Genomic DNA, 228684 nt, shown 5'->3' with positions numbered 1-228684 from the left:
TCGCACTTGCTGTAGAGTCAGCCGTGTTCTACCTGGTACATTTTAAAGAATATAAAAGCACTAAATATACTCAAGTCACAGCACAAATATTTACTTTTATTCATTTTGAAAATCATGGACAGGCATTTATGACAAGAATTAACCTCATGTACTGTCATCAGGTTCATTGCGTGCATGAATTAAGTTGATATATTTTAATATGTATAAACAAAAACATGCCAGTTTCATTAGGCCATGATGCACAGTTCTAACAAAGCAAAAGCTCCACACTTGAGGTTTTATTTGGGAGTCAGTCCTGATTTGGTAAGAAAGCTCAGCTTTAAATATACACACGATCACATTTGTCTTGTATCCTTTCTTTGAAATAGCCTGATCTTATTCTCCAGGTTTAACATAATGAGCTCTTAATGTTATTTCATCTGAATGAAACCGGTTCAGTGCAGGCACCTTGACAGGAATCTAATTTTAACTAATTATGTTTGCAAAGTCCAAACAGTTGGTTAAAACCTATTTTAGCTCATTAAATTTGCTAAATCTAAGTATTAAGAATTAGCATTGAATGGTGAATACATTTGCTATTTTTCTGAATGGGACAACATCTATTATCTCTTAAGGCTCGTTACATGTTTATAGTATTCATATTGTTACATACAGATCCAAGTTTTTATACAGTGAAAAGCTGAGAGTTGTGATGAACTCTGATATAGTGATGTTAAAACATGCAGAGCTATTAATCAAAGAGACTTTAAAAATATTTTAATATCTGGTCCTGTCCTGTGTCCACATGTGACCTTACATCAGATGTGTTTCTTTCAGTCAACATTAGCGTTTCATTTATTCTTTTTCATTTGTACTTTTATGCTCCACCCCTCTAACTCTGACTAGATTTAAATGTATTTTTTAAAAGCATCCAAATCTTATTTACAGCTGTTCAGTACTGACAGAAAACCGCTCCAGAGGTAATCCTTAACTTTGAATGAGAAACCAAGGGTGTTTTTCAGTGTAGCATCAGAATACTAATACCAGGCTTTAAACTTGAAAGAAACTGTTCTTTTATATTAATGTGCAAATTTTTGGCTTTCACTTTTTGCATGTCTTTGGAGCTTCGCCCGTGGTATGTTTTTGTTCAATTCGTGTGTTTTTCTCTCAAAAGCAAGATGCTGAACATCTTTCTGTTACATTCTGACCTTTCTTACAATCAAAGCAACACTCAGGGTTATTGAAATATATACATACAAAGACTAATGGATAATAATGTAGAAAACGTGGCTGTTATGGTCATTTTGTACTCTACAGTCTTTCTCTTTAACTCTAGAGTATTTTCATTACTATACCTTAGTGCAGTCTATTTTATCTCCTTTCCTTTTAAGCCAGCTATCTTCTGATTGGCTGTCTCAGTGACATCACAAAGACCCAAAAGTAGAGAAAAATGATCCGAAACAGACTGTTTAGAGAAGTCTGAAACCTGGTCTGGGACTCACAGGAATTCCTTGTACTTGCTGACCTTATTCAAGATGAGGATCCTCCATTGCACTATTGTTTGCACATTGCTTTGTTAGGCACACCTGTTCACTTGCTCGTTAATGCAAATATCTAATCTACACATGGCAGCAGCTCAAAGGCGTGAGGACATTGCCAAGACGACCTGCTGAAGTTCAAACTCAGCATCAGAATGGGGAACAAAGGTGATTTAAGTGACTAAACGTGGCATAACTGTTGGCGCCAGACGGGCTGGTCTTCTCTGGGATTTATGGAATGTACCTGCGACAGTTACAGAATTTCCTGATCTAGTTATTGTGGAAGATGATCCCTCCTTATTGTAGCAGAGACCGACACTCTCCTTTCATATTTGCCCTTACTATTGGTTTTAACTCCATGTAGAAAACAGTGCAGAAGGCTGTTTTTAAATCTAATTGGCTGGGTGAAGTTTTGAGCACGTGTTTAAAAATTAATCAAGTACAGATAAATTCAGCTTCATTTACCATCACCTTAAATGCTGTAATCATAATTTCCAAATTAGCCACGGCCCTGTTTAAACATTTCTGTCATTGGCAGTGTATGCCTTGTGATTTTGACATACTGCATCCATGCAAGGAGTTTTAGACGTCAGCATGCTGCTGCATTTGCATAGTTTTATAGAAAGTCCCTTCCTACCAGCCCTTATTTACTGCTACAGTGACAGAAGTTGTCCTCTGGCTTCAACACGCAGGATTGTGTGTTGGAAAACGAGCTTGTTTAGTCATATTCTGTGAAGGGAGATGTCATGTAGCATCAAAGATGAGATATTTTCCCTTGCAGATTTTCAAGAAATAAATGCCAGCTAGATCATGCCCAGAGACAGTATACAAGCTTCAAAAGGACAGGCCTGTGTATGTGTCATATGCCGACAATGCTGGGGTAATTGGCTGCAAAACAATGGTTGGTGTCGAGGCAACCTGTATAGATATATCCTGCTCTGTATTACAGTCTATTAGCCAAAACTGTTTGTGACACTAAAGTTGTAATTATCATTTATGAATTCTTTTTATGCTCTTAACCAATTATAAATGAAAAATAAACGAGCGGCTTAAGCTGTTTTTGTTTGAATAGCCTATTTGATTGCTCGGTTTTCCTTTGTAATTATTCTGCATTGCATATGCCAAATAGCTTGTTTCAAAGGAAGTTAAGTTGTTTTCAAACTGTTGCTGTGAACAATAAACTATGTTACCATATTGTGACAAGCTCCATTACTCTGTCTTCCTAAACAATGGGGCTACGGTGCCTGCCACATACCAGCCAAGAGTGAAAAAGAGAGGAGATCTAATGAATTATGCAGAGAGAGCTTTCTCTCAGCCTGACAGTCTGAAACCAGCCTGGAGAAAATTGTAAGAGAAGTACAAGTCAGTTCAGCCATCACAAATCCCCCTCCCCTTCCCCCCAGGGACTGTCAAGGCCAAGGCCTGTCAGTCAAGCACCGTCTTCCTAAACTGTAATCTGGGGACAGCACCGAGAAGCCTGCAGGTCCGATAAAGCGCCGAAAAGATGCCCCAGAAACCAATCCACGATTCTCTCGGCTCTCGTCAGCGAGAAGGTTGGGCTGGAAAAAGACACAGCAAATGTTCTTAAATTGCTAACATCAAGCTTCAGACTGTGTCCACGCGCAAACCACACAGCCCAAAGCTGGCAATTTCATCTACCCACTTGCCATGTGCAGGAGAAAGCTGGGTGGCAATCACTACTCCTGACCCCCGCGAGCGTGTGCGAAGAAGGGTGAATTCACAATCATCTGACCGTCCAACCCTCTGCCTTGTTAGTGCGGCGAGTAAGAGAATTTTCTTTTTGATTTTAATGAAGCGTGGCTTCCCTCCCTGGTAGGCAGCTGAATGCGGGGCTGCAAGAGCACAGTCTGGTAATGAGAGGCCAGAAGGTTTAGGTGTCTTCACACTGCAGCACATAGAAGAGACTTAATACAGACGTGTTTTCAGCAGCTCAGGAGGAAGCGGAGAGCTGGATGAATATTCATGGAGCGGTGATGAATTGTGTTGCCTACAGCATCGTGCCACTTTGAAAGCCCTCATGCTGCTTCTTTTATCACAGAAGGTCCTTGGCACTAAACCTCATGGGCCACAGCACAGCGCTTCAGCATCCAACTACCAATTATCATCTGAGATCATTAACTTGTTATGTTGACACAAACACTGCAATTTCAGATGCCCCTCTATATTCAAATGACCCTATTCATGAGGAGTGGCTGACTGAGTTGATTGGATTTTTTTCTTGCATGCATCGCAATCAGTCAACAAGTGATGTTTGGACACAAAATTAATGAACAGCGTACAATGCTTTGAACTGTGGGCATGCTGTGTTCCAAGATGGATAAACAAGCCTCATAATATCTTAGAGTATGCATCAGTACCAATTGATGCTATAATGGCACGATGTTGAATGCTTGCTGCTAGAAGTGCACAAAGCATATTCTCCATGTAATGACGGCAAAGGCACAAGGCAGAAAGATAAAGGGATAGAAGGACAGAGGCGAGAAGGGTGGCAGGGTGGAGGGCGTGGGGATTGAGCAGTGTCATGTTCAGCAGCCCCCAGACGGGTGATTCATACCAGCTTCATCACTGGCAACAGACAGGACATCCAGGCCTTTATTACTACCATCCATCACCATCACTTCATCAATCTAAGCTCCTGTGAGCCAGCTCTCCAACTAGTCCCCAAACACCCATCCCAACATGCTGCTGGACAGAGATTTACACCCACCCACTAACATCCTCTGCCTCTGACTTTAACACAGACACACAAAAATGCTTCTATGTCAACTTCAGTCTCTCTCTCACACACACACACACACACACACACACACACACACACACACACACACAAAGACAGAACGACAGAGAGTTTGGAAAGGCCATTCTGCATGGTGTGAAGCTGTTTCCCTTAGGGCCTCTGACTGACAGGCTATCTTGCACTGTGAAAGCCACTTACACTTCAGCCACATCATGCCACCTGCTGCTGCTGCTGCTGACCAGAGTGTCAGAGAGGCATATCATAATGGATGTACTACACAGTGGGAGAATCGTTAAATCATTCCCACTGCTCCCACCATTAAGGAAAATGTACAAACCTTCTCATATATGCAGTATAAAACACAGACTAAATACTTTTAAAGTCAAAAGTCAAAATCCACAATGCCTATATCTCAGTTCCATCCACCCTGAAGACTTAAAGGAGGTATTAACTGTCTCTGGCAACTTGTTGACAGCAAAACAGGTGGCCAGAAAATTGATTAACATGTGGTGAGAAGTAATTAAACTGTATTCATATGGCTACACTTGCATCACTCTAATCATGCTTGTATCTATTCAATGAGTGAAAGTTCACCATTGATTATCATTGCAGTTTTATTCTGGTCTCCAACAACCCGTCTTCTTTTAGCTGGTAAATGCTCCGTTATGTTCACCAACTTTGTCTCTCTTTCATTTGACTCATACTGTGGGATTTTCGAATTGCTGAATACGGCTTCTAGCTGAGTCTTAATGAAAGCGGTGAATGTTGTGAGACTGAATCAGAACATTAACACTGCAGCCTACAAAAGCAAACAAAAATAAATTACATTTAAAAATATGCAGAAAGACAAATAAAACGTGAAGAGAACTGCTGAGCAGGCTCTAATTCCTTGAGATTCATCACAGCCAGGAATTTGTCTCCTATTTCACAATCATCTAAAAAAGAAAAAAAAAGGTAAAAATATGGATTATAGACACAAACAAACAAACAAAAAAAGCAAAATCTGGGAAATCTTGCTAGATGTTATATAGTAAGCATATAAGCCCCCCAAAAGTATTTTTTGGACTTCAAGTTGCCTCGTTGAAGAGGGAACTAGCTTAGATTGTTGAGAGCAATCTGAGCTATGCAGCTCTTCTTATTTTTTGTAAACTGTTGATTGTAGGTATTTTATAATTTCTTAAGACAGTTGAGTTCCTTTTTACCAAGGTTTCTGACCAAATGTTATTGTTATTGATTGGTGCACAATTAAGTCAATTAAATAGATTTATATGTACTTTTTAAGATAAATGCATTTAACACACACACAATTTTTTTTAAAAGCACATATTATTTTGCTATGATTCACTTGAATGTGGTTCAAAACAAACTGGAGCCCCAAAACTTTCCAAAGAGTTTAACCAACTCTTCTGTGACAGTCAGGCTCAACATAAATTTAACGTAATAAGCTTTAGTTGAATCAAATTGTCCACGTGCCCATGGAAATGCGCCAGTCTGCAACATGCGGCGCGAGAGATGTGTCACTGGTTCTTCGCAAATTGGCAAATTGGCAAAATGATAATGCCCAAGATTAGGCTTGAAAAAGAAAGATTTCCTCTCTCTTTATGTTGTTAAAATGTCCCATGATTAGGAATTTGTTTTGTTTGCAGTTTGCACTTTTGCTGGAAAACATTCTCATGAGAATAAATCACTGCTGAATTAGTGTTGCAGAGAGGAATGCTCAGTCCATGAGACTGTTTTCAGTTTGTGAAGGGGATTTAAAGGACACAAAGAAAACCAATCACTTTTGTACACTGTGACATATTGATTTATGGCCGCTATTATACACTCCAGTGCCTATTCCGTATATATCTATATACATAGATGGTTGAAATAGTATATGATGTGGCACAGATGGCATCATTAGAGAGTATAATAGCCAGCCTGTGCGAGATACATAAATTTCTTGTTCCCTACTTCTAAGGCTATTGATCTGTACCTCTGTACCTTGGTGCCTTTAATTTATGTGGGAGAAAAAAATGTTTTTTTTTTCCTTGGCTTTTTGAGATGGAGTTTTTCCCCCCTTCATTTAATATACGATCCATTACTTGAGCAAAAAACTGGTTTTGGGGGGTAACAAAGTTTTTCAGAGCTGTTTACTTGCTTGACCACATGGTGGTAAGTGATGGCAGGGGAGAGAGGGGAGGAAAGGAAGGGGCCTAACAGAGGGAGAGATGGGAAGACACTTAATGTAAGTGTCCATCAGCGTAGGGATGTTTGGGCAATGGTGGTTTCCGTGGTGACAAAGTGAACAGCAAATAGACTAAGAAAGAGACATTTTGTGCTTTTTAGGGGCATGATCTGGTTTTACAAATATCTCCTTGAGTGCTTTATTGAGATGCATTCGGTGTTTTGTTCACACTCTGGTAGCATGTGTGTGTGTCTATGTGTGTGTGTGTGTGCGCGTGTGTGCGCGTGTGTGAGAGATCCTTGTGTGCACGCGTGTGGGTTTGTATGCATCAGGATGCAGAATATTACATTCACACCCTCACACGCAGATATAAATAGGCAAGCCAGAATACAGGGGGAAGTGAATAATAATTTGTTTCACTGGCAGCTATTCAAACTTACAGTCTGTCAAAGTAGCGTTATGCAGAGCAAGCAGAATGCTAGCAAATATTTGGAGAGCACTGCAATAAATTCAATCTGCAACTTATCTTTTGCTTATGCAGGGAGAGATTTAATTTAAGGCAAATTAGAGATCATGACACAAATGATATTGTTTCATCCCTTATCTGCCTTTTCTTTGTGATCACTAGCTGTCCAGTGATCACGTTCGTGTGACAAATGAGTAAAAGTTTTTGACCTGCTTTGCTTATCAGCTACAATGTGTGTGTGCGCGCGCGCGTGCGTGCGTGCGTGTGTGTGTGGCAGTGTTATCTCTTTCTCATTCAAGTCATGTCACAGGCCAGACACTCTCTCATTGTCAGGAGAGGCTTTCATCCGCTGACTTCAGATGTGCCTGTCATCCAGTCCAATTATACAGAGAGAAATAGGTATTGTTACACTCTGGGGATTGATTCAAGACAAAATAGAAAAGTGAAGAGAAGACTACACAGTCATCTGCGGCCATGCGCCACTTGCTGAGAGTCACACACACACACGCAATCTTTTGCTTGCGCACACAGATTAAAAATCACATGGACGAACAGCTTCAATATCTCAGTGATAACAAATCCTTACAAGGTAACGCGGCCCCACTTCTGCCTACTGTGGAAAGTGGCTGGCAGGTAGGTTACAGTAATTTGAAATGGTGAAGGATCAAGTGGTGCACCTTCGCCTCAGCCTCACTGTCAGGGTGATAGACCTTCTTTTTATGGAGATAACTGCGGGTTGATGGAGCAGCTGAGCAATACTGGGCTTATGACGACTTCAACCTGCTGCTGGGATTCAGAGCCACTCAGGCATCAGTCAACACTGCTGTCATCGCACCACCTTCTGCATTTTCTTTTCCGCTCTTTTGGTTTTTCCCTTCTCTCTCATACAAAACCAGAATGGATGTCAAGAACCACCACTTACCTCCAGCCACTCATGGGGAACAGCTTCAGTTTATGTAATACCACCCTGCCATTGCACTTATATGATGCTCTACTGCTATGTTAGTAATCATTGAGCATTCAGAAACTTTAGAGAGCAGCTACAGTGGTTAAAATTGTGGAGATACTGTGTCAATGCCGGTTCTCGAAAAGTTTGCTGCCACACTTTCAAACCTCGTGCTGCAATCTCAGAATGGGAAATGGCTAAGAAGCTGATGAGTAGTTGAGCCTTGCTTATATGATCCATTTACCTCTTCCATCATTGCATTAAGTTTGTCACATGTATCCTTGTTTATACACAAGAGTTATGACAGCTCAAGATGGCAGACGTCTCAGTTTAGACAATCCCCTTATGTGTAGTCAACCCTGCGTCTCAGCCGAGCCTCCAGTGTCCTCGCTCCTGAATCAGATTCACTGATGTGGAACGCAGTTGGCTGAGATGCTGGAGGGCATGGGGAGAAGGGATTTGCTCCTTGGCTAAGTCTTTTTTTGTGCAGATTTCTGGAGCAACAAGAGGAGATTTAAATTTATATATCTATATATCCACACATACACATCCACACATCTGTTTTCCTGCCATCAATCTCCCACACCAACCCAGGTTGTTTTGAAAGTGATAAATTTAGCCATTTAATATCCATAATTAATAATTTATTATACGCAACGCGCCACAGATTTACACTAGGTAGTATTTTATCCAGGTAATAGTTGTATCCTTCAAGGTCATTCTGAATGTTTGTCATTATTCTTTCTAAGCTAATTTCAATGAAGCTTTTCAGTAACCTGCCTTTGATATAACTAAATGGCACTATGAGTAGAAAATAAAAGACACACTTTTTCAGTCTCTCTCCTATTTCAGCAAGAAAATAGGAGAGAGACTGGTTTAATTTTAGTAGTTTTTTTGGTGTATTTTTAAAAGAACTGGCAGCCCTCCACATGGAGCATTTAGCACAGTAAGTAATGCCTTAAAATTCCCCATAGAAAGATTCTGAGGAATCAGCATGTGCTATTGTTGGTCTCACACGTAAAGTAACAACAGTTATAATTTGGTTGAGCCGTTGCAAAGCAACTAGTCAAAAGTTGGCCGATAAAACATCAACAAAGGAAACTCTCCCTGATGTACAAAACTGGCTGTGTGGACTTTTTTGTTGTTGTGAATAAATGTAAGTGAACCAAGTTATCTTGCTGTCATCCCCCTCCTCTCTCCCTCCCTACGCCTGTCTTTCTCCTCTCTGTGTGTCTCTGAAATACACACACATACTCTCTCGCACAAAGGAGGGAAAGTGTCACTATGGAAACAAGGAGGCGAGATTCTAAAAGCTACCTCTTGAGACGAGAGTTAAGACAACAAAAAGGAGTCCACTGTGTGAGTGGCAGAAAAGCAACAATATACACAGCAGCTATACCTCTCCTTCCTGTGAATGTCCTCATCAAGTTGCTTTGCCAGCCCTTTTATCTTTATCCCTCTGGTTTTTTGGGTTTTTTTACCTTTACGAGACTGTGCAGGTTCGTATACTCACACGTTCATGTATTTTCAGTATACTCTTCTACATGTCTGAGCACAGCGCTGTGCCTGCAGTAAAATGCATGTGGCTCTGAGGACAATATGTGTGTGTGGCTTGGGGTGTAATATGCACCACACATTTCTTTAATAGGGCTAATCCATTTTAATCCCACCTGCCACAGTTACCTTACAATGATGAATGTAAGCCTAAATGAGTTGAGACGCAGAGAAATGCCCGCGGGAGACAGAGGAGGAGGCTGGGAGGTAGATTTAAGTCTCTATGTGTGTGTGTGTGTTTGTTGCTGTGTACACATGCACCCTTATCTGTGTGTGTCTGCGTGTGTGAGTCCGTGCATGTGCATTTATTAAGGTTTCTGCAGTGGCTGAAAGAGGTTTTTCCTCCTTGCTCCGTTGAAGGCTATTTTCTGTGGGTCTGCAGGGTCACTGCTGTCCTTAGTGATGTCTCCTTCAGGAGTAATCAGCACCATGGACAGCAACACCGATCTCCACCATCACAGGCACCACAGCAGGCATCCATCTCAATAGACTCAAAAAGGCTTCCTGTGCTTAGCTCCTTTCCATTTTCATTTTCTGCTGATGTGAAAGAATTGGATAGGTGAAAGTGGGCTGCCAATTAAGCTTCAGCCTTGATGTACACCTTCAGCCCTCAGTCTATAACGGGAATGGAAAGCAGATGCAGGGGGTGATAGAAGAAGAGGTGAAGCTAACTGTGAAAGACCTGCAGGCAATCACATCTATTAATAAAATCTCTAATGTAAAACTCCTTGTGGATGGGTTCCTTCTGTGACGGCAGATTCACACACCTACGAGGAGCAATATGCAGCACAAGTCCAAGGTGCTGTTACTGGTATGGTCTTACTTGAGCACATGTTACTGTACAGTTTTGTGTTACTCACCTGTGGTGGCTTTGAAAAATAGCAGCAATTTTAGGAAGTAAAAAATAGATGAGAAAAGATAAAAAAGAGAAGCATGGGGAGGGAGAGATAGGAGGAGTATACTACTGTACAGAGCGAGCGGCTGAGTTAGGGTGTGTGTGTGTGAGAGAGAGAGAAAGAGAGGGATAGGGAGAGCCATGAAACACACATACACACACACACACACACACACACACACACACACACACAGAGGGTGCAGATAGCGGGAGGGGAAAACCTCCTCTCTGAAAGGGATGATGTCAGTCTCTGCAGCTGAGCCCCGGTCCCCGACTCGAAAGGGTGAAGACTCTGTTCTCCAGTACAAGACTACCAGCCATAACAACATCCACAAAGAGGGAGGAAAGGGGTGAGAACTGAGAAGAAAAGCAGGGAGAGTCTGGTGGATGATCCTCATTCAGGTACGTATGCCACATTAGCATCCATCTATGAGTTCATTCATTAGTGTCTTTTGTTGCGTGCTGCCTGCCATTATGCTTTAGATTGCTGCCAGCAACTCACTTGTTCAAAGTAATTATCATGTTTTCACAACGTGTCACAGCGAACGAGTGCGTGCACTCAGTGTACACATCTCCATCCCGGTCTAATTCCGTGTGAATTTGTGTGGGTGTGTATATTTTAGCGGGGGTGTGAAAGGAGAGTGCTCGTGTAAGGGGTGCACTCACACACACACGCACCCGCGCGCATTAGTGGAAAGTTTTTAATGAAGAGGAAACTGCTGTATCCAGTCTCCGGAGGAGAAAAGCGGCTTCAATTATTCAAATCCAAATCAGATGCAGGATCCCCAGAGCAGAGGGCATGACAGAGATTTGAGATTAGAGTGTAGGGATTTTGTGCAAGGATAACTTATCTACACGGGGCGGGGGGGAAATGCTCTTTTGTCTGTTGCGTCATTGTTATAGAGCTCTTCCTCTGTCTGCATCAGGGATTTGCCAGGTTAAAGCAATGCCTTCTGGGATGCTGGTGGTCATACAGGTGACATAGCAGTGGTGAGTCATCCTGTAACATCTGTCACTGACACCTCTGTCTCCCACTTTAGATTACAGCTTCTCTGATCCACAAGGCGAATGTCATTGCTACCCATCACACAAATTAAGCCAGTTTATAGAGTATGTTGTTTATTATACAAGGGAATTTGATTTTTTCTGTGGCAGATATTAGTTATAAATGTCACAGGCAGCCAGACAACAATGCAGGGTCACATTCAATAGGCAACGACACAAGATGACACTGACAAAGCACAAAATGTGTCTTTGTGTTGGAGAATTCAGCACCAGAGCCTCTGCTTTAGATTTAGAGGTTGTGTGTGTTATTTCTGTTTTCTGTCTAATTAACTCACCGGCCTTTGGAAAAAAAAGAAAAAAAGAACAGGTCACAGACACATATCACCAGCAACCATCCATTTACACTCTCAGGCTGTTGGCATGTCACTCAATTAGTCACAGCGTGGATTACACTCCACGAGGCGCTTGGGGAGAGAATCACAGTGGAAATCCAATTTTGTGCCACATCAAATGTCAGAATAGATCCTTCAGATTCTCTGTGATATCCACAGAAACAGCAGGGGCAAAGCTGGGAGAGCACGCTGTGGAGGTAGAGGAGGGGGGAAGGGATGAAGGTTTTAGCACGGGAGAAAGGGAACGAGGGTGAAGAATGTCTTGGAGGTACGTGAGGAAACCCTACTGGCCGTCAGGTCCAGCCTTGTATGCAACAATGGGTCGCTTTTAATGTAAGCCAATTTTGAAATGTATATATCACGACGCAGGTATTTATTTCTTGTTGTTTAACTCTGACCCAGCACCAATTATCTGCTGGATTTTTCTCAAGTCTGTCAACAGCTTAAAGAATGAATCAGTATAAAAGAGGTATAAATAGAAATGAGAAAATTATACAAAATTCAACTAAACTCATTATGATGTCTGTCTGCATTAAACTTTCTTTAACATGAGCTGTGTGTTTGTTTGCTGAGGCCAGCTGCTCTGGAGACACCTGCTGTTGGCTGCAGCTTTCCAGTGGCTGCAGACACACATCGACAGGCTTTTGTTTGCATAGCCCCTACAGTGCAACCCCATTTATTTCTGTAAACCTGGAACATCAAACAGGTACTTTTAGCTATTGTGTGCAGCCTGTTTCCTCTCTGGCTCTGACTGCAATGACAAATGTTTGAGTTGATAAAGCCTCTGTTGGCAGTAAGCGGCCAAGACTTCATGGTGAGAGGCCATTAATTAGGAAATCTGAAGTGTGCCTGGCATCACTTTAATGTTTCATTTTCCTATATTACCTTTTACCCACTGAGATATATTTTTATCTGCTCATTTGCTCCATAATTCATGTTGATGTTGTTGCTGCCCTAGTTCATTTGACTTCTATTTCAGGTTCCAGTGTTGTGGGAGATTCCTTGCATAGATTTCTCGCTCCTGTTTAAAAAAAGAAATTGGATAGAGATTGTTTTGATGTCTGTCAGGAAAAATCTGACTGATCATTTGACTTCAAAGATTTCTCTTCCCTTTTTGTTTACATCAAGGCAAAGTGCCTGCATTGAGTTATTTGTACACCTTCTTCCTGCTGAACAAAAATGATTTCAGATACAATCCCCATGGAAATTCATCACGATCTCCCTCCTGTGTGTGCCGGGAGGGATGCTCAGTCATTCCCTCCCTTTCATGCAGCGAATTCCCGCCTATCCATTTATCTCTCCATGATGGCTGAAAGTGAAAATTCCCAACACGGGCGACCCGAGTGGCCCCTCAGCCTGTGTGTCATTACTGCTGACCAGTAGCCCATCTCTATCTGCCCCTGATCTCATGACCTCCCCGCGAGGCTGCCAACACTAACCTAAGGGAGGAGGGAGCAAAGGGTGAGGCGAGAGAGTGGGATAGAATGAGAGGGAGATAGAAAGGAAGGAAAAAACAAGGAAGAAGAGTGGGTGGAAAGGTGTGCAGGCAGCTGGGATAGATGGAAAAAAATGTGGAAGCTGCAAAGAGATGGGGTGAAATGTAAAAAACAGAGGAATGTATGAAAAATCAGGTGAATGACTAAGATAAAGGGTGAAAGGAGAAAATGGGGAGAGGCAGAGGCAAAAATGAGGAAGGGGAGAGGGGGGGTGAGACACTGAATTGGAAATTGATGATGAAGAGAGCAGAAAAGCGAGAGAAAAGGAAGAGCAGGAAAATGAGGGTGGCGGCAGAGAAAAAAATGGAGGAAAGAAAGTCGGAGATCAGATGAGGCAGGGGTGGGAGACTCAGATATGGAGTGAGAGGAGATGCTATTTCAAGACCGTACTTACTGATAATGTCACTCTACTTCAAAGTGCAAAGCGTTCCTGTCATGCTCCTGCATGACTGTGCCTCTGGAGAATTTCCTTATAGATCAGATGATAAAAGGATGCATGGCAGTAGGGTGTGTGGGGCTCATACTATGTGTGACACTTTGTGGGCTAAACTGTGACACAATCTGCTGAGGTCTCTAATTCTGTCTTAATCAACAACAACAAGACTGTGTGTGTGTGTGGGGGGGGGACCAAGCTCAGCATGACATTCAGGTAAAATCCAGATGCAGTCAAGGACAAAACATCAACCACTAATTAGCGTATAAATTACCAGTGGAGCTCAGAAGGATAATAAATCTGAAATGTAAACACTTAACCCTCTCGAGGCAGGCGTTGCCGATTTGCAACAGTTAAAAACTAACAACCTGATTACCCCACATACATATTTTATGAGTTTTTTTTTACTCAGAAGTACCACTGCAGGACTTGGTTGTGCATTAGTACTTCTGCATTAGCAACAAAAATTTTAAATTTGAGCCTGAGATTGTTAAATGGCAAACTTTGTACGTACAAAGCAACATGTAACTGTAATTTTGCTTCTATTATAATTGCTCTGTTTGACATGTTAATCACCACACAGGCATTTCACTGACACAATTTGATGGCTTAGACGTCACTGAAGTCATCAGTGATGCAGCCTTCAGGCACCACACTCATGCCTGAGTCCCTGAGTTGCAAGGATTCCTGCAGTGCAATAAATTTACTCCCAGTCCAGATCATGCATTAATTAGATCTGTAACTAGATTTCACTTCATAACAGTTACACTGAGAACTGTGTTGTTTTTGAATACTGTTAAAATCTTCATGAACCACGCACCCTATATTTACTGTGACAATCAAGGTCTTTCAATATTTAAGCATTTTAAATGATTAATCTTTGAGGCTAAACCAAAGCACATTGTGATCCTCAGCAGCTCTTTTCTTTTTTAATTAATCTTGATACGTCTGCCAATGAGTCAGTGGCATTCTTTTACTACACACACACACACACACACACACACACACACACACACACGCATCAACAGATGGTCATCCATCCTCCCACGAAGGTTTTTCATTTATTTTTTGCTGTGGATCTACTAATGGGTGGGAATTTAATTATTGTTTAGAATAAGAAAAAAGCAGCTCTACAAAAACCACAAAATATTTTATGCTTCAGTGAGCTGCTTTAGTAATCCAACCGAGTCATTGCTATACATCATTAAATATTAAACAGCAAGTTATTCTGTGGGTTATCTGGAAGTATTTAACAAATGCTGAGCGAAAGATTGACGATTGGGTTTTAAATACATAGATAGACAGCTGAGGATAAACATCAGGGGAGACAGTCTTCACTTTTTGACACTGAAAAGGCAAACTAGAGTCTTATTAATTATTGACTGAAGGATTAAAAATGACTTTCCACTGATGCAGTGACATTTATGATGGGTTTCATTACTTCATAACCAAAACCTGCTAATACCTAGGTCCAAAAATAATTTAAATGCCAAATCCTTCATTTTACATCACTGCTAACGTTAGACCATTTCTGATTATGCAATGTGTATCTAAAATGTTTAGGAGTATTGGAAAAGCCTCACAAGCATTAGACTCTAGGGTCTATACGCAGGATGATATAACTGGGATGCTTCTGAACACTGCTTGATTTTTGTAAGAGTTTTCATTTCAGCACTCAGCCTTCATGACATCTCCTCGACTGCTTCAAGGAAACAATCTTGATTTTCTATCTTTAAAGTGCTTATTTTGGGTACGGTAACAAAGGTCAGGATATAGCACATGTGCCGGCACACGTTCATGCAGTCTGAATCGCTGCTTCTCCTTGAGAGAGGCTGACAGGGACCGAGGCCTATAATTCCCTCCCAGTTATGCCTGCTTTATTTTCAGTTGTCATCAGTGAGTCCAAAAATATGGTGTTTGCGTCTGCTGCCAAACCAGCATTCACACAAATATAATTGGAGAAGTTATTTCAACAACACGGTGGCTCTGTTTCCTCCACACTCCCTCTGAATCAACACATGGGCCGATGGCTGCTTACAGTGTTTACAGAAAACACCAGTGTGTTCGTACCACAAGTGAGATCTTTGATTTTGAAGAAAAAGGAGCCACATATGTGGAAATCTGCTTATATCCTCAACACAGAAGCGCCTTGAGGCGACTTTTGTTGTGATTTGGCGCTATATAAATAAAATTGAATTGAATCGAATTGAACACAGACTAATAGTTTAAACCGTCCTTTACAGTGTGCTGATGATTGCTGTTAAATGTCATCTTGTAATGCAGACATCCACTTCAGTCAGCCAACTGTTATTATTGAATACTGTTTTTTAATCTTTTATTTATTTTTTTCCTCAAGAACCAAATCCTGAGCTTCAACCAAAGAAAGACTTGATTTTTCTGACTATCCTCTTTTCTTCTTGCTTTTTCTCCTCAGGTAATACGGGGAAAAATGCGAGGACCCCCCTCCTTGTATTCTCTGTGTGTATGCCACTGTGTAATATGGCTTTTTATTCCTATGTGATGATGAAAAGTGTTCATGTAGGAACAGAAGCCATTTTACACGTGGTGGTAGAGCAGCATGACGGAAGCATGAAACAAGCGGGAGCTCCTCGCTGCCTGCTTGCCAGTGCTCACGGAGACCAACAACATATGGTTGGATAAATGCAACTGTCTTCTTGCTGAATATTTCCCTGTAGTAAAGATACATTTATGCTCGTCTCGCTGATGAAAAGTGAGCTCAGCGAAGTGCTGATTTGAAGACAAAAATATGGCGTCAGAGTTTGTTGTGTGTGCACCTGTTTTTGCCTCCAGGCACACGCACCTTCCACTGCTTCCAGTGTTTGAAGCAAGCGGTGACAGCTGCAGTCCGCAGGGATGGAAGTAGGAACATTTGCAAAACATGTCATGAACAAAAGAAGAAAAGAGCAAGGAGAGACCTGTACAGATCTTTAATAACCAACTATAAAACAGGCACTTGGTGAGCCACTTTACAACTTGCAAGAGACACTGCATTTCCCTTTCTTCTCATTCGTATTCATTTTGCACATTTTTAAAATAAAACTTTTACACCACACATTCATCTACCTACAATATAATACAATGTAAGATACATACAGTATAAACAAGATAAAGCACCTTTGTTGTCCTAGTAAATACTATTAAGAATTAAACACTTGGAGTTAAAGATTGAGTTTGTAATTTGTGTGTGGTATTTTCAGTGCATGGGAAGAACTCCAAATACAGGTCTTGGGACTTTGATGTCCTTGTATGCACCTGAGTTTATACAATGGAAGCTTTTCCTAATTTTGTTTTCTGTCAGCCTACATGTGATTTACTTGGATGGTTTACACAGTATTAATAAAATACAGAGAGCCAGTAAAAACAGTCTGATGTACGTTTGTAACTGCATCTGCTACAGATCTCATGTTCCCTTCTGAGGACATTGGCATTCACATTACAATAAAAAAACACAATGTAGCACCACGTAATGTTTATACAAAGGCTAATACGATGAATGTCAATGCAGTACAGTAATGTAAAAAAAAAATACAAAATGACTATGTAGGAAGTATTTATGAAAGGTGCACAGACAATAGTCCATGTCAGTTCTGATGTCATTTGGTCCTTTAGTAGAAAACATTAAAAAAATTATTTTATGAATGCAACATGAACATGCATTTCTAAAAACAAAATATTTTACTGTATTTTCAAGTATTCTTTTTTCTCTCCTTTAGGTAAATGAAATATATTCTCTTAAAAAAACGTTCAATGATTTCTCCAACTAGCATATTTAATTTCTGACCCAATATTCATATCTGCCATTCATCCTCACATTTATGTAATAAAAACACATGTACAAAGAAGAAATAAAGTGACTATGTAAGTATTTAAAGATTTAAAGCATTTCACAGAAAATAGCTGTGCAATCTCATTCACCATAATGAATTGTCTTAAACATTTATACCTGTGAACATTTACAGTCTATTATTCACAGATCCCCCCCCTCCCCAACCCTTAGTTAATAGATTCTGATGTGTCCTTCCTTAAAGGAATCTTAAAGCTAGTGAGTTTTTGGCCAAACAGCTGGCTGAGGAGGTGGTTCTGTGACTCTGCTGTCCGGTAGGAATGGGTCTCCATCGACCTTACCCCTATCTTTGGTCGAGATTTCAAAGAATTGTTCATGGGAACTGAAGAAACTTTCGATATCTGAGAATGCAAAGCTCTCCCCAGAGTTCCCTTTTTGGTTTTATAGTCCCCGTTCTGAGGGCTCACAAACTCAGCCTTCTTTTGCGTACAGCTATCAAGCAGACTTCGTTTCGACTGCAAGCCCAAACTTACAGTCTTGCACTTGGAAATGATTTTGTTGCTAACGACATCATCCCGTACTGAGGACAGCACAGGGTACTCATTCAGTCCATCTGACTTTCTCTGCAGAGACGGATTTGCACACTTGCTGGGGCAAAATTTCTTCTTGGGTCTAGAATCAACGCCAAAATTTTCTTGTGTGACTGGAGAGGAAACCCTTTGCAGGCTATGAGGGGATTTCGTGTCCTTTCTCTTCTTCTGTCGCCTCAGCGGTTCCTTATCCTCATTTGAAGCTGAGGCATTGGGGGAAACCTTGGAGTGAAGGCCTGGTGTTGACTCTGTGGTCTTTGGACTACTTTTGGTGTTGTCAATTGACTTCTCAAGGGCAGCCTTCTCTTTATTCTGACTGTCATATTCCTGCTCAGCACCATGAGATAAGATCTGTTGTTTGCTGCTATTACTAGAAGAGTTGGACATCTGATGCCACTGCTCCTCATCCCCCTGCTGGTCCATCACATCGACAGCTGATTCATCCTTTGCAGACTCAGGTGTCTTTAAACTGATTTGATTTTCTATTAAGCTGACTACAGAGTTGTCACTAGGAGGAGGTGAATCTGTTTTTTCTTCCGTTTCTGTAGCGTCACCTTGAACAGAACCTTCCTCAGCTTTAACAGTCTCCTCCCCCGCACCACTACTCTCTTTAGATGCTGACCAACAGGTTGTTTCTGCTCTAATGTGGATCGACTCATTCTCCTCTTTCACGTCGCATGCTTCAGGAATTGATATTTCATTACCCTCTTTATCAAGATGAGGCGAGGGAGTCGGGTCAATTTCCTCCTTCTTGGGTGTAGCAGACTCAGGAGAATCCATATGAATGCATTTTTCCAACTTTACAAGCAGTTCAGAGTAGTCCTCAGCAATGTCCTCAGTCTTCACACTTGTATTGTTTGTGTCACTGTGGTATTCATTTTTGATGGTCTGTGTGGAGTCGTCTGCCATGGACACAGGGGGTTTGGAAGACTGTGTGTCAGAGTTTTGATTTAAGTGCAGTGAGCTTACGCTAGCAATGCCACTGTCTGAGCTGTTTTCTTGCAGACTGTCAGGGAGAATTCTCCTCTTTTTACTTGTAGGCGAAACACATTCATCTTCTTTGGATGCAGACACTCTGACGGGTCTCAAGACGCCTCGGAATTTGAAAATTTTGTTTCCCCCTGACAGGTGCTTTTCCATGTGACGATCAAACTGCTCTTTCTTGGAGAAGGTGTAGTTACAGGTGCTGCAGATGAAGGATTTTTTAATCACGTGCATGACATCAGCGCAGAGCTCACAGGTGTAGAGGGTGGTGTGCTTCGAATCCAGCTCATCCACCTCCTCGTGAGCTCTCTTCAGATGATCTTTAAGCTCCTGGGCCTCCTGATAAGAGACGGGGCATTTGTGGCACAGGAAAATCCTTTCCAAATTGTGAACCACTAAATGTCTCTGGAGTTTGAATGGTTTGGGGAATTGTTTTCCGCAGTGGTGGCAGTCTCTTGAGGGGTCTTTGCAGTTGGGATGCATCTCCACGCTTTTAGGTGTCTCTGTTTTGTGGAGGACTTCAAGTGGGGTTAAGGCGTTCTTCCCACCAGCTCCGCTGGCGCTTTTACATTTGTGAAGCTTTGCCTCAGCACCCTCTACCATTGTGCTGTCTGCAGAAACAGCTTTTTCCTGTTCTTTATTAACTTTGCTGGCCTCTCTGCTCACCTTGCTGGGGCGATGTTGCATTATTGAGGAGATGAAGTTCTTCACTGCTGTCTCTTGCATGAAGCTGCCCGAAATGCCTAGCATGGATCCTTGAGTCTGACCCCTCCTGGCAAACTGTGTGGCATGCTCCCGTAAGTGTTCATTGTACATCCACACATCTGATATCTCCTTCAAACACATTCCACAGGTCCAAATACCTGTCTTGTTTTTTGCATGCTTCTCCCTCAGATGGTCTCTTAGTTGTTCCCTGGAGCTGAATTTACGCTGGACACACATGTAGCAGGTTGGAGGTGGAGAGGGGTTGTGGGAGAGTTTGTGAAAGTTCAGCTCACCCAGGGTAAGGAACCAAGTGAAACACACTTTGCACTTGTATTGTTTATCTTTGACTTTCATTCCGCCATCTTGCCGTTTCCTGCCTCGCCGCTCTGCCACTTTGTTGGACTTTTCATCATCTCTATTCTCCACATCAACAGTTGCGATTGCTGGAGGAGCTACTGAGATATCTTTATTAGAATCAAAGAACTGGATTTCTGGAAGCTGAAACGTGGTGTTCATGTTTTGGATGTCAATGCTGTGGAAGGTTTGAACGCCCTCTGGCTCCACAGTGTACGGGGTGGATGCTACTTCTGGTTTACAAGATTTGAGGTCAGAGGTCACAGATGAGCTGGTATCAAAGCTGGTGAAGGCAGCGGGACCGCTCCATTCAATTGAAGATTCATCAATTGTGCTTTCGAGAGGTTTCAAGAGGCTGCTGCGGAGCTCTTTAATGTTGTCATGAACAGCATCCCCCTGATCCCTCTGTTTAACATCTGCCAGCGGTGTGACATCTGCCTTTATTGTGCTGTTGTGGCACATATTCAACATGATGGCATCATCAAGAGAAATTGTCTCATATTCACAGTGCTTTGCGTGATTGTCATTAAAAGTCTGTTCAGCCTGGTTTTCCGCGAATTGATCTTTACTTTGCACGAATGTTTCAGGAGGAAGGAAGTCAGCAGTCACATTTGAACGGGGCGATAGCTTCTGCCTTTTGTTTCTTTTGCTGTACACCCTTTGGCACTTCTTCCTTTTTGCCTCATCATCTCTGGGGAAGAGCTGTGAGAATGTGGTGTCATCGTCAAGTAGGGCCTTCAGATCAGGACTTATACTTGGAGGGCTGAGAGCTGTGGAGTTCAAACAGGAGAGAGGATGTACTTTGTCTGCAGGGCTACTGTTTTTCTCACATTTTATTTCGCCTGCCACGTTTCTAAGAATCTCCTGGGCAAGGCTATCTTCTGAACCTTTCAGTTCACACATGTCTTCCACAGGGAGCAGAGTCCTTCTGGTTTCATCACATTCTCTGATAACCTCCTTTTCTACAGTTATAGTACTTTCCACATTATTATCCGTACACACTTCCAAATTTGCCATCTCTGTGATACTCGTACATTTTGTTTCTTCTGCATCAGCAATTTGATTGATCTCCACAGTTTCATTAAGTACATTTGTCTCTTTTGTTGGAGATCGGGCTGTGTTGTCAAAAGCAGGCTCTGAAGCAGCACAGTGAGGGAATTCCTCAGTTCTTTCACTGGTTTTCTCCTGTTCCTCAGAAGATTGGCTGCGCTCTGCACTGCTTTTGAATTCGGGAGTTATAGCTTGAAGTATATCTGTTTTTAATATATTCAGAAGCTCATCAGAGAGATGGTTAGGCTTTCTGTTTACCTCACTGTTCTTGTTCTTTCTAGCTTTGTTGTTCTTCTTTGCTTTTACTGACAGCATTGGGCTTTGATAGCCTATTTCATCTACTGCCACTGCACTTGTCTCACTTGCCATTTCCTCCAGGATGGATTCGGTGTCTGCCGCTTTAGATATGAGAGCACTACTTATCTCAGGCAGGCCATCTATTTTTGTTGGGTAACAGGTCTGTGAATCATCTTTATGTTTTTTCTCTGTAGTTTGTGATGCTTCATAAATAAGCGCACTCCCCTGATGGCTTGATGCTGCACTCTGCGGGCCAGTGTGTTTTTCAGCTTTGACCAAATGCTTCATTGCTTTATGCCTCTTTAACCCTGGCACAGTCCTGAAACACATGAAGCAAATTTCGCAGAGCACTTTGCCCTGCTGAGCGCTGCTCTGTGTCTTTTTTTGCGTCACATCTTTGTGTATTTGCGTTGTTGAACACTGGCCAGTGTCTATTGTTGGTCGCTTCTCTGAAGGGTCTGATGGAATCAGCATTTGTTCACTTTCACAGATGATGAGTGGCTTAGGAGTGGGCGGACCATCTGAAAAGGTTTTTTTGAGAAGTTTACTGTCCTCAACAGAAGCTTTGTGAGAATCTAAAGTTTCTGTTTCAGCCTTGCTCAGAAGGTCTGCATGCACATGCAAATTCTCAACAGGTTTGAGCACCTCATGGCAAACCTCCAGGTTTGTCTTTACATTACCAGCTGTAGAGTCTGTTCTCTTGCTTTGAGCTGGGAGCCCCAGTGAAAAACATGTGAATTTCATACTCTGCTGTAGCACCAGTGGTTCATCGGATGAATATAGCTTAGCTGCAGGGTTGGAATTCAGTGATGCTCCTGTGTCTGCTTCAGTTTTGCTAAAAATCAGTGCAGGGTTTATACTCAGATCACATGATTCAGAGTCATCACTGGGTCTCAGCACGGTATCTGCATTCTCTTTAGGCTGACTGGCTGGTGAGACTGGTATGTAATCGTACTGGTTTAGTTGTGGAGGTTCATCTGAGATGCTGTTATAGTTGAGTGGGCTGAGCTTGAAGTCGTACATTAAATCTCTTTTTCCAAGGCTCTCTGATACCACTGGTGGTTCTGCCATAACGGTTGCTGGAAGTGGAGAGGAGATGGTGGTGTCAGATCTGGGGATTTTACACTCTATCATTCCCAAGTGCAGGTCAGGCGGACTTATTAAAGAGTACTCCATCTCCACGGTTGTGTTTAGCTCCTCACTGTTTGAATTTTTGTTTTTGCCTTTGCTTCTTGGGGATTTTGTATTTTGAATGGAGTCTTGATCAATAAATTTATTGTCGCATGTATTGTTTGACTTACACGAATCCTCTTCTGTGTTACATTTCCGCATAGGCATTTGATTAGAGCTTGATAATAGAGGACTGACTGATGGAGCAGTCGTTAAATAGACGCAGTGACTTTCTTCCACTTCATCTCTGCACGGTGAGTTATGCTGACTTGCCATGAAATCAATGGGAAGCTGCTCTTTGATGTCCTGAACATTTAAAATCTCTTCTCGTTTCTGAGCAGACTCAAAGATGAGACCTGTCTCAGTTTTTAATGAGTCATTAAATGGAGTCATTTTGCAGGAATCACCGTTAATGATGCCATCAGACTGTGAAATGATCAACAGATTGCTTTGTCCCTCTATGGATTGGGTGTCATGGAAGGGCGAGCAGCATCTAGAGCTTTCTGTTTTGGTTTCCACCAGTAACGGACTGCAGGGCTTGTCTGTGGTGACAATCTCTACGGACATATCAGTTTCACTGTACGTCTGTGTCGACAGGCCTATTAAATGATCTTGGCTTGATGTTTCAACAGTTATTTTAACAGTTTTACTTTCTGACCGCTCCACTTTTAATTCGTCAGCATGCAATGAGCTGTTGTCGTCACGATTACCATGGCTACCAGCTGATTGTCGCTCCGCTGCTGCCTTCGTCACATCTGCCATTTTCTCACTAATATCTGAACTGGGCTCAGCCTGAGCTGGTGATAACAGATGAACACCAGAGTGACCCGTAATTCCCTTCACCGCCTCCGCTTCCTCACCCGTGGGTGAATACTCTCGGCTGACACTACTGTTTTTAAACAGCTGATCGACATTGTCCTCTGCATTACAGTTCCCGCAAGATTCCTCATCCACACGTGGCTCATGTGTCACCACACTTGAGCAGTGAGCAGTCTCGGTTAAAGTGCTACTCTTGGAGATATCCTGCTCTGATGCGACTTTACTCTGTGCCTTGTAATCCTTGTTTTCTGTGGCCTCACTTGGCTGCGATGAATTTGGCTGGCTGCCATTGACTCTGGGGTCAGCCTTGCTGGAGAGAGATGACTCTGACTCATCCAGAATGAATTCAATTTCATCCTTCCTCTCACTGATATTTGGAGGTGATAATATATTCTCCTTTTTCATAATTGCTTCCTTTTCCTCATGATCTTCTCTTTCAACTGCATCTGTTGCCTGACATTCAGTTTCTACATGTTGTTGACTTTGGGGAGAGTTGACATTTGGCGTTTTGTCTACTGATATAAGGGGTTCTTTCTTGAATATAGAGTGTGAAATCACCTCCAGACTTTTCATGAGATTTTCTGTATATCTCTTCTGCTCCAAAATCTCTTCCTTTGTTTCCGCAGGAGTGTCTTCTTCAGCACTTCTTTCCTCCGTTTTTTGACCAAGGTGGAGCTGTGGGTGTTCAATACGTGAGGATGCAGAGATTAAATTTGGTGCATGGCCCTCTTTGTCTGAAAATATTTCAAGAGCCCCTGATTCATTGTGAATTGCAGTGTGGGGACTGTGATGTTCACCCATTAGCTCAAATTGAAACGTGCCGTGCCATGAGAGTCCCTGTTCAGTGAAAGGCTCTGAAGGCATCGAAACAGGTACATCTATCGTCGGTACAGAGCATTTAGCATCCAAAGTGGGGCACTCACTCTCTGACTCATCACCCAGACGTAAAGGTGAAAATTTGCTCATTTGCAGCTGTTTGGGGACGTGCTGATCCAGTATCGGTGGCCTTTCCAACTTTGTTGTCTGCAGCTGGTTCTCGAGCTCGTTCACTATTCTCTTTATCTCCAGCTCATCCTCTGATGCACAGCTGTTGAGATTTGCACTGTAGTCAGTTATTTTTTCTGGCAGAGACAAAGGAACGTGATTATAATCTGGCTTCTTTTCATTTGATTTCTCCGAGTTGCTTTTGTACTGGGATATCTCATCTGGTAGAACGGGGCTAACAATGAGATTCCAGTCTCTTTGCTCCAGAAAAGGAGAGAAAGATGACACAAAGTCGTCCTTTTTCTCCGATGTGTTTTCTATTGAATGGAAACCCTCTTTTTGTATCGGCATCTCCGAGTAAAGGCCACCGTCAAAGCCTGTGAGGTCCCCAAACATTGATGAGGTGTCAAATGAAAGCGGAGATTTAATGAGTCCTTGCTCCTGGTCCAGGGGGTAAGGCATGAGGTGGAGTGTGTCTTTTTGTATCAGCGGGCTTTGGCTTTCAGTTGGAGACAGGCACACTTCATCCATCAAAGAGCTGCAAAGAGACCCAGGTTTGTGCGTGACTAGGTCACTGGCTAAAGTGATAGCCTCTTTCACTGCACAGACACTGTCGCTCTGTTTTTCAAACGTGGGAGTGTCTGATAACTCTGGCTGTGCAGCCAGGGAGCCCTCTCTTCTTTTGCCCTTTGTTTTTCTGTCAATATTGAAATCAGTTTCTTTGGTAGAGGGGGACTGTGAATTAAATGTCTTGTTATCTGTGCCGCCACATTGTGTTGGTTCGTCTTTAGGGCAAAGATTGTCTGCTCTCTGTAGGGAATTTCTGTCTGAAGTAACCGTTGTACTGGGTTCTTTTTTGTGAGACACGGGTTTCTCTCTTGATTTTGCATGAGACGTTTTGCTTTTTTCCAAGTGCTTTACTATGTCTTTTGCTTTTTGTGAGGATGCCGCTAGATCAGCAGCTTCAGGATTTGAGTGACATTTCTTTGGATCCTCTGTATTGTCTTTGATATCAGAATGAATGGCTTTGTTGTTGTTATACTTCTTGACAGATTTTGTGAAAGTCAGTGCAAGTGTGCTGGACTCTTTAAATAACTTCTGAGGGGAAGACCTTTCATGGGTTTTCTGCTCTGGAGACTCTTTGTTTTTGTCTGTCTTCTTCTCACAGTCTGAGTCAGTGCGATCAGTGCTTTTGGGGCTGTTGATACTATCACTTGAAACACTCACAGATGTGCTGAGTTCACTGCTTGTGGACGATCTGCTACCCCGCCTCCTGAGCCTCTGGTGAGAGCTGTGCTTGTCGGGCGAGAGAGAAACCTCTTCGCTTTTTTTCATCTCAAAACAGTCCTTCGACTCATGCCTCCATGCTGCCTGGTCCCTCTCGCTCTTCGCTCGCCACTTGCACTCTTTAGTGTATGTATATTTACAGCGACTACTCTGATTCAGTCGGCCTTGGCTTGCTATCTTTACGGGCTCACATTCATCATCTGAGTCTGAGACATAGTCGTATTCTCCAAAGGCGGTGTTCTGCACCGTAGGAGTTAGTCTCTCCATCACCAAGGAAAACTGAAGGTTTTTAGTACCTTTGACGTGGAGTTTATGGAGCTTATTTTTCTGTTGAACTATTTTGTGAATAAGTTCTTTGCTCCAGGTGCCCCCTCCAGTGTTTTTCCTCTTGCTCTCTTTCACTGCAGTTCTTGAAGTCGGAGAGGTGGAGGCCTGTGAGGGTGCCGACCCTCGAAGTGCGGAGTTGTCCTGAAAGCTCTTAACGCCGCAGCGTTCCGAAAACTTGCTGGATAAGAGTAACCTCTGTGTCCCCGTGTTTTCGCCCTCGCTCTTGCACAGAGTTTTTGCCTCTTTCACTTTGCTGCCTTGTTCCCACGTCTTCTCCCTGGAGGCAATTCTTGAATTTTTATGAGAGACTTCTTTTTTTATGTTAATTTTCTCATCTTGTTCCAGATTCAGAGAGATTTTCTCAGGGCTCTCTACATCAGAGTCATAAAAATACTTTTCCTGTGTGAAAGACACATCATCAACTGCTTGTTTATTTTTGCTCTCAAAGACCAGGGATTCTTTCATTTTCAGAGATTGTTTGTTTGACGATGTTTTGACAGTGGTGAGGTCATCATCAGCAAATGCATCAATAAAGCTGCTGTCTATTTCAGCATTGTCTGACTGATATCCCAGTCCGTTCAAAGCTTCTGTGATTAGACTGTCTAACTTGGCATCCATTTCCAGCTCGGGGAGGTTGACTGAACTGGAGAACAGTTTCATTGAATCGTCTTTATTGTCTCCTTTCATTTCACTGTCACATATCAGGTCGCCATTTTTATTGAGGCCCAACAAAGACAAGTGAAGATCAGACGGACACCTTGAGAGTGAAACGTTTGACACGGACGACACTGCTTTTGCTGGATCTGAATGGTATTTTCTACTGTCCTCAATCTTTGCCGTTTCTTTGAGGTCATTTTGTGCAAACGTGTGATGAGCACAGTATTGCTTATGGCCTAAAAATGAGGCCAGGTTGTTGAAATTTTGATCACACTGTTTGCATGTCAGGAGCACATCCAACTGGTCAAGATTTGCTGTGGCTAATGAGCTGGCTAACAGCTGATGTGCAGAGTATGGCGGGGGAGGCTGCTGGTGCTCCACGCCAAAACTATCCACATAAGCTTTGCTTCCATCCATAGTTGTCTTTACATGACTACTGCTTTGCAGGTAGCTCATCATGTCGTCTTTGGGTCTGTCTGGTACAAAAGGAAGGTTCCGCGGAGCGTCGGAATGAAACTGGTGGGAGTGAGTGCTCAGGTGATCTGAGGGTAACTGGGTTTTGCCTTGTGGTTGGTGATAGAATGGGTGAGAGGGTGGTGGCTTAGATATCTGCGTGTCCTCTGAGCTGATGTTAACAGGGCTCGTGGATGCTGGGGAGTGGGAGGAGCAGGTACTGCTAGATGCAGGATTATGAACTGGGGATGGTAAAGGGGATTCATAAGGCGATACCATCATCAGTCCCATAGGCGGCACCTGTAATGGTGGAAAGCTGTAGTTTCTTGACGGTGCTGCTGGAAGAGAATGATTGAGTCCAAAGAATACTACCTTATTTTTCGACTCACATACTTGTGAGTGGCTTGTTTCTACTTTAAAAGTTGGGACTGTGTTACTGTTTTTTTTAACAATCTCCTGTCTTTGGTTTGAAAAGACATCACCAGTTCTGCTGTTCTGAAATGAGCCAGGAGTTTTCAACGAGCTGGGTTTATGTGATTTTATGTCATCCTGCCAGTCAGAGGGGGAAACTATGTAAGCCAATTTTTGATTGCTTATTTGTCTAGATAACTCAATTCTACTTTGGTTTGGCATGGCAGGGGTGGGTCGTATCTGCTGCCAGGGCATTCTGTTATTTTTAGATGAATTTGGCCTTTGGTCAATCGCTGGCTGGTTCTGAAACTGAAACTTGTCATTTATATCAGTGTACTGAATTGTGTTTGGATCCTCTTGTGAATATGCCTTATTAGGCCCCTCCCATGAATGTGGTATCCTACTTAGAACATTACTGTTGATGTTTTTATCAAAAGCCATTGTGCTCGAGCGAATGTTATTGACTGGAATGCTGTTATATGTTTTGGTGGGAAAGTGCATTGGTGAGCCTGGGACTTGTGAAATATTTCTTGCATGCATACTTCCTTGAATGAGTGTTCTTTGGTTGGCAGCTGTGTCTTTGGGGTGACAGTTTCTCTTACTCCCCGAGGTGATGGCTGCATCCCTACTGTCTGCCTGACCAATTGCATCTGTGCTCTCGGCCAGCCCAGTCTTTCCTTGCTCCGACTGCTGTGAGCTGGAGCCAGAGCTGTCGCTGCTGGCTGAGTCCTCACTCAGGTTTCTTGGACACTGGATGGATGATGCCACCCCTTGCATAAACTGTGACTGCGGATTGTGAGGATAAGTGCTTCGACCCTCTGGTTGCTGTTCATTATTGAACTGAGTGTTGTTCTGAGCAATATTTTGCCCTTCTGCAGGTGCGAAAGAAAACGAGTTATGGGTCACATGAACAGAACCTAAAGAGGCGTTTGTGAAGTCTTGGGATTGTGGGTCCTGTTCACAGGGAAAAGAGTCAGAGGTTGATTCTTCCATTAAATTATATCCATACTGAAATGGGCCAGGCACAAATGTGTTTGCCTTATTTGCTTCTGATAGGGCAGTGGATTTCTGCGATGAAACCCCAAAGTTAGCACCATTGAAAGTCCTTTCAGGAGATGCCCATGCATTAGAGCCACTCAGATGAAAGTCAGTCAGAATCAGTTGGCCGCCAGGCTGTGCACTGTTGCTCTCCATGGATGCTGGCTGCTGCTGCTGTGACAGGGGTGGGTGTGGGTGAGATGATGTTCCACTTGAGGAGCCCAGTGTCTGTGAGGTAAAGCTTTGGGAGGTGAGGTTAGAGGAAGCCTCTTGGAAACAGCGGCTGTAGCTAAGCTCTTCTTGTTGTAGTTCGGCCTCTCTCTCTGGTATACTGGGAACGTGGAATCTGTAGCTGCCCGAAACTGGGCCACGACTGGTTTCCAACTTCTTGGGTGGCAAAACCTTCTGCTGCGGATATGCAATACCAACAGTGCGTGGATTTGTAATGCCTGGTCTGTACAGCTGCTGTGGGTTGCCTCGCTCTGTCTTTACTGACCGCTTCCCTTTCTCTCGGCTGCGGCTCTTTCCACTTGGAGACTGGGGACTGCCTTTGCCACTCGACCAAGTCCTGTCAGTGGCGAACTTTGATCTGTTCTGCAGTGATCTGAAGTCAATCTTCCCTGCTTGCTGTGGTCGTATGACAGCCTCACGCTGCTGAGGACAGTCCCTTTTCTTCTCTATTTTTTCAGCTTTGGGCCCTCTGCTACTGGCTCTGGCCTCAGTGCCTGTGCTTGAAAAGTGCTCTGAAGATTCCTTTGAGGTTTTTTCACTCGTCTGCTCCAGCGTGGTGCCCTCATCCTGCAGTTTGGACTCAGTGTCCAGCTCTTTGACTGCATGCATTCGCTGAGTCTCTCCTGCCATGGTGCACAATGTGTGCTGTGAAGGCCTGGTCCTCAGAAGCGCTATCTGGGAGACAGGGACATCGTCTTGTGTGTAGTAATAATCACTAAATGTCCAGTGGCAGGAACTGCAGGGACCGGGCTTCTCGCTGCAAGCTCATCTCTTCACCCTCATTGTCAATTGCAGATCTGGCACCAAAGCAAATCAGACCTGGAAGGAATAAAGAGCAAAGAGGATCAGATGGCAACCTTAAACTATCTGATGAAAACAATTAAAAACTCTTAGAAATTAAATGTTTTTTGTTAGATAAAAGCAAACAATACTAATTAAACATGCAAGCGAAACATTGAACAGCATTCAGAAAAACTTGTGTATCCAAAAAATACTTTTTGGCCTAGGTGTTAGTATTGAAAATAGAAATGCCAGGAACTTCCAAATGAAACAAATAAAGTTAAAAAACAAAACAAAACCCTACAGTTTCACACAAAGCTACTTCATGTCATATACTTGTTCCCTGTTTCTGCCAGCAGAGAGCAGTATTGCAGCATCAAACAACAGTACTGTCAATATACACTGTGTGATCAATAGGGAATTCCAAAATTCTGTCTTTTCATACTAGTCCTTGAGATATTACTTAGTCTAAGTTCCTTTTTTCAACAACAGACACATTTCAAACAACCACATAGAGTTTTTTTGAGTGCTTGATTCTCGCTTGACAGCAGTAAATAGTTGTTGTGTCATATTCAACAGTCATACAAAGAAAGCAGTTTCGTCTTGGAATGATGAAGTTGAACGTAGTTCTGAGGATGAGAAAAATTCAGTACATGCATCCAAAGTGCATTGCCAGTAAATGAATCACAGACTCCTTGAGAGAAGGGACACAATGCCACAGTGTTCTTTTGCTACAGAAGGCTTCAGGTTTAGATCATGGAGGAATATCGAGGATTAGTCAGCCAGCCCTTAGACAGTGAGAAGTGAGGGCACACTGACGTTTGTTGCCTTTCCCCAGGCATCCCAGACAGTGCTCTCGGGTCCTGGTTTACTTTGGCCCGGCAATGCTCCTGGTTGATTGAGGTCAGACCAAATGAAACTTGCAGTTAGCACCAAAATGTAATTTCTAGGCCCGGTAACCAAACTTCCAACACATCTTCTGTCTGCCTCCACTGACTATACCGGTACTGGAGGTAGCCTGTGTTTGCCGAGACTACCTTTCTGGTTAAAGCATCTGTTTTGGCTACCATCCACTGTGCTGAAGTGTCCTTGAGCAAAGCACTTGTGGTTTACTGAGGAAAGTTTTAGCTTGTGAGGAATGAGTGAAAACTGCATACTAAAATGAAAAACTAAGTACCACTGAATCGAGCCTCTCTTTTAGCCAGTGACTATAATGGAGCCAGAAAACTGTATATAACACTGTGAGATGTGAAAGACAAACAGACAGTAAGTATGTGCACCCTCATCAGTCTCTCAGGAGATTATTTTTTTGGAACTCTCTGGGTCATTTTGTCATCAGCACCTGATTTTGTTTCCATCTTGAATCCATCCTGTGGAATCAATATTTTTACTAAAACATCCTTTAGCAGGTTGGTATGGTAATTATGATTTATGTACTCTTTTATTTATAGCCGTATTCAGTTAGAGGTATAATTCAGGCAGATTTAAAAAAACAACCCTACTTTAGTTTTTTTTGCAAAACATCCAAATTCCTTTCGTAGAGATCGTATCTGATCACCTGAGCACCGAGCCTATGATAAGACTGTTTGACAGCACAACATTAGTGCTGACTATCTGGAAGACGATGACAGATGGCTCACAAATGAATTCTTTGTGCACCCTGGCAAAAGAACCAAACCACATTTAATCACGATGAAACATAAATACAATCCTGTTTCTGTAGGAGTATGTCTTGTGGCCTTATTAATGGTAATAAGTTAGCAAGTGCATGGTATGTTGACTGTATTGTAGTGTAAGTGAGGTCACAGCCAGATAGGTCCCTAAAGGTGGACAATTTTTTTTCACTGTATAAATTCAAGCCCTCTCAAAGCCACAGAGACGAGGAGATGAGCTGATATGAGATAAGATGTGTTGGCCTACAGCTTTGAGCCTTGAAGGCCATTATGTTTCCATCCACAAAGCAGCAGTCAATGCTTTCAGATACCACATGACACACAGTGAGATATGACCCTCAATTTTTTCTGACAAGATCACCCTGTGCTGCATGTTTCCTTGTCTCATCCTGTGGTAAACCTCCCAGAGGTATTTAACAGTTTGGAAGGGAGACCTGAAGCTGAGACCTGGCTAGGTTTTGACCTGGTTGTGAAAAATCACATCCCCTTTACAGCTCCACAGAATCTGAAAGCCAAAGTGTCTGCAGGTATCTCTGCCACCGGTTGGGGAAACTGGGGTGAACGGTCTTGCCGCGTCTCCATCAGGCAGCGCTTGATCCAGCACTGCTGAGTCAACAGTCACGATCATACATCATAGCCCCAATTGTATTTGCCTAGACTGGCTGTTGCGGTTTGTGGCTGTGAATGAACGCCTCCAACAACAAAAAGAGCAGTATGAGGATTACAGGAACCTTACAGAAGTAGCACCAAAGCCTGAGCTGTCAGTTTACAAAGAGTAAAGGGTCAATTATAGTCTAAAAATGCCTTGGACACTTCCCCTACAGCCCTGGGCTGCACAGTATTTCTTTCCCTTCTCATAAACAAGAATTATTTCATACAGAGACTGCTTGCATATTAATCTGGCAAATTGGTGGTGTTTTTGCACTGCTTACTCAGTTTTTTCATGAAATAGCATGAATTGCTGTTGGACTGTGTATAAAGACAATGTGGTGGTGACAGAATTGCAAGCTGGGCACAAGTTCATATCAAATCCTGTGTGACTGGTCTAAAATTTATTCCATAAAAGTGCATTTTAGTGCAGTTTTATAAGTCAATTAAGGCTGTGTGTATGTGTCCATGTGAGTGTGTGTTCTTCAGGCCTCCTGTCAAATCACCAAGTCTTTCAGGCAGTGGCGCCCCATATGGCTTCACCACAACACCACCCTGACTCTCAGCTTGAGACTGCTGAGTGCCTAAGAACTGGTGTGCTTGTGGTATAAGTCCACGCGTGTTTGTGTGTGTGCGTGCACATAACTGTAACAAAAGTGGCTACACTGTTTTCTCCCATTACTTTCACAAGGGTCTGTACTGGTTTCTCACAGGAACGAAGGAAGGGATGGTTAAACGGTGCTTGAATGAAAGCTCAATTTCCTGGAAGCCCCTTTCCTGTCATTTTAGAACAGGATGTATGTGGTGTTGGTTTAAGTGAATATTTGCTAGTAGCGCTGTCAAAATCTTTGTCGACTCATCACATCAGTCTCACATAGCTGCTTTTGCCATTTAGAGGCCAAAACCTCTAAGCGCCATATCTCTCAAAATCAGTTAACATAAAAGACTACAGGCTCAGCATCTCTTTTTTTATGAGCCACTCAACACCTCTGTTGATGTGCGTTCTGTAATAGGAGAGTACCCAAAGGTGGCTCACAGAAATGGTAAAAGCAGACCAGAGCTACTAAAATGGGTGATCTTAACAATGCAGCAATTCAACATTTGTTTAAGACACCACAAAAAAAAGGTGGCTCGGGAAGACAATGACTCTCCAGAGAAACAAAAAACCCTTAATGCCAAGAGAAAAGCAACAGCAGGGTGAGTAATCCACTCCTACAAAGAATGGCTTGCTTTATAATAATGGAAATCAATAACTGCCATCAGCTGCTTGTTCGCCTTTTCCAGATGCTTGTGCACTGAAACATCAACATGCAGTGGTCTAGAAGATCACTGAGGGAGAGAAGACAGATGAAGACGAGAGATGATGAGAGGTAAGAGGTGATGGAATGGAGAGGCATTTATGGAGTAACGGGGAATTCCATTAAGTAGAAGGAAAAGTGTGCAAAAGGGATGGGTTGTTCAGTGTGTTGCGTAGCCCAGTAGGCTGTGTAATGAGAGGGACGCTGGTGGGGTGTCTCACTGCTCTCCTCACACCTTTCCCAGCATGACCAGCCCAGTGAAGAGAATGCATGGTGAGAGTGGCTGGCCCCAGGCCCTTGTTGGGGCTCTCCGCCAAAACCTCTGTCAGCGTGCCTGCCTCCTCCCCTGTAATTCTGGAGACATCCATTATGCAAGCAATTTGCCTTTAAGATCTCTGCACTTATGTCTATTTAACGGCAGGCTAGGAGGAGAGATATGACAGTGATGCGCTTTCTCAATTCTGCCACCGCAGTTATTAAAACAGAAGCAATGGATGTGGGTGTGCGAACAGCAGTGGCCTGTCAGTAGTTCATAACCTTAGTTTCTCAGTGTACGATTTACAGAGGATAATTAATGAGTCATCTGTCTTCTGCCATACTGGTGACATTTTGCGAGAAGTCAGTTCAGAGTGTCTGAAAGAAGAGCACATCTGAGCACTTCAAATGAAGCAGCGAGCAAAGCACTAAAAGGAGGTTTGTTAAATTTGTGCCTCCCTGCTCGCCACCACCCTAACCCCACCCTTCACCCACTGTGGTTAACTGCTCAGTGGGTAAGATAGAAGGTGTGTATGTGTATGTGAATCTGTTAGTGTGCATGAGTGTGCGCGTCTCAGAGGTTTTGGTGTGTAATTCCAGAGGCTGTCCTTACCCCCTCCCAAGTTTTTCCTCTTTCACAGACGAGTTTTTTCTTTTATTTATTTTTTTTGCTAACCACTGAATTCTGGAGTCAGTCTGTTTCCATATTGCTAACCACAGCATTCCATCAACATGATGGAATCTTTGTTTTAGAGCATTTCAAGGTTATTATTTTTTCTTCTTGACACAGTTTCCAGTATTTCTGCTTGTCTGTGGAATATTACTTGTGTGGCTGTGACAGAAAAAGGTGTGTGTGACAGACATGTAAAACATGAGTGAGTAGAAGAGGATATTAATGAAAAGGGCGATGGAGGTAAAATTTCCTGGCTCCTTCTTGTTTTTAATGGAGAAAGTCTTCCTTCTTTACCGTATCAATATTTGCTTGTCCTTTCTTCTGCCTGGGCAAAAGTATTTGGTTGCCTCTAAAAAAATCATCAGTTGACATTCTCATTTAGCCTCATTTGTAATTGTTTCAATTAGGTCCAGGGCTGTACTCGGGGGAAATTTAACCAGATGACAGTTAATACTATAAGACACACCAAGAGCTCCAGTAAAATAACTAACTATTAATTGCTGCACATATCTAGGTATTTATAAGGTAAAAGACACTTCATGCTTTCTTCACCAAGCCACATACCACAAAAGACAACCTAAACTCATTAAACACTGGCTGAAAGGTATCTGAGGAAAGTCCCGTTATAAAGTGGTCATGGTAGAACAATTACTGAATCTGGATACAGTAGATGCAAAAGGTGAAAGGTGAAACATAGAAGCTTTGGCTTTAGCTCTTTCAGTCACACGTTACAAAGAAATCATAACAATCCTGACAAATTCAGATGTGCCAGATAAAAAAAGACCATCTGTTAATCTTTACTTTGACGTTAAAGTATGTGAAGTTTTTTTTTTTAAATAATTGAAACCGGTTTTATTTAATAATTAGATACATGTCTTTTTCATCCTCTACATGAAAATAAACTTTGATCTTTACAAACCTTGAGGTAAATTATTGTACACACATACTCAAGGACTGAAACGGCATGTAGGTTTATACGGTACAGACATATTTATGTAAACTTTGTCTGCAGTTTCTCTTTCATTAAATAATTTCTGCAGCCATTAGTTATCAGATTCCCATAAATCCATGATACCGTGTTACAATAAAAGTGTCCATCTATTTATGACATACATGTTTTGCTCCATTAATATTTGCATATCCTGTGCCTTAAAGAAGCCAGAGGCAGTGAGACTCTGGCGCCAGTAGCACATAGGTGAAAGTCCAGAGATGAGACTGGGCCTGCGAAAGATGCGCAACAACCTCTTTGGCCTCTGGGGAATCAGCCCTTTGTTAGTGACCCATCACCCTACCTCCCATGAGCAAATGAACAACCTCACCTAACACAAGCGTGCAGAAACAAGCCGCGCGGTAGCCACAAAATTTTGACACAAGCTTCCTTGTCGTCATACGCCATGCCTAAATGGCAAAATACTTATTCAGCCATGCACATGCTGCTATTTCTACACGGTAACAAAAGCTCTAAAATGATTTTTACAACTGGCATAAAGTCTGTGCCTCACACTAATGTTTTAAGCAGTGAAGAAATTCTATATCCCCCTGCAAAAAGAGTAAAAGCAAACCTAACATCACTGGGTATTTAAAGCATGTTGTGTGTTGAACTAAGTATGGAAGAACAGGCAATATTAAATAATTTTGAGATTCTAGTTAGATTTGTTTCTCTTTTAGACAGCCAGATAAGCCCGCATACTACAGCCTTTTGTGGACAGATGCTTTCATTAGAAGAAGTTGGGAGTGGCAGAAATCCATTAAAGACAATGAGGCAAAAGTCTTTTAGACTCCTGTTTACCTGCAGGATATACTCATGACCTTTCACCTTCAGGTTCAACTTTTGCTTAGTAAGGTTTAGACAGGAGTTAGTGTGCACGTATCTCCAGACAAGGGGACAGTCGAGTCCCGGCATGTGACTGTGAAACTTTGGGAAAGGGGGCCATTTAAATGCAGTACATGTCAGTGCCACATAAAACAAGCACATTTTCATGAAATACAGTTTTTCTGTGAGACTTCACAGCTGGCAGATATACAAAAACTCTTTTTGTGAACATTTGGTCTCACTTCATGATAGCAGTTAGGAAAATGGTTCAGGTTTTACGTGAGTGCATGAAAGTGCATTCACACATTCAGAGGAGTAAAATTGTATATGTGTGCTGTATTTATCCAGACAAGTCTGTTTATGTACAACGTGAGTATAAGTTGTATGACTGACATGCACAATGTTTGGGTTTTTATAGAGTAGTAGATGTAATATTACTTTACGGCACCAGCGGCTGAATCAAAGTCAGATTTAATTCTGACTTGATCTTGTCACAGAGATTTAAATCAAAAGGAGAGCGGGTTTGTAATGGAAAGTAATTCACTCCTTTTAGATTTGGCAGCATCTGATGTGCCATATGCTGAGAGAAAGAGCTCAGTATTCTACCGTTAGGTTGGGACAGAGACAAGAACAGAGAAAAAACAAAAAAAAACATGACCAGTAAACTTCTGTTTTCTTGCTTCAAACATCATTCCCAGATGAACCATTGTGCCTCTTTATTCCTTCATTCTATCTTGTGCTGTCTGTCTTAACACTTTCTTTCTGTCTCCATCCCACACCCACATGAAAGAAAATCTCTTCAGTTTAGCATTAGGCTACAGGAACTGAGGGACAGGTGGGGGTTGGTCATGAGAGGAAACAAAAACATTTGTGGAAGATTTAGGACGAAGGTTACTGGAGTGGCTGCATGACTGACAGTCACAGCTTAATGCTAAAATGTCTGTGAAGAAGCTTCTCGGATGATAAGTGAAACATCTTCAAGCAACTTAAAGAAGTCCAGACGCTTTTCTTTCCAAGCTCCTTAGACTTAGCTTAGGTTGTTTGGAGTTGAGTGTATTAGGGTGACAATAAGTATTTTGTGTCTCCAGCAGAATTCTAGCATTTATGTGAGGAGATGAGTGGAAAGGGTAGCAAAGAAAAAACACAGCTTAATATTTTTCCCTCCCTTTTTTATTCTTCCGTCCAATTTGCACCAATGCCAAAATCAGTAGGCCCCTGGCAAATGGCAAAGAGGGAATTCCAGGTCTAGTGTGCGTGAGTCAGTACCAGCATTTTCCAAATTCACTCTGCCTGTGTCTCTTTAAATAGCCTAAGGAAATGTCCAAATGACCTAATTATGACTTTCCTAAGTAGCCTGTGTTAATGCATGACATGGTATTCAAAAATATCCAATGACAAAACAGCAGGATCTTGATGGTGATAAAGTTTGCTTCCCTTCTGTTTGGTTTTATTAGACGTATGTTAGGACCATAAGCTGGATTGTGTTTGTGTCTATGTTTCTTTGTGTTGTGTCTCAGATGTCAAGGATTTCCTTGGTCACGGCAGTTCTTCAAAGGCTTACTGAAGTTAAACGATCTGCCAGAGACATGACTGGACCAATTCATCACCCCTTACTCTATGTCACAATAGTGCAAACTGGAAACTCTGTTTCAGTAATGCATTTTACATCACTAAAATGCAGTCAAACTACTACTGAACTGTGGCAGCCTCTCACACACACACACACACACACACACACACACACACACACACACACACACACACACACACACACACACACACACACAAAAAAAAGTTCTCTTGCCCGAACAAACATCATTAAAAATTTGTTTCTATTTTGGAGACTCAACACTTTGGTCCACTTCAGCAGTTCAGCTGCACCTAAAGTAGCACTTGGAAACAATAACAACGAATCCTATTTAAACAATAGCCTCGTTCATAGCAACAGAAGCTCAGTTTCAGCTGTCATTTAGTGAAATTTTAGCAGGATTCTAACTTTATCCTTTTACTGCTTGTGCCTCAGCACTGCTTGTTTAGTGCTGAGAGACAAGGTGGTATACATCCTGCTCAAAACCACTTTATAGTAATGGTTTGGAAAAGCCAAGACAATTAAGGCAAAATGAAGGAGAACGTGACACACTTGTTGGAGTGCCCCACATTCCATTCTAATTAGCTTGTCAATGTGCCACCTTTGTGAGTGAGACCTTTTTTATATGTTGCTGATAAAACTATCTATAAACAAATGGATTGGGGTGGGGGGGGGGAGGGATCTGGGGGGCATGTGCAGGATCTGAAATAAGAAGTAGCATAGTTCTCAAATTCACAATTGGAGCAGTTGTTCTTTCTTGGAAATCAGAAAAGTCACAAAAAGGCTGGAGAAGAGATATGTGGAGGACGAAGGGATCTCAAGTAGAGAGGACTGTAAACTGCACTCAGAATCTAATTCAGAGCCGTTAAAATAATAAAGTCCCTTATCTGCAACAAACAGTTCGACCACAATATGCTGTGGAAATGTTAAGCTGCAGTGCACCTGTAGCTTACTCTTTCTTTCCTGACTTTAGTATCAGCACTGGCTACTTTACCCTTCCTTGCCTGTCAAAAGAAGATTTCATGGATAACAGTTTGGACTGTTGTCCAGCCGTGTCAGATTTTGGCAGAGACTTCAGCAGTGCTAAACCACAGCTGGTAAACAGCTTTTCCTATCTGATCAATGACTTAAATAGCGGAAGTCTGCACTGTTTCGGCATCATTCCCAATTTTGTTCCTTGTCTCTCTGTCCTCTTTCCTAGCGTTTCCTCTTATCTTTTGCACTTTCTCTGTCCAGTGGTTCTGTGTGGCATGTGTCTTGCTGCGGGTGCAGCAGGAGGACTACCTGATGCGTCGCTGTGTAGAATAGGACCAAGGGGTCTGCTGTTGAAAAGGAGCTCTGTGCTGCATCTGCAGATCGACTTACACGACCACTTCCTGCTTCCGACCAACTCCTCACAGGGAATCCTGTGTGCCAAGGCCGAAAAAAGCTCAAACAGAGGGGTTCAGTCCACCCAGGGGCTGAGCACAGGACCCTATTCATCCTCTCCCCAAGACTCCTCCCCTCTCTCCCCAACCAACCTTAGGATAGCTTTATTTTAAAATTCACAAATATTGCCCTCTCAGAGGCATTGAGATAAACCAACTGCTCATTCCCTTTTTTCACTGGGGCTTGACAGACAAGCTGTGCCAGTGCTGCCCCGAGACTGGTGAGGTGAAACACGCTGGTGTTAAGCCTTTGTATGGTGTCTGTCTCTCTGACATGTATCCACTTACGTCAGAAGGTAAAGTAAGCAGCACGGGTTCATTGACAAAATGATGTATTTGAACATAGAAAAAAGGTTATATAATGGTTTAATGGTTAATGAGCCTTATAATTGAGTCACTGCAAGGGAATCCCGGCAGTCACAGTTAAAGGTGGAGGGTAAAATAAACAAATACATAAATAAATAAATCTCTGTCTGAGGCTAGGGGGAGCAAATCAGTTTGGTTACTGGAGTCGTGCTGCTATTCCAGGAATGCGTACTTTGTCCCATCTAGACCTGGCAGCAGTGGAGAGAACAGGAACTTGGGAATAGTAGTCTTCACCTGAGTTGGAATATTTACACAACCCTATGAGGGCCAATAAGGTAAGGCTATTTAAGATTCTTGGGGAAATGGCAAAGTGGGCAAGTAACTCTTAGGACAAACAAACCCAGCATTAATGTTTTTGGTTTCCCCCCTGCATATTGCTGAGACACAGTCTGTTTTCTCTAATGTCCTTGTCGTTTTTACCTTGGGTCGTTGGACACTGCCGTGTGTTTATACTTTACACACATTAAAACAGCACCCGATACGTCCATTCCTACCAGGGGGACAGAAAAACATTTAACTTGCCGGCTTCCTGGGCTTCCCCCTCGGATGTCAGCCTCAGATGAGGGTGAGAAGAATGACGTTCTGTACAGCCACTGCAAGAAGCCATTCATACATCCACAACTCCACCACAGAGAGTGTGCAGCACTGACCCATGCTGGCTGGAACAGAACCAGCACTGATCCAGTCCCTGCTGTCTCTACACCACACAACATCAGTATTGATCTTTCTGTGCTGGATGCCACAATGATCCTAAGGCTATATGCCCACTGATTCAGCAGGATCACTGCAGGGTCTCTGCAGAGATCCTGCACAACATCACCACTGACTCGAAGATTGTGCTCAATTGCTCAACATCTTCACAGATGAGATAGTACGCTTAGAGCCTATTAAAAACATTGGTATTTCTGGCTGAGCTCTCACTGAAGCATAGGAGTGTATGATGAAGAAATAAACCAGTTTTTACACGATTAATCTCCTGCTGATCAACAAACTTAATCAACTGAAACCACACTAAATGTTTTTGTATACTCCTCAATGCGTTTCCAGTGCTGAAAAGGAGGCCAAAGCACCTGGCAGCACTCACTTTGTTCCCATCAAATGTGCTCGGGCTCACTGGAGACCAGTGCAGGAGGCTGAGATAGAGAAAGCAGCTTCTGTGCATCAACCATACCCCACCTGTCTGACATACCTGTGTGGAACGCTGGCGGCCGAGCAAGCCAAAGAGCAAACCAGAGAATATTCTGTGTACCTAAGAATATTTTTCTCAGCCCATGTCTTAGCAATTAATAGAGGGCTTACATAAAATCGTTGTTATATGTTCTCAGGTTTTAATATAGGTGAGTACAGTGAGTGTGACTTATTCCAAATCTGACAGATTATGGGGCCTCAAATGGCTAAAAGTGAAAGTGAGACTTACAATACCCTTGGGTAGCATGGAGAATATACTTACTCTTGTACACAATGCCACTATCAAAATTTCTAAAAGGGGATTATTCATGATGAAAACATTTTATTTCCAGACACACAGCTTAAGGGAAGGTTCACTCTAAACAGAAGTACACAAATGTCATCCTCTGGCCAGTAGTGCTATTTTATCTGGGCTTTGGACATAATGAATAATATTGAATTAATTCATCTACAAGAATTGCTGTGGGTAATTTTTCTTCTACCAGAAGCAAAATAGTATATGCAAGCTGCAGTAGTCGTGCCCGCTATCTCATGAATTATACTTTGCCTCTCCTTCCTATTTTTACAGCTGCTGCACAACTAGATCTGCTTGAATGCTTAACTCTTTGGTCACAAAGAACTATAAGAAACCCAGAGTATTCAAGACTAAGGTTCTCACAGTCACCCAAACACCAACAATCCCCTCTTGACCTTCAGCCATATGTGAGCATTCACATCCTGAGTTATGTGTGAACATAATGCTCCGTGCATTTCAAAAAAACATTTTTATCAGTGAACGAGTAATGATTTACAGCCTATGTTTTTCTACTTTGATTTAGCCAATTTACTTCAAAACGCAAGAGTTGAAACCACAATCCCATATCAGACTGTCACCAAATCAACACTTGGAAAACATTAAGTAAACACTGAACAATCGTGGACAAACGCCTGCGCCGGTGCTAAGAATGGTCTCCAAAATCTGAAATGAGCTCACTTAAGGAAGTAACATACCTTAAAGTGAGAGATGACGTTTGTTTTAACTCAGAACTGGTGTTTATTTCTTTTGCTGTTTATATGGTTGACTGCATACTACAACAGCATTTCACATTTCTGACATCTTATAAACTTACAATAAATAACTCAAGTGAAATGACTACTGTGAGCATTACAGCACAGTTTGCCAACTTCTTTTTGTCTTCGCTTCCAGAATGATGAACATCAGATGAATACCTTTCTGGTTGCACAAGCTGAGGTAAGGATAGCACGCTCTAATTTATGTGTCAAACTCCGTATCCATGAAAAGTGCTAGTGCTGCACCCAGGAGCTGCTCTGATGAATATAACATTTGGCCAGGCTGCTGGGATCGGAAGCCCTGTCACAGTCCATTAAAAGGCTGAGACAGGGACAAGCTACAACCTGTAACCCTGCGCTGGTGACCTCTCAGCTTAGCATTATGGTCTCATTGCAGCCCCACTAGAAAAACTGTCGGTCTGGGCTGTGGTCTGTCTTTTGCCCTTTTGACCTCACTTCAATTTGTCATGCCAACATCGCGTGCCCAACCATTTGTTTTGGCACAGTCTTCATCTCTTGGGTAGCAGGAAAGCCATTAATCTAGGGCTACTGGGTCTTTAGGGGCCATGTGAGGACCTTTCGCCACTACAACACACCCAGATTTTGGTCAAAGATTTAGTCAAAAATAGGAGCAATAATTTATCAAGTGTAAATATTAAAATATCTACAAATGCTAAATAAATAAGAGTTGTTCAAATGTAAACTGTGATTACAGAAGATGACTTTGATCCTGCTTTCTTATTATCCACTTACTGAGGATAGAGAGTTACATTAGAATTATCTGCTTAACTGTGATTCACAACCATCTCAAACATAACATAAATACAAGGAAGCCCCTTTCATGTCCTTTTTTTATCTACTGCAAAATGCGTACCTTAACTTCTTTTTTGTTTTTACAGAAAGACACTTTCAGAGTTCATGTACTGAAAACTATGTGGAGGAGTACCATTTGCAACACTTCCAGGAAAGAATAACAAATGAAGATAGTCTCATGTGATTGGTGATTTTTCATCTCTTATCCACCTTGCTATCGCGCATGCAGACCGAGGACAGGAAAATTAAAATGAAATATAGGCTCGTAAAGTTTTGAGAGGATTTGAAATGTTAAAAGCTTCTACTGACCTCAAAAAACAAATACGCAAATCACTGCTGTTATGTTTTGAAGGATAGGGAAAACTAGCAGAAGACAGAAAATGCGTCTGAGGATATGCTCTTATCTAACATTAGAATACCTTTCTTTCTATGGCAAGGTAGTCTGCTTCAAACCAGCAGAGAGAGCAAATAGCAGGTCAGGCAGTCCACACATCGTCAGGTCTTAGGCTCTTGGCTGCAATCTTGGAGGAATTTATGAATGGTGTTTAGCTGGTTTGGTCAGGGGCTCAGATATTTCTGCCAGACTGCTGCAGCTCCAGCAGACTAGAATAACCTCAGTGTTGCAATCTCTCCACAGACGCCCAGCTGATGTTCCATTGTTAAAAAAGGAAAAAGTAATGGTAGCAGGGAGGTTAGTTCCCCCTGAATTAAATGGGAAAATGACATCACAGTGGTAAAAAAGGCACCACTGATAAGGTATGTAGCTTTAGTATTTTTGTGTGATCTTGTCTGAAAGTAAAGCGTCCATATGTTGTTTATCAGCTACGATGTGTAATTGTAGCATATCAGTTGTGTACTTGGCAGGCAACAGTCTGCTCTTTATGTCATCTGAGAGTATCTGAATAATATTTCTGCTAACCACAGTGTGAGTGTGATTATAAAATGAAAGGGAACTGAGGTCAGAGAAGAGATGACGAGATGCTTTTATCTGCCGCTGTTTAAGGTGGAATGTTAGAGGTGAGCAAGTTGAGAGCCAGCTCTGTAGTGCAGGTCAGAAAGAAGGAGCCTCTGAGTATAGCAGAGTCGCAATTTGAAGAATCCACCAAGTAGACTTTTCTCCACATTCTTTGAGTCTCTTTTCCACCTTTCAGAGATTGTTTTAGTTTCCGAGAGAAGCTCAGCATGTCCTTGAGACAGTGTCTTGCATTTTTAGAACTTCTGTCCCTCTTTGTTCATTTCTTCTAATACGTTGTTGGTACAAATTACCAAATCCCACTGAAAACAAATACTGTCCTGTTCCATTCATTTTCCTGGAAGTCAGGGGAAAAAGAACAGTAACAGATGGGGATGACACATCAGGCTGGGTGGCTGGCCACACTGGTAGAGTAGAAAGTTGTGAGTCAGACTGAAAACTAGGGAAGCATTTGAAGAATGGGTGACTATCTGGAATGTGCGATTCAGCGCATGTGCAGTGAACCCCTTAGAGAAGTGCCATGCCATTGGGCCAAGGAAAAGTTTTTCTGTTATTTCACATTTCCAAGCATTAGGTGCTTTTACTGCTGCACCAACAGTCAAAAAAACCTTGGGGCCACATACTGTTGGTGTGTAACTGCTTTACACTCAGTCTGGCTAGCTGACTGGCGTGGTGAGAAGGAACAGTTGACAAGGTAGAAATCTGATGATCCACTTAGCAGTCTTTAAAGCTTCATGAACCTTTTCTCACTCTCTCGAGGATCCATCTGTCCTAAATCTTTCCCAGCACTCTTCCTTCTTTGCATATTTTTGCTGTTACCTTGCCTCTGCCCTCCTACTTTTGCTCCATTTTCCATTTTAACCCCTCCCTCTTTTCTCATCCCTTTTACTAGCTTCTTTTTTGTTTGGTCCTCTGTAGCACTTGACTCTTTCCCTTCGGAGACAGACACTTTAACAAGCCTGCCCCAGTGGGCAGTAGACAGAGAGGGGAGGTTATTTTTAGATTGCAAACAGATTAAAAGGGGAACGTTTTTCTTCATCCTTGTAAAGAGTCCTCTTCTCTCTCTTTCAGTCTGTAAAGGAGTTTAGCATCTCTGTGGGGGATCTCATGTTACCTCCCCCACACAAACTCTTATTTTCCCAGACCCATGTAACCCCCCACCACCACCACCATCACACTCATCCTCTCCAAACACTGACATCATTCGTCAGACTGAACTCTTTCCTCTGCTCTCTGTGGGGGCTGTTCTGAACAGTCTGTACAGCATAAAATGGGTGAGTCTCAGCTCCTGACACAAATCAAGCAATGGCAGGAAAGAAAATCTGTCAAAAAACACACATCTGATACATCATTGCATCCTTAGAGCAGTTGTCCTCACATGACCTTTTTTCAGCGAGACTACCACATTAGACACACACACATCTACACCCTGTTAAAAGGGTGCTAAAAGAATAAATCACACAACTGCATTAGGAATAATTAGGCCAGTGGAGTTTGGGAGGTGACGGGCGAGCTTACTTCAGCGTTTTCCTGTCTTGGACCGAGACCAGAGTCTGACTTTTTCCTCCTGTCGCAAACACATACACACACATATCAACCGTGTGGATCACCTCATCTCTGGCCTGAGCTGGTGAAGTAAAAGGGGGAGACACGGCCTTCTGGGTTTTACTGCTCCTACACTCACTGACCCATACCGAGGTCTAAAGTCGGATACAGCTCCTGTAACTTTCCTGAAAGTGGCCTCATTCCTTTGAAAATATTCTGTTTTTAGAAGTGCAGCCTTTCCCTCACCCTTAATTTGAAGAAGTGAGTTCTTAAGGAGCGGGTGATATTGCGTGTTAGTCGGCCTGGCAGGGACCAAGCAGGAAATCTTTCATTAAAATTCACTCAAGGTCCATCATGACTTGAAGCTCTGTGTTAGATATTGAATAATAACTAACAGAGAGCAGTTCTGTTGAAGGGTTTATAATCCTCTGGATCACAGCTTGACCAATAAATCCTGGGAACTCAGTTATAAATCAACAGCCTAGATAAACAGAGATTAAAAGTTTCTAACTGAACGCTGTGTTTGGAGCTCTTTTTGTGTACGTGCTTTCTCCACCTGAAACTTTCTGAACGTTTCTGATATTCTCACAACAGAGCTTAAAAAAGAGCAAAGGGTGTTATCTACCTGATGTAAAGGAAGATTGGAAATGAGGAGGGAAAGTAATAAAGACGAACCAAAAGAGAAAATGATCACAGAGCGTTGAGCTACATCAAAGTACTTCAAATGGCTTTTTCTCAAGCATCGTGAGCTGAACTATGAGCACATTTGGGCTAATTGTCAATCACACGTAAAAATATTTATGCGGAATATCTACTCTTATCCAAACCATGCGGTTCAACTAAGCAAAGCAGCTCCCCAATGGAAATAGATGTTGGCTTTTCTTAAACACTACCACCCCCACTTCTTCTTATCCTTCTTTTCATCTCTTTCATTCTCTAGTAAAGTCACGGAAAACAAAATGTCAGCAATAAAAGTGAATTTCTTCTGTGAAATAGAATAGCTAAGGCCAAGCGTGTAATTTCATAAGCAGAAGGCACGTGAGTGCCTCTGGGAATATAAGATCCCTGTGGCAGAGCAGGCTCAGACTCAGTATTTGCTGTAGTTAGAGGGAAACCTGATAGTAATACCTCTGCTCTGCTCGCCTATGAGTCTGTCATTCAAATTGTAGGAGGGGCTTAGACAACAGTGGCACTGTAGCATCTAACAGAGCCATGAGGATTTAGAAGAGGCGGACTGAGGTGGTTTTCCCAACAACATCTGTAACTTTCTCTGGAGGACCAGAGACTGTAGGTCTTAGTTTGTGTCTAGAACCAGGACACATAGAGTGGCAGGGGTGGACGAAGCCAGAGAGAGATTAGTTCAAAAGTAGGAACATTGAAGAAGATAGTAGTAGTGCTGTAAGACAGTACAGGGGATACCTTAGCCCCTCTCCAAGGTGCAGATACAGACAGATCCTTAGATGTGTTTAAGCTCTGGAAATAAAAGCAACACTCATTCTAACATCACTGAGATTTAAGCTGAGAGGCATAAGGTATGTAAGGTAAAGAAGAAAGCTGATGATCTGCTCCACATCTTACATATGATATCAACAAAGCCTCCCTGTAACTACTGACACAACAAACTCAAACCTGACATTGCAATCTCACCATTAAGTCTGTTAATACATTTTCCTCCACAGGACACTTTGTGTGTCTGTTGCATTTACTCATAATCCCACCGTGTCTTACAGGAAGCAGTTATTCCCACTCGCTAAATCTGGATAAAGATGGAAGCTTTTGAAAGTTATTCCTCAAAACCCCATGGAGCAAAATGTGACTTTGTAGTAAGAAATGATGTACATCACAGTTTTTGTTTCAGCCAAGAGGGCTTAGAGGACTTACACAGACCAAAATCATACCTATTTCTGGTATCAATGGTCATTTTAGGCCTCGCTGGATGCCTCGGAGCTGATAGCATCTCACAGACTGACAGTCTCATGTCTGACATCAGATACAGAGTAAAATAAGTTGGCAGATGTAGCCACACTTTTTGAGTTCCCTGCTGCTTTAACCTTTCAGATGTGCATCGGTAGCCACACATGGTTCACATAACAAACCCCTTTTTTTCTCCTCGGCAGTTTAAGGCTGCATGCGAACACGGAAATGAGATATACACTATGGTGCTGAGGCTGAAGAGTCAGGCATCAACTTTCTAATGCAGAGTTATAACCCACAGATAGGCATGACATACCACAAAAGGGCATTTGAACAAAAACATGTGTAGGTGTACGTATACATGGCTGCATATATACAACACAGACGGAAGAAGATAAACAAATCCAAACAAATGGATATGTACATACACACGGGCTGAGTCAATGAGCGGTGATGATGAAGATTTTGTCCCTACTTCCAAACGGGTACAGAGCAAAAGATGCTACATGAAATAAAACCGCTGTGAAAGGATGCAAAGCTGCTTTCATGGACTGGACTTTTCCCACTGGATAATTTCCTGTTTCAAAGATCAGTGAAACATTTATTTATGAAATAACACTGTCCGCAGGCGAAGAGTAATCCAGTTACATCAATGAACTAATTTGTTCTCTTTAGATGTCCAACTTTTTCAAATGTAAAAAGGACTGTGGGAATCTGGGATAGAAACACAAGTAAATAAAAAAAAGAAGGATGAAAATGAAACTATGTTTCAACCAGTCTGACACTCCCATCAAATGACAATGTTTAACTCTAATTTATACTGAAGTTTGTTATTACTCCACCCTGTCACCTTATCCATCAGTACCTCCCATTTGTCCCACCCAAACACCTGCTTTAGCCCTCTAAAATGTGAGTTTATCATCCTTGAAAAGTGAGCATGTGTGAACAAATTACATCTTTTCCCCACATTATCACGGTATACACTGAGATTCATTATCTGTGTTTCCTGCAATGTGCAGCACACTAGGATAGACTAATATGTGAAAGAAAATGGGACAAATGTGAGTCAAGGGCAGCAATAAAGACTGTCTCTGACTAAGATGAAGAAGACTTTTTTTCCAGCACTAACAGAATTTCCTCGCAGCCTTAGCCTTCTTTTTAATCTTTGTGTTAGTAGCAGATTAATAAGTTGAATGAGTTCACAAACGGGCACACAGATTCTTGTGTATCTATTGCACAAGAAGATATTGCATTCATTCATTTTTTTGGAAACTTTCCCTAACTCTCACCATAATCACTACTTGCCTTACTCTAACTCTAACTTGAAACTAAACCTAAGTTTAACCAAATCGTAAACCCAGTCCTTCATTCTGTTCTGATTTATGTTATGGACTCTTGCAAGTGGTGGGTAAACAGATTTATGTCCTGATAACATGAGTAATTCCACGCACCCCCACACAAACACCCCCCCCCCCCTCCCTAAAACAGACGGTGAATGTTTGGCTGTGCCAGCTGTCTGAGCTTGACGCTGGGTGTGGGGTGTATATAATTGTCTGACAGGCTGTATGGTGTGTATACACATAGTCATAAACAGAATCTGGAGCGGAAGCACTGATCATTTAGATGCTTGACCTCATGACCCCAGGGTTGAACTGTTATCCATTCATTATGTGTAATATCTGGCCTCTGTGTTTGGAGGAAACACTGGGCGCAGCACTGGACCGCAGCCAGGCAGACTGTTTGTGTGTGTGTGAGTGTGTGTGAGCGTGTGACTTTGTGAGTGTGCTTTTGGAAAGGATGCATGAGCTGAAGAGTTTTCCTGATTTCATCTTTATTGTTTATGTTCTCATATGTAAGTAAATATAAATGATCCAAAGGTCTGTTTGCGTGTCTGTGCATGAAAGTGTGTAAACATGTCTATATCCAGGCCTTTGATGCTGACCACAGTGGCAATGCACTGTAGTGAACTTTAAGCCGAAAGGGAGCGAGACCCACAGAGAAACACATTTCGGTGTCAAAAACATCTGCATTTATATATAACTACTCTGAAAATACAACTGTTGAATTATATGTACGCTGCAAAAGTGGGAAAACTCACTTTCCGTTGCCAGCATCTTTCTCTTTAAACAATCTGGGAATAAAACACAATGCACAAATGGGCAATAATGCATTTAAAAACATTCAGCAGGCTGTGTCACCTTCTAACCTAACCTTTTAAATATTTGTGCCTGAGTGTGTGAATACAACACTTAAGCATTGTCAGGATGTGGGCATCCCAAACTGATGCAAATTCAAAGAGAGCCTGTGTGATGACAATATTATCTCACTGCTACTTTCCCTTTTTCTGGAAGTATGTGTGTGAGCATTACTAAATTGCCTAATAGCACTTCACCTCAGTCATTTCAGATTTCAACTCCTGTAAGGCCACTGTGAACTCCTTAAGCAAATACCACAGAGAAAGGAGAAAGGACAGAGAGGGATGAACATCTAGCAGAGATGCCCGTTTGAACCGGAAATATTTAGCAGGGTTAGAACTTTTGGCTCTTTGAAGCAGAAACACTAGAGAGGACCTGGCAAATATATATGTGTTTGAAGGCCAAATAGTGCTGAAGGCAGAGCTCCCATGGGGAATCTGACAGTAAAGCGGCTTTCCACTATGCTCACAGTTTAAATAAGAGACACAATAAGCTCAGTCATCGAGGAAAAGATGCCCTTATCCTAACCCCCATATAGCTGGAACACTGTGAGATATTTCATATTTAATGTGGTACAGAATACCCTATACACACACACACACACACACACACACACACACACACACTGAGAGACAGACAGGATTCATTATCCCATTCTTTAATGGCATGAGGTGCCAGGTTCATTGACTGACAGAGCTAATTAGAGAGGCATGAAAGTTTAAGCAGCATGTGACTCCCCTGACCCATAAAAACCTGTCATGTTTGTTGGTTCAATTGAGGGCATCATCCTTTCATCTCATCCAACTATAGTATCAGGTTTCTCTCAGTTATACCATAAACAGCCTGAGCCTAATCTTTAAATAAGACCCTGTATTGTTTCTTTGTAGGAGTGGCAGGTTATTTTAAAGAACTGTGAAACTGAGAAAACTTCAGTAAAACTCATAGGCCATGAGGTAAAAGTTAAACTTCCTGATTTTTGTGCAAAATCCTGCCTCCTCTATAAGCCTTTTTAAAATCACATATCTGTCAACAGTTAAAATGAATGTGGTCATCTGTCCATGACACAGATTGCTGTGCCACGGATGACAGTCATCAGTAGTCCAAGAAAGAAGCTTTGAAGTGAAACCACAGCGTTCCACCCAGTTCTCATGGCTTTCCCTTTAAATAGAGCATGACATCAGACTGTGAGCAGGTCTACCGGCCCCAGCCCAAAACAAATGTGTCCAAACAATGCCACATCTGGAGCGAAACGTAGAAGTAAGCAGAGACCAGCAGGAATGTAGCGGAGAGGGGTTGAAAAGGGAAAGTGATCCTGAAGTTATCAAGCTGCAGGCCAAGGTAACTATAGCATAATTTACAAATGATGCATCTGCCCTTCACTCACAAAGGAATGATGCAGCAGGTTCAAATGTCAGGGTTAAAAAAATGGGATAAAGACATATTTCAGCACACTGAAAGTAAACATAAACCTGCCAATCCATACGTAACTCGCTGTCTGACCTCTAAGTTCTGGCAAGCGTTAGAGAAAAAACATCTTATTTGATTTGATCACCTTTGACTTTTCTGTGCAGATACAAGAGGAGCTCTGCAGAAAGTCTTCTCAGGAAGCTAGGTCTTGTTGTCAGTGTCAGAAGCAATCAGAGCTGCTGGGTCTGCCTTCACGCAGCAGAAGAGCAGAGGTGCAAGGCAAAAATTCAGGCCAATTTTCTGCCTGTTGGCTAGAGTGTCTAATAAACACATGACGGCTGATCCAGAGGTTATTTGTCAGCAGACCCACAGTACACCACCTACAGTCTGACACAGAAATTTGGACTTACAGTCAAGAATGCATAAAATGCGCACCGTAACACACGGACACATGCACACTTTAGAACACATTGCATATCTATATATTAACTTGGATTTGCGTAGGAGGTTAAGGAGACCTTCAGAATGAAGGTGTGATCTGATAAATACAGACATACAATAAGATGGAAAATATGGCGGATGTGCAGTAGTTGAATAAGAGGACAGAGAAATCAAAGAATAAGAGGGGTAGAAGTAGGTAGGAGAAAGAGACAAAATGATAGAACCTGAGGGACTCGCTGCTCCCCAAAGTCATGTGTTTTACATCTGCACTGCAATTTATAAAGCATCTGCCTCCAAATCCTATTTACAGGCCTGATTCTAGGCATGGACAGACTAGTTCGCCAGTAAGAGCGCCACCAGCTGGAGAAGGCACCTGACAGTGGGTCGCATAAATGAGCTAATTACTAAATGAAGTACTTCATTATAAAGACTCTTTAAAGGAAAGCCAGTAATGCCTGACTGAAAAGTTTGAGAGTTACAGTGAAAGCAAGCAAGCTGAGGAAAGGATATGAGGTGAATGAGGTCAAGAAGTTCAATTCTAAGAGTGTCCTGATAATATTCATGTCACTTACTGCACAACTTACACAATGGAATAAATAAACTGAGAGCGGTACAAAGGATGCTGGAAAAGGAACAATAAAAGTAAAAATTACTGCACAATATTTTTGTAATATGAAGTCTGCTGTTTATAGTGCCAGTGTCTTAAATCACACTGGTCTCTATTGATGTTAGCGATCAGCCGACAAACACATAACAATTTTTAATCATGAGGCCATCTCTTCAATTATATATTCAAATTTAGCTGAAAATTATATGGGCCAATAAATTTAAAAATACTCTCATCTAACTTTGAGGTTTTTTGAGTTTTAATGACTGGGAGCACCATGAGAAGTCTGTGATGAAAGCAATAATTTATCATGAATTCAAAGCTCTTTCCTTTAAGGTATTACCAAGCGCATCATTTCTCTTATGTTTTCGCCAACTGTAGATGGTTTCTGCTCACACTCAGGAGGCAACAGTGTCCAGTAAAAGATGGAGGGAGGGAATTCAAAATATAACAGTATGGTAATTCCAGTTATGGTTGAAAATTATTATGGGTGTAGTCAGTAATAATTAAAGAAATACTCGTTTACTAAGACTGTGTTTCTTTGATCATTCACCAGTGAGAATAAGATAAAGGTAAATGGAATATTTAAGCAAGTAGAAACTAGTCAACATCTAAAAATTAGTGCTGAGAAAAATCTGGATTTTGTCCTTGACAACAGTAAATAACGCACAGATTATGGTCACAAATTAAACTCATTATGTCCTCAAAATACATTATTTACAAAGAATTCCAATCAAATCTACACCCTTCAAGGTTGTCTCCTTGTGCAGTCATACACTGCTTCCAGTCATCCTGCTGATACTGTTCTGACCACTTTGTGTTTGTTTGGGATTCATGCTGAATCTCCACTGTGTCAAGACCTGACAAACTCGCCCCAACGCAAATTTGGTAAAAAGAAAAGATAGGAGATAAGCAAAGATTGTGGTGGTAGTTCCAAAAAACTTTGCGATTTTTACCAGCATTTTCACATGTGCTAAATGTTCCCTTACTCTGTAGGACGTTAGTGCATAAATCAAGTCTGGCAGATTGACACTGTGTTCATCTGCGGTGCACAACCCTGACAATCTCAAAATAAAAAAAGAGAGAAAGAAACACAAACAAAAAACGATAACCATGCTCTTGTTCACATTCCTCACATGATGTGCTTTCTGAAGAACTGGACTCCACGAAGTCAAGAGTGTTGTTTGGTCTTAAGGGTCATAGTGTGAGGTTCAGCTTTCATCACCAGTGATAATCCTCAACATGAGGGTCAGTTCAGTTTAACACAGACTTAGATTTTTCATGTCTGGAGAAGTTTTGGAGAACTTATTTTTTCCCCAATACCTTTGCACCATAATCCATAATCACTGACTACATTAACTTCTGTGCGGATGACACTCTGCCCCTTTTGAAGGTACAGTGTTTCTCCAACAACAAGCCCTGGATCAACCCTGAAATGAAGGCTCTCCCCCAGCCCCATCATCTCTGCTGCAAACACCCTATCTTCAACCAGTGCCAGCTTTTCTTCCCATGACTTCTTAGCCCTCAGCCATCATCCACCACCTCTGCTTCAAAAGACTCCATCCCACGCCCCCCTTCCTCCAACACCATCCTGTCCCTTTCAACACTTCAGGTGAGGAACGAGCTGCGAGAGATCAAGATGCAAAAGGCTGAAGGTCCAAGTGGAATCAGCTCCAAGCTCCTGAGGTGCCGCGCTGACCAACTGTTTGGCATCATGTTCAACATGAGCCTGAAGCTGGGGAAAGTACCACAGCTGTGAAAGACATCCTATATGGTACCAGTACCAAAGACCACGCATCCGGAGGACCTCAGCAGCCACAGGCTGGTAGCACTGATCTCACGTCTGATTAAGACCCTCAAGAGACTGGTCCTCAAACATATTTGCCTCCTCCTTCAGTCTTCATTGGATCTGGTGTAGTTTGCTTACCAGCCTAGAATCGGGGTGGATGATGCCACCATCTACGTCCTGCACCGAACTCTGACCCAGCTGGAGAAGCCTGGAAGCACTGTAAGGATCTCCAGTGCTTTGAATACCATCCAGCCTGGACTTCTGAGGTAGAAGCTGGAGCTGTCCCAGTGGTTAGTGGACTACCTCACTGATAGCTCTGGTATAGCTGGCCTCATAACAGGTGAGGATGACTCAGAATACAGACTGTGTGGACTGGTGCCAGCGTGACCATCTTCTGATCAATGTGGGAAACCAAGGAGCTGGTGTAGGATTTCCGCAGGTGCAGACCCACCACACCGACACCAGTGAACATCCAGGGAACTGACATTAAGAGAGCAGACTCTTATAAGTACACGGATGTTCACCTGAAGAATAAATGGAGTCACAACACTGATGCTCTTTACAGGAAGGGTCAGAGCAGACTGCTGAGGAGATCTTTTGGAGGGGGGCGCTTCTGAAGACCTTTTTTCACTCTGTGGTGATGTCAGCCATCTTCTATGATGTTGTCTGTTGGAACAGTAGCTTATCTACAGCTGAGAGAAAGCGTTTAGAGAAGCTCATCATGAAGGCCAGCGCTGCTTTCGGATGCCCTCTCGACCCAGTGCAGGTGGAAGGAAACAGAAGAACTTTGGCAAAAATAACACCACTGTTATTTGCACAGTTTTTCCATTTTCTGTTTTTAATAATCTTTTACATTTTTAATAACTTAATAACTGCACATTATTTTTTTTATTATGCTGTAAATTGTTTTTTTTTTTATCTCCATGCTCCATCTGCCTGTCACTTTGCTGCGGGAACACTTGAATTTTCCCAGTTACTGACAATACGGGATATTTCTATTCTATATTTCTATTCTAATCCCACGGAGGAAGGACAGAGCAGACATGAGCACTGAAGTCACCGTTCACCTTTCACTACCAAATTATAATGAAAGTCTTCTCAGTCCTGCCAGCACTGAGCCAGAGAAGTCAGAAAGTCATGATGCCATCACTCAACATAAAAATTAATGGAATATTGGAATATTCTCCACTGTATTACGTACCTGCTGAGCTGATAATAAACCAACCTTTAAACCATTGTCATGCCCCTTAGACACGTCAGTGAGGATAAATTGAAAAAAAGTGCACTTATCACAAATAATATGTGTGTGCCACCTCTGGAGTAGTAAATCAGTATTAAGTCCTGGGGTTATATTTTTTTTTTTTACACATTCTCCAGTGAAGGCTGCCTGCATGTGTTTTCATCAGAGGATTCTTGTGGACGATTCTTACAACAAATACTTTTTGTTATCCTCTTGCAGTTGCAAATGTTGATCTTTTATGTTTCCTTATGTCAGCAGTGATGCATGAGTGTGGCGGTAATCTCTTTGGGAGTCTAGAGTTACATTAACAGGCAGTACGAAAAGCAGGAGGTGGTGATGGTGTCAGGGGTTACGGTGACCTGACAAACACATGAACCACCCAGTGAGGAAGTCAACAAGAGATGCTTTCCACAGCAGCGCCGCGCACCCTAGCAACAGCAGTTGCTGGCAAACATGTGTCTGACAAATGTGCCATCTGAATCAATGACAGGGCCTCAATCATCACAATATGGGGCTGCTTCACAAGTATCTCACACAAACACAGTGAAGGGAGTGGGGGAGTGGAAGGGAAGAAGAGAAATAAGATGGAGAGAATGCAGGAGGCAAGGCAGATATTGATAGTGTGTGTTGGAGTGCTTTACAAGTCAAACTTGCAGAACTGTGCAGTTCTATTGTGTTCTATTGTTGTCCTTGGGGCTAAAGTGCTAGCAAACTGCCTCAACATGGGCGTCTTATGTCATTTTTTGCCACTAAAATCTCACTTTATCCAAACTATCCTTTCTGAAGCCAAACTGGAAGTTCACTCACGCTGTACTGTTTTTTCCTCTTCTGGCTCTCTTTAGAAGAATTTTTATATAATTTGATGCCCTCTGCTGATTCATCTTTATTTGCTGCTTGATCGGCATTGTGTAACACCACCAATGTTTTCAATCAGTTCTTTTCATTCTCCACACTATTATTTAATAAATCTGTTTGCCCCAGCCTTCTGTCTGTACTCCTTCTCGTGCTCTTTTTTTGTATTTTCTCTCTCTTTCTCGCCAGCTCTGGAAAGTACATTCGCACAGTTCAACAGTGACACAAGGACCGTCTCCTCATGGCAGACCATGCTTGTGTTTTTTCAATTAAGCTAGGCTCCTGTACACCATTCATTTGGGAAACCATAATTCTCATGGCCTAGCAAAAACTAATGGAAAGTCACTTAGCTTTTTTTTTTTTTTCTGGGAGAGGTATCGGAAAGACCCGTTCCCTGGAAGCTCGTCAGATGAGATGGAGAATAAAAACAGTAGGAATACTGTCTATGAAAATACAGGAGGTGTTGATAGGAGGTGAAGGCCTCGCAGAGGGGTTTCAGGGTGCAAGAACTCATGGGGTGAATGGGATCAGGAAGGAGGTGTGTGAAAGAATACAGATGGATGGATTTCCAAGGGAATGCAGATGAAAGTAAGAGAGTTGCAGGCCGGATCTGAAATGCCCAGCGGGGAGGAGGACAGATCCACTGAAATCACTTCAAAGCCTGGTGTCACTGGGCTGCAGATGAGTGCCTGCTGTCCTTTTTATTTACAGAGATGGGCCCCACTAGCCTTTTGCATTCAACAGCAATAAACAGTGCAAATGAATAAATATCCACATGTGGCCAAACACTCAGGTGCAGTAACACCACACCATTTAGCAGCTCATTTAAAATGACTTTATGGCTCTATATTACATTAACACTAGCCCAGAAGGGCAGTAAAAAGAGTGATATTAAGTTCATCTGACAAACAAAGCAATTTTTAAAAAACCAAAACATTCTTACAGAATAGTCACTTTCACCTTACTTTTCCAAAGTTTTTTTTTTTCTAATAATGCCTGCCACTTCATCCTGTTTCCTTCATGTGTGCCTCAGCCACAGTCTTTGCATGGCTACAACCCATTTGTCACCATTAACATAAACCTTTCACTGCTGACGCTGACTGCATTCATTTGTGCAAAGTCACAAACACACACATGCTGCATATTCAGAGGTGCAATCTCACATGAGCCAAAACACAGCTACCCACAACTGGTCATACTGTATGGGCAAACACGTGCACACACGTACACATGCATGATGAAAGTGGGAGTGACTTAACCTGGACAGGCCCCCTTACACCCCCACCTCCCAGCCCCCACCACAACAATCAACAGAGACTGACGGACAGTAAAGCAGAGCACATAGCAAGGCACGGTCAGGAGCAGCACATAAAGAAGGAAGTCTTACCTCAAGAGTAGCGCTGTGGAGCCGATGCAAGGAAAAGCTTCATGTTTGTAGCGGTCTCTTTCAGTCTTGGTATCTTTGTATCTCTCAGCTGTGGCAGACGGGAACTGAGACAGGCACAGGCAGCGCAGAGCGGAGCAGCGCTCAGCACACTTTAGAGGCAGAGAAGGCTGTGGAGCTGCGCAGACCCCGGGCCCGTTCGCTCCCACTCTGCCTTCTGAGGATGAAAAGAGAAGACTTCATTACCAGCTGAGACCACGCCTCTACCCCTCCAGCCTCTCTCCTCCCAAGCCCATTCTCTCCCTCCCCTCTGCCTTCACTACCTCCCTGCTTCCCTTCCACACTCCCAGCCAGTAGCACAGGCCCTGTCTCAGCCAAGAGAGGGGGAGCAGGCTGCCAAAGAAAACCTCCAGTCCCACCGCCTGCTAGTGCCGTGCAGTGCACGGACAGAGAAAAAGAGCAATGAGGAAGAAGATGGAGAAACAGAGATGTCATACAGCAAATCATTTGAATACACAGAGAGTTATTTGCTTAGTTTGGACCTTATGAATGAAATATAATGTCGCAAAATCAGTTCAACTTCTGCCAGTGAAACCTCAAAATGCAATAGGGAGAAATAAAGTGTGAGAGTTTGCCAGTGACTGCGTTAAATGTCTAGGAAATTAAAATGAAGAAAGAAAAGAAGGAAGACCAAAAGTAAATTTAGACCAAGTATTGGGTGTAGGACAGAAGGGCTTCGCTTTAGAAATAGTGGAAAGAGACAGGGGAAGGACATAGACAGGCAGGCAGACGGAAAGAAAAACACAGACACAGAGAGAGACATAAAATAGGTGATCAGTTTGACAGTTTCAGGGAGTGAAGGAAAAAGACCAAACACATACTTAACCAGGGGGTGTTGGAAGTTTTAATTAAGACTTACTATAAGATCACATCAAACGACTGCTGCTCAGGAAGGACTATGACTGTGTGTGTGTGTGTTAAGTTCTGGGGGTGGGCACAATGACTGTCTGTGTGTTTATAACTCTTTGCAAACTGCTTCCATATTCATCACCAAGAATAAGGATGACGTTTTTTGTCCACCTTCAGAATGTCTTTTCCCCTTTTTTCATCCTCTTTGCCTTTTTTTCTCATGCCAAAGTGAACTCTCTCCCCATGAGACAGGGAAAATCAGACCTAAAAGCACTAGCTGTTTACTGTCCGTAATTATGAGGGGCTGGGTACAGTCAGCCCAGGCAAGCTCTACGCCCTGCCCCCAGTGCCACCACACACAAACCTTGCTCTGCCAAGTTTGCTAGTTTAAATTGGGCAGTGGCAGAAAAAGGGGGCTGTAAAGTGAAAGAAAAGTACACTAAAACAAATTAAGGTTAAAATTAAGGTTCAAGTCAACTGGTAATAGAGACTTCAGAAACAAAAAAACACATTATACTTTAAATCACTTCTAGTTAGGTTTCTGTGGAAGTTCAGCTGCTGCATGCCAACTTCAAGATCATAGCATGAAAGTTAAACATTGATGCTAAATTTTTTTTTTTTTTTTAAAAAGACATCATCACAGGACATCTCTACATCCACCACTACTGGCAAATCTGTTGGCCTCAGTTTGATTTACCTTTGCAGAAAAAGAAGGCATTAAGTTTAAATAAGAGGACAGCGCTCTAAGATACAGTGCTAGCTCCTTGAACAGGAACAGGAAGAGGGATAAGCAAAAGAGCAGCTGGGACAAATATGAATACCGCAACAACAACAACAAAAAAGACAGCCAGAGATCTTGGAGCAGAGCAGAAGGACCAAAATGTCAGCATAATGTAAGAGTAAAGGAGAACTTTTTGGCAGCACATGATGAGGTAAGCAGGCATTATACAGATCTCTGGCAATCTCCCATGCTAACATTAACACCTACACAGACCCTCTCAGTGGCATAATGGTGTCAAATTTACACAGGTCCACAAAACAGTACTTAAAGTTATGGGCTGCCTTCATTGTAGGCTGTGAAAACTCAGACACGAGACTGGGGATTGAGACAGCTGAAAATGGTTTGGTAGAGCAATGACAGAGAAAGAAGAGACAAAGTCATTTCTGTGTACTTCATTGCTAAGAAACACTAATCCTCCAAAACCAGTGACATGGACAGCCTTTCTGTGGTGTTTTATGTCTTTAATTGGAGGCTTTGGTGATAAAGAAAAGACTAATCCAACATCTGAAAGCTGCTGTTTGTTTACTGTCTGCAATATAATCAGGTATGGTCATTACCCTAAAGATGGTAAATTGATAAAAATAGCACAAAGTGGTCATGCGATAAGGAAAATTAGATGTGTCACGACAGGCTGCCATCAGACTTTGCAGCCAACAGAAAACAAAAAAAGCAAAAACCCATACAATAAAATGAAAGATATAGAGAAATATAAATAGAAAGAAAGAGGGAGAAAGTTTAAAAAAAAGAGAGATATGATTGATCTAAAATTGGTATTTAGGAACGTGAATACACTCAACATCCTACCTAGCCACTAGGGGCTCTACAGAGCTGTGGTGTAAATACAGTACAGTGCAGTGCGGCAAAGTTTAGCAGTAACAACAACTCTCACATTCTTCCCTCTTTTTTGTTTCAAAGAGGACAAACCTCTGTGCCCTTTGTTTTCATGACTGGTACAGCAAATTGTAAATCCCATCTCACCGATTTAAATCACTTATTAATCTAGTACAGGTCAGACATGGCCTACAACTCATTAGACTAAAAATAAACAACATAATTTCTGTTGCTTTTTACCCAATTTAAGAAGAGAGGATTGTGTAAATTAAATGAATGATAATGTTCACCTGACAGTTTATCAGGTATACTTTGCTGGACTCTCTTTTGCTTTTGGAACTGTCTCATTTCTTCAGAGATTTTGGTCTATATTAACATGATAGCATCACGTAGCTGCTGCACATTTGTCAGCTGCACATCCATGATGTGAATCTTGCGTTCCACTACATCCCAAAGGTGCTCTCTTGGATTGAGTGAGTGTGGAAACTCTGTGAGTACAGTGAACTCACTGAGATGATTTGAGCTTTGTGACATGGTGCATTATCCTGCTGGAAGCAGCCATCAGAAGATGGAAACAGTAAGGACATGGTCGCCAACGATGTTAAGTTAGACTCTGGAGTTAAAATGATTCTCAATTGGTACTAAGGAGCCCAAAAAGTGCAAAGAAAATATCCACCACACTATTGAAACGGTCAAATTGCAATGCTACCAGCGAAATTTTAAAATCAAGACTCGTCAGATCAGACAATGATAAGCCTGATCTGAAGGCTATTGTTACATCAGTTTACTGTTCCCAGCTGACAGGAGTGGCACTTGGTGTTGTCTTCTGCTGCTGTAGTCCATCTATAGCATGTATTAAGAGACTTGTAATTGTATTAAGAGCTGCTCTTTTGCATACAATGATTCTAACAAGTAATTATTTGAGTTGTTGTTCCATCCTGTTGGCTCATAGAAGTCTTGGCATCATGGGCGTAACTTTGTGCTGAACATTGGGGGGGTCAAGATCTCTGTCTAAATAAATAAATATGTTGTAAATTCCCAGATGATTAAACATGCAACTATTTTGCTGGTAATAACTGAAATGAGTAAAGAAAATCAACAGCCTATTTAAGCAAGATATAATTCATAATTTTATTGGGGGGGAGGGGGGTTATATTGGCTGGGTCTGATTATTGGGGGGGTCATAACCCCCCTGGAAATTACGCCCCTGCTTGGCATTGTCCACTGACATCAGTTAGGCATTTTTGGAGATGTTTGTGCAGGAAAATCCCAGTAGATCAGCAATTCCTGAAATGTTCAGATCAGCCAATCTGGTACCAACAGCCATGCCAAATTGAACGTCACTTCAATGAGAACCGCTTTGTAAGATGAATGTATATAAAAGAGTGGAGCCTGCTCAAACCTAGCCCTGTAGTCTGTGCATATCAGACCACCAGCTGCCCACACGGGGAATTCAATTTAAACTCTCCGCTAGTACACAAATCCTCTTCCTGCCAACCGTCTGGGGTCTCTAAATGGTCCTTCTTTCTGTGTGTCACTAAAAAAAACCCCAGAGAAAACAATGCTGATGCTTATTAGAGTTTTTTAACAGTGACCACAAAAGATTCTAGCTTTCCTGACTGGAGCAACACCTGGGTCAAAAAACTAATAAAACTTTTGACCGTTTAGCAGTAATTCTGCATGCACAGATTTATTGACTGACTGTAATAAAGTTACTAAAAATAGTTCCCTAAAACTAAACATAGATTGGGGGAAAATGTGTAAATTCACCTCCCCTAAATATACAGTGTAGCTTTTCTTTTCAGCCTTTTAGAGGATAGAGTGGTTTAACCATGGCAAGATTAATGTTGAATGAGATCTTGCTCCCTGGCTGTGTGTCACTGTTTTGGTGTACTCAATTAACATGTGGTAACTTGACATCGAAGTACCTTAACAGCTAAAGAAGAGATGAACCCTTGAGTGCTTTGTATACTGTAAAAGCTAAGACAGCGTCACTGGACTCCAGCATCTCAGTGAAGTAATAGCAAGAACACTGCTTTGGTTCCAAGTTTTTAAATTATTTCTGCAACCCGATTTTGCCACAGTTGCAGTAAGGTTTTAAAGTAACTGGGTTATTCCAGGTCATGTTGGTGACACACCCAGAGGCCCAATGAAAGGCCTCCCCATCACCACCACCAACAACGCTCCTGTAACTGTCAATTAAGGGCACTGAGTGTAGGCGCTGACTACATGTGGTGAGTATATTCCATGAGTCACTGACTGTTAGACACCTGAAATGTCCTATAAAATCAATTACATTAAAACTTAACAACCAGGAAAGAAAATATTTTACAAACCCAAGACTAGTTCAATGAGTGCTTTGTAAGTTTATGTCCTGAGGCAAGAATGGGCCCCAGAAATATTAGACTGTGGGTTTCAAGTTAGACACGGTGATGATGTCTGACCAAAAGGTCTAACACATCCATTCCCATCCTCTCTCTGATTCAACTACTGGACTCTGAAGCAGCCGTACTGGGGATTCCTGGGAATTTCACACCTACAATGCCGATGAACAGTGACCGGTAGAGTCCATCACACCATGGTGTGCCATTTCTGACCGAGAGAGCCCAGCAGACAAGAGCAGATGCTCTCCCCCAGGGCAAACATGGGGCACCCCAGCCAGTGTAGACTTAGCAGTTTGGCGATGTGTACTCGCCCCATCATGTCGATCAGGAGTGATGATGTTCCCAGGAAGACAACGTCATGAGGTGCACCGCAGGTAAAAGAGGGAAAGCTGAAGAAAGTGTGTTCTTGAAAGAGCAAAGGTAGACATAATCACTATATATGAACTTAATTCTAAGTCAAATACGTCCTTGAAAGAAGCAGCACAGAATTATTTCAAATCTACTTCAAAACTTAGTTACCAGAAGATTCTGAAAATTATAATCATATTTATTTTTGACTAAAACAATTTCAATATATGTACCACATGGAAAATACTCCGCTTCTTCTTCCGCTTAATACTCAGCGGAAGAAGATGGATGGATGGAAAATACTCTGTGTACAGTACTGTGCAAAAGCCTTGTGTCACCCTTCATTTCTTGATATTTTGTTTCCAAAAAGCCAGACTTTCTGGTAATTGTTTTAAAGTGCTCTTGAGAAACAGTTAATAGTTCCCATGTCTTTTGCTTAATCTATGAAAAATGCCAAAGAAAACATAGTTTTACAGGCATAAAATAGTATTTCACACCAACAAGGTAATTCCCAAAGAGCTGTTAGCAGAAAACTTGGCATATCTTGGCATGCTGTGCAATGTGACCTTAAAAATGAGGAAACTGGCCAAGCAGAAGACAAAGAAGAAGTGGTAGGCTTAAAACTATCAACAGAAGATGAATGTATCTGAAAGTCATGTCCTTAAGAAACAGGAAAAAATCCAACAAAGGATCAGGCCCTTCAACAGATCTAACAACTATTCATTGAAGCCTCGTCAGAAATGGTCTCAGTGGAAGAGTGACTGTAAAGAAGCCATTCTTCAGGAAGGGAAACAGAGACAAAAGGCTGAGTGGCTGTATGCCAAATTACACAAAAAATGAAAACTCTGTTTTGCCTTATATACTGTATTTTCATGTATTTTTGCAGATGTTTCAATAAAAGCAAAATATTCAGATTTGAAATGTGACTGAAGTCTTTGCACAGCACTGTAAGAAATGGTAAGGATTACACAACCTATACAATACACTGATTTACTTTTCTGTTTTATATGGGTAATTCAAATCCAGACGATTGCTAATAATAAGAACGACTCCGTTGGAATGGAATAGTATTTATTCAGGCTCTTATAGCCTTGACTGCTGTGGCAATTTAAACCGATATGGTGGTATGCTGTGACAATTTCAGCACTTCTCACACAGCCCATGGTATGTTTACGATAAGACCACTAAAACAGTGGGCTGACCCGCCTTGATTGCATTTCATAAATCTATAAGCATAACTGTGGGACTGTGACCGCACGTGAACTACAGTCCAGTTCCGCACAAAAACATAACTGCTTTTTTTTTTATTTGAAAAGGTCTTTTATTAATTGTAATTAAAGCAGTTTTTTTTTTTTAATTTCAGAACAAAACCCAAACAATTTTATGATCATGTTCACAAAGACAAACTATACTTGGACTTTCTAGAAAGAATTTATTGAACTTAATTGAAGGGCAACTGATTTAAAATGATTAAGTGATTATGTTTTAGGATAAAATGAATATAAGTGTGACCTTTTTGAGTTGCAGTGTCTTTATTTTTTATTTTTTTGACTTAGGAGTTGGGATTGAAATAGGTCGGGTGGATAGAGCGTCCATTGAATTGCACCAGAGCCACAGCATAGCAAACACAGAGATGACTGACCCTCACAAATGGGCCTTTCAATCCTTCTCCTCACTTTTGTCCCATCAATACCTTACTCTTCAGGGAGACCAAAGCCACCAACTCCAACTTTCTGCCCCTTCCAAACACAGAGTGAATGGTGTCTACTGTACCTCACACCACTCCCCTCTCTGTGGGGTAGAACACATTTTGACAGGCCTGTATTTATGGCATAGTGTAGTCGTGTTGGAATGAATCATGAAAAAAACCAAATGCATCTTGCTGGATGCTCATTTATATCAAGTGTCGGTCAGCTGTGGCGGTCTGCGTGTGTGGCCTATGTAAAGAGAATGGGGCTTGTGTGAGTGTATGTGTGAGGGAATATTAAGATAAGCCTAATGAGGACCAAGCTCTGTTTATCTGTTTGTATCTGTTAATGTGCATTATAAAGGTTGTCTCAAATGATTTTTTAATTGCCACTATAAGCATGGAGGAAGCTTTCAATGCAAGAAAAGTGCTTACAGTTTAGAAGGCTAGAGTTTCTTCTTTTCAGTTAAAATTCCAATAACCACAACATAACCTTAAATGACAACGGGATTTACAACAATTTCCAGATAACACTGACAGATGCATAAATAATCATTTTTACAAAACTACATTATCAGTAAAAACACATTCCAGAATGATGAGCCACTGACAGACTCGTCACAATATATACTTAATAACGATCTGTCTTTGAAACACTTTGCAAGAGAAAACACTCACATAAACATACTCAAAACACTTGCATATATGACATATATCACCATAGGAATCTTTCTGGGTGCACTGTCTCAGTGGGTGTGTGGTAACAATGGGAGCTGGGGTGAGCAAAGGCAAAGTTCTCTGGTCCTTCTCCACATAAACCTTTAATATGAGGCCTCCTCAGCACCAGTCGGCCATCTAAAGGCACTGTACCCTGTAATTGACCTTAAAAATACTTTCAGTGGAGGTCGGCAGCCATGTCATTGGCCTTCGGCCCAAGCGGTGGCTGCATCTCCCCAGCCCAGAGGAGCCTGGGAAGGCCTTACAGGGTATATTTAGTGGCCCTGTCCTTTTGAGCAGAGCAGGAGATGCAGATAATGCCAGTCTGAGTATAAAACCGCTCTGCCGCCCACGAGTGGGCCTGTCACCGGAGCATTTCTCTCTCCCACGGAGTTGTGTTTCCTGAGGTCAGAGGTCACCTGTAGGCAAACCAGGTAAATATACAAACATAGGAGCTACTGATTGGAACCAATGACTTGGATGAAGAAGGGGTGTGCAAAAATCTTTGTTCTCTGTGTGGCAGGAGCAAATTTGATGAGAAAAAATAAAAATAAAGCTCTCAGATCAGCTGACAAACAGCAGCAATGGTAAATTTGAGCTATGATATATTTTGACACATCAAACTGCAATGACATGGTGTTGATTTTTTCACTAAGATGAGTGGAGGGACCTCTCAACAAAGAGACGAATAAATTTATCAACTTCATCTGAGGACAGAACTTGTCAGATGGGTTTCATAGTCCTACTGTCCATGTTCTGGTCAGCTCACATCAAATGCGGTGCTTCAGACAGTCACAACCTAGCTTCTATACCACTCCTCCATTCATCTGTTCTATTAACTGATATGTATCATAATTGTGAAAGTCTTGTACTAAAAGGCATGAATCGATGTTTTGATCTGGTCCCTCTGAATGAACCACGTCCATAAATGGTTACTGCGTCTATGAACTGTGAAAGCTGGCATTTTTCGCTGGAGCCTCTTCCTGTACCCCTAACATGTATTTGGATTTTGAAAACAGTTTTACCACACTAACAGCAATAATTCTCATGCGTCATGCAAGCCCTGCTTTCTGTCTGAAATCACATTTCAACTTTAGTATTTTGAAGATTGTGTCAAAAACCTGTCCAAACATTCCGTCCTCAACAGATCTACAACAACACTCCTATTTCCATATCACATCTGGAGATCATAGAAAACATAATGAATACTGAGAATCTTTACACTTGTAATTTGATTCTGTTTAACTCTGGCTATGCATGTAGTGTAAAACATGTTTTATGTGGGAAAATATTATCATCACCGTTGGAATCAGAGCTAATGACTCTTGATGAAGACATTAATAATAACAAATGTAATTTGCTATATTCATATTTTTTTTTAATACGAAACATAGACCTAGACCTAATAACCGACGTAATAATAACTTCAGTAATAATTAATATAAGTATTACAGTTCTATTATCCATTTCAATGATATTATTCACTTTTATAATTGATCAGCTGCATCAGTTGTTCATTAAGCCGCCCCATCATGCTCATTATGTTTGTGCAGCTGTAACCAAAACGCTAGAAGCACCTTTTTTGCATGTCACACACAGACAGCAACATTCCTGCTGGTTTCTATCAGAAACTGCTGTCTGGGGCATCTGCAAGGTAATTTATGATTTCTTTCACGAAAAATTATCGTTGGAGATAAATCACAGCATACTTCTGTCTTGTAAAAAAAATTTTAACAGTGAAAACTGGAGTTGGTGTAGGAGCAAAAACAGGTCGATTTTCCTCCTTTGCTGCCTCGTCTGTTGGACAGGTACACATGAAAGGAAAGTCTCTCTTGAGTATTCTTACACAGGTGAGAACAGTGGAGTGATGCAACAATATCTGTCATTTGAGGGCATCATTTCAGCCCCTTTTCACAATTCTAAACCATTCCACTAAAAACAGAGTGCTCTCTTACCACAGTGTAATTGTAGGAACAAGTGCTGCTTGACTGCCACTGGTCTTTGATGTGTCATACAGGTATCACTTGACCGTCACCCTTCCGAGGGTCCTCTCTATCTCCAATTTATGCTCGGTTATGGGTAAGAGCAGGCTAATGGCCTAGTACTCACTCCTAGTGTGTCAAAACGCAGCTTTATATCCCTCATAATGGCAGTGAGAGAGGCTGCTGGTCATTCCAACCTGGCATTGTTCCTTACCAGTAGAAACCACAAGCCTTGGTAAGCTTGAACAACACCATACTTTCATTGTGTCTTTAATAGTTTTAGAATAATAGATCATGTCTCAGGACCTTCATGTCCTTACTTATAGGAATTTTGGTTTCTTAAGAATACACATTCACAAAGCCACAAAGATAGCAGGAAACAGGACAAAGAAAGAGAGAGAGAAAGAGTCTAAAAACTTCTGGATTCTCCTCCAGAGATGCTGCCCCTGAGTATAAAATCCAAGCCCAACAATAACAAAGAAACACTTTTGATCCGCTGTATAAAAGGACAGCAACAGAGCTTGACAGACCAGGGGTTCATGTGCTCACTGTGGTCATGGTGACAGATCTGTCGACCACTCCTTGCCCATCTGGGCTGCCGGTGGAAATCTGCCTACTCTCTGAGGACAGCGAGTTCAGACCGGTAATTTAGTTCAGATGAGGTAAAGCAATATTTCCAGATTAATACGAGCCATATTCCTTTAGAACTGTCCTTTCTTTCTTCTTCTCCTTCCTGCATTTTTTTTTTTTACATCTTACATGTCCAAAAGCGTCTGGCTGAAGATGAAAGGAAGAAGTAGAAGAGCAAAAAAAAAAAAAAAAGACAGAGTGAAGGAAGATGAACAAGTTTTATGCGTTTTGTGAGACAGACACACGGGATAGCCAGTTCTACCATGACATTTGTACGTCTTTCATTAACTTTCCTTTGATCATTTCTTGAAATGCCTAATGAACAGCTTATTTGATATGGCAGAGAGAAAAGTTTGCTTTGTGTTGTTCCTTTCATTCTCCTGTGGTTAGTTTAATTTTAGATTTACACACTTTTGCATTTACACACTCTATTTATCTTTTTTATGTCACCAAGTGATGTTAAATAACAAAGAAATCCCTCAGTAGCAATCCGATGCTACTAGGCAGGGACTCTGGAGCAGATTAAACTGGTTGGACAGTACATGTTTAACGATGCTCCATACAACTTCAAACAGCGTTTTTAACATAATACACCTAATGACTCTTGGTTTAAATAGAACCTAATGTTATCAGCGGCACACTGCTTTGGAAGCACACTGCTCCAGATGCCATTAGTCTGGCTTGGCAACAGAGTCAGTAGTTGAGATTCAGGAAGTCACAGCTGTCACTGTCCTGCATCAACTGACTGAGCATGTGACGGGCTACATCAGCCCATCCTGATGCCAAAGAAAACCATTTATCTCTCCACAATTTATAAAGAATTCTATTTATAACTTTTGTGCAACATCTAGAAAAGATGATTAAAGTAAGCAGCAAAGAGCTAAAACATGGATTAATTGGCCACCGGGCAGCTGACTGACTTTGCTGCTGGAGCATAGCCAGCTGAATGGTGAGCAGCTTTGCATGGCTATGCTTTCATCAGCTGGCTATTTTGTTAATGTAGTTGGAATACTGGGAATTAATCAACAGTCTCCCCAAGTTACTGGAACAATACATCAGACCAACAGTCCCTGAGCAGCGTTCCCCATAGTTTTCAATTATTTTCTGAATGACATTGCCTCATTTGCTTCATATGCAGAGGATAAGGCAAGCTGCCACTTTGGCTGTGGCTTCTGTAGCCTAATAGAAGACGCATGCTGATGAAGGACAGATGAAGGACATACAGCAATGATGCTCTGTAGGACTGTGATTATGTTATGGTTTCCTTATCCTAAAGTAACTGTAGCGTGTCACTGTGTTACTGCCTAGTAAGCAAGACCTCTTGACAAGATGCCACCTTCTTACCGATTCTGCTGATCACAGCTCAGCGAATGATATAAGAAGAGTCAAACTTCTGCTTCTGCTGCTGTTTTTTAAATGTTTTTTCTGGAGCGTTCTCCCCCATCCATCTGTCACACTGCATGAGTGTGATGTCAGGACTGGGCCCTCATATTGGCTGGGCTCAGCTCGCCCGCAGCTCTTGAACAGTACAATTGAACAGTGGGTTTGAAAGGGAACGTGAAATTAGTGGTGACTCATCTCTGGCCACTATGTTATTATATCATTTCTTCACCAGTGATGATTTCAATCGATCTAAAGTTCCATGAAATCAGACCAAAAAAGCCAAAAGAATGTCTCTCTATGCGAAAGACGGAAATTATTTGTTTTTAAGAGCAGGTTTCCTTCGCTTCATATAGTTAATTTAATATAGTACAAAATCTTAAATACACACACATGTATGAGATTTTTTATAGAATAAAATTCCACTTAAAATTAGAAACCATTTTTTCCATAAACTTCATTTGAGTGACATGTGATTGTACTACTTAAATGTCATTTGAGACAAGACAAGAGATCTTTATAGTTATAGACACACTATGGGCACATTATTTGGCCCCTATTATCTTAAAGTAAAATTGATGAGGTAGAAGACAAGAGAGTGGAATAACAGAGAAGAGTTTTTTACTCCTTTTACTTTTTACTCTAGCCTTAGCTGCAAATTTGTTCCCGCGTTCAGACTTTCTGTGTACAGCTTATATGTTGTCCTAGTGTTTAACAGGTTTTCTCTGGGAAATCCCAAAACAAAAACCCATCGGTTTTCCTTGCTGGTTAAAAAGTGATTTAGAAAAAAAACAACTACCAATTATCAAAAAATAGAAACTAGTAGACAGATGTGAAGTGTTTTTACCTACTATTTCCATTTTTTACCCTAGCTATTTCACCTGTAACTAAGACATCAGCCTCCAACCTCTTTCAAATTTCATACACCAACACATGTAGACTGTTATATGGCTGATGCAGAGATCTAACTGTGTCACTGAAGATGAAACTGCCACTGTAGTAGAGGACACACTGTCATAAACGAGGATGGTGGGAAGAATCAACTTTGTGAGTTCCAGCTCATTTGAAATACAAAGTAACGCCCAACTCATCCACACATTGCCCTGCTTGGGCTTGCCATTAACCCCGGTGACCTGTAACTGTGTGTTTGTGTGAGAGTGCCCTGTGTATTTGCACATCTACTATTCCTAGTGTAGTGGAGGGCCAAGGGACCACACGAGAAGAACAGAAGAACGTTTCCTTTATAAACAACTTTTAAATCAACCATTTCTTAGCCACAGTATTTTTCCTACGAATTTCTAGCCAATAGTTAGGAGCTGTAATTTATGGGTCCACTACAGCAGTAGCATATTCAAAAAGAATGTGCAACTGCTCTACTAAGTCTTACTTAGCTGGCAACTCGTTGAGCAGGTTTACAGCATCCCATCAATATTTTAGTTCCCAACTGGAGATAGGGTTTCCAGTATGTTTCTAAACCTTGTTCCAGACCAATTTAGTGTCTTAGTCCACCCATGGTGTTTCGGCTTAACTTTTATTACAATATAATGAATATACATCCTCGATCTATATGACGCCTGAGTTGCACACTTCTCTTGATGCAGCTAGCGAGCACAAGTTTAGCCTGGCAGAATGTAGCTTTGCATTGCTGAGTGTGGTTGAGATTTATGTTACTGCTGTGGGGTGTGCATATGGCTAACAGATGGTGGCATCCTGCTCCTTTTTCCTCCCTCAGCACATCACCGCTTAGTCGGTCCCCCAGCCCATCCCTATCTGCTTTTTCTCTTTTGGTCTGATACAAAGTTTTGAGCAGTACATCAAGAAAGCTTGTGCAGTTGTGTTTTTAGAAATATCATTCCCATTTTAGTATCTTAGAAATGAAATTTCCAATGCTAAAATGCTAAGCTATTCTATCTTATCCTCTATTAAGACAAAGAACTGGTCTCTTCAAATACCTCAACTAAATATCCATTAATCAGCTCCAGACTTCAGAACTTATTTTAGCCTCCTCTTACCATCAGCCAGTATATTTTAAAAATAACATTAGCTTTTGAATTCAATACATACAATACGTCTATCAGTCCTTTTAATTCAGATTTCCTGTGTCAAACTCTTATTTCCATCAGTGACCCCTTGTGTCCTATGGATGGACCATTGTCATCTTGTAACAGATAATTCCCATCAAGTTAGAAATATTTTAATAGAGAGACAATGGGACCCATATCACTGTGGCTCAGGAGGTGAAATAGATCATCTACTGATCTGAACATCAGTTCAATCCCTGAGCAAGGCCTGCCTGTTTCACTGTCCTTGGACAGTTAAACGTTAAATGTGCATGAGTATTACAGGTAAATGCGTTTATGATTTGAGTGCTTTGAGTGCTCATTAAAACTAGAAAAGCAAAAGCACTGCATCAGTACCAGTCCATTTAACAAATCATGCCAAAGTGCATTGTTAAAGGTAAAGTCCAAAGGATTTTACCTTTAACTTGTGCTAATTTGTCCATAAATTCATGTGACCCTTTTTCTTTCTTCTTTTTGGGAGGCAGTATTTCTTTTTCTTTTTTCTTTTTCTTTTTGTATTTTTAAGTTATTTTGTGGCCACTGTGGACCTTGTTGCTCTAAAGCTGCCTTAAGCTGTGGGAGATACTAACTCTCATTAGAATACCAGACAAAATCACATGCAACTGTGGTGCAATTCCTAAATTTACAGCATGTATTCAGAAACCGCCGACCATGTTTGACATTCACTTTAGGAGACAAATTGATACCAAGCAGTGACAGCACACATAAAAAAATCCCACTCAGCCTGTGATGACACTGCCTATTTTGCTCCCTTATCTAACCCATCACATCAACTCTTTAGCTGTCACACCGAATGCCAAACACAGAAATCAGGCACACATGCATATCTTACAGTAAAAGAGACAGAACACTATTCTAACACTGTACAGGTGTAAGCAATGCATTTTTGGCCCAGTGCAATCTTAAACAAAGAAATCACCAAAACTTTGAGAACCCCAAACGGAGGTTTTAACCACTGAGGAGTTGCAGAAGGGTTTCCAGGCAGCTAGATCTGTGGAAGGGGAGCTACATAACACTGCTGTCTTTGTGAGTGTGTTCAAATAGTATTTTGATAGTATAATAAAAGAAATAGTAGTAATAGTATAAAAAGAAATAGTATTTCTCCCACAAAACGCCACGTCCAGATGAACAGAATCAACTTTTGGAGATTCAAATCGTATTCTGTCAATCAGATCACCTTTACATACCCACATATCCATGGCAGTGCTACCATGAAGCACAGCACATGCGCCATGTACAGACTGGGAAGTAAATATCAAGTGACGTACAGTATACTGTGGATTTTCACATGTAGCACAATCAGTCATAAAGGCATGTAGTAAACAGAGCCACTTACGCTGCCTTAAAGTGCTAAACCGTGGAGGCTATCCAGAAAATATTTACACGGACTTTTAAAAGTGTAGCCAAAATGAGTCTTCCTTCCCACACACATTGAGGCAGTATGAGTTGGGAGACCCATATCCATGCGCAGACACAGATAAACACACAAAAGTAATCAGACAAGCGCACAGCCCCCGTCTACAGATTCAAGTATTCCACTCGGTTAATCTACATCCCACTCTCAGAGTCTGAGAATGTACAGCTGTGTGGTTTTCTTGACACATTCAATTCCCTGCCATTGGGAATCACCTCAAGGTGTTCTGAGTCATCTGTTGGTGTTTGTGTCTTCATCTATTCTATGACACCACAGAGCTGCAACCACAAGGAGTTAAAGACTTTTACTATTGAGACACACAGATGCAGCCACAAACGTGCAACCACAAATCCACACACCCACACAGTTACACATGTACTCATATAAACATGGAAGGAAATGCGAGTCATATTAATCCTCGAGGACACCAATGTCATTCCACTCTGTGCCCTTTTTCGGTCCCAGTCTTCTGCGTCATTTTTTGAAATGGAGCATAAGAGGAGAACAAAGTGTTCTTGTGGATCATCGTGTGTCTTTGATAACTCCAAAGAGAAAGTGACGTCCAGGATTTAACATTTGTTGATTTTTCCTCTCATGCTGTGTTTCTGCTTGGTAATCATACTTCAAGTGTGACCACAGTACTAAGAAGAAACCTTACACATGTAGAAGCATTTTTAAAAATGTAAATAAAAAGTGCTCAGAAAGGGAGATTTTTTTTCATGTGAATTTTGAGCCTGTCAAATGTGGTGAACAATTTTTCCCACACGGGGTCATACTCTGACGTATGGACATGTGCCTGTCAGTGTGATAACACGTAATGTTGAATCTGTTCTGCGTAAATGTGTGTGTGTGTGTGTGTGTGTGTGTGTATCTCTCTCTCTCTCTCTCTATATATATATATATATATATATATATATAAATATGTGTGTGTGTGTCCTTTCCTTTCCCTCTGTATTTACACCGTTAGCATCCTTGCCAGCCCCCTTTTTATCATCTCAGCATATTTGCTTACCAGTCAGGTGAGGTGACATATACAATGTGGATCACATGGTATATCTTACTCCAGTGAACTGGGTGAGGGCTGTACTTTTTCAAACAAACAACACAACAACAAAAAAGCTATACTGCAGGAATTGTAATGATGAGGCATTAGGCAGGAATTTGGTTCATTAAGTTACGTGTCTGGAAACAGCTAAAATCAGGGCAGTTGTCAGGGGATTATTATCTCCACACCCACGCTTTTGGTTCTTTGCTAAAGTTCTGAGAAAGTCCTGGGTTGCAGGGTACAGCTGATATGTCAGTGCCTCAGGCCTAAAGGCTGAGGTGCCTGCATACCTGAAAATGTTTCCATAACAGCACACTTTAGTTAAAGACACATTTTTCTGTATTTGTTCACTTTAGGAGTATTTGTATCATTCATAATCTAAGCATCTGGAAGACAAATACACATATTTGTGATTGAAACTCAAATGGACATGGGCTGAACACATAAACCAACCCTGCAAAGCAAACGGGAGAAGTTTGCTCCCACAACTTTCTGCCAGGCAGGCAGTGTGTATTTTAGGATGCATTTTAACCCAAACCATGATCTTTTCCTAAACCTACCCAGCTACTTTTTTTTTTTTTTTGCCTAAATGTAACCATCTAAACAAAGTGTGCTAAAAACTGAAAATAATATATGGAAAAAGAAAGCTTTCTCTCTTAAATCATTCCATGCAAAGTAACCAGCACATAAAATGACTAAATAAAACTGCGTATCATTATAGTTCCAGTGAAATATACTCTAAATGTAAGCAAATACAGATTAAACACCTTCAAACGAAGATTACCGGGGGAGATTTATGACAACGTGATAAAAAGCACATGAGAGAAAATAGAAAGAAAGTCATGCTGGGTAGAAAAAAAACAACATTCCTCAGTCACTTTGGTAAACTATAGCTCATTTAAGACTAAATGTTAACTGATAAAAGCTGGGGTTGCCATTAACAGCAAGTAAAAAATGAAGGTAGTAAACAGTTTATATAAATGCTTGTTGAATGGACCAATGGAAACAGCTCCAGGTATTTTGCTCTAGCTGAGCAGATGAGACACTTATCTGGAAGGAAATGCTAAGGCACTGCCTACATGAGACTTTGTGGTGTTTACTGATGATTTGGCACTATGACAGCTATGTCTGTGTGCTTTAAACCCATTTGTTTCTCTTTTCTTGGAGGTTTACTGGTCCACCAGGGCTTGTTGCAGTGCTGCCTGTCAGAGACGAATATACGAACATTCAATGGCAGCATCATGTAATGGAAGCTAAAACGCAGCAATTTATACTGTAAAACAGAAGTATTTTTATAAGCCCGCACTTATATAGGTCTATATACATAATGTTAGTTCAATTCGGAATGATTTAGTCATAAAAAATACAATATTTCTAAGATTTTGGCTGCTCGTATTTCAAAGTAGTGTATGACACTGCATCAGCTTGTCAGCGCCTTGCATGCATCACGTTAAAATACTGTGACAATACAAAACAGTGTTTTACTTGTTTTTTTTTTGGTTGAGGTTTTATTTAATTCATCTCTAAGGGCATATTGAGATATCCTTGCCTGAATTAATAAATGCAAGGGAGCAAGTGAGGGCTTGCATGTGTTAGCTTTTCCAGCTAGTGAGAATGCACTGTGTGCCTTGCTCTGTGCATACATCTGTACATGTACATACAAATGCAAGAGGCTGGTACATGCCAAATATTTTCTTTAAATTGAGCTGCCTTTCAAATGAAAAACAAATCCGATTTAGACTGGCAGTTTGAAAAAAAGACTGCTCCAGAGACTGCTATATGTGATTTAATAACACGCTGCATTATGCGGTCATTGGATTAGCTTTGATACTAAGCCAAATTTACAAGATAAAAGAAAGTAAAAAAGAAGGCAGCGCTATATGCAGGGGTCAAAGAGACCCCAGCAAAGATCTGAAACAAGGATATAAGACTGCCCCAGAAACGTGCCCAGCTTCAGAGGTTGAAAATGGCTAATGAAAAACATAACAATGCTAGAGGACAGAGGATGGAAAGGGTATCTTAAGGGGAGGGACAAAAGGGGGAGAAGTAATCTTAGGTAAAAGGTCCGCAGCACTGATATGGTTTCTATTCTTGCAGCATTTTCTGGGTGTTTAAAGAGCTCAAGGCAGCAGGCCTGTCATACAGCTGGACTGTCACTCTTCAGTGCTGTCTCCCACCTCTGACACACCCTTCTCCTTCCATCTGCACCACTCCTTTTGCTAACTGCCTGGGGTTTTATTCCCTTGACTATCAATGACACCTTTATCTTCTTGTTTCACTCAGCCAACATTTTCAGGGCACACCAACTTCATGTCAAACATCACTCGTCCATTCTGTTGTTCTCATCAGATTATGCATGTGCATCCCCGTACACCTGGATTCCTGACCTCACTCCCGCCTACGACCTCATAAATCAACCAATCCTCTTATAAAGCTTTTAAAGGAATACCTGCTTTGTCCCTCTATATTGTGAACATGACTCTGATTGCTGATGGACACATCTGGTACCTTGTCTACTGATCACTGCATTTGTACCTTCTTTTCGAGTCACTGTTAAAGGTATATAAAATCTGTGTGGTATATAAAATCTTATGGATGCTTTGGAGTAAGGTAGCAACAAGAAATAAACAGACTTCAGAAGCATTAGAAAACACACTTGCATGCACAGAACACATAGCACATTTTATGAACTCATAATTGCAAAGTTTATAGCCTTGCTGCTGCTCAGTCTGCCTTACAGAACACACACATAGACGCACAATTTCCCTTGGAAGTGGAGCAAAGTAACCTAAGGCAATAATTGACAGCGCTGACAGCAGTGGACAGCAAATATGTAATAAGTACACATATCGCAACAAAATATTGGATCAGCATTTTTGGAGTTATGTTGTTCACTGCTGAAACAAAGCGTTCGCCGACCAGGACCCAAAGTATAACTGTCTCCTTCACTCAGACATCATGATGGCACACCTGGCAAAATACAGCATTACACTTACAGGGGGAATGCCACACCTGGCAGCAGTGAGGATGAGTTTTCCACCTTTCAAATGAGTGTGGTAGTCAGGCTGGCACAGGGAGGTAGACTGGCATGACCGAGCAGGTTCCACTTGCGGAGCAGGGGAGGATAAAGTGGGTGTGGGGATGAAAGGGAGGGGAAGTGGAGGGCTCAGTGCAAGCCAAGGAAACACAGGTTGGTTGGAGGCATGTAAGTTGGGGGCTGGGTATATTCACTGTGGAAGTAGTGAGCGAAAAAAAAAAACCCCAAACATTCCTGTGACCTCTCTCTCTCTGCTCTACCTTAACCCCACCATTAGGTTCCTCGCCACACCCTGGAAGCTCTTAGCTCTGAGCTGTCACCGGTGGGCTAAAAGCAAATCAAGATAACCACAACACAGAGATGAATCAATCGGAAGGTGAATGAGAGGCAGAAGAAAAAAGAAATACTTAAGTCTAAATGTGGAGCATGTAGAAGCAATGTGTAAACAGTATTACAGCAAACAGGTACAGGCAGGATCACCGCTGTAGCTTCTTCTCTGCTACTTTTTGGTGTTCAAAAAAGATAACGCACACTTACAAAGTCTACACAGACTCTTGTAATATTAGTCTGTTGCAGCTGTTTTCTGCTTCTCATTGCTAACATAACAGCTGATGTCCTGTAAACATACAAAACTTAAAAGAAATGCTTAATTTATTTTATTATGTGGCAGTAAAATGTTCATGCAAACCATATTGTGACCAGATGAGGTCTTGACTCTTTTACTAGCTGTCCACTGCTGAAGCAGGACAAGTTTTTTGTTTGATCTTTCATAAACCAAAGTTCAAACTGAATCAAAACAAAACAAAGGCACTCGCAGCACACGTGCACCCCGCTGCAGCGACTTTCCTCCATTGTCTTTTGACCTGCTTCACCTGGTGATTCACACACACACACCAAACTCTAATCTAAGGGAGGAAAAAGGTGCCACAGCCACTTCAAAGTCTGATGACTAACACAAGAGTGGTTTACATACTCAAATATAAATACGTGTCTTCTCTGAGGCTAAGGTGGATTCAAAGAAAATTCCACCCAGTCCACTGCATGACATGGCTTTCACAGTCCCAGTTCTACCATAATGATACCTGTGTTTACATATAGACACACGAAAACACATGCACACACATGCAGACACACACTGGGAAAGCTCAACATTAGGTAAGACATTCTCTCCTCCGCTCACCTTTCTGGGCTGCACAGTGACTCCAAACTCCAATGTATGAGGTGTGTGTCAGTCTCTCCTCTCCTTGATCTTGCTCTCCCTTTCCCTCACTTACTCCTCAACCTGCAGTCATCGCGTGGCGCTAGTCACGGTGAACTAAGGCAGAGGGAAAAAAGAGGAGGGATGGGAAGGTTAGAGGGACAAATGAGTCCTGCCCAGACTGATGAGAAAGGCTTCCAAAAAAACGCCCTCAGGAGAGAAAAGATCAGAACACTTTACTCCACCAAAATGTTTTAAACTTTCTCACCACTGCGCTGTTTCCACCGATTTCTTTTTACTGAGCTCCTTTTTGTTCTGTTCCTTTTTCCTAGCAGTTTTTAAAGGTTTTCCTAAAAACTACTTTTCCCTCTTAAAGTCCTGCCAATCAGCAAATCGCTTGCTCTTTCAAAAAAAAATAAAAAATAAATCCTGCTTCCTTTCTCTTTCTGCTTCTGTCACTCACAAGTTCTTCTTCTCCCTGCTGTTGCCTGTCACTGTTTATCTAAATTTGTCTGAATTCTTTCTCCGTCTGCCTCCTGCTCTCACACTCATGCACCACACTCACAGCGTGTGCTTTACCTCGCACTTACCCTGGTGTGCAGCTGTGTGATGAAGGAAACACACCTGCTTTTACTGAAGTGTGTGTGTACATATATGTGTGCAGTACAGAGCTTACTCTAAGCCAAAAGATGGAATCCAGTTGGAGTTTGCTTTCCATACTGTTTCAACTGTCATCTGGTTTCAGAACTGTTAAACTGATTCTATAAATCTATACTTGGCTGAAGGCATTTAATAGGAAATGTTTAAATGTTTATGGTTGGTTGGTGACTGCATGTGACAGTGAATAATATGGCTTCCATACCTGCAAGACACTCGCACAGATGCACTTTACAGCTTTAATGACCCTAACATCATCTTTCCAAAATTTGAGGGATGCATGGTGCTTTTTGAGAGGCAGGCATGCAAGTTTAATAACAGAATTACTGGGACCTACTGGGAGAAAGAAAGGAGATGTAGCTAAAATCGAAATTGACTGACACACTTCAGTAAGAATCCGTTAGTGGGCTGTCTCAAATTCACAAGAACCTTTTTGACCCGGGGCTGTGTGTTTTGTATGTGCTGCAGGGTTTCCTCTAGGTGGAGCCAAGTATGATTGGCTGTAATCCAGAGCACCTGGCTGGTGTCCAACAAGGTTATTATCTACCGGTTAACCTCTGTCTGTCTACACGTGGACCAGCGAGCCTATACGTGCTCCTCACCATGCACTCAGCACCATCTTACTCTGTATTATCGTTCAGTTTTTCATCTAAAACATGTGCCACATATATGCACGAACACTCATACCTCATTTTGCTTCTTTTCATTCATTTTAGCCTATTCTCATGATATTGTTTGTTAATTATTATAACGGTGGCAGTCCGTCTCTTCTCTTTGTTGTGGTCTGTGATGTAACCATAACAATCTTTATTACTGCATGTAACTTAGAAAGGGTCAAAAGGAGGAGCGTATATTCACTCCAGCTCTCCAGTCATCTTGTAACCTGATCAAGAGATAAGCCAGAGCAGTGCTGACAACAGCTTTCACAATATAACCCAGCCGTGCAGCAGATGAGAGATTTTCAACAACCGCATTACGATTCTGAGTCATCATCACGATCCTAAATACCAGCTTGGCTCCAGCTTCAGCTGCTCAATTGTGATACACCACAATGATCATCAGCCACATCCCCACAAACCTCCCCTGACTCCAAAGATAACTGCTTTACGATCCCATGCTTCACTCTTCCCCCCCACTCCCAGGGAGCACTACTTAAAATCAAAGTAGCGTGTGAGTCAGCTCTCCAATCATGAAAAAAAATCCTATTTACAAGCCTTGACCTATGAGTCACTATGTAATCGTTGAGAATCTGGAACAGCTTCCTTCTCTGCTGGTCATCCCTCACTCCCCCAGTTCCTGTTTGTCTGGTTTACAACATTCCCATTTCTCTTTCTGTCATTGGACGATTTCAGCAGAAGGGTCAAATTATGTCAGTGGCCCAAAATGTGTTAAGACCTAACAACTGTTCACATATTTAGGTCACTATCCCAAATGCCTGCATCTACAGTTTGTGCCTGCATTTGGCAGTCTCTGTGGTTTTGTGTGATTGTTTAACTCTGTCATCAAACTGCGCGTGGGAACTTTGTGTGCTGATTTTTACACACAGGTTTCTGTTCTGTATCTGTATACAGATGTTAAACCAGCACGTCTTGTTTTAAATGTCTTTGCCACTGATACAAATTCTGCAGAGATTTTATTCACAGGGCAATATTTTTTATTGACAAATAAATATCTTTTTTTGTTATATTTGGTTTATATGTTTACAGGTCATCAGTTCATAGGTCATCAGCTGATCAGTGTTTGCTGGCGGTATCTCAGAGGATTGTGGTTTTGAGATTGTGGCTTCCAAGCTGTGGAACAGGCTTCTAATGCACTTGAGATCCGTGGACATTATTGATACATTTTAAATGAAGCTTAACATTCACCTCTGCATGATCGCTTTTGTCTAGTTTTTACCATGTACACTACTTTAATCATTATGTCTTATTTTATATGGTAAAGATGTCTAAACAATGGTAAATTGGTATGAAGGGCCCAAAGTATGCCTATAAAATACCCCCCACATCATTACACCACCAGCAGCAACCTACAAGCCATGATGGAAACATGCTTTCATGTTGGGTTTTCACCAAATTCGGACTGTACCATCCAAAAGTTAGAGCAGAAATGGACTGTCATCCAACCAGGAAATATTTTTCTAATCTTTTTTTTTGTCCAGTTTTGGTGAGCATGTGGGAATTATAAACTCAGTTTCCTTTTCTCAGCTGACATACTGTATTGTTCATTTGGAGAATCTCTTCTGCAAACCTTTGATTCTAACAATTGGTTATTTGACTTTCTGTTGCCTCCATATCAGCTCTCAGCAGTCTGCCCATTCTCCTCTGATCTCCTGCATCAACAAGATTTTAGTTAAGTAAACTGCCGCTCACTGCATAGTTTCTCTTTTTCATACCATTCTATATAAACTAGAGATGGTTATGCGGGAAAATCAGTAAAACAAGTGTACCTAATAATAGGGCAGATGGTATGTGTCGTCAGTGATATTCCTGATTCTCTGGCCAACGTGCTCCAAATCAATCCATCCATCCATCCATCCATCATCTTCCGCTTATCCTTGTCAGGGTCAGGGGCGGGCTGGAGTCTAGCCCAGCTATCGTAAGGCGAGAGCCAGGTTAGACCCTGGACAGCTCTCCAGGGTCTAACCTAAATGTGATAATTAAGGGATTATTTAGTATTAGTGTTTTGATCACTGTTTAGCCATGTTACTGGGATCTTAACATCTGCTAGTGTATTCAGCACAGAGGTCATCACGGTTTCTAAATGTTTAAAATAAACTACTGGTACATTGTCATCCACAATTACCATCTTCTAGGTGGTTCTTGACTAAATGTCAGGGAATTACCAGGAAGTTAGGAGAACCATTAATGTCTGTTCAAATTTGATAATAGCTGATAATGTCAATGTCATTACTAGAGCACTTGTTCAGGAAACCATAAGTATGAACATTTTACCCTTTTCCAAATTTAGTGGTCTATTATCAATTTTGTAAGATATTAGAAATATTAGACCAATAGATAAACTTACATTTCTATCCAGTGAGCCAAGTAAACTTCCTGGGGTGGCTGCTGTTCAACTTGTATTCTCATGCGTCTCTTCACCAAATTTTCAAAATTTGATTGACCCTGAAAGTATCAGTATCTTGAGAAACATATGTAATATGTATGTTATAGCTATCAAAAACATTATCCTAGATTAGGATTGAGCCCTAACCTGAGATTTTGCATTATCACAATATCTTAATTATGATTTACTGCATACTGGAATCCCAGATTTAAGCAATAGTATGACAAAATCTGTTCACAAAGACAAATACTGGAAATTCACCATTACAATTCCAGTTAAGACAAGAGCTTATGGTCATCTACATGAGGCAAAAATGGAATATATACCGGATGATTGGAACACAAGGAAAACAGAGGGGTTTTATTTCACAGACTTGAGGTTTGGAAAACTTCACAATGACCAGAAATGGTTAGTCATCATCAGTGATGGTTTACCGTATAACAGCACAGGAAGGCAACAGATTCCTGTAAATGTGTAAGTGAGCTGAGATCAATACAAAAAATGAGCCAGGTTTGAGAAAGAGATTTTAATTTTTTTATAACATTTCTGGATCATTTGCAGAGGAATTTTCACCAAAACCCTACATAATATCAGGCTCTTCAATTTTTCACTGTATATAGATTGTGTACTTATTTGGTAGGATCTCTCCCATTATTTTTAATAACACCTGTTTTGTTATTCTTCTAAGTCTTATTATTATCAAAAATGACAGACAGGTACTTTTATTGATAAAAGTTTCTTAAAGCTATAGCACTATCAGATAAGCATATTCCAGTAAAACTCTATAAAACCAGGTCGATGTCTAGCTCAGAGAAAGGAAAAGATTACTGGACAGAATGATGAATTACAACAAGTCCCTGTAGGTTGTCTATAGGTAGAGCAAACTGAAAAGTAGCTGTCTAAAAAAAAGAATGCATCTGACTACATGGGTGACTTCAGCTGATAATGACTGGAATCCAAGCCCAGCAGTCATAAATTTTTCACTGGATGATTAAACTGAAAGGCAAAGAGAAGGTGAAGAAGTGTTTGCGTAGGGGGTGCATATGTGTGAGTGAACGAAAAGAAAAAGGAGAGACTGAGCCAGAGAAATCAAAAGTTCTTCCATGTGGCTTTGTGTGCTATAACACCTGCTCCTACTTTTATTTGCCGCAGGAGACAGGTATGCGAGCTGATGCAGGTATAGGATTGAGAGAAATACATGACCCCACTATCAGCTCCATAAGGGTACACACACACACACACACACACACACACACACACACACACTAGATATATATAGAGATAGAGAGAGAGAGAGAGAGAGAGAGAGAGAGAGAGATATGTTTAATTGTAATAATAAATATTACGAGCTCCTTCTCCAAGCAGTCACTCCCCTTAAGCTAAAATGTTGTTCTTCTGGAAAGATATACTACATATCCTCAAGCTTTTCATCAAAGGCAAAGACAGATCCAGCTTCAGTGAATCTTCAGCGCGCACTGCTAAGTAAGAGACAACCGGATGAAAGAAAATACATTAATCATGTTCACTATTTAAATTTGGGATATATACAACAATGTTTCTGATAATGAATCTTTATTATGCCTACAAAAATGATAAGGTATCTGTGGCAAGAATCCAAGTGAGCTGACATGGCTGAAATCAGCTGATGGTGTTTCCCTCTCTTCTCGGCTATCACTCTCGTTGTGATTGGTGTAAAAGCTACTTTACTTTCTACACTTGTAAGCTTTTATTGCATGTTTCCTTCAGTTACATTAATGCCGTCTCACTTTACTTGTCTTGTTAGTTTCACTGCACATGCCTCACATTTACATGTATGAGTGTGAAGAGCACATTGAGACTGACAGCAGAGAAAGACTAAATTAACCGAATGACTCTAGCACCGAGAAGGAGACTAGTGAACGTATATAAGGAGATTATCACAACTATAAGCCTCCTTCTCAAAATGAGTAACAAAGCTCATAAATTTAACACTCTGAGGTCTAACAGGTAATAACCCAAACTCCAACCCCCTTCCTAACCTTTATTTTAAAAAGGGACTGACTGACTGACTGTTTTATGTAAAACATGCTTGATAATTGTCAGTTAGAATGATTATTTTCTTTGTTCTCTGATTGCAAAGACTAAGGAGGACCATTTAATAAAAACAATAATTGCATGTTTTGATTGCATAGAACACTCGATGATTAGCAGTTATTGTCAATACCAAGTGCTCTGATATGACATACTTGGTACTGACACTTGGTATCAATGGATGCTCAAAGCTAAGCTTTCAGTATTGTTTTGGAACCGGAAAGACTGAATCAGCGCATCATTACTCTCTCCTGTGGACTCTGTATTTAATTCTTATTGTCTTTTATCAGCTGAGACACAATTAGTAAAACAATGTATAATTTATACAGTTAAGTGCATCAATATTTGGGGAGAGACAACTTTTTTTCTAAATTATCTAAATTTCTACATTACCACAACTCAGATGCAGTTGACTGAATTAAAGCTGAAAGCTCAGACTTTTAGCTTTAATTCAGTTGGTTGAACAAAAGAATTGCATCAAAATTTGAGGAAGTGAAGGATTTTTTAACACAGTCCCTTCATTTCAAGGTCTCAAAAGTGATTAAATAAATGAAAATAAGATGTTCATTTCTAATACTTGGTTGAAAACTCTTTGCTGGCAATGACAGCCTGAAGTCTTGAATTCATGGACATCACCAGATGCTGGTTTACCTCCTTTTTATCTGCCAGGCCTTTTACTGCAATGGCTTTCAGTTGCTGTTCATTTGTGAGCCTTTCTGTCCAATGTTTAGTCTTCAACAAGCAAAACACATGCTTAATCGGGAAGATCAGGTGACTCACTTGGCCATTCAAGAATATTCAAGAAAATTCTTATATATTCTAATTAGCTGGATTTGAGCAGACAGTGTGTCTCTGAACACCTCCGAATTCATTCACCTGCTTCAGTCCTTTGTCACAACGTCAATAAACACTACTGTCCCAGTGCTACTGGCAGCCATGCATGCCCATCACACTGCCTCAACTATGTTTTACAGATGATGTGGTATGCTTTAGATTATGAACTGTTCCATTCCTTCTCCATACTTTTTCATTCCATCGTTCCAGTAGAACGATGGCCAAAGAATGTTTTTTTCCTAAACTCTGCTGGCTTTTTCATTTTTAAATTTTTTTTTTTTAGCAAAGTTCAATCTAGCCTTTCAATTCTTGAGGCTTATGAGTGGCTTGCAGTGAACCAGTTGTATTTCCTTTCAAGAAGTCGTCTCTTTATGGTAAACTTGGATATCGATACTGTCACGGCGAGTGAGAAGAGCCGTGTGGAAGAAAAGAAGGAGGATCCAAGCACAGGTAGTCGTGAAGGTGGTTTATTGACTAAACGGCAAAGGGAAAACGGCAAATGAAGACAAACTAAACTATACTGGAAAACAATTAAACTACAGCGCAGAAACCAGAACATGAAGGAGGGCGAGCAGAGGCAGACGATGGTAGACAGCAGGGAACACATGGATGAAACATGGTGAATACACAGACGGACCAGCAACTACAATGACAGAGGACACAACTTAAATACACACAGAGAAACACAGGGGAATTACACACAGGTGGTGGACACAGCTGGGAATAATCAACAAGACGAGACAGAGGTAAAACTAAACACACACTCTCACATGAGACGCAGACCTTCACAATAAAACAGGAAACAAGAACACTACACAAAGACGCAGACCTGACACTGAGAGACAGACAGACAGAGAATGACACATGGAACCTGAACTGAACTAAACTAGACGTGAGATACAACCGAGAACAAATCCTTAAACATGAATAAACAGAAACATAGAATTCTAATAATAATCATCATTATAATAATAATACCCATAGCGCCCAAAACCACAACAATCATTCAAAAATAAACTAACCATCAAAACTCAAAATACTGGTTCGAAACTGACCCAGAACCGTGACAGATACGCCTGCCTCCTGGAGAGTTTTGTTAACATGGTTGGCTGTTGTGAAGGGGTTTCTCTTCCCCATGGAAATGATTCTGCGATCATCCACCACTGTTGTCTTTTGTGGACATCCACGAAAGTTTATAATCACCACTAAAGTTACAACATTGTAGACACTGATACTGATGTAGTAAGTTTATTCACACAGCCTGTATTTTGAAAACCTGCCATTAAATGAATCTTCAGGACATCCATAAATCTGTAATGTCAAACAGTCACTACCACATTGTGGAAACTAAGACAAATTTCATACCAAAACTAGGTTTCTGAGTTTATATGTCTCCTGTAGTGCTATCCTGAGCTATACTTTTTTTTTAGTATTTCCTCACGGTATGCTTGTGAAAAATAAATATAAATATAATAAACATAAACTATTACACTTAAAGGTTTTGTTGCTAGCCAACAGCTCTTTAAGGGTTACTCCTATACTATAATCTGGGGTCATTTTTTCCCCTTGTTTTTGCTGGCGTATTCATGGCAACAACATAAAAGGAACACTACTCTTCCGGCAAAGCACACTGGCAGCAGCAGCTAATTTTATTTAAAGGTACAGAAAATGAAACAGCCCATTTGGAAAAGGGCTAAAACCAGGGATATACAGGCATGCTAGAATGAACAATTTGTGCTATATTTTGAAGTGAAACTTGACAGACTTTCTGGGGACATGTGAGACCTACATTAACTCTTTAAGAAGGGGTGTAATTAATGGTAATTTTAAGCAAATATGAGAAGAGGCCGTACGTTGCACTCAAGTTGCACCATCTAAAAGAAGAAAGGCCAAGCACAACCTGCAAAAATAAAATACCACTAGTACAAGTAAAGCATGGTTTGAAATATTTTTGGTTACATAAATTCCCTAAAAACGTTTATGCAGCCAAACAACTTGACGTTCACAAAAAAAACAACAACAAAAAAACCCATTCAAAATAAAAATTCTGAACACTCCTGTGATGTCAGCACAAATCTTGTAATAACCCAGGAGAGTTTCCTAATGTACCTACAGTTTCGTCTTTGGATGACTTGCTGTCTCTTATCTGCCCCCTGCTGCGCTCTGGGGGTGTGCAAGACAGGATGGGGATGAGACAGGACAGGATGAAGAGGACATGCAACCTAAATATGGCTCTTGCAGCCTAGGCCACATGGAGACAGAGAAGGGGACCACAGACCTCGGCAGCGTACAATTATCCAAAACAAGAGAGTCAAGCCAACCTCCTCTAACTGAGACGCACGACAAGAGCATAACAGAGTAAAGTCAAAACCATATTTTACTGTCCTTTACCCCCTGGATCACACACTCCAAAGAAATTTTCACACATATATATAGTGAAATGGCGATATGTGAGATAAGTCACTGCATATTTTTAAAATCTGTGCTACAGTGCTCTCACCATATAAACATCTTCTTCCTTATATCACTTGACAGATACTTTGTGCAACCATCTATCAACACAGCTAAATACATCTTACACATGTCATCGTCATTAAGATATGCTTTAGGCAAATATCCAAACCCTGATAATAGTAGTCTTAGATGTCTGAGCATGCACTTTCCACAGTTTAGCATATGGCACAGATATCTGCCTTTGTAGTGAAATACATCAGTTAAAATCTTAAAAGCTGTCTGGAGCTGGCAGTCATTGGCATTCCTTAGGACTGGGGGCCTACAGAGGTAGATAGTACTGGACCTGCAGTGCACCAGTGCTCATGGATGCGTTCAGCTGAACAACAGAGGGCCATACGAGTGCCATAGCTTACCTGAAGTAACATATTGACATACAGATGCAGTAACATAATGAGGGCCACTCTTCATCACACCTGGAGGATATCCAACTAGATATATCCAGGCAGCATGAGCTTAAGAAGGGTCCTCCTTTAGAAGAGGCCCAGAAGGGGAGGCAGATCAAAGGCCCATCGGCATGCACTGTGAACATATTACAGATGAGCAGAGGTTCCGCAGAACCATGTAGGATTATATAATAAGAGCTCTGGTGAAGGCACAATTCAGTGAACATATGACGATACAGAAATGATTGAAATTTGGGTTTATTTGTGTGAAGCAGCTCTTTTTTTATACGGGTCATTTTAATCATTCATATAAATATAAGGACTAAGTGGCTTGGAAAGAAAGCAACTGGACTTTTTGAAGTTTGATGAAGACGAAACATCCAAGAAGAAACATCTTCACGAAACTTCAAAGAGTCCAGTTGCTTTTTTTCCAAGCCACTTAAGATGACCACGACCTGGATGACTGAAAAACCTACACAGACAGATTACTGATAAGGTGTCAGAAAATATGTTTAACCTACTGCCATCACAGTGTTTTAGTCCCATAATGATAGGACATGAAAAGTACTTTTTTTTTTAGCGAATAATCTTATTTGCAGTAAGTGTTGCTATATAACATTTTTTGATGCATCATAAAACCAAAAGGACGTTTTTCTTCAGTTGGACTTAGATTACTGGTTTAAGATTAAGAAAAAATTCCTTAAGTCGCCTTAGATTGAAGCAACAGAAATTCTCATAAACACCACATTGTAGTGTTGTTCAGTCATTTTAGTTTATCATGGGTTTTTTTCCCCATTTGTATAGCCTTTTAATAGAAAAAAACATCATTTTTTTCAAGTGTTTATACTGTACCTAAACCAGCCACTTAAGCACACCTGTTTAATTGCTTGCCAACACAAATATATAATTAGCCAATCACAAATTTAATGTCTTTAGGCACGATGACCTGGTGAAGTTTAAACCACCTAAAAACGAGAAAATATCTCTAAATAACTATGCCTTGCTGAAGTCTAAAGTAAATGATTAGACTACTTCCAGCTGAAATAATAACTCAAATAATCACTCGCTACAATTAAGGTATACAGAAGAGCATCTCTGAACAGACAATACAACAAAACTTGAAGCAGATGGGCTACAGCAGGTGTTCCTGCTGTCAGAGAACCAGAATCTGATACTACAAGTTACACAGGCTCACAAAACTGAACAGTTTGTCCACATTCACAGGAGGAACATGATATCTGATTATTTGTTTAGACCCTGATGAGTCCTTTATTAAAATTTAAACTCTGCTATATTAAAATTCTACTGTGTCGATAGTACAATTGACCTCTCTTACTGAGAATGTATAAATGGGTTATGAGCTCACTTCTCTAAGGAATATGGAGTGACAAAGTGTAGTTTAGGGAAGACCTCAACAAGTCCTAGCTTGACACTGATAGTATTGCTGATATCTTGTCATACAAGAAGATGGATGACAGAAAAAAAAACCCCAGATGAAAACTGACACTGCAAGTGGTATATATGGAGTTTACATAGGAAACGAGAAATGTAGTCATAATGCATTGGTTACGAAAAAAACTGATATTTTTAAGATGACAAAATCTCAAAACCTTACTGACTCACAAGTAAAGTGTCACTTGGTTGACTCTCAAAGACAAAACATAAATTAATTCTTAAACTTGAAGCCAGTAAAAGTCTTCTAGGCTTGAGGGCTAAAGATAATAAATCTATTTTAGACACTGCTATGAATGCATATGTAATGTGTGAAGCCACAGAACTAAAACAACCATCCACCCATCAGCCCATTTTCTTGTGTTTGCCCAATTGAGGTTGGGGAGGAGGGCTGACACCTATCCCAGCTGTTACTGGGTGAAAAGCAAGGTGTAGTCTGGACAGGTCGATAGTCTACAACAGAGCCAACCACATTACAAAGTAGCGCAATACTGTACTAAATACAGTATTTAAATTAAAGTTACAACTATGTCGTTACTTGGGCTACAAAATTCTTCAGCTCTCTGCACAGATAGAAATAGTAAACATGTTTTTTTTCCCTGTGCGTTTCATCCAGCAGTCAGCTGATATCTGTTCTTGTGCTGTGAGGAGGAGAATAGTGTAGTGGTCTACAGCTTTTGAGGAGTGGATATGGACATTAATGATATTTTTAATGCACAAACTGACATGAACCCAGTGGTAAAATGCCAAACCGTGTCCAGGACAGAAACAACTGTATAGTAAAACAAAGCCAGCAAAGAATGTTGAGTGCATGCTGACTCCAGGCCTGCAGCCATACTCTGAACTTCAATGAGTAACAAAAGCAAAGCAGTAAGTAGAAAAGTAAGCTGTCAGGCTTGAAGCATTATAGCCCTACCTGTACATGTTTCTACAGTAGAATCATTGTGGTGATCAGTTTGAAGTCTCTCCCATCAGGTTTTCATTTTTGCTTTGTTTTGTCACTTTTGTGTTCATATGTAAAAACTAAATGAAAGATTGCATGTTCGTTCTCATGAGGACAGTGACTTGTGTTGTTGTGACCTGTTGCCTCAGTTGAAATAGTCAGCTGGTGATTATTTGAAAATGCGTTTCAGGTCAATTTACACAGTAAATTTTAAGAAAAGTAAGTTACAAGACTAAGATTTTGTTTTTTTTAGTTCGATGAACTCTGGGAACCTCGTTGGAGCTGAAACTCAATGCAGCCAAGCCTGGTGTAGTCTCCCAAGTAATATATGTATAGGGACTCATGATGTTTTGAAATGCTGACCTTTAAACTTCAGCAATGTGTTGGTTTCATCTTTGAATGAACACTGTTACACTAGGTCAAACTCACATGTCACTTTTTACAGGGATCAGAAAAAAGTGTTTATCTGGGCATTTCAACTTTTCCAAGTTACTTACTTTGATTGTGGAGCTAATATGCTTTGTATGGTGGAAACAACAAAAAAAACAAAATTTAATTTTTGTACAAACTCACTACAGTAACAATTCCTTTGAGCATAGTTAGAAAGCTACAGTCGGTTTCCAATGTATAGTGACTTTAAGCAGGTCTTTCATCTTGAGAACTTTATATAGCATAGGATGTGTGACTTTGACTCAAATATTTATACAAAATGCCGCATTTTTCTAGGTAGTCATTATGTCCCCTTTCCAAATATACTAGACTTTGAATTCAAAGCTACATTCAGCTCATGAGAACTCAGCTCTCACTGTTGCACTACTCACCGTGGTCATCTTGCAGTTCATAAAATGAAAGCTGCATAAAGGTTGTAATTTTGCAGACATAATTTTCATATTTAAATTTACAGCTAAAGGTTAAGCGCTTCGTGTAAGACTATGCATGAGTTAACTTGAGAAATGCAGTGGAAACATTTCAAACACTTTGGTTTGGAGAGGCATAAAAATTCTTCAGCAGCTGGGTTTAAACACAATTACAAGAACTGATTTATTAGTTTTGTTTTTTGAGATTTTAAAATATTTACATTCAGAGAGTTTATTTCTGATGCTTTTTTAAAAGGTTTTTGCTTTGTCCTTTGTTTTTTTTCACCCAGAAAACCTCAGTAATGAGCTTGCATGTTTGCATTTAGGCTGCATCTTAGCAAAAGTAGAAGTAACATTTTTTTGTCTCTTATCCACCTAAGCAGGGCTTAAAGAAGATCAGCTGGGATGAATAACACACTTGTGCTCTGTTGAAACCTGCATTTGTCAGCGGATTGTCAAATCTTAAAAATGCAAAGTAATATATTTGTGGAGTGGAACATGTGTGTCAGGTTTATAATATTTAGATAGCAGACACCTTTAAGAAAGACCTACATTCATCCACCATTTCCAAGACCTTAAACCACTACATTCAGAGTTAGCAAAGTGAAGTCAGTACTTAGTTAGGTCTTTGTGATCGGTCTGTGTTGAATTTCAAGGGTTTAAAGCAGAAATCTTCTTTTAAACTAAACTAAACAAAACAAAGAAATAAGTCTTTAAAAACGCCTAAGATTAAGGGTTTTATTAAGTATTCATATTATTCATATCGGTGCCATGGTTGAGGGAAAACCCATTGATTACTGATGAATTCTTATGTTCTCCAGACTCAAAAACCTCACCCTTTCTACATTAACAAACCGCTTGTCTGTCACCAGCGAACACTAGATTGGAGAATCAGCACACATGCCTGCACATGAGACTGGGTTTTATGCCTCAGGTCTGTACGCCAGGCGACCCCACAAATCCCTCTCATCTGCCAATCATCAAACATGGTTTAAAGAAGGGGAGGGTTAGAGATTAAAGAGACCAGATATCAAAACCTGCTTACATCAATCCCTGCAAGGTGTTCTCCAATCACGAAAAGCCTCCCTCTGCATGGCACTACTGCAGATGAAACAGTTGATTGACAGGTTCTCATGCTAAGAGTTTAGGTACATATGTCAGAAATAAGAAGAGCTGAGGATTAGTTTGCAAGCAAATTGTGGCACAAAGGCATAATAATTGAGAGAAGCAAATGATTTTCGTCGTGGTAGATCTCAGTGATCCAAACGCATGAATCTGAATGGATTGCTGCTTAATTAAGAGCTACTTTTAACACAAGACTGACAAAATATTTACACTAAGTGCAATCGAAAAACGTCCAAATTAAATGAGCCAGCAATGGTCCCTGTTAACACCTTTAACACTATAACATATATCCTTGTCAACTAATCACATTATTTTTAGCCATAATAGCTGTAAAACTGTCAGGAAGGAAATGTCTCTCCACTGGGCTGCTACCAACAAACAGCTACTAAATGAGCTGTCATGTACTTTCTTTGACCAAACAACCACATAAGAAAAGACATCAACTTCAGCTCTACTTTGTATTTAGTGCCAATTGACAAATGCTGGAACGCTAACAGGCTCATTTAGGACCTGGAAAACATCAGCCTGTTTCCACTGCCATTGTGAGAGCAATAGCATATGTAAAGGTTGAATTACACTTGCAAATTACGACCTCACTGGGTTAACACTTTTTATTGTTGTAATTAGGCACTGATTTAGCTTACAGAAGTTTACTATGCTCAAATTTCGACCAACGCTTTGTTTAAAATCTACTTGAGATATTAGAGAGGAAGTGAATCTCTGCTTCCACGCTAAAACTGATTTCTATTCCACCATCCTTCATTACTCAAAATACATGCACTGACACAAATTATAACATCAGTAATTTACCTTAATGTAAATATATTTCTAATCACAAGTGGTTGTGTTATCTTCTGATTACATGGCGGAACAAAGTGTTGATGTAGTATTTGCACATTGTTTTCTGTTAAGTCTATTGTTTCTCTTTGAGTTTTGGAATAAAGTCAGTTTATTCACTTCAGAATAAATGGAACTGAGTGCTATTTATGATTTCTTAATTTTACTGTACTTTCAAAAGCACTTTACTATACAATGTGCATTACAGGAAGAAGCCAAAGTGCCCAGGAGAAAACCTAAATAAGCACAGGGAAAACATGCAAACTGCACAGCGACAGGCCCGGAGAGCATTATTATCTGAAAGTGTTAACCATTGCACCATGATGCCATGTATCTCTGTGTTTTTGTTTGTTATAGATCATCCATAAAATAACTAGAGGACGAAGACAAACTGAAGATATTTTTAAATGCCAACATCAACAAGTAAGAAATTGTACTGTACTTCCAGCATAGCTGAAAGAACTAATTTAGAAATGCACTTTTGCAATATGACTTCAGAGTCCCTAATTTAAGCTCAAATCACAAGTCCAATGAACTTTGACAACGAGCCACCATAATCAGCTGACATGTCGTTTAAGGCCTATGGGAGTGCTGCCCAAGGGGAGGGGTGGTTTCACAGTGGGTTCACCCGAAACCTTGGCCACTGTCGTTCGTCTGCTGTCCTGCAGGTGGTTCCTGCTTCTCACTGGTCCTCTTGAAGCCTTCTCTCATGGTCATGGTCTGCATCTGCACCTCAGTCAATCCTTCCATATCTCTCATGTCACGGTCTCTGCAATTTTAAAATGAAAACTTCCCTGGAAAACCCTCTTTTGCCCTCAGTCAGCTTATCACAATTGGACATGCACAATAAAGTTGTGCATAGTCTCTTAAAAATTCCCAGGGCTTCTCCCCTGGAGTAGTTTCACTCCGGGCCCTGTTGTAAGAAAAAACATTAGCCAGTGGTGTGTCCTGCTGTAAATCATGTGATTAACCACGATTAACCCTCTGCTGTGGAAAAAGTGATGTAGATGTTAGCGCAGCGCATCTGTATGCACACTTTCTCACAGTGACCTCTGCATCGTAAACCATACAAGATCATGAATAACATACCGCTGGTAAATTCACAAAGACACAGAAAGTGGTAATTAAAAGGTTAAGTCAGCACGGCCCAAAAGCTCATGCAACCTGTTGCTGTCACCTTTCTGCTCCTGTAAGTAAGTAAGTAAGTAAGTAAGTAAGTAAGTAAGTAAAATTTATTTATATAGTGCTTTTCACAGATAAAAATCACAAAGTGCTTTACAACACAGAAAATGGGAATATACAGTGGGGCAAAAAAGTATTTAGTCAGCCACCGATTGTGCAAGTTCCCCCACTTAAAATGATGACAGAGGTCAGTAATTTGCACCAGAGGTACACTTCAACTGTGAGAGACAGAATGTGAAAAAAAAATCCATGAATCCACATGGTAGGATTTGTAAAGAATTTATTCGTAAATCAGGGTGGAAAATAAGTATTTGGTCAATAACAAAAATACAACTCAATACTTTGTAACATAACCTTTGTTGGCAATAACAGAGATCAAACGTTTACTATAGGTCTTTACCAGGTTTGCACACACAGTAGCTGGTATTTTGGCCCATTCCTCCATGCAGATCTTCTCGAGAGCAGTGATGTTTTGGGGCTGTCGCCGAGCAACACGGACTTTCAACTCCCGCCACAGATTTTCTATGGGGTTGAGGTCTGGAGACTGGCTAGGCCACTCCAGGACTTTCAAATGCTTCTTACGGAGCCACTCCTTTGTTGCCCGGGCGGTGTGTTTTGGATCATTGTCATGTTGGAAGACCCAGCCTCGTTTCATCTTCAAAGTTCTCACTGATGGAAGGAGGTTTTGGCTCAAAATCTCACGATACATGGCCCCATTCATTCTGTCCTTAACACGGCTCAGTCGTCCTGTCCCCTTGGCAGAAAAACAGCCCCATAGCATGATGTTTCCACCCCCATGCTTCACAGTAGGTATGGTGTTCTTGGGATGCAACTCAGTATTCTTCTTCCTCCAAACACGACGAGTTGAGTTTATACCAAAAAGTTCTACTTTGGTTTCATCTGACCACATGACATTCTCCCAATCCTCTGCTGTATCATCCATGTGCTCTCTGGCAAACTTCAGACGGGCCTGGACATGCACTGGCTTCAGCAGCGGAACACGTCTGGCACTGCGGGATTTGATTCCCTGCCGTTGTAGTGTGTTACTGATGGTGACCTTTGTTACTTTGGTCCCAGCTCTCTGCAGGTCATTCACCAGGTGCCCCCGTGTGGTTCTGGGATCTTTGCTCACCGTTCTCATGATCATTTTGACCCCACGGGATGAGATCTTGCGTGGAGCCCCAGATCGTGGGAGATTATCAGTGGTCTTGTATGTCTTCCATTTTCTGATGATTGCTCCCACAGTTGATTTTTTCACACCAAGCTGCTTGCCTATTGTAGATTCACTCTTCCCAGTCTGGTGCAGGTCTACAATACTTTTCCTGGTGTCCTTCGAAAGCTCTTTGGTCTTGGCCATGGCGGAGTTTGGAGTCTGACTGTTTGAGGCTGTGGACAGGTGTCTTTTATACAGATGATGAGTTCAAACAGGTGCCATTCATACAGGTAACGAGTGGGGGACAGAAAAGCTTCTTACAGAAGACGTTACAGGTCTGTGAGAGCCAGAGATTTTCCTTGTTTGAGGTGACCAAATACTTATTTTCCACCCTAATTTATGAATAAATTCTTTACAAATCCTACCATGTGAATTCATGGATTTTTTTTTTCACATTCTGTCTCTCACAGTTGAAGTGTACCTCTGGTGCAAATTACTGACCTCTGTCATCATTTTAAGTGGGGGAACTTGCACAATCGGTGGCTGACTAAATACTTTTTTGCCCCACTGTAAAAACAATATATCAGTAAAAAGAAACATACATACATCCACCCTTTTGTCACTGTCTAGGTGGAGGTGCAATCTTGCATACTGGTGTCCAGTCAGTCAACAGTCAGTCCCCTTTTTTTATTTGCTGACAGTAGAACCTCTCGTGACGCAATACGTTTCTACTGCCAGCAATGACGTCATTTCAAAAAAAAGAAAAAAGAATTTAGACGGGATTACCTCGCTGAATCCTTTTTGACAGGGACTTGTTTTCTGATTGTCCCAAATAAGTGGCTTTCTCCCGAGCCCATTTTAATTTTGGAGAAGCTCACTTGCGATTGTTCAACATGTTGTGTAGCGCTTTCGATTCCGATCTTGCAGGCCTGCTTGAAAAAGAGAAAATTGCCAAACAAAAAATCTCAGTGCACTGTTAAAATCAAAAAATATGAAGGCCTCTTTTTAGAAGTTGTCTAAGCATACTCTTTTAGAATAATAGATCTGGTTCAAAGTGGTACCAAAGGAAAATGCATCAGTAAATCTCCAAAACTTTCATCCACCAGTCACACCTTGCACAACAGCAATATTCTATTAGATAATGAGTGTTTGGTTTCCCCCATGTACCCAGATGTGTGTCATGATAAGACCTCCCTCACACATCAGAAACAAGAAACTCAATCTATTTGGTCTCCACTCATCTGACCCCCCTGCAGCATTCTGTTCACCCTTGCAATGATTCAATCATCCCTCCCCAAAAATAATACTAGTTCACTAGTCTATGTATCACTTCTTAACCCACTAAGTGAACCGGACAAGATGATGGTAACAGAAATGCTTAAAATGCTATTTGGTCTTCATGAGCTTCATTGCATGTGTGTTTGTAAATGGTAAATGGCCTGCATTTGTATAGCGCTTTTCTAGTCCATAGGACCCCAAAGCGCTTTACACTACATTCAGTCATTCACCCATTCACACACACATTCACACACTGGCGATAGCAAGCTACATTGTAGCCACAGCTGCCCTGGGGCACACTGACAGAGGCGAGGCTGCCGGACACTACTGTGTACCAAATTTCATTCCCACACAGCCTTCCTCCATGTTCTCCCCTGCTCCTTCCACTGTGGTCTCATCTCATCTCCCCCCTTGCAGCAGTCTAGTGAGAGTCAGTTGCCTTTCAGCTTTGTCCTGTGTCTTTAACACTCTCATCTTGCCATTTTTGCGCTGAAAGTGGCAAATGTCCAACTCAGGCAGTCTTTTCAAAGGTCCATTCACACACAGTGAAGGTGCAGCTCGTTGGAAATGCACATCCATCCACCCAGTCATGATGATGCCATTTTTCTCCTTGCTGTCGCCGTCTTGCACAGCTGCTGCTGCTGAACCTTTTCTTCACTGCTCAGGATACTGCTGTGAGCTCTTGAGATCCATCTCGTTGGTCTGGAACTGCATTTCTTGTCTTCAGGGAGAGATTCTTGGAGCTTGTGTTCTCAGGGTGACAAACACATGGAAGTTAAGCTGTAAAATAATTCAGCCAAACTTGGCTTGAGTGTTTCTAATCATGTTAACCTATAATTTTCTTCCGACTGCTGCACGTGGAAAATTGATCCGGGTCTGCTCTTCACCTGCAAGTGACACACTGAGACATTTTGATCATTCTTCTCACTGCTTGAAACAACACATCTCCCCTCTCTGGTTCTGAACTCCCCTTTCTTAAAATCCCAGAGAGATTTTAGTTGTTCTACGTTGAAAAACACCAAACCCTCTTCCTATTTTTATTGCCTATTTTTATCAACAATTCTGCTAAAAAGAAATTTTTCGTGTGTCCACCCTAGAGGAGCTGGTGGCCTGCAGTACCACCTTCTCCCTCTAGTTGGAAACAACTTTTACACACATTTCTACACTCCTCTCTCTTTTTTTTTTTTTTGTTCCCCATTTTCAACATTTTGTAACCCCATTTCTCACTGTTTTTACACACACATCAACTTTTCCCACACAACCATTCTCTGTAATCTTACACACCACACATTTACTCAATTCTTACCATACAGTCACGCATTGAGTTTTGTCTCTGGCCGCCCGGTGGAGCGCTGCTACTGGATCTAGATCCCATATTTACATTCAGAGCGTCCCCTGCAATGGCCTTCTTCCCTTCTCGGCAGAAAAGTGCTAAAATACCGTCACTCCACACACTGTATTGTGCAGACGTGATTATCAACGGTGGACTCGAACCACCGTTCCCTGTGATGGACCGGTGTTTTTGCAATTACTCTGGCAGACGACTGCTTTTCTTTTGCACAACACCGGAACCGAACACAAGCCTGGGGACTCGAACCCCAGGATTTTCCTTCCGGAGACTCGAACTCCGGAGCAGCAAGCACTTCACTGCTCGGCCAGACAAAAAAACTCCTCATAACTGTATACAAAGTTAGCTACAACTCACCCATCTGCAGGGGTCCCCTCAAAATGGTCTCGGTGGTGACTGAAACACACGGCTCCGTGACTCCTCCATTTCCTTTGCTTCAACAGCCGGTAGGACAAAGGTACCTTTTCCCTCAGGGGTGATCAGCCCGTCCACGGAACCGTTGTTCAGCAACCACACGGACCGTCCCATCTGGGTCGCCGTTTTGTTGTGGAAGTTTTCTATTTAAATAAAGCCTGCAGACGAGTGGTGAGCGGTAGCTAACATTCTTTAATCCAAACACACAAAGACAACAGACAACCAAGCTTGATGGAGCGCCTACATGACCACGGGGCAGGGTCAGCAGAGTCTCACTGAGCCTAGCATGGCTCTCAGTTAAATACCTTCTCCAGGAACAAAAGGCAGTACACAGCTGTTTCACACCGTAAGGTTCACACTCCCTTGCTACTTCCCAGAGTCCTCGAAGAGACAAAAGACTCTGGTCTGCTTCCCCCAACTTCCTTACTACACCCCCACCATTTGTCTTCAGTATGGGTGTCAGACATGTTAAAATCCAGTGGCACCAAGGCATTATACAAAAATAATGCGATTAATACATAAATGAAAGAAATTCCTATACATGACCCACACCCATTTTCACACCTTGGCTCGTATGATTAGGTAGGGCTTAAAATCTGGGACTCTTCACCAGTTGGTCTTAGAACTGAAGAAGCTTCTCGGATGAGAGGTGAAACATCTTCAAGAAAATTAAAGAAGTCCGGACGCTTTTCTTTCCAAGCTCCTAAGACTATACTGAAATATAATTTTTCATTCCTATTGAATGGCTGCTTCCAGCCTTCCACCCTTTTCTCCAGCTCCTCTAAACTAAACACATTTTCCTTTGGCAGCCCACACTCACTGCCTGAATTACTCAGCCTCAAAATCAGATACCGTCACGAGTATATACTTTAGGGAGTATTCAAAAGCTCACACTTATCCTATTTCAAGAAGTTGATTCTGACAAACTCTTCCTAGTGAGCCTCTTCATTATCCACATGTCCATCTACACCCACTTTTCTCCACTGATGCATCTCCCATGTCAGTTTCTGTGTTCTTGAGGGTGATCTAGCATCTCTCTGAAGTGACTGCTATTGCTCTGCAATGATGCAATGGTGTAAACACCTATAACTGCACTGTGCATTTTTAGTGTTAGATTAATGTGTATCTAGTACTTTTCATATAAACAAGCCAAAGCACAATAGACTCATACCAGACTGATACTGTTTTTTCAGGTAATATGAAAAAATAAATAAATAATGTTTTAATTTACAACTCCTAGCACGCTGTAATGCTATTCAGCATAGGGTTAAAGGTTTAATTATGTTTATTTTTACTGCATTACACAGACATGACCAAACACAAAAAATATATGTCTTGGTAAAGGGAGTTGCGAAATGGAAAGAAGCAGATAAAAAAGAGACTTAAGAAACAACTCAATTCATAATGAGCGATATCATATGTGAGTAACGAGGCTTTGATAAACATATAGACCTCTACGTGCAAACAGTATTTGCAGAGAAGCTGTCAAAGTTTGAGGAGCTCAGCGGATGAGTCATTTGCTGTATGGAAATGAAATGGAGCAAAAATGGGTCCCTGCTCTACCTTCTAAAACCTCCTACAATAAAAATTAACATCTGAAAAAAGCAAACACTGTAACTTGGCTGTCCATGAAGAGCTTTAAAACTAACATTTGAGTTTTACTAGAGGGACATAATAGCCTGGGTGGAATATTAAATCTGATGCATTTGGTGACTGGTGAGAAGGATCTCACATTACGAGCAGAGCATGGCTATAGGGAGCGTTTGGAAGCCAGGCTGTCCTCACTGCCTCTGACGTTCTTTAACCTCTTTTTGTGGCTTTGAAACCTCATGTCTTTGGCCTGCAGTCACTCTCTATTTATGTAAGAAAATAAAGAAGAGAACGCTGCCCCTCCTAAATCTGTAAACTGCAATTAAGCTAAATTCCAAGTTTATTTCCAAAATGCCGTCCTTGCTCCAGACCATGTGAGAGACTAGAGTCTAAAATTATCACACTTTTGGTCAGAAGGCCAAGATGAAGCCAAAGCTAGGACTGTCTTCTCACAGGCCACAGGATCACAAAGACGATTTGTGGCTGAAACTACTGTAATAAAAATTTGTATGGATATGATTCAGAAATATATATCTATCACATAAAACTAACGTTGCATGGATGAAAATGTGCAGACTGAAGTGTTCCTGCTTTTACCAAGGGGACAAATGAAAAGAAAATTTGATGGCATCTGGCTAAAATGAATGAGCTATGCCTATTGTTTAATAATCCACTCAAGCTCTGAGAAACCAGTCTCGTGCAGTGAGACAGCTTAAGTAAAGGCATCCAGCTCTTCTAACCATCTACATTCAAACAAAAAGCAGTCCACGTGCAGCAGCACATCTCTTTTCTGTCTCCCTGTGTCCCTCTCTCTGTCTCTTTCGCTCTGTGTCTCTCCATCATGTGTTTACACATTGGTAGAGTAAGTGCCAGGGCTGTAATCGGAAGTCTACAACCGTGTCATTTGGAAGACTGTTGTCTTTTCCTGGGATCGTGGTGGTCAGCAGAGAAAAACAAGATTTACATCTCACAGGGAGGGGCAAAGCATCAACCATGCATTATCCCCTATTGGCTGTGGTCAAAGATGGGCGTTAACATGTGGGAGAGGTAGACGAAAAGACGAAAAGTCAAAATTTACCCATGGGAGAAATTTTTATATCAAACGCTGCAGAATCTCGTGAAAAAAAATGGGGTTTGTGTCACACTACTACTACTGAGCATATCCAGAGCACACATTTTCTTCTTGAGTCATCAAACAAGGTATGTGGTAGCACTTACTGGCATCATATGCTGTCAGGCTTCAAGAGACACCACTACCTATAAACAAAAGAGAGAGTCGAGTGTAAATACAGTTCATAAAATGCCAATCTGTGGTCTTGGAAAAGAATGAGGGTATTTCTATTTTTATTCATTTTTTTGTTTTCCATTGTGATTGCCTTTGATATCAGAGCAGCTTTCCACTTTCATTTGGAAATAAAAAAAATAACAACCAGTGCTTAATTAAAGCTTCCTCTACAGCACTTTTATTACAGTTTTGTTTACTTCTTCATAGTGTTTACTGTTTATTTCTTCTAAAATCATGAAAGATTTACCAAGAAAGGCCTTCTTTCACCTTCTGGAAAGAATTAAACAAAGATGCTTAGAGGGAGCTATATTTTTCAGCATGATTGTCTAAACCTGGCAACATGGTTAAAGACAGGAAGATTATAAGATATAGAAGCCTGAATGAAACCGATATACCTTTTTCATCCATATCCAGCATACTAAATATTTTAACAATAATGCTTAATTCATAGGGAATAATCTACTCAACTCCACAGTTGAATTTTCTTTACCAGTTATCACATATTTACACAAAAATGTTCATGATGTGGAAATGTTACTGAAAAGCTGATAATACTGTGTTCATTACATTAATATATGGAAAAACTGTGTTCTGACTGAAAAGCAGCAAAAGTCAGATGCCCCAGCAGTGCTATGCCCTGCTTTCAGATGACTCCAGCCAGACAGACACGCTTAATCCTACACAGGTTCAAAGCTACGCCACATGTGGCATCAACCTGACAAGAATAAAAGAAAAAGACTCAAAGAACAAAGAGACAACTGTGAGTAATGTACTCACGTCTGTTTTTCCCAGCTATGTGTGCGCGTATGTGTCTATTTATACAGATAATATAATTCACATTTCATTGGTGGGTGTGGGTTCTCTCAGCAACCCCACAGAGAATAATATGTTCTTTTTCTTGTCTGTGATTGCTGACTAAGTTTGGGAAACCATGCTTTTTTTTGTAAACATGACTCACAAAGCTGTATCCCCCACCCCATGAAACACAGAGTTGATCATCCAACAATGCAGGGTGCTTACTAAGACCAAACATTCAAAGAGCAGGCGCTCACATATTGAGAAAAAGCAGACATGAATATGATGACACATAAACATTCCTTCCCTTAGATCAGGGCTGCCCAATCCCAGTCCTCGAGAGCTACTATCCTGCAGCTTTTAGATGCATCCCTACTCCAACACAGCTGAATCAAATGAATGGCTTGTTATCAGGCCTTTGCCAAACACGATGGCATGCTGAAGAGGTAATCAAACCATTTGATTCAGCTGTGTTGGAGTAGGGATGCATCTAAAAGCTGCAGGACGGTAGCTCTCGAGGACCGGGATTGGGCACCCCTGCCTTAGATAAATAAAAAGTATTGGTTGTTTAAAGCATTTTGTTCAGTGTGCGTGGAGCTCAACACGTTTACTCGTTCGGCTCCTTCATTTAAAGGACCTCTTAGTTCCTTTTACCATTTCAGCCAAAGATGAGATGAGTAACTATTTTTCAAAACTAGTTTCAAAGAGCACAGACAATCCTAAGGTGTTATTTAACACCATTCACCTGCCGTGCCATTTTTTATTTTCAAAAGAAGATTCAGAAAATGTTGCAAATTTCCTGTGTAGAAAAAAGTGTCCTTCAGTTAGCCTGTTATTTTAAAAGGTAATTATTATTCTTTTTTTTTTTAAACCTGTTTCTTTACATGAACTGATCAAATTAGTTGACTCAATGAAAGTATCCACATGCCTTCTTGACATGTTACCTGCATCTTTATTGAAAAATGTCTTTCAGTCTGTCTGCAATTTCTGTTTCTGGTACATTTGCTCCATGTTCAGCACATTTTGAGACAGTTTAAAGACATTTGTTATCACTGCTATGCAGATGACATTAAATTGTATATCTTTTTTAAGCCTCAAGATGTTTCTAAGTTACTAAGTCCTCGTATAGGTATGTAGATTCTATTAACCTTGAAGTAATTTTTTACTCAACTCCCTCTTTGCTCTTCTGCAACTGCGCTCTGCTTCGCTCTTGCTTTTATCACTTTATTGCAAGTTGAGTTCCACACTGTTAAATGGAAATTATTATTCATGCCTTTATTTCATAACACCTGGATAAATTTAAATCATTATTTACTCATCTTACCAAAGATTATGCTGGACCTCTACAGGTTGTTCAGAATGCTGCTGTAAGGCTCCTGATAAAGTCTTCTAAGTAGTCACATACAGTCCAAATCAAAAGTTTAAGACCACTTGTAAAATGGCCAGAAAATCTTATTTTTCATGCATTATTCAACCATTTTTCAACCATTTTTCATGGTTGGATCTTAAGAAGGTTCCAAGTAGAGCTTCAAGATGCAACAAAAAGAAATGGGAGTGAGACAAAACATTTTTTTAGCATGCAATTTACTGAAAACAACGCTTAAACTGAAACAGGCTGTTTTACAGCTGATCAAAAGTTTAGGACCACATGTCTTTAAAAGGCCAAATCTGTACAAAAATGTGAATTCATTATCATTTTCTGTCAGGTAGCCAGACTGTCATGATGTTCTGATGGCAAAGGCAAAAAAACTTTCCGTTTTTGAACGTGGTCGGGTTATTGCATAAGCGGGGACTCTCGCAGTGCTATCGCTGCTGAGGTGGGACGCAGTAAGACAGTCATTTGGAATTTCTTAAATGATCTTCAGGGTCACGGAACAAAACAGTCAAGTGGAAGATCCCCAAAAAATTCACCAGCACTGAGCCAGATGATCCAATTGGCTGTCTGTCAAGACACTGGGCGATCCTCAACCCAAATTAAGGTCGTAACTGGTGCCACCTGCATAACCATCAGACAGCATCTGAGCCTAAAGGGCTTTAAAAACAAAAAACGTCTTCAAAGGCCTCATCTGACACAGAACTGACTGTTTGGATTTTGCAAGAGAGCACCAAACAGAGGAATTTGAAAGGTAGAAGAAAGTTTTATTCTCTGATGAAAAAAATATTGTAACCTTGATGGTCCTGATGGTTTCCAATGTTACTGGGATGACAAGAATATCCCACCTGAGATGTTTTCAATAATGCTCTACAGTGGAAGGGGGCGCCATAATGGTCTGGGGGGCTTTTTCCTTCAGTGGAACAATGGAGCTCCAGGAGGTGCAGGTGCATCAAACGGTCGCTAGCTATGTCCAGGTGTTGCAGAGAGCATCCATCATGACTGAGGGCACCGTCTGTGTGGTAATGACTAGGTTTTTCAACAGGACAATACAATACACAATACACAAGGACAAGGGACTTCTTCCAGGAGAATAGCATCACTCTCTTGGACCATCCTGCATGTTCCCCTGATCTAAATCCAATTGAGAACCTTTGGGGATGGATAACAAGGGAAGTTGCCCTTCGTGTGGCCCTGTTCACCATTTGGAGAAACATTTCCCTTTACCTCGTGGAAACGCTTGCATCAAGCATGCCACATCTGGGGCTCTTCTCAGCTCTTCCCAGGAGGGTGGCACGGATGCCCCTTCGATGGTCCTCCTTGGGCTCTCGCACTCTGGGGCCTCTGGATGTCTGGGGCCTGGATCTCCTCCATGCCTGCTTCATGCCCTGGGGGACAGGGCTATGGCTCTCTACATCCTCTAGCAGACCATTACATGGGGAAACCTTTTGAATACAAGCGCGCTGATCCACACAGGTGTGCACACGGGTGTTCACTGTTCATAGACATACACTACACCTCTATTGGCTGCTATTTCCAAGCACATTGTGCGCTGTCGGTCCTGCTTGCTACACAACAACATTCAATATTTAGTATTTACTGCTGTTTACACTTAGCTACATTAACGTGATGGTGTTGTGCTTTGTACACTCAAAAAAATGAATGAGGTGGATTGTTCAGTGTATATTAATTATTTATTTTCATTTTACTTAAAATATATGTTTTTGTTAAGTTAACATATGTTTTTCTGATCAAGTCTACGTAATTGTGTCTATTATTCAACGTACATAATACTAATGTGTTACTTGATCGCATAACATTTAAGTTAAGTCAATGAGGATCGATATACCTTGTATATCCACAAGGTGGCAGTAATGCAAAAACAGTTGTAATGAAACCGCGCAGAACAAGAAGGTTTCACGGCTTGTGCCTGCTCATGCGCAAGACTTCAAATTTAACTGAAAAAGGCTGTTTTGGCGCCAAGCTGCTGTTTCTTTGAGAGGTAAGACCACTTTTTTCTTTGACTATGTTGTGTAGTATCTATATGTCCAGCATGGTTATATTTTGCGTTTGTCTTACAAGACATGTTATATCGTTTGCGTGTGCTTGTTTTACATTAGTTTTACTGGGTCCTGGACATGCTTATTTTGTGGACTGTGTAAGAAACATTTTTATTGTTTTTTGTTTTATTAAGGGATTAGCTACAGGGGTTCATGGGGTTATTCTTTCAAGGGGTTATTTTTCCATTTGCTTTCTTGGGATTCCTTTTCTGTAATCCGAGAGTCGGAAATATCGAATAGGATAGCAAGGATAGCATAAAGTGACATTTAAAATCCAAAAAGTCAAGGGCGAAAGCCACTGTGACACCATTGTTCTGCTCTATCAGTAATCTGTATTATGTAAAAATGGTCTGTAAATACAGCATGTTTCCTAGCGGAGTTATACATATCAATGTAGTTATAAATTACAGTTTGTGAAAGTACACACTTAATTTTTTTAATAAAATTATTCAAGACATATGAGTGGACAGACAATGGAGGACGACAGACCTGGTGATAATTGCTTCTATAGAAAGTTAGCACATGGCAGTGTCAATCTCTTGCTTTTCTTCTGAGTAGTATTTTATTTAGTTGTAATTCAAACAATAATTTGCTTCTTGAAATTAAGTAATGAATTTCTTGTTTTACTTTATAAATCTCAGATCCTGCCTTTACCTGCTCCCTCCTATACTGATGTGGTGTATGTGGTACTGCTGAGCTTGTATGTGGTATGTGAACTGTTATACTTTTAAAAACAAAACTGTTTTATAAGTTAAGTTTTCTTTTGTGACCCATCCCATGCCCCTGTTATTTCGTCTCCACATCTGAACCATGGTAAAGGTTGCAGTTCAAGGGCCTGAGGCATGAAATTCTTTTCAGATCAGCTGTGATCAATATTTTTTGGAACTTGATAAATAACAATAAAAGCTGTAATGGCTCCATTAGCATTTTGTGTAAATGTTTGTGTTAAAATTATAGCTTTAATGAGGTCTTTCTACATTAGTTTTAGTTTGTATATGTGTACATATAGTATGTATATTTACAGTACAGTATGTTGTGTTTGTTGACATATTTTCAGGTGGAAGCAGAATATGTGAGGATTACTACTGCTGCACATGTTCCAAGGCTTTTTACACAACTTGACCAATACACTGACCAGCTCATAAAAGTCTTCAAGAAAAAAGGAGGCGTTGCAGGGAAGAAAATTAGACAAACTTTGGCCCCAGCCACACAGGTGCGTTATTCTGTTGGTAGCAAAATATTATGGCTAATAAGATCATTTTCAAATTTAAACAGCTAGTGTATGGTAGCTGCACAGTGCACTTACATTTATATTAAGCAAGACAAAGTTTGGTACTCAAAACGTTGGAAAATTTAAATTACCTAAACATATGTAAAATCTGATCCCTTGATTTAGGTTAAACCAGAAGTGAATGTTTTTATGTTATGTTTTGAATGCAAAAAAGATGATGTATTAGTTTGTCTTTACCTCCATTATGGACATATATAATGTGGTGGAAACCCTTCCCAACAGGTTAACTATTCATGTCCATGTGATGATTAGTTGGTCTTGTGTACATGTCTATCTGTGCAGTGGCTATGTCATTCATTTTGCGTATAATGTGAGTTTCTGTCATCCTAAAGTATTTCTGTTTTCTCTTCCTGTATCTCTGCCACTCTCTACAGAAGGAAACCATTGAAAAGGGGAGGGAGTGTGTCCTCAGGGCACTACCTTTTTACCTGAATGAAGACCCAAGCATCCTCTTCAAAGAATAATTGGTTGGTAATTTTAGTTTTGGTTTAATACAGATAAAAAACTAATTTTGAATAACTAATGTTGTTGCATGTTGTAATGTTGTTGTTGTTGTAATTTGCATGGAACCTGTTTAAATGTTTTGGGAAATCTTCTTGTATACCCAAACTATTTATATTTATCGTTGAATCTGTAGTCTGAAATAGTGGCGCACTGGGGTGCATGTTCCTAATATTGTGTTTACGTCATTAAAGGGTAGCTTTGGCCCTTTTTCTTTCTTTTTTTTAAAACTGGATGCCATTTTTCTATGTTTTTGTGTCTAAGCTACAGCTGTTCAGAGGGAGCTGGAACAAATTACCCTTGCTATCTTTACCATCGAAAGAGCTGATGCCAGCACTCCTCCAGCCGATGTGGGTATAACCATCTAGTGTGTCCTGCATGACCTGGAAGACCTGGCCTCTGCATGTGCACTCTTAATGGGTGGGATATATGAACTGAATCTCAGTTAACCTCAAGACTGAAAGCTAAGAGACAATCAAAAGTATTGAGATTTAAAGGATTTAATTGAGAGATGATACTGCACCAGAAATGTTGAAGGGTGGTGTGTATATTAGCGTTCAAGGCATATTGTTATGAGGTGGAAATATGTTCATATTCAGTTTGTGTTACATTGTGTGCATTGTAAAGGTAATTGCAATACATACTAAAAATAAGGGTAAGTTAGGAGGTTGATCTGATATCCCCGTGTTGGTGTTGTTCCCAGATCATCATACTAAATGTTGTTCCAGGATCAACATTGCAAGTGACCAATCAGAATGTTGTGACGTCATACTTTTGCGACTTCGGGAAAAACCAGCGTAAAACAAAAAACTGTACTTAAGCTGCGTGAAACCGCCTCTGTCCGCCGATCAACTGACCCTAACCCTAACCCTTTAATAAACAGTAAGCAGAATTGATATTGTCCTTGCAACATTGGAATTTCATAAATGCACAAATGGCTTGGAATAGAATAACGTCACAACAATGTGATTGGTCACTTGCAACGTTGAACCTGGAACAACATTTTCATGATGGTCTGGGAACAACACCAACACGAGGATATCAGATCATCCAAGTTGGGAATGCAGGATGAATGTATATTTTGTGGACTTTTAAAGACGAACAATTGTTTCCATGTTAAAATGTTTACATCTGAAGTTTTTTGCCCAAACACTGGTAAAATAAATGTTGACAGTGGCAAGTGTTAAATGGTTACTGCTGTGCTGTTGCAAAAAAACTGAACGCTGACAAGCTGTTTTATTGTTAGACCATAATCTTGGCATGTTTTGTTAAAGTTTTATTTGGGATGGTGATGTAATTTTCTTTGATTGCTAATATCAGTGGACTATTTATTATTATTATTGTTGTTGTTGTTGTTGTTGTTACATTTTTTTTTTTTTTTTTTAAATTGTGGCTGTTGAGGTGGACACTTCACTTTGCATTGTTAAAGGAAAGCACTTCATTGGCATTGTGTTACTGGACTGACCCTAAGCAATCATTGCAAATAGCAACTTTGCTATCCATTTTAGACACTAAAAGAAAAAAAACACTCACAGACCTTACTAGCATCACATGTGCATAACTCAAGTGTCATCTTATCAATGTGTTATGTGATCTTCAATGCGTTTTTTTTTTTTTTTTCTTCTATTTCTGGTAGATACAGACATTTAATTTAAAGTCTTGATGTTGCATCTGTCTACATACTGTTAATTACTAACCCTAATGAGCTGTTGTGTTTTATTTTGGACTGGGTTTACACAAATGCTCACTGAATGTGTTGGCAATAAAATAAATTTTAAAAAATAAGTTGGATGTACTTAATTCATTTGTGTGGAACCTGTTGACAAAATAGATTTATGTAAAACTAATTAATAAAGCACAAGGTGGCTGAAAATATAATATTTGAATTAATCTAACTTAAATTTAACATTTTACTGCCACAAATAAGAAATGTGTTGAAGTAACTAATCTAAACTATCTAACCTGAAAATATATCATCTATGTTCATACAACATAACTTGATTTAGTTAGTCTTAAGTATGTCTTGTTAATCTTAAGTAGTTTTTTTAAATTAGATGAACTAAAGATTTTTGCTTTAAACTAACATAATTCAATTTCGTGGAACCTGTTGACAAAATAATTTTAATTAAAGTCAACGTTTCATTTTTTTGAGTGTATGTTGCTCAGTTTTTTTTGCTTGTTGTCTCTTCTTTTTCTCTCAACAGGTGATCCAGGAGATTTTTTTTTCTTCTTTCTCTTTTTAAGTGCCCTTTCTAACTGTCCCTCTTCCCTTCTGTTTTTCTTTTCCTTCCTCTTTCTTTCTCCCTTTCCTATCCCTCAGTCATGTCTGTCCCGTCTGTAACAACTGAAAATAATATAAAATAAATAATAACAACAAAGGTCGATCAAATGGACCAATACGGCAAGGCCGTGATGATCCATTTGGCAAAGTAAATCCATTGGGTATCCTTGACAACAATTCTGACGGCTAAAGAACCAAATGGGACAGGCAAAAAAAAAAAAAAAAAAAAAGAAGCATGCCACAACGAATTTTTGAAGTGATGAACAATAACAGTGGAGCTACTCATTACTGAGTTCATGGAACAGGTTTTTTTGGAGGTGTGGTCCTAAACTTTTGATAAGCTGTAAAGCAGCCTGTTGCAGTTTAAGCATTGTTTTCCATAAATTGCATGCTCAAAAAAATGTTTTGTCTCACTCCCATTTTTTCTTGTTGCACGTTAAAGCTGGTTTTTTTTTTTTGCCATTTTTCAAGTGGTCTTAAACTTTTAATCGCGACTGCAACACTGTTGCTAATTCAGTTGCATATTACCTTGTCAAGGGTCCTTAGCATACAAGAAAAGAACGAAAGGAGACTAAAGGTTTTGCAACAGTGGCTAGCATATTTTATAAATAAAATTTTACTTACTTAATTACCTTTACTTTATGTTGAAAATTAAACAGGTCAACCAGCTCTCGCTGGTCATTCAATAAATGCAAGATGAGCTTAAAGTACATATGAAATGATCCTCATAATCAATTGCCTATTAAAACGTGTCAAAAATGCATGCTTAGCAAGATCACAATGTGGAATATTTGAGGCTAGAGTTTCTCTTCTGCTGTAATAACATTCAGAAGTTTATTAATGCTGTTTTTTGAATTAGATAAATACCACATATAGACTAAGGATCATAGACTAATTGAAGGTGTGACCCAGTTAACTGTCTTTGGGTAAGAGGACCCAAGCAGGCCCTAAAAAGGCTTGTAGTGAGTGATCAAACTTGTAAGGTACCCCTTTTTCCAAGTGCTTGACTATATCATATAAAAAAGAGAGCAGTTTGTAAAAATAAATAAATTTACAAGTACAATAAAAGAGTGAATAAAAAAAAAGATTTATTCTGAGAATTAGGCTCAGGCACATTCTCAGAAATACTATCCAAACATTCATAGACAGTGAGCCATAATAAATGGATTTGAACACGTCTAGTGGGAGTTCATGAACATCTGTGCCACATACTGCATCACAAAACAGCAGTTCTATTTGAATTATGACCATCTTCACTGTAGAAGGTAACACAGCACTCAGCTATTTTAAATATAATTTTGGATTTCTGCCACATTAATATTGTCATTATTGTTTTCTGCACATTACCAGTGCTGGACATATGAATGTGCTACCACATCCCTGCACTTCTGTGTTTTTGTGTTTACATCTGAATATACACACAGCTGGGCGCTTGCAATTTATGCCCATTAACCTTGTGCTCTGGGACCACCCCAGCATGTTGGAGTGTGAAGGTAAACATTTACCAGTGAATTCAGGAGGGGGAAGCTCTACTGGAGTGTTGCTGTATTATGAAGGCCAAATACTGCTATATTCAATCCAAACAGTCAATGTGAGAGCCAGGGGACTTAGAGGCCATGGTTTAAAAAAAGAGATGTTAAAAAACAAATCTGTATTTTTAACAACTGCACACATTTCATTTTGACCTAGTTTATATCACACAAAGATAATTTGCATATATCCACGCGTCTAGTGTGATTGTTAGATAAAAAGCACTTTGCTGTAGAACGTGCTTGTGTGAATGAGACATGCTGTATAAAGCACTTTAAGTTCTCAAGTAGAGTTGAAACACACTATTTGCCTTTTACTCTGTGAGGAAACACAATCACATCATAAAAGAGCATGATATATGAAACTCAAACATAATGTTTTAGAGAGACACTATGCAAACATGTTTTTCCGCCACAACAGGATTATGTGACTTAATGCATGAGACATTCTGGCATGTCACAGCAAGAAAAGCACAGGTGTAGAAAATATATAAATAATGGCCACACTTGATTTAGGAGTGTCAGGATTCTGAATCTCTGTAAGCCAGCAAACTATCATAAATAACTGAGACACCAGAATGGATCCATTATGTTATTTGTCCACCCATGTTTTTCTCCTCTGTGATAACTCAAAATTATCTGCACATACCATAATTTGTCACGTAGGCTATATCCCAAATATATATCCCAGTCACATTCTGGCTTGTTCCCATTTCCTTGTTGGTATTTGTTAAGAATGACAATAATGCTCACAAACCAAGCACCGACTGGTTGACTGATTTTCTAGCCGGGGTCAAATCAAGTAATGTGAATTTTCTGAAAATATGTGGTATGTGGGCAGAAAATCTGAGGTTTGGAACCAAGCTTTGATTACAGTAGGTAAAGCAACTGTAATAAGAGGGCCAGGGTAAATGTAAAATTATACTAAATTTCATGTTCATGTTAGTTAGGCACAGATGTCCATGTGCAGCCAACGATTTCTGACTGCACAAGTGCACTGCGGAGGCACACAATAAACAGAACCGCATGTGTGTCCACATCCATGACTGTTTCTGAGTGTATCAGGGTCTTTAAAAACTGGAGTGCTAACCTTACTGGTTTATGACCTCCTTATGAACTTGTGACACCATACTGCATGTCTGTGATTGATGTTTGCTTTAATCCTTCATTCCCCAGGTTTTCTTTTTCTATTTCTTTAGGACTTCTAACATCCAGAGTAAGAACAACTGTTTAAGGTAACTAAAAATAAAATTAAGGAATCCATATATATAATCCACATATTTCTTACATTTCGTTTGTCATTTTTTTCAAGTAGGAAAGTCTGCACCAGAACCAAAGACACAGACAGCACATCCTAGTCGTATCCAGGCAGCACAGACACCCAACAAGAGGAGGCCACAGCACTGCACAAGCCAAGAAACAGATCCAAAGCACAGGAAGGACACTAGGCGGCATAACCAGGGTGCTGGGGCACACGCTCAGTGGCACAAGATCACCCAGACCTGTATGGCGTTATTTTTGTGCCACTATTCTGAGCGCACTTAAAAATAATTTGCAGGTACAAGTGTTGCATTTTGAGAAGAAATTTATTTTGAGCGAAGAAAAGCTAAATTTGAGTGAACAAAATTCATTGCTGCGTGCAAAAAATGTATTTCAGTGTTTGCTATCATCCATACACACACACACAATAGCAGCCCCTCTCGCTCAGTTTTTGCATTTGCGCTTGCTCGAAATATGTTGCTTGCACTCTCAACTTTTCTGCCCGTGCGCGTTTAACTCTTTCTGTACACCGTTATATTTGTGCCACAAAACCAGCCAATCACAGACTTGGATGCAAACAAAATCTGATTGGCTGTTTTGGTCTCCAATCAACTCAAAATGACGAAATGCAATATCCCAGAATGCATTTCGTCCAAAACTCAAACGAGGCTGATTGGAGACCAAAACAGCCAATCAGAGTTTTTTTCCATCCAAGTCTGTGATTGGCTGGTTTTGTAGCACAGTTGAACGCACTTGGGCAGAAATGTTGAGAGCGGAAGCAACACATTGCGAGCAAGCGCAAATGCAAAAACTGAGCAAGAGGGGCTGCTATACGGCTTTGGAGCGTGATGTCACGGGGGTGGGCGTGGAAAGGATTTTGGCCTGATGCGCCATTTTCTGGGTCCAAACAAAGCGCAACCCACAAAGGAGCGAAAGCACACACAACAGCCATGGTTCGTACTTGCTGTGTGGTCGGCTGCAATGTTCGACCGCACAGCCGACACAGGAACAAGCTTAAAAAGGGTTTGTCTTTTTATTCTTTCCCAACCTGGAAGCAACATGAGGGAGCTCATATGGCAGACCTTACCAAACAAAGGCGTCTAGCCTGAATAGCAGCCGTGAGACGAGTTGATATCCAGTTCACTTCCATCTCTAGATATCACTTAACTTACCGGACATTTTCATTCCGGTAAGTTCTATATTATCGTTGGTGGTCTCGGAGGTTATAGAAATTGCGAACAAACATCGAATGGAGTGACTTTGCAGACATACGTGCTATGTAACGATTTGCTAATTCTTTCGCACAACTGTAGGGAAGCCTGCCTATGAAATGTATCTTGCCCGATTATCAATGTGGTAATTTGCATCAACTTTACAATTATGGGCACATAATATGACGAGATTTTAGCAGTTCATTGATAAATGTATAACATCAACTGTAGTAGGGTGTGAACCATGGCTATTACACTCGATGCACTCCAGCTGACTTACCTTGGTTTGAATGACAACGTACTCACAGTGAAAATAGCCAAATCTTGCACCCAGCCGTTTGTAAATTGGATGTAAATAAATAAATTTCTTCTCAAAATGCAACACTTGCACCTGCAATGTTTTTTTACGTGCGCTCAGAATAGTGGCACAAAAATAACACCGTAGACCTGTCCCCTCACCATCCCAGGACAGAGCAAAAGGTTACCCCAAGCGAAAGAGAAGGAAAGGAGAAAGAGAGAGGCCGTAACAGATTTTCTCCCAACACCAAACAATGCCACCCAAGTCAGGGAAGCATAGGTGCGGCCCTCAGATGAAGGAAAGAAATACCTTTTCATATGACTACAACTGCAGTTCAGGCAGCCCAAAGGCCCATAAAGCCAAGCTGACGGGAACCATATTACTTGCATTACTGTTAAACAAAAACTGAGAACATTTCAGAGGTAGATCCTACAATAATACATACAGAGAAAAACCCAACAATCATACAATCCCTCATGAGCAAGCACTTTGGTGACAGAGGGAAGGAAAAACTCCTTTTTAACAGGAAGAAAACTACCGCAGAATCAGGCTCAGGGAGGGGCGCCATCTGTCGTGACCAACAGGACATCTGCCAGGTGTGGGGTATCATTTCTAGGCACAATTTAGGCTGCTTTGTAGCAACTGAGCTTTTTTAAAATGCCATAGCCTGCTTGAATATTCTTGCTTACTATGTCCAAACCTTGTTTGCAAAAGCGCATTTGTTGCATGTCACAAAGCTTAAATCATCTCAAACAGATTTCTTGAATATGAAGTAATTTCTCAGTACTCAAATGGCCTCCACAGACACCAGATCTCAATCAAATTGAGCTCCTTAGGGATTTAGCTTGCATGATGGATGTGCAAATGTGCAAAAGTATATCCAACACTTTGTTGAATCTATGAAATGAAGAACTCGTCTGTTTTGTCCTGAAAACAAAACAGGGTCCAACCAAGTACTAGCACGATGTACTCATGAGTATCAGTGTGCTAATATAACTTATAAAGAAAGGTGATGTGTATTTTCCAGTAGATTTGAACTCAAACATATAATGGTACCCACAGTAATGACTGCCTGTGGAAAATCTTCACTCACTTTCTGTTATGATTTGGTAATGAATCAGAGTCATAAAGGATGCAGACAGACACACCACCCACTGTGAACACTACACTTTCAAACACCTTCACCTCAGTATTGTACAGTCAACCTGCTGCTGATTCAGACATTACATGGCTTTCATCTAATTAAAAGATATCAGGCGTTTGACTCATCTCTGATGAGAACTGATTCATTAAACCTTATGATATTTTTATTAATAGCGTGATACAGCTGTTGTAATCTCTCGACAGACTGTCTGACTCTGCACTGTTTCCATATAGTATGTGTTCAGCATTCAAGTTCCATCTGGCAATAAAATGGCAAATGAGAGTGGAAAAAATAAAAAGCTAATAGTGGTTCAAAGAAGCAGGGATGGTATAAAAGTATTGATTGAACAAAATAAACTAGTAAAGTCAACAGAGGAAAGGATAAAGTAGTTTGTCACTTCCTTGCAATGTAAATAAACAACCACAACAGATGTCCCTGCTTCATATTTACCATGCCAGCTTGGTTCTCTTATTGTGAGCAGAAAGCAAACCCAGTGTAGTCAGTGCCTTTCCCAGTCAAATCAGCATAAAAAACAAATGTCCACTTGTCATCACCGTGAGCAATGCTGAATCACAAAAAATGCCACAAAGGGACGTATCAAAAGGAAGAAAGTACCACAAACTGTGCAGACCTTCCAAACAACTCTATCACATTAACAAAATCTCACTCGAAGCCAAATTTGTTTGAGTCACAAGGACTGGTTACTGTTAAGCTTCAACTCTATCACCAGTGACTCACCACTGTCTGGAGAACTGTAGACTTTTAATTGCCTTCAGGTTTCCCATCACAACGGCCTAATGATGACCTGTAGGTTGCATTAGCACCCACTATAGACCACTAGAATCATTTGCATGGGCTATTGGTGCCATTCTCAATTTCTTTCATTACTCTCTCTGGAAAGCTTCGTCTCACAGACAATTTAATGCAGTTGCCTTTTACGCATTTTTACGCCACTGCATGTCTGTTTCTGTTTGCTGGTGTGCAGAACAAAAACAGATGGGGGTCTAAGAAGTTCCAGGAGGGTGCTTGACTAAGGTTTGCAGTGTTTTCATGTTCACCCAACACCTTTTAACTGTCCCTGACACTTCCCCATGTCATATACATAAGGCAAACAGGCCTCGCGGCACACACATCTCTCAGCCCCCCGAGGGTTACATCTCATGAGCTTTTGGGTTGTCAGTCCAGATAACACAAACCATCATAACACTTTACTCCACAAACCCAGACTATCCCTCTGGCTATACTTTGGTTAACCTCTCTATCACGCTCAAGCCTCTGGGTCCTGCTGTTATCCAGACACAAACACACAACCCACACAGCCAAAATCATAAACAGAGAGTAAAAGCCAGACTGCACAGCAACTCCAGCCAGGCACAGACCAGAACAGAAATACTAATCTTGTCTTTTCTTCACTGGTCAGTCCCTCGATGTTATTAACCATCTATCTCTGTACTAACCATTCCCCAAGACAAAAGCAGACATCCATGTATCTAAACAGATGTGTGTGACTGCTTCAGACTCCAATACAGCTGAACTATCCTAAGCTGAGAATCAGGCAGAGATCTTCTGTCTGTCAGACAACTAACAAAACAGATGGATCTCAAAGGGCACTTGAGAATGAAAACCTCTTTCCTGAGCAAAAAATATACACACCAAAAACATTATCGCCCTCCAGTGCCAAAGAAAATGTCTGCCCATAAATAGAAGTTTAAAAAATGCTAACCAACAAGTGGGTCACAAAAGGGCCTTTTCTATGAATGAGCATTTGGCTGGACTGCATAACTGCAAAACACAGACAGGGCTGGACTGGGACAAAAAATCGGCCTGGGCATTTTGACTAGAGACCGGCCCACCAAAAATGTGACGTCATTCAGGGGTAAGACCGCAAAGGATTCTGGGAACTTGTGGCAAGAGGTACTAGCACATGCAGGCTTTCAATTGAACTCAGTTACACAGCGATAAAAAGAAACACAAAAAATGGCAAGAAGTTGTTGTATTATTAACTGCAATAGCCGGTGTTGTGCCAAAAAGTGATTGTCTGCCAAAAAGTGATTTCCGGTATTTGCCAAAAACTGATTGCTCGTATTAAAATAGCTATAAGTAACTTGTTGGGCTATAATATGTGAAACATTTGTCAAATGCATCCCTCATGGATGACATAAAGTCATCTCTCCATCTCCATCTCTCTCTGCTGCTCTTCTGTCTCCTCTGTCAGAGACTTCTCCACTTTTGATGATAAATCAGCCTGGTGCAACATGTAAGGATTGGCACAATTTGTTAAGATTTTGAGGAGTTTGAGAAACTAACCTTAAGCATAAAATAAAATTTACTATCAGTAACTTCATAGCACCCGCCCAGCAGTATATAAGAGAGACACGTATGTGAGAATGCTGTTTGTAGATTACAGCTCAACATTCAATACCATCGTTCCCTCGAAGCTGGACAGGAAACTGCAGGATCTAGGACTGAGCAGCTCCCTCTGCAGCTGAATCCTTAACTTCCTGTCTGACAGACGCCAAGTGGTCAGACTGGGCAGCATCACCTCATCCCCCATCACACTGAACACTGGTGCTCCACAGGGGTGTGTACTGAGCCCTCTCCTATACTCACTCTACACCTACGACTGCACAGCCACTAACAACTCCAACATCATTGTGAAGTTTGCGGACGACACTACAGTGGTGGGTCTTATCACCAATGGTGATGAGATGGCTTACAGGGAGGAGGTCAGCGCCCTGACCCACTGGTGTCAAGACAACCATCTCACCCTCAACGTCGCAAAGACAAAGGAGTTGATAGTGGACTTCCGGAGGTGCAGAGAAGTACACACCCCCATCACCATCAACGGCGCTGCTGTGGAGAGAGTGAGCAGCTTCCGGTTCCTTGGTGTACATCTGGCTGAGGATCTTACGTGGTCAGTACACACAAACAAAACAGTGAAGAAGGCGCAGCAGCGCCTCTTCTTTCTCAGGAGACTGAAAAGATTCGGCATGAGCCCCCGCATCCTCAGGACCTTCTATCACTGTGCCATTGAGAGCATCCTCACTCGATGCATCACCACCTGGTACGGCAACAGCACTGCTTACAACCGCAAAGCTCTCCAGCGAGTAGTGCGGTGCTCTGAACGGATAATTGGAGGTGAGCTTCCCTCCCTCCAAGACATCTACAGGAAGCGGTGCCTGAGGAAAGCGGGGAGGATCATCAAGGACTCCAGTCACCCCAGCCATAAACTGTTCAGACTGCTTCCATCAGGAAGGAGGTTCTGCAGCATCCGGTCCCGTACCAGCAGACTGAGAGACAGCTTCTTCCACCAGGCCATCAGACTGCTGAACACGTCATAGACACCTCAGCTTCACTACTGGAACTTTAACATTATGCACTCCATACTGTACAGTAATGCCACTGTTTTGCACATGTCTCAACTCTGTATATTTTTATATATTTTATTTATTGTTTACTCTATTTAATTTGTAAAATATGTGTATACACACACACACACACACACACACACGTAGAAAAATATTTAGTATACACATCCAGAAATGCATATACTATTATATATTGTACATATATTTATTAGTTTCAGATGTAGCCATTCTTGTATTTTGCTTGTTTACATTATTGTATTTTGCACAACTCTGTTGCTTGTGAAGCTCGCACACAAGAATTTCACTCACATGTACTGTACCAATGTACCTGCACATGTGATGTGACAATAAAAGTGATTTGATTTGATTTGATTTGATATAAACTCTGTCATGCTAGCTAGTACGCAGTACCAGTTATTCTAAGCGACTGTAAAAAGTCAGCACAACGAAAACAAACTGCAACTAAACTTAGTTTATATCTGGCACAGATAGACAGCAGGTCATAACTTCTTACCTGAAGTTCAGTTGCTCTGCCACTATGAGCGGTGTTGTGCCAAAAAGTGATTGTCTGCCAAAAAGTGATTTCCGGTATTTGCCAAAAACTTTATATAACCTTTATTTATGCAGTTAAAAAATCTCATTAACATTAAAAATGTCTTTTGTAAGAGTAAGTTGGCCAAGAGGACAGCAGAAATGGCAGCAAATAGGACAATAGTTCTGTAAAAATATTTTAAGTGAGGATAAAGGACCGGATTGGTTATAATGTAAGTACAATAACACAGAGCTGTAAAGATACTTGAAAAAACAGATAATTTTTTAATTCTATATATAATCCCTTTGTAAACGCTGTTCACCGAAGTCTATTTACCAACATACATAAAGATATTACACATAAAAAAAATACACGGAAACATTGGAAATCAGTTTTTGGCAGGCAATCACTTTTTGGCACAACACTGGCGGCCGCCTCTGTCTCTCCTCCTCTTGCCTCCCCTTTCCCTTATCCACCTGCTGGCCTCCACCACTTGCTGATGTTGCTAAATCTGTGGAAGCTATGCCATAGCTTCCACAGATTTATGGCCATAGCCATAAACTGTTCAGACTACTTCCATCAGGAAGGAGGTTCTGCAGCATCCGGTCCCGTACCAGCAGACTGAGAGACAGCTTTTTCCATCAGGCCATCAGACTGCTGAACACTTCATAGACACCTCAGCTTCACTACTAGAACTTTAACATTATGCACTCCATACTGTACAGTAACGCCACTGTTTTGCACGTCTCACTCTGTATATTTTATTTTATATATTTTATTTATTGTTTACTCTATTTAATTTGTAAAATGTTTGTACACACACACACACACACACGTAGAAAAATATTTAGTATACACATCCAGAAATGCATATACTATTATATATTGTACATATATTTATTAGTTTCAGATGTAGCCATTCTTGTATTTTGCTTGTTTACATTATTGTATTTTGCACAACTCTGTTGCTTGTGAAGCTCGCACACAAGAATTTCACTCACATGTGCTGTACCAATGTACCTGCACATGTGATGTGACAATAAAAGTGATTTGATTTGATTTGATTTAGCTACCGCCAAACAATTCAGTTATTTTTACACATTTGGCAGCGTTTGCCTGAAGGGCTTGTTTCTTTTTGGCCCTAAGTTTTTCTGCACCTCCTTTCCTTTTTTTGTTCTCCATTTTCTTTAGTTCGTCTATAAGATTGCTAAACAAGGGGGAGGGTGCATCCGACCTCCTCGGCTGTAATTGGTCCAGCCCAGAGTCGATCATGACCAACTGGCCAATCCAACACCTTTAATTATTTATACCCTTCCAAGTGACAGCTCCCAGAAAACAAAGGACTTTTCAGAACAAGAGGGAGGAGAGTCTCTATTGAGTGGCAGTTGGCCTATGGGGCATAATCATTTTGCTATCTTCTGAGAGGGCCAGAGCCCTTTAATTAAGTTGGAAAATATTTTTGCTGGTTGTTTAAAAGTCACATCCTGTTGGCCAGCCATCCTGCTGGTCTCACCTCTAACATCAAACCCAAACCACACAAACCCCTATTTGAATATCTACACGAAAGTTGATGATCATTTCAAGAACGATCCTACATCTCTCTCTTTCAGTAATTTTCTTTTTGTCTCTTTTAAATATGCCTTGTGATCTTTACCCTCACTGCTCTCTCTTACTCGCACTGCTTCATCAGCTGCGTTGATTAGCTGTTCCACAACAGGGCTGTTAGAGAGTCTAGACGATTGTAGACTAAGGTGGGAGTACATACACACCCCGCAACCACACTCGCACTAATGTGTAATCTCTGAGCGCACTGTGCCCCGAGCCGTTATGCCGGGCGAGTTTTGTCAAGGTGGCTGTGGTATTTCCATCACTCTGTGTCATTACAGCAGAGCTAATACCACTTTACATGCCCTCGGTGTCCCACCAAAAGAATTTATATATACACAGATGCAATCACATCTCAAACCGCAAGCATTCATTTTCATTTAAGCTCATCTGTCTTGTTACGATGCACAGAACAGGAAAGATTTGAACTTTCTGATCCCATTTTACCATTTAGCGCACACAACACACATTTCTATACTTTTGAGGACACTCTTCACACTCTGTAGCTCTAAATCCTAACCTGAAACTATACACCTGGCATTTACCATTGGCCTTAAATTAATACTACCTTTATTCTAACCTAGTCTCACCGTCACATTCACAAAGACCTCAGACCACACCTCAAATGATTCAAGCTAATATGACCCCAGAGACCGCGGACCACTATTAGTAAGGCACTGTGATGTTATCTGAAATCCATAAAAGTGTTCCTTGTTAGCACTCAATCAAGTCCTCATAGGACCCAGGGAAAAGGGGAAAAAAACACCCCTCTGGGCCTTGAGCAGACAAGCAGTGAATGCAGACCTTTAGACAGCTTAATTCATTACCCCGGGGGTTAAGGGAAGGGCTAAGCAGAGGGCACGATGTGACTTTGAAAAGAAGGAGAAGCCAAACTGAACCACAGCTGCATGCTAAAATATGGGCTTTGTTTCAAGAAATAGTGGCATTATCAAAGAGAAAGACAGTATGTGAACACACACACACACGCACACACACACAATACACATGTAATCATAACCACAAGAAACAGTCCCGTGTTTATCCGTCTTTGGCAGCAGTGACTTCCTGAGGATACGGACGATTTTTGTTTGACTTCAAACAGTGCCTCCCTCTTTCTTGCCCTGTCCTGTTTCCTCCTGTCTATCCCCCTGTCTCACTCTCTGTTTTTAGTATATTCTTCTTTTTTTTTTTTGCTCTACTTCCTCCTCATTTCCCCTTTTCCTCCACAGAAAATCAGAAGACAAACTAAAACATGGAGACAGAAAGAAAGACAAGTGGAGGAAATGGCAAAGCTTATCGGCATTACAGTCAGAGAGAGGGACAAAGCTACTGTTCCCTGCTGCTGACTCCGCCTAGTCAAACCAGCACCAGCCATAACTTATATCCTTACCCCAATACTAACCGCAGACTCAACCCAAAATTACCATCTGCCAAGCATGACAATCTTGCAAGCCCACCCACAATTCCAGTGAAGCTGCTACCTCAAAGCAGGACAAAGACCAACAACTACTATCTCTGCCACATTCAGCGCACTGTAATCAACCAGGTCTCTGGGAATTATTGAGTGTGTTTGTGTGTGTGTGTGTTCAGATAAGGCTGAGAGTGCATACGCAGGTGCGTCTGTTCATTTATCAAACCAAGGGTGTTAAAATAAATCATGAGCAGGTGTGAGTGTAAAAGAGATACCGGACATGCTGCATGAACGCGCACCACATATCATGTCAACCTCTGCCAAAGCATAGAGTCTTTTTAACCGCAGCACCTGATAGCATCACTGCCTCTGGTTACACTATCAAGCTCCCTTAGAAGCTGTGGCAGAAGCTACACGATCATATCTGTGTTGTTAGGGTCTGCCAAATTTGTTATGAAGCACTGATATAAGTATGTGTGGTAAGAAATCAAGAAAGGAAACAGATCGAGAAAATACTCAACGATCATTGAATCAGCTCATCAATCAGTGTGTTTAAGCAAATAAGGGCAGACTTTATGCTGTTTATGGTGTACTGCTACTGTGCATCATGCCAAGTCATAATTAAGATGAGTTATAGGTTGTTAAATACATTCATTCTCACTGAGCACCGTGCCAGCATGTGACAAGATAAGCCAGTCTTTTTGATAGTGAATCTGGTGAGATTAATTTCCCGTGGTATCTTAACTGTTGTTATAAGCGATTGGACCATTGTCATCAATGTACAATGTACATCAAACTTAAGAAAACAGCTTGACAGTTGATTGGCTGTAATGTGGAAACTAACTAACAATGATAGACTGTCAAATTTCCTCCTGCAACTGAAAGTAAACAGAGTTACAGCTTTACTTACTTTGTCTGACTGTTTCAGTAAAGCACCTGCTTCTTTTTATTCAATAGATTGAGGTTTTACATTTCACCACTGATAAAAAAAAACAAAAAAACAAAAACAAAGTGCAACATTAATGTAACATAATCTGCAATTCAAGTTGCTAGCTGTCACATCATGCACATCAAGTCCTATTACTGTGCATGATGATTCACTATAACACTATAACACATGGTTTCATGTGCTAACATCCCACTGTTGACGCTGAGTGCATGGTAATGTTGCCATTACCTCCACATCAGTGACAAGCTGTGCTATGGATCGTGTCTGTACAACAGTGGTGTTGGACAGCAGCCCACATTCTGCCTTGTGTAGGATTTTCATGTGACACGTGCACACAGAAACAAGGCTTACTGGCTTTTCTTTTGGCCTGTCAAGCAAGCGAATGGATTTTAATGCCAAACAATCACAAATAGGCTATAACACTTTCATGGCTTAAACCTTCACATAGGAAAAAGTGAATGGTAACTACTAATAACATTTTTGCTTTTTAATCAACAGCAAGTCAGTATGTTGGTGTGATAATGGTTACATACACATAAAACCCTATAAAACAAACAAAAAAAAAAATTAAAATTTTTATTTAGATGCAGTGGTAACACTGTATCACACTTTCTTCACATTTTGAATGTTACTTGTCAGCTGTAGTCTCCCTGTGTGAAATTTCCTGGGCACTATGCCTTCAAAGACATACATATTGCAAATATTGGTTGTCATTAATTGGCCGTAGCTATGAAGCTCAGCGTGGATGGTTGTCTGTCTCTCTGTGCAAGCTCTTTGATAAACTGGCAACCCATCTAAGATGTAACTTGCCTCTCGCCCTGTTGTTGGGTGATGGGTGGAAGATTTACATTTCTTTATCTCCAAATCATATGACACTCAGCAGTTAAACAGCTGACTGACTTGCAAGACGCATGACTTTGTTGCTCTGTAATGACATACAGTTTCCTAAACTATGAAAAAGTGCATCTCTGCACACAGTTAAAAGATTTTCTTCATTCGAGCATTGCCTAAAGAATCAATTGCAACTGTACTCAAACGGAGAAAAACACCAGCTTCTCCTGCAGAGAGGTTGTGATGCTTTGTACTTTATCATTATGTTAATGATTTTAGATTGCTTCCACTTTTGTCTATTTGTCTGACTTTGATTTTTTTTTTTTTTTTTTTGGGGGGGGGGTTGTTTTTGTTTTTTTTACAAGAGCTCTTTGTTTAATAGTGCATCTGCACACAATTATACCTGCACCACAACCTCATGCAGAGAGATAAATAATTGTAATTTTCTGAATAAGCAAACCATCCCCTCATTTTAAACTTGTGCAGCTTGTGAGGCCTTCCTTGCAAAGCCTCAGAGAGCTTCAGCTCAGGAAAAGTTGAGCTGACAACTGCACTCTTGGTGTTTAGGATTGTAAACGTAGAAATACCTATCTGTTCTCTACAAAAGACACCAGTCTCAGTCCCACTGTGGCCACTGCTCTCAAAAATAACAAGCACGACCTCTTCCATTGTGACACGGAGTTTCACCACCTACGCATGGCCCTCTGGCAAGTTTGCATTAGTAGGAGGGCCTTGATGATGTGTTGGTTGTATGTGATATTTTACCTCTGTTTACAAGAAATCAAGATAAAAAAAAACAAACTGCAAACAATACTTTCATCTTAGAGGCGTGGACTATTTAAAAAAAAAAGTTTGTTCAAAATTGCATCCAAACAGAATGGAAATGAATTTGGTTATTTTTCATAGTTTTCCAGGAGTGCAAGAACTCTGGTGGTGCACTCAGCTCTGGGTGGATTTCTTATTCAGTTAGTCACATGGGCTCATGTGTGTGTCTTGGCTCTACCTGCAGTGAAATCGAGATGAAAAATGAGCAGAGACAGCTACCTGTTATCACTTCAAATATTTTCTTTCCACATACCCAGAGTTTAACTTCAACAAATAACTGCAAATTAGATTAAATGCAGCTAATGCCATTTAAATCTCTCTCTATTCAGATATGATGATCTACATGTCACTGCTCAGCTGAGCAGTAAAAGCGCTATAGCTCACTGACGAATTTAAACATCTGACAGTAATTAATACAAAAATATATCATGTGATTGATATTTCATAATTAATTCCATGTTTCCATTTAACAAGGTCTGCCAGTGTTCAACAGATGTTACCATACTTATTAACACAAGTTAATGAAAACGTAGCTGAAGTCGCAGCAGAGAATCATTTAAACATTGCTTCCAGTCTAATAATTATCTTTGCCTCAATTGTCTTGACCATGGGCCACGATACACTTACAAACTGTCCAGGGTGCACCAGCGTGCACCAGTGTGCCCCATGCGTCTCACTCAGTAACAACCCCCCAGAACCCAGAGTTGGATGAGAAGTTAAGAAAATAAATGGTTGGATGTGTCAACAATGGTGAAATGGAGAAAAAGCAAAGACATAGTGGCAACTTGAACACAACCATCTGCTAATATCCCATTGTTGAGCCTGAGTATGTGGTAATGTTGTCATTACCTCCTTATCAGTGGCAAGATGTGCCATAGATCACGTCTATACAACAGTGGTGTGGGACAGCTGCCCACATTCTGCCTTGTTTAGGATTTTCATGTGTCATATGCACCCAGAAACAAGGCTTACTGGCTTTTTTTGCCTGTCAAGCGAGTGAATGGATTTTAATGCTAAACAATCAGAAACAGGCCGCATCCTGCACAGAGGAATTAACCTGCCAAAATCTCTGCCAAAACAAACAACTGCAACACACCATGAAGTGATGCCACAACTGATGCACTGCAATGCTTTGCATAGAAAATGGATAACAGCATGCAGTAGATCACCTCAGACTCTCACAACCCTGATAATCAGAAGCTATCTTGCTGCCATGTGATTAACAGAAGCATGGGGCCCTATTCATAAGAGTGTTAAACCACAGGCAATGGTGATGACAAGACGCCAGCCAATCAGAACAGAGGCTCAAACAGGGTTATGCAGTATGTTTTATAAGAGATGGTTTCTAGCACTGTTAGTGATTCCTGCTAATAAAAAGCCACCAGGGGCCTTCCTGTTTTGTCTTCACTGTGCTGTAAGAGCTGACAATCATTCAGGACTAAAACATTCTTCAGTGTGTTTTCTTTACCTAGGCAATAACTCCTGTAACCTGACCTCTGCACACAACTTAGAATATACCTCTCCAAGGGCTCCAATAAGGAGTTAAAATTCAAGCCATAAATTGAAAGTTTTTGCTCAGTGAGTGTGGAAGACCAGGAGTGACAGATGACCTTTAGCGTCCAAAGAGCTGAAAAATCGATTATGGCGAGCATGCAAGTAAAAGCTTTATGAAGGCTGGAGATGATATGTAGATGTAAAACATCTGAAAGCAATTTTAAGAACCTTTAAAGCTCGACACCTTGCAGGAAAGCCAAAATGAACCATCTAAAATTTAATAGTACTATATTTTCAAGCGAAAAATAAATCTATAACGGCAGCATAACGTATCTGTTATATTAACAACAACAACAAAAGAAAAAAGAAATATAATGTCATGGCTGAAAGAATCTGTAATTAAGCAAGCTCAACTAATTTTGCAGCGACAATCTTATTTTATTAACCTTGCTTTGAAATAATTGTAAGTGGGAAGTGTCATGGATACCAAAAATATTTTCCCCCATTGTTTTTCCCCACATTGTACTTTTTATTACAGCCACAATACTATTGAGCCCTAAATCTCCTGAAAAAATGCACAGCGCTACAGGGTTATGCCTGTAAACGTTTTAGCGTCTTTTTTGGGAAAATATGTTTTTCTGTCCATTCAATATGCCAAAACAGCACATTTACAAGTTAAATTGCCCCCGAGCCTCAAAAGAGTTTCTGGACCCCAGGGTTCCAATCAAGAACTCTGTGTGGCGCATAAAGGAAAATAGCAATTTTTAGAAACACTAGACCCTTTTTCAAGTACGTAATATTGAAAACAAGTGATAGGTTTCAATTAAAAACAGACTTTTGAAAGTCCTGTTTTAGAGATGCACTTGGAAGTAGACAAAGCAACAAATAAGTGTGGGTGCTTTAGTTTAACTGTTTATTTCAGCTTTGCAGTACCAAAAAAAGCCATTTCAAAGTTTCTGTCTGTTAATGAATTCCTTGCATTAGTGTGAATGATACCATCACAATAATCACTGTGAAAACAATTCCTTTATTTACTTAAACATTACGTGGGAGAGCATCAAAACATTTAGAAATATGTAAAATGGCCTTTACGATTAAAATCTGGAGAAAAAAATGTTTATCTGAACAATTTACTGTTATTTACAATATTTACTGTATGCATAAAATAGATGTTTACACAATTTGCAATTGGTACTGTCACATAGTTTGACGGAATAGAATCAGACAGCATGTAACAGCATTAAAAATCCAGGTGGAAATGCATTCAAGCATTGATGCACAGATGGTTATTGCTTGAACAATTGGAAGAATTGCCACAAAGTCCCAGAGGCTGAAATTAAGCTATTTCCATTTAGAATTTAAAGTAACTGAGGAGACAAACGTATAACAGACGGCATGTGGATCTTTTTCAGCTGTAAGCAGCATCAATGACAGCAGTCAGAACTCAACATGGACTTAAAGTAATAGTTGAGACTGATAAATATTATAGCAAAGTCATATCTGGTTAGCTCAGCACAAAAGGTTAGGGTTAAAAATAAATACCTATTTTATACAGATGCTGATTTGAAGCACGAAGGTGCCAAAAATCTGGCACTGTCTAGATTTTTAATGCCCAACATTGCCACCACTGGCAACACTGTCTGTTGGCTGTTGCAAGAAATATCATGCAATCTTATGATACAGTTTTTAACTGGCATCCAAGAGATTTACACAAGACATTTTACTGTTAGTATTTTTAAACTATAGCTGCTCTTGTAGTGGATTGTAAGAATAAACGGTCTAGTTTTAAACAGCATTAAGACGGGAGCTTGATTTGGATGACATCTGAGTACACAGTGAATCCATCGTCATGTTCAAAGAAAGAATGAGCCTTGCAAAGTGACAAATTATCATACCTGAAGCAGCCATCAAAAGATGGGTAGACTGTGGATATGAAGAGATGGACATAGTCAGGCAGACTTTGGTGTTTAAATGATGCTTAAATATGGGAAGAAAATATCCCCCAACACCCTTACACCACCACCACCAGCAGCAGCCTGTGAAAATTGCAGCCTTGGTTTTCTGTTCTTAGCTGACAGGAGTGGCAGCTGGTGAGAGCTTCTCGCTTCTCCTGGTGTAGCTCACCAGCTTCAAGGATCAATGTGTTGAGCATTTAGAGATGCTCTTCTGCATATCTTGGTGGCAACAACAGTTATTTGAGTTATCGATACCTTCCTATCATCTCAACAGTCCAACTGCTCACGATAACGAGGCATCTTCACTGAGAGAACAACTGAACTACTGCTCCTCTGAGGATATTTTACTTGCTTCAAGCCATTCTCTATAAACTCAAGAGATGTTTGTGCAGCATCGTGTTGGCACCCACAACCATACCATGTTTAAAGTCACTTAAATCCCCTTTCTTCCCTATTCTGCTATTTGATCTTCTGCAGGTCATCTTGACCATGCCTACATGCCTAAATTCTTTGACTTGTCATGTAATTGGCCTGAGAGTAACTTGTTCCTAAGTGAGGAAAAAGTTCTGCTGCTTTGAACAATGCTTGTCAGCAAAATCTGCTACTGTAGTGACTCACCTACAAAATTTGAGAACATAATGACATTAGAATATAAAATTAGGAGACATGTATATTTCACTGTTGACAAGTTGACAGCCACAAAGTGGACATTTAAAATGGTCACAAAAGCTTACCAAGTTGGATAGCTACGCATAAAGAACAACAAAGGCTTTCTAGAAATATCAACAGAAACATATTACTGTCTGACAGGTTTAACTCTGAAAACACACTATGAGAAACACACCACATCAATACTTCAACCCAAACCACAGGAGAGATAAATAGGGAGCAACAACAAAGCTCACACATAAAAATAACCCAACTCAGGATGAGTACAGAGCCAAAATAAGTACTGTTACTTAACAGAAAAAGGCTAGTGTTAAAATATGCTACATGTAGCTTTACCCATTTAAATATACATAAAACTGATTTTCTGCAAGATAAACAAAAGTGTAAAGTGTGCATTTGTGTCCCGATTAAACTGGAGGACAGTTAACAGGGTGTTAAACAGTTTCTGGAATATTTATGCAGAATAGAAAGAGAAACAAGGTAAATCATACTCATATCATTGTGGTGGTTTTAGGTCAGACCATCTCTCATTTCTCCACTACTGTTTTCAGAACTGTGACTCTAACTGTGCCAAGGTCATGGGTGAGGGCCCAGCATCTGATTTGGTTGTGCTGACATTCACTTACTTTCCCTCACCAGTGCCTTTGTTTCTCTTGCTCACCAGCTCTGTCTTTTCCTAACCCATTTCCAGTCGCCCGTTGAATTACTGCCTCTCATCACTCTTCGCATTAGCCACCGCTGTTTTGAAGTTAATGGCACTGGAAGAGTAGTTAATGTACAAAACAAGTTAAAGGCAGCATAGCGGTATTATTTAAATATTGTTCACAATCAGAGAATTAATACAAACAGCCGTTCACAAATGATTAGGCACATTCTACAATACTACACCGCTGCCCTGCATCTCATGCTGACATCTTAATACTTTACAGAAATAAATAAACAAGCAATGTGCCTTAGAAAGGTTTATTTACTGATTTCATTCAATTCCAGTGTGACCCAACAAGTCTCTCTGAAAAGCCCCGTAGGTATTGGTTTGTGAAAGAGTTCAGAGATAATCCCAGAGTATTACCGTAATTGTCGGGCTATAAGCCGCTACTTTTTGCACAAGCTTTGAACCCTGCGGCTTTTAGTCAGGTGCGGCTTTTCTATGGATTTTCCATGATTTTTGTGATATCGTAAGACGATTTGTTTTGTTTGTTCCGCTGTTGTACGGCACTACGTTGCCTGGCGGAAGGATCGGGGTTCAAGAGTGGTATGTTAGTCACATGTCCGTCCGCCAGGCAACGTAGTGCCGTACGAAGTAGCGCGAAAAACAAACTTCAAAGTAGCGCTACGCATTCAGCGGGAGGCATGGATGACGAGCGGCGATAAACTTGCGAAAAGCAAGTTATGCCCAACTCCACCGGTGGATTCTGACAGCGTGGAAAAGTGCGAAAACATCCACGATCACCAACGGATTTTGAAGGGCTGGACTGCTGCATGATGGAGAGGAGGACACCGCCACGGCCCTTCTGAGGGTGTTCGACTCTGACACTGACAACGAGGATTTCTTTGGTTTTGAAAGTGATAACGAAGGAGAGAAGCGGAGAGTGGATGACGAAGCCATCCTGAGCCTGTTTGTATCCGACATTGGAGAAGAGGACTTTGGTGGTTTTAGAGCGCAGGAAGAAGAGAAAGATGGTGAATGACTGACTTTTCTTCTTGTTACAGCCGTGTCACTGCACCTGAGCCTAAAAGGTAGTCCGAATCTATTTTTCTGGTGTGCTGTAGGTTACTGTTATGTACTACATGTGCAAATATGTACCCATAACTTGTTTTTCAAAATATTAATAAAAGGGGTGTGTCTCCAAACAGCCATCTCTTTCCTGACAATTCCCTTTGTGCATATTCTCTTACATATGATAAGTCAACATTGAAACACCTGCGGCTTTTAGTCAGGTGCGGCTAATGTATGTACAAAACAGGATTTTCCCCTGATTTTAGCTTGTGCGGCTAATATTCAGGTGCGCTTTGTAGTCCGGGAAATACGGTAGTTTATATTTACTAATTAGGGATGTGGGATGTTTATGTGTTATTCTACTGGCGATGGCGTTTTTGTGTTTCAGGCAGGCTAATCCTTAAAATAACAAACAATTTGTCCACAGCAAATGATATTCCAAGAAAAGCGTGCTCAGATAATATTCCCTGTGTGGCTGCATATGTCTTATGCATACGTCAACAGTGTGTTTGATTTTCAAAGATTTATTACAGTGGTTTCTTTCATATGACAGAACTGGTGTTACCGAGAGGATTAGATGTTTCTGACAAGATTTGTTCTGACTAAGCAATCCACCGATTTTACAACACTATAATTCTGCCTGTCACTCATACACAGACACACACGCACATATATATACAGAGAAGCTGACAACACTACACTAACTACTAAGAATTCTGCATCTCTTAATCACTTAACAAAGATTTTTGTGAAACTAAATACAAAGGCTGAGAGAAAACACATGATCAGGTAGTGATTGAAGAGAAAAAATAAAAAGGAAAACACCGTTATTGTAAGTTGTGTCACTGGATACTTTTTAACCATAATATCAGTCATACAAATAAACCTTTGGTCGCAGATTACAAGAAAGCAACTGGACTACATATAAAAACATGTCATCTCATTACAAATGCACAACATATAATGCTAAACAAAATATGAAATATGCCAACATAATTCATACAGTTAATTAAATCTGGATATCCTCCTTTCAGCATTTGAGGTAGGCAAAGTAGGTTTGCTTGCTAGTCGGGTAACAGATTTTATTTATGTAATATTTTACATCACATTTAAAAACAAAACTGCTGGTAAGGACAAATACCATCAACTGTTTGAGACTGAAGAGGAGACTGAGGCTATAATACTGTTTAGAATTGTATTAGTAAAGAAACAGAGGACAATGAATTATTATAAACAATTCTGAGAATACTGTTTGACGTTCAGTGAAAGCTTTAATAAGTGAGGTGTAGCAGGGTTGAGAGAGTTGGAATGGTTGGTGTTAAATTAGGTTGAACATGTTAAGCATTCCCTGTCACCCTACGTTTCACACCCTCTTACAGAGCTGTCTCTACGCTGAGATAATACTCTAAACACGAGGTCTTTTTTACACTGTTAATGAGCCATGGCCTGTCTCTCTAACATCTACTTAGACACAGCTCAAAACTGATGGGCTGTGAGCATTAAATCTCCATTGCATCACAGTTGTTTGGGCTCAGGAACAAAATAAAATGCAAATTGCCACAAAGCATTAACTGTTCCAAAACACAGTCTACAGATTGAAAGCAAGCACGGAGCAAAAGCCAGACAAACAACAGCACTGCCTTCAAATCTCCACGCGAGGACCAAGGTCGGCAAACCACCAAAACACAATGAATTGGACCACAGAGTGACCTCGTGGCCATTTGGATAGTAATAGGTCCAGAATCTCACCACAGGTTAAATAAGAATGTGACCAGACTCCAACAGACAGATCCCAAAACTCAGAGCCAAAGTCCCCAAGACACGATCTTGCCTTGGCTCTAAAGATGGTGTCAAGGCCATGGAAAAGACTACAGCAAAATGTTTTTGAGAAAACCACAAAAGAAGGGGAGATGAATTATATTACAATTACATTGTCTTTTCTACTCACACTCACGGGGCTTCCTTTGGTCATCCTTATTAAAATCTCTATTGTGCAGAAGCAGGTTTAGGTTTAGTAAAATTTTATATATATAAATTTATATATATATAGCTCCTGAAGCTCAGTGAATTATTATTATTACTTTGAATTCTATGGAAATGTTACTTTAACATCATCAAATGGCAAAGACAGGATCATTACTGGACTGCGTTTAAGCCAAAACATCCACAGAGTGTGACTATAGCTGGGAGGCTCAGTGCCAAAAGGACGTCCGGCTGGTGGCAGGGGGGTGCGCTGTGGCTGGATAATGGCGGACCAGAGGCTTGGAGCTTATCCAGGATATAGTATGAGGTTCTGGATTAAATCCAAGACAGCTGTAGAGCAGCAGAGTCAAGTCCTACAGTAACCTGGATCTGTGCAACCAGACCGCACTGCTGACAGATTTATCAACCTGGACCTGACTTGCCAGGCTGCATAAACTGAAACATATCTACAACTACATCTAACTCGCACATGACACCCTCATCTTGGCCTTCTCTCTGCATTAACTGCTTTGGTTTAGTGTTTTTTAAACTTATTTCTCCCAGACGTTTTACCTTTTTGAAGCAAAGTATACTGTGCTCATTTCCTTCCCTTTGTGACTGTTCTATTTCAATGCAAAAAAAGTTCACTACATATTAACATGTGCAAAATTGAGAACAGTTATGCACTCAGCACCAGTCCATTAATTTCCATGACAGTATGAGTCAATGCTACACCTCATGCTCAATTGATACCTCATGCTGGAGCATATTTTCCAATAACACTGACTTTTATTTTGTAATCCACCAATATTAAAGTACACTAAATATTGCTAGCCATGACTGCAGGCACTCTAAACTGCAGAAATAAGGCTGCATGAGGGGAATGATGGCTGGGAAAGAAGGCAAGAAGTCAAGAAGCAGCTGTGCTGCTGTGGTGAGGCGAACGCTGGGCGGTACACCTGCATGCCTGATTAAGCCATAAACAATAAGGGCTCTGTTTCCACCTGTCCACCTGTCTACAAAGTGGAGCACCTCAGCTCTGTCCAGCAGTCCTGAATTCCTCTCTGCCCCTCCCAAGCTTCTGTCCACTCTGTTCCACTCGATACTAATGCCTCCACATTCTTACACATGCACAAACCTTAGCGGAGAAAATATGTTTGCAAGACTGAAATGATCTTTCATGAAACCTCCCAGGACAGCCAATGATGTCCTTCAGACATGGCGGTTTCAGTCATGTCATGGCCAGTGGGTCACACAATCCTTTTCTCTAAGCTAAACTAGCCTATCTGAATTCCTAATTCACCAAGTCATTCACTCACTAATCACTGAGGGTCACTGAGCTCTGGTGTGCTTCATTAATCCTTTGTTTGTTTGTTTTAGGCATATACACTCATTTATTTTCTAGCTAAATCGCTTCCAGCCCACCCTCACATGAATCACAGGCTCTCGTTGGCCATACTCAACAAGAGAAGCAGCTTCCAAGTCACATAAATGTGCAAATCAACTAGTCTGCATTGGTAATGTAAAGGATTCTCATCCATCCAAAGAAAGGTTCATCTGTAAATGAATCTGAAGAGGACTTTTGTTACTTGCACTCTGCTCTTTCTGAGACACTGCGCATGTACGGAACGTGTTCTCCAAGCAGACTCCAAACGGATAATAAGCACAACTGTGTGTTTGTGGTGCTGCAGCTGTCCGTGCGTGCGTCATTATAATTGAGGTTTTAGCCATTTTTTTTCTACAACTCCTGCTGAATGTCTACATTAAGTGTCTCATTATGTGGATATTGACTTTAATTAACATTTTCTTCTTTGTTTTCTCTCTTTCACTCTCTCTTTTTTCCATGAAGTTTTAGGCCCTGTTTTTCCTGCCTTATCGTATAAAGTCTTGTTCCTTTTTTCTCCAAACACTCCTTTCCCAGTTATCCCAGTCCTAGTACACAAAATTCCTTTCTTTAAGATATCATAATAATAATAAATAAAATGTGGGGGGTTCTTTCTGAGGTATCTACAAGCCAAAACAAAGTTATAGTTTGCTACTGTGATGCAAAATCATTATCTTTTGTCTGTTCCCAACCCATCACTGAACCCACTGAGCCCCCCACATGTCTGGATCCCAGCCTGTGTTACATGAAGAATGTACACAGCACCACAGACATAAATGATGAATGATGTGAATGTGACATTAATGGTTCAAAGTCTTCCTGAGTATGATACAAAGGAGTTTCCCCATATTTCCCCATAAAAGTGCAGCTTGTATGCATTTCTGTCCTATGCAGTTTTATATTTAATGTTTTTCTCATCAAAGATTAAACAGCAGCTATCTCCTTTGTAGTTTTCCTTATCAGTTTTTGTTTGTTAAACATCTGTTTATTATTAAGAAAAAAAGAACAATGGCAGAAGTTCACAAACAGAAGAAATGACATTATTAAATACATTACAAATGCTCAGAATAGATGTTGTTGATTTGTTAGACAGTTAGAGGTTCTCGTCAATGTTTCAATCAGACTGGGATTGTTAATCAAATATCCTGCAAGGTGAATCTAATTTCAAATTTCTTTTCGCATACACTCAGTAGACAGTTTATTAGGTACACCTTGCAAATACTGGATTGAACCTAGTTTTTTTCTTCAGCCTCAGTTTCAGCCTGCTGCTGCTGTAGCCCATCTATTGACATGTGCAACCTTGGTTGCAATAAGTGGTTATTTGAGTTACTGATACCTTCCTGTCAGCTTGAAGCAGTCTGGACTGGTAGTAGATGGTAAATGGCCTGATCCTTATATAGCACACTATACAACATGAGTCATTCACCCATTCGCTTTTCAATGATTGATTGCTTCACGTATCCACACTCTGATGAATGCATCAGAGAGATAAAGCCACAATTTCTGAAATACCCAGACCAGCCATGTTCAAAGTAACTTGAATTACCTTTCTTCCCCATTCTGATTCTCAGTTTGAACTTCTGCAGATCATCTTAACTATGTCTAAATGCACTGGGTTGCTGTCACGTGAGTGCAGAGTTAACAGGCAGTTGAACGGGTGTACCTAATGAAGTGGATGGTGAGTGTAGAGAACACACTAGATCAGACCTTTCAGACTTTAAGGAGTCTTGAAGTGTATGATTATTCCTGTGTAAGTCTTTTTTACTCCTCACTGGGATATTCCTTACTGCATGGATAGATGTGTGCCTATAGGAAATGTGCTTAATCTGTAGCCACACAGGCTTTTCCTCCATGTTAGTACCAAGGAAGCAGCCATGCCAGAAGAGGAAAACATTTAAATGAATCATCAGAAGGTAAAGTTTAAACTGGGAAAAATCTACCCTCCCTGCTATACCTACTTGAATTCTTCTTTGTTTTTACAGCTGTCCATGTTACTGCAGTTTTAACAGCGAATAGGTAACGAAGTAGAACGTGTTACAGTTTTTGAAATCCGGGGTTCCAGACACAACCCTTTTACTTTCACCATTTTTGCGCCTACACCCAAGCAAGGCTTGTCCACACCATTATTTGAGTTAACGAGCAGCAACAACGCTCGTTGTTGCTGCTCGTTAACTTGCATCATAAACTTGAGTTTTGCAATAGTGTCTTGAAATGACTTTGAAAGTCAGACAAAAAAGATTTTCATCAAGTTTTTCATCAGTTTTAATCAATTTCCTCATTCTTTTGGTCAGATTTGGTCACATATAAGGATTTCATTGCAGTCTTATCTGCACTGAATGTCTCAAAACTCTTTAGTGCATAAAGATACCCAAAATGGAGCTTGTAATCTACAGCAATAAGTTCATTCATTCAGCATGCTTAGAATGAAATTTCTCTCACAGAAATTAATAGCAGTGTCATCCGCTGAGGTGGTCTTATCTCTGCCTGAGAAGCCCACATCCTCAACATTAATAGTAAAATATACAATGTGGCCATTAGCAAGGCCAATTTACCCTTGTAAACTCAGTCCCCTGCTGTGTGAGATTGAGACACTTTGCCATTATTTTTACACTCCAGGAGAAAAGTACTCTAATGTAAATGTGCTGTATGTTTATTGGTTGCTCATCAAGCAGGAACCATTGTGTTTATTTTACTTAAACTACTTGCAGATGCAGGATTTAAATCTCTAAGATGACACTGGTAATTTTTGCTAAATTTAGCAACACAAAGAAAAGCAACGGTGGTATAGTAACAAAGACCTGCAATGTTCCTCGATTTTCCCTTTCCAGTTTCCAAAACCATGAAATATATTTTAAAGAAAAACAGATAGTAGCCCATCTATGACTGTAATAATGTGATAGTTTCCAATGCACTTAACATAATCGCTGACATTCTTCCCCAGCAAATTTGCTGAAAACGATTTGCCACATTTTTCCAAAGCAGACTAATGAAAACCTTTCTGGAGAGTGTCTAAGGCTGTATTGTTAAACGCACGCTTTTAAAGCCCTCCTGGCTGTGTACTGTCCCCCTGCCAACCGTATCCACTAGAGAAAAAAAAAGCTTCTAGGGTTCCAACTTGTATTGTTTTATGTGAATCTAATACCCAATGTTAAGCTTATATGGTCCCCAGCTTCCAAGTTCACCGTGAACAAAGCATCAAAAACTTGTGTGGTTGGAAACTTTATTATGGCCCAGACTGAAAGAAAGACAGATGAAAGTGGCTGTTTATTCCAATCAGTGATAATCCACTTTCCCACCATTCTCCTTGTTGTTTAAGTCTTTGAGACACACTTTAGACAGACAGACACTTTGTGTGGTCATGGCCCTGTGAGGAGTTAAAGTTGAAGACAGAGTTAGCAGATGTAGTTCAAAAGCAATAAAATTGAAACACAGTTTATAAACCAACTACTTATTTATACTTTATTTGTAGGTTTGCAAAAGCCAGCTACGTAAAGTGCAAAATTCTCATTACCATGTGTGCTTGCCTGCCCTAAAAATACTGCTTAGGTGAGCATTTTTAAAATAAGTACTTAATCCAAAGCTGGAACAAGGAAGATCATTTAGATTGGAGACTGAAGAAGTCACTTGGATGAGCGACGAAACGTTTTCCCACTGAAAACGCTACGTTCAGATGAACAGGATCAACCTTTTCGGATTTATTTACCTGGATGATTGAGCATGCATCAAAACAAGGAAGATCAGTTCGGCACAAAAAATAGTCCGAGGCATCTATAGTGACCTATTCCAGTATTAAGTTACATATACTGCTTCAACTGTCTGCAAAAAAAGACATCCAAGATAGAGGGGATTAAGTACACAATGAGTTCTTGTAGCTGCTGTACGACTTAATATCACATGACATTAACTGCAATGTAATTTTTAGAACTGAAAAGACAACATGCAACACAGATGTTGGAAAAAATGTAAATATACTCTGCGTTCAGAATAAAATGTACCGAGGCAAAAAGTTCATTCTGCTCTTTGATATCAACAGCACCCCACATCACATGTTCTCCATGAACAAAAAGTGCTTTGGACTCAGAGATCCCCAGTGAAACTTGGAAGGAAAAGCCTCGACTGTTTCTTTATTTGACTTTTTCCAGTCTCTTAGAGAGGAAAAAAAAGAGGGAGACAGCAGAGAGAGCCACTACCTGCTCCATGCACTACACTTCATAGCAGATCTGTCCAGCAGAGAGCAGACTCACTGCGAGCCACATCACGGGCAGCACCACAGACCATCCCTAACTATTTCAGCATTGTGTGTCTGTGTGTGCGGTACAAGCATTTCTCATATTGTGGGGACCTAAATCTCTTCACGGTGATATGGTGAAGAATTTTTGTTTGATGAGGGTGAGGTAAGGTCTGGTTTAGTTTAAATAGTACAGGTCAAGGCTGTGCAACTGGTAGCAGTTAGGCTTGGAGCAATAAAACGAATGTAAGTTGTGCAGAGTGTGTACACATACTGACAGGTGTTTACTTGTCACATAATTGGATTATTGATTAGTGCAGAATGTACGGCATGCTTGTGATCTCAGAGGGTAACTTTGATCGACTCAGTTTCATTAATAGCCCCACTAATACCTGTGATTAAAATCCAATCTTTCCTCCCACACACATTTCAGGTTTCTGGGATAATTATTTGGTTTATTTATCTGTATGTGGAAAAAAACAAACACACAGTCAATATATAACAGTATATGTCTCTACTTTTAAACCTTTTAGTCTAAAAAAAAGGATGTGGAGGAGGAAGAAAAGAGTTGTTGTTCAAAAAAACCCCAAAACAATAATATGTCCCCTGCAAATGTCTCTACCTCTCTCTCTCTTGCTCTTATTCTTTCCTTAATCTGCATTCAGATTAAGGAATGTATCACTCTGTATGCTTTGGCAGCTGATCAGGACTGCCTGGCTAAGCAATGTGAGCGTGGCTGCAGATGACTATCAGCCTTATCTGGTGCTTATTAATCTCCAAAAGGAAGTTCAAGGCTCTTATAGCTAGACTAAACTCAGTGCCTAACCATCTATCCATCACTCAGCACATTAACCACTCCCCCAGCAACCCAGACTACCCAGTTTTCTCTTACGAAGACTGGTATTTTTCATTAAGATCAAAGCTGATTAGCGGGCTCTCTAATGCTCATCTTGTCAAGAGGGGCCTCAGAAGTTTTAATTTTCAGTCTGCAGTTTACAGTAAAAAGGCAACAATCAAAACTCTGTAAACCACATATAGTACACTGTATAGTCTGTGGTCTTTCTGAGTGCAGTCAAAATTACAAAGACAAAAATAGAGAATGGTCGATCATATAGTCTACAGTCATTTTACTGTTATAGTTTCAGAGAGCGTTTAATATGCTTGGCATTAGTTCAGAAGATTGATGGAGCTCAGAAATCACATGTCAGCATCCACAAGTTTTAACTATATGATATATGTTATGTATATTCATTAGCCTGTTTTATTATAAGGAAACAATGATGCTCTTCAAGTAAATTCACATGTTTATTGTCTGAAAACATGGAGATGTCTTCACAGACATTTTCAGAGATGGGTGTTATGGGTCTCACATTAGGGCATAATGTGAAGGAGCTTCCATGTCGTGTGTTTCATGCAAGTTGTCTGACTGATTTAACTGTTGCCAGTGTAGAGTTAAATGGATTTTCAAAAAATAGTGCTGCAGAGATAAACTGGCATAAAACTGTGCCCATGTGCAGCTTATAAATGTGTTCATTCCATAATCCACACATAACCAAAAATATTTAAAGGACTTGTTAAGTTATAACATGTACGAAACCTCCCTAGACTAATTTTTGGCTGTGTGCAAAAACTCAAACTCTTACTAGTTAAGGAAGAGTTCAAATTGTCATTTCTTAATTGCGCAGTGATTTTGAACAAATTTATGTAATTGCTAGTTTAAGAGTTTTTTATATTTTGCATATGTGTTGTTTTAAGGGAACAGATGAGAGTTACTTGTTAGAAAAGGAACATCTGCTCTCCAAATAATGCAATGATTATCTGGAATCAACTGACCATTGCCTTCTGACCATACTATGCACTGTGATTTAGACCAGATTTACACACAGTTTTATCCAGACATCGCCTTATCTGTAATTCCGCACAAGATGGGCTTAAAAACACTTTTGTCCTTTTAGCCCATATCACATAATGGGAAACCACTGGATGAAGAGTCAGCTGAGGTACGACCAGTGAAAATATTCATACTGCCGCAATGTCTCTCCAATCCAAGCCCAACATCTGTTTCAGACAGAAAGCAAGCCACTGCCAGAAGCATGTTCAAAAATGAAATAGCTTAAAACCAATGGAGTAAAAGAGAAATACAAGAAAAGCGAGCCACGAAAAGGGAAAACAAGACAGTCTGTATTTCCATTTGATATCCAGTGCTTTCTTTCTTTTCTTTTCTTTTTTGGCATGGTTATTTTCCAATTGGTTGGGCTCCTATATGGTTCTGAATTCTGAGCCCTGGATATTTTCTACTAGGTGATAAAATCACATTGACATTATAAGGTGCTAATTGCCAGAAGTTGAAGTGAAATTAATGGAAAGAGAAAGCATAAATAACATGTAAATTTACGGGAATGAACATGAATATTTACACAGCAGAAAGTGTGCGTGCATGCGTGCATGTAAAGAGAGAGTATAGCACACTACATAGTACATGCAAAGTATCAAAAAGAAGAATCTGAAGGTTCTTGAACAGGGATCAGTTGGAAAAATAAATATATCTTACATATCTAAAGGTTGCTTTGTGCAAATCTGCTTTTTTGTGTGGGAGGAAACGAGGCTCCTACACCTTATCTGGGCCCTGTGACGAGAGGCTTTGGCCAATCACAGGTCAGATTCATAGAGCATTTTTAAACAGAGAAAAGGCTTGGCGTTAAAGAGAGGACGTTTACCTCGGAGTGCAAGGCAAAAAGTCAGGAACCATTTAGCAGAAATGAAGCACGCTTTGTGAGCTGGTGGCATGGGCAGTTTTCCCATCTTAGAGAAAGATGGCTTTCAGATTCTGGTACCATTAATCTTATTATTATTATAATCATTTTTCCAGCCTATTTACACTTTTATTTAAAATTTCTTAACTCTCGTTTCAGGAACACTTGGAATTTTGTTTTCAAACACTAATTAGATATGGAAATCGCTTCAAATGATTACAATGATTCTGAAAAAAGTAAGGCAAAAGCATTCGGTGAAAAGCATATTTATTTTAATATTCATTCCACCTCAAGGTTTATTTTTGCTGGGGGGGGGGTTTCAATACTTTGCGTTTGCAGAATTTTATAGCTTCATTGTTTCCCCTCTAAAAGGAACTGGACCTTTTAAATAGTTCAGCCACAGGCAAAACATCCAGAAAACTCTAAAGCACGAGTCGCAGTTTGACAGACGAAGCTATAAGTTTCCAACTTACAGAGTCTTTTCTCACACTTGGCAGCAAAAGTTAAAGCCAATTAAAATAGATAAACAAACAATTTCTTAAGGCAGGCATGTAAAGGAGGCTGTTAAAAGTCAGGGCTGGTGTCAACCTTCTAATCTGTTACATCTGTACATAACGACTGCCAGAGACTGGGGAAAGACAACACTCAAACCTATTATTTTCATCCATTAATTGTGGTGCTTTCTGATTTTAAGAAATTGCATAAGATTAGAACTAAAGTCTTCCTTTTTTGTGGACCCCAGTATCAAAAAAACCTTCAATTGAGAGATCCGTGCATCAACTAGATTGTAAGACTGAAACATTTTCACAAAGATAACATTCTTTTTGTCCTACTACTGCTGTAAGGCAACTACACAATAATAAGCAAAATAACAAAAAGATCATCTTAGGAGTAAAACCTCCCTGATAATAAAAGAGAAATATTAAAAGTTGATATAAATCCATTATGGATTTGTTGCACCAGTGTAAACAAGGCAAAATGGTTGCACTGCAAATGTATTTTAATACAAGTGGTCCTCTTGAGCACCCTTAGCATTTTTATGGCCATTGGCCAATAGCCAGCTTGTTAACGACTTCTGATGAATCTAGAATCATGACTCATAGAGTGTGCATATACAGTTTGAGTGCAATTGGACAACCACAGAGTGCACTTAAGGACACATGGCTACTGTTAAGACGCTGGCTGTGATCGCATGGATGGGTGCTTGGAGGTTTGGAGACAGGCAACTGAACCAACTCTGGATAGTGGAACAATTACATGCAGATGGGGTTGGATGCATTGCCAGACTCCTGGCTACTAAAATTCTGAATTTCTTTGCAATCAGGTGTTTTGCAGAACTTATATTTAAAGAAAATAAAGAACAGAAAGCTTAACAAAGGGCGAAGAGAAATGACAACTGGAGTTTGGACTGAAATAATAACCTACCACACCCACTCTTTGGCTACCTGCACCTTCCAGAAATTTATCAAGACAGTGATTCAATTCTTTGTCCCCGGGGTGTCACATTAAGAGCAGAAAAAGCAAAAGTGTTTCTTCTGCTTCAAAGGACAGTCCAGGTGAATTTGAGTGTGATGAAACCATGGCTTGAGGCTTGAGGTAACAGGGATGATATGTGTGTTTATTTGTCGGGGTTATGGTGAGTGCATGCTTGAGAAATTATGAGTGCTACACACACACATAGCTTCATACAGCAAGTCATAGCAGGAAAGAAAAGCTCAGATGAACAGAATGTCTGCAAGTGGAAGCAAAGTTCGAACATACCAAGACAAAAAAAATCCCTTAAATATGCTGTATAATAGAAGGAAAATGGAATTTAAATTAAATATGAGCATATATACTGTTCTCCATTACCACCACTGCATATAGTGCTTCTCGTGGGATTTGTCACCCACTGCCAACAGCTTACATAGCTGGGTCATGCCCCATCTCTTCAAAGGCCTTCTGATCTGTAGCGCTTATTATTAGTCTTTGCTTCCCACAGGAGGGCCTGCTGTCATCTGCCCAGTAGCCTCTGTTGACCACCATCCATCTACACACCCTCTCACCAGCAGACCTTTCAGCACAGTCATAAAGGTTCAGGATCTACAGCACCAACACCACGAAAGACAAAGGTCTCCACATCCAATCAAACGTGACCCTCTCTGACCTTTTTTTTCTTAAATTTAACTAAATATTCAGAAACATGTTGATAAATTCTCAAATCATTAGTTGTTTTGACTTTGCTTACAATAGCTGTGCACACTGCAAAGTCTGCATCAGAGCCCACATGACAGAGAGAGAAATAGAAAGTACTTTTAGGGTAAATGTGACTGTTTAATAAAGCATATGTCTCCTAAGAATCTTGTGAGGTATGACATTGGACTTTCATATCCATCTACATTTTTCTCAAAGTACAGAAAAGTATCAAGTGTGAAACTATTATAATTTCCATATATGAACTGTGATGCATGCTTATAAAAAAACATGTGTTGTACACTAAGGTAAACCTAGAGTCTAAAGGGGTTGGGTATATGTGTTTAAGGCCTTTTAAAGGTCTCAGTAATATCTGAGGCGCAAAAGCTCCGCTCAAAGTTTGAAAGCCTCTCTTCTTAGAAAAGAAAACTGACCTATAGTAACTCTGTAGCCTAATGGAAACACGTGATATTTCGCCAAATAGCAAAGAAGTCATAAAGAGGAAAAACTAAGATGAAAATACTGCTTTGGAAAATTTGTTCCTGTGCTGTAACCTGAGAGCCCGAGGTGGATAGTCATCTGGAAGCTCCGTTTACCTTTTTCTCTCTGTTCTACGTGCACGTTCCTGCAAGTGTGTGCATGTTGCCTTTGAGTGTGACCCAATGCTTTCCATGTGTGCACAGGAAAGGCAACTGTCATTTTGTTTTGATGGGACCAGATAGATCACCCATATGTTAGGACCAGAGAGCAGCACCACTGCCTGGTGATGACGCCATCCCTTCCCACAAAGCCCAACATCAACAAAGCAGGGACAGTAACCAAAAGAAGTTGTGTTTTTGACATTTGATTTTCCACTATCTTTCCTTTTTTTCAGGAAAATGCTTGCAAAGTATATTCCCCTTCTGTCTACGATTAATCTTCTAAATACTGGAGGCTGGACAAACTCCAAAAACTGTTGCTTTGATCTTGGAAATTGAGCCTAACTGAAGGAAGGAAAATTTTGAGGCAGCAGATAAGCAAATAAATTACTTAAAATCAAAGACCTAATCTTTAAAATCAGTACACTATGTTTCCAGATCAGTATTACAACATCATATGTAAAGATCCCCCATATGTATGCTATGGAATTGCTTGTTGATTGCTTAGTTTAAAACCTAGTTTTCTGAAAAGGAAATTTTGGCTTAAAGTCTAGAGGTACATAATGGAAAATGAAAAGTTGTCTGTCTATTATAAGCTGTAAAAGATAAACACAGCTGACTTACTAACGACTTCTTTATAAAATTAATGTGGCTCCTGCAAAGAAAAGAGTATAAAGTCTTTATAGTGATAGATTCGTTGCTTGGTTAAGACTAAACAAATAGCGTCAAACTTGTCAATTATAACATTGTGGTTTCCATGTTATTTTAAATATATTCATAATTTTCTGATCATCAGTTGATCTTGAAAGCCGTTCTCCTGCGTGTCATACACACCCTTAAAAAAAACACACACACACATGCCCTTCACCTTCCCCAAAATAATCCACACGCGGAAACAGTAGTGAGGCCGATGCTATGGCTAAGGGATCCTGGGGCTGTGTGATGTGGAAGCTAAACGTCTACTGTTTCAGAAAATAAACATAACAGGATTGTCCCAGAGTAACACACGTTCGCCAGCAGACAGACTCATAATATTTCCCCCATCTGATGACAGCAGGGAGAGTTTTCCATAGTGATAACAGGAATGTTTTCACACCCTTTAGACACATACAGTCTTTGTGGTCAATCTCAAACAGAGAACCTATTTTGGGGCCAACGCACATACAGTTAAACGTAAATGAAGCACGGTCACCCACTGCAGACAGTGACAGAGGATACGCCTGCTGGCCTGGCTGTGATTTTCTCTCAGTCTCCTGGAGGGACTTATCTTGAATTCTTCTTTGCTCTGTTTTAGATCAGCTTGTAATCCCTCTTCTCCATCACTGGAGTCATTCCTGACTTTTTATTTCTCTTTGTGAGCCTAAAAGATCTTTGGGCAAGTGCAAACACCCACATACTGCAACACATAAGCATATGAAATATGGTGATGTACTGTTTTAGAGCAAAGTGCCAGAAACTACAGTTCCCTGAATGGATTGACTCCACAGACTCCCTTGTTAAACTGTCCAAGTTTACAGCAGACATAAACATGTGTTCAAAAAACAGTTTTGGTCTCTACGGCTAATTTCCCCCCTTCAAAGCAACTGCACCTCTTTTGTCAATGTTCATACAAAAGAGTCAAATGTTTGTCCACTAAGCCTGTTTTAGCTGTTGTAGCCGAAAATAACATCAGACTTAATATCACAGTGAACTGCAGGTGCACCTTGGTAACAAACTTATCTGCCCATCTCTGGTGTTGGCTGATAACGTCCAAGCTTTACTCTCACATCTAAATATGTTCAGTATCTTCTTAGCTATACTGTGTGGTGCTTTAGGGCACTGCTGACCAGAAACCAATTAATTTCAATAAATAACAAGCATGCACCTTTAAAAAAAAATCCACACAAACTGGCAATGGTCGCAATGCACCGCTGAAGGTTTTAACACATAGTCCACAAAGCAATGAGTGACACTGCGGTGGCTACATCCATCTCAAACATTTTGAGGCTGTATGTTTCTTACAGCTGTGATGAATAGCACAGACTGGCACAGCGGCAGCCATTGATAATTCTTGGAATAACACAGACCAGCCTTCCTCTACATCCCCTGTCAAGCCCAGGCTCTAGTATCACACATACACAGATGTATGCTGTGTAATACACAGACACCGTTCAAAACCACAGTTTCACAATACCACTATGTACATTCAACAGTGAAGCGAGAAGCTGCTACCTGCCAATTTCTTTTTTTCTTGGACTCCGTCTAAGAATATTAAGCTTCCTTTTCTTCACTCTTCCAGCATTAGCATTTGATTAAGTACAGTGACTTGCCCAGAAATGCAAATACAACATCGTGCTAATCCAAGAGCTCAGTAACTGAAACCGTTTGAGATGAGGCCAACAGTGATCAAACAGAGCACTGTGCTCACCTGAGCATTCATGAAGATCTAAATATGCAATTAAGACCCCTGGGGTTCACCTGGCTTTCTGTGCGTTCCACCAGCCCATGTCCCAACAGGTTTAGAGCAGGTGGGAGGGTGATGTTATTCACACCTGACTGGCTTTTTTTTACTCTTATCCTGATACACTGCAAAAACTCAGAATCCTAGCAAGTATATTTGTCTTGTTTCTAGTCAAAATAATGTCTGTGAAGGTTCTCAGTCATCCAGGTCATCGTAGTCAAAGGAGCTTGCAAAGAAAAGCGTCTGGACTTCTTTAAGTTGCTTGAAGACGTTTCACCTCTCATCCGAGAAGCTTCTTCAGTTCTAAGGTCAAATGGTGGAGAGTCCCAGATATAAACCTAGTGGGAGTTTCCCCCCACAGAGGGACAAAAGGACCCCCTGATGATCCTCTAATCGCCTGAGCCAAGGTGTGAAACTGGGCGTGGGTCCCAATCAGACAGAGTTTCGGGTGTGTTCATTGTGAAACCTGGCCCCACCTTATCATGCGAATTCCTGAGGTCAGATGGCCCAGGATGTGAGTGGGCGTTAAGGCGTCTGGGAAGGGATCTCAAAACTGGATTATAGATGGCAGAGAGTTGGTGTCGTAAACCCCCGCCTCTGTTCAAAGACGGTCGCTCACAGTGGACATAGATGGCTTCTTTCACTCCTCTTTCAAACCATCTGTCCTCTCTGTCCAAAATGTGAACATTGCCATCCTCAAAAGAGTGTCCTTTATCCTTAAGATGCAGATGGACTGCTGAGTCTTGTCCTGTGGAGGTGGCTCTTCTGTGTTGTGCCATGCGCTTGTGAAGTGGCTGTTTGGTCTCTCCAATGTAGAGGTCTGAGCATTCCTCGCTGCACTGTACAGCATACACCACATTGTTAAGTTTGTGTTTTGGTGTTTTGTCTTTTGGGTGAACCAGTTTCTGTCTGAGCATGTTGCTGGGTCTGAAATACACTGGGATGTCTCCTGAGTTTCTCTGATACACCGGCTACATAGGGGATGACAATGTTGTTGCGTCTGTCCTTCTTATCCTCCCTCGCTGGTGTCTGGTCTTCTTTTCTGTGCCTCTTTGCTGACTTTAAGAACGCCCATTTAGGATAGCTGCACGTTTTTAATGGTTCCTTTACATGTGTGTGTTCCTTCTTTTTTCCTTCAGGCTTAGAGGGAACATGTTCTGCCCGGTGGTGTAGGGTCCTAATTACTCCAAGTTTGTGTTCCAAAGGGTGATGGGAGTCAAAGAGGAGGTACTGGTCCGTGTGTGTGGGCTTCCGGTAAACTTCGATGTTGAGTTTGCCGTTCTCTTCAATGTGCACGGCGCAGTCCAGGAAAGGCAAACAGTTGTCCTTTGTGTCTTCCCTGGTGAACTTGATGTTAGAGGCCGTGATATTAACGCACATTAACGCTGTGGATAAAAACATCAAGTCCCTCTCCCTCTGTGGGGGGATACTCCCACTAGGTTTATATCTGGGACTCTCCACCATTTGACCTTAGAACTGAAGAAGCTTCTCGGATGAGAGGTGAAACGTCTTCAAGCAACTTAAAGAAGTCCAGACGCTTTTCTTTCCAAGCTCCTTTGACTAGTCAAGATAATCTTATCACACTTAAAACAAGACAAAATGAACTAAAGAGTAACATCCCAGTAAGATATGTTAACTTGTTTTTAGACCGTGGATCTTGAAACAAAAAATTTTTCACTTGTTCCATTGGCAGATTTTTCCTCTTATTTTAAGCAAAAATATCTTGTATTAAGTGAAAAAAATCAAGTGAAAAAATCAAGATCCACTGTAGGTGAACAAAGCATTGCCACATATTAAGACACCTGAGAGAGCATGCAAATGTGCATGCATGCTAACATTTTATGAATGCACATAATTAAAACCTCACTGTAAACACAATTTTGAAATATCGTGTTTAACAGCAGGTAACCAACATCTAAAGATTAAAAAGGTTCTGTTATCGTGTGATAATAATTGTTTCTATCACATAAAATTACAAGATAAAAGGAGACAAACAGGTTATTATTAACCTTTTTACATGAGAAAAAAACTGCCTGCTGAAAAAAAAAAATTGGATGGGAAAGTGTTAGTTGCCATGTGAGAACAAAGTTTATACATATGAATGGTAGAAAAAATGCTGGAAAGAATTGTATTAGATAAAAAGCTAAAAGGTAGCACATGATTGGCTGATTAATTATATGCAAGAAAAAGTTAGAGCAGAGAAATACTGGAGGTTACTGACCAGTGAAGGTTTGGTTTCCAGGTTGTCCTCAGGACATACTATGCCAGCTCTTATTCTGACGTATAACAAATAAGGATTTAATTTACACGTGGCAGTACTGACAATGACTAGAACCAACAAGCTGATAGAATAACAAGACAGCAGTGTGCCCTTGTGTTTCTCTCCAAGAAACACTGAGAAACACATGTCTCTGTTATAGCTTTGCAGGGTTTTCAAACTAAGTTAAAAATATCAGTGCTCAATACAGATGCTATTACTAAAATCAAAAGAAACAATATTTGGCTTACGTAATTTGGTCACAACATTAAAATCATTAAGAGTAAATAACACTGACCATTTCATTGGAGTGCACTGTTCTGTAGAGAAACCTTACTGATGTGAGGCTGTTACTTTAACATTTACCACCTGCCTAAACAATGCTGTAGACCAAGTACTTGTCTATGGCCTCGAACAAGCAATGCACATTAGCACACTACAGATCATGCTCAGAAATGACTCAGTAAACATAATAAATAAGGCACAAAGTCATCTAAGCTTCCCAAATCCAAATCTGCTCCATTGGGGTGGCTGTAGCTCAGGTGGCAGAGCAGGTCAGCCACTAATCAGAATCCGGTTCGATCCCAGGCTGCCTCCTGGCTGCATGCCAAATATCCTTGGGCAAGATACTAACCCCATGTTTGCCTGGTGGTGGTGCCAGTGTCCGGCAGCCTCGCCTCTGTCAGTGCGCCCCAGGGCAGCTGTGGCTACAATGTAGCTTGCCATCACCAGTGTGTGAATGTGTGTGTGAATGACTAAGTGTAAAGCACTTTGGGGTCCTTAGGGACTAAGTAAAGTGCAGGCCATTTACCATTTATCCACAGGATGCCCTAGAGCAAGCCCTATCCATCGAGTCTCGATAACAGAAACAATTGGACAGATGTGCATGCTGCTAATTCCATAGGCACTTACCCCATACCATCAGAGATTCAGGCTTCTGAACAAAGAGCTGATAGCAAGCCAAAGGTTCCCGCTCCTCTTCAGTGTGGGGGATCCAATGTCCATGTTTTTCAAAACACCATGAACTGTGCCAAATCATGTTATCTAATTAGCTGCTAAATGTTCCTCCAGTTGTTTCTTCAACGCACATATTAAACAAATATGTAAGACTGCTTTCTTCCATTTGCGCAACATCTCTAAAATTAGAAATATCCTGTCTCAGAATGATGCTGAAAAACTAGTTCATGCATTCATTACTTCCAGGCTGGACTACTGTAATTCATTATTATCAGGATGTCCTAAAAACTTGCTGAAAAGTCTTCAGCTAACCCAAAATGCTGCAGCAAGAGTACTGACAGGGACTAGAAAGAGAGAGCAGATTTCTCCTGTTTTGGCTTCCTGTTAAATCCAGAATTGAATTCAAAATCCTGCTCCTCACATACAAGGTCTTAAATAATCAGGCCCCATCTTATCTTAATGACCTTGTAGTACCATATCACCCTATTAGAGCACTTCGCTCTCGGTCTGCAGGCCTACTTGTTGTTCCTAGAGTATTTAAAAGTAGAATGGGAGGCAGAGCCTTCAGTTTTCAGGCCCCTCTTCTGTGGAACCAGCTTCCAGTTTGGATTTGGGAGACAGACACTATCTCTACTTTTAAGATTAGGCTTAAAACTTTCCTTTTTGCTAAAGCATATAGTTAGGGCTGGACCAGGTGACCCTGAATCCTCCCTTAGTTACGCTGCAATAGACGTAGGCTGCCGGGGATTCCCATGATGCATTGAGTTTTTCCTTTCCAGTCACCTTTCTCACTCACTATGTGTTAATAGACGTCTCAGCATTGAATCGTATCTGTTATTAATCTCTGTCTCTCTTCCACAGCATGTCTTTTATCCTGTCTTCCTTCTCTCACCCCAACCGGTCGCAGCAGATGGCCCCGCTCCTCCCTGAGCCTGGTTCTGCCAGAGGTTTCTTCCTGTTAAAAGGGAGTTTTTCCTCCCCACTGTCGCCAAAGTGCTTGCTCATAGGGGGTCATATGATTGTTGGGTTTTCTCTGTATCTATTATTGTGCGATCTACTGTAGAATATAAAGCGCCTTGAGGCGACGTTTTTTGTGATTTGGCGCTATATAATTAAAATTGAATTTAAAAATCATTTTTAATACCACTTACTTTTCCAGGCTTTTGTTGCCTCATCCCATTTTTTTTAAATTTTCCTCAAATTCAAAATGAGCTACTATTTTTCATGAAATACACAAATGTCTAATTTTACGCACTTGATATGTTTTCTGTTGTGAATAAAATAAGGGCTTATGAGATTATGAGCAAATTATTGCACTTTGTTTTACCCACATTTTATACACATCCCAACATTTTTTGGAATTGGGGTTGTAGTTATTTTAATGGAAAAATAATGAAATGCAGCTTGTTTACCAAATGTGAAGATTTACTTACATTTTTTTGTATAAAGAAAGCCAATGCTAGTAAAGTTAAACAACACATTTACACTGCGCTGATGCACACACACACTCTTCATGACGGTTTACATTGTAGGGAAGGGATCAAAACTATAAATGAACACATATGGAATTGTGTAGTAAACAAAAACGTGTGAAATAACACACAAAACATGTTTTATATTTTAGATTCTTCAAAACAGCCACCCCTTGCTTTGATTACTCCTTTGCACACTCTCAATGAGCTTCATGAGGTAGTGAAATGGTTCCCACAGATGCTGAGCACTTGTTGGCCCTTTTGCCTTCAATCTGCGTGTTACGGTCCTGGGTCATTTTGACCCAGCATTTTCAGTTCTTACATATTATGGTAATGGTATTCTGATCCTTTTGTTATGCTTTGTTTATTAGTATTATTCTATGTTCTTTGTGAGGGGTTAGTTCCTGGGTTGTGTCTCGTGTTTAGTATAGGTTCACTTCAGTGTCAAGTGTCTGTTTCTTGTTTCCTGTTTTATTGTGAAAGGTTGTGCCTCATGTCAATGTGTCTAGCTTTGCTCCCCGTGTCTCGTTAGCCCAAACCCTCTCAGCTGTGTCTCCCTCCTGTTTCTCATTCCTTGATGACTCACTCAGTGTATTTACGTCCAGTGTGTCCTTGTGTCAGTGTCGTGTCGTTAATGTCTACTCACCCTCAGCCTATACTCTGTGTTTTGGTCCCTGATTATCTGTCTGCCAGTTTATATTTTCCCAGTATAGTTTGTCCCCTGTTCAATCTGCAACCTGCAAATAAAGCTGTTTACTTTGAGTTCAACTTCGCCTCACTGAATCCTGCATTTTTGGTCCTTCCTCCCTGCTGGGTTTACGTCAGGTGACTGTGGCAGCCAGGCTATCTGGCTCAGCATTCCATCACTCTCCTTCTTGGCCCTTGCACACCCTAGAGGTGTATTTGATGGGATGGCGTGTCACTGCAGGATGCTGTGGTAGCCATGCTGTTTCAGTGTGCCTTCAATTTTGAATGAATCTCCAACGGTGTCACCAGCAAATCACCCCCACACCTCCTCCTCCATGCTTAACGGCGGGAACCATGCATGTAGAGACCATCTGTTCACCTTTTCTGTGTCGCACAAAGATCTCAAATTTGGACCCATCAGACCAAAGCACAGATTTCCACTGGTCTAATGTCCATTCCTTGGTTTTCCAAGGAATGGACATTAACTTCATTAAGAAGGCAAGACATTCCACAAATGAGCCCTGACAAGGCACACCTGTGAAGTGAAAACTATTTTAGGTGACTACATCATGAAAATCATTGAGATAAGGCCAAGGGTTTGCAGCACTCTCAACAAAGCAAAGAGCAGCTAAAATATTAAACATATTTAGAGTTATTTATCATTTTTTCTTTCTACATAATTCCATATAACTTGCTTCATATATTTGATGTCTTCAGTATGTATCTGCAATGTAGAAAGTAGTAAAATAAAGAAAAAAACATCAAATGAGAAGGTGTGTCCAAGAGATACAGTTTCACTGCAGACAAACTTTAAAAAGTTTTAAAAAGTTTCTTTCAAAAAAATATTTTAAAAACTCCCAATGACTCATTTAATAGTAAAATTACTACATACCTATTCCATCACTATCTGGAAGCACTGTGGTATTCAGTGCAAACAGATCTAACACAAAGCTGACAGCTCCAAAATGTTCTGCATGTACATCATTCATGAGCACACACTCCTAATGTCACTACAATGAGCTGACTTACAGCAGATCACCCAGTGTCTGTTCAGTCACAATGATGGCAGCTAAGTGCACTGACACGGTTGAGCAAAGGCCTCATTGTGGAATAAAATGCATGGTCTAAGCTGTAAGAGAAGAGCTTGCCACATTTCATTAACCTCACATTGAACTGAGCAGATCTGATGAAGTCATAAAGTCCAAACCTCATTTTGCTTTCATTGAAAAGACTTTCACTACAGCGCACAAGTCATCAATCATGTCTGCACTCAGGCTGCCCAGGGGCCAGTATGCGGATACAGCTACACACACAAGCATCCACTGAGACATATGTATATACTCAAGGGCACAAATACTCATTTAGAAGCACTGTAGATTCAGCCATTCTCTATATCACCCTTACCCACCTTTTTTTCTCATACACGCACAGACACACACACGCACACAAACCCATGCACACATCTGTGAGGCAACATACTTTAATCAGTCAAGCCAAATGGGTTTAAACAAAAACAGTGATAAAGCTTTTCCTTTGTGCTGCAGGCTCTAGAGTGCCATGCACAGTCATCTGCTGAGAAATAAGGAGCCTTAGAGACAAAAATAACCAGTGATGCCTGACGCTGTCTAATCACTTTCTACCAAGGCCTGAAGAAGAAGAGGTTTGAGGACAGACAGACAGGCAGCAATACATACTTAGTAAAAAAAAGAAAAAGGAGGAAATGGAGGAGGACAAAGTAAAAGACAGCTTAGTGTTTATTGTTAAGGTCATATATTATTTATCCATCTATATGAACACAAGAAGAAAACTGCAGAGCTCTGTTGACTATTTTTGGCATAGTTTAAGTAACAGTTTTGCTGAATTTGATAATAATCTCTATTTCCAGCCTTTTTGTAAAAGTGCTGAAAGAGAAAACAGGAAAGAACTAGAGGGGATTTCAAAATATTAATGTGGGAATAAACCCCTGCTTCTTAATGAGGACTGTACAGCTGTGGTTTCAACTTGCAGCCAACTGAGCCTGTTGAGTACATGGAAAAAAGCAAGATAACTGCAGGATTTAACAATCTTAAGATACAGCAGAGTGGAGAAGCTTGTTGGGCCTTTTAAAACCCCCACATCACTCATGCTAACCAGTCTGTCCGTTTCAAGGAAATACCTCCTTACAGCAATTCATTTTGATACATCCACTGGACTTGTCCACTTATTAAAGTGTACAATCTGCGGCCAGCTCTGGACGACTTTCATCATAATTTCCTTCCTTCAACGTCCCAAAAGAACTAGTAACCGGAGTTCCTCACTTTTAATAATAACTCTGACTATGAGGCCAAGAGCAAAGATAAATATTGTCCATTACTTCGGTTCTCTGGTAAAAGAGAACAAATGTTGCAGCTGAAGTAGCGAGCCACCCTCTATTATACTTTACAGCCTCCACCACAGTGCCCTCTTTAGTGCTACAGCTTCTCAGCATGAGCTGGATGACCTCCCAGAAACTTAGGAGAAGCTTTACATTCATAACCGCAACAAAATATATTGTAAGACAAGCTGGTTTATCATAGATACATTAGTCAAAGGAGCTTGCAAAGAAAAGCGTCTGGACTTCTTTAAGTTGCTTGAAGACGTTTCACCTCTCATCCAAGAAGCTTCTTCAGTTCTAAGATCAAATGGTGGGGAGTCCCAGATTTAAACCTAGTGGGAGTTTCCCCCCACAGAGGGACAAAAGGACCCCCTGATGATCCTCTAATCGCCTGAGCCAAGGTGTGAAACTGGGTGTGGGTCTCAATCTGCCAGGGTTTCGGGTGAGCTCATTGTGAAACCTGGCCCCACCTTATCTATCTTATCTATCACCTTATCACCTTATCTAAGGTGGGGCCAGGTTTCACAAATAGAACTGAAGAAGCTTCTCGGATGAGAGGTGAAACATCTTCAAGCAACTTAAAGAAGTCCAGACGCTTTTCTTTGCAAGCTCCTTTGACTACGATGACCTGGATGACTGAGAACCTTCACAGACATAGATATATTACTTCAGGGTTGGCTAGATTTATGGTAGCTCTCCCGATTAAACTTGAAATTCTCCTCTTCAAACAAGCACTCTGTGTTACATCAAGTCTTGGCAAACATGTTTATAATACATTGACTGATTTCATCACTATTCTCTTTACACTACTCATCGCCACGATTGTTTTTAATATAAGTGAACTATGACTAAAGAGACGCAAACGCATAGGCTGGGAGAGCGCGGTCGCTGGCAGTATGGTGCTCTCGAGCCAAAATCCATTATTCTGTTCTTCAACCGAGACCCATAAACATTTTCCTGTGTTTTCATTTCCGACAGGAAAAGCAGTTTTTAGCAGACATTTGGCATCTCTGACAGACATGGTCAAAGGGTTACTAAAATATTCCACTATTTATACGTTTACATATATAACCAGTACAAGGTTACAAGGTTTATATTGGTCAAGGGTAATCCTCTAGTATGCATAAAATGATATTTTTAATATTAACATATAATATTTATTGATTGACAGTGCATGAATCAGAAGCAGAAAAAATAATAAAGCACATTAGTATTATTTGATTAAGATGCTAGCAGTTGTTTACTTGCATTCCTGAATAAAAAACTTGTTTTACTGGTTGAATGCTATGTTTAATTCATTTCTGACTTCTCAGAGAAATCCACTTTGTAAAAACAGGAATTTAGTTTGTTTTTGCCACAAGTTTTTGCCAGATTTCTAAAATATTTCTGTTTTCTTGTCACGTGGTCTATAAAAATGTGTTAGGCACTAAATATTCTTGCAAAAATATAAATCCACCTGGCAAGTTATTGATTACTGCAGCACTACATTGCATACAATTACGACATATCCAGACATAATAAAAATAATCTGGTCCTTGCAGGTATAGTTCATGTCAGGCTCTATGGACCTCATTTTAAGGCCTGCTGAGGACCAGGTTACTTTTATTACTTGCTGATACAGAAAACCTTAATTTAAATAGGTTGTACTTTCTTTTTACCACAACAGTATAAGAAATTATTCCATGTGCTTGTGTATGATGAAAGTTTATTTGAAAAAAGGCAATAAAAGCCCTTCCTTCTTTCATAAAAAGATCTTTGGAAGTGCTGAGAGGAAAAAGAGCAGGTCCAAGTGCTTTTACCAAACTAAGTGGGTGCTAACAACGTTCCTTGATTGTTATTGTAGTAAACTTTCTCATAAATGCCACACAGCAGAATGGTATATATCTGCATACACAAGTACAACACCTCAAAGTGGCAAGCAGAAACCCTCAGTGGGCAAGTCCTGAATTTTCTTTCTATATGAAACAGTCGCGTTTATTACAGCTCTTGATGTGCAACTGTAGGAGGCTGGGGACAAAACACATCGAGAGGCCATGTGTGTTAGAACAGAATAAAATATGAACGCAAATACAAACTTGCGGCCATGTTTAGACTTCCACGTGGCTGTTTGAGTTGTGTGAAACTGTCGAGTGAGGGTTGTACTGTTGTCACAGAGTTTACATATACCAAAAGTAGTTTTCGTGAGAGTAAAAAAAGCCAGACAAGTATAAGCATAAAGGGGATAAAAAAAAGGGCTGAATCTGGTTTGGTTTACTGCACACTTTTAAAATTAGTTCCATTGAGAAGCTGGAACCCAGTACCAAAATTGAACAGGTTCTAATTTCTGGTTTAAATTGCAGGAGACAAAAGTATGATGTTGGTGCTCTTATAAAACACAGACGGACACAGTTGAGAAACTTGGAAGACGAGTCAAAGTTATTGCTGAAAGTCGATATCAAGCAGTTCATATTATACAAAGAGATGAGACAAGCAAGAGTCAAAAGACAGCCTTGGGGGAAGAGGAGGAATTTGGGGATAGAAAAAAGAAAACAACTGATTTGGCTCATTCGCATACGTAACAAAAGAGCCTCTATAAATCTTTCCAAAAGAATATTAGCTGCATTCCTTAACTGTCAACTACTGGCTTTGTGGACAGTTGAAAACACAATTGCAGATCAATAAAAACTACTGAAGTCTTTTCCTTGTGGAGACATGGATTAAGACCCAAGAAAGGATGTAAGATGAATATGGGATGCTAAAGGATAGAGCTCAGTGAGTCTTGATGCCACAGGGAAGGAATCCAACCTGGCCAACAGGCTCTAGAGGATATAGTTCTTTCCCTCTTACTAACCATCATCAGGGAGAGTGCAATCAGCTGTGGTCCTGGAGGAAAATTAAGATGAAGGGGAAAAAACCCAGCACCCCACACCAGGCGCCCCTATGTTTTCCCCTTCTAATTCCCCCGAATCAGTGGTGCCAACTGTTCATTTGGAGAGATGAATAAAACTAACATGGTTGTTCCGGGCAAAGGGACAAAGACAGACATGCCAGTGGTCGAGGCAACTGGCAAGGCACGAGACACCACAGCATCCATCTGAAACCTTTCCTTCTGTTTCTTCTTCTAAACCCAGAGAAGAGATCTGATTACTTTCTACTGCTGCCAGTGGACATAAACACTGCTATACCTCGAGCTATATATGCCATAAATGCCCATGGTGAGAAATAGAACTGCTTTTACAGCAATTTATGTTTAAATGTCATCACAAATTTGCCTACTATGCTGCCCCAAAACCTATGATAACGAGGTTTTAAGTTAGAGTGTTGAAAACCTTTAGAAGTGAGAAAAGTGTGGCTTATGGGCACTTTGAATCAAATCTGCCAGCATTTAGATCAAAGATCACACTGCTGTTAAAAAACACTCTTACGCCCACAAACAGACACAATCCCAACCACTAACACAGTCTGCGACACATCCTTGGCAAGAGAGCACATGCTAAATTATACCCCGTCCCCGCGTACACAGTTAATGCAGATCCATTAATGATTATCTTTACAGACAAGGATCTGTGTCCTCTGGCATTTCTGCATCTTTACTAGTGCAGTATATTTTCTGTACCCTGTTTGAGCAGCACAGTTTCCACTTTGGAGCAACTTTCAGAAAGATTGAAAATAAACATCGAGTGCTACCGAACCTCTGTAATGGTGCTTTCCTCTGAGAGTGTGTGGATGACGGAGCTCTGCTATTTGTCTCTTTTTTATAACCACTAGAAAAGCACCCGCAGATTCAGCTAGATGTTTTCGAAACCATTGAGTTATGGTTTTACCACACTGATGTCACTGTTTAATAGCAATGGTTGTGCTGAATTCTGGACTTTCCTTAAGTGCTTGAATCATCTCATCAAAACCAAAAATGAGGACAGATCGTACTTGCTGTTCCTCGCTGGCCTTCTGCTTTCTACACAATCAACAGGCCATTTATCGAAATTAACTTGTGGGCCAGAACTTCGACTGTGGGTAATGAGTAAATACAAACCAGAGATGTATGGTTGGTCTATGGTTTTTCTGTCACAGTGTTTGTGTTGAGAAACACTAACCTCAACCAGACACATGCACACTCAGCCATTTTTATTCATGAAAATGAACTAAAATAAATTACAGCCTCAGACCTAAAACTATGAACTATGAGTACATAAAAAGCAGAACTATATGGCCTGCCTGTCTGACAGGGTTTGTGTTGACTAAGAAACCCCTGATCTCTCCCTCAGTCTCACTCCATCCATTTCTTCTTCATGTTCTTTCTCTTCAGCTCTGACTCATTCTCCATTACAAGTCCCAGGTCTGGCATCAGACGAAACACCAAGTCAAAGTTCCTTAATCAAATAAGTAATTTAAAGTCCTGCCTCTTAGTCTCCGTGGTCTCCTATTCTGTTGGACTTTTACCATGGTTGCCTCCACTGGAAAGTTAACCACTGGAATACAAGTCTTTAACAATGTGGGTTGTGCACAGTATTGTTATGTTTATGCATACATTGTTTTAATCTTACAGTGGGGGGAGAGAAGCATTATCTCATATTTAGTTTTGTATAAATAAGAAAAGAGCATGTGTGTTAAATTCATTGTTTATGAAAAACCAAATGAAGACGCATAGAGTCAATTAGAGTGCACAAACACACAATCAGGAGATATATCCATAATGACATCATGGACTGAACCATGACATCGTATTACCCATCCAAAGCCTTTCCCTCTTCCTTTGAGTGATGCCAGAGAGAAAAACACAAATTATAAATATTGCATTGGAAGCAGACACTCCTAATCTGTTATCAACAATCGTCTTCGGGCCGGCTGTAAAAACAATACTGGCAGAATTCTTACTTTCCCAATACTCGACAAAGATATATATATTAATATTAAGGATATAAACAAAAACTAACAGCTTGCTTAACCTTTCCATGACACGGGGAAGGTAGTTTACATAATCCGTCTTCTCCCATTTGGACTCAGCCCCGAGGCCATCTGTCCATATTCTAACCTTCTTCCTCCTGCTGCTGCTCTCTCTGACCACTTCAACTGCCACAGCTACTTCAGTATGCAGCAGATCTAACGTGAAACTACCTTTACATTACCATACTTTCTAATTGCTGACATTTTTCAATCTGACAGTTGCGGAGATGAGAGGGGGAGTGTAGATTGTTCTGGTTTAGCTCGCTGCTTTCAAGGCTCACTGGGTTGTCTATTATTTCCCTGATGGCCTTTTAAAAGAGGCTCATCCATCACTCCCTGACAGCATCTGTCTCTCTCTAACCTCTCTGGCCTGATATGAAATAATATTTTTAAAAAGTCAAGTCTGTCACAGTAATGGACAGCTCCTCCCACTGGGTGGCAGGAAGTCAGAGCTGTGAAGCGTGTCACTCAAGTAATTCGTCTGTGTGGGTGGTGGGTGTTTGTGTGTGTGTGTGTGTGTATAATAGAAGAAAATGTCCAGGGCATCACAGCAAGAATGACAAGGAGAGACATGAGAAAAGACCCACAGAAAAACTGAGACGTCTTTAACTGAGACTACTTTATAAAAACAAATTTTTATTGGTTAGTGGCTTAACCAAGCTGATGATTACCTCTGTAGATTGAATGATGGGGAGTGATGAAAGCTCTGAAGAGGAAAGCCTCGATAATGAGGACATGCAGCCGTGTGGTACTCAATGCCATGTGTGGTGCCTACTGTAGGGCCCACACAGACCCTGCTTTCAGTCTAATTAATGCCTTTAGGGGCCATATTGCAGCTCCTTTACTGCCTAATGAAAGAAAGATGGCTTTTTGCAGTATTAAGTCTGCGGCTAATAATCCCTCTGTACGTTATTCATCTCTGTCACAATACCCCACTATTATATTCAAATGGTCCATGGAGTTCATATGTACGCATGTGTGTGTATGTCCATGTGCACTGTAGTATTTGTTTGCTCTTGAAGACTTTTACTTGCTATGACAGCACAAGCACATGCACATGTTCTGGCCTGCGCTGTTGTGTAGTTCAACCCACGTGCATCCTGTTCATGCAGATTTATCTTTGTGTTTGTCCATGTGCACATTGCATGTTTGTGTCAGTATAGGCACGCACACATGTACTGTACAGTTGCCGGCAGGGCCTCTACTGTCTCACTAGGTTCCTGTTAAAAACAGACAAGCAGGGCTCACAGTATGCCAAGCTGGCATGCTCCCTGGGATAATGAGAGACTATGGTTTGGTTTGGATTGTTGATTAAGGATTATTCAGCAACACAAACAAGCTACTGTTCAGCCATGTGTGCACACGTGAAGCACACTGGCCAGATTCTTAGAGTACAAAGAAATGTGAAGGGAAAATGTCCTGTGAACATAGAGAAAAAAAGGTAACACTGTAAATATGTAATGCTTATGTCTATATAAGCAGTGGATCAGAGGATTTCCAACATTTAAAAACTCTTTATTTCTTTCTATTTGCTGGCATAAGTAATGCCAAACGATTATGCTGTAAAGCCATTGAAAGCAATAGGCTGTTTGGCTAAATGTTACTGTACAATGTAGATATACAAGGCTTACAAAGAGTAGTTTGGGCAAATTTTATCAGAATATTCGATAAAGCTAACAAAACAAAAACGGTAACATTTTACATCAACTTTAAAGAGATACACAGACACCAACTGAAAAAGAAAAAGCAGTTTCTTCACAGCAAAGACCTGAAAATGAACATTTTAGAAACTTGACGCATGCTCGAATCACGTCAAGAGTCCCCAGAAGAGCGAAGAGGCAGCGGTCCAAATTCAATTCAAATTTTGTGCTATTCATTAGATGCATTGCTATGATGTGGTAGTAGTGTATAAACGTCCTAAACAGTGTTTCAGCTGAAGCTGTGTAAAAACAACACAAATCACCGCATGAAGGCACCACCCAGAGGAAAAAAAAAAAACCGTGACCGATCATTAATTGTGAGTGGAGAAAGAGTTACAGTTAGTTATGTTTGCTACTGACAAATAGTGTATGAAGAGTGAGAATGATTGTGTAGTTACATTAAATGCAGACTAAATTTTGCCAAGGAGCAGTGTCTCAGAAACTGTTTGAGTAAGGAGCCTACAGTTTGTCCAGTTGCAGAATCAGATTTAATTAACAGGAAAAATAAAACATTCCAAGAAAGCTGCTGAAGGCTAAATATACTGTGCAGTTTGTAATTTTTTTGTAATTTTTAAGTTGTAAGTTTGTAATTTTTCTAAATCTGTTCACACAGGATTCACACTTTGAGTTACAGTATTAGTGAAAGCTACTTTCAGCTACTCCCTTTTCATAAGGAGTTGTCACAGCACGTAACTGTGCATGTTCGATTTGCTTGAGTATTACACTGGATGCTCTTGCTCATCGAACCCCGAAGGGGATTTGCGTTTTCGGCTAGAATCAAACCAGTAACCTGTCTCTTAGTTAAAGGACTCACAGCTGGGATAGCTTCTTGCTCCCCCAGAATCGTCAACTGGATGAACTGAAAACAAAAAAGCAGCATGGTATGAAGTGGATTTTGGCATAAGGACTTTATGAATCTATAATAATGACTCTATTTAAGCCACAGCAGAATCTTGGATGTGTCAAAATGTTTATTTAGATATTTAGACTCAGCTGTGTTAAATACCTGAAAGCAACTGCAGGCTTGGGAGGATTCTCAGCTCAAAGTTTTGCTACCACACTGTTGCCTTGTGCATTCCATCTTGCTGTCTGTTTTGGCTGTGCAGAAGGTTACTCAGCTAATGATGTCAAAATTACTCCAGCAGCATATTTGCTGTAGTAAAACACAGCTGGCACAGAAGTTGCAACCATGGGCAAATGCACTTCCAGTTCCAGCTTTTTAGTTGGTCAGTGTTTACTTTCCAGTTTTGAAAAATGCTGGTTTGAAAGAGCTTTTTGACAAAATCTGACTTTTGTTAATGTTATAAAAATCAGATTTTCATTTCTATGAAAATAAAATGGTATTTTTTACCCTCCAAGCATCTGTCCAACACTCCAGAGCGTTCTGTCAGCATCAGTGAGACAATATTTGGTTGAGATATGCAAGACAAAGATCCAGAAAGACAGCATGGGTCTGTACTGACAGAAGCTGTCGCAAGGTCACTGAGAAAGCACTGTCAGAATAACAGCATTTAAAGGTCTGAATGTTACAAATATAGCTAATTTAAGTGAAAATGTACTCTATTCTCATCATCTTCAATGCACACAAGGAAAGAAAACATATTAACAAAGTACTACTAACAAATACTTTTGGCTTCCTATGCTAGATGACAGTCACCAGACCTCCTTCATTTAGACATCCCAGTTTAAATCTGCAGTAGATCCCAATAAATACTAAGTCTATGAAGCCTGTCAAAGCTTAACTTTTAAAGAGAGCATGTGTGCCAATCAAGTGATTATACTGGGAATTTCAAACCAAGAGGGACGACAGTGACCTCTGAAAGTTCATTAAACAGCTCTGTGTATAAATGAAAGCGAAAAGCTTTCACATGTTTAAAACTCAACTCAAAAAAGTTATTTTAAAAAAAAGAAAAACATAAACAAAAATCATTTATTGCTCAATTTAATCCATATCTAACTGCCAAATAAAAGTTATGAGAGCATGTGACAACGAGTATAAGTGTTTAATAGAAGAAGAATTTGCATATTAGTATCGCTGCTCCGTGTTTATTTTGAGGTTTTTCTGACAGGAAACATTTTTTCATCTCATCGCAGAAAAAGCTCAAGTGAGAATAATATTTGTACTGGCAGTCTGTCTATTCAGCTGTGCCAGTTTCAGGGCTGTATTATTGTGCTTTGTTATTTGGCATAGCTTACCGGTACTAGATGGAGGAATCATTAATGTGTTTGGTTTCACTGTTGTGATTACTCAGAAAGTTTGCTGCGTTGTATCCACAGATACAGCAAAGCCAGCGAGTGCTAACACTGCGATACTGTACTTTGGTGCAATAGTGCTTTGACATAAACGTTAACTTTAGCAAACTAATATGCTGAAGATGAAAATTTTGCATTGCATTGCAAAGATTTCCTAATCTAATCTGCCAGACAGACCTCAAAGAAATGCTAAAAATTAAAAGTAAAATTTTATTTATATAGCACCTTTCAAGATAAAATCACAAAGTGTTTCACAGAAGCTAAAAACATAAAAACAAAAATCAACCGAAAGCAAGTTTAAAAAGATGAGTTATGCTATTACTTTCGATCACCAATGAGATTAGAGTTCACCTAGAGTTCACCGAAGGACATGGGAGAAGTCTGGCTGCATGGCTTTATGCCAGACAAACCATGATATTTTCCTAAATCTGTTGCCTAACCCTCACCAAACGAGTACAAACAAAAACTGGAAAAAAAAATATAAAAGGAACCTTTCTGGCAGAGGATCCTGAAAGCAAGCATCAATCACTGACATGACTATTTTAAATTTCATTCATCTTCTTAATAATTCTCATGCCACTTAAATCAAATCTGTAGTGACTATGGCACACATGCAACAGTTGTTAAGATTACTGAGTACTGGAGTACTTGTGATAAAAGAACTCAGACACAGAAAATGCTGACCCGGAGCCTTGCCAAGAACGTGGCGCCTAAGTTTTTTTTAAATTATAATCAAAATCTGTGTTGCAGTTTTACATCATTACACTGCTAATATTGTTTTGTCCTCCAGTCAAGAACTGTGTCTTTAAAGTTCTCGGTTTGATGAACTACAGTAAACAAATTGATTACCCAATTATATTTCCTCTGTGAAGAGGAATACCATGAAGGAAAACTAATCACTCCACACAATGTAGGGTTACTAGACAGTTGTAACTATATATTCACACATTTTATCCAACATTTCTGGTGGAAGCAGCAGAGGGAACCTGTCAGACACAGCAACCTTGTAGAAGTGTAAGGATATAGATGTCTCAGGGACGGGGACAGCAGCATCATTATATGAGCCCCAAGGAAAAATAACCCAGTGCTATTATGAAACATGGCAGAGCCTGGCCAGTGTTTGCCAAAGTTTGTCAAATGGGCTTCAGATAGCAAATCCCACTACGTCCAGCATCTCCACAAGTATACAGGAAATCCAGATAAATACATAAATAAATACGAGTGTTGTATTTGGCAGTCCCATGGTGTTTGAGAATACTACTGTGTATTTGGATTGCTACTTGAAGCTCCCTGCACTGCTGGCCTTTGAGTGTCTATATGGCTCTTTCACAGCATAGAGCAAGACTGAATGTGGGGTTTGATGATCAGGAATGCGATTTAAATGTACCACGCTTGAGGTGTTGAATGTTGAGCTTGTGAAAATATAGCTTTAATATGTTCTCAACATCATTATGCATCATTAATGTTAATGGTGGCAATGCTACAAAGGTCCTCTATTAACACGTGCTTTCATTTACAGGAACACACAACATATATATACCTGGGCATGCAGGAAACCACCACAGATTAAAAGCATGTGAAAATAAGAGTGTCACCTTACTTGTGTCATGCCTACAGTATAGTTTTAGCCATGGGTGAACTGGCCAATAAAAGGCCAGTTCACCCAGTCTCTGGCCATATACACTAAAGCTAGCAAGTGTTTTTTTTAATCTGCGATAATCATACACATTGTAAAAGACTATTTTTGATTAGACTTGTCAATTATTAACATAGCTTTACCTTTAATGGATAATATAGGCCTCTAGGTGTACAGAGGCCTACTTTCACTAATCTTCATGCCTGTGTGTCCCGGGGAACACCTAATGCAGGTTTACCATGTCGAAAGTCAAATTAAAAGACGAACGAATAATGTTGATCTTTGTCCGCCGTTTAGAACATCTGCGATCGATCACATTAAATTAGATAAAAACAAATGTGGTTTTGTTTCAGAAAGAAGAGAAGTGAAATGAGAGTTGCTGTTTAAGTTTTCAAAGTCATTTTTTTAAAAGTCTGAGAACCACAAATGAAATTCAAATTCAGTGGTGCTTGGGGGCAGCTGAAATCTCAGAGATAGATGCCTCAAAAACCCAATTGGTTTAACCAAAAACATCAGCATGAATACATAATAGCTGAGCTGAGTTTCAATGCAGCATTTGTGTATTTGCAATTTGCAAAAGCCAACCCTTTATAAGATACCAGATTTATGTAATAAAGTAATCACATTCCCCTCTTTGCTTTTTCATTGTCTGTCACCCCCTGAATCTTATATTCTCTGCACTTATTCATTATGCTGTTCAATCTTTAACCGTCGTGGGGGAAAAACAATGCTGATGCTTCAGACTAATAAAGTCTGTATGTTGGGAACGTGCAGCCTGCCAGTTCCCCTCTCCTTTGTTGTGTTATTCTTTGTCCCTGCCAAAGCTCTGGAGAAGAGAAGGGGTGTTGGGTGGGGGGTAGGGGGGCAAGAAATCCTATTGCGAGCGACAGCTGAGACCTGGGACATGTTTTAAATTTGGACACTAATGTTGGCTCTTTTTATGACCCTTCTGTAGTATGTTTTATGTGCCTCCCAAACACTGGAAGGGAGTTTGCATCTCTCTCCCCCTCTCTATCCATCTCATACATCACAATGGAAGCTGGATGTCAGCGCGCCCTGGGTCCCCTGCAACTTTCTCCTGCTCGCAGCAAGTCACAGAGCTCAAAGAGGCAGCAAAGAAGCAGAAACAGAAATCCTCAGATTTATTCCTTGTTAGCAACAATAGGAGCAAAGGGCAACAATAACGTCATCAGCTTCAAAACGGGCCCAACATGCCAAAGCTTTTGCTGACCCTAGCAACAAATTGCTTGGCCTTTAATTAAAAACAGTGCATATTTGTGGACATGAAATTGGATATCTAATCTGCAGCTGTGGCTGGAAAGAAGAGTAAAGACTCAACCACTTCTATTTACCAGTAATACATTTAAGATTATTTCAACTGAAAACTGTTCTTCATCTTGGTTTGTCCTCAGAGGCCTCCAATACATCTACAATCACGACAATAAATATTCTATATTAAATAATAGTCTCAAATGATGTGTTGCTCACCAGAAAAAAAGCGTGATAAAAATCAGATGATGCGTTTCCAGCTAATTGGTTACGCAAATAAGGACCAGTTGCTCCTTAGTCTTATCATTCTCTCCTGGTGAAAACAGGCTCTCACCACAGCTAGATTAATTGTAAACATATGTTAGGAAGAGGTCACCATCTTCCAGTGGCTGCAATTTGGGATTAGTGGAAAGAGTCAAATGGAAAGAGCTTAGCTCCCAATCCGCCTTTCACTTAACCACCTCCTTTCCCCAAGCCCTCCCCTTATTTTAAACCCCCTCATTCATTCCCTCAAATCACCAGCTGAATTGTAGACCTTGCACTCGTTCCTACAAGGTCATCGTGGTTTCTCTCTGAGGAGGAACATAAACAAGACAGACAGACACATGAGGGAGAGGGAGGAAAGATGAGTCTCTAGATGCTGGAGACCAAAGCACCGTGGCAAGGAAATGCACTGGCAGTCAAACACTTGGCTCCAACATTAACAATGAAAGGTTGTATTGCACACATAAATGAATACCCATAAGTTTTCTATCCTCTAGGCAAGTACTATTGCAGAGGCATTAATGCAAACAGCTAGAGGGACACCCATGTGCACATGATAATCTCTCACAATCCAGGCTACTGTCATGGTGGTATGAAATCCTGCCAAGGACATGTGAGAACCAACACCAAACCAGAATAAATAAACCACACCGTAAGATTTTCCCCCACTGCAGGAACTCGGAGAAAAAGGGAGGAAAAAAGAAAAATGGAGTGAGTGAAGAGAGACGCTACAGAGGTTTAAAGGGGGGCAAAGCCCACAGCACGCGGCCCAGAGTGTGCCTCGCATGCAATTGCCTCCCACCCACTGAGCAAGTCTCCAACACGCTGTGCTGGCTGGCTCAGACAGAGAAAGTTGGAGCGTACACTGAATGACTAGCACAACTAGAAAGGTGATAAATAAAAAGAAATGATGATAACAGAGACCCACTCTGCAGCGCATAACACAGGTGGACAGCAGAGATCGGGGCTGCTGATTTAAGAACAAAGGAAGGTGAAGAAGACAGGAAAATGCCAGGGAAAAGTTTCTATTAAGAGGAAATAAAGATAAATGACAAAAACAACAGAGCGCCAAGTATTTCCCTCAGACACTGATGGAAAAAGAAAAAAGAAACAAAAAATCAAGTGAATATTAAGCCTAGTGTGATTACATCAGTTATTTCTAACTGAGAAAACAATCACTGATTCCCTTTACCCAACTGATATTCAGAACAATAGCGATGATTACTGTTAATCAGCACAAATGACTCTTCTTCTCTACTTAAAGAAACTTGTCATCCTGGAAAGTGCATTGTGCAGCCTCAGAGAAAAGCATAACGCCATTAGTTGTGTAACCACATGATAACATCAAAGCTTCTTTTGCAAATTTTGACTATCCAATCATTGGCTATTCTTTCTGATCAGTGTTTAGGCATACTTAAAGGTACAACGATGATTTATAGTACATTATCACATCATCTCTACATCTGTCTTCCAGTCTTACTGCATTTAGAAAATTTAAATTGCTTTCTGCATCGGTATGTTTACATATGTGTATGTGTATATAGCAGTCATTAGGTTATGGTTAAGAGTCTTTTTAGGACAAGGGGACAGAGGACAGTACGTATGGCCAAAAGTTGAGGCAAACCGAGAAAGCAAAGAAAAAACTATATTAAAAAGCATTTTATGGTGATGGGAGGAAGGACAAATGAGGGGCTCTGACTGTATGTGTGCTTTGTGGACAGCGGGGAAGGAGGCCCATGCCTGACCTCAGCTGCCGCTATGGAAATTATCCCACCAATTATCCAGGACGTATTCCCCTACAGCTCCAAACACTCAGCGGCCAGCCTTTATGACCTTAGGAAACTTTCTGTGTTGTTTTACTGTGGTGACCTCACTACAGTTAGCGTGTACTACGGCTCTGCTGGGAAGAGGGACTGCTACTTCTCACAACCTAAAAGCATGACCTCAGGGGAAAGAGACTTTAAAGACCTTTCCAACCTCTATACAGTAGTCAGCAAGCCCTGCAATAAGAACGTCTGCAGGAGGTAAACGATGAGCAGAAAAGGTAACAAGACATCACTGATGTGGCTTTACTTTGGCTTATTACAAACTTCTTTGGTCACGAAATAGATGAGATAGCCTCAAATGGGCGACTTAAATCCTGAAACTGATTTGCCAATTGTTCCCAAAAGTGCCAAAAGCCAATGCTTTTAGTCAGGAAGCAGAAGCAGTAACAAAATTCACATGTGAAGGAAAGGGGTGAGGTTGATGGCATGCCTTTAAACTAATACAGTCACACAGAACATGCACAGGGCCATGACAACCAAGCAGTGGAACGGTTAATGGCTCTTAGGAAGCTTTAAGTCATGCTTCTCAGACTGTGGACCAATCACAGTAAAGCAAATGGGTCATCTAAGCCAATGAAATACCATAGCGCCAGAACCAAGGATCTATAACAGAATTCCAGTTTTGTTCACAGAAATGCTGAGAGGCATACTGGAATCAGGCACAGATGATGTTAGTTGCGATTAAAATGGTGACCACACTTACTTTAAATAGTTAATTCATCTGTTAATTTGGCTGTTTGCAAGTAAAACAAGTGCAATTCAAGCTTTGCTTTGCTAGGACTGTGAAGAAATTCTGTTAGTATTTCTCCACAAAAACATCCAGAATATCACCTGTTGACACTGTCATTCAAACAAAGTGTTTAAGACATTTTGCCCAACAGACCCTGTTGTAACACAATAGTTTCACATTCATTTTTCACAGGCAACAGAGCACGATTAATAGTCATCATCCATCCCAGTGAAACCATATGGGCTTATAGGACAGGATCCAGCAATTAAATTACTAACATCAGTCCTTCCATACCTACAGTAGAGGAAACGCTGTAGAAGGCCACTGGGTGGATTTGCTGTGGCAGAGAAATCGAAAACACTGAAATGTGCCAATGGGATCCAGACAAAATGTGACATAAACATCTAGACGTCTGTTTTTGACAATGCGCATGCAAAAGAATAACTGGCCAACAAAGCATGGAAGTGGAAACTTAAAAACAGCTCAAGTTAACAAAGACTTCAGGTCCCACGCAAGAGCCCAAACAAGATAATACAATCAAAGATATACCACTTCCAATGTTCCCTCTAAGCTGCGCGCGTGCACAATTGCGCACTGCTGGCACGGTCTCTGCGCACAGAAAAACTGTGTTGCGCACAAAAAAAAATCCAACCTGAATTAAAATTAAAATTAAAACTTTAATTCTGTTAAGCTCTGATTCTGTTTTGCAGTGTTAGTCAGTAAGTGACTGGCTGCTCCCGTATGGGATTAGAACGATGCCACTTTATCCCATAGTCCAGCCAATCACGCGATTCATATTCGTATATACGCAGCTAATCAACGTTGACAGGCTATGACAGCGTCCTTATGTGTCGACACCGGTGTTTTAGCTAGCAAAGTGGCATGGTTGATGTGGAGTGAAGCCACGTTAATGACAACGTGTACAACCATTGGAGATGTGAGCAGGACAGACGGAACAATTGACGGGAAAAGTGTGGACTTTATACCAGTTTTTAAATTGTGTTGATCGGCCACGTAAAACCAGAGTTATGATAAAATGATATGCAATGTTTGGTTTTCTTCCTGAATACTATAATTTATATTTACTGCGGGAAGAAATGGTAAAAACTTCATTTTATAAGGAAAATGCTCTAAAGCACTCTCCGTCCGTGGAACCAAAAAACCCACCCTTTCCTATTCGTCGAAAAAAGTACCATGTCGACCAATCAAAAAATGATATGGCAACATGGCATTTAGTTGTTTAGGAAGGGGGAAGTTTTAGGGGTGACGGCGGTGTTTTGAGATGTGAGAGATTTGCGACGTTTAGCGCAAATCTTGTGTAATTAGTGTGTAGTGTAGTCAATAGTTTTGTTGTGTGTGTCAGAACAATGAGGCGACTGCTGAATGTTACAGGTGTTACAGCAGTGATACATCTCCTGTTGTCAGGCCTGCAGGTATCAGGCTGTTGTTCTCCTTAGTGGACAGAAATTCTTTTTTGGAGTAGCACAAATAATTGGTGTGGCATCAGATTTGATGCAGAACACCTGATTGTTCTGTAAATAGTTTGAAATGTTTATTTAAAAAAACGCCTTGGCTGCATTTTTAGGTAAACAGCTGCAAAGAACTTTGCTGCTTGCATAATTCAGTTACTTTTTTGAAGAAGTAACTATATAATTAATTGCCCAACATTGGTCATTATTTACTGTATTTTGCAGACAGAGAGTTACAGGACTCTCTCCCAGACCACAGACTCATAATACAAGTCAGAGCTTCATTTAAAAAAAAGAAGAAAAAAAAGAAAAGAAAGTTGTGTTTTCAAAATTGGAGTTCAAGTTATTTTTGCTTCCAATAGTGTTAACATACTACACAGGCCATGAACAAGATTTTTTTAAATTTTCATTGTAAGTGGGCTAAAGCAGTTAATTAAAAGTAGTCTATCATAAATGTAAATGCTGTAATTTGATTATTTTAATAAACCATGTAACTTGGATGGATTCGATGCTGGCGTGACCACAGTGCACACGTCTGCTGTTGCTCACAGTGGTCCAAGGGACCGCTCAGGGAGTTTGTGTGTTCGCTCAGACACATCAAAAATTAGAGGGAACCTTGACCACTTCTTATCAGCTCAATAGTTGGACTTTCCCCAAACAGTACTGCAATGAAACAGGGCAGTGATGCACTATTTACAAAGTGTTACATCCACCTTAGTATTCCAAGAAGACAGATCCCTTGTGACCACTGAGTAATGACGTCATTACATTAAGAACAACATCAGACATAATGTCATAATCCTTATTGCTCTAACCTTGGCAAACACGGTAGTAGCCACAATTTCTAGTAGCTTGATACAATTAAATATCATGTAAAAAAAACTTGCACCTCATTCATTAGGTCTGTGAATCCAAACATTAGTGAGAACAAAAACAAAGCGCTACACAACTTCCAGTGGTGGCACCCAGAAAAGTATTATGTAATATTTACAGCTAAAGCATAAAGCACAAATCATGTGATGTGATATCAAACACGTGGCGACAAACATCCCTAATATTGACTGAATGATATTCTGAGGAAGTTCATTCATTTCATCATTCATATGGGTTATCGCCATAGCAACACTAACCAACTGCTAACCAATTTCACTAGTTAGGATCACAGCAGTTTTCATGCAATCTGATTGGCTAGTAACTGCCCTGGAACAGTTGTGTAAATTCCATTTGATTGGCTGGGGCTTGTGTTTACATCTCGAAGCAAAAAGCATAATCTACAGTGATCCACAAGTGGAGCAGTGCTGCAGGTCACCCAGTTTCAAGTAAAGCATAAGCATCTGAGACTAGCTAAAATGTCAGGAATGGTTAAATGTGATTGCACTTGTTGCAGAAATTATTCTTTCTTTTGTTTTGTTTTTTTCAACTTTCTGTAATTCTGAGTATAAAAATATGGTAAAAATGGTAAATGGCCTGCATTTGTATAGCGCTTTTCTAGTCCCACCATCATTGATATGATGTTAGTTAGCTGTGGCAACAATTCAAGCCCTGTTTGTTTAAACTTCTATTTGTCTGAAATAATTCCAAATTAGAAATGTACCCATGGAAATGTAAGCAAACACCAGTGGACCGTGTTTCTTTTTCTATTATTTCTAATCAAATTTAGAAAGGTTTTTGTAAGGAACATCAGAGATAATTATATTGGGAAGTCCAAGCTACAAATCCTAAAACCATGTGCATTCAGTTATGACACAGATGAGTATGGGTGCAAACAGTTATATGTGTCCAGTATGGCCTGCATTTGTATAGCGCTTTTCTAGTCCCTATGGACCCCAAAGCGCTTCACACTACATTCAGCCATTCACACACACATTCACACACTGGCGATGGCAAGCTACATTGTAGCCACAGCTGCCCTGGGGCGCACTGACAGAGGCGAGGCTGCCGGACACTGGCACCACCAGGCCCTCTGACCACCACCAGTAGGCAAACATGGGGTTAGTATCTTGCCCAAGGATATTTGGCATGCAGCCAGGAGGCAGCCTGGGATCGAACCACCGACCTTCTGATTAGTGGGGTTATAAAGAAATTACTGTCACTTTAAAAATAAATAAAATGAAATGAAATAAATAAAGGCATTATGCACTGAAGCAGTCAGTGTAGTGACACTTGGAGCAAAAATGTAACACTTTAATCCCCAAAGACAGAATCCCACCCGCACCAGCACTGTTTGTTTTCCATTGCTATTCAATTTCAGTCAACATGGCAGAAGAGATGAGTAAAAAGTGAAAGGAAGGTAGAAAATAGCTTCAAAATAAATCTCTTTTGGTGTATTATTATATTGGCATGACAGTTCAAGTGATATCAATGTCATAAGCAAGATCTAGTGCAGGAAATGGATAGGGATAAAACTGGCAGTGATTTATTGTTTTTTACTCCTGTCCTCATCACTTACAATACTCAAATATTGTAAATCACTAATAACTTTTTTTACTCTATACACCCTTTTCTTTTTGCCAATGCACTGTTTACACACAGCACCAACTGATGCTGCTAAACCTATGGAGCTGATGGAGCTGATGGAGCTGCAGAGCTGGAGCGAGGGAAAGAGCTAAAAGGAGGAAATATAAACTGTCCATTCCTGCTACCAGGATGTAGAACACAAGATTTTAGAACATTATGATGTACAGGCTTAGAGCACTGGCTTAGGCCATTAAGAGATTTAAAAGCAAATAAGAGAATTTTAAAAACAATCCTAAAATGTACAGGTAGCCAGTGGAGTGAAATTAAAATTGGGGTAATGTGCTCAAACTTTTTTGTTCCAGTTAAAAGACGTGCTGCAGCATTTTGCACAACCTGCAGCCGCCTAATGGACGCATCACTAACCCCAAAATAAAGTGCGTTACAATAATCCAGCCTAGAAGTAACAAAGGCGTGGATTACTGTCTCAAAATGCTGTTTCGATAAGATGGGCTTTATTTTGGCTAATTCCCTCAAATGAAAAAAGCTAGATCTTACAACAGCTCTGACCTGGCTTTCAAGTTTAAGATTTGCCTTCTACAACTTGGCGTTGAGGAGATATCGGCATTGAGGAAAACATCCTGTCGGTTTCCTGTATCAAAGAAGTTGACACCATCAGAGCTTAACGGCTAATGACTAGTTGCCTTCATATTACTTATGATAAGGTTGCTAAAGAACTGAATCTTGGCCCACCAGAGGCCGTAGGTTAAAAAAAAAATATCTTGAACTCCTGGAATCCACATATCAACAAAAAACTGGGAGCAGGTGATATAATCATCTACATGCTGCAGACAGCATGTAGATGATTATATCTGTCTATTCCCATGTAGACAGTAGGCTGCATGGTGATGTGCACCTCTTTGATTTCTTTAGTGTGTTTAAGGTAATTCAGCCACTGCTGTTGAAGGAGAAATGTTGGGAAAAACAAACTGGACCGGTCAGCTAATACAGGTGTACTTTATAGGAAGGGACAGAGCAGGATGTACTTCACAAGAAGACTGAGTTCATTTAAATCTGCAATAAATGCCTGCCGATGTTCTACCAGTCAGTAGCTGCCAGTGTTCTCTTCTACACAGTGGTTTGCTGGTGAGGCAGCATTAAGAATAGGGATGGACTGACTGGTTAAGAGAGCATGCTCTGGTGTTGGCATGGAGCTGGAGCCCCTTACATCAGTGGCAGAGAAAAGAACCCTCAATAAAATGCTTTCAATCATGGATAACAACAGGAACCCTCTGCACAAAGTATTCCTGAGGCCGAAGAGCATGTTTACCAACAGACTACTGTCATTGTCCTGGACCACTGACTGAGGAACTCTATTGTACCCTAGGCTATAAGGCCCTTCAATGCATCACAGAAAGCAGGAGAGACACTGAGTTTTAAGCATAACTCTCTGCAAACCACAATCAAGACTCTTGATACAGCCTTTATTAGCTCAATGCACATGCACATCTACATTTACTTTCTTCTCCTTAACCTAGTTTTTATTAACAGCTTATTTCAGTTTAGTCAATAGTAGTAACAACTCTTGCACTGTGAATGGATCTTGTTTTGTTTGCCCCTTTTTCTTTTGATTGCCTACTGTTTATTGTGTTTTATATTCTGTTTTTATCTGTCTGTCTGTCTGTCCAGAGTATGTGAGATTTGCTATGACTCTGTCTTATTGGATGATTTGTGCAGTGGTCTGGGAAAAATCATCTGCTTCTGTATATGAATAAGAGCAGTGAGATGGTTGATATCCACTGAGGATAGCTGCATGGACTAAGTCTTTCTTGGGACAGGGTATGTTGATATGATGGAGGAATGCAAGTACCTGGGCATCCCCATCAACAATAGGCTGAATTGGAACACATGGAGTTGAGCAGGCTGTGTTTTGTGTTTTGGAGATCTGTTTTATCACTCTGTTGTGCAAGTGCAGTGACCTTTGTTGTGGTCTCCTGGGAGAGCAGCATAGCTGATGACACCAACAGAATGAATACATTTATCAGGAACTCTGGGTCTCTGATTGGCTGCAAAGTGGACACATCTGAAGCCGTGGTGGAGAGGTCATTGAACAAACTGTTATCCATCTCGAGCTGTCATGAGCCGAGAAGCAGGGTACACACTGGACAGGTTGCTAATTTGTCGTAGACAGACATCCATTCGGGGAAAACTGGAGTACCTGGAAAGAACATGCAAACTCTAGAGGTGGCCAGATAGGGAATTCGAACCTCTGGTCTTCTGTAATACTACTACTACTACTACTACTACTACTACTACTACTACTACTACTACTACTACTAATAATAATAATAATAATAATAATAATAATAATAATAATATAGCTGTGGCAAAGCTGTTTCCCAAATTTATGAATCAAAGATTCATCACTATAGATTTATAAATGGCTTGTGCCTGAGTTCTGCTCAGCTGTCAAAGGCTTTTGGGTGGTGTAGCTGTTTTATGTAAGCTGTGTAAAACCAAATAATATAATGGTAATTTTTACTATAGTACATGGGTCTTTTTATTGCTCAAGGTGTATGATTTACATGTTAAATGTTTTACTGCATGTCCATTTTTGCTGTCTAAAAGTATAATCTACATCCAAATATCAATCAGACATGTTGCAGTTTGATCAAACTAAATTGAAAACACCCTAGGAAAATAAAGTAATAAAACACATAGGCATTTATGAGCTGCTTTAATAATGTATGCATAAAGAGTTCGTTCACAGCATTGGACTGTTGTCCATATAACATTTTCTTTTTCCACAGTTCTATTGACAATAACCCACGGTAATGAGAAACTAAGTGATTCATTGCTTTACTGTTAGAGGTGCACTCTGTCTCTGTATTTCTTTTTAATGGCCTGTTTGATAGATGGCCCAATGCTGTATGAGTATTTCCCACAAAGAGGCAGAGGGTGGAGAAGAGGGTGATGAAGCAATGGGTAGTAAGAAGAGGAAGCAGATATGAAAATCATGAAAGTTATGGAAAGCTGGTGAAGAGATGTCCATTTATAAAGCCGTCCAGTAAGTTCCAGCATGGGGCCACATAGTGGCTGACCAGTGAAAGTGCCCCAATGAAGGGGGGTACAGTTCAGAGTCAGAAGGGTCAGTCCAGGAGGGGTAAATGGACGTGTACAAGTTCCCTCCAGAACTCTGATTCTTAGAAAAACACGAATAGACCTTTCATTTTTCTTCTTCTCCCAATGCTTCAGCCTTCACTCACTTAGCCAAGGAAATGATCAGTGACTGCTGTTTAAGTGAAAGCAGAGGCAATCCCCATCTTGTACACATATTCATTTGACAACACAGCACAGGGCTGGTCAATTAATCAAATTTTATTTTCCAACAAAAAGTTTGGCTCTAGTCAATACTGGAAACTCAACATGAAACGATCATTGTGCCACAATTCATGTCACAGAGATAATGTAGCAAAAAAAGCAGCAAGAGCAAAGCCTCATGGGGCTCTTCATATTAAAGTATAAGGTGTTAATTTTATAGTCTGATGTTGTCTTAGTACCGGTACTTAACTTTTGTTCATGTGTGATTTGATTTCCAGTTTAGCTAGCAGCAGGCCATCATGACTGAGGCTATGGTTGCGTTTCAGGAACTCTGGCTACAGTTTTATATCTTAATGCTAAAGAAAGCTGCAGCAGCTGTGCAGGTTAAGGAACACAAGAACTACAAGCAAGAACTGAGAAATCCATTGGTGTACCTGGATCCTACTTTGAGAACCACTGAACTAGAGGAAGTGAATGCCATAACAAGGTTTCTTTTCGTGAACTTTCAATGGAAAGCATTCAGCATGCCCTAAAACTGCTGAGGATATTAAGGTTAATGTGAACTCATTATAGAACATTCATATTTGATAAGTTAGATAATTTTCCAGGTCTAAATCCTCATATTCCCCAAGTAAGCTTCCCTTCCACATTTTTCCACATTAGAATCAGTGTAAAAGAACATGAATGAAAGCTTGACAGGGAAATTCCATATCATTGTGTTTTCCATGCTGATTGCTGCTGCTGAAGCATTCCAGATGAATGCATGCTTGCCTAATTCCACATTAGTCTCTATTACCGAGGCAACAGATTATTTCTCCAAATTAAGCTACCACTTTTTCCCTCTTTCACACTCTTATAGTTGGATATGTGTGCTCTAAAACAAACAAACTTAAATAAATAAGCACATGCATCGGTTCATGCTTGGTTCTCTCTTTGAGAATCACTCCTTAAGCCATTCAAAGCATGGGGACTTTGAATAGCCAATAATGTACAGCTTTCAATGTATGACCTATAATGAAAGTCTCATATGACATGCATTTCACTGGGTGATTTAATGGTTTACAGTTCCTGTTAAAAGCATCCAGCATAACAGAAGGAATAAAATCTAAACATAAATCAGGTCATGGGGTTACCCTGTAAGGTAAGACCCCGCTTGGGGAATTGGGACTATGCACACTCATGCAAACACACACATACTTCAACTTAGACTAAGGATGGATATGCTGCAGAAAAGACACGTCTTGCCAGATATACTGCGGCCTTTACTGCTGTTGGGTTGTGTTCCACTTAACGCCCTTCACTTTTACACACACAATATATCACTCAGCTGCCTCTCACAATGCTAAGCTAGTGGGCCACTTAGCCAATCGATCACTGCGGAAGTCCCGAATGCCACCGGAGGAGGTGTAAGCAGTAACTTGTAACTTGTTCACTTTTAAAATCATGTGCTTACATTGTGTGTGCTGCATATTTAAACAGAAACACCTGTGCCTTATGCATACAGTGCACAACTAATAAGTTCATAAAACTATGGATTAGTATTCTTTGACATTTCCAAGAATATTTGGAATTAACAGTGAGTCTTTGAAGAGATTTGAAGAAATTATTTATTCTGGTTAACAAATCATGTATCTGTCAGCCATTTGATTTGTTGAACTACTTTTGTAACGTATCAGCATCAGCTGTTTATTTTAATATTTGACTTTGATTGAATGTTGAATGCAGATCCAACAGAATACTCTCAAACTTTTTATATAAATCTAGAGCACAGACTCAAACTATACAAGGAAAACATCGGACAAATGCCAGCTTTCAGTAGTGTTACAGAAACATTTGGCTCAACACCAATACGTACCCTGCCCAACATAAAACCCTACAAGTCAGAATACTAGTCTATAAATATGCACATACGTATCAACACCACATTAACACTAAGCTATATCATGTGCTGTGCAGCACATTAGGTCTCTCTGCTGCCATACATAAAACAGATGAAAAAACAGATGAAAGTGATCTATGTATGACGTAACCCGTTTAATTCACACAAACCTCAACAGTGATTCACATATGTGGACTGAGCAGACGCCACAACAGTAGTGAAAGTTTGAAAGCTTGGTGGCACATCCAGAGGGGCAGCAGCTGACTGAACCCCAGCAGACCTCTGAGTCATCCGGCTGAGCAAACAGATGAGGCAGGAGTTTCAATAACGCTGGGCTCTCAGCAAACACGTGGACTTTTGCAGTCCAAAATGCACACTCCTGACAAAGGATTGTGGGTACCACAATAACACTGAAGTCAGAATTCATCAACACTGAATAGCGATGAAGTTTTCTACACAGCATCTAGAGGGAAAACTAAATCAAATTCTTTTAGACCATGTTGAGGAGACAAATGTGTTCCCGTGACCTCTCCAGTGCAGAGCGTTTGTAATTGTTTGTGCATTTAGACGTGATGGTATTCAAGAAAATTGCTTTGTTTTCCAAAGATTATGCCATTGTGCAAACCAGTTTCTCTTAGGAATAAATTCTAATTCTCCACAAATGCAAAAATGTCTGTCTCCTTATTAATGAAAGCTTACCCAGGCTGCAGAAAACAAACCTTAACACCACAGGGTTAGTCACACTTTAGGCACACATCAGGAAAAACACACAACTGGATAACTGTGGTCTTATTCAGACTAGTTTGCCTTTTCTGGCATAGGATTCTGTTAGACAGACATCTTCAGTTAGACCTTCTTTTTGTAGCTCCAAGGCATGGTGGATTAGTCATAATTTAAAACATCGCACCTTCCAGCTAAAATGTAACACATGGCTGAGCACATAACACACAAAATATGCTCACACACTGTGCAAGATCTGTGACATGGGCCTTATGTAACACTATGTGGTTATGAAAGTTCTGTCAATACAATGGCTCCTCTGAGCTTATGACCATTTCTGCTGTGCTCCAGAGGATCAACATGGCAGCTTAGAGACCAAGAGTGCTGTCAGTGATGGATTGTGCGTGTGTGTATGTTTGTAGGTGTACCACTAATATTAGAGTGGTGATTGGTTCTAGCCAATGGAACTATCTCAACTAAGAAGAATATTTTCCTTGTTTAATGAAAAATAAATCCTCAAGGCTGAATAGGAAACTAAATGACTTATTGAAGCAATCACCATCAGTCCTGGAAAATCTGTTTGGAGAATGTTTTAGTGTTTAATCGGTTGGAGGTTTGAATCGGCCGAAAGGGCCTTTATGCATCAACCATCTTAGAGGTGAAGGTGATAAAGGGTAAAAACATTTCACAAAAGGTGGAGTTGTTGGACAGAATAAGATATTAAAAGAATATAACAAAATAAAGTATTGCCAGACTAGTATTAAAAATAAGTATTGTCAGACTAACAGCTCAAACCCCTCCTTAGTCTCAGAACTTCCACAGCTCTTGCCTGACAGAAGAAATGTGAGAAAAGACGTGCTCCCCTAAGATATCTCAGAATCTCCTTGGTAGCAAATAAGCCATAAAATGTAGCAGCAAAAATCTCCGGCATCTGCTTTTCAAAAGGGCCATAAGGGAGTCTTGACTTTCTCTTAGTTACATAAACAATGGAGCTCTAAAGTCTAAATGCCTTTAACAGCAAAGCTACTGCCTGGCCACTGCTTCCTCCTTCCCTCATTGCACAAACCTGTGCAAAAGGTCATACTGACCAAGTAAAACAGAGTCCTACAATCACAGAGAGCGAACATCCCAAACAGATGCATGCACTTCCCAGGGATACACATTGGTGCCATTATTTCAAGAAAGAAAAAAAAACAAGAAAGATGTGAGTTTTCTATATCACCTCATCAACCGCAAACAAAGTTGAAAGCCTAGAGGGAAGGAAAACAGCCCAGAAAACAAATTAACGTTTGCAGGAAACACTAAATAACATTAAATATCGAAGAAAGAGAGAAAAAGAGAGAGGGGAAGGACAATGTCACGCTCCCTTGAACATTCCCAGCTTGAGAACAGACACCACTAGCTCTTGTTAAATTTGTTTGCATCTTTCAAGCAACTCATTGTTTTTAACAAGGCCAATCACTTTCTCAAAAGCAAAAGAATCTGCTTTGTTTTTCATTGAAAGAAAATGGGATTATGAGCGTTTCCCTCTATGGGAGCCAGCAAGCATTTTATTAGAACTGACAGGACATGTCTCTGACTGTGTCTGGGTGGGAGAGTTTGCGTGTGTGTGTCTGTCTGTGTGTATGTTTGTGTGTGTGTTTACACAGCTGGAAGTAGATAGCAGAACCGCTTCACCTGGCGGTGGTTCCTGGAGTGTCTGCTGTGATCCCATTAAAAAGCAGACAGGCTCTGGAACCATCTCTTCAAAACAAGAGGACTTCACTTACCAAAATATCCCTGCATTAGAGCCCAAAAAGCAAGCCAAATCCCTACAAACCCCTAGTGAATTTACTTAGGGGGGGTAAATGGTTCCCTCTCTAAACTTCTGATAGCTGATTGCTCTGGCAGGGTTCAGGTGGATCTGCTGAGTGGCCTCCAGCCCAGTTTCCCCTCCATTCAAGTTTCCACTCAGACCCAGACTTGTCTCCACACCTCTTTCTCATCTCTCTTGCTCCCACACCTACCCTCCCTCCTGACATCCTTCTCCTCAGGCTCAGTCCAAATGCCAAAAACTTTCATGCCAGATTTAGTGCAACTTCCATATCAGTAGGTGCTTAAGCCTCTATCTGTCTGTTCTGTTGTCTCTTCCTCTTTTCTCCGTTTCTCCTTCTCTACTTCCCATCATTACACTAAACCATGGCTGCGCCTGATATTCTCTGCTAGATGTAACTTGTCTTTGAGAAGATATCACACTGCACACAGTTAAAGTGGAGACCAAACCAAAAACAACTTCTCATTTTGATTAATCCTATTCTGCAGAATCTGACTCATTACAAGACAGAGAGGTCCAGAAGTACCAGCTGCCTGCACCTCACCTCACCTGGCCTGCCTGCACACATGCCCGTTTTCTAGGAAGGCAGAAAGGCCTTATGAACTGCTCTAATACAAAGACATGGGAACTGACAAGCCTCCAGGGCTCACTCACTTTTCTAAACAAGACCCTTTCACTATACACGCTCGCTTAGGCAAGCATGCCTGCCCTGAGTCACACTGTGTATGCATGCTTACAAACAGCCACATATCAAAACACACAAGCCATGAGTAGTAGATTAAACATCAATAATATTCTGGTTAATGTCTTGCTCTGTCTTGCAGAAAACAGGAATAAAGTTTATAGAGCATAACCATAATTAGCTTTGAGGGTGAAGTGGATAGGTGCGGTCAGTGAAGACGTCTGAGACACTGAGGCAAGCTGAAGTCCAGCAGGGCCTGCAATGTGGATCAAAGTGGCAGAAAGTGGGACAGTCTCTGTTTTATTAGCCTGCTGCAGCACGCCCTGCTCTGTTTACAGGCCTGATTCAGCTGCACTAAAACCAGACCACTGACTGCTCACTTATCATTTGTGCACCACACAGACAAGAAAAGCTTATATCCATGCATAAATATACAGTGCTAGCTCTTGAAAGCAAAACATGTGTCATAGCTAACAAAGTGAAGCCCCCTTGCATGTATGTAAGTAAATAATAAGAGCTTGAAATCACAGGTTTGAATGAAAACACTGTGTTAGTGGACAGGAGGAGATTGAAGAAATGATAACGACAGAGGTTGAATATAGAAGTATAAGCCTATATCTGCTTTATTTCATTTACCTGTGTGGTCTTGAGTCTTCAGCAAAGATCAAAACTGCAACCTGGGGAACACAAAAAGAAAATATGTTATGCAGATGTAGACATCGACTACATCTGCAGTAGGTCAACCTCGGGCCATTCACAGAACTCTGCAGTGAGTTCAGCAGCTATAAAGTGCGATTAACCTCATCCATTACTGATACACATGCACAATGAGCTGAGATTTACTGTGAAGAATACTGTGAATACTGGTCTACACACAAGATGGTGGTATCATTTTTTTCCTTTTAATAAGAGTGATAAAGCTTCAGTCCTCCTGGGCTCATTTTCCTGCCCAGATCAAACTATGTCATATCTCTTATCTCAAAAAGAGTTTCATGTGCATGCGGACAAAAGGTGCAAAGTGCATAGAAAGTACTTTGCAACAAAGATTCATATATTTTTTTCCAAGTGCAATATCAATGTGTAAATTAGGGCTGCCACAAACGATTATTTTGATAGTCGACTAGTCACCGATTATTTATGCGATTAGTCGACTAATCAGATCATCATCCACTGGATGTAAAACTACAGCTTATTGCACCAGCAGCATCTGCTCTTATATAACTATCATTAGCTTACAGCTTTAAGCTTTTAAGGTGCTAACTAAAAATAAAGACAAGATGATAGTTTATTCAATTTTAATGAAATTTGCAGATTGTTTCGGTAAAGTTTAATAAACTCCTTGCTATCTAAAATATAACAGGACACTGGAGTATATTCTCCAGCATCTCACACTTCTGATAATCAGCTGTCTGCTTGACGTTTATTCAGCTGTGTAAAAACTATAACTTTAATCTCAGCCAAACCGATTTACTCAGGAACAAATAAAATACAAAAAAAAAAAAGCCAAACAACAACATTTTTAATTTATCTAAGTGACTCAATATATATTTAACCTGAGTCGCGAAAGACGGCGGTGGGTTTGAAAACAATTTGCCGGGAGTCCGGTGTTCTCACGGCGCTAGTGACCTAGCCCCCGGCTAGCTATCGAGCTAGTGGGTAACAGACGTCTCCGAAAACGTCGGAGCGCTTTTGAAAATATGTGGTGTCCTGATAAACTGAGCCGATATTTGAGGTTTACACAGCTACATTCTCGCCTGAAAATATGTTAAACGTTTATTTTGTGACCCAGAAAGAATAATAAGAGTAATATTAAAACTAACTAGCTACCGCCATTGTTGGAAACTAAGCTGGGCCGCGCTATGAATTCTGGGACACAGCTGCTTCTTCTTCTTCGGGGTTTAACGGCAGCTGGCATCCTTGTACATGCTGTGCTGCCATCTTCTGTTTCAGTCCGTTATTACACTCTTAAATCCTGCTATTATTCCTGCGTCTTTTGCGATCTTACAAAGCTTCAAACGACACGTCGACTATTAAATCAGTCGTCGACGATTTTGATAGTCGACGTAATCGTGACTAGTCGACAAATCGTGGCAGCCCTAGTGTAAATTATAGAGATTCAGAAGATGTCTGGCAATAAAAGCATCAGCGGGGTAAATCTCTTTTGCCCCTTTGAGCCAATCTACTTTACAGTCAGTAGCCGTAGACACGATGTAAAACAACAAGTAAATCAGCAGCATCGACAATTTCAGACACCTCAGAGCAAGTTTTGACTCCTCCAGTGCAAGAGATTTATGGCCCGTTAGTAAAGTGATGCAGTCAAAAACAATTTTAGCTCTGATTTAGCGATTAATGGCTAACAAAATGTAGTGAACAGAAAAAAAAAACAATGCAAAATTAAAGTAATATTTGATGCGACTGCTTTGCATCATCACTAGTTTCCCTAAGTGCACTTGCACAGTATCGTTAGCAAGTAGGTCATTCCAACCATCCTGGAGAACTTGCTACAGTTCTCCTGTGAATTCAGGCTGTCTCAGTTACTGTTTACTCTTTAATGAATGATTGTGTAATATCGATGTCGGAGATGTCCCTCTGCTCCAGGACTCTTATCTTGGATGATCCTGGGTGTGTGCTACAGACCTAAATGGACTTGAGCGGATTTTTACTATTTGGAAAACAAATGTCAGAAGTGTTATAACCTCACAGTTGTGTTTGACATTACCATGATTCTTAGTTATTAAATTGCCTGAATATATTTCCACCACTGCAATTTGGTTAATCCACTGCAATAGTAAATCTGTCTACAGGCAGACATCTGTATCCAAACACATTGCTGTTTGGTGCAGGCATGCCATGACAATCAAATTGGCTTTCCAGATCACAACGGTACATGTGTTTACCTGCACTTACATATACCCTTAAGAAAAATAAAGTAAATTAGAGCCACAAAACCTGTGAAACCCTTTTATTCCAGATTTACTATGATTCTGAACTTTAAAGCAAGCTGTTAATGAACTTCTGTGCTTGATTTTTGCTTATTCCAGACAAACTTTATACTTTTTACAATTGCATTGGGATATGTGCCACAAACACCTGCACACATTCCACTGATTTACGGCGTTGGGAAATCTGTAGTTAATAGTCAGAGCAGTCAGATGTAGAGAGGCCAAAGAACGGGCACATGCTTAACTGTATGTTTTGAGAAACACACTTTCAATACACTGATCACACGTACATTGTACAGATGCAGCAGAACATGGATGCACACACGTGCCGGACAAACCCTTTGCAATCCTGTTTTGACAGGCAACAGGACTGAGTGTTGGAGATGAGGATGTGTGTGAAAGACTGGGCTTGCTCGCTGTGGATGAAGCTTTGGAACGCACACATGGAACACGTAATTGAATGAGAAATGGTCTCTCGTTGGATCGAGACAGTTTTCTGGCACAGTAATAAAAGCATGAGGTCGGTACAGCCTTTTTGCTGCCTTCATTCTGTTTGCAGCACTTTTATTTGGTTAGCCCCCTTAAGTTCTCCGTCTCTTTCCTCCCGGTGCCAAAGCATGCACAATATCATGAACCTGTGTTGTTCAATACGTTGCAAAAAGTATAAATTAAATCTAATAAAGAATGGAAAAGACTTGTTTCCAGGAGTGAGTGAGACATCGTGATTGGCAGAATGGTTGGCTGTTGCGCTGCTGTTGCTACTCTCCCTCTCCAGTGTTGTGCTCCTGGTTTCAGAATTTTATCACAACCATACAGCCACACACAAGCCAGTCTTCTCTGCTTGGCTTCCCAACCCACACCCTGACACCAGTGCTGCCATTCTCACTAACATAAACCACAGGTTGCTAAGAGGAATGAGTCAGTGTCACACTGATGAGAATCCCCATGATATGTGCAGCAGTTGGATGCAAACAAAAATAAATGATAATGAGCATACCACACAAGCATGACACGGGCAAATTGATTTACAATCCATCGCCACAGAGAAATAAACCATATGTGTCAACAAGCTTTTAGCTCTACATGCAACTGGCTGCCACCATCAACAGCACATTTCTCATTTCACTGGCACTCTGGGAAGGTTTTAAAGATCTCTGAAAGGAACCAAAATAATGGCCTATATTATGGTAAAAATAAAGGACACCCTCTGTTAATTCTCATGTCTTCAGGATGTGATTAAAAAATACTGGGGGCAACCAGTGCTACCCCTCAGCCTCCTAGTAGATGCACCTATCATATAAATGTGAAAATCCTATGTAACTTCCTTCTTGAATTCTTCTCAGTCATAAAATTTTCATAAAACTTGACCTCTGACCTTTACCTTGAGGTTAAGGTCACTGAAATTCAAACTCTGAGTTTTTTAATTGATATAGTTATGGTATTAGTTTGAAAATCATAGGCGATATCTTTCTTGACTTATCAAGTTCACAAACTTGGGTATCCACGCCATCTGCCCACTCACCCCCACAGTGGGGTGACCAAAATGTCAAAATCAGCCTTTTATGGCTGAGGGGTAAGAATGATCTAGTCTTAAAATTATGTCAATTAAACCAAAGAGGATCGTTGACAAATACATGACATATTACTGAGCACCATTATATCTTTAACAAAAAGTAGTCCTATTAAAAACTAAGCACACCTCGGTCCCATTAGCTCACAGAATCACCTTTAGATTCTTTTCTTTCAGCAATTCCGTTGCAGATTTGCTGCTGTGATCATTATCCTGTTTCATGACCCAGTTTCAGCCAAGCTTTAGCTGTCAGACAGATGGCCTTACATTGGACTCTAAAATATTTTGGAGTTCATGGTTGCTTGAATATATTCCACTTGTGAATAATCTTTCTCTCTGCATGATGATGGATATCAAATTGTTTGGAAATGACCTTAAAACCTTTCCCAAACAGATGAGGAGAAGACAACTGCTTTTTTATGTTCACTGACGATGTCTTTCCTCCTCAGCATTGAGTTAACAGGCACCTGAATTGCAAAAACATGTGCTTTTAGAGGTGGTCAAATGTGCTGATGATCAGTTAATCAAGTACGCTTGATTATCAGTTTATGTTCTTGATTCCTATGGAAACAGTAAGGATTGACTTTTTCACAGACTGCTTTTGCACTGTGGCTTATTTTTTGTGAAACAAATAATAATTTTCCAATACAATCATCATTTGTGTGGGACTGACATAACATGAAGGAGAAAACTTCCCTCTAACTTACATGGCATGTAAAGTATGATCATGAAATTCCCTAGACAGTTTCAGAGGCGTCATAATGTGAGAAGATTTAAAACACACACCATGTACTAACATTTCGTTTCCGATAAACAGAAACTGAGAAAATGAGTGGTGAATCATGTGGCCACTACCAGAAAGTGCATCATCCACATGCTTCTGGTTCCAATTCACACCCCACAGACTCCCATTAAAACTGCCGTGGGATTTTCTGACCAGCCAAGTCATCTGTGCTTCAGTTTTGGTGAGAGAAATTCTAGTATTTTATACTAATAACATAGTTCTACATAGTTAGCAAATGTATAGTATATGTTAACCAAAGTTGCCTTTCATGGCTGATAACTTGGCTGACAACTGTTGCCTTCCAACTGGTTTGGGCAGCTCTGCCTGGTAGTGGAGCCTTCCCAGGACCATGATGAGCCACAACTCTATGCCAGACTGTCTTCACTGAGTGTGGTAATCAGCTCAGTGTGTTTAACTATTTATGCTAATAAATATGCATAATACTTCTTCTTTTCTATCTTTGAAGCTTCTTCTAAACTGGAATCCTATCTGCCTCCAATGAAAGTCTTCCCCAGGATTCAAAGCTGTTCTACACTCTCTGTGAAGGAATATGAGGAAGTTTTTGTCTGCTGTAAAACCCTCCACCAGTCCGATCTCTCCGGGGAAGCCTGCTCAGTCAATTCCCCTCCTGCCATGCAACCTCACAATAGCTCTGGTTTCTACTGACCTCTACGCTCCCAACAAAATAGCTTCTTGAACTGAGCCCAGAAAAATTCTAGTTATTTCCCCAGCCATTGGTGCTTACTTTGAGACTACTGTGGATAGGTTGAAAGGTACACTGTCAGTTGTTGGATTGTGCTTTAGAGTCCAAAACCTTACTCACCAACTTTGGCTCACGACACTCCTACTTGCTTTTATACCTCCCATCTAAATATGGTCACCTCTGGCTCCAAAGACACCAACACTGTGGTGGCCAAAACACTAATGCTGAGGCCTCAAAACAGTCCAAGGTGCTTGTTTGTTTTTGATTCACTGAAGTTTTTGCCACTAAATGCTGAGCTGGTTTCCCTTCACTCTGCTCTACTTTTAAAACCTCAGCACAATCAGTATGTTTACATGAACGTAATGCAGTCTGGTCTTCAGTGATTCATAAGAAAAAGTGATTCCGCTTCTTAGTGGAAATAGAGTTGGCACAATGTCAGACTGAAGATGAAAATTGTGGGTGCATATGAGTCAATATCAGGGTAATCACATCACGCAGAAACATTGACTAAGAAGCGCAAAGACAAGTAATATTAATGTTATGTGTACATGGACTATAATATCGTAACTGAAATACACACATGGCATCTTTTTACATCTTGTCATTCAGTTCTCTGTCAAAAGTATGTAATATGCCAACAAAAGCTGCATTAATGTTATTTCAGTCAACATAGATTCACTATCTTGGTTAATGCTAATCTTTACCAGAACGATAATGGCAGAAAATGTTTCAAGTGGGGACTGGGGTTAACAAAAAACAAGAATCAAGGTTACATAAGGTTACATTTTCTGTGATGTCATTTTCCATTACAAACACTGAGAACCACAAACACCAAGGCGCATTTCTTCGATTTGGTTGTTGGTGTAGACCAATTTTGCAGTGCTGACATGAGACCCGAACTCACGAGTGTTGAGAAGGTAATAGTAGTTCTTGGTTTCTTGGCTGCGTGCTTCTTTGTAAATTCTAATTCTGGTATTTTCAGACCCTTTTGCAATCTTTATACTCAATCACTGCCTTTCTTCTCTCATTTGTCTGTAGTTATTGCCAGGCTTTTTATAGATCAAATACTGCCTTGGATGGTCAATTGAATGTTTTCACACATCTAGTGGAGCCATGTGCTGTTTATATGGAAGGAGGTTTCCAGTCTATCTCAAATTCCAACTCTTCTGGCGTTGAATGAGTATACCACATTTCTGCATGTGGTGAAAATCTCAGTATCAAGAATCTTTTCAGATGTCTGTGCTCTCTATACGACTACAGAGCAGAAACACAAGAGTTGGTTGATAACTTTTCTAAACAATGAGAGAATTTCTGTCTCTAAGCTGCAGAATGGAGACAAATGCATTTTCACAAAAATTCATATCAACAAGTTAGCAGATCTCACATCATGTTCATTTTCTTATCAACTGTCTTTGCAGCCGCGAGTCACGTGACACGAGCCTTCTGCTACTTAGACATAGCTGCAAACAAAAGATTATTGATGTGTTTCCCAACCTTAGACCACACATGTAGAGAATTAATATTTACAGGGAAGGAAATGATGGCGGTGTTTACCAGCTTTTATGGAGAGAAGCAAATGGTTCTTGCTTAGGATCCAAAGGTAATGAGTGGTAGCTGTCTGTACTTCCAGGGCACAACTGTGACAGTTGGTTTTACTCACAGGTTTATATCAAGACAGTAAGGTGACAGATAGTGGATTTAAACTGAAAATGAAAAGCAGACCATAGTTCACTGAGAAAGTTTTTTAATTAACTCCACATTTTTTTCTGGCACACCCAGATGCTCTTTGCTTTTAATGCTATCCATCTATTCTCTCATGTACACACAAAAGCACACAAACACTGAGTCTTTACACTCAAAGCCCAGAACAAGTGTCATCCTAGCAACAGTTTTAGGACTTTGTGTTACAAAAGTAACAACAAAAGCAGGAGTAATGCCATCAATGTTAACTCAATAAGCTAAGGTTTTACTTAAGGTATTACTGTGTGCGCATAGCCTGAAATATTACCAAGACGTCATAGCTCAGGGCATAAATATTGTCCCTTTTAGATCATTGTCACAAATACCTGTGATGCGTATCAGACTGAAGGGGAAAAAGCCAAGGTAACAACCACATGCTCTTTAAGTTAGCTCTAAGTCGGAAAAAAAAAATCCAACTGGATAATTCCAGTTCTGCAACTTGCTGCAATAATGACTAAACCAGTATGAATTATTGTTATTCCTGTTTCTAATTAGGTTAGACTCCAGCTTTTTATTGTTATTATTCATCAGATTCTGCAGTTCCACCTGCATTAAAAATACCATTCCAAGACCTAGTGGTGACCCGCAAATGTTTAACACTGCTTCAAGTTCAAGTATTTCTTTAAAGCATAGAAATATAATTGCAAACACATTGAAAAAAAAGTTTCTGGTAGATAAGAAAACCTTTATAAAAACTACGTGTTTTGTAGAAAGACCACATTTTAGTTGTTTCACCAAGTAATTCATGTTAATCACGATAAAGAGCTTATTATTCACTCTCAGGCTAAAAGAAGTTTTTTTACAAATGTTATTTTGCCTTTGATATAGCTCATTAAACAATCTCTCTACAGACTACAATCTTGACAGAAGGTTTATGGGAAAATGAGATCAGCATCTGTCTCTGGATGATGATCATGACTGTGGATTTACGCCATGAAGTTCACATAAGGATACTAGCAACAAGTAAGTTTCTGACATGTTTTTAACTGTGTTTTTCCAACAGCATTCTTCTAGATTCAATTATTCGAGCTTCCATCATTCAACTGCAATCCAGATGATAAGTCAAAGACGTGAGTCAGAACAAATTACTAATCTAATCTACAGTTAATAAATAGCAGCTTCACTCATAGCTGGACTGGCCATCGGGCATACCGGGCATTTGCCCGGAGGGCCACTGGCGATTTTTGGTTTTTATGGGCCGATCGATTTTTTTTTTTTTTTTTTGGAAGGGTATAAATAATGAAAGGTGTTGGATTGGCCAATTGGTCATGATCGACTCTGGGCTGGACCAATTACAGCCGAGGAGGTCGGATGCACCCTCCCCCCTTGTTTAGCAATCTTATAGACGAACTAAAGAAAATGGAGAAGAAAAAAAAAAAACAAGCGCGTCCATGCTCACAGGTGTACACACGGGTGATCACACCCACAAACTACACCCTTTTTGGCTCCTACTTCAAAGCACACTGTGTTCTGTTGATCTTATGTGCTGCACAATAATGTTTAATATTTAGCTTGTCTGACATTAAGACTTGGATGACTCTTAACTTCTTACACCTTAATGAAAGCAAAACTGAAGTCATTGTGTTTGGGCTTCCTAAAGATCCCAACTTCTCTCTTGACTTTTTGGGACCCCTAACCTCCGATTGCACTTCTTCCATTAAGAGTCTTGGAGTTATTTTTGACAATGCTTTTAAACTTGATAAACAAATCAGCTCTGTAGTTAAGGGATCTTTTTATCATTTACGGATTTTAGCCAAAGTCAAGTCTTACCTTTGCAGGAACGATCTAGAAAGAGTGGTCCATGCTTTTATTACTTCACGGCTGGACTACTGTAATTCCCTCTATGCCGGCCTAGATCGTTCCTGTCTACATCGCCTTCAACTGGTGCAGAACGCTGCCGCTCGCCTGTTGACCGGTTCAAAAAAAAGAGACCACATCACTCCGGTTCTCTGCTCTCTCCACTGGCTCCCAGTTGCTTTTAGGATTGATTTTAAAATCTTACTGCTGGCTTTTAAGGTTTTAAATGGCACTGCACCTTCTTACCTGTCAGAACTCCTTAGTACTTATTGCCCCAGGAGATCTTTGAGGTCAGCCGATCTGATGCTTTTAGATGTTCCCAGGTATAAATTAAAGACAAAGGGAGAGAGGGCGTTTGCTGTGGCTGCACCCAGACTGTGGAACAGTTTACCTCCTCACGTCAGATTCTCCAAAAGCCTAGAAACTTTTAAAACTGCTCTTAAAACTCACCTCTTTTCATTGGCTTTTAGAAAGGTTTAATTTATTTGTTTATTTATTTTTTATTTGATCAGCGAGGTGTTTTACGAAATTGTGTTCTATTGTATTTTTATCTGTATTTACTGTACAGCACTTTGGTCAGCCTTGGTTGTTTTTAAATGTGCTCTATAAATAAACTTGACTTGACTTGACTTGACTAGTATTTACTGTCATATTCCCATATATCATTGTGATGTTGTTTATTCTATTACTCTTGGTCTCTTCTGCTTGTTTTCTTTTTTCTTTCTCAGCAGGTGACCCAGGTGATTGATATATGCATTTTTTTTTCTTCTTTTTTTTTCTGCTCATTCTGTTGGTTTTTGTCTTTTGCCCTTCTCCCCCGTCCCTCTTCTCAGCTGTTTCTCTTTCCCTCTTTCTTTCTCCCCTTCTTTCCCCCAGTCAAGTCTGTCCCGTATTCAGTAAGTGAAAATAAAATGAACAATAAAAGGTGAATCAAATAGACCATTACGGCAAGGCTGGGATGGTCAGTTTGGTAAAGTAAATCCGTTGGGCATCTTTCTTTGCCTTTAGACAACAATTCTGATGGCAAAAGAGCCAAACGGGACAGGCAAAAAAAAAAAGAAAAAGAAAATGGAGAACAAAAAAAGGAAAGGAGGTGCAGAAAAAATTAGGGCCAAAAAGAAACAAGCGCTTCAGGCAGACGCTGCCAAATGTGTAAAAATAACTGAATTGTTTGGCGGTAGCTATGGCATAGCTTCCACAGATTTAGCAACATCAGCAAGTGGTGGAGGCCAGCAGGGGGATAAGGGAAAGGGGAGGCAAGAGGAGGAGAGACCGAGGCGGCCGCCGGTGTTGTGCCAAAAAGTGATTGCCTGCCAAAAACTGATTTCCAATGTTTCCGTGTATTTTTTTTATGTGTAATATCTTTATGTATGTTGGTAAATAGACTTCGGTGAACAGCGTTTACAAAGGGATTATATATAGAATTAAAAAATTATCTGTTTTTTCAAGTATCTTTACAGCTCTGTGTTATTGTACTTACATTATAACCAATCCGGTCCTTTATCCTCACTTAAAATATTTTTACAGAACTATTGTCCTATTTGCTGCCATTTCTGCTGTCCTCTTGGCCAACTTACTCTTACAAAAGACATTTTTAATGTTAATGAGATTTTTTAACTGCATAAATAAAGGTTATATAAAGTTTTTGGCAAATACCGGAAATCACTTTTTGGCACAACACCGCTCATAGTGGCAGAGCAACTGAACTTCAGGTAAGAAGTTATGACCTGCTGTCTATCTGTGTCAGATATAAACCAAGTTTAGTTGTAGTTTGTTTTCATTATGCTGACTTTTTACAGTCGCTTAGAATAACTGGTACTGCGTACTAGCTAGCATGACAGAGTTTATATACTGCTGGGCGGGTGCTATGAAGTTACTGATAGTAAATTTTATTTTATGCTTAAGGTTAGTTTCTCAAACTCCTCAAAATCTTAACAAATTGTGCCAATCCTTTCATGTTGCACCAGGCTGATTTATCATCAAAAGTGGAGAAGTCTCTGACAGAGGAGACAGAAGAGCAGCAGAGAGAGATGGAGATGGAGAGATGACTTTATGTCATCCATGAGGGATGCATTTGACAAATGTTTCACATATTATAGCCCAACAAGTTACTTATAGCAATTTTAATACGAGCAATCAGTTTTTGGCAAATACCGGAAATCACTTTTTGGCAGACAATCACTTTTTGGCACAACACCGGCTATTGCAGTTAATAATACAACAGCTTCATGCCATTTTTTGTGTTCCTTTTTATCGCTGTGTAACTGAGTTCAATTGAAAGCCTGCATGTGCTAGTACCTCTTGCCACAAGTTCCCAGAATCCTTTGCGGTTTTACCCCTGAATGACGTCACATTTTTGGTGGGCCGGTATCTAGTCAAAATGCCCGGGCCGATTTTTTGTCCCAGTCCAGCCCTGGCTTCACTCCTACAGGGTGCAAGGGCTCTGAAATCCAGTTTGATGTTGTACTGTTTATGTTTACAGTGAACGTGCAGGATACGTAAATGTCTTAAATCAAAACCATACTGTAATCCAAACCGACATGCCACTTGAAACCACTAGCCTTGACAGCCTGAGGTCAAGTCACACTTATGCAGGAACAAAAACATCACAGCAGTCAGCTTGGAAACACAAACACCATCAACAGCGACACCACAACCCATCCTATCATATATCCCTCCACTAGCAGAACTAGCACGTCCAGGAACCTACACTAAACCACAGGTCCCATAGGAGCTGGGGGCAGAATAAATGAAAAACCAGACACGTCCAACACTACTGTTTGCCTACATAAGACTGAAGCACACATATGTAAAATCAGTACTACTGGATGTGTTTTGACTAAGTTGTAGACATAAAAGTGTATGAGATCATTCTAATATTTATTCATTATTAAAATAATTAATATTTGATCTCACAAAATGAGTCCTTTTGCAGTCCAAACTGCTAGAGCAAAGCAGCATCATATTCATGTTTGTCAACAGCACTTTCTATCATCACTGATCACTACTTAAACCCAAAGGTGCAAGCACCCATCATCTACCTCTAACACTTTCCAGCCTTCCCTTGGCTACTGGACATAATGACTAACCCCCACCAAGTCAGGACTGTTTGTCAGGCACTAAAAAATGAAAAACAAGCACACTAAAAGTGGAGGTTCATTTTTAGATGCAATTGGTTCTGCCAAGAAGTTAAATTTATTAGAAGGTTTGTCCACAATAACACATTAAAACCCTATGAGAGGGTGCATGTTTTTATTCTGCCTACAGTAGGAGTTTTCAATGGAAAGTGGAGGAGGGGAATAGCTCCGGTAAGAGTCAAAGTACACTGCAAAAGTACTCAAGTGGTTATTTACTGTAGCAAGAGTGTGTGCTGGAATTGGACAGAGTCGTGTTCTGTATCTCCGAGGGAGTTTAAGGCATTCGGTGTAGTGGTCAGGCTGGATCACGAGCCAATCTTAAGAGTGTGCCTCGTGTCTCAAACAATGCTTTTGAGTTACAGCACAGTGTTTGAGGTTAGGACATGTGGTTGAGGATTGGTCCAGAGCACATACTGAACTGAACTGTCTGTAGAGGAAAAAAAAACACATAGTTGCTTTGAAGACAAGCATTGAATGGGCTTTACCTTGTGTCTTCTGGTGATGATGTGCACTTGTGTGTTTTTACCATGTCTATCATGATTTCCTCTCATGCACACACCAAAGATGTAGACATGCATGTAAAGGTTAACTTCAGAACCTCACCAATCAACTCAAGTTAACTAGCATACGCTTCAGAGAATCCTGACCACCGGAAAAGGATATGTAGGTATAAAATATAGATATGATTGCATGAAATAGTATGGAAAATATAAAAATCAACTAGCGCTGATGTAGCATTTGTTTTACTGTATTTTCCTGGATGATTGTCAGCCTTTTAGGCCATTTGGTGAAAGTTACTAGGGATGTGTAAATTCTCAGCCATATAGATCTCAGTCGTCTTAATCACTTCCGCTGAAGACAAATGGGTTTCTTTAGCAAGTACGATTTTTTTTTCAAGATTATTTGTTTTAACCTCTCTGAGCTGCCTTCAAGTATTTAAGACTTATGAATGTGCTGTTATCATAGAAGAGTGTCAGATAAGAAAAATCACAGCTTTTTAAATGTACTTAAGCGTGAAATATACAACAAGATTGAGCGTTTCAGTTTACTCTTTGGTGCAAACGCCAAAGAAATGTGTTGCAATGTACGAGAGAGTGCTGGACAATAGATAAAGTTAGCACGCATACACTATAGGCTGAAAATGAGAGCAGCGTTGCTGACTAGAGAAATTAACTATTCTAACTATATCTACTACATACTATATAACTATATCAGAGCATAGTATCTGCTGACTGGCTGACTGGTTCATTGCAAGAACCAACATCACTGAGGAACACTGGCAAAAGTTACGGCAGGACTGGAAATGTTGTTGAGTTATACTTGTTATACGACTCCAACAGGATTGGTTACAGGCCACCTACTGAAGAAATTGTGCTTTTTCTTAGTGTCTCATAAATCTAGGAGAAACTGAAACATAAAATATCAATTTTCAGCTTCAGTGGGCAATTTCAGTGATAGATAGGAACTTATTTAGGCCCCACCTGCTATTTGGAAAGGGGGATACTGCAATAGGTTAGCAGAATAACATTCTCCAGCTCTGCTAATTGGCATACTTTCACATGGGCTGGAATGCTATGATAACATCCACCTCTATTCCCTGAGGGAGCCTTGATCCTGTAGGCGTTTACTGGCTCAAGGGAACATTAACATGTGGATAAAAGCAAGACAGAAGGACTCCTTTATGAATATACAGAGTGGGGGCTGGTCTCTCACTCTTGGACACACATGTGGTATTTGGGTATATCGGCATGCTGATGTTTCTAGCACTGCTGTTTTGATGCACTGGGGTATAGAAGGGGGCTGTGAATGCAATTTCTGTCATTTAGGGGCCTCTACTGTCAGGTAGCTGTCACGCCCCATGCACAGTAGGAGGGGCTATGGGGCAGGGAGACTAGAGGGGAAATGGGGTGGATTTTGGGACAAAGTGTGGCCCTGTCTCTGCGGGGATGGTCACATAGGCACAGGATTGATGGGGTGGTGATGAAAGATGAAGATGTCAGGGAACAGACATGCATTGAGAGTGGGACCAATAAGAGAGGCCTACTGAGTAACTTGGGGGCCCATCATCACCTCCACTCTTTGGCCTGTGCTAAGTAGAAGAAAGTGGGGGAGGCAAGAACGGAGAAAAAGGGTAACTGTCCAGTAGGGTCCACACGCACACGCACATCAAACCACTGTAGGTTTATTATTCTAGAGTGTGACCTGAGCCAGCTGCCCCAGAATCTACAGGTCCCACAGTATGCGTGCAAGCAAGATGCTGTGAATCAATTACTTCTCTATGCTACCAAAGAAAAAAACAACTTCACAGTCTGCTTACGTGTTTCATGCTGGTGGACTGTGGAAAAGAAACAGCAAACATCGCTTCTTTTCCCGTTTGAAGGCCATGACATTTCGCGCCAGAGCTCCATTGCTTGGCTTCATAGATATTTCTGCTACACAGAAACGTGAGACTGATAAGAATCAGTCCACCAAGGTCACACCGTGTACACAGAAACAGAACTTTTTTTTCCCACCTCAGTTCCAGTACCTCAACTCGGGATATTAACCAATACTTATTAGCAATCCAGTACCACTGTTTTTGGTTTATGCATGCAACTTACTGGAAGTCAGTATATTTTATAAAGTATTTGTCATGAATCTGGTCTAAACGACCTTTTTTCTTGCAGTTTAGACAACTATGATTCTCCAAAATTATTCTCACTTAGGGGAGAGTTGAGGTGTTTTTCATTCCTGGCAGCATGGTCTGGCTGTATTCACGGACAGACAGTGAGATGGATGAATTGACTATTGTTTAGGGAGCATGTGGCATTTATGTCAAGGGACAGAGTAACCAGAGACAGACCCTCTCCACATCCCCACCAGGAAGCCGAGCCAGAGAAACTCTAGTCACGTTAAAATAAATTCTTTCCTGTCCAAATTGACACCCTTCTGCTGCCACGGTGTGGCTCTGGTTTAGTTTACAGTAATTTGGAGTCTGGGTGGCACAGGAATGTGGTGAGGGACGGAGACTTGTGGGGCATTTAAGATTACTAACATGCTCAAATTATGGGCTGGGATTCAAACACTTATCGCATTACACATACTCAAGGAGGAACCTGCTTCTAAGATTAATTCTTTTAAAACTGGTGAAATCATCAGCAAAACATTATCCTTTTTCCGTGTGTTTTTTTTGCTCTGACATCTTTTAGATACTGTTGGACTAAAGGAGCATAAAATTAACCATTTTAAGGTAGGGTTAAATGAAGGTGCAAACCTCATGTGAAACATACTGGGCTGTGTCCAAAATGCTTCCTTCTGAAGCTCCCCTTTAAGCTCAGTCAAACCAAATCTCAGCCAATGCATCTGCTCTTAATAAAAAACAATAATCAACCCCACCAAACCAAAAACATCAAGCAGTGCATGTATAGTTTGCAGCAGGTATAGGCTTCTATAGACTGGCCCACCGCAGGAGAGACATTTCACATGCTTGTGAGCAGTTATAGCGGTGGAGTCTGTTCAGGTCAATTTCAAGCCAAGCTAGGTCTACGTGTTATGTAGTCTTCATTTTCTACAGGCAAGATCTAATAAAAGTTTTCCATGTACACAGGGAAGACAGACACATGGTGTTCATAAGGGACATAATGCTCTCCCTGCTAAAATGTAATGAAATCCTCTCAGCGGTGAAAAATTAAAAACACACCAAAGGATAAATGCACACATACACATATAGAGAGCATCTCTCTCACACTCACCGTCTCCGTTTCCTTGTCTGTTCCACTTTTCACCTTTCATCTTGTCCTAATCTAAATTGTCAGCACTCTTTTGGAATTCCATCCATAATCTGAAAACCTGTATTCAAATTAAAGAAGTCTGGAATATAGTTTTTACTTAGCACACTGTCCATCTCTCCTTCTGTGGTTAAGACAAAACAAGCAGGGACAATCAGCAACCCTACAAATCTTATAAATCACTTATACACCAGTGTGAACCCTTTACATAGTGGGGAGAAAGGGTGTAGGTCAGAGAATAAGTCTTAAAACCAAGTTGTATGTAAAAAACAAACAAAAAACAAAACAAACAAAAATGAGAAAACACAAACAGTTGTCACTGAACATTAGCTGGAGTTTAGCAGAATTGTGTAGCGTTAACACCAAACCCAGACAGAAACAAACACAAAGACAGTTGTGCAGTACAATACAGCCAAGCAGTATAAAGCTGATGTTGAGCTATGTAGGTACATATTAATATGAAGGAGTAACAGGCTAACCAAGGTTTATATATAGCAGAAGAACAAACAGAGGGCAGCCAGGCTTCAGGCTGCCACTAAGAACAAACTGTTTCCAATTGCTGAAGTAGACTCTCAATGGAACCCCCCCAAAAAAAGTCTACATCTCAAAAACCATCCTCCTTCTCCAACTGTGGGGTGCTGATGATGTCTGCAACATGGGCCACTGGGGTTCCTATTCATTTTGATGGGAGACCATGCCAAATGTCAGTGTTTATAAAGGAGGCCTATTATCATTATTACCATTGCGCACTTCCATATGTAGCTGCCCCGGCCATGACCGCATGCAATCTGATTATTACAATAAATCTCTCCAGAAAAAAGGACACAGAGCAGTTCGTTTCTTTATGGCCACAAATCCTCTTTCCAAGGCTGATCAACACATAGAAACTAAAGATCAAATGTGCAGCAAGCGCAAGGACGGGACAGTTAATCTCTCTATTTGAAAGACAGAAACACATCTCAAGTCCATGAAATAGTAAAGGACTGAAGTGTAAGAGTTCACAGACTGCAAGTGGAACAATCTGCACTAACAGTGTGTGACAACAAGGCCAGGTTAGGCCCACAACAGTCATAATGTTGATGCTGGAGCATGAAGTAACCCTGGATGACTCTTAATATATACATGCAGAAATAAAAATACAGAGTGCTTACTGGCTGCTGGGAGATGAGTGAGGAGTACTGGAGTTAAAACACTGTTGTTTTTGTGACGACAGTCTTGAAGAAAAAGAGAGCTATGATCCAAACACATGTGGAAACTTGCTGTTTTACTTCATTCTTCTGCAGCGTCCTTTTTTACATAAACGGGCAGCTTAATGCAAGCTGCATACAGTTCCAGGTAGAGACACCCAACACAGAAATTCCAAGATAGCGGCATTAAATCACCTGTCAAAATGTACGTATGCACAGGGTATTCAGAGTTCATGTGAGAGAATCCTTCTCTTTTATGATAGCCCAGAGTTTAAAAAATCCAAATAACAAATCCCTTCCTTACTTAAGCCTTATAATTTTTTTTTATAAACTTTAGTAAGTTTATGAAAATAAACTTTGAATGAAATATAAGCTCTATTCTTCAATTTGTGTCTATTTCTCCTGTTTTAAGTACTGAAAATGACTTTTTTTGGACTTGGGTAGACTAGAAAATGCACCTGCTACCGTATGGGGGGTAGCAAAGGTATTTTAATGGAACACAAAAGAACACTAGACGCAGCCTTGGAAAAGATTTATGAAGTCTCTGCTCTCCATCACAGAAGTAAAGGACCAACACCAACATGTCACAAGTCCAAGAGTGTGTGCAATCAGTTTTGAACACATCTGCATTTTTGCACACGGTTCGAGTTAATGACAATGTGTGTATCATTTGTATCTTGAGGCATTGCTCGAGTCTTTTGTGATAGTGGGTGGAAGCCAAGGCCTGGCTCTATTGCTCCATGTTGGATCTGGCTCTGTTTACCTAGTGCTGATGGAGTCCAGATGGGCTTCCTATTACTCGCCTCTCCTTCACAGTCTTGCTCATTCTGGACCAGCAATTCCAGCAGGACAGCTGGACAGCTGGTTCTTAATTGGGAGGCAAGAGATGGCTGATGTTTTATCATGGCAAAGCTGGAAATTGATTTAACTGCTATGTCCTTCAAGGGATGGAAAGGTGGTGTGAACAGGAAGTGACAGACACCAACTGACTTCACCCTTAGGAATGAAATTACTTTAGTGGTAATAATACAACGGACTCCCTTCTGATACACGGCATTTGTAAAATAATTCTACACCACATCTTGTCATAGATCCTATAGTGCCATTTTCTTTTAAGAGAATTTCTTGGGGGCAGGTTTCACACTGATTATGATAAGTCTCGAAAGGAAACTAAGCCTTCCCCTCTGCTACGGAGAAGACGGGGGGCTTCGGGGAAAAATGAGCCCTGGGCATAATGCGTAGATGGTCTCCATCCCCCCCCCCCCCCCGCTTTTCTCTATGGAAAAGCACTCCTAAGCCCTCAGGGTAATAGCTTCCATGTGCTGAGCCCCTATACTCCAAACAAAACTGTAATAACAACACGGAAAAAAAATCTACGTTACTGCACTGCTTGTCATAGTCTTCAAAGAATGACACTTCAGCTTGACTGAAAGATGTACCTCTGATGACAGCTGAGGCCATAATGTAAGGCCTGGTTAGATATGTCACCGAAAGCCCATCATCACTCTCGTGTGCAGACACCTCACTACATACATATAAGCACTAGGGGTGCAACGATACACAAAATTCACGGTTCGGTTCGGTTCGATACTTTGGTGTCACGGTTCGATATTTTTTCGATACAAAAAAAATGTTCATGCATTTTTTATTTGTCATTTATTAAAATTATAAATATATATTTTAACTCAAAAGTACAGTTTTTGAATTTAACCCTAACCCTTGTGCGTGTTTTTTATTTTGACAGCGAATGCGCACCTGCGGACCACTTATGTGCAGCCCTGGTTATTTAGCTCATCATATTGCAGCCACAGAAATTCTTTTGTCCATGAAACCATAAAGCTGCACTTTCTTTTTGCCTTATAGTCTGATTTGTCATAACTTCTCCGTTTTGTGGTAAGCTTTTCTTTGGCTGTCACTTCTTCACCCTGACCTGTCTTATTTGGCTCAGCAGAACTGAAATGCTTTTACACAGGCACTCACATAAGCTCAGCGATTCTCTGCGCGATCAACCTCTCACATGTTTAAGCTTGCTGCGGGAGATTTCACTTGTCATGTTTGCATAGTAAGCTAACGATTAATAACACGATGTCAGAGGAATTGGTGCACAAATTATCATCACTCACAGATCAGTGCTGTCGCTCTCTATACACAGTTCGCACGATTGCAAAGTGAAAGCAAAAAAACAAGCGCAAATTCAAACGCGACTTCAATATGTCACATATTGACAGTGGCTCACCGATGCCAATGACATAATTACCCAGCTACATTTCCGAAAGAATGCAAAAGCATTGACATATATTTTTCCTACAATAGCCCGACGGGCAGGGAAGAGATAGATTTTGGTAGCCCGACTGAAAAAATCGCTAGCTCCGGGACGTCGGGCTAGCGATATTGCGAGCCCTGTATCTGATTGAGGAATCACTCATCTTTGGAAAAGAGAGTTTATTACAGAGAAATGTCTCTTTCCAAAATAAAAGCTATACTATCCGCTTCTTCTGGGCTATATTCTCAGCAGCATAAGGAGAATCATGTGCTAACAGCTGTCTAAATGACTCGGCTAAAGTTAGTAGCATGCTTGTTGTTTTTGTCTTTGCACTAGGATGATGTCGGCGTAAATGTGCAGTCATATTCGTTGTGTTCCCACTAGTGCTTTCAGGTTAATCTCGTTGAAATGACCTTAACGCCACAACACGGCAAATCTCCGTTAACGAGCTACCGCCGATCGCTCCGTGCATGGGGCTAGACGGCCAACACGTTAACGAGCTAACTGCGCTAACACACTAGTTCACACCAATGTAATTGAGCATTGCATGGCACATCCAGTTCAATTTGCCTGTTACAAGGAGAGCTTAACTTCTGTCTCGCTAGCTTGCCCTGCGCTCTTCCTTCTGACTATGCTGTCTGTGTTGAGCGCTCAGTGAATCTGCATTCGACTACTCCGCCTAGGCTGCACTGTCGAGCCTAGGCTGATATACACTAGATTACTCAAGAAGTGGACATATGTTTATTTGTTTATTTGTTTATTTATAAGGAACCCCATTAGCTTCCACAACAGTGGTTGCTAGTCTTCCTGGGGCCCAAACCCCCAAATACCATCGAATAAAATGTTACACAATGAAGTGGATGCAAAATATCCACATAATTTGCCTCTTACATCCACAAAAAGGTTTTACAATTCTGAAAATATAAGCATGTAAATAAAAAAATATATATATAAAAAACACTCAAACAAAATACACAATTTCCATTACAAGTGACATTACCCTCTTACAATATTTACAAATAAATTAAAAACTGCCTAAATAGGCTTTTAGGTGATTCTTAAAAATATGAATAGAAGCCAATTCTCTAATTGCATAAGGCAACGTATTCCACTGAAAAGATGCTCTAAATATAACAGAGTTTTTCAAAAAGTTACTTTTAACTCGAGGAGTTACTAAAATTGTGGTTAGTTGAGAATCGTGTAGCATGATTATGTATTTCACCTGGATACTGCAACTGAGCATAAAAAAAGTGTGGTGTGTTTACCAGTATTGCTTTCTTTAAAAATACAAGTAAGCCATAGTATAATTTAGCTTGTACAGAAAGACAAGAAAGTTTATCGTGCATTTTATCAATATTTGTATAATATGAACACCTTAACACTAATCTGGCCGCCCTATTTTGAACTAACTGAAGTCTGTTCAGATCTGTCTTATTAGCTGCTGACCAAATGATTGAGCAGTAGTCTAGATGAGCTAATACTGGTGCATTAATGACATCTTTCATAATTGAAGAAGTAATATAAAAGGAGCATTTCCTAGCTATAGCTATGCCCTGTCCCATTTCCTTAATAACAGAGTTGATGTGCTGAGACCATGAAAGGTGGTGGTTTATGGTAACACCAAGTAATTTAATCTGGGTGACCTGTTCTAATACCGATCCAGCTATGGAAAGATTTAGTTGTGGGCTGTTGACTAAGCGTCCTATACTTCCTAATAACATGGATTTGGATTTAGACACATTTAAAATCATGTTGTTTTTACTTATCCAGTCAAACACATTCAGCAAATCTAGTTGTAATATGCTTGTCAATTCAGAGTAGCTACTGGCTGAATAAAACATGGTGGAATCATCAGCATACATTACAAGATGAGATTTATCCGGGACGTACGGCAAATCATTCGTGAAGACTGAATAGAGAAGTGGACCGAGGCAGCTGCCTTGGGGTAGACCACAGTTCATTTCACAGCCCTCCGAGAAATAACCATTATAATAAACCTTTTGCCTTCTTCCAGACAAATAACTTTCCATCCAGCACAAAGCAGCTGGTGAAAATCCATAACATTTTAGTTTATCTATCAAAAAATCATGATTTATCAAATCAAATGCAACACTAAAATCCCAAAATACCACCCCGGCCAAATTCCCATTATCTAGATATTTATACCAGTTATCTGTCATGTGAATGAGAGCTGAACTGGTGGAACAACCAGGTTTGTAAGCATGTTGAAACTGAGTGAGTAACTGATTTTCTGTTAGGTAAATTTGAATTTGCTCATAGACAATCCTCTCCATAATTCAAGGTTCAAGGTTCTTTATTCACATGCATAGTTATACAAGTATAACACACAGTGAAATGTAGCCTGACACGCTCCTCGATATGTGCAAAAATGGGGTGGGGGGGGTGGGGGGTAGAGGAAGAACATATATATATATATACATTGGGTGAATGTGCAGTAGTAGCAGCAAGCAGGTGAATTCTGTACATTAATATGATTAGACATCTGACTATTTTACAGGATAGACAATATAAACATATTTAAAATTAAAGGAATTTGGAATGTACATTGTGCCTTGGTTTAGAGTGTCTGAAAGAGAGTTTAATTTTACTTAGAATGGGGAGTAGACTAATAGGGCTGCTATTGACACCATTAAAAACGTCATTCTTGTTTTTAGGAATGGGAATTATTTTCGATTCTTTCCACTGCAATGGAAATAAGCTGCATGCCAAAGATCTATTAAATATGTGACATATAGGAAGGGACACAAACTTGGCTGCAACTTTGAGCAGTTTACTGTCTATGTTATCAGAGCCAGAGGATGTATCGTCAGGAAGTGATATCAATAAGCACTCTACCATCTCCGCATTCACTGCCTCAAACTTAAATTGGCATTGCTTATTATTCATGATAACATCCTGTATAAGACGACGTGATAAGGTGGGATCGCCTCTGCTCATATTAGATTTTAAATTTGTTATTTTATTGCTGTAGTAATTCACAAAATAATTGTCCTTAGCTTTACTTATAAACGTACCACCCGTGTAGATGTGAGCCACCACCGGAGCAAGCTCTCTACCCATTATATTATTTAAAACTTTCCACACCTTCTTGCCGTCCTTATTGGCCTCCTTGAGCTTGGGTTGATAATATTCTTTCTTCTTGCGCCTATTCAATTTAGTTACTTGATTTCTTAACTCGCGATATCTTGCCCACTCTTGTGGACTGACAGACTTATGTGCTTTTGCTATATCCCTTTCTGACATTGCAGCCCTAAGTTCATTATCTAGCCAAGGTGCGTATTTCTTTTTAACAGTAAATCTTTTTAAGGGGGCATGTTTGTCAGCCAGGTAGCAAAAGTTTTCAATAAACATAGATAATGCCATATCAGGGTCACGCTCGAGGCAGATGTCAATCCAATGAATTTCTTTTACATCATTAATATACTTATCTGCATTAAAATTTTTGTATGATCTATGAAAAATTATCTTTTGTGAAGTTTTCAGTGGTTTCATTTTCTTGGTCAAACCTACAAGATTATGGTCACTATAACCAACTGGAATAGAAACAATATTAGAGCAATGCTCAGGAACATTTGTATATATGTGATCAATACATGATGATGACCTATGACCTCCTGCGTTGACTGTGACCTGGGTGGGAATGGTGATCATCTGAGACAGGCAACAAGCCGACGCTGATGAACTTATCTTTATCCTTAAAGGACAAGAAGGAGCCGACCAATTGATATTAAAGTCTCCTAATAAGAACATGTCTTTGTTTTCCTCAGTTACTCTTTCCAGCATTTCACAGATTCGTTCTACATACAACATATTACTACTTGGGGGTCTATAGCAGCAACCTACTAATGCAGGCCTGCCATAGAGCGGGTGTAACTGAACCCACACAATTTCCAGATCGTCAAGCGTTAAGTCCATACGTAGTTTGCTTGCCATATTATCATTAATGTGCAGACCGATCGATCTCAACAGCTACAGATGACAACATTGCTGGAGTCTAAATATTAATTCCGGAGTTCTGTGACCTTGGTTTAACCAATAATTTGTCATATTTCAGGACGGCAATATCACCTCTGTCTCTGGCCGCTCTCAGCTGTGGTAACAGTTCTTTCCTCCTCTTCCTGATGGACTCTGAAAAATCCTCATTGATGCAAAGATTGATACCTTTCAGTTTTTTGGCAGATGAGAAAATTAATTGTTTATCTTTAAATCGTTGTAGTCTGACCACAATCTGCCTGGCTCGTCCATTTTCCTTGTATGGACCGACTCTGTGAGCGCGTTCAATTTGAATGCTGTCACTATCCAGGCCCAGCTTGTTCTTCAGCATATGTCGGACTTTCTTCTCTGATCCTTCCCACGTTTCTGCTTTTTCATCTATTAATCCATCCACCACAATGTTGTTCCTTCTCGATTGATTTCCTAAATAATCCATCTTGGTTGCTAATTCTCTGTGTTCCTCACAAAGGTGCTGACCACCGATTCAAACTCTTTTAGTTTGCTTTTAATGCACCTCTCTTCAGTTTGCAGCTCGGTGACAACCCCATCCGTGAATTGCAGGCTGGATTTAACATCATGTACATCCCTCAGAATGCTGTCCAACCTTTTGTTAGTTCCATCCATGATTAATTGGACAAATGTCTTAAAGTTATCTTGCTGTTGGTGAATTAGATCTTTGTAAAACTCCCGTTGCTGTTCCAGCATAGCGTTCAGCGTGCTAACACTGACATAGCGTCATCCTCTGCCGGTAGCACCTTAACGGCCTTCAGGGGCGTATCGACCAGATCGTTTTGCCCCCCCACCCATAAAGATCGCTTCGTGTACAATGGAGTTCACAAAAACGTATATGTGAATCAAATTATACGTGATACGGTGCGACGTTCTTTCCACACTCGCTGCAGTGAACTCGACGTGTCATGCAAACTATGTCTTATGGAGTGAAATGATTTTCAGTTCAAGTTATCATTAATATGTTAGGAGATCAGAGGAGCAGCACAACACTGCAAGTCTACAGCCATCTGTAAAACATGGCAGAGGCTCTGTCATGGTTTGGGGCACATTTCACCCAATGGTGTTAGGGGAGGGGGTCTTATCAAAATGGATGATTTATGAACACAGAAAAAGATATCAATCCACTATCAGGAAAGCATCTGACTGACAACAGCTTCATTTTTGGTGCAACAATGATCCCAAGCCCACAACCAATGCCGTTTAAGCCTGCCTGGAAACAAAAACACACAAGTGGAGCACTATCAGTCATGGATTGGCCTCCCCAAAGCTCGGATGTCAGCATTATGAAGACTACTTAAAGGAATTACAAGAAAACTGCCCAAGAGAGTTCAGGCTGCGTTGAAGAATAAAGGTAGTCATACTAAATGTGGAATATCAAGCGTGTTAGAACTGTTTGAGCTCTCGGGTTTTGGGGGAGTTTTGTTTTGCCTTATATACTGTATATCCATTGCACATGTTTCAATAAATCACTACACCTATTCCCTATTTACCTAGCAAAATATAAAGAAATGAGGCCAATTCAAGATTTTGCACAGTTCTGCAAAATAACTAATTAATTAATCTCTTTTTTCTATTGTATCCAATTTTACTGTTACCTCTTACCACATTACTAATATCATCCCTATTTGAATTTTGGACTGATTTTCTTCCCTCTGTGTCAAAACACTACCTCTTAATAAAAGCTGGAATGGATGCAGCAGCTCTCTAACAGATACGTGTTTAATTTGTGACAGATGGAATTGAAAAGCATCCAAAATAAATGAAAACACACCATTACTTTGATACTACAAGTCCTTATTTTCCACTCAACCAGTGATTTTGCCACAGGCTGTTAGTGCAGTAGATGTCAGCTTAACCAACTATGGATACCAGAGATAAAACAGACTTTCATGAACATATGGATACGGTAATTGTATCCATGGGGTAGCAGCTGTGCAAATATAGAGAGAAAAAGATTCACCAATGAGAAATTAGATGAAATTGAACTAGCTCGGGCTTGCAACTTTGGATCACTGGTCACAATCACTTCAAGAGGGCAAGAAAACAACTATAAATATGTACTTGTATGTGTGCTTTAACAAAAATCACTGCTTTCTCAGTGAATGGGCCCTAAGAACACCCCTCTGTTCAGTATGATTTATTCACACTTGAAATAGCCAAGAAGCCTGAATTTCACCAGACCACAATGACAAAGCCTATGCTGACAGTAATCCAGATCACATTGGCTCAGTCACATATATATAAAGGTTTCTCAGTGGAGTTCTTGAGTTGTGTTCACTACATCCTCTTACAGGTGGACATTACATATTACCCCACTAATGTACACATATGTTAAACCTCCTCATCCATGTACAAAAGAAGGGGGTGGGGGAATAATGACATTACTGACACAACACTGTGATCAATAGAGAGTAAGTCAAAATTATTGATGGTCTGTGTATCTGATTCAATTATAATAAAAAGACATTCTGTGGTTGTTGTCATTGATTTTCCTGAACAGATGATGTCAGAGTGTAAGACTAGATTTCACTGTTCAGCCAAACCCACATCTGTGACAGAATAAGGGACCCACTTCCATTTTAGACATTTCCCTCATCACTCCTCTCCTCTGTTTTCCCCAAAACACACTTTCCTTACCAACCCTGTCGCTCTGCAGTCAAACTGACAGTCAGTCTGAGCACAAGTCGTGCCCCAGACTAAAGGAAAGGACAAAACGGATAAATCAAAGTGAAATGGCATTTCAGTTTAATTGCATACACGGACATTTATATGCATCAGCATTTACGCCAGCTGGACAATGAAGGCAAGCAATGCTGAGTTAAATGACATTTTCCATTGCTTCATTACTTAACACCCGTGCGCGGAGATTTTTACCCCGAACTCACTCAACGGGACTGCAGCAGAGACAGGAGAAGCTGCCCAAGTCTTTAGACTCCACTCCTTTAAACTCCACTCCTAATTCTAAACGGTTACACACGAAAACACGTGAATGTCCTCCATCTGTTTTGGTCCCCATCCCCTTCTTTCCACTCTCCTAACTCTGCTCAATGTAAAAAGGCCCTTTTGGCATGAAAGTGCTCCACATATTTGCTCCAGTGAAGTCGATTATTATTCCAAATTCTGACAGATGACAAACATACTGCACTCACTCGCCCAACCAGCCTCAGCATTATGGCATGAATATTTTCACACTGGTAGATATTGATCCCTTGTGGCTAACTCTACCTCTTACGTAACTCACTGTCATATTGGTCCAGGAATATTTGAAAAAGGCAGTCGGCCACTGAACTACTGCAGCTAGGGACTCACTCACTTTTGTCCAGGTGCACTCAGTCCCCCTTGTGTCTTCAAGGACAACTAAATCACCAACCTTCTTCTAGATAACAATGGAATGACTGGATCTTCCTGAGCCACCAGCCTGACTCCAAATTCCATCTGTAGGAGAATAGAGAAATGATTGTTCCTTTACCACTCCAAAACAAACACAGTAGGTAACTTGCATTCTCTGCAAGATTATGTCTGCAGATGGTCAGTGATCACCAATGGTCACTCTATTTAATTATTCTCAACAAAGCCAGCAGGTTTACTTTTTCCCTACTCTTATTTTTTTCTTTCGTCTGCCCTGTCAGCCTCTTTCTGTCTTCTTTTAAACACCACTCCCTCATATCTCTGCTTGCCTTTGGCTCTCAAACAACATCAGAGTTTTACACACCCGGTCAAGGTCAACCAACACCCACCATTCACTGATAACCTTCGCAGCTGTTGCTGCAAATGTGCTGACTGTTTAACCTCAGCTATCGCTGAAAAACAAATACATATACACATTGTTTATATATATATGCTTATGCATAGAAATCGACATGTCAAATAATTTGTGTTTATCTGGGACAGACAGAGAAACAAAATAGTGATAGTGATGGACAAATGAGGGCGTCACAGCCTCAATCTCTAAAAATATACATCTCACGACTCCTGGTTTTTAACAGGTCGTAGGAGGTCCAAGGAAGAACATGAAAAATGATTGTTTTTTTACCTAACTGAGATGTCGTTATAAAAGCAGCTTATAATGGGGACCATGAATGTAAAACCTGACTGAATTAGAAATGGCACACGTCCAGGGCTTCTGACGTGTGAATCAGTGGAGCTTGAATCTGAAAATGGAGTTCAGCAAGTTCAAACACAGATGAAGATGGATTGGGCCTATTACAAACATACCAGCAAGTCTTTTCTGTGATAATGCAAACTCAGACAAGTATGATGCACTGGTATGTATCTTTCAACAGCTACAACATTTTCCTTGAGAATATGAAATCACCAAATCTAGGGGTCTGGTGCCAAAAAGTCCACAGTCTGTATTTAAAAGTGAGCACTTGATTCATTTGAAACCTAAACCCTAATGATGTCATGAGGAACAGGTCAAAGAAGATCACCTCTTTTTTGAGTGACACTGGTTGGCAGGGGAGAAATTAATAGGATATATGAATGTTTGATTGCACTGATCAGAGCTGAACCTGAATATTCAATTATTTTGATATTGTTCTTTTCAAATGCTTAAATGCTTAACTCAGACTCTCAACATCTTTCCTGCTCAGAGTAGTAATCTGATCCCCATGTCCAATCTCCCATACATATGCGTGTATTTATTTGGTGTCCACAGCAATCTTCTCTATTCATCATTCAGAAAAAGTAATGTTCTGAAAAAAAAAGGAAAGGTGGAGTGTGGGAAAGAATGAAAAATTTAAATGCCCTTTGCTAAATGTTGCGAAAAACCCAAGAGACACAAGTAAGGGATCAGGATCTGGATAACTTCCCTTCCAGATGAACACAGGGGCCAAATTTATAACTAGTCTGCCACATACTAACAAATACGGTTACAAAATTGGCAGTCTGGTGGTTTACGTGAATAGTGTGGCCTGAGATGGAGTCAAAATCCCAGCCTTAAGTATTTTTATAGGCCATTCCTCTTTCACTTCACCTCATTGTTATTAACTTAGCAACACTGTCACTAAATTTAGCAACAGCTGACACCCGGTTAACGGCATTCCAGCAGGAAAAAAGGGCTCCTGACTACAAATATGGTGACTTTTCAGTATATTTTGTCACCAATCAGAACTACCAAATACCTTTAACTAAATGGTGTTTGACACAATGCTGCCTTGAGCAAAGCAGATGATATGTGACATTAAATATAACACGTGAAGGTGTGTGAACCACAGTTTGTTTTGCTAATTTCTTGGAAAATGCACCACCATGCTAATGTGAAAACAGCGAGTCAGACAAGATAATCCAAGATTTTCTAACATCTGTTCTCAGCTTTTGCAACAGTTTATAAAAGGGGCCCATTAATCCTTTTCTGCTTTTGTGTGCATGCATCTGTGTGCACATGTTTCCATTAAGTGGGATATTAAACACAAACTGATTAGAAAATGCATCCTGAGAGTATACAAGCATAAAGCTTATTGCAAAATTACATAAATATCTCCCGCTATTAAAGCTCATTCATCAGCTTAGGATGTTTACTTCACATTATTTATCAGTATCACCAAATCACTCCACAGTTTGTGCTCATATAATGCGGTAACCAGCCGAAGCAGAACACAATTTATGGGTTTAAATGAACAAAAGAGATGTTAAAGTTCTTGATGATGGCCATGATGGCTGATGCATGCACAGACAAAAGTAATTAGATCAAGAAAAAAAAAAGTCACAACTCTTGATGTATGACATTGTGAAATTCCAGCATAATCCTAACTGCACTTTCTTCTGTTGATTGTGGCGCTGCAAGCTTGACCTTTTTTCACTGGAATTGAATTTTCCAATGTTATTCTGGCACATTTGTCACTCTCTTTTCTTTTTCCAAATATATGAATCACAGCCTGTCTGTCTATAACATAACAGCTTAGAAGTGAAGCTACTGAGGAAATAACAAACAACAACTTGGCGGTGATGAGGTAATAACGAGGTCTTCACAGTTAACTGCTGGATCCTCATGAGTTTTAAGTCTTTTCTTTCACACTGTGTTAAGATGAAGTGCAGTTTAAGAATGAAAATGGGTACATTTTGTGTGTGAATCTTGCTTTTCTGTCAGAGCTGAGGCGGGAATGAAAGCAGAACACAACAAGAGCCAGCTAAAATACCCTCAGATAAGATTTTGTGTGTCCCCGGTCACTTGGTTAAAATTGATCCAAGCAAGTCTATGGCACGGAAGAAAACACCATGTGTGCCGAATGTCTACCCCCTTGTGGACGCAAGACATATTACTCAGTCTTTTTTTTTCTTCGAGTTTCATGCAGGACAATCTAACATAAGAATAAATATATTAAAACCCCACACAAATAAAAACTGGCAGACTGGGTGCAGTTGGATTAGCACAGCTGTTATTGTGGAGGTATGTGAATCCTCAAGTGCTCACTGTCCTTGTGAATACAACTGTCAGGTTAATCTCCATTAACTGGAGACAAACATGTGGTTTTACTATTTATGCCAAGCAACGTCGAAAACCTGTAGAGGCTGCCAACTCTGAGCCCTACAGGCTTTTAATGAAAGCAAAGCAGTGTGCAATTAACCTGCAAGCTGATGAAAAATCACACTATTGTCTCATCTGTTCCAGCTTTACACTAATAAACCAAAATATACCAATGGCCCACATCCTCTTTACACACACTGCATTGCTCATTCAGCTCTCACTTCCTCTTCCCATCTGTCTAGTGAGAGTGAGGTTGGCACTCAAAGCACCCGGGAAAAGGATACAGGAAAGGAGATTTTTCTGAAACTGATCCTGAACTCTGATAGGTCTTTCCGCACAGACGGTGAATGACTCGGTTTCTTGGAGGCACGACTGCAGAGAGACATAGGCAGTTTACATCCCAGCAGTTGCAGAACTGTTTTGGGTGCCTTCTGGCAGCATGGCTAATCTCTGGCACTGATCTCAGAACTATTGCTCAGACAGTCATTCGATATGGCACAGTCTTGGCTTTGTGCTGTCGATTAATCAAAGAATTTTCTTGGCATATAACAACAGCTGGGACAAAGAGCAGTTTGAGTATTCAACAGAAGTAGCTGTGCATAAAGATAATTCAAAATAGACACCACATTGCAAACAGCCATCTTGTGCTTCAGCATCTTGCTTTAATCAGACACAGACAGATTCCATTCACTGGCAATTAAAACCCTCTCTCAAGACGGATACAAATAGTGCCATTCATCACAAACTGGGCAAACTCTTTTTGTATTTCACTTCCTAAGTCTGTCTAAAGCAATTTTTTGTCAATGATTATCTTCCCCGTATGCAACAAGCCAATGTACAACAGTCAAAAAATGCACAAGCACACAGAAAATATGATCTTGCGTGGGATAAAAGATCATTTTAACGATAATTAATATCAACTTGAGCCACATAAAAACGAGATTCCAAGTACAATACAACTGTATTCACAAACTACAGGTTTGTTCAGAACCTTTGAGGGAAATTAACACTGATAGTGAAATCAGCATTTGTGTGAGTAATTCAGGCTGTGTAATAAAGTGGATACATGTCATCCAGCGCCAGTGTTGTGAAGGGGTTTTAATACACTCGAGGGAAACTGGCCCCAATCTGAGGTTACAGCAACTCCAAATCCACTGATAACAACAAGAATAATTACCATCACTATCCACAGTTTACAGCACAGAGAGAGTGGCAGGGCATTTGCCATCTGCCTTGAAACCAACGTGACTCCCCAGCTGTATTATGGATATTATTGTTGGCTGTGGGAAAGGTACTTCTTCTCAGCAGGGATAAATGGCATCCACATGACATTTATGAGGAGCATTTGTGTTGATCATTTCATAACAGCTCGTGCAGGTGGAGCCCTTTTCTCCTCAAAGGCTTTATGTCACCCACCAAATGATGAAGCCACTGCTTCAGATCATGCACAGCATTCTCCCATCAAATACACACAAAGAAAGCCACTAGCTGTCAATCATTTTAACTGACCCAGTCTCTCATATCCCACAAAAAGAATCATCAGTGATTGCCAGGCAGCAGGTCTATAAAGCCTAGTGTTTAAACCGTCTAGACAGACTGGGGGACTGGCAGCCCTGGGCATCTGAGCAGTACGCTGCACCCTTGTTTAACCACAACGATTGCTCCACTGTCATTTAACACCATAAATCAACTTCTTGCATATAAACAGCCTATAAGTGTTTTATACTTTTAAAAGCTCAGTGAAGGAATTTCCTTTTGATTAAACACATTAGCAGACTTGATTATGACACTAAACACGGCGGTATAATAAATCACAGTAAAGCTACCATATAGATTCTTAGGTTCCAAAACAATGTGCACCGCACGTGTCTGGGTTGATTTTGCAGCTCGGTGGGGAAAAGTGAGACAAAGCACAATTGTCTTTGAGACTGAACTGAAACACTGTTTGAAATGCATGCACAGTAAGCAACACCGCACTGAGGTGTGCAAGTCTAACATTTCACACAGTTATCAGGGCAAATAAGAATAGCTGGGACCCTGGGCAAAGTTTTCTTCTTGCCAAAAAACAAATATTATTTCCCCTCTTTAACTGGCCAAAGACTGACAGAGACATACTGTACTAGGCCTCTCCTCAGTGTTTCCAGCTGAAACCTCACATAGCCCTCAATTTAACATGGCTTGCAGTGATGGCTGGAAAAAATTAAACCGCTGCTCACATTATCATATTAATTCATGACAGAATGAAGAATCACAAAAATGAAAGTGCTGTCTAACCAGAGGAATTTGTTTACACGGAAGTCAAGGGGCAAAAAAAGAAAAGTAGAGAAACATTCGTAAACAGTAAGAGAAGACTTGCAGAAGAGGCTTTTTTTTTAAAAAGAAGCTAATTGCAACATCAGGCTGACACATCTCACACTGAGGCAATTAGCACACTGAGCTATGTTGGTGCTTTTCAAGATCCCCAGACTTCCTCGAACTAAATACAAGTCTGTGACTGTATATTTAGGAATCTGCAAATGTAGATTAAAAAAAACACTGAGAGTGGGAATAACTTATGCACAGCTTTGACAAGACCACCAAACAGTCGGGCTGCTGCGATGTGAACTGATAGTGTCTAGCCCTTGTACGAGCCCCGCAATATCATTGGAAGGAAGTGGACCTGTTATTGTTATGACCTCAAAGGCTTTGGGTGGTCCACACACGCACAAAGAGACAACCAGAGAAAGACAACAGACAGCAGGCACACGCAAACACAGCTATGGGGAAATATTTTGATACAAGCTCTCCAAACACCTGCCATTTCTGTGCACCGTTCCACTGACCTACAAGGGCATGCAGCGCATTCACCACAGATGGTATTTAATCTCTGGAAGGATATTTTTCTGTGTAACTAATGCAAACTGTTTCCAATAACACATCTGCACAGACAAGCTCATCCAGTGATGAATCATAATATTCCAAACAGTATTTGAACTTAACAATATATCTATAAACAAATGCACACACGCGCAGATGGAAAGAGATATGCATCAGTCACAGCGTAATATAGTTTCCACAGTCTGTCAGTGAATGAGAGCCGATACTGGCAGAGGTAAAGTACAACGCAGACCTGTCCAAACAACATGTTCAGCCTCGTCCAAAATAAGCAGGAGAGAGCTAATCTCCACACAAAAGACACGATGCTGAACGCATTAGCACGACAAATCCGAGAAAATACCAAGGTGTTATGCCAAGCAGGGCTTTACTCATCCATTGGTTAGTTATTTTCTTTTCGCACAGTGGATCTAAAATTAGGTCCACTAACAGCCTAACGTAAGGTAACGTGTGCACGGTGTGCTTTTCTTCTGATGAACACTTGAACCTGTTTGGATTTAGAGGTCACATCAATCTGTTTAAATACATTTCATCAGCACCCAGCAGAGTGAAACATTACTGTATCCTCTTACAGGAAAGAAGCCTGAGCCCTGGCAGGGCGCAGGTCAGATAGCCACCTTCAGACAGACTCAAAAAGATATGCTCATGCTGGCTTTAACAAACCTTTGCAACAGCTCTGTCATGCTCACCTAACACACAAAAATTACACGTACACTCAGAAAAATAGAGACAATCAGTAAGTGGATGTCAAGTGTTCCATTTGTAATATGGTGTTTAAATCATGATTTTGATCCACTGAAAAAGAGGTGAAACTCACCTCCAAAGTCCCTTCAGCCTTTAAAAGGTCCATCTCCTGGCTGATAATGCTGTCACAAACATGCTTAGCAATGTGCACAGCTTTAACCAAACCTCATCACACAGAATCAAAGTAAAAATTTACTGGACAAAAGTTGTAACATCAGAGGCTTTGTGAGCGGTTGTGAACAGGTGAGGTAGAGTAAATGGGTCAGGGTGTGCATTAGCAAAAAGCAAAGACAAGTCAAAAAAGTGAAACGTTACTTTCTTATTGTTTCACATGAGTAGTGTTTTAGTGCCATATTGTGGGGTTTTCTGAATGCAGCTGAACTACATCCTGCACCCAACCTGCAGCTTTTTATGATTCACTATGTTTTATAGAGTAATGCCCTAAATTAGATGCAATTCTGTTGGCTCGGGGCTACAACGGTACTGCAAAAAGCTTGGAACACACACACGTGATGAACACAGCAAAATAAATTACATTTAAAAAAATTGTGTATTTATTAAAACACCTTCAGACTGCTCCTATTTATCACCATTCCCTTTAATTTTTAAGAGAGGAATAAAGTCTTCTTTTTTTATTGAAGGTATGGTTGAGTTATTCAAATAAGCATCTGTGGGGGTTTTCTTGTCTTAAAAAGCTGCCCTGTTGACTGGTAGGGAAAGTACAATACATAATGGAAGGTATTTTCTGTGTTTTTGCATCACTGTTAAAAAGATTTCTGCACTGAATTACAGACATTAAGCAATTCCTTAATTCGCTTCAGGGAAGAACAGTTCATGCTTTTGCACACACATCTTTTTTTCTAAATCTTGATAACTTGTGAGGAAAATATTTTCTCAAGATGCTTTATACTGAGCTGGGGGCTGTTGTTAATAATGTGTTCTATAAACTGTGTTGAGGCCCAGAGGTGGTTAATGACAAAGCACATCTCACACCAAATGTTCCTCTTTGTTGGATTTCTTCCATTTTAATTAGATCGGTTATGCATTCAGTGGTACATCCTCTGGATTACCCAACTGCTCCTTGCTAGAAATTTACAGTATAGAAGCAGATTGCTTGGGGTGATTAGACTGATTGGGGTAATCATATTCAACGGTAAGTTCAACAAAAGATCAATCACCCATGCCCACATTTCAGATACTTACTAAAATAAGCAATATACCATCAGTATGTCATGATATTTGAGAGCTAAGAACCTAGAAATTTACTAAGACAATATATATATATAAACAACTTCAGCAATCATCACTATTATATCACTGCCTCCTAGTGGCTGGAGCTGGATTCACAGGCCATTGCATGACCAGGAATGCTCTGCTCCAGTGGTTCCACATTTTACCACTCTCTGCTCCACAGAGTGCTCTGGAGAGCTGGAGAACAGTTGCACCGACACTGTGTGAAGCTTCCTGCTGACAAAACCGAATAATTTTCCAGTGACACTGGAAAAGTAGACTTGCATTCAAGACAAGAGCGCAACCAAAAAATGCAGAACACAGTATTTTTCAGCATGTACTTACTCTTCTAATACCCCTCAACTCAAAGAACTTATATATAGCACAACTGTAGCTTAAATCTGGACTTTTAACTACTGAACCTTAAGATATACAATGTTTGAACTCACTGACACTTCAGGGAAAGTGCTGATAATAGTCTTAACACCTTCCCATTGTAGATTTATGTTGCATTTTGAAGCAGCTGGAACGTTCTGGGTCGTGTTATGCAAAACGAAGCTTTAAAAATAAGCCTATTCCATGCAGTTGTCAACACTGTGTTGCTAGCACTGACATTTCTTACAGTACATCCAGCAGTTTTGATCAGGCATTTTTAGCCTGACAATGAAGGAATCCAGTGGGGTTACTGTTAATACAAGTCAAAGACCGCCACAATCTTCCACAAAGTAGAAAAAACATTTGCAAAATTTGTCACCCTTTAATATTATGCTATGTGAATGCTTTTTTCCTGCATTTATAAAATAAATCTACTACACTGAAAATTGTGACCTTGTATTTCTGGTAAAAGGCCTAAAAGTTTTGCAATTAAATGTTTACCTTTACAGAAGGATGTTAATGTGTTTGTTTGTTTGTTTGTTTTTTACCACGGATGGTCATGAAAGACAGACAAATTGAATACATTATACAATACTTACATTAATTGAATCTGTATGTTATACTGTGTAACATTAGAAGGTCACATACATGGCATTTGGCACTAAAGATACATACAATCACATACAGTTGGTATACATGCATTACAAAACAATAATTGGCTATTAATTCATCCATCCATTCACTTCCGCTTATCCTTTTCAGGGTTGCTGGAGCCTATCCCAGCTGCCATAGGGCGAGAGGCGGGGTACACCCTGGACAGGTCGCCAGTCTGTCGCAGGGCTAACACACAGAGACAGACAACATTCATGCTCACATTCACACCTATGGCCAATTTAGACTGATCAATTAACCTGTCCTCACTAACTGCATGTCTTTGGACTGTGGGAGGAAGCCGGAGTACCCGGGTAGAATCCACGCAAACACGGGGAGAACATGCAAACTCCACACAGAAAGGCCCCGGCCTGATGGGGAATTAAACTCATTTTTGCTGTGTAGTAACAGCGCTAACCACCGTTCCACCGTGCAGCAGCAAAAGTAATTTCTCACTTAACTGTTTGAGTTCCTGTTGGAGATGTACCTCTTTGAGCTCTCTGTTGCTTGGTCCCACCCTCCTGTGAGAGACCAGAGGAACAGTGTGTTACATACACAGAGTTATGTAAAATAAGATTCAGATCAGAACCAAAAAAGTCTGATATATCACAAAGAACATGCAGAAGAGCTAAGGCACACATCGATCTTGATGAAAGACAAATACGCACAACAGGATGTTGCCAACAAAATCAGGAAAAATAAATGCTTAGTGCACAGAAGTCAGACTCCTTTTAGTACATGTAAACTCTCCGAGCACATGTGGGCTGCATAAGAAAAGCCATTAAAAAAAAGCAATTAAGAAACAAACAAACAAGCAAACACATAAAAAACACCTGCAAATTTCCCACTCTGTCTTTCAACATACAGAAGTAAAAGTAAATGTTTAAGACATTCACTTTTGATGAGCCAAACATTTACAGAACATATGCTGAAGAGGAATTAGTGCGTTTTCAACAATGTGTCTCACTTTTTCCACATTCAATCAGTCGACTGACATTACAAAGAAATACAGCAGTCATAAATCAAAGAAATGTGTTGGCATAGCCTGTTGGCATAGCCACCTTCCTTGAGTTTGCTAAGACGGGCCATGGTTAATGTCTTAGTCAGTAACACTGCTATAAAACTGACAATGATGACAAACCTCTGGCAAAGTTGAAGTTACCAATCTGAACAACCATTCTCATGTTGTGATCCATTCTTAATTTGCAACACAATGCCTTTCAATTCAAAATACAAGAAAAGATTTCAAAGCTATCCAGCAGCCCTAATTGGACACTTGGCAGGCCAGCTTTTGTCCGCGGGCCATATTTTTGACCTGCCAGCCTCATGCTTACTGGAGCCAAATAAAAGTGACTCTTCAGAGTCACAGCATTGTTTTCCAACTCTTTCAGAAAGCCAACAATGAAACAGTAGGATTGCTTCAGCTGTTGAAAAGGAAAAAAAAACAGCCCTGGCAAACTAAACAGTGCAAACAATACTAATCAATCAGAAGAATGACAACAGAACGACCCAACCCAAACACTGCAGCGGTAAAAACGGAATGTCAAACACTGGGATCACATATTTTTTGGTAAGACACAAAAGAGGTTCATGTGTGCTGCATGCACAGCAACAGCTAATGGAATATGATTTCTCCAGGTTCAACAGCAACATAAAAGCAAAAAAGATAGGAATGATTTTGGAATGGCGCATAAAGCAATGGTAACAATGATACTCAGTGAAAACACAGCGGCTTTACTGTTTATCCAGAGTCTGTGCCCACAGGAACATGTGTTTTTATAAACGTCTCCAATTACTGTTTTCATTTATTCACAAATTTACTTCAGGACAATAACATACCCAGCAGAGCAATAAAAATATGTATGACAATGGATGCCAGCATTTTACAGCTTGCTTTAAATAAAATAAATAAATATTCGGCAAAACTTAACTAAATAAAACACGAGTCTGAGATATAGAGGCCTGCCAGAACAGCACAGACAGTTGCTTGTGAGAACATGCTAGGTCCTTTAAAATCAGCTTAGGGTTGAGGAACATTGAAAGTATGTTTTCCTGGTAGCCTCCGGCACAAAGTGGAAATGCTGACAATGAGTCATTTTAGAGAACAGCTTGGCAAGCGGTCCTATTTCCAGCTGAACTCAGCCCAGCTGGATAGTGACAATCTGTAATTTATATCTGGTGGTGTTTGAAAAAAGATGCAAAACAAGAACGAGAAAAAAAACACCCCAAAAACTTTTACTTTCAAAACTTGATTTTCAAAGCTTGTTGCCAGACTGGAACTATACCCCACTTTCGAGAGGGACTTAAATTATATTAAGCACTGTTTTGTTAAAGTGCAACACGAGCATGACCTGCACTTTTTTTCAGAAATAAATACGACAAATTTTATGGTTGAAAAGTCAAGGATAAAGTTAGAAGTCTATATAATTTCCTCCTAAGCAATATCACGTGCTAGTTATGGAGATTGATCCTCTCTGTGGACTAGACACTAAGTAAAAACAACACTACCCAGTCGTGATTCTCTTTTTCATGACAGAAGTCACGGGTATATCCGTTACCCATCTCTCAAACACCATCATAAAGTTCGCGGATGACACCACAGTGGTTGGACTCATCTCAAGGGGGGATGAGTCGGACTACAGAGATGAGGTCAACAGACTGACTGAGTGGTGTTCAGTTAACAACCTCCAACTGAACACCACGAAAACTAAAGAACTTATCTTGGACTTCAGGAAGGGCAGAGCAGACCCGGCCCCACTTTACATTCACGGGAGCTGTGTGGAGAGGGTACACTCCATGAGGTTTCTGGGCGTGCAGATATCTGATGACCTCTCCTGGACTGCAAATACTACAGCGGTGGTTAAAAAGGCCCAGCAGCGTCTCCACTTTCTGAGAGTGCTCAGGAGGAACAACCTGGAGGAGAGGCTGCTGGTGACATTTTACAGAGCCACCATAGAGAGCATCCTAACGTACGGCATAACAACATGGTATGCAGGGTGCTCAGCTGCAGACAGGAAAGTACTGCAGAGGGTCATCAACACAGCCCAGAAGATCACTGGCTGCTCTCTGCCCAGCCTGGAGGTCACTGCAAACTCTCGGTACCTCAGCAGAGCTGGCAATATCATCAAGGACCACTCTCACCCCAGCAACCAACTGTTTGAACTATTACCGTCAGGCCGACGGTACAGGTCACATAAAACCAGGACAAACAGATTCAGGGATAGCTTCTTTCCCAGAGCTATCACCGTAGTAAATAAGCACAAAAACAATTGAACCTATTCCATACCGTCACTGTCATTATATTATGCTGCTATTCATACTGTCATTATATTAATGCTGCTATCCTGTATATATTGTACATACTATTGTTTGAGTACTTACGATTGTTTTTTTTGTACTTTTTATATTTTACATTTATATTTATTATTGAAACTTGCACCAAGGGAGTGGCACTCCAATTTCGTTGTACTCTGTACAATGACAATAAAGGCTATTCTATTCTAAAGGCTATTCTATTCTAAAGGCTATTCTATTCTCAACCCTGTGGCGAAAGTTAGACTTGTAGAGCACAGCCGCATGTGGAAGTCATTGAGAGCAATTAGAGTACAGTAGTTGAGACACTTATACAAACTGTGCAATATGTACACAGAAAAAAGCCACAGTGTGCATCTAGGTCTAATGTACAAGAGGTTTGTATGCAGGCTAGCAAACATGGGTTAGAGCACCATATGGTTCTCTGGGCTAATAGCCAGGGCTGATTAGCCTCAGAGACACGTGAGATACATAAAGCAGATCACTAACAGGTGATGAAGAGGAAACAACAAAGGCATGCTAAACAGAGTGTTTGTTGTTTTAGCAGTTTACTGACCTTACAAACAATACCAAAGAACAATGGCTGCTAATAGAATTTACTGGGAATAGTGTGTGACAGACAGAAATGACAAGACAACTGTACTGCCACAGTATAGTTTTGATATTACACTGAGGGAGGGGGGGAAGGATTATCCTGTTTTATGCACAAGAATTGAATCAAGGTGGGCTGACTGTGCTTAGTGTGTAATACTGGAAATCTGTTAACTATAAGCCCACTTTTTTCTTCAAGGACCACGAAGTACACAGTGTACCTTTTCTAGGCCAAACACTGAGATGTATCAGTAACAGACAGAAATGACTGGCACAAACACTGGCTGCACATGAGGATGTAATCTGTTCTTATCAAATCATTGCAAACATGTCTCTCAGGTTACAATGAATCATAGAGGCAGAAAGACAGCGCTCTAGCGTGTTTGTTTCACGCTCTAGAAATCAGATATTGGCTTCATACTTTGGTGATAGCATTCACATGCTCATTTTAGCTGGCTAGATGGTTGCTAAGCATTGTTATCTGGGAATGGAGTCATTCTCTCAGCAGCTCCTTCAAGATCCCAGTCAAAAACGTAGGAGTTTCCCAGGATTAACTGTTTAACCTGCCAAAATACTAACTTTTTTTGTTGTTTACTATCACTCAGAGAAGAAATGACTACGAAAAGATAAAGTCAAATGCCCAGTTGGCTTAGGCAGGCTGAGGTCTCATCTTCCTTTTTCTCTCTAAAGTTACGGATTTCCTTCACCGCTGATGCCTCTGGCTTCCCACCATCATCACGAGAGCTAGCCAGAAAGATGAGCTAAATAAACTGTATCACACTGCAACCCCTTTTTCAGTGGAAAATTGTGTTTTCTTGTGTGTTCGAGAACACCCACAGCTGTTTTTGCCACTTCTTCTGTGCTTTTCCTGACATAGATCATTTAGGCAGATGTACACTCCACCTGGGAGTTTGGTTGGGAACAGCCAAACCTCTCGTGTTTATTATGGATATGAAGCACGTCCTGTCTTAAAGAATTATCAATGAATCGCTATTCTGAATTGACCCTGAGCTTCTTGCCATTAAATAGATCCTAACCAATGAATGATCCATTCTTCCCAGAAGCTAAACACAAATGCAGAAGAAAGTAGAGACCTGCAATGCCTTCAGAGAACACAGAAAATGCGTGCATAGAGATGTATGTACTTTGGCTGGAAGCGCCATAGAAAGCCTAACATCAAACATGTTATTCTAACAGTCATTTTACATTTGAAATATTTCCGAACAACATTTATGAAAATGTAGTGCAATCAACCAAAATTCTTAAGTTGAAAACACTTCAGATAACCGTTCGTAAATTATCCAAGGTAACTAAGGCCACTGTGTATGCGTAGGTGTTAGTTCTCAAGGATTGGAAGTACTCATTCCAACTCTGAGAACTGCCAAGTGCACCAGTCTTGCCAAGATGTTGATGAAATGATCCAAGAAATTAAAGAAACAATTTGGTGTAAAGAATGTAAGCTGACATGGCCCTGCACCATGGTGCTTGGAGTAATTAGGAACAAATCACATTTTAGTGAGGGAACTAAATGTATTTGCTCACTTATACACATGGCAAGTGTAAAATTCACCTAATTTATGTCAGAAACGATGGTCAGCCATTGCACTGCACTAATTTTATAAAGTTATATTTTGCATTTGTGTGTTAAAATATGGATCCACTGTCCTTACATGTGGTAATGATGGTCAGTTATGCACCCTGGGATCACCAGATCCAAACTCACCCGTATGAGAACATGAGCAGATCTGAGTACCAAATTGGACAAACTTAATGTTGCTAACCTAAGTTGACACAAAACATCCCTTATTTTAAAAAATCCTCTGCAGCTGGTTGGTTTTTTCCATGTATGTTTTTTTTTTTCTTTGTTCCGTTTCAGTTTTTACAGTAGATCTATACATACATGGTCCAAATTTCTGTCAGCAGTACTGAACAAGCCCATGGATGTGTCTTCGAAAATCTCCTAAATCTGCCCAGCATGTTCCTCTATTCCCCCTTCACAGTCTCAACCCCCTCATCATCTTCCTCATCATCTTCATCTGATTCCAGGGAACTCTAAGGCCATTTAAGCTCCTTGAGACATATGAGCCCCTAACACAACAGCAGATGCTATAGCCCTGTGTGGGCCTAAAATGTGAAAGCATGCATAGCAGAAAGAGCAGAATTGATATATTGAACTAATACACACGCACGCACACACACACACACACACACACACACACACACACACACACACACACACACACACACACACACACACACACACACGCGCAGCAACAGTTCTGTCAGAACTGAAACAATAATGACCGAGATCTGTCTAATCAAAATGCAATCACTCAGCACAAGCAGTGACTTCTGATTTTAAGCCCCGGAGTGGAGGTCCTAGTCAATAATGACCTAGATCAGATGTCTTATCATAAGATATAAATGTGAATACCTGTTTACACAGTAATTCAGTTCTACAATGATGTAATGTGGCTAAATTTATAAACAAAACATAGATCAATGAATAAGACGAACAAAGATAAAATGCTGCTTTTTAGAATCTAATAAACCATTACGATCACATGGACTGCTCTGAGTCTATATGAAGAATCCAGCAGACCCATTTTTTGATTTCGTTTTAGAATGACACCATTGTTTGCACTATAATCTGTTTGATATTACTGTCGGTTACTGCATTTTCCGCAAAACTGCAAAATGTCTAATAAAATACATAATGCATGTGCTTCCAAACCAACCAAACCTGCCAACTTCAAATAATAAACAATAAAATAGAAACAATCATCAGAAATTCTTAAGCCCACAGTTTTAGAAGCAAGTATGCAAAACAGCATATTGAATTTGGGTGCAGGACACAGTGAAAGAGTTTAGAAAAACAGTCACTGAGTCTCCGTTCAATTTACTTCGTTTATATTACATAATTACAGTTAGGTCCATAATTTGCTGAGCAATGACACAAAGTTTTCAAATTTTCCTCTGTACAAAAAAACAGATGTGTTTTGGGTGTTTCAATAATCAATAATAAAGAAGTGGTGGATGTGCAGATTTTCACCTTTGATTCAAGGGGTGTAGCAAATGTTTTCATTACAGAAATTATTTTACATAGTATCAAATTTTCAAGAGGCTCAAAATTAACTGGACAATGAACTGTCAGTTTCAAGGCATTTCAGGAGAAATTCATCAGGGAAAAGATTTGGATTTGATTCAGGCACTTAACTTGTATCCGGTAGCTGTTCTCTGGAAATCTCAATATGTGGTCCATAGAGATATTGAAAATGAAGGACTGCACTGGCCAGCTCAGCAACACCAAAATGCCTGGGACTCCACAGAAGCCACTGAATTCTTTCCTTGGTTAAGAAAATTAACATCAAAATCTAACTAAGCCAAGAAGACATTTAAGAAGGTAGGCATATCACTGTCAAATTGTACAACTAAGAGAAGCATTCATGAATACAAACACAGAGGATTTACAAAAATGTGCAAAACAAATCAAATGTATTTGGACTGAAAATTAACTTGTATGTAGAATGTACAGAGAAGGAAAGAAAGAGCTCATGATCCAACGCGTATCACATTTTCTGTCAAACATGGTGGGCGCAGGGATACCAGTGGGGATTGGGCAGTAATGTCCTTTGATGATGTGACTGCTAATAGAAGCATCAAGATCAGGCTATACTCTTTAGTCAGATTTAAACAAATGCTGTTAAAAGAATACAAATGAATAATGACCTAAAGCTTACTAGCTTCTCAAGTCAAAGAAACTAGATGTTCTTCAATACCCAAGTCAGTCACCTCATCTCAGAAGAACAGAGCTTTTCAGGTACTGAAGACAGAACTGAAGACAAAGAGATCCACAAATGAGCAGCAACTGAAGTTGAATGCAGTAAAGCGCAAGAAAAGCATAATCCTCAAATGCAGGTGGTTTTTTAGGCTTCAGGTTTATTTATTTAAAGTTATATTATATTATATTATTACTTTTGAGCCTCTAACATCGGGAGGTTGTGCAGAAAAATGACTGTAATTCCAAAATATTTATTACAACAGTTTCGTTAAAGCTGAAAGCCTGCACTGACAATTGTCTCATTGTTGTCCCTGAAGTGTACCTGTGCTATTTAACCGCCCAGATCAATATCCCACACTTGACTAACAGAAAGCCAAAAGACATAGCTCACAAATAATGCCATTATTTTATATTAAAATATAAAGATAATGTAAAAAGACACAGGAGAGTAATATAAACTGGCACCCCTGTCAGGCACTCATACACAGACAGTACAGCTAGCACACATTCTCAGGAATCCACTGTCATGTTTCTGTCAATATTTCTTCAGGTAGCACTCGCTGCATTGTCGCTAGGAATGTTTCAAAGGCAAAGAGAGAGCCAGTTCACTAACGCTCACTTCTCGTTCATTCCTCTAATTCACATCTGCTATCTCTGACGGCAAATTGATCTCAACACAACATCAATAACCGCTTTGTGACCTAATTGTAATGAATGACTCCAGCAATTACATCCTGAAAGTGTAATTAATCCCCTCCTGATTTCACTGCAGGGTGTATCTATCATAACTTTAACAGCAAGCTATTAACCACTGAGGTTTTTGTGCATTTGTACAAAGCATTATTGGGAAGTAGAGATGAAGAAGGCAGGATAAGGATCGACAAATACACTAGGCTCTATGTGGTGCATTCAATTTGGTTAATTTAATACTGGTTTAGCATATGAAGATTAGCTTAGAGGACCTACATATCGATGACTGATTATCTTAGATGAACCCTTACTGGAAGTTAGAAAGGTCAGGGGGGAAAAAAACACATAACCTGTGAGAATGTGCAATTGTGTTTTTCTCATGAGAGTCTAGCTAGTCCTAATAATCATTAAATTATGGTAGACAAACTTGGAGTAAAGTTAGGTTTAGGTTTTAAGTCAGGCAACTAGTCATTTGGGCTGTGGATAGGGGAAGATGCCAGGAAATGAATATAAGTCAATGTAATGTCCCACAACATGAATAAAACAGATGTGTCGGTGCGTGTGCTTGCACCAAACTATTTTACCCACAGATCACATGATCATGAAGAGCTGAACCAGATGCTGGAGAATCACTTTCATAACAAATGACCATCCAACACACAAACCAACAACTTCAGTGCTAATTGTATCATACACTGCAAAATGTCACTGTTACTACATTGATCTTTGATAATCATAACATTATCAGTGACGATCAAACATTATTATGCATGTCATTGTGCAATGACCTCGTGCCACCTTTTTTCCTTGCAAGAAATGACTGATGTCATGTGAAGTGTTCTTTAAAGCAAGATCAGAAGTTTTTGGTTTTCATTTTTTCTTTTATTCCTCCTTGTTAACATTTGATTCATCCCTCGGTCTTCTGGGGTCCACTACCATCCATACTCACTTCATCACGTTGCTCAGCAGTGACAGCACAGCCTTTGGGTGTTTCCTGATCTTGTCTCTTACCTTGTAATTGCACTAAACTATTGCTGATCCAAGGCACAGCTGGGTGCAACAGCATTCACCTAATTCTCTTCGGCTGTGCTGAGCTATTCAGGCAGGGCGCATCCCTAAAATGAAAAGGTTCTTGTTCAGCACTGATTGCATACATAACTGTCAGAGTTGGAAAGTTACCCCCCTCCGCCCTGCCCCTCCATTTCCACCATAATCATCAAGAATGCACAAAACCCCCGATTGGACCTGAACACCAACACTTGAGCCAATAAACAGTCTGAGCAAAGAAGTTCACATCACATCCGCTTTCCTCTGTTCCTAAATAAAACCAAGCATGTGATATACTTGACTGTGAGTGATTTAATGAGGATCTGTTTCTAGTTTTCTTTTCAATTTTGCCACACACCTTCTGGAGGTTGTTAGGGAAAATTAAGCAGATCAGAGGATGATTAGAGATGAACAGTGTGTACTAATCATGACCAATAAGTGAAGAAAACCAGATTTTGGGAATGACTTAGAGTTAAAAAATTTTCCCAATAAACAATGTTATACAAATAAATTTTGAGAAAAAATAAATAAAAGCTGAAAAAACATCAAATTTAGTCGGTCTTTCTGAGGAACAGTCACTTGGTGTGAAAAGGTTCCCAACTGTAGACCAACCAAAGCCATGAACACTGAGGGTGTTTTCACACCTGAGTTGTTTAGTACGTTTAAATTAAACTCTGCTTCAATTTCCCACTTGATGCAGTTCATTTATAGAGATGTAAAACACTGTAAAAACACCCTTTGGAACCCTTTGGAGAAGGCAGTCTCAATCCAGTTCCAATCAAAAGAGGTTTGCAAGTTTGCAAGCCAGGTATGCTTTGGCGTGCAGGAGAGTAAGACAGACACATAGAGTACACAAACTGTAGCAATTAGACATAAAAAGAACAAAATTGCCTAGATAAATACGAATATTGGAAGTAGGGCTGCCACGATTAGTCGACTAGTCACGATTACGTCGACTATCAAAATCGTCGACGACTGATTTAATAGTCGACGTGTCGTTTGAAGCTTTGTAAGATCCTGAAAGACGCAGGAATAAGTAGCAGGATTTAAGAGTGTAATAACAGACTGAAACAGAAGATGGCAGCACTGCATGTACAAGGATGCCAACTGCCGTTAAACCCCGAAGAAGAAGAAGCTGTGTCCCAGAATTCATAGCGCGGCCCAGCTCAGTTTCCAACAATGGTGGCAGCTAGTTGGTTTTACTCTTATTATTCTTTCTGGGTCACAAAATAAATGTTTAACATATTTTTAGGCGAGAATGTAGCTGTGTAAACCTCAAATATCGGCTCAGTTTATCAGGACACCACATATTTTCAAAAGCGCTCCGACGTTTTCAGAGACGTCTGTTACCCACTAGCTCGATAGCTAGCCGGAGGCTAGGCTAGGCTAACTAGAGCCGTGAGAACACCGGACTCCCGGCAAATCGTTTTCAAACCGACCGCCGTCTTTCGCTACTCAGGTTAAATATATATATAAGTCACTTAGATAACTTCAAAATGTTATTGTTTGGCTTTTTTTAGTATTTTATTTGTTCCTGAGTAAATCGGTTTGGCTGAGATTAAAGTTTTTACACAGCTGAATAAACGTCAAGCAGACAGCTGATTATCAGAAGTGTGAGATGCTCAAGAATTTACTCCGGTGTCCTGTTATATTTTAGATAGCAAGGAGTTTATTAAACCACAACAATCTGCAGATTTCATTAAAATTGAATAAACTATCATCTTGTCTTTATTTTTAGTTAGCACATACCTTAAACACTTAAAGCTGTAAGCTAATGATAGTTATATAAGAGCAGATGCTGCTGGTGCAATAAGCTGTATGTCCAATGGATGATGATCTGATTAGTCGACTAATCGCAAAAATAATCGGTGACTAGTCGACTATCAAAATAATCGTTTGTGGCAGCCCTAATTGGAAGTAAATTCTCCAGTGTTGTCCACTAATCCAGAGCATAAAACTTTGCCTTCACCCAAGACAACTTTGGCCAATAGGCAAACTGAACATTCTCACATGATTTCTAGGGATGCGTTTTAGATCTTTGGTGGTAAACAAATCATACTTTGTGAAAAGCTACAAGTTTACAAACTTATCAAGGGATATGGACCAAAGTAATGTGAGAAAACATTCTGCGATGCATGACTATGCCTGTGTTATGACTGATGTTGTAGGGTTATTGTTCAGTATGCAAATTTCAGTGTGCGGGTGCCTCTCCGTGAGAAACGTTTAGCGCCTCTTTGAACTGGAAGTTGATGCCAGTTCATTTGGTGCAGGAGCTGTTCTCTTGCAAGAAAATAAACAAGGTATAGATCACAAGGCTCTTGCCTTGTTATTTGCTTCACAGAACTTTGAAGTTTACGTTGGATTGAGTGTGCTGCCTGTACGAGCGTTTACCGATCAGAATCCATTAGTGTTCCTTTTCCAAATGCGCAACTCAAACCAAAGACTTAGGTGCTAGTCTTTATTGCTGTGTGATTTTAATACTGGTTTAGCATATGAAGATTATCTTAGAGGACCTACATATTGATGACTGATTATCTTAGATGAACCCTTACTGGAAGTTAGAAAGGTCAGGGGGGAAAAAAACACATAACCTGTGAGAATGTGCAATTGTGTTTTTCTCATGAGAGTCTAGCTAGTCCCAATAATCATTAAATTATGGTAGACAAACTTGGAGTAAAGTTAGGTTTAGGTTTTAAGTCAGGCAACTAGTCATTTGGGCTGTGGATAGGGGAAGACTTGCAGATCAACTGGGCAAAAGACCTGCAACTGACAAATAAAGGCTATCTCATCTCATCTCAACTACAAAAATAGTAAGAATAATGTGTTGGCTGATGCCTTGTCTAGATCTTTGGAACTTGCTTTTTGAATTAAACATTTAGAGGAATGTTAATTCTTGTGAAAGGAGGTGCTACGACTGATGTCATAGGGTTGTTGTTCAGCATGTAAATCTCAGTGTGCAGGTGCCTCTCCGTGATTGGTGGATCCAGAAGATGGATTGGTTATCTAGCTGGAGATGACATATGTTGAAGCTGCCATGGACTGCCATTCATTCATCCTCAGCTCATCCCAACAAAGAGTTCGTAGGGGTGGACTGCCTTTTATTTTCATTATAGCTTTCTTTTGTTTGTGTATTTTGATTAGGTAAGTTTGGTAAATCCTTAATATAGACTCACTTTGTTTGTTGTTTTGGCACCCTGAAGTTATAACCAGCTAATGAAATAACATATTGTAAATAAATCATTGTAGAGTCGTACCAATTGTGTGATGTGGCAGCTTGAGGTCTGACGAGGATGGATCATGTTGTGGTCTGGCCACCCTTAGACGGGCCATAACAGATAGAGTACAGAAACATCCTTGCCATGAATGGATAAGGATCTTCAAAGTCCCACTGGGAAACAAACCCATGCAGAAGTGACCAAGAGCAGCAGAGCTAAGAGCCTGTCGACAAAAACAGCTGTTGGCTAGCCATCTAAATATAGTGGTGGTTGACAAGAAGCAGAATATATGACAATTGTACCTCATAGTACCATCAAAAAGAAGCAGCATAA

At 40.5% G+C, this 228684-nt stretch overlaps 1 protein-coding gene and 1 long non-coding RNA gene across 4 annotated transcripts; one reads left to right on the top strand and one right to left on the bottom strand.

The window, feature by feature from the left end:
* Positions 1-16562: 16562 nt before the first annotated feature.
* znf469 (zinc finger protein 469) lies at positions 16563-225126 on the bottom strand. Its single transcript, XM_085281812.1, has 5 exons — positions 225101-225126; positions 180096-180136; positions 77117-77251; positions 56714-56927; positions 16563-29610 (listed from the first exon to the last, which is right to left on the bottom strand). Exon 5 carries the CDS (start codon positions 29419-29421, stop codon positions 17644-17646), a length of 11778 nt encoding a protein of 3925 aa, XP_085137938.1. The 5' UTR covers positions 29422-29610; positions 56714-56927; positions 77117-77251; positions 180096-180136; positions 225101-225126; the 3' UTR covers positions 16563-17643.
* Positions 104013-108142, top strand: LOC146569483 (uncharacterized). 3 transcript variants are annotated; one of them, XR_014893320.1, is made up of 5 exons: positions 104013-104288; positions 104988-105053; positions 105404-105559; positions 106012-106104; positions 106403-108142. It is a non-coding gene; the product is annotated as an uncharacterized LOC146569483 (long non-coding RNA). The 3 variants fall into 3 exon arrangements; XR_014893321.1 differs by lacking the exon at positions 104988-105053 and having other exon boundaries at positions 104020-104288; XR_014893319.1 differs by having other exon boundaries at positions 104023-105053.
* Positions 225127-228684: the final 3558 nt, after the last annotated feature.

Source organism: Mchenga conophoros, linkage group LG7 (assembly GCF_057382185.1).
Source record: "Mchenga conophoros isolate Kocher_MC1m ecotype Shallow Benthic linkage group LG7, M_conophoros_male_GT1.1, whole genome shotgun sequence".
Lineage (NCBI taxonomy): Eukaryota > Metazoa > Chordata > Actinopteri > Cichliformes > Cichlidae > Mchenga > Mchenga conophoros.
Note: the sequence above shows the minus strand (reverse complement) of the source record. Positions and strands in the feature narration are given on the sequence as shown.

Bases quoted from the DNA above. Each gene is read 5' to 3' on its own strand.
- znf469 (XM_085281812.1), bottom strand. From the start codon at position 29,421: ATGGCAGGAGAGACTCAGCGAATGCATGCAGTCAAAGAGCTGGACACT.